Source organism: Natator depressus, chromosome 2 (genome assembly GCF_965152275.1).
Source record: "Natator depressus isolate rNatDep1 chromosome 2, rNatDep2.hap1, whole genome shotgun sequence".
NCBI lineage: Eukaryota > Metazoa > Chordata > Testudines > Cheloniidae > Natator > Natator depressus.
This window is the reverse complement of record NC_134235.1, coordinates 231006555-231262223: the sequence shown is the minus strand read 5'-3', so window position 1 is coordinate 231262223 and position 255669 is coordinate 231006555. Positions and strand designations below refer to the sequence as shown.

The 255669-nt window shown below is 42.1% G+C and overlaps 4 protein-coding genes and 1 long non-coding RNA gene across 10 annotated transcripts; 1 reads left to right on the top strand and 4 right to left on the bottom strand.

The window, feature by feature from the left end:
• Window positions 1-37184: 37184 nt before the first annotated feature.
• Window positions 37185-57471, bottom strand: LOC141981930 (phthioceranic/hydroxyphthioceranic acid synthase-like). The gene is made up of 6 exons (XM_074943550.1): window positions 57414-57471; window positions 48525-48678; window positions 47824-47984; window positions 45135-45338; window positions 43050-43231; window positions 37185-42755 (listed from the first exon to the last, which is right to left on the bottom strand). Exons 1-6 carry the CDS (start codon window positions 57469-57471, stop codon window positions 37185-37187), a joined length of 6330 nt encoding a protein of 2109 aa, XP_074799651.1.
• Window positions 57472-109273: 51802 nt separating this feature from the next.
• On the bottom strand, window positions 109274-141033 carry YME1L1 (YME1 like 1 ATPase). Of its 2 annotated transcripts, none has more exons than XM_074946135.1 (19): window positions 140794-141033; window positions 136581-136712; window positions 133791-133953; window positions 129684-129782; window positions 128790-128899; window positions 127437-127587; window positions 127239-127346; window positions 126222-126304; window positions 125146-125236; window positions 123292-123444; window positions 120855-120987; window positions 119266-119328; window positions 118552-118664; window positions 117662-117817; window positions 116264-116415; window positions 113623-113749; window positions 113446-113519; window positions 112634-112720; window positions 109274-111247 (listed from the first exon to the last, which is right to left on the bottom strand). In XM_074946135.1, exons 1-19 carry the CDS (start codon window positions 140824-140826, stop codon window positions 111104-111106), a joined length of 2172 nt encoding a protein of 723 aa, XP_074802236.1. In that variant the 5' UTR covers window positions 140827-141033; the 3' UTR covers window positions 109274-111103. The 2 variants fall into 2 exon arrangements, with proteins under 2 accessions (XP_074802236.1, XP_074802237.1); XM_074946136.1 differs by having other exon boundaries at window positions 109275-111247; window positions 127263-127346.
• A 3824-nt stretch (window positions 141034-144857) lies between these two features.
• On the bottom strand, window positions 144858-148598 carry LOC141981767 (uncharacterized). Its single transcript, XR_012637907.1, has 3 exons — window positions 148472-148598; window positions 146134-146245; window positions 144858-145763 (listed from the first exon to the last, which is right to left on the bottom strand). It is a non-coding gene; the product is annotated as an uncharacterized LOC141981767 (long non-coding RNA).
• A 174-nt stretch (window positions 148599-148772) lies between these two features.
• On the top strand, window positions 148773-194433 carry MASTL (microtubule associated serine/threonine kinase like). Its single transcript, XM_074946128.1, has 12 exons — window positions 148773-148957; window positions 155814-155951; window positions 157509-157648; window positions 158725-158813; window positions 160972-161078; window positions 161418-161562; window positions 163381-163553; window positions 164180-165433; window positions 167771-167909; window positions 190001-190114; window positions 190202-190303; window positions 192317-194433. The coding sequence occupies exons 1-12, from the start codon at window positions 148787-148789 to the stop codon at window positions 192472-192474; spliced, it is 2730 nt and encodes a 909-aa protein (XP_074802229.1). The 5' UTR covers window positions 148773-148786; the 3' UTR covers window positions 192475-194433.
• Window positions 178721-249918, bottom strand: ACBD5 (acyl-CoA binding domain containing 5). 5 transcript variants are annotated; one of them, XM_074946131.1, is made up of 15 exons: window positions 249815-249918; window positions 249115-249336; window positions 248158-248344; window positions 246150-246270; window positions 241689-241761; window positions 236785-236896; window positions 236589-236621; window positions 216479-216613; window positions 215376-215585; window positions 210356-210462; window positions 205796-206072; window positions 202824-203023; window positions 202391-202441; window positions 201972-202081; window positions 194303-199677 (listed from the first exon to the last, which is right to left on the bottom strand). In XM_074946131.1, exons 3-15 carry the CDS (start codon window positions 248231-248233, stop codon window positions 199626-199628), a joined length of 1557 nt encoding a protein of 518 aa, XP_074802232.1. In that variant the 5' UTR covers window positions 248234-248344; window positions 249115-249336; window positions 249815-249918; the 3' UTR covers window positions 194303-199625. The 5 variants fall into 5 exon arrangements, with proteins under 5 accessions (XP_074802233.1, XP_074802232.1, XP_074802231.1 ...); XM_074946132.1 differs by lacking the exons at window positions 194303-199677; window positions 249815-249918 and adding an exon at window positions 178721-180114 and having other exon boundaries at window positions 216470-216613; XM_074946130.1 differs by lacking the exon at window positions 249815-249918 and having other exon boundaries at window positions 194308-199677; window positions 216470-216613.
• Window positions 249919-255669: the final 5751 nt, after the last annotated feature.

The following is a 255669-nucleotide window of genomic DNA, read 5'->3' as shown; positions in this document are numbered from 1 at the left end:
ACAAGTGAAAAAGCCTTCCAGAGACCTAGTAGCAGATCATTGAAACTGTTAAAGGAGCCATTACAGCGGTAATTAAGCCATTTAACAGGCATTTGCCAACATGCAGGAACCCTTTGGCCCCATTCAGCTGGCTTTCATATTGTAGGAAAATGTATTATTTGGGTTAATACAGTTTCCCAACAACCTGTCAGTAATTCCCATGCTATACCCAGCAGAAGTATTTTTGACTAACCTCACTCAAGGAGAAGCTGATATAGCCAGTGAGTTTATTTCTTGATCTAGTCATTTTATACAAACCCAGTTTAAGTAAACAAGTCTGGCAGGGAATTCTGTGTAAGAAAAGTGATTAAATTACTGCCTTAATGCAGGCTGTCTACGACAAACACTTTTGAAAAAGGAAAGATTAGGCTTCAGTTTGGCACAGGTAGCCTAGTCACTCACTCACTCACCTCCATGCCACAGAGAGGAGAATCCATCTGGCAAATTGATCTATAGCTGTTCAGTTCCCATAGGGGAATGTTATTAGTGCTTTAAGGTAAAAACGGGGTAGGGTATTGCAGCGGGGGGAGTCAGCAGCAGGGTGAAGAGGCGTGCAGCGAGCCACTTGCATGGCAGGTGGGGGCGTGTCTCACGGCACATGGGTGAAGAGGCGAGCAGCAAGTCAGCAGCGGGTGGGAGCAGGGATGGGATCTGGGGCAGAACAGGGGTAGAGTATGGTGAGCAGAAGAGGTGGGACAAGGAGCTAGCCTCCCCCAGGGGAAGTTTCACCCACCGCCCAAGTGTATGGGGTCTGACTTTTAATGGTCAGGAACATGTTTGTGAGCCCCAAGAGGAATCCAAAGTGCTCCCCATCTTTAAGGAAACCTCAGTTGAACAGGTAATTGGAAAAACAATCCAAAAAAAAAAAGTTTGTGGATGGTAGTTCATATTACAAAGAAGGAATGTGAGTTACAGGATTTGCAGGAGTGTGCCTAACTGAAAACACGCAAATAAATGACTCTTTTCAGTACAAACTGGAAAAGGGAGAAACCCAATCTGCAGAAATTTCAGCGGTTATAGACGTATTGGAAAGAATGAAAAACAAAGAAGTTGCATCGATTATTGGTACTGATTTGGATTATGTACACAAAGGCACAACCATTTACCTTCCATGGTGGAATACCATGAATTTCACAGGAACAGATGATTCTGAAATTAAACATAAAATCCTGTGGCAAAAAAAATAGAAAATCTGACAGTAAATTACAAAAATATCAACGTGATTAAAACAAAATCTCAAAAAAGGAAAAGGTTCACTAAAATGGGGAAATGATCAAGCTTACAACATTGCCAAGGAGGCAGCACTTACTGGAACACAATGGGAAGTTGTGCACAGTAACCGCCCAGGCAGTAACCACCCAGCCACAAGCAAAGCAAGAACAAACAATTGATAAAAATAACCAGAAAGGATTGTAAATGATACAGGATATGCAGGCAAAAGATGAGCTAATACAGCAGTGGATTGCAGAGTGTCCCTCAAAATGGAAGGGTGTTCCTCTGAGAAAGGAAGGTAATTTAATTCTGGCAAAGCCAGATGGTGAAAGGGCTTTAGCCATACCTCTGCAACTGCAACGTCTCCTTTTAGGATGGATACATGACTCTGTTGGGGTGGGGGGCAACCAAAATTAGAAGAAGCCCTAGTAAAGCTTAAAAGGATGGGCTGGTGGCCTGAAATGAAGGAGGATTTAAATGTGCATATTCATAGCTGTTTAACATGTGCAAAGCAAGACCCTGCTAGAAGGAAAAGGTGGGGAGAATTAATGCACCAGGCTTTAAAGGGTCCTTTGCAGTGCTTGCAGGTGGATTTTGTAGGGCCACTGCCCACCACACTGAGAAAGAATAGATTTTTATTTATAATGCTGGATGCCTTCAGTAAATGGGTAGAGGTGTTCCCCACCAGGAAGGAAGACAGCCATGAAGCTGCTAAAATGCTGATGATGGAAGTATTTCCCAAATGGGGACTACCACACAGTTTTGATTCTGATAATGGACCTGTATTCACTGGGGAAGTATACCAGAACCTGGACACATGGGCTGGTATTCCCCTACCATTGCACATCCCCTACCATCCTCAAGATGGAGGGCAGGTGGAAAGAATGAACAAGTCTCTCTCTTTAAAATTGAATTATCCAAAGTGTGCAATGAGCTGGGAACAAACTGGGACATGGTGTTCCCATTGATTCTTATGAGGGTCCGGAGCCATCCAAACTGCATGACAGGATTTAGTCCTTATGAGGTGCTCTTTCAGAGACCCAATGCTTGGCTGGGAAAACTTGCTGTACCCCCCCAGATTGGGAAACTATAAAAGTACTGGCAACAACAATCTGGATGAACAGTCTTAAACACTGGTTGGGTACAGTCCAAGGAGCTGCTTCAGCGCAACAAGCTGCAGAATAGCAAAAAATGAAACAAGCATTTGATGAAAACAGTGATATTAAGCAGTGGCAAATAGAAAGCCAAGTAATGGTTAAAAGTGAACCAGCACCTAAGAAATAATGTCAAAGGAAGAATGGCAAGATCCATGGCCAATCAGAGACAAGCTGGGACTTTCATTATATCTGGTTGAGAAAAAAGATCAGCCTTGGGGAAACATGCCATGCCGTTAAAGGAATACAAAGCTTAACCTGTACATTACTTGTTCTGTGCTTTATTACAGATTAAAAATAAAGAATAACCACTTAAAGAAAGGACAATGGACATATTTCAAATCCGGGCCCTATCTGCGCCTCAGATATTGATCCATATTGCCTGGAGTTAATTAAAAAGATTTGAGGTGTATAGACCTTACCCCATATGACAATTGAGTGCAAGGGGACAAATTGCGTGGGGAATAGGTAATGTAATCAGCATCTGGTGGAATGATAGACACACCTCGATATGGAAATTGGACTAAAAAGGAAAGCAACCTATTAGACTGTTGGGTCCAGGAATCGGATGGATGAATACAAAACTCACTATTCCCCCATAAACAAGATTTCTCTTTATAAATCCCCCTGAATGACCAGGAACTCCTGCCTATATTGGACAGGGATTATTGTCCAGGGGATGGAGTTGTAAAAATCCCAAAGTGAGAGTGGGTTAATAGGTATATTATACCTATCACCATTGCTGCTAAAAATAAAAATTAAAAAAAACCCAGAGAGAAGCGATTGTTGATTTATATTTTCACAGGATAGGTGGAATGCCTCCATTTATATAAAGAACATTCAGCTAGAAGGCATGGGTACATACACAATAACTTGGACAATGGCCTCAGACATTAGGAAATGCATTTATAATGTTCAGGTACGTGAAGGACTCTGCCCAACCCAAACACCAACCTCATCCCCAACCACTCACATCATCACTGACATTATCTCGTCAATGGAATGTCCAAACCTACAACCTTGGCCCACATCAGGAATCTTCCTGCACCCTACCACAGAGTATATGGTACAGACTGTGGGACGGATATGTGTGCCACTAAAACTACATTTTGCTGCTATGACCATGCCAGCACTATGCCCCCAACAATACAAAGTCTGATTCTATTCAGAGATTGAAATGCAATTGCGATTTGGAAGGGTTTTCAAAATCCCTGACTAAAACAGCAAAGGAGAAAAAAAGAGAGAGGTCGTATGGGGACCATATTGGGAGGCTCATGTCTTGGCATGTCCATATGAAATTCAACAGATATCAAAATCTCAATCTGAAAATAAACCTCATCGTTAATGGGATAGGTAAGGCAGTCAAAACAGGAGGAGGCATTAGCAGCCTATTGCTGGATCAACAAGCAATTACAACTGACAACTTACATTCAATTGCTCAGCCATCTGAATTCTACTATCTTGTCAATTATTAACAGTATAAAAAAGAATGACGTTTCACTGGCAGTTGCCTGTGGTGATAGATCGGGCCCTACCAAATTCACAGCCACGAAAAACGCATCATGGACCATGAAATCTGGTCTTCTGTGTGCTTTTACACTGTACTATACAGCTTTCACAGGGGAAACCACTGTTTCTCAGATTGGGGGCCCTGACCCAAAAGGGAGCTGCGGGGGCGGGGGTCGCAAGGTGATTTTAGGGGGGTTGCAGTATTGCCACCCTTACTTCTGAGCTGCCTTCAGAAAGTGGCAGCTGTTGGCTGGGTGTCCAGCTCTGCAGGCAGCAGCGCAAAAGTAAGGGTGGCAATACCATAAGAGTGGCTCTGCCTTCAGAGCTGGGATCCCAGCCAGCAGCCGCTGCTCTCCAGCTGCCCAGCTCTGAAGGCAGCACCGCCGCCAGCAGCAGCCCAGAAGTAAGGGTAGCCATACTGCCCTCAACCCCCCCCCCCACACACACACAATAACTTTGCAACCCCCCAACAACTCCTTTTTGGGTCAGGATCCCTACAATTACAACACTGTGAAATTTCAGATTTAAATAGCTGAAATCATGAAATTTTTAAAATCCTATGACTGTGAGATTGACCAGAATGGACCATGAATCTGGTAGGGTCCTATTCATAGATTCTGAGGTCAGACAGGACCATTGTGATCATCTAGTCTGACCTCCTGTATAACCCAAGACATAGAGCTTCCTCAACATAATGCCTAGAGGTATCTTTCAAAGAAACACCCAATCTTGATTTAAAAGTTGTAATTCATGGAGAACCCACTGTGATCTTTGGTAATTCGTTCCAATAGTTAGTTACTCTCTCAGTTAAAAATGTACATCTTATTTCTAGGCAGTCTGGGTGGAGCTTTTATCCAGGAGTTCAAGCCTCTGTGGTTATGTCTACATGGGGATAAAAACCCTGTGGCTGGCCCAAACAGCTACACAGCAATTTTTAGCCCCAGAGCCCACGCACCTGAGCCCAAGTCACCTGACCCAGGCCAGCTGCAGCTGTGCCGTGGGGCTTTTATCCCTGTGTAGACATCCTCTGGGTGCCATGGCACATGTATTCTTTGGGTCTTCAGGCTTTAAAATACCCCATAGTACAATTCTGCTTAACAACATTTAAGAACATAAGAAAATAGGAATGGCCAGACTGGGTCAGAACAATGGTCCATCCAGCCCAGTATCCTGTCTTCTGACAATGGCCAATACAAGATGCTTCAGAGCAAATGAACAGAACAGGGCAATTATCAAGAGACCCATTCCCTGTCATCCAGTCCCAGCATCTGGCAGTCAGAGGCTTAGGGACACCCAGAGCATGGGCTTGCATCCCTGATCATCTTGGCTAACAGCCACTGATGGACCTATCCTCCATGGATTTATCTAATTCTTTTTTGAACCCAGTTATACCTTTTGCCTTCACAACCTCCCCCCGGCAACAAGTTCCACAGGTTGACTGTGTGTTGTGTGAAGAAGTACTTGCTTTTGTTTGTTTTTTTAAATCTGCTGCCTACTAATTTCATTGGGTGACCCAGGGTTCTTGTGTTATGTGAAGGGGTAAAGAACACTCCCTTATTCACTTTCTTCACACCAGTCATGATTTTGCAGAGCTCTGTCATATCCACTCTTAGTAATCTCTTTTCCAAGCTGAACAGTACCAGTGAGTTTAATCTCTCCTCATATGGATTCTGTTCCATATGTTTAATCATTTTTGTTGCCTTTCTCTGTACCTTTTCCATTTCTAATATATCTTTTTTGAGATAGGGTGACCAGAACTGCACACAGTATTCAAGGTGTGGGCATATCATGGATTTATATAGTGGCATCATGATATTTATTGTCTTATTATCTATCTCTTTCCTAATGGTTCCTAGCATTCTGTTAGATTTTCTGACTGCCGCTGCAAATTGAATGGATGTTTTCAGAGAACAATCCCCAGAGACTCCAAGATCTTTCTTGAGTGGTTACAACTGATTTAGACTCATCATTTTGTGTGCATAATTGGTATTCTGCTTTCCAATGTGCATTACTTTGCATTTATCAACATTGAATTTCATCTGTCATTTTGTTGCCCAGTCATCCAGTTTTGTGAGATTCCTTTGTAAGCTCTTTGGACTTAAATTTCTTGAATAATTTTATAGCATCTGCAAAATTTTACTCCTTTTTCCAGATCATTTATGAATATGTTGAATAAGACTAGTCCCAGTACAGACCCCTGTGGGACACCGCTCTTTATTTTTCTCCAGTCTGAAAACTGACTACTTATTCCTACCATTTGGATAAGAATAGGTCTTGGAGTCATTGTGGACAGTTCTCTGGAAACATCTGCTCAATGGACAGTGGCAATCAAAAAAGCGAACACAATATTGGGAATCATTAGGAAAGGGATAGAAAATAAGACAGAAAATATCATACTGCCTCTCTAGTCCCCCAGTGAAATTAATAGGCAGCAGATTTAAAACAAACAAAAGAAAGCGTTTCTTCACAGTCAACCGGTGGAACTGTTTGCCAGGGGAAGTTGTGGAAGGCCAAAACTTTAATAGGGTTTCAATAAGAATCAGATAAGTTCAAGGAGGATAGGCCCATCAATGGCTATTAGCCTGAGTGGATAGGGCTGCAACACCATGTTCTGTGTGTCCCTAGCCTGTGTTTGGGAGAAGCTGGGAGTGGGCAGCAGGGGATGAATTACCTGATGATTGCCTGTTCTGTTCATTCTCCCTGAAGCACCTGGTATTGGCCATTGTTGGAAGACAAGATCCTGGGAAGGGACCCTGAGAGGTCATCTAGTCCAGTGGTTTTCAAACTTTTTTTCTGGTGACCCAGTTGAAGAAAATTGTTGATGCTCGCGACCCAATGGAGCTGGGGGTTTGGGGTGTGGGAGAGGTTCAGGGATGGGGCAGAGAGTTGGGGTGAGGGCTGCGGGGTGGGGCTGGGAATGAGGGGTTCAGGGTGTGGGAGGGTGCTCTGGGCTGGGGCAGAGGGTTGAGGTGCAGGAGGGGATCAGGGCTCTGGGCTGGGGGTGAGAGGTTTGGGGTGCAGGAAGGGGCTCCAGGTTTGGGGGGGGCTCAGGACTGGGGATTGGGGTGCGGGCTTGCCTCAGGCGGCTCCCGGTCAGTGGTGCAGCGGTGGTGCTAAGGCAGGCTTCCTGCCTGTCCTGGCACCGCGGAGCGCGCTGATCCCCGGAAGCGGCCAGCAGCAGGTCTGGCTCCTAGGCGGAGGCACGCAAGTAGCTCCGCGTGGCTCTTGCCTGCAGGCATCACCCTCCCACCCAGTTCCCATTGGAACCAGCCAATGGGAGTGCGGAGCCGGTGCTCAGGGCGGGGACAGCACGTGGAGCCCCGTGGCCCCCCCGCCTAGGAGCCGGATCTGCTGTTGGCCACTTCCGGGGCGCAGGACAGTGTCGGAACAGGTAGGGACTAACCTGCCTTAGCCAGGCAGTACCGCCGATGGGACTTTTAATGGCCTGGTCGGCGGTGTTGACCAGAGCCACCACGACCCAGTGCCTTACATTCTGCAACCCAGTACTGGGTCACGACCCTCAGTTTGAAAACCACTGATCTAGTCCATCCTCCCACACTGAAGCATGACTGAGCAGACCTAGAGCATCTCTGACAAGTGTTTTCCAACCTGTTCTAATAAACCTCCACTAATGGGGTTTCCACAACCTCCCTTGGAAGCCTGTTCAAGAACTTAACTGCCCCAATAGTTAGAAAGCTTCTAATGCCTAACCTAAATCTCTCTTGCTACAGGTTAAGTCCATTACTTTTTGTCCTACCGTCAATGGACATGGAGAACAGTTAATCACTATCCTCTTAGAACAGCCCTCAGCGTATCTGAAGACAGTTATCAGATTCCCCCCACCCCACCCCAGTCTTGTTTTCTCAAGACTAAACAAGCCCAGTTTTTTTAACTTTTCCTCATAAGTCAGATTTTCTAAAAAATGTATTATTTTTGTTGCTCTCCTCTGGACTCTTTCCAATTTGTCCACATCTTAAAGAGTGGCACCCAAAACCAGACACAGTACTCCAGCTGAGGCCTTACCACTACCAACTAAAGTGGGACAATTATCTCCTGTATCTTACATATAACACTCCTGTTAATACACCCCAGAATGATATTAGCCTTTTTTGCAATGGCATCATTTTGACTCATATTCAATTTGTGATCCACTATAAACCTCAGATCCTTTTCAGCAGTGCTACTGCCTAGCCAGTTAATATCCATTTTTTAGTTGTGCATTTAATTTTTCCTTCTTAACTGTAGTACTTTGCACTTGTCTTTACTGAATTTTATCTTGTTTATTTCAGACCAATTCTCTGATTTGTCAAGGTAATTTTGAATTCCAATCCTGTCCTCCAAAGTGCTTACATCCCCACACCCAGGTTGGTGTCACCCAGAAACTGTATGAGCATACTCTCCACTCTATTATCCAAGTCATTAATGAAAATATTGAATAGTACCAGACCCAGAACTGAGCTTTGCAGGACCCCATTAGATACGTACTCCCAGTTTGACAACGAACCACTGATAATTATACTTTGAGAACACTCTTTCAATCAGTTAAAGCGGCAAAGAGTCCTGTGGCACCTTATAGACTAACAGACGTATTGGAGCATAAGCTTTCGTGGGTGAATACCCACTTCGTCGGATGCATGATCCGACGAAGTGGGTATTCACCCACAAAAGCTTATGTTCCAATACATCTGTTAGTCTGTAAAGTGCCACCGGACTCTTTGCCGCTTTTACAGATCCAGACTAACACGGCTACCCCTCTGATACTTTTCAATCAGTTGTACACCCATTTTATAGTAGTTTCATCTAGACTACATTTCCCTAGTTTGCTTATGAGAATGTCATGTCCTGAGGGACTGTGCCAAAAGAGAATATTGGTTTTATTCAATTACAATGATCTCTCAGATTTGTGAAGACTAAAGCTTTTAAAGTAAGAAGGGTAGAAATGTGTAGGTTTTACTATTTAAATTTTTAGATGCTTCATAGTTTTTAAGGCCAGAAAGGACCACTGTGATCATCTAGTGGGACCTACTGCATAACAAAGGTGATAGGACTTCCCTGAATTAATTCTTGTTTGGATTATAGCATATATTTTAAAACCATATCCAATGTTGATTTAAAATTTTCCAGTGATGGAGAATTCACCACAACCCTTGATAAGTTGTTCCAGCGGTCAATTATTTTCTCAATTAAAAATGTGCACATTATATCCATTTTGAATTTGCCTAGTAACTGGATTTTATTATACTATTTTCTGCTAACTTAAAGAGCAATCTATTATTAAATTTGTGTTCCCTATGTAGGTACTTACAGACTGTGATCAAGTCATTCCTTAACCCTCTCTATGTTAAGCTAAACAGATGGCACTCCTTGAGTATTTCACTATAAGACATGTTTTCCAATCCTTTTATCGTTCTTGTACCTCTTATCTGAAACCTCCCCAAATTTCCAACATTCTTCTTGACCTGTGGACACCAGAACTGGACACAATATTCTGGCAGTGGTTGCACCAGGGTCAAATACAGAGGTAATATAACCTCTCTACTCCTATCTGAGATTCCCCTGTTTATGCATCCAATGATAGCATTTGCAATTTTGGCCGCTGCATCACACTGGGAGCTCATGTTTTGCTGATTGTCCACCACAACCCCCAAATCTTTTTCAGTCACTGCTTCCAAGGAGAGAGTCCTCCATCCTAAAGGTATAGTATGCATTCTTTGTTCCTAGATGTATACATTTACATTTAGCTGTATTAAAACACATACAGTTTGCTTATGCCCAGTTTACCAAGCAATCCAATCACTTTGTATCAGTGATTTGTCCTCTTCATTATTTACCACTCCTCCAGTCTTTGCCATCTGAAAACTCTCTCAGCAATGATTTCGTTTTCTTCCAGGTCATTGATGAAAATGTTAAATAGCACAGAGCCAAGAATCGACCACTGGGAGACTGCATTAGAAACACTGTGGAAGTAAAAAAGGGATAAAGGGAATTTAGATGCAGACATCTTAGTTTTCTTAGGAATAGAGTAAGAGTCAGGCTAACTCTAACTCTAATAATGCAAGACTATAAGGCAGGGCCTGGGAGAGGGGGAAGCGAGTGGGAAAACTGTAAGAGATGCTGTTTTGACCTTGTGTTAGATAAGAATGGAACGCAGACTGTAGCAGGAACTGCTGAGAAAAGTAAGATATCAGGAAGGAATATGTATAAACAAGACGCAGCAGTTGATCTTTACTGTATGCAACAAAAGGTATAAAGGCTTGCCCTAATTGTTTATAGAGTGGAGACCTGCCTAGGAAGGGGGAATCCCTGTCCGTGCGCACTCTCCCCCTTGCAATTGCTTGAGAATAAACTGTCTCTGACTTGTTGTAAACAACCTAAGAGTGAGGACTGCGTTTTTCTTCCACAATTTGGTGCTGTGACTCAGATGGCAATGCCCGGCTGAGACAGTGACAACTACTGCGGACCGTTCCCCTTCAAATCCCATGGCGTCACAATAGAGGTAAGAGGGATAGCTCAGTGGTTTGAGGGTTGGCCTGCTAAACCCAGGGTTGTGAGTTCAACCCTTGAGGGGGCCATTTAGGGATCTGGGGCAAAAATTGGGGATTGGTCCTGCTTTGAGCAGGGGGTTGGACTAGATGACCTCCTGAGGTCCCTTCCAACCCTGATATTCTATGATTCTATGAGACCTTTTGAAATCTCTATTGGGGTATTGGAGGAGGACTGCCCGTGGCGCTGCCTGGGGCTTTGGGGCTTATGCCATGCGAACTTATTGATTAAGCAACAAGATCAGATGCAAAGCAGAACTGAGGAACTGTTGCTACCCTCAGTAAGGTTAGTTATATGCGATACTGAGGAGTAGTCTTGCCACCCTCAATAAGGTTAATGCATCAGTGCTGAGGGGTTTTGGCCACCTCAAATAAGGGAAAGGTTGTATTAAGTCTGGACATAAAGAATTAAGGTTATTTTAAATGAGATGCATCAAGATATGGGGAATGAATGTGTGTGTATGAATGAATGAAGGGGGTTATGAACCGCTGACCAGGTCCAGGACTTAAGCTGACTACAGCTACCCCAGGGCTACCCCATGTGGGAGTTCTGAAAGCAAGGGGGGTCAGCCGAACCTTGTGACCCAGCGGAGAATTTCTCCTTACTTATGAGCCGCTGACCAGGTCCGGACTGAAACTGCTAGTCGGTGGAACCTGTGACCCAGTGGACCCTTTCCTGGGTTGTGAGTGAGTGAAAATCTTTCCTAATTTATGAGCCGCCAAATGGACAGGGGTCCCATATGAGCCACTGAGCGGACAGCATACTCCCCTGTGTGATTGCAAAATGGGTGGGGGACAGTCTAAGAATTCCCCTGCACCACCGAAGGGTACCCCTGTGTACTACATGTATGTGCATTATGATCCTAGGATTTGCAGATATTTAGAAAATTGGAGTTTTTACACGCATTATAATCCATCTAAACGATTCCCACTAGACAGTACCTTCGATCTAGATAAAATCATATACCTCAGAGGAACCCTTAAATCCCCCAAAATCCCTGATATACAGTGGGAACAAGTTGTTTATTGGTGGGAGGAAGCTACAAAGAGACTCCATGAGTCTCGAGTGCGGAGTCTGAAGGACTCCAAGGAAAAATTAAAAACTCAAGTACAGGATTTGAAAACTAAATGTAAAGAATCCGGATGCCTCCCTGCCCGAGCCACTCCCTCAGCTCCTTTATATCCCCAGTTAGTCAAGACTGAGAGCGAGGAGGAAGCCGCTGAGGACATTGTGGATTTTTTCAGCAGTGCCACACGGCAGCAGCCATTGCCTCCTCCCTCCCCTCCGCATGTTGCACCTTCTAATGATCTCCATGCGGCAGCCTCACCGCCTCATGTATCGACTCTCCTGGAGGGGGGCCTTCCTCTTTGCCGCCCTATCAGCAACCGAGGGTTGATTCCGATCCCTCTAGCAGCTCACCCGACCCTGATTTTTCTAGCCCAGTTTCCCACCACACTAGGGTTTCCCACCACCCACACACCAGACATTAGTGTTTCAGGCTCCCTTAAGACAATTACCTGGTGATGGAAATTATTTGGTTACAGGTCATGCCCCTTGGACACCAGGGGACCTTAGAAATTTAGTAAAGGGACTTCCTAATGTTAGAGAGGAGCCAGAAAAGTTTAGAGAGGAGATGATTCAGTGTTACAGTCCATCATGGGCAGATGTTAACCAACTCTTGCGAGTAGTTCTGCCAGCCGAGGTTCAACAACGACTAATTGCTCGGGCCCAGTGCTGACCCTGGAATAGGAGATGCCCTGACTGAGGCTAGGAATCGCCTCTTGAATGCCATTCCGGAGGTCTGCCCTAGGAAAACGGATTGGACAAAGATCAATAACTGTAAACAGAACAAAGGCGAATCCCCCGCCGATTATCTAGATAGACTAACTAAGATATTTGAACAACATTCAAGAATTGCCCAGCCTGCCACCAACGCCAGAGAGGCAATGGGGGCTGCCTTTGTTCAGGGACTCTTACCAAAGGTTCAGCAGCAGTTAAGGGTTATCTGCATCGGCTGGCAAACTAAACCTCTTTCTAAATTGGTGACAGTTGCCAACCATTGTACAGCTTGCATAAAGCAGAAGAAAGAAAGTTGTGAAACAAAACTCTTGGCCTTGCAGTTGCAAACTTATTAATATAGAGGCCGTGGGGTAATGAGGGGCGGACGAGGTCGCGGGAGAGGGAGAGGTCCCTCATATCCTGCCCTGACAGGGAGCACTGCATGCCACTTTTGTGGCCAGGAGGGATGCTGGAGAAATGAATGCCCAAACTGACCGCCTCAAAATCCTCCACCCCCTTTCCCAAACCCTGAAGCGCCTGCTTTTCCCCCACAAAACAACTCGTATTAGGACAGCCTGAGGGAACGTAACTGCATCACGAATCCTTTAGTTCCTATGAATCAAGAAGGCCCATATGTAAACTGTGAAACTGCAGGAGAATCTGTTGCTTGTCTTGTGGACACTGGAGCTAGCAGATCAGCCCCAAGATCTTTAGAGTTTCCCCCTGTTCCCTTGTCATCCTCGTCTATTAATGGCATTGGTATCTCAAACCAACCTGTTCCACATCCTGTCACAAAACCCCTTTCTGTTTTCCTGGGACTCCTTTCTGATCAACAGGCCTTTTTACTCAGCCCATCCTCTCCTGTTAATTTGTTGGGACGGGATCTTTTGTGTAAATTAGGCTGTACTATCTATTGTACACCAGATGGCGTATTCTTACAAGTTCCTGATGAGAATACCAATCTGGTGCTGGCTACACTGCACACAACAGAGCCAGCCAGACCGCCTGCAGCTCTCAGCCCTGATCTTGTTCACTTGTTCTCACAAGTGCCCTCTTATCTTTGGTCTCGGCATGCAAGGGTCGGTCCTCGGGCTGGTTTTGTTCAATATCTTCATAAATGATCTGGAGGACAGTGTGGATTGCACCTTCAGCAAGTTTGCAGATGACACTAAACTGGGAGGAGAGGTAGATACGCTGGAGGGTAGGGATAGGATACAGAGGGCCCTAGACAAATTGGAGGATTGGGCCAAAAGAAATCTGATGAGGTTCAACAAGGACAAGTGCAGAGTCCTGCACTTAGGACGGAAGAATCCCATGCACCGCTACAGACTAGGGACCAAATGGCTCAGCAGCAGTTCTGCAGAAAAGGACCTTGGTGTTACAGTGGATGAGAAGCTGGATATGAGTCAACAGTGTGCCCTTGTTGCCAAGAAGGCCAATGGCATTTTGGGATGTATAAGTAGGGGCATTGCCAGCAGATCGAGGGACGTGATCGTTCCCCTCTATTCGACATTGGTGAGGCCTCATCTGGAGTACTGTGTCCAGTTTTGGGCCCCACACTACAAGAAGAATGTGGAAAAATTGGAAAGAGTCCAGCGGAGGGCAATAAAAATGATTAGGGGATTGGAACACATGACTTATGAGGAGAGGCTGAGGGAACTGGGATTGTTTAGTCTGCGGAAGAGAAGAATGAGGGGGGATTTGATAGCTGCTTTCAACTACCTGAAAGGGGGTTCCAAAGAGGATGGATCTAGACTGTTCTCAGTGGTAGCAGATGACAGAACAAGGAGTAATGGTCTCAATTTGCAGTGGGGGAGGTTTAGGTTGGATATTAGGAAAAACTTTTTCACTAGGAGGGTGGTGAAACACTGGAATGCGTTACCTAGGGAGGTGGTGGAATCTCCTTCCTTAGAAGTTTTTAAGGTCAGGCTTGACAAAGCCCTGGCTGGGATGATTTAGTTGGGGATCGGTCCTGCTTTGAGCAGGGGGTTGGACTAGATGACCTCCTGAGGTCCCTTCCAACCCTGATATTCTATGATTCTATGAAGTGCGGCAGATCCGAACAGCTGAACCAGTTAAGATTTTTGTTGATCCTTCTAAATCACTTCCAAGGGTACCACAATACCCACTGCGCCCTGAAACAGAGGAGGGATTAGCTCCAGTAATTGATTCCTTGTTACAGCAGGGTATTATTGTTTCTACTACTAGTTCTTGTAATACACCTATTTTCCCCGTAAAGAAACCAGGAAAAAACACCTATTGGTTTGTTCAAGATCTACACGCGGCTAATGCTGTTGTCTTGCCATCTTTTCCAGTGGTTCCTAACCCAGCTACTATTCTTTCTTGTATTCCCCCTACAGCCACTCACTTTACTGTTGTGGACCTTTGCTCAGCTTTCTTTTCCATTCCCATTCATCCTGATAGCCAATATTTGTTTGCCTTTACCTATAAAGGGCTCCAGTACAGCTGGACTCGCTTACCCCAAGGGTATACAGAATCTCCATCCCTGTTTTCCCAGATCTTAAAGAAGGATCTGGATGATGTGGTCTTTCCAGGAAAATCTATACTTATACTATATGTGGATGATCTTTTGTTGGCATCCCCTTCCTCTGAATCCTGTAAAACTAATACTTTAGTTCTTCTGACAGCTCTTGCTGCCAAGGGTCACAAGGCATCTCAGGAAAAACTCCAGTTGTGCCAACCCAGAGTTCATTACCTTGGTCATGATAGTTCACCTGGCACTCGCCATTTATCAGATGCTTGTATTACAGCCATTTTAAACATGCCTAGGCCAGTCACTATTTCTCAAATGCGAACCTTCCTTGGTATGCCTGGGTACTGCAGACAGTGGATTTTGGATTATGCAACAGTAATTAAGCCATTGCATGATCTGATTAAGTCAGGCACCTCCGAGCCACTTCCATGGTCCCCAGAGGCTAAACAAGCCTTTGTAGCCATTAAACAAGCCTTTTCCAGTGCCCCAGCCCTGGGGCTTCCTGATTATGCTAAACCATTTATTCTTTTCTGTCACGAGCATAATGGGTTTGCTTTGGCTGTACTAACACAAAAACACGGAGATAAACACCATCCCCTTGCTTATTACAGTACTACCCTAGATGCTGTGCCAGCTGGATTTCCTCCCTGTCTCCGAGCTGTAGCTGCAGCTGTCCTTTCTGCAATTATCTGAATCCACAGTCTTAGGATCGCCCTTAACCGTCGCTGTACCTCACGCTGTGGCAGCTCTTCTGTCGGAATCTAAGACACAACATCTGTCTATTTCTCGCCCTCACTAAATATGAGCTTGTGTTGCTGTCTTTGTCTCATATTACCTTGGCTCGCTGCCCCATTCTAAATCCTGCCTCTCTATTGCCTGGGCCGGAAGACGGGAAGCCACATGACTGTGTATCTGTGACTTCTGTTCTTATCCATCCGAGAGACGACCTTATGGATATGCCTTTGCCGAATCCTGATCTCATTTATTTTGTGGATGGCTCGTGCTTGCAAGATTCTAAGGGTAAATTGGTGGCTGGTTATGCTGTATGTTCCTCATATTCTGTTATTGAAAGCGCTTTACTTCCTTCTGTTTTTTCAGCCCGGGTTGCTGAGCTTATTGCCTTGACTCGAGCCTGTATTTTAGCTCAGGATCAAGCGGTTACTATTTATACAGATTCTCACTATGCCTTTGGAGTGGTACATGATTATGGTTTACTTTGGAAGTACAGGGGTTTCCTTACATCCACTGTTTCTCCTATTAAGAATAGTTTGTATGTATCTGTTCTTTTGGATGCCCTTTTATTGCCCAAAGCTGTTGCTGTTGTTAAATGTACAGCTCACCAGACCCCACGTGGAAATGCTTTGGCTGATTCTACAGCCAAAACTGCAGCCCTTTCTACCACTCAGGCTGCGTACACTTGTGCCTTGATTGAGCAGCCTCTGCTAGCGTCCGTTGAAGATCTTGCCAAGATCCAGGAGGCGGCACCAGAGGCTGAGAAATGTTCTTGGGGTGCTGCTGGGTGCATTTTTCACCCTGATCACCTTTGGCGTTCCCAAGACGGCCGCCTGGTTGCGCCTCAGGTGCTCTTGCCCTATTTTGCTCGTGTGTACCACAGAGCGGCTCCCGTAAGCAAAGGGGGGATGGTTGCTGCAGTTAAACAGGACTGGCATGTACTGGGTTTTTCTTCTATAGCACACCACTACTGTCAACAATGTAGGATTTGCCAGCAGCACAATGTTGGTAAAGCTGTTAAAGTTAGGCAGGCAGCGCATCCCCCTCCATGGGGACCTTTTGTAAATATTCAGATTGATTTTATTCAAATGCCTAAATGTTGTAATTATGAGTATGTGTTAGTTTTAGTTGATGTTTTTTCAAGCTGGGTTGAGGCCTTCCCTTGCAGAAGGGCAGATGCCAAGACTGTTGTGAAACTTTTGCTTAAGGATTTTGTACCACGATTTGGCATACCTGTGAGTATCAACAGTGATCGTGGAACTCATTTTACTGGACAGATTGCAGAAGAGTTATGTGCAGCTTTGCAGGTCCAAGACAACCTCCACTGCCCCACAGTCTGCCGGGACAGTGGAACATCAAAATAGGATTTTGAAAAATAAACTGGCCAAGATCTGTGCTGAGACGAACTTAAAGTGGCCAGATGCCCTCCCACTAGCATTGATGAATATGAGGGCCACTCCCAATCGAAAGACTGGACTCAGCCCTCATAAGATTCTGACAGGACACCCGATGCAGCTTCCAGCGGCACCTCCGCTGACCCTTGCCCAGATGGACATTCATTTAATGGGTGACAATGCTTAATTATTGTCAGGCACTAATGAAATGCATTAGGACTCTTTATACACAGGTGAAAGAAGCACTACCCAAGGATCCTGAGCAACCCTGCCACTCACTGGAACCAGGAGACTGGGTCTACATAAAGGTCCATCAGCGAAAGACCCCCCCTGATCCCGTGCTGGAAAGGCCCTTACCAAGTCCTGTTAACTACCAACACTGCTGTGAAGTGCCAAGGACTGACTGCCTGGACCCATGCTTCTCACTGCAAAAAGGCCTCTCCACCTCGAGATGACTCTCCGACTGATGATCGGTCTCTCTCTCCTTCTGGTGCTGCTGTTCCTTCTGGACAGCAGGAGAAAAGGACACGGTGAAGTGCTAGTAACCTCTCCCTTGTCCACTGACAGAACTACCATGCATTTGGATTTCGCTAGAAGAACCAAATCATTACAGGGTGATATGCTAGTAACCTCTCCCCTGCATAATGCTAAACCACAACTGTTCCAAGAGAGAAGAAGGAACACTCACTCTGCTGAAACCACTGAGGTCCAGGAATTCCTGACAACAAAGTACATTAAAAATTGGCCCTGGTGGAGGAAACGGAGTATTGTATATTGGCAGGGAGGGAACTGCGGGGACCGTTCTCAGGAATGTGGATGGTTTGAGTGGTGGTTTGGATTTTTTCCAGGGTCTGGGCTTTGTGCTTACAGACAAGTACCATTGGAATGTACTGCCCTCCCTAATTGGCTTCCCGATGACGAATACCAAAGACCCCTTGCTGCCACGAACATTACCCCCACCATCCCCTCCACCTTTGCCACCATCCCTGTAATTTACCCAAATACAGACAACACTGTATATTCTAATGAAACCCAATGGCCAAGACCTTCATATCTTAGTGATTTACTGAAATTTTGTTCAGAAAATTTATTTTTTAAAGTTCAGAATATGTCATATGAGCGAACAATTGAGTGGAAAACAAATGGGTCGGTGGAAATAGAAATATATGATATCACTACAAATGAGCCCCAAGAATCAGAAATTGAGATTAATGGGTTCTGTAATGAGGTAGACATGATGGCCGTTCCTGGAGTCTGCAGTATGTTAGATGAAAGAGGCCCTTATTGTTATTTGGTCATCCAATTAGTGAATAATCAAACGTATACCCAAAGAGTCTGTTCTGCCACTGGAAATTTTACCTGCATTGAAATAATCCCAGTAACTAATAATTTAACCTGCACCATATTGCAATATACCCCTTCCTATGCTATTAATGCTAATGCCTCTCGGAAATATATGGAAGTGTTTAGCCAACAGATGTGGTATGGTACTTCACAAAAGAGAGATGAGTTAGGATATCTATGGACTGTGATTAATACTGCACTAGGGACTATAAAATTAATGCTGCCCTTATCCAGTTTTCAGGTCACCTCTACATATCCTAATTGCTCAAAAGAGGCTGCCATTAGGTTAGCACAGCAAAGGGCCTGGGGTTCCTCTAGAAAGAAGAGGGACTTGGCTAGACACCTATGGGATGGTGCCAATAGCACAGCTGCAATTTGGAATATTTACAACAACATGAAGAGAAATTAGGACAGTTGGAAAAAGCCACAGGTCTTATTACCGGAGCACAGTTAACCCAGGTACAGGCTGGAGTTGGTGAATTACGTGTTATCTCCGCCCTTAGTTCAATGACCCAGAAACTTCTGACAATGATAGCATAGGGTGACCAGATCACAACAGTAAAATATCGGGACACATTGGGGTGCCGTCGACCCTGCCCACAGTCCACCCCTGCTCCTTCCAGGCTCTGCCCCCACTCTGCCCCAGGTCCCGCCCCCTCCCCACTCAGCCCCACCACCGAACCCCTCCTCACCCCCTGGCCTGCCGCTGGCTTGCTGCATCCCTCTTCAGTCCCCCACCCACCACTCGCCTCCTCTCACCCCCTTCTACCTGCCACTCACCTCCTCACTTCCCTGCCAGAAACCCCCATGCCTGCCCCGAGAACCCCCGCACACTGCTGGCTCGCCACTCACCTCTTCACCCTCCCCACCCGCCGCTCACCTCCTCATCCCCCCCAACCCACCCGCCACTGCCTCACCATTCGCCTCCTCACCCCGCCCACCCATCGCTGGCTCGCCACTCACCTCCTCACCCCTCCCGCCTGCCCGCTCGCCGCTTGCCTCCTCACCACCCCTGCCTACCACTCGCCTCTTCACCCCACTGCTTGCCTTCTTCCCCCCCCTCCGCTCACCTACTCACCTCTCCTGCTTGCCTCCTTACCTGATTATCGGGACAAATGGCATCCCGATCATACATCAGTTGGGACGTGGGACAAGGAGTTAAATATTGGGACAGTCCTGATTTTATCGGGACATCTGGTCACCCTATGGTGGTACTAAATATCACTGAGGCTGGAAAGGCGTTGCAGTGGGATCTGGATTGTTCAGAAATTCAGGATTTCCTGAATGACCAGCTCATGGCCATTCGGAGTGATCTGGAGCATCAGGCTTGGCCCACTGCCCCTACAGGTACTTCAGGAGTATCATCTGATCTGTGGCCATGGAGACGTACTTGGAGATTTTTTGGGTGGAAGTGCAGACGTTCGCAGTGCTCCTTCCAAGCATACGGACCAATTGGAGGGATGTGGGCCCCCACATACTGAATCCTGCCGGGTATGTGGGGAGGATTCATGTGGGATTGGATAATTCACCGAGACATTTGGGAAATTAAACTACCTGGTATGCCTAACCAATTTATAGTCAGTGCTCCTGGAATAACACCCAACATTTAGATAGGGATAGGGAGTCAATGGACACTCTGGCCTTTAGAACCCCCAAAGCTTCACTGTGTACGAACATTGAAGCCAGGGGAAGTTGTCACTGTTCATGACAATGTTTGTTGGGAGGGTATGGGACAAGGAACTACCCTGACAGGACACCTGCTCTTCCAAGCTAATGACAGTTTTGTGTATGTTAAGGCCACCACTTTGCAAGACATACATTTTAATCTCACCACTGCTGCAGGCAATCATATTATTTATTGGCCTGCAGACAGAATCCTACAATCAGCCCTTAGGTTTCAGATACCCTTTAATTGGACTGCCTTAGTACCTGACCGGTTCCAAAATTTGCTTTCACTCCTACCAGAGGTCCAGGAAATCTCTGAATTACAAGGTCAATTCATATGCTTCAAAATATATATCAAATTGAAAAATATGCTTTTCATACAGCCTATAGAGTGTCTACGTTATGTACTAATTATGATGCATTGTGCTATGTAACTAAGGCTATAAAACAACCCCGTCATATTATTACAACGCGAATGTTAATGCTTTTATTGCTGTTGTTCAGTTTAGGATTATATTATTGTTGTTGTAAAGGATGTAATAATAATAACACCTTCCATTTTCATACTAACCACGCAGTGTCGTTGCATCCAACCAAAGCCCATGAGGCTGAACCATTTGATCTAGAATCAGAAATACAAGGTTTGATGAAAATGGAGGTTTAAGACTGATAGTCGTGCTAAAAGCACAAAAAGGGGGAGTGTGGAAGTAAGAAAGGGATAAAGGGGATTTGGACGCAGACGTCTTAGTTTTCTTAGGAAAAGAGTAAGAGTCAGGCTAACTCTAACAACACAAGACTGTAAGGCAGGGCCTGGGAGAGGGGGAAGCGAGTGGGAAAACTGTAAGAGATGCTGTTTTGACCTTGTGTTCGATAAGAATGGAACGCAGACTGTAGCAGGAACTGCTGAGAAAAGTAAGATAACAGGAAGGAATATGTATAAACAAGACACAGCAGTTGATCATTATTGTGTGCAGCAAAAGGTATAAATTCTTTCCCTAATTGTTTATTGGGCAGAGACCTGCCTAGGAAGGGGGAATCCCTATCCATGCGCACTCTCACCCTTGCAATTGCTTGAAAATAAACTGTCTCTGACTTGTTGCAAACAACCTAAGAGTGAGGACTGCGTTTTTCTTTCACAACACCCACTCAGTGATGATTCCCCATTTACAATTACATTTGGAGAATTCAGACAGTTTTTCATCCATTTAATGTGCACCATGTTGATTTTGTCTCATTCTAGTTTCTTAATCCAAATGTCATGCCTTGCCAAGTCAAATGCCTTACAGAAGTCTAAGTAACTGTATTATTACCTTTATCAACCAAACTAGTAATCTCATAAAAAAGATATTAGTTTGACAAGATCTATTTTCCATAAACCCTTCTTGATTGACATTTATATTGCCCTCCTTTAGTTCTCTATTAAGATATTCCATTCTTTTGTTCAGGATCAATGTCAGACTGACAGGCTTATAATTATCTGGGTCATCCAGTTTACCCTTTTAAAATATTGGCATAACATTCGCTTTCTTCCAATCCACCGGCATTACAAGACTTGTTGAAAAATCAGCATTAACATCCACAGAGCTCCTCAGCCAGCTCTTTTCAAACTCTTGGATGCAAGATCTCTATACCTGCTGATTTTAAAAAGTCTAGCTTTAGTAGCTTCTTTTTACATCTTCCCTAGTCACTGTTGAAATAGAAAGTATTTAATCATTACCATCATCAACATCAGATATGACTATATCTGGCTTTTTCCCAAATGCAGAACAGAAATGTTTATTTAACATGTGTGACTTTCTGCATTATTATTGACAATTCTACCATTTCCATCTAATAATGTACCAATACCACAGTTAGGATTCCTTTTGTTCGTAATATATTTTTTAAAGCCCTCCATCTTATTGTCTTTTACTCTGCTGCCATGGATTTCTCTTTGTATCATTTTGCCTCCCTAATCAATTTTCTACAATTCCTAGTGTCTGATTTTTATTCAGTACCACCAAATTTCCCTTTCTTACATTTATTACATCTATTTGGGGGTTTTTTTAATTTTTATTTTTTATATCTGCTTTTATTTGCCCTCTAAAGCAATGTGGTTGTTTTTTTTTTTTAAACAGTGTGGCCTCGTTGTATTACATACTGCTATAGTAAATGGAGGGGTTCTTTTTATAATGTTAAACCTTTAACAGAACTTTAGGTATCATGGGTTATGTATAATGCATATTTTATTATGCTATTAAGCAGCAGAAGGCAATTTTACAAAAACGATTAAACTCAGATATAATCAATAAAATAAAACTTGGACTTTTGGGAAAAGCTATTTTTAAGTATTTGTGGGGAAGTAAATACAAACAAATGCCCTCCTTAAGATCTAACAAAAAGTGGTTTACAAATAAATATTTTGCACTATTAACTTATATATATATATCTCACTGAAGCATTTTCAAACTACGAACCAATAATAAAAATAAGCTCCTTTTTACAGACCCATAGACACACTAATAATGGATAAAACTTTCTCAATTGTGGCTGATATCTAGCAAATTACACTATGAAACCTGCAGCTGTCACTAAGTCAAACTGCTCACAAACTGCCCCTTCAGGAAAAGCTGGTTTTCCTTCTGACTTCTGGGGTGCCATTTCACATTTTGGTGGTGGGGCGGGGGGGCAGGGGGGTAACTTTAACTGTGATTCCACTGGCTACTTAGGCACATGAAAACTCTAGGTTTTTTGCAGACAATAACTTAGAAATTAGCTGACAGGAGCACTGTATCTAATTCCTATATAAAGAAAGAAAATTAAATAAATAGTAGACCCATTCAGCTCTAATGCTAACATCTTCAGACACTGGTTAAGTTTAAAATTTTAAAGTATATTCTTACTCTTGAATGCAACAATTGAAACAACTGTAGAAAAATCTAGATTACTTTCTATCATTTAGGCTACTTACTTTTTGCAGTTCACCAAGCTTGGAATAGATCATTTAACTTCTGGAAACATCCTATAAAGGCAAGGCCCTGTGAGTTTATCCTGCACCTGCCTTGGGCTCTAGGGGTTTTACCATACTACAAATAATAGATTAGAAACTGATTTTAAACAGGAGTAAAACTGGCATTTCAAGTTATTTTCTCAGTATTGCCAACCCCAATGTTCAAAAATCATGAGCCAGGTTCACCAGAAATCATGAAATTATGTAAAAATAATAGATATTGTGTTCTTTTTATTTGTCTTCTGCTTTTTGAGCTTTTAGGCTGCATTGGGGGGCACATTTTGAAGCTTTCTCCAAAGCCATGAGGGCTAGAAACTTACTTTATCTTTAAGAATGAAGACTGAAATAATCACATATCCACTTGACTCCAGGAGCTGGGGCTTTAAGGAAAACAATAATTATCATGAGACTCATGACAAAATCATGAGAGTTGGCAACACAGTTTCACTTCTGTTTAAAAGCTAGTTACTTTCTGGAAGGCTCTTAAGAATAACATTACAGTAATTAAGTTACAGTTCTCACAGGAGAATATTTAAAACCAAACACTAAGAAAATTCCACATTTTAAAGTTGAGTCTTCTGAGGTATATCATGGCACTGCAGGGAGGAGAGAAAAATAAACAGATAATAGAATCATAGAATCTCAGGGTTGGAAGGTACCTCAGGAGGTCATCTAGTCCAACCCCCTGCTCAAATCAGGACCAATCCCCAACTAAATCATCCCAGCCAGGGCTTTGTCAAGCCTGACCTTCAAAACCTCTAAGGAAGGAGATTCACCACCTCCCTAGGTAACACATTCCAGTGTTTCACCACCCTTCTAGTGAAAAAGTTTTTCCTAATGTAACCCTTCTGCCCGTCAGAGTTGGCAGCAACAAGGGCCGGGTTCAATATCTAGGGGATCCATTCCAATAACACAATGCAAACCGGCTCGAGCCCCCACCCAGTGACCTGGGACAAATATATACCACCCCCGCTGGGTGCCTCCAAGAGGCAATACTTCCCCTCTCACAAGCACATAGTCTGAGTGTAGCAAAAAGTCTTTTAATAACAGAGAGAAACAATGTGGCATTATGTTGGGGAAACACCACCAACAGGATTCATAACACAACCCATGAGCAAAAACCCACCCCAAGCAAATTTGGGGCATGCCCTTTTCCTTTCGTTCTTGAGTCCAGCAACCCCAAATCACCCAAAGTCCCAAAAGTCCAATGACGCAAAAGTCTCTGTCCCTGGTCAGGGCAGCCCCAGAGTTCAAAAGTTTATCTGCAGAGCTTTACCTCCCAACCTGAAGAATCTGAAGCTGACCGCCCCACAGCTCCATAGGGCTTGGCTCCGCTCCACCAGCCACCCCACAAACTGCTTTGCTCAGCTCCACTCTGCAGCCCACAAGCAGCTCCCGTGACCCTTGCCTAGCGAGTGCTACTTAGTTGATGGTGAGTCCCTCCATCATAACAAAAGGCCAAGTACAGTTCCAAGCACAGTTCCCATAATCAGGGTAATAACAATTTGTTCTTCCTGCCCCAATAACAGAGACACTGGGAATCCCACAGCAGCCAAAGTGACCATTTGGACAGCTATGGCCTCATTCTAGGCAGGGTGGGTGTGCCTATGTAAATGAGATCGACCCCTGAAGTTCTTTTCCACAACTTGCCACACCTCACCACCAGATGTCAGGGTGGAGCTCATCCTGACACTGCTTACACTAATATCCAACCTAAACCTCCCCCACTGCAACTTGAGACCATTACTCCTTGTTCTGTCATCTGCTACCACTGAGAACAGCCTAGATCCATCCTCTTTGGAACCCCCTTTCAGGTAGTTGAAAGCAGCTATCAAATCCCCCCTCATTCTTCTCTTCCACAGACTAAACAATCCCAGTTCCCTCAGCCTCTCCTCATAAGTCATGTGCTCCAGCCCCCTAATCATTTTAGTTGCCCTCCGCTGGACTCTTTCCAATTTTTCCACATCCTTCTTGTAGTGTGGGGCCCAAAACTGGACGCAGTACTCCAGATGAGGCCTCACCAATGCCGAATAGAGGGGAATGATCACGTCCCTTGATCTGCTGGCAATGCTCCTACTTATACAGCCCAAAATGCCGTTAGCCTTCTTGGCAACAAGGGCACACTGTTGACTCATATCCAGCTTCTCATCCACTGTAACCCCTAGGTCCTTTTCTGCAGAACTGCTGCCTAGCCACTCAGTCCCTAGTCTGTAGCCGTGCATGGGATTCTTCCATCTTAACAAGGACAAGTGCAGAGTCTTACACTTGTCTTTGTTGAACCTCATCAGATTTCTTTTGGCCCAATCCTCTAATTTGTCTAGGTCCCTCTGTATCCTATCCTTACCTCCAGCATATCTACCACTCCTCCCAGTTTAGTGTCATCTGCAAACTCGTTCAGGGTGCAATCCATGCCATCCTCCAGATTATTAATGAAGATATTGAACAAAACCAGCCCCAGGACCGACCCTTGGGGCACTCCACTTGATACCAGCTGCCAACTAGACATGGAGCCATTGATCACCACCCATTGAACCCGAAGATCTAGCCAGCTTTCTATCCACCTTATCGTCCATTCATCAAGCCCATACCTCTTTAACTTGCTGGCAAGAATACTGTGGGAGACTGTATCAAAAGCTTTGCTAAAGTCAAGGAATAACATGTCCACTGCTTTTCCCTCATCCACAGAGCCAGTTATCTCGTCATAGAAGGCAATTAGGTTAGTCAGGCATGACTTGCCCTTGGTGAATCCATGCTGACTGTTCCTGATCACTTTCCTCTCCTCTAAGTGCTTCAGAATTGATTCCTTGAGGACCTGCTCCATGATTTTTCCAGGGACTGAGGTGAGGCTGACTGGCCTGTAGTTTCCCAGATCCTCCTTCTTCCCTTTTTTAAAAGATGGGCACTACATTAGCCTTTTTCCAGTCATCCGGGACCTCCCCCGATCACCTTGAGTTTTCACCTCCTCCCCATACTGTGCTACCCAGTACAGTAGTCTGGGAGCTGACCTTGTTCTTGGAGACAGAGGCAAAAAAAGCATTGAGTACATTAGCTTTTTCCACATCCTCTGTCACTAGGTTGCCTCCCTCATTCAGCAAGGGGCCCACACTTTCCTTGACCTTCTTCTTGTTGCTAACATTTGAAGAAACCCTTCTTGTTACTCATAACATCTCTTGCTAGCTGCAACTCCAAGTGTGATCTGGCCTTCCTGATTTCACTCCTGCATGCCTGAGCAATATTTTTATACTTCTCCCTGGTCATTTGTTCAATCTTCTACTTCTTGTAAGCTTCTTTTTTGTGTTTAAGATCAGCAAGGATTTCACTGTTAAACCAAGCTGGTTGCCTCCCATATTTTCTATTCTTTCTACACGTCGGGATGGTTTGTTCCTGAAACCTCAATAAGAATTCTTTAAAATACAGCCAGTTCTCCTGGACTCCTTTCCCCTTCATTTTATTCTCCCAGGGGATCCTGCCCATTAGTTCCCTGAGGGAGTCAAAGTCTGCTTTTCTGAAGTCCAGGGTCCATATTCTGCTGCTCTCCTTTCTTCCTTGTGTCAGGATCCTGAACTCCACCATCTCATGGTCACTTCCTCCCATCCACTTGTGCTTCCCCTACTTATTCTTCCCCGTTTGTGAGCAGCAGGTCAAGAAGAGCTCTGCCCCTAGTTGGTTCCTCCAGCACTTGCACCAGGAAATTGTCCTGTGCACTGCTGTATTGCTCTCCCAGTAGATATCGGGGTGATTGAAGTCCCCCATGAGAACCAGGGCCTGTGATGTAGTAACTTCTGTTAGTTGCTGGAAGAAAGCCTTGTCCATCTCATCCCCCTGGTCCGGTGGTCTATAGCAGACTCCCACCATGACATCACCCTTGTTGCTCACACTTCTAAACTTAATCCAGAGACTCTCAGGTTTTTCTGCAGTTTTATACTGGAGCTCTGAGCCGTCATACTGCTCCCTTACATACAGTGCAACTCCCTGACCTTTTCTGCCCTGCCTGTCCTTCCTGAACAGTTTATATCCATCCGTGACAGTACTCCAGTCATGTGAGTTATCCCAACAAGTCTCTGTTATTCCAGTCACATCATAATTCCTTGACTGTGCCAGGACTTCCAGTTCTTCCTGCTTATTTCCCAGGCTTCTTGCATTTGTGTATAGGCACTTAAGATAACTCACTGATCATCCCACTTTCTCAGTACGAGGCAGGAGTCCTCCCCTCTTGTGCTCTCCTGCTCGTGCTTCCTCCTGGTATCCCACTTCCCCACTTACCTCAGGGCTTTGGTCTCCTTCCCCCGGTGAACCTAGTTTAAAACCCTCCTCACTAGGTTAGCCAGCCTGCTTGCGAAGATGCTCTTCCCTCTCTTCATTAGGTGGAGCCCGTCTCTGCCTAGCACTCCTCCTTCTTGGAACACCATCCCATGGTCAAAAGAATCCAAGATACAGGATACTCTGGCAGACACAGGAGCTCTGGCCAGCTCTTCCTCTTGAAAAGAAGTTGGAGGGTCAAATCTTCTAGTCCTTAATCAGGTAAAACTTCTATTGCTGTCAACACCTCCACTTGTAGAAATTGTGCTCAGTAATTATACACTTCATATTTAAATATCTGAGCCAGCTTATCCAGGGTGACACATTTCATATGCATTGGCTCAGGGACTATATTTTCTGGTATATGCTGAACAGCGCCGAGCACACAGATAGTGCCGGTGAATAAAACCATCAGAATGGCCATACTGAGTCAGACTAATGCTCCATCTAGCCCAGTATCCTGTCTTCCGATAGTGGCAAAATGCCAAGTGCTTCAGAGGGAATGAACAGAACAAGTAATCATCAAGTGATCCACCCCTGTCGCCCATTCCCAGCTTCTGGCAAACAGAGGCTAGGGACACAATAATACAATATCATGAATAATACAAATCATAACAATTGTTGACTTCATGGACTCTATGGATGCAGTTGTTGTTCTGGAATTGGCCTGAATACAGCTGAAACCCTAAGAATTTGAGGCATAAACACATCTGATATTCATAGGACACTTTCTCATTCCTTCTTTTTTGCAAACTCAGAACAGAAAATGACAGAACAAAATTCAGTTAAAATATAAAATTTCACAGCAGCCATTGCTCTACAGCCCAGCATGGGGCAGAACCTGCCACCCCTTGGGGATTAAGTGATCTCCTCTCATCTGACTCTCATTCTCTCTTCATCCTTCCTGACCTCTGTGCTGCTTTTCATGCTGTCAAACATGACATCCTTCCCAATCACCTGGGACTGTTTGCTGGAGTCTCAGAGAACTGGCCTTCTTGGCTTTGCTTCCATCTATCAGAGTCCTCTTTTTTTGCAGCATGAAACAGAGAGAGAGTCTGGTCCAGTGGATAGGGAGCTAGCCCTCAGAGACCTGGTTTCTAATTCCCCCATGGACTTCCTGTATGACCTCATGCCAGTGCCTTAGGCAGCGAGAGAGTTTCAAAGTTTTTAGGGACCCAAAGATGCAGCTAAGCATCTAGTGGGGTTTACAAAGCACCTAACCTTCTAGGCACTTTTGAAAATTCCACTAGGTGTCTAAATACCTTTGCAAATCTGGCCTTTAGTCTGTGTGTCCCTCAGTGCCCCAACTGTACAATGGGTATAACAGCACTGCTCTACCTCACAGAGGGGCTGTGAGGAGAAATAGGTTAGACATTGTGAGGCACTCAGATACTACAGCGATGGGGCCACATAAGTACAACAGGAAGAGTGGGAACTTCTCTATACCACTGCTATCCCTTCCCCTGGTTTTGGCCTCTTCTTTTCATCTACGCCCCTCCCATTTAGTCTCTAAGGTGCCACAAGTACTCCTTTTCTTTTTGTGAATACAGACTAACACGGCTGCTACTCTGAAATCTTTTCTGAATGTAACCTTGGCTCAGAGGGCTTGGATATATTTCTTCTGAGTTCCCTGTGTTCTCTCTTCAAGATTCCTCCCACCCCCACCCCCATAGAGGGAATCTTGTTTCACAAGCTCATCTAAAGACTTCCAGATCTTTAATTTAATTACCAGCCCTTTCTTATCTTAATCACCCTGCCACTGTTTGTACAGAAAATACTGACTCCCTGCTCCAGGGGCATAAGGGAGGACCAGCACCTCTCCTCTGATGAGCTCACAGCCACGCTCTGGCTGGGGCTAGGACATGCAGCGTGAGCAGCCCCTTTCCCACATCCCAATAAATGGTGCCCCTGTAACAATTTTATCTTTAGACAATGAATTAGGCATAAGCTTCTGGACTCACACCCTGTGCACAAAGTCTTACGGGATTGTCAAGTTTTGACAGGATTCATGAGGGTCCCACACAGACATGAAGAAACTGCAGTGTAGTTTTTGTGGAATGTTCATACATATACATGTTTCATCTAACAGGCCAAAAGTCCTATATGTTTTACCAGTTTTGCAGTCCCCGACCTAATATTTCAGTATTTTAGGAAACTTCACACACACAATGCATATAAGTGCTACAACTGACCAGTACAGATACACACACCCACAAACTCAGAAAGTTAATCACATGCACAAAGGAAAAGAAAAAAGCGACTTGCAGACAGTCATACACATGATGTACATACATTCATACAGCCTTTTATAACAAGTTATATCAGAAAACATGAAAAGAACAATGCAGACAAGCCTTATAATGTCTTATATACACGTCTCTGTAACCAAGCATAGTCTTCCCTAGGAAAACAAACATCAGACCTTCTGGTCACTAGAAGACTTCTGCCCTTCCTAGGATGCTGTGTTTATTTCAGATTGTTAGCAAAGCAAAGCAAAGCAAAACAGACTTACTACAGGCCTCTGTATTTTAGGTCCAAGATCCACCGTTTCTTTATAGTCCTTAACAGCACCAATTATAACAAAAGAAACAAACAGTCCAAAAATAGCAGAGCTGTAAATAGTGATTTTCCTATATGGGCTAGTTTCCTTTCCTGTGGACTATCTCTCTGGTCTCTGCACTCCCCAGACATACCCAGAAAGGTCAGCTGTTTCCTAACTAACATGTTAATGACGCTCAATAACTAAAGATCTAGGTAGGACAGGTCTAGCTGGGAGTATCAGCCTTTCCAAATTGGGACCAAATGGTGACCCTGAGGCATACAAGTTAATTTTTGGGAGGGTAGCAAACACAGCCAGGTAGGATAGGGATTCATGGGCCAACCAAGTGGCTGCTTTTTCAACAAGAGAAATGCAAGAAGTTCACTAGGTTCCATGTCAGGACCTGGCAAAATACCAACTCCCCTTTGCGCTGCTCCAGTGACACAAAGGAAGTTAAAGCAGCCTTGAAGCATACAGCATGTGTGGGGTGTGCAAGGGTGTGACCTTTGTTGCCTGGGGGGACCACACTGAGAATGTTTAATCTGGCCAAACTGCAGAGAATGGGGCAGACAATCCCCAAAACTGGTGGTTACTCTAATAATCAGATTCACCAAGCCAGCAACAAAACAGCTTCTACAATACCTTAGCCACAGCCAAGTGGCTTCTCTCCTCCTTGATTAGCTCCTTCTGTCTGTCCTTTAAACGCTGGATTTGTTTCTGTTGCTCACCCAGACTCAATAGGAAAATCTGCATCTAGGACTGCAAATTACTTAACTGTTCAAGATTGTCAGAGTCCTTCTCACACTCGCACCCTGGTGCCTATCAACTCTTTTCAGCCTTTGCTGCAATTCTTTCAGCTGGGTACCCTGCTGCCCTTTGGAGCAGTTGACTGAGTCTTCATCTGACTTCTGTATCAGATTACTTAAGCTTCCCACACTCTCGTGTCCTGAGGCTGAGGACTGACTCAAGGCATCCCCAGGGGAGAAGTTTGTTGGATACTCTGGCCCGGAGGATTATTTATTCACAGAATTAGAGGGTGCTCTCCTTTTTCCCTAAGTCATGGATACCTAGAATGTCTTTTTGCTCCCCTTATATTTTCCAAAGTCCGTGGTCTTTGTCTCAAAAGCCAGGAAGACTTCCTCAGAGTGCAGACTCTTTCCCCCCACTGTGGTCACTGTAATGTTTCCTCCACCACTTTTTTCAGCATACACACTATTGAGCACATATACAACTTCAAAGAAGAAAGAAAAGAAAACCAACAATTACTGTAGCTGTTAGGCTCACACACTGTCTTTGATTCCACGTGTAGTACACCTGAAGACATTTGGCCTGCAGTCTGCAATTTCACTCTTTGTAGTGTTTTCCCAGTCTTCCTACTGACTTCCTTAAAATTACAGATAACTGTATAGAGATCCAATCCACAGATTCAGCTTTGGTTATCCCTGACTGCTCTATCTTCTCCCTGCAGGGCTGGGCTAGATCTGACTGGTGCTCTACCAGTCAGGACATAGGGCCATGCCTTGTGTCTCAATAATATATATTAATTCTAAGCTTGTGTTTTAGAATAGCAAGAGGAATGCAGAAGACTTTTAGGCAAGTAGCAAACTTACCCATCTCCTTAATTATAACCCATTGCTATTATAATAAATACTTACTTTCCTTCTTGGGACTAAGAACTTTACAGCTACCTTAACAAATAATATCCAATAATGCATACCAATAATATCCAACTAATCTGTAAAATTACAGGAAACTGTATTGAGATCCAACCCACAGATTCAATCTGGGTTACCCCTGTTAGCTGTATCATCCCTGCACAGCTGGGATGATACCCCCACCCTGGTGGCTGTTACCAGCTATGAGATGTCGAATGGTGGTAGAGAGCTGAGGAGCAGCCACAGCCCTGGACCAGAGGGCAGGGCCTCGGGGGGAGAGAAGAAGGAGGAACAGGGGGCGGGGCCACATAGAGGAGTGGGGCTTCATTGCAAAGGGGTTACAGCCACCCCAATTTTCCGTCTAGCCCACCTCAGCCCTCTCTCCTCACTGTGACAAGGCTGGCACTGCCCATGGAGAGAGAGAGGGTTCACTGGTGCTGAAGACCCAGTTTTAGAGTCTTGGGGAGGCCACAGACCTGCCCCTGCAGAACTGTCTGAATCCTTAGGGCCCGGCCCACTGCAGGACTCCCAAGAGACTGGTGACAGGCTGAAGCATAGACCAGATCCTCTGACTCCATGACATTCCTAACATATGTATGTTAAGATTCAGAAACCTCAAAAAGGGTTATAAAATGTCACGGAGCATATATATATGTATGTATATATATATATATAAAAGATGTGTCATTTGATGAAAAAATGTACAAAGGAGAAAGGGGCTGAAAATTATGATCAGTTATTTGACCTCTTTCCACAAGAAAGTTTCCTCACATATGCTCTGAGAAAATTAGAGAAGCCATTTGGGATAAATCCCTGGGTTCTGTACAGGAAACAGCAGTTCTGGCTGATTCCTATATACAAGCCAGAGCATCCAGTGAGTACAAGCCACAAAGAGAAGGGCAGAAGCCAGGTATAAAAAAGGATGTGGTAATCTCTACCTCAAAGCAGCACCCTGGAACCCCCTTATTCACCACTGTCATATAATTATGGTATGTTTTGTACAAAGTATGCCTTGCGATGTATCATTTTGAAAGTCTTGATCTATCGAACACTAATATCCTTTTGGAGAGTATGTGCTATCATCGTATGAGATTTTCCTGCATGATTGGTACTGAAATATGTCATAAATTTGAGAATCTCTACACCAGGTGGGTGTTAACCAACCATTAATCAACTCAATAGCTCAGTTGTACAAGTCCACACAATGGTGGTTTACTCAGTCACTGTGACTCAACAAACCCCACCAGGAGATGTCTGGGCAAGTGTCTTCCCAAGCACATGGACTGAGGGTATAAAATAAGGAACAGCAGCATCTTGCCTTTGCCTTTCTCCTCTTTCACCCCCCCCCCACCCGCCCCCAACCACTGAGAAGATGACAATTCTACCTGAGGAGACTGGTCCAGGTTTAAAAGGGAAATTGGTGTATTATGAACTGTAACATCCAGTGGGGTGAGAAAATTGCTGATCTAAACACTTTCACTCTCTGCCCATTGATTCACTGCACCTCAAGGGAAAAAGTAAGCACCTGTTGGACTGAAGAAGGGGTACTAACCTAAGAAGTTTGGTCGGTAAGACTGCTGAAAGCATGTGGTGAGAAAACTTGGCTTTGAATTTAACATAGTTTGTTAAGTTAGGCATCAGTTGCATTTTATCTGTATTTTTCTTATTACCATTTATGACTTTTATGCCTCATTACCTGTATTCACTTAAAGTCTATCTTGTCACACTGTCTGGAATGGCTCACAACTGTGAGTGCTACCTCAGAGCCGACTGTCAGAAAACAGGGCAGACACTCCAGACTGGTGGTATGTTCTATAATTAGATTTCACAAAGCCAGTAACAAATGTGAACTCATGGATCTCTATATCAGTCTTACCATGGAGTCACAGACAGTCCCCTTAAACTCTCCAGTCTATCTTGCCACCCAGATAAACTAGACTTTGTGATAATAGGTCACAAAGCAAAAATCACACTATATCAGGTTGCTCCCAGCCCCAAGAGACCAGTCACTTACCCCAGATTAATTGGTCCTCCAGATCTTACACCAAAGATCCAGATCTTACACCAATGTTAGCAGCCAATTCTATAGTAAACTATCTAAAGATTTATTAGCTGAGAAAAGGGCATGAGAGTGATTGAGAGGTTAAAGCAGGTAAAACATATGTACAGGTGAATGACAGTTTGTAATTCCAAATGGTGGCAGTGAGATAATAAACTGCCAGTTTCCCAGAAAAGTCTTTTCAGGGCACCCAGATTGTCTCTAGGGATATCCACTTTGCATCTAGTACATCTTCCCTGTAAGAGTCCAAACAGACCAGAGACGAAGGCTCTTTCCTTGAATCCTTCTTCTGACAGAAGACACACTGACAGTGTCTCGACCCACGTGGGCTTTTCCTTTGATGACAGTGAGTGAGGAATGCACTTTGAGTCTCTGAACTCCGGTCATCACACACACTTGCCATTTGCTTTTGAATTAGCACTTTTTCTGATAAAGTCCTTGTGACGAGGTCCCAGGGGAGCCACACTGAGATTGCTCAATTGGGGCAAACGGCAAAGAATAGGGCAGACAATTCCCCAAACTGGTGGTTATTCTAATACTTAGATTCACCAAGCCAGCAACAAAACAGCTTCTACAATACCTCACTGGTTACCCAGATCCAAAACTCAGTTTCCTTAAAGCAACCCAGCCTTGTGCTCCCACCCAGACAGCCAAGTCAAATATGATGAGGATTACTGAAAATATAAAAAGTTTTACCAATCCCAAAGGATTGGACACATTACCAACTAGGTCAATGAATATTTCAGATCTGACCCAAATACATACTTACTGCCATTTCTTATTAACTAAACTAAAATGTATTTAAAAAGAAAAGAGAGTGTATAAGTTAAAAGATCATCATACATACAGATATGAATAAAGTTCTTAAGTCAGTTTCATAATAGAAATGCTGAGCTTCAGAGTTGCAAAAAGCTCGTTCAGAATTAGTTCCATAGGTTATAGTCCAATGTCCAATATCAGGGTGATCCAGACTGGAGCTGGAGACCTCAATCTTTCGTCTCAAACTTCCCCTGAGGCAGCTTAAGCAGATCTGAGATATAGGTCAAGGTCCTAGAGTTCTTTTTATAGCTCTCTGGCAGCCTCTTGGCAGCCTCTTTGGTAATCCTTTGGTAGAGCTTTGTGGCTTTGAAGAAAAACCTCCTATTTCCTAGGCACTACCGGTGATTAGCTGCATTGATTAGCATAAGGCAGCTACCCATCTCCTGCCATTTACAGTTTACTACAAACTTCAGAGAGAAATAAAGACAATGATATTACTACATTTACAATTCATCAAAATGTTAACATCTCCTTTTGATCTCTGAATTAACAGAATACAGTGACAGACAGGAACCATTTGGCGGCATTATCAACTTCTAACAATAGATATGTAAACACACACAAAACACAATCATTATCTACTAATATGTCTGTAAAGGTTGAATCTGGGTCCATTAGCCTGCTAGTCCTGTAACCCTTTCTGGCCCTGTGTCACAGTCCTTCATTAGCATTCCACAAGCCTTCTTGATGCCTGATGAGCTATTTAGTTAAAGGGGTATTTACAATGTAAATGTTTGCTGTTGCATCATAACAGGATACAGATAAGAGGAAACAATGCACATAACGACCCATTAGTTGTCTGAAGTTTAAACACCCAATACACTTACACATTTAACAATCGCTTTGATCTGTACTAATACAAGTGAATTGACCTGAATACATAGCCTGGTCTGCCAGCATCACTTCCCCAATACAAAACTGATGTATGAAGGGCTGTCACTGACGTTCCTAAATACACCTCAGGGTTCCCCCATTCTTGATAAGGCATCAGCCACTACATTCTCCATTCCTGTAATATGAATTATTTCCATGTCAAATTCCTGTAAGACTAGACTCCAACAACGTAATCTAGAATTGGTTCCCTTGGCTCTGTGCAGCCATGTCAAAGGCGCATGATCTCTTAAAACAGGACATTTTTTATTAAATAAATAAGGTTTAAGTTCCTTAACAGCCCAGACAATGGCAGGGCATTCTTTCTTGATTACAGCATATTTTTGTTCAATGCGGGGGTGTGCGTTTTTTGCTTAGGTAGGCAATAGGATGCCATCTTGCATGAGTACCGCACCCAACCCAATGTTAGAAGCATCAGTACACAGCACAAATGTTTTGCTGAAATCAAGGCTGACCAAAACTGGCTCTTTAGACACAGCTTCTGTTACGTTCTGGAAGCCTTGTTCACACTCCTCTGTCCATACCACCTGGTCTGGTTTCCCCGTTTTTGTAAGGTCTGTTATGGGGGCCACAATGCCACTAGACCTTTTTACAAACCTTCAGTAATAGTTGGCCAGGCCAATAAAGGATTGGATCTCCTTCTTGGTTTGAGGGGCAGGCCAGCTCCAAATGGGTTCTACCTTCAAAAGGTCGGAGCGAATCAACCCACTGCCCACCCTGTGTCCTAGGTAGGATATCTCTGCTGCCCTCATTTTGCATTTGGAGACCTTGACAGTGAGGTTGGCTTCTCTCAGCCTTTGTAACACAATTCCCATATAATGTAAGTGGTCTTGCCAGGATCTACTGAAAATAGCCAAGTCAGCTATTTCGGCTCTGGCAAATGTTTGTAATGCCTGCAGCACCTCATTGATAAGCTGCTGAAAAGTAGCCCCAGAATTTACTAATCCAAAAGTCATAACTTTAAATTCATATAGTCCAAATTCCACTACAAAAGCAGATTTTTTTCCTGGGCATCAGTATCTAGGGGAATTTGCCAGTACCACCCACTCAAATCCAGCATGCCTATCAGGCTGGGTGATGGCATTTAGTTTTCAGTAGTCCACACAAAATCTCATCGTTTTGTCGTTTTTAGGTACCATTACAATAGGAGAGACCCAGGGTCTTTGTGACTTAGTGATTATCCCCATTTCCATCATGCTTTCTACCTCCTCCTGGATTTGCTGGATGTATTATCTTTTTTACCTGAGTGAAATAAGGTTGTGGTTTTTTTAAAGGTTGAAGGAGAAAAAATGGGGAAAGAGAAGAAAAGAATTAAAATAAGGTAAAGAAATAAGGAAACATTTACTAGATTTTTCTTTTCTACTGTTCTTATTTGTTTGCTCTTTAGTAGAACGGATAATATTTGGATATAGAGAAGTGAGATCAACTTGTTATATTGCCTGCTTTTATGCTGATTCATTTAGACATTCTTCGTGGACATGTGAAAACTATAAATAAAACATTAGGAAAAATGTAAATGTGTAGCCTTTGAGACAACTTTTTCATTTACAATACACAGTAGAGTCACGCAAGGCATTTCTTTACTTGAACAAAAAGACATATCTATTCAGAAATAAGATATGTGATACACAAGTAATAAAAATACCAATAAAAATAATTGCTAAAGTATTGTCTTTTATTTTAGTATGTTCATAAATTAAGATGTGGTCAAATCAATCTACTCTTGATTAATACCAAAAATGGTTGTAAAAATATACAATTTACCTTATATTTTATCTCATATACAAATCTGCAAAATAAATATATACATTAATGTACTTGTATTTTTGATAATACACAGTTACAAAAAATATGTGCTACATACACAAGGTATGATACATCCAATAAAACACAGAGTAACAAAGCTAATGTAGTATCAAAACTAAGATGATTTAATGGCCAAAAGAGCTAACTTATTATTACTGAAAGCTTTACTCGACCTCAAATCTATGATGATTCTTTTCAAAATATCACTAGGGTCCAAGTAGCTTCAGAATTACCAGATTGCTACATGAATGGGTTTCTATCATCAGTTTCCATAATAGATATTTTCTGCTACATGAGTTGTTTTCTCAAGTATCCCACTTTCTTTAGAACTTTCCTCTAAAAGTAGTACTAAACTCGACATAGTTGTGTAAGGATCAAGTAGTTTCACAAGGGGAATTTCCACCCTTCTCTCATGAAAGATACGATTCTGTAGCGTCATGGCTAACATAGAGTCCATGCCCAGTGATGCAAGTGATGTGTTCATTGTAAGATCACTCAAGTTTCTATTACTGAGATAACTCACCAGAGAGGTGATATAATCTTCAGAATTGATGGGAGATATATTCTGAGATGTACTTTGTTCAGATAGGTCAAGCTTACTGCCCAGTTCTTCTGAAATTAGTGTATAGAAGCGACTTTTGAGTGATGCTATTCGAGAAAGAACATGATTGCTTAGAGTTCCAAAATTTAATTTTACTACAGCTTGCTGAGGGTTATTCAGAATTAAGCTTTTTTTAAGATATTCATAAATTTCATGTATCTGCAGAATATCTATGCCTTTGAATTCCAAAATATTTTGAATGTGATTTTGATTTAGCAATAATCCAAGATTCAAGGCACCCCAATTAATGGATTGTCCTGAAAGTCCACAATTCCTCCTGTAGTGGCAGAAAACATCCAGGAAAGAATTAGCAGCAGCATAGTTTGCTTGTGTTGAATTTCCAATAAATGAAGTAACAGAGGAGTAACACACAAAATAGTCAAGTTCCTGCCCTATGGTAGCCCGGTGGAGATTTATTGCCCCTGCAACTTTGGGACTTAACACTTTCTCAAAGTGAGACAGGTTCAGAGCTTCAAGACGTCCATCATGCAAAACCACGGCACTATGGAATACACCTTTGATTGGACTCTTTGGAAAGATTGTGTCAATTGAACTGATAGCTTTCTCAACCTGTAAGTGAGAAATGACATTACACTGAAGACTGACTATTCTGCTCCCTTCATACTGATTTTGCAAAGCCTTGATTTCTTCTTGCTTCTCACTGCTTGGATTGCTCCTTGAAAGTATTGCAATACAGCCCCCTCCGTTCTGGGCTATAAATTTCACAGTTTCAAATCCAAGCCCAGTAAGTCCCCCTGCCACTATGTAAACTGCATTCTGCTTAAACATTTTCTTCTGTGCTTCATATACTGGTATGTCTGAAATCCTGTTGGTCTTCACATCCCCTTTTAGCACAACAAGTGGGATACATCTGCAGGTGAAATAGGAGGTCGCTGCAGTGTTTGTACTTTCAAAGTTCTCAGTCTGCTGAAAAACAGAATACGATAGGTTTTGAAATTGTTTCATTTGCATTGATTTGATCCATCCATGGACAGCCCTTAGGCATTGTTTTAGAGATGCTTTCTGAAAGATACTGATAAGTTTCAGTACATGAACACGGATATTTTCTTGATCACTTCCAAGTAGGTATCGAAAAGATTCAGACCGTTGATTACCATGTACTATCACAAGGTCTCGGAGGTGGGAAAGATGGACTAGAAATTCCTTAGACATTCCATCTATTGGAGGCAGATAAACAAGGGCATTGCACTGATTTACACGTTGCCACTGATCAGACGTAGGTGTTGCAAGTACTGTTCTCCAGCCCGTTTCCTGTGCTGTCAGAGTAAGCACTTTGCACAAAACTGATTCTGGTTCAGTAGAAATAATACCTAAAGTCCCACTGTGTTTCACCTTTGGTAATGTTTGATTCACAATTTCCCATGCTACCATAAAGTATGACACACAAGGAACATTTCTAAAGCATGGAAACTTTTTGATGTTGAAACAAACTGTCCCTGGAACCTTGACTCTTGATGATGCAACAACAGGATAACATGAAACAACTTGATCTCCCACCTTAACTTTTTTCACTTCACTGCCTACTGCAGTTACTGTGCCACTGAAGTCCAGAGCTAAAAGCTTATGTTTGTCTATTGTATATGAATTCCAATACAATGTATTCCCAAAGTTACAGCTTGAAACGCTAACAGGAAAATAGTCTTCTGAATGGATGCATATTTTATCCATTTGAACTTCAACACTGTGATTTTCAAGCTGAGTAATGGTATTATTGGCTATTTCAGCAGATAAATCTTTCACTTGGTAAGGATCTGTAGTGTATAAAGTGAACATCTCTGAGTTCGGAGGAGACTTTGAAGGTTGACTGTAATCCACATCTTTAAATGGTGTGCGTCTGATTTCTGAAGTGTAAATTCTTCCTTGATTGATCCAAATTTCTGGATAATCCTGTCCTTTATATTTTACAATAACATCTGCTAAGGCTGAGATGTCCAGTGTACTCAAAGAGCTGATGTCAATCATCTGAAATGTGATTCCTGAAACTTCTATTACGCAGGTTCTCGTCATGCCACACAAAGCAAATCCAGGGTTAAGATGATCTACATTTCTATCTGTTGTTCTGTAGGTGATTATTCTAACTGAACAACTGGATTTTTTCTCTCTTAATGCCACAATAAGTTGGCGATAAGCCTCACAACATTTAGCTAAATGTGCCACCACTTTGCTTGGGAACTCGTCATTTAACTTCTGAATTCCCCACATGAACAAAACATCCTGGTAGTCTTCAAGCTCCCTTTTCATTTGATGTTGTGAAGTCATTTCTGAACTCTTCACTTCCAGCAACATCTCCCAATCTTCATACATAATATATCTCGACTCATTGTGTAAGTATTTTTTGAGTTGCTGAGCTATTCCAAGTTTGTCAGCAAACACAATGACTCTGGGTGCTTCCCCTAAACTTCCTATGGTCTGAGGGGGGAAAATTTCTTTCCACTTATTTTCAAAGAGCAAGTCATTGTCTCTTGGGGATGTTGGCTTCATAAAAGTGATCCCAACATGTTTCAGTTCTGCCAAAACAGAGCCACGTTTATCTGTAAAGCATCCACAGACCTCTAAGTAGTTCCTAGTCGATTTGCTTGTTTTCAAATATATCATCATTTCCTCCTCCAAAGGTCTGAAAACTACAAGGCTGCCTATGCCAGAAGGAAAGCCTGCTCTGGTTTGGAAAGTTATTGTCGTCATGACAGCTGTCATCTGTAGAAAACAGTCTAACAGCACTGGATGGATACAATAGTCAGATATCTCTTCTCTGGTCTCTCTGTTCACCTTTATGCTGGTTATAGCTTCTTTTAGATCTTCACAATAAAATACATCCCTTAACTGTCTGAACATGGAACCATATTGAAATCCAACTTGAGACAGTGTTTCATAAACTGCATCTGCTGTAACTACTGATTTACACCTATGAAAGATGTCTTGAAAGGAGATGCTGTTTTCTTCCACCGCAGCTTCAGACTTCTTTGTAATTTGTCCTGATGCATAAACTGCAGCTGAGGATGACAGTATTTTGAAATCTGTCACTGTTTTTTGTGATGCCAATTCTATCTTTAAAACATGGGACTTCTGGTTTAAAACACATGGTGCCAAAAAATTGATACTAATCTGACAAGTACTTAAAGGCACTTTCGGCCTCGAGCTACTCATCACAGACGCCAAAGCGAGCTCTACAAAAAATGCACCTGGAACTAAAGCAACGCCATTGTTCTTGTGCTCATATAAATAGGGTGCTGATGCCTGGGACACTGGGCAGTTGAATTCGGTGTTGTCATTGTTCAAACTGTAAATCAAAGGATGATTTGAGTTTACAGCTCTTCGATTTGCTTGTTGATGGATGTCCAAATAGGCCATTAGCTTCTTACGATCAAACTGATACCTGGGAAACGCTGCTGGAATGCTTTGATACCCTTCACAAAAGTGATGCCAGTCAGGATTATATCCCAGTTCAAACAGATTCCCTGCAAGAGTAAGAAGCGTCTGATATTCTTTATCAGTTTGCAAGGAGGACAAAACTCTAGTTTGTTTGCCTAGCGTTTCCATTATATACCTCTGTAATGCTCTTTCAGGGCCTATTTCAACAAACACAACATTGTCCTTTTCTCTAGCTGAAGTCACTATGGCCTGTGTGAAAGCAACAGGATCTCGAGCGTGTCGGGCCCAGAACTTGCCTGTAGTGAAATCATCTGCGGAAGCAGCCTTCCCAGTCAGTGTTGAAATCACTTCAATTTCTGGCTTCTGTTTTTCCAAATACTGTAAATGCTCCATCATCTCCTTTACTATTGGATCCATCATGTGGCTGTGGTATGCAGTTGGAACATGTAAAACATGAAGAAATATGTCTCTCTTGCTGAATAGTTGAGCTAGTTTTTTCTGAAGGGCACTCACAGAGTCTGCGTCTCCAGACAAGGTACAGGAAGAAGGGCTGTTAAAAGCTGCAATGCACACCTTCCCAGAATACAGGCCGAGGGCTTCTGATACTTCTTGAACAGGGATGTTACCAACTACCAACATTCTGCCTCCGGTAACCTTCGCCTGTAACCTACTCCTGTGATAAATTACTTTGACGGCATCTTCAAGGGAAAGAAACCCTCCACAATGGGCAGCAGCAACTTCTCCAACTGAATGGCCAACAGCAGCCACTGGCTTAATTCCCCAGTGTTTCAGAAGAGAAGTTAAGGCAACCTGGAGAGTAAAAAGCAACGGCTGGGCAATTTCTGGCCTTGAGAAATCCTCACATTCACTTTCTGTTAATTCCAGGAGGCTGATGGGTACATATTGCTGAAATAACATTTCTATTTCTTTACATTTGTCTCTGAATACTGCCTCTGAACTCAATAATGTCTTGCAGATCCCTTTGAAATTTACTCCATTAGCACAGAACACAAAAACTAGTTGTGGAGTCGTCTTTGACGGAGTTATTTCTGTTTTAGCTGCTAATGCAACTTGTTGCTGTAAATGTCGAAGAGAGTTTGTAACAAATGCTTTTCTGTACTTGTAATTTACATGGCTTCTTCTACAGGCAGATGTATAGGCCAGATTTGGGAGAGTTACTGAGGTGCTTTTGTTTAACTGCTCAGCTGAGTCTTCCATTGTCAAGTTGAGGGATTTGCTTGAAGCCGCAGAGAGTACAAATAATTCAATCGGTCGTTTAAAAGAGGGAAGAACCTGTGTTTGCTTGAACTGTCTGACAACAACATGGGCATTCGTTCCCCCAAATCCAAAACAGCTCACACCAGCTACTCTTCCAAATTCTCTCGACTCTTCCCATTTCTCTACAGTCGTTGGAATTGATAGATTTAATTTCTCTGTATTTATGCTACTAATATCCTCTCTGTAGTGCAAAGATGGAACAATCGTTTCATGGTGCATCATTAAAAGAACTTTAATTAACCCAGCTGCCCCGGCAGCTGATTCAGCATGACCAACATTCCCTTTAACAGAACCAATCTTTAAAACAGGCATTTTAGGAGATCTGTTATTACCAATGATGCTACCTAGGCTCTCTGCTTCTGTAGGATCTCCAGCAGGAGTTCCTGTGCCATGTGCTTCAACATACTGCACAACTGATGGGTCAACATGAGTCAGATAAATGCTGCGTAGTAACTTTTCCTGTGCTGTCTGAGATGGTCTTGTGATTGGAGTCACGGATCTGCCATTCTGATTTACTGCACTGATGTTTATAACTCCCCATATTCTGTTGTGGTCTTCTAGTGCCTGTTTCAGAAGAAGGAATTAAGGTATGGGATCATTTGGAATTTTTACAATGTAAGGAAGACCACAAAAGCAAGAGCAGACAGAACATTTTGTTTTATTGTTCAGTGTACTCTTCTTTCTTACACTAGGATAAGTGCCTAAATATTTTAGCCCTGGATATTAACTTCACAGTCGAAGAGTTGCATCTAAAGCTGTGAATATGTCCTCCTATAGGAGGACGTAGTAGAATGGGAATTACACAGTCCTGGTTACCTGGAAATCTTATTTTTGGAAGCTCTATGAAAATAAACCTACCTTTTTTAGTGGCTTCAGTAAAAGAACACCACAGCCTTCTCCCCTTCCGTAACCATTTGCCTTTTTAGAAAAGGGCTTACTCATCCCCTCGGGAGAGATCATTTTTGCTTTACTCAGAGATACGAAGGTGCGGGGATCTATAATGCAGTTCACTCCTCCACACAGAGCCGCTTCACAATCTCCTGTAGTAAAATAAATGTCTGACTGTTTTCCATCTTCTGTGCATCTCTACAGATTTACGTTAATACACTGTAGTAATATACTTGAATTGACAGCATTGCCCATTGCTGATAAAATGAAAGAATTTGCAGAGAGATTATAAAAACAGAACTGACCCACTGAAAGTTCATAGACAAATTCAGACTTTCAGGCCCTGAAACCCAACAGATGGTAAAATTCTCAGTGTTTGGAATGGGCCTGAGTAGACAGCAGAATATTATTAGAAGTCACTGAGGTAGTAAATACTCTTGTCTAAAAAAATAAAAGTAAAAAAACCACCCAACCCTCCATGTATCATGATAGTGTGATAGGGCAGAATGGCAGACACTAACAATTTCGCAAGTTCCTAAAAATGGAAAGCTCTTTGTGACCAAATGCGCCCCTATATTCACACCCTACACACTATTGTAATAATCTTTGTGCAAAATATGAGGTGTCATTTGAAAACTAATAACTCGTGGGTCAATAATATCATGGTGAAATTTAGGTAGCAACATTACACGTAAAGTTATGAATTCCCCAGGAATGCTGGTGGTGGCACATGTCCAAGCACACATAGCCCAGATTAGGTAGGTCAGGTAGGTCTGTCTTAAACACAGGAATGTGTGTTTACCTCACTTTACAGTAAGTAGTAAGAGGCAGAGATAGGGTGACCAGAGGTCCCGCTTTTATAGGGACAGTCCCGATTTTTGGGTCTTTTTCTTATATAGGCTCCTGTTACCCGCCCCCCCGTCATGATTTTTCACAGTTGCTGTTTGGTCACCCTAGGCAGAGAAGGAAATCTTCATTTTATCAAACAATAGCATGAAATGTCTTTCACGATGAGACTCCTTGTTTCCTTCCTCACATCGAGAATGAACTTTGTCTAGAAGGGTAAACCTCAGGAAAATGCATTTCAAAGGGTGACTGAACTATAAACATCCCAAAGCAAAAACATCTCAAGTTATCCCTCCCTAACCATCGCTCTCTCTCCTTCACTTAAGAAGACAAAAGAAACAGACTTTGAACTTTGGGGCAGATCATGGTCTGAGAATTTGGTCAGCGATATCACTGGAATTATGTGGTAAGGGACTTCACCTTGAATCAAGTGTAGTTTGTTAAGTGTTTTATCTCTATTTCTTTTGTAACTACTTCTAACTTTAATGCCCTATACTTGTACTCATTTAAATTAAATATCTCTCTCTTTGTAATTAAATATACTTATTTTATTATTTAATCAAAACAAATCCAGTATTGTGAATGGTTTGAGTAACTCCTTTTAAGGTGGCAAATTGCTGTATATTGATCCCCTTAGAGGAGCAACAGACCTAATATATCTGGACTATCAAGAGAGGTCCAGGCAGTGCAAAGCAAACATTTTTTTGAGGGAAATCCAGGACTGGGAGTGTGGTGGAGTTCTCCTGCATGTGGTAAACAAGGTTGGTGGAAGCCAGAGTGTGACTGGAGAGTGCTGGCAAGCTGTAGCTATATACAGACACACAGGGTGTGACTTGCATGCTATTTTGCTGTTTGTGAGGGGCCCAGGTTGGGAGCTGCAGCACCAAAGCATTGTGAGGTATCCCAGGTTACAGGACAGGAGGCGACACAACCCCTCACTGGTCTGGATTGCACCGCAGAACATCATACTCAAATCTTTCATGGTTGCTGATAATCAGTGAGAGTGATTGGCAATTGCTGTTGCCTGTCACAGGAACTGCGAGTGCAAAAGTTTCATTTTGTTCATTTTGGTAATGGTGAAATGCAAATGCTTTTAGTCCTTACTAGCTGTGATATTAGTCAAATTCTAGTACTGCACATATATACCTTAGCAGTTTAATTGCTGTAGCAATCCTAATTTATTTGCTTATTTACTTTTAGTCCCAATACCTTGTTTAACTGCTTGTGAGGCGTAATGCAAAGCAAAAAGAAATGATGAGCATGCAGTATCAATGGCAAGTGATGGTCCAGTCAGATTAAAAGTGTATGAAATCCTGTTAGCAGCTATGCTCATTGCTGCCCCAGTCCCATCGTAATGATTTATTTCAGTTACTGCTCTGCTTGCAATGATCTCATAGTCTCGATTCATAAGACCTGTAAAAACAGCAGACATGTTTCATGTTAGTAAGAGAGATTAAAACAGGTGATCAGATCTAAACCTAGTGGTGTTCTTTGCTCTCCTAGTTTTATCCTATGCTGTTTTATGTCAGCACCTAAGGTGAAATCCTGGCTGTATTGGATTTCACTCCTGATCTATATATTTGAGACTTGAAATCTGTCTGAAGATATTAAATGACATGAAGGGCGTGTCTGCAAGAGAAAGTTGCCCTTATCTAACTAAAGGTGTGATTCTAAACTAATTCAGTGACACTGGGACAAACCCCTATTTTGATTTAACTTAAACGGATTCCTAAATAACTTAAACTAAACCAAAATGAGCCTGGTTTAAATGGAAATAAGAGAGTTCACGGAGCCTTTTGCTCTGGTTAACTGGCTGGGTTTAAAATCACACCTTTAGTGAAACCAGCACAACTTTCTTGTGTAGCCCAGGCCTTAGTGCTCGATATTGACACAGCCCTATGGAGCTGGGCAGGGCAGTGAGGCCATATAAGAACCATCCCATGTGGCCATGCAGGGCTTAGCTTGCTTATGAGACATTGGGTTTGGTGAGGCAAGAGCAGGAGCTGCACTCCCAATAGTCTCCCTGGACTGAAATGGGTTGCCTAGGGAGGTGGTGGAATCTCCGTCCTTGGAGGTTTTTAAGGCTTGGCTTGACAAAGCCCTAGCTGGGATAATTTAATTGGTGTTGATCCTGCTTTCAGCAGGGGGTTGGACTAGACAACCTCCTGAGGTCTCTTCCAACCCTAATATTCTATGATTCCCTGTGAGCAGACAGGTGAGGGGAAAGGGGCCGTGTTACTGAGTCCGTGGGCATGCAGCCCTGCAGTGGGAGGAGGGAGGAGCTGGACCGGTCCAGCTGGAGCACCAGGAGCTGGAGGTACAAAGGCTCCCAGAGTCATCAGGAATGCAAGGGAAGCATCCACAGTGCTACTTCCGTCCAGAGAGCACAGTGTCCACCCCACTCCTTAGCCAGGCAGTGCTGTTTGTGATTTAGACTTAGGCTATGTCTACACTACCACTTATGTCAGCAAAACTTATGTCGCTCAGGGGTCTGAATATTCCAGCCCCTGAGCGACATAAGTTACAACAATATAAGTGCCGGTGTGGGCGGAAAGCTCTCCCACCAACATAGCAACCACCGCTCGTGGGGGTGGATTAATTATGTCGACAGGAGCTCTCTTTCTCATCGGCTTAAAGCGGCTACACTAGAGATCTTACAGCTGTGCAGATACATCAGTACAACTGCACTGCTGTAAGCTCTCTAGTGTAGACTTAACCTTAGAGCAGTGGTTTTCAAACTTTTTTTTCTGGTGACCCAGTTGAAGAAAATTGTTGATGCCCGCGACCCAACGGAGCTGGGGATGAGGGGTTTGGGGTGTGGGAGGGGCTCAGGGCTGAGGCAGAGGATTGGGGCGTGGGCTTACCTCAAGCGGCACCCAGTCAGCAGCGCAGCAGGGGTGCTAAGGCAGGCTTCCCACCTTACCTCAGGCGGCTACCTTCCCTACCTTACAGCGACAAGCAGCAGGTCTGGCTCCTAGGCAGAGGCGCGCAAGCAGCTCCACACGGCTCTCGCCCGCAGGCACTGCCCTCCCAGCTCCCATTGGCCGGGAACTGACCAATGGGAGTGCGGAGCCCATGCTCGGGGTGGGGGCAGCGCTTGGAGCCCTGTGGCCCCCCGCCTAGGAGCCGGACCTGCTGCTGGGCACTTCCTGGGTGCAGCGCAGTGTTAGAACAGGTAGGGACTAGCCTGCCTTACCAGGCAGCACCGCTGATGGGACTTTTAATGGCCTGGTCGGTGGTGCTGACCAGAGCTGCCGCGACCCAGTGCCTTACATTCCGCAACCCAGTACTGGCTCACAACCCGAAGTTTGAAAACCACTGCCTTAGAGCAGTGGCCTCCAAAGTGGGGTGCGCACACCCCAGGGGGTGCGCAAGACCATTTCTGGGGGTGCGCGGCAGGAGGAGTGCCACAGAAGAAGCGCCACTACCACGGCGGCGGCAGCGCTCCTGGACCTTTGATTCTTTGGCGGCACGTCGGCAGCAGCTCGGGTCTCCCCGCTCCGTCTTCGGCGGCACGCCGGCGGCAGCTCAGCTCTCCCCGCTCCGTCTTCGGCGGCACGCCGGCGGCAGCTCGGCTCTCCCCGCTCCGTCTTCGGCGGCACGCCGGCGGCAGCTCTTTTTTTTGCTTCCCTAGAGCTGGCCCGGGGGTGCACGATCCAGAAAGTTTGGAGACCACTGCCTTAGAGTATCATTTATGTAGCAATGAACAATACCATAACCTAATTAGATAATGTGAGCTGTTTATAACATACAGTATGAAGCATTGTTCCTAGTATGTTAGCTTTAGATTTTCTATCATTAGATAAAGTTAGATAACTTTCTATAGTATATGGAAATGTGTACTGTTTTCCAAGATGTTAAATGTATGAAATAGTTTGTCATTAGACTGCGAGCTTACCAACAAAAACCCCTGTTTTGGTGCCACTGATATTTTCCATTGTGACTCCTGCATCCTCCAGTGCTCTGTACGTGCATTCCAGGAGTAACTTTTGTTGAGGATCCATGCGCTCAGCTTCCAGATCATTAATTCTGAACAGCCTGTTGTCAAATGTGTTAAATCTAAGACATACAAACCAGGAAATGATATGATATATATACAGCATACACTACTAGATATATAGAGCGAGAGAGAGCATTGTTAGGTTTTACAGTAGAGCTGGTTGGAAAAAATGCCAGTGATACTTTTCTAATCGGAATTTGCTGATTTGTCAAAATCAAAAATGTTTCACAGAGACAGTCTGGTATCGATAAAGTTCTGATGGCACCCAGGCAGAGTATTCCCAGGGTGCCCCACGGAATCAGGGGCAGCCAACTGCCTTGTTTTGTTTAGAAAAAAAACAAATGAAAACAGTTTGATTTTTCTGAAACAAAAAAAATTGAAATTTCAGATATTTTGAAATGTTGAAATTTCCTGTGGAATGGAAATTCTGTGTTTCGACCAGCTCTGCTTATGAGAAAAGGGGCAGATTCTCAGATGGTGTAAATTGTGATGGCTCCATTGAAGCCAAAGCTATTTACTTCAGTGGGAACAGGATTAAGCTTTAACATATAATTTAAGAAAATTTGGCTAGTGGTTTTGGAACACAGAAACAGGCTTACCCATCAATAAGAGCAGCTCGTGTTGTGCATATTTTTCCTGGTTTGTTATCATCTGGATCATACCATTCTCTGGTATTGAATCTTTCTGGGGTTATTTCTCTGGTACAGTTTCTGCCCTCCACCAATACTTGCCAGAAATTGTCGATTCCTTCACCTGTTGCATGAATATTTTTTTTAAAACAGATTAAATGGGTTTTTTTTAACAGCACATACTGAAATTGAAATCCTCATAGATCTACCGTATAAAAGTAAAATGTTACATTGTCTTTAAAAATAAAGTTACTGATGATAAGCAAATGAAAATTCCCAAGTTATAAGGAAATTAAAGATTTGCAGATGAATGGTGCTTCTGTGTCTCCTCAAATTCTGCATGTTTTACAAAAAAACAAAACACACACAAAATCCTCATTTTTTCTCCATTTTGAGAGATGTAGGGATGTTTTTCCAAACCATTAAGGGCATCAGAGATAGTCACATCTGCCATCTTGTTTATACAAGATATAAACTGGTCACAATTCAGTATTTATCAGTGTGCACAAACTAACGGACTTCTGGCATAATAGCGTATGTAATCCTGGCTACTGTTGTGTTAACTTAACTGTAACTTCATTAAAGTCAGTGGAGTTTGCACACACATAAAATTGTTGCAAGTTGGCCCGTCATCTTTCATTGTAATGTACAGAGTTTGTCCTTTTCATAGGTCGGCTTCACATGTCCTATTCTTGGTTACCCTGTTTGACAGGGGCTTGATGTTTATTGGGGGTAGAGTTTGAGTTTTATCTTCCCAGAGATAGAGATGTGGTTGTGTAGGCATAATCAGTGAAGGGTTTGATTATCTTTTCAGTTCCCGTATGGTGCTTTTCTTCTGTTGAGGGTTAATAAAATGATGGGCTGCACTGATAGTGAAATCTAGAGTGACATTTCCCACTAGAAGACCATTATCAGTTACTTATAACTTTGCCCGTGCTGTTTTGTCCATCAGGCTACTGGTGCGCTGAGCCCACGGTCAAACATCCTGACCAATATTGTCTGTCTGTTTCCTTCTATTTCCCATCTGTCTGTCTGTCAGTCTGTATTCATCTGTTGTCTTATACTTAGTTTGTAACCTCCTTGGGGCAGGGACTGCCTTTTTGTGCTGTGTTTGTGTAGCACCTTCCACAATGGGGTCGTGGTTCATGACTAGGGCTCCTAAGTGCTATGGTAATACAAATAATAAATACATAATAATAATAACTCTTACAGCCATTTCCATGAGAAGCTCTCACACCTAACCTCAATGCTTTGGAGAAAGGACTTGAAACTCAGCACCGGGGTTTCTCTGGATTCAGGGATGTGCTTTTTCCCATCCCTGTGAAAATTTGCCCAAACTTGGCCAAGTTATAAGCTTTTGAAAAATCTCAGTTTGCACATGCTCAGTAGGGGTTTGTTAGCGTTGGTGACTGAGCATGCTCCTTCCCCAAGATGCAAGGATGAGCAGGACTTTTCCTGCAATTGCTGCTTATGGCTGCTGCAGACCTCTAAGGAGACTGTCTTTCCTGTGTGCCCAATTCTCCCACTTCTGGTGCCCACGCAGCAAGGAGAAAGAGAAACAAAAAGAGCCTGACTTGAGTGCAGAGGGATAAGGGAAGGGAAGTGGGTGGGGAGAAGAAGAGATGCAGGGCAGGGAAGCAAGGGGTTTAGCAGCTGGAGCTGTGAGTGGAGGGGACAGAAAATGAGGGAGGATAGGAGTAGGAGGAGAAAAACAGCAGGAGTTGAGCAGACGGGTGACATGCAGGAGCCAGGGGGATAACAAAAGGGGAGGAGACAGATGACAAACTAGGGGTATAGGAGTAGGACAGGACAGGGAGAGACTGGCTGGGGGAGGGTGGTGGAGAAAGGTCCATAATCACTAGAGAATGCTCCCATACGGAAGCTGAATTTGAACCTATTACTCCTGAGTCCCAACATTACTTTGCTGTCTAGCAAATAGCTGTGAAACCCACTGGCAAAGTGGGTATGTCTCATTCTCCTGTAGTGGCAGGTCCACCTAGAAGATTAGTGCTCTCAGGTACTTCATTAACTCAACTGATGGAGGACTGTGCTGTGGAACTTAAGATCCCTGCCCTGATGATAATCCACGTGGGAGTCAGGATGGTTCCACCTGATGAAATGTTTGTTTTTTTCATTTTGTAAGTGTTTTTTAAAAAAACTTGTGTTTTTTAAAATGTAAATTCCTATCTTCATTAAAAGAACATTAAGGTTGTAAAGTCAAGCTCTCAAAATATTATGAAATGCCAGAATTAAGGTTCCCTATGCAACCTTAATGTATCTCCCTTGTGTGTATGTATTACCATATGGTCTTTAATTACATGGTCATATACTATTTTTTCCATAGTACCCCTGCCTCATTCAGTGCACAGGACATTGTAACATAGTAGCTTGTCCCCAGCCCAGGAAGGACACACTGCCACATGCAGAGTCTCTTTCCAGGCACAGTTTTACCTTCCAAACATAGGCAAAACACAAAAGCCAGTTCCTCAGCCTATCCCAAGTGACAGTGTAATCCACACACCTTCTGGGTGTGGTGTTCTGTCCATCTAGTGCCACCAGGACCATTTAGACAGAGAGATAAAATGAGTCCACTCTACAGCCTTAGCTAAGAGGTAGTTGGCTTTTAGCTCATGTGATAGAGGCTCATGCACTAAGCTCCAGAGGTCCCTGGTTTGATCCTGCCCGCCGACAACCGGGGTCTGTTTGTGTTACAACAGTTCCCAAGGGATTTTCCCCTTTGCCTCTCTCAGTCCCTCCAGCTTCAAGGCCTCTTACAGGATTCTTTCTTGCTCTTTTAACTGAGCACTGCCTCCCATAGCTTTCTCTCTAGAGGCTATTTTTCCCTAGCAGGTTCCCACTGCCTGCCGGGGGACTCAAGAAATTGGGAACACCCGTTCCAGCACATGGAAGCGGACTTGGTATATTTAAAGGGCCAGCCACCCTTTGACATATTGAGCTCTGTGAATGAATCAAGGTTGTGTAGTGAAGTGAATGAGGCTGTGAATGACCCCCTCTCTCATTTGTTGCAGCAGTTGGAAGTTGCGTGATGAATAAAGCGGGAGATTAAAAGAAAAGGAAGGATGGTCTCAGTTAAATGCCACCCTGGAGAACTAGATTCTATCCCTGCCTCTGCCACAGAGTTCCTATGAGATGCTGGGTAAATCACAATAATCAACCTTTTCACATGTGGACACTGTGTTTTACTCATTTTCTGGGAACCCAACTTGAGATAACTAGGATCCAATTTGCAGAAGGGCTGAGCATTCTCATCTGCAGCTGAAGTCGATGGGAGCTGTGCACTGAACGTACAAAGTGTTATCAAATGCTAAGTACTCTGAAAAATCAGTGTGTCTCAAATTGGGTAATTTTGTGTCCCAATATTAGCTGAGACTTTTGACATTTCTGGCTTTAATTTCTGTGCCTCATTTCTCCATGAATATAATGGGGATAATAATATGTCCTCCCATGACTCATTCATGTTTGTAAAAAACTAAGATACTATGAGAGCATCACAGAAAAGCCCAGGACAAAAATAATAATTCTACATTCAAGGCAGGTTTGGATGGTGTGCAGTAAGTAGTGCAGAAGGTCACACATTGAATGACGAGGACAATAAAAATATTAGAAAGCTACCCATTCAGTGAGTTTGTTCGTCTTGTGCACTGAATGAGGCAGGGTGCTCTGGGGAAAATAGTATGTGATCATGTAATTAAAGACCATATTGTAATGCATACACACAAAGGGACCAAATTAAGGCTGCACAGGCAACCTTATTTCCTGACAGCTGCGTGCTTGACATTGCAACTTTAATTGTCTTTTACATAGTTTGTTTGGATGTAATTATATAAGGAAACAGGAATTGGTGTGGGGGTATATGTGTGTGTTTATATATATATATTTGAGGGCTGTCAATTAATCGCAGTTAACTCATGCGATTAACTCAAAAAATTAATCGCAGCTTTAATCACACTCTTAAACAATAGAATACCAACTGAAATTTATTAAATATTTTTGGATTTTTTCTACATTTTCAAATATATTAATTTCAATTGTAGCACAGAATACAAAGTCTACAGTGCTCACTTTATATTATTTTTATTACAAATGTTTGCACTGTAAAAATGATAAAAGAAATAGTATTTTTCAATTCACCTCATACAAGTATTGTAGTGCAATCTCTTTATCATGAAAGTGCAACTTACAAATGTAGATTTTTTTATTACAAAACTGCACTCAAAAACAAAACAATGTAAAACTTTAAAGCCTACAAGTCCACTCAGTCCTACTTCTTGTTCAGCCAATCGCTAAGAGAAACAAGTTTGTTTACATTTTTGGGAGATAATGCTGCCCGCTTCTTATTTACAATGTAACCTGAAAGTGAGAACAGGTGTTCGCATGGCATTTTTGAAGACAGCATTGCAAAGTATTTATGTGCCAGATATGCTAAACATTTATACGCCCCTTCATGCTTCCAGAGGACATGCTTCCATGCTGATGACGCTCATTAAAAAAATGCATTAATTAAATTTGTGACTGAACCCCTTGGAGGAGAATTGTATGTCTCCTGCTCTGTTTTACCCACATTTTGCCATATATTTCTTGTTATAGCAGTCTTGGATGATGACCCAACATATGTTGTTTGTTTTAAGAACACTTTCACTGCAGAGTTGACAAAACACAAAGAAGTTACCAATGTGAAATTTCTAAAGATACAGCACTTGAACCAAGGTTTAAGAATCTGAAGTGCCTTCCAGAATCTGAGAGGGACAAGGTGTGGTGCATGCATTCAGAAATCTAAAAAGACCAACACTCTGATACAGAAACTACAGAACCCGAACCGCCAAAAAAGAAAATCAACCGTCTGCTGGTGGCATCTGACTCAGACGATGAACATGAACATGTGTTGGTCTATACTGCTTTGGATTGTAATCGAGCAGAACCTGTTATCAGCATGTACACATGTCTTCTGGAATGGTGGTTGAAGCATGAAGGGACGTATGAATCTTTAGCGCATTTTGAACACAAATATCTTGCAATGCCGGCTACAACAGTGCCATGCAAATGCCTGTTCTGACTTTTTGGTGCCATTGTAAACAAGAAGCGGGCAGCATTATCTCCCACAAATGTGAATACACTTGTTTGTCTGAGCAATAGGCTGAACAAGAAGTAGGACTGAGTGCATTTGTAGGCTCTAAAGTTTTACATTGTTTTGGTTTTAAATGCAGTTATTTTTGTACATAAATCTACATTTGTAAGTTGCACTTTCATGACAAAAAGATTGCACTATAGTACTTGTAATGGGAGAATTGAAAAATACTATTTCTTTTGTTTTTTACAGTGCAAATATTTGTAATAAAAATAAATATAAAGTGAGCACTGTACACTTTGTATTCTGTGCTACAATTGAAATTAATATATTTGAAAATTTAGAAAACATCAAGAAAATTTAAATAAATGGTATTCTATTATTGTTTAACAGCGTGATTAATCATGCAATTAATCATGATTAATTTATTTAATTGTGTGATTAATTGTGATTAATTTTTAATGGCTTGACAGCCCTAATATATATATAAAATCAAGAGAGGAAATAGAGATACAAAGAATTTACTTAGGGCTTGTCTATATGGCAAGTTACTGCTATGCAAGCCAGAATATGAATCGACAGCACACCAGTTTGCCATGTGGTAATGACTGATGTGGACACTGCTAGAATGCAGTAAAACTTCTGGAGTGCAGCTGCACAGGAACTTGCTATGTAGACAAGTCCTTAGATTGTAAACTCTTTGGGGAAGGGACCCTCAAGTCACTATATGCATGTATGGTGATAGTGCAAAGGGGCTCCAATAGGGCGTGGGCCTCTAGGTGCTACCACAATACCAATAATAAAATAATAAATATTAATTTTCAGAACGTTTGTTCAATTTTGGGGGAAAGCATTAAATGTATTGGAGTTGTATCTTGGAGAGGTTGGAAAGAAAGCTTCCTACTCATCAAAGGCCCTATTCAGCTCCCACTGAAGTCAATGGGACTCCAGTGGCAGATGGATCAGGCAACAGGATGATATGTGAATGTGAAAGACAAGATACTGGAAAAAAATCTGATGGTGGTGGTGGAGAAGGAAAAGCTGTCTACCTGGAGTTGTCATTTTTAACATGCTTTTTATTTGCATAACTCTATAATAAAATGGACACATTTTTCCCCAATTTACACCAATGTGCAACCTCAATCATGGTAAAATTTGGCCCAGTGCTTTTTGTTTCCCAAAACCAAATTTTTAAGCCTGATTCTTTGGCATGGGTTATGTATGTTTGTTTATCCAGTATCTAATTGTGTCTGTGGTTATAATTCAGGGTCCCATAACAGTATGCACCAATGCTTGCCCTTTGAAGGGAGAATGACGAGGTTGCATGTGCCATATGGGAAATACAACCCAGAGCTACTCGAGGAAGGATCTATGCGTAATAATAAATAATAAATAATAATAACACCACCAAAAAGATAACTGGTGTTTTAAAAAGAAAATCCTGTTTTTAAAATATATGCATGCATGTAAAGCTGGTGTAGTCCATAAAGTTCTGCCACATCTCAAGTTACCAGAAGAGTTTGTATATGAGAGAGAATAATGTCAAACCCTGATAATATGTACTAAAACAGCCACGTTATCTGAAGGCTGACACATACTTCTTGATTGCTGCATGACCTTGTCTAATAGTCCACACAGATCTCAGGTTTTTAGGAGTATTTCTGTTCCTATAACAGCAACAGAACGACACCACCACATTCTTTTCATTTAGCGACTTGGGGCAAAATGTAGACCTAGGGTAAAGAATGGATCTTAATGGGGTTGAACTTGCTGGTCATGTTCTCTGAATGCTAGAAAGTCGACTCCCGAAGCAGATTATGTTCTCACAACTGAGCCATGGTCAATGATCAAGGGGCAGGCAAAAAAAAGCACTTAGACACCCTCAAAGCCAACATGAAGAAGTGCAATATTGACATAAACTCATGGGAAACCCAAGCCCTTGATTGACCAAAATGCCAAAGGACTTTGTGGCAAGAATGCCGGTATTCTGAGATCCAGAGACAACTGGAAACAGAGAAACAGGAAAGGAGGAAGGAATGTTCTGCAGCCCAATTTAACAATCCAGATCCACCCCTTCCATTGGAAAATGTCTGCCCCAACTATGGCAAGGTCTGTGGATCCTGGATAGGTCTCATTAGTCACCTGTAGAGAGACCAGCAATAACTGGCTATCATTTTATTGGAAGAAAATCATCCTTGAACGCCAAGAGATCACCAACACACGCTTACCCCAGGTCTCAATATGGCCTGTAGCCTAGAAATGAACCCACCTATTAGTCCATGTGAACTGTTGTATGCAGTGTTGTTGCAGCTGTGTTCATCCCAGGATATTAAAAGACAAAGTGGGTGAGGTAATGTATTTTATTGGACCAAATTCTGTTGGTGAGAGACAAGCTTTCACAGAGCACTTCTTCAGGTCTGGGACATGAACTCAGAAGGTATGTGTACACTGCAATGTAAGCCCAGGTTTGAACTTAGGCTCAAGCCTAACTCCCCCTTCCATCTACATGCAAATTTTGCTGACCCAGGGTCCCAGGATTCCCTGGAAGTGGGCGGTCTGAGCCTGAGTGAAGCTGGGACCTAAGGTTCAAGCCCTATTGCTTTGCAGTATAGACATAGCTAGACTGGACTTGTGCTCTGTGAGTCCACCAAAAGTATTTCACAGTCCCACAAGCTGACTGTCTTGTCCTTTGGACAGTCAAGTTTGGTGGACAGTCAAGTTTTCCCACACTGCACTATGAACAAAAGCTAGAATGGCCACATTTTGGGAGGTTGCTAGGAAATCTGGGATATGAGTAGTTGGACTCAAGCCTGCGTAATGCAGTGTAGATGCTGGAGCCCCAGATTGGGACCCAGGTTCAATAATTCCTAACCTGGGGTTACAAATGAGTGTAAAGGCTCAGACTCTAGGTTAACAAACCCAGGGTATGTTACATTGCAGTGTAGACATAATCAGAGTGCCATAGCTAAATACAAGCCCTATGACTAGAGAGGTGTTTAACTGCTCACTGCACCTTGAATGGTCCCTTGAAATATGTCTACTTATCCTAAACAATTGGTTTCTCCTTGTATTTAGCTGTGACACTCCCGAAGAAGAGCTCCGAACTCGAAAACTTGAATCTCTCACCAACAAAAGTTGGTCCAATAAAAGATATTACCTCACCCACCTTGGCTCTCTTATGAGAACTGTTGACCGTCATGTTAAATACCTCATGATTTTTACAAGCTGATCTTAAATAATATTTTGGGTCAGCTTTGCTCTAAATCTCAAAGCAATGAAAAACTGCCTCATGTGGTCCTATGTGAAGAAGCAATTAGCAAAAACTGGGTCCCGCCAAGCCAGGAGCACAGAGAGGAATGTGTAGTCACAGAGCTTAATGCTTTGGGCCTAATCAAAGCCAAATACAGTCAATCAGAGGATTCCTAATAACTTCAGTGGGCTTTGGATCAAGCCCTTTGTTTGTCATAAGCAGTGACACAATCAGTCACACTACTTCCTAGAGCAGTGACTCTTACTGTATTAACTCCTAAATGTCTTCTCTGAACTTTAAAACATATGAAGTGTTCCAAATCTAATCCCAGATCCTTATTTTGTAGTTTGAACCCATAAATGAAAGAGCTAATGATGCAGTCCTTTCCCTATGACATTACTACATATTGCACAGTAGCGCAAACTTCCTATAGATCTCTTAACACATAGTAAAACAAATGATTGAATGACAGCACTCTTTGATACTCTATCAGTATTGTGATTTGTATTTATCCAAAACTTACCTCCGGGAAAATTGCATCCTATCCCCACTATGGCAATTTCATCCCCAGTCGCAGTCATTTTTTCAAATTTTTTCTTGAGCTGCAAAATACACTTTTGGATGTCACATAATTCAAATGAAAGTATGTATGTCTAATTAAAAAAATTCTTACAGAAGGTGAACTTCCCACAAGCACACACATCCAGACAAAGTTAATCTCGAGCACTTTATGTAAATTGTGGGGGATTAACACTCCTAAATGGTGACCAGATTGCTACTATCTCAGCCTTTTTGATATTAGCCTTTTTAAAACTGCATCACACTGTTGACTCATATTCAATGAGTGAGCCATTATAACCCCCAGATCCTTTTCAGCGGTACTACTGCCTAGCCAGTTATTCCCCATTTTGTAGCTGTGCATTTGATTTTTTTCTTCCCAAGTGTAATACTTTGCAGTTATTTTTTTTTAATTTTCATCTTGTTGATTTCAGACCAATTCCCCAATTTGTCAAGATGACTTTGAATTCTAATCCCGTCCTCCAAAGTGTTAGCAACCCAATCATGTTGTGACAAATTACAAAGAGGTCATGTGACATAGTGAAACCCTATCACAGGATAGAAAGGTGTTAATAGCCAATTAGTTACATCTATGGCATCTGTGCCGTAATTAATAGATTCAGAGACCAAAAGGGACCACTGTGATTGTCTAGTCTGACCTCTTGTGTAACACAGGCCACAGAACTTCCCCAAAATAATTCCTAAAGCGTATAATTTAGAAAAACATCCAATCTTGACTTTAAAATTACCAATTACCAACAAGACCCTTAGTTAATTGTTCCACTGGTTAATTACCCTCACTGTTAAAAATGTATGATTTATTGCCAGTCTGAATTTGTCTAGCTTCAACTTCCAGCCATTGGATCATGTCATGGCTTTCTCTGCTGGATTGAAAATCCATAATCAAATATTTGGTCCCCATTTAGGTACCGTTAACCTGTGATCATATCACCCCTTAACCTTCTGTTTATTAAGATCAATAGATTGAGCTCCCTAAGTCTAGCACTATAAGTCATGTTTTCCAATTCTTTAATCATTCTCACAGCTCTTCTCTGAATCTTCTCCAATTTATCCACAACCTTCTTGAATTGTGGACACCAGAACTGGATGCAGAATTCCAGCAGTGGTTGCACCAATGGCAAATACAGAGGTAAAATAGCCTCTCTACTCCTACTCAAGATTCCCCTATTTATGTATCCATAGATCACATCTGCCCTTTTTGCCATAGTTTAGGCACTGGGAGCTCATGTTCAGATGATTATCCACTCCCACCCCTCCCCCAAATCTTTTTCAGAGTCACTGCTTCCCAGGATAGAGTCCCCAATCCTCTAAGTATGGCATATATACTTCATTCTTATATGTATACATATACATTTAGCTGTACTGAAATGTATATTTGCTTGTGCCCAGATTGCCAGCAATTCAGAATCCTTGTTATCCGTGACCTCTCCACATCATTATTTACCACTCCCCCAATTTTTGTGTCATCTGCAAACTTTATCAGTGATGATTTTATGTTTTCTTCCAGGTCATTGATGAAAATATTAAATTGCATAGGGCCAAAAACTGACCCCCTGTAGGATGCCACTAGAAACACACCTGCTTAATGATGAGTCCCCATTTACAATTATATTTTGAGACCAGTCAGTTAGCCAGTTTTTAATCTGTTTGATGTGTTCTGTGTTAATTTTATATCGTTCTAGTTTTTTAATCAAAATGTCATGTGGTTCCAGGTCAAAAACCTTACAGAAGTCTAAGTATATTACAGCAACACCATTATCTTTATCAACCAAATGCGTAGTCTCATCAAAAAAGATATCAAGTTAGTCTGACAGGATTTTTTTCCCCATAAACCCATGTTGATTGGCATTAATTATATTACCTTCCTATAATTCTTTATTGATCAAGTCCCATATCAGCAACTCTACTATCTTGCCTGAGATCAATGTTAATTAGTTGCTTCTGAGGGCAGGTCTACACTATCGTTTAAGTTGATCTAATTTATGTCACTCAGGGGTTTGAAAAGGTCACTCCCCCGAGCAACGCAAGTTACAGTGACCCAAGTGCTGCTCACCAGTGCTATGTCAGCAGAAGATGTTCTCCCGCCAACATAGCTGCCATACCTCTCACAGAGGTGGAATAATGATGCTGACTGGTGAGTGCTCTCCTGTCAGCATAGAGTGTCTTCACCAGGCATGCACCAGCAGCAACAGTGCAGTAACATTGCTCCCAGCAACACTGCACCCTGATGTGAAGGGATGCTTGGGTGGTGAGCATGCACCATAACAGGTGGTAACTCCATTCATGCTGGAGGAGGCAGGTGGAGGCAATAAAGGGCCATTACTCCTGCAAAAGTAGGTGGTGCTGGCTAAAAAATGGACATGCCCAGAGAAACAGGAAAGAATGAGAATTCAACACCTCCCTTCAGAAGCATCCACTGGTCCATGCCCATAATGCACTGGAAAATATTGATGTTGTCTTTATTCCAATTCAGTGTAAGCACCACCAGAAAGTAGAAAGTATTCTGTAGAAAACTTACCCATTTTAGTCCTTACATTAGTGGTCATATTTTCAATGAGAGCTGCTGGGAGCAGATTTTAAAAATCTATCCAGAAAAGTAAATTTGTTTTAAGTGTTCACATTGCATTTTTAGTAAAAATATTAAGTACTGATGACATTCAGACTCCTGGGGTCAGATCCAGATTAACTTAACTGACTGCAATGGAGTTAGTCCAAACTGATACTCGTGTAACTGAGCTCAGACTCTGGACCTTACTGTTTTAGATCCCCCTAGGTGATTTACAGTTACAGTTTCCAGTGATTATTTACTCCAAATTTTAAAGTTGATTTTTCGCAAACTATTGCTCATTTGGGTGTCATAGTCTGATATACTAACTCATGCTGAGTAGTATCTTACTCCACATATAGATCCATTGACTACAGTGGTATAAAGATGCTACCCAAACTTGAGGAAGGTGATCAGAATCTGGCCCTCTAGAAGTAAAAGTCTGTTTTTATTTGTGTCTTTTAAAAATTGTTTTCTTCAAAATTCTTAGAAAAATTGCCACCCCTGCCTCCATGAAGCCTGGAAATGCACTCCCACGAAGCCTGGAAGCTTGACAATCACAAAGCGATAAATGTTTTGGCTTATAGAATATTATATAAAAATCAGGCCTCAAATTTTTGATCCAGTTGAGTGATACCATTTTTAAGCTAAAGCTGGATAGCCAGGTATATACACTAGCAAAAAGACATTATAATGGATTATTGTTGTTAAACTAAAACCTAAGTCGTATATAAACAATTGTGATGGAAAAATAACAGCCTTACAATCAAACATAACATATTTCTAACTATATAGCATATTTCTCTCTTTAAGGAGATATGTTGTTCTTACCTTGTTTTATTCCTTTAGCAATGGTGCTAAATACTGATTTTGTTTAAAGCTATTATATAGTCTTCTGAGGAGTTTCAAATTCCTCAAACATGACCTATGAGGAAAGGTTGAAAGAATTAGGCACGTTTAGTCTTGAAGGGAAAAAAGACTGACGGGAACCTGATAACAATCTTCAATTATGTTAAAGCCTGCTATAAAGAGGACAGTGATCCATTGTTCTTTATATCCTCTTGGGCTGCACAAGGCAGATTCAGGATGTGTATTAGGAAAAACTTACTAACTATAAGCATAGTTAAACACTGGAATAGGTTACCAAGGCAGGTTATGGAATCCACATCACCAGATGTTTTTTTTAAGACTATGTTAGACGAACACATGTCAGGGATGGTCTTGGTAGTCTCACCACTTCTTCAGCATGGAAGACTGGACTAGATGACCTCTCAAGGTGCCTTCCATCCCTACATTTCTATGAAATTCAATTAACTTCAACAAAATGGGGTGAGGAAATGTTAACATCCTTTAAGGAAGAGAAATCAGATGAATAACTGGCTTAGTCACTGATCCTGACTGAAGTTCCAACTATTTTTTATATGTGGTATATTGCTGAAGTGGTGAATATTGAGTATATTTTACATTAGTTAAAGTATCAGATTGCTGGAGTACAAAATGAAGTCCATATACTGTCAAACAGTTCTTTTGCAGTGATCATTGTCCTAAAATAGGAGATATTATCCTCACATTAAACTAACCCATGATGTGCTCTAAACTTAAGAAATCAATTAAATGCATCTGTCTTTAAAGTAAATGGATTAAGGCTGTCCACCCTTTCTCTCTATAACTCTCAGATATTATTTAAAGATACCATAACTTATCATATGCACAGCATTTTGTGATGTCTAAAGAAAAAATCCTATATCAACTGACATATTTCATGTTTGATTTTGAGGTTGCTATTCTTTACATTCCAGTTGTTTTTAAATATGCAAATACAAAACTTTGTTAAAAGAGTAAAAAAAGTGGACAAGTTTTAAGAGAGCCCAGCTAGCACCCAAATACAGACCATGCTTTCTTTACAAAAATTCTACACCTTTAAAGAAAACAACAAGTATTGGAAAGTCCAGATGCAAATGATGAAGGGATCCAGTCAGTTCCTCTCTGCTATATAATTCTTCATCAGTTCCTCAGCTGATTTTATACCACCCACCAAAACCTACCTTTGCCCCTTGTTTTGATGGGAAGTAGAAATATGTTGCTGGATATATATACTGTTGACTGTAGAAATTGTTAATTTAGGCCCTGATCTTATAATAAGACCATCTCGAAGAAGAAAAAATTGTAAAAATACTGCAAATATTTGAACAAACAATTCATGTTACCACTGAAAACCTACAAAACTATAGCAAAATTCTGCTCTCAGTTACACTGGTGTGAATCTGAGTAACTTCACTGTACTGAACAGTGGAATTATTACAGACTTATAACATGTAACTGATCAGAATTTGGGGCTACTAGTTTAAATAGTCTTGCAAATTACCATTTACAAGTAATTGATGCTACAGCAAAGTCCATGGGAGCTTTGTCATTTAATTCATTGAACACAGGATTGACCTGGCTGTGAACACCTTTGTAACATAAACTAGGCATACACTGATGGTGATATCTATTTACAGTGCTATCAGTGTGCTATGATTATATATGTTTTGGGCTAAATTTTTACTGTGCTTATCATGGTCTTATCTCTGTATGTTCACATGAATACTAAAAGTGATAATGATTAATGGCTAATGAATACTCCAGTTAGTAGGACATTTAAACCAGACAGATGAAAGCTACAGTGATAACAACTAAGGATCTGATCCTGCTCTCACAGGACTTCAGTGGTATAAGATTTAACCATAAGAGATTGTTTCTGCAACTAATCTAAATCATTCAATTGTTGACACAGAGAGGAAATTCAAAATGGCAAAATATATATGTATATATATAGCATTTTTCAGGCACTGTATTTAATTTCTCTACCACACAATGATTGTGTCCATGTCTGAACTTTATTTTGACAGCACTCAAACATGTGTTTGGTGTAGAACTAATCAATTAAATTGTTTTTAATTGTTGACTTTATTAATATAACTTCATAAGCAAAATTTTATGAATGAAACAACATTCATTCATAAAACCGGTTACCCCAATAACTGGCTAATTGAGTTTCACTTTCAATCCAATTGCCGCTTAACTTGCTGAAACTTACACTGTTTCAATATTGTAACTTCTGCTCACTGTTTGTCGTTCATTATAATTGTCTCTATTGTAACTTCTGTTCACTGTTTGCCATTCCTTACACTTGTCCATATTGTAACTCAAACTCCATTTTAACTTGTCCCAAACTCCATTTTAAAATGCTCACTTCATTTTGTAAAAGCTTGCTGCAACCTTCATTTCTGCAAAACCCTGCTGTAATCTTATTAATGTAGTTTAGATGTGAGAATGAGGTATGTATGGATGATGGAATCAACCTCCAGCCCCAGCCTGTCCCGATGAAATAAAGTGTAAACACACAATGGCTGAAGATGCAGACAACAGCCCTGACAAAGTAAGAGGAGTCCACCCTCAAAAGAAAAGAACAAAAGTACAATTGAAGAAACATCAAAGCTAGGTTCTAGGCCGAAAGTCATGTCTGCAACTGACGGGTGATCAATCACACCCGACCCAGAGGCAGCGTGACACAGCAAGACCGATAGACTCTGGATTCAAACTAAAGCCTACAAAAAGGATGGGTGAGATGGAAGACTTTGAAGGGTAACATTCTGCTGCCAACATGGAAGGACATCGGTGCATGCCCAACAGAGAGCCAGCTCTTCCTTGTGCCCGGCTTTCCTGGCCAGTTAGCCGCCACAAGCTACAAACCCAAGCCATGAACTCAAGCTACATTCAGGACTGGTAATTATACAGCAGCTGTAGGACCTGTGTGCGTGTACGAACGAACGTGTGAATGAATGTGAAACTGAATGGAATGTTATAGCTATAACTGACTGCCTGATTCTTTTTGTATTCACAAAAAATGTGACATTTTGTCTTATCCCCTTTAATAAGATCCTGCTGCTTTTTATTTTATTGGTATAACATAGGCCCCTCTGTTGTATTAATTTTAGTGGAATAAATGGGCCCAAAGAGTCAAAGGTGTTAACATGACCCTGTCACTGTACAATATTAAATAAGTTTCAGGGTTCCAAGTATAGAGACCTCAGCTTAATACCATGGCAAAAGTATTAAACATCTTTTTAATGTTTTATTAAACCTTACAGAAAAAGAAAGAAAATTAGTTAAAGCTTTTGAAATGTAAAGTATTAAGAAGGACTTCCATTTTAACAACACCCCTAGTTCTCTTTTTCTTTAGCTGAAGAGAGATTTTTAGAAGGAAAAAACCCTGTTTCAGAGTCTCGTAGATGGTAATAATTGTCCTTTTTGGGGAACACAGAAACAGTTCATTGGAATGGGCTGGAGCTGCTGTTGAAATTCGATCCTGTTTCCTAGAAGGCAAACACACACAAGCGGGAGAGAAAAGAAAAGGAAAATATAGCTTCTGTCTCCGATGTTGACTTTTCCTTACAACCTCACTGCTGGAAAGACACAGGCATGGCACACAGTCTTACTGTATGAGCATCGGACTATTTAGAGCATTGCTTTTAGCTGCCTCTTTGGGTACGGACTCACAGCAATGTTGCAAAATATAGAGTCTTGACTAGCTAAGCCACAGACTCTTTTAAACAGATGGCAAAAGGAGAGGGATAGAAAAGAAAAGAAGTGAGCAGGGGAAGGAAAAGGATACATAGATTGGAGAGCAACAAAGTCTCACATTCCAGGTGGTGTTAGGGATTCAATCTGAGCCAGTAGAGGTGGTGGTATCATCTAGGTCCCACTCTCTGGCCCAGATTGGTCAGGATTTTTTTCACAATCAGGACAGTGAAGTCCTAACAGTGTTATGGTGGATCCCATGGTCAGGGCCATCCCTAGCCATTTTGGTGCCCTATGCAGCCCCCTCATGGGAGTGCTGTGTGGTGCCCCAGGCCTCCCCGGGGGTGGGGGGACTGGCCCCAGGCCTCCACAGGGGAGCAGGAGCAGGCTTGGGGGGCAGGGGGAAAACCGCCCCCCAGCACAAGCCGGTGGAGCAGGTTGGGGCTGGGTCGCTCCACTTCCTGCCTCCTAGTGAGTGCAGGGCGGGCCCAACCCCATACTCATGGGGTGGCAGGAAGTGGAGTGACCCAGCCCCAGTCCACTCTGCTCTGCTCCCCTTGCTCCCAGCCTTGGGGCTTGGGGGGCCAGGGGGAAACCGCCCCTCAGCACTCACCGGCTGTGCGGCTGTGAGTCAGGGGAGCGGAGGGGGCTGGGGTGGAGCAGGGGTGGGAAGAGGTGGGGCTGGGGCCGAGCATGGGTGGGGGCCATGGGGAAGAGGTGAAGAAGGGGCTGGAGCAGCACACAGCTGCGTAGGGCACCAGGAAATTTTTCCTGGTGCCCTACGCAGCTGCGTACTTTGCGTATGGTTAGGGATGGCCCTGCCCATGGTCCCAGGAGAGAACAGGACAGTCATGATGGTGAAGCTTGCTTCTTCTGGTCCATCTCCCAGCCAGCAGTTGTTGTCATGCAGCTTCTAGCCAGTTTTGCCCCAAAAGTCTGTAAGAACCTCAACAATAGCTCTTCTGCTCTTTATTTTGTCCATCAACTAGGCCTAATTTCTGACACACCAATTTAGGTTCATTATTTCTGTCCCACACTATTTTGTGTACCAGGCATGATCTTAACACAGTCCTTTCTGTTTAGACTATCTTAGTCCGTCTCCCTCTCCTACCTTTTGTAGAGAAATGATTGTGCAAGATTATAATTTGGAGGGGCTCCCTTATAAGGACAGTATTATCAATATATGAATTTTGAGACGTACCCTGGAAGCAGGGGTAGAGAACGCAGTGTAGCAGTGAAGCTCTTTAGCTTATTTTTAATAAAAATTTGAGTCCTTTCTCATTCACTGGTTTGTTGTTAAAGGAACCCCAAGATTATTACATGATGTCTGAAGTGCTGAATGAGGAAGAGACTGCAGTAATTTTGAGCTTGACTCCTGTGTTTGAAACTGATAGCAGAGGAAAGGGGAGCATGTGGAGCAGCAAACAGAGAAGAACAAAGCCTCTTGTATGTCTTTTATGAGCACAATAGTCACCTGACTATCTTAAGAAGGAACAAAAGCCAGAAATGGATGTGTTGCAATCTCCATCCAGTCTGCAATCGTAAGTCAATGTTGCAGAGAACTGGAAAAAATTCCAACAGTGATTGGAATTGTATTTAGCAGACGTAGGGGCAGAGGAGAAAAATGATAAAGTGAAATCATCAATCTTTTTGCATGTTGTTGGGGAGGAAGCATTGGATATTTATAACAACTAAGTTTGAAGAAGGTGAAAGCATGAAGTTAATTAATATGCTGACTAAATTTGAATATTGTATACCAAAAAGGAATGAGATCTTTGAGAGACACAAATTTTTTACTTGCATGCTTAAAACTGATGACCCCACAGAGCAATATTTCACAGAATTAAGGTGTTAAGAATGAGACTGCTCCATGAAGGAGATTTAACTTTAGAAATAGCTCTCCAGATATGCAGGGCAGCAGAAACTGTGAAAGCATAAGCCAAAGAGCTGAATTCACCAGCAGGGGTTATCCATGTACTAAGTACAATAAAATACAGCCAGAAAAGGTCAAATCAAAAAAGTGGAAACACTTGCTATGAAAACCACTGCTAGAGGGGAGATTGGGTACAGATGGTTATGTGGAAGGTGTGGATCACAGCATGGCCCAAACAAGCGTTTTGCCTTTAGGAAACTGTTATAAATGTGAGGAAAAATAATCATTTTGAAAAATGCTGCAGATCCCAAATGCCGAAAAGTCAAGTACATTCAGTTGAAGACAACCTGGTTGAAGAGTTTTATATAGACATGCTGGGATTAAGCAAACCTGATGAGAGTGACTGGATACTGCCTATGAAAGTGAATAAAACAAGTATTCCACTCAAACTGGACACAGAAGGTCAGGTTAATATTCTGTCTGATCAAGATTGTGAGAGATTGAAAATAAGACCAAAACTGGGACCAACAAAAATAAAAGTAACTGGTTATTCTGGAATAAATATACTAGTGAAGGGGAGGTACATTGCTAGTGTCAACCATAAAAACACTATGTACAGGCTCCCGTTCATTGTAGTGCCAAAGGAGGTGACACCAATTTTAGGCCTGTCTATCTGTGAAAAACTCAATCTAGTAAAATGGGTGCTCTCATTACAAGATCATACTGAACATGGCTATGAGACACTCATTCAGGAATATCATGATCTGTTTTAAGGATTGAGTTACTTGCATGGTGAACATACTATGACAGGTTTGGGCCCTTTGGGGTGTCACCTGATGTGCTGAGATACCACAGAGTCTACCTGTTCTGACAGGATGGCCCCCCTTTAACCTGTCTTGCTGAGCCAGGTTATTAAAGCCTCCTCTAACACACACGCAGGCAGGGCCACACCCAGCTGCAGATCAGCTCTGGGAAGACTCAGTTTAAGGGACTCGCTCTAACACTCTGGTGCTCACTCCTTTTAAGGGGTACAAACCCAAAGGTTTTATGAAATTTGTCCCCTCCCTCAATGTGGAGATAGGTGTGCACACTTTTTGCCCCCCTCCCGTTAGAAATTACAAAAACTGGGTTTAATAATAAAACAAATTTTATTAACTATAAAAGGCAGATTTTAAGTGGTAAAAGGGATAACAAACAGAACAAAGCAGATTACTAAGCAAATGAAATCAAACATGCAAACTAAGCTTGTTTCACTAAAGAAATTGGTTACAAATAGTATTTCTCACCCTAGATATTGTTGCAGGCCGGTTGCAAAGTTTCTGTGGTTCAGAGTTCCCTGTCTCAGTCTGGAGTCCCGCCTTGCCTTCCCTTCTGGTAGCTTTTGCAGTCTTCCTTCTTGGGCAGATAGGCCATGGAGAGGAGGAGTCCCCTTTACCTTCCTCCCGACCCTTAAATAGGATTTACATAAGGCAGGAATCCTTTGTTTCCCAAACTTGACACACACACCCCCTTCCAGTGGAAAGTTACAAGAAGTCCCAGGTAATGTTTAGTATCAGGTGACAAGACGACCTGACCTAATAGTGTCACAGTTACGTTCCTGGATGCCACCCCGGAGGGAGACAGAATAGTATCTGCATGGTTTTGTTGTTCCTTCCTTATGGCTCATCAAATCTGATGCCCTGTTGTCTGGTGGGTGTCTTCCCAATACACACCCAGTTGTAATTGTTACATAGTCCGTATTTCTAACTTTAGATACAGAAATGATACATGCATACAAATTGGATAATCACATTCAGTAAAAATAACCTTTCCAATGATACCTTACAAGACTCATCTTGCATAAGTATATCTCAGTTATGTCATGTTCACATCATAAGTATATTTTCATAAAGAATATGGAGTGAAATGTCACATATACTATCCAGATGAACAAGCAGGTCCCTCCAGTTGTCCATCCATGTAGAAAGGTGCCATTTGCATTCTGTGATAAAGTCACTGCTGAGCTCGCAAGGATGGAAGTAATGCAAAAAATACAAAAAATTGAGGAGCCAATGGAATGGGTGAGCTCCCTAGCCACAGTGAAGAAAAAAATTGCCTACTACACATATGGTTAGATCTGAGAGACCTTGTAGTGAGGCGGTGTGGCTCCCCGCTGCCCCGGAGAGGGAAGAGCCCATCCGGAGGCTGGGGTGGGTGGAGCTAGGGAGCTCTGAGCCTGCCCCTCAGAGGCTCAGGCGGCAACCTGGAAGTATAAAGGCTCGGCCTCAGAGCTCACTAGAGGGCCAGCAGCTGGGGAGGCCAGACACCTCCAGCTTAGCCCGTGACTGGGAAGTCCCTGCAGCCCAAGGTGCATGCCAGGACTGGCCTGGCTTGCCCTGTGCCTGCTACCCGGAGGAATTGCCGGGCCTGCCGCTTGCCCGGTACCCCGAGGAACCCATGGTGCTGGGCCCCCTGGAGGACCCCACCGTGACTCAGGTACCACAAGAGGGGGAGTCAGGAAGGAGTATGGGGACAGCTGACCCTAGTCTGGCTGTAGCACTGCCAGAGCCCATGTCAGTGTGTTGCAGCCAGGATCCCCACTGACACAGCAGTGGGTCTTCTGCTGCTGTTAGGGCCCCGGGCTGGGGCGCAGTGGAGTGGGAGGGCCTGCGTCCCCCTGCCACCCAACTCATGGGTGGCAGTCTCCCCCGCTCCCAAACCGTTTGGAGGCTTGGGCCTATGGTTATGCTCAGCCCTGCCTCAGGGCCTGAGCTCCCGACTCATTATGCCCCTGCCCTGACCTAGGGCCTGGGCTTACTACTGTTTGTACTGTTACCGCTCAGCCCTGCCTGAGCTCCTGATTCATTACTGCCCCGCCCTGACCTAGGGCTTGGGCTCACTACTGTTTGTACTGTTACCGCTCAGCCCTGCCTGAGCTCCTGATTCATTACTGCCCCGCCCTGACCTAGGGCCAGGGATTACTGCTGTTTATATTGCTACTGCTATAGTATTATTGCGCAGCCCTGCCTGAGGGCCTGAGTCATTATTGCCCCACCCTGACCTAGGGCCCTGGTCTAACTGTACTTATTTTCTGCTCCCACAAGAGCCGCCAGGGAAGACTTCCGTAGCCAAACTAATTCCCCAATCCTCATCTGTGTGTAGTGAGCTGGTGTGGCTCCCTGCTGCCCTGGAAAGGGTTAAGCTCCAGCTAGCCCCTTTACAGACCTTAATAATGCTATAAAAAGAGAATGTGGCTCAGTTTGTGAATGCACAATATTTCAGTAAATTGGATGCATCCTTGGGATTTTGGCAGCTAAAATTAACTGAAGAAAGCTCAAAACTATGCATATTTAGTACCCTATTTTGGAAGCTACAGATTCTTATTGTGATGTTGCACTCTGATTTTGTGAATGTGCTGATTGTGAATATGATGTAACTGGAATATGCTTCATGCAAAAGGTCTTTTATAAGGTATTACAAAGCTTATAATCTGAGTAAAAAGAAAAGGAGTACTTGTGACACCTTAGACTAACAAATTTATTTGAGCATAAGCTTTCATGAGCTACAGCTCACTTCATCGGATGCATTCAGTGGAAAATACAGTGGGAAGATCTATATACATGAAATTCCAGATAAAATATTTTGTGGTAATGGGCCACAATCTTCCAGTGCAGCTTTTAGGCCATTTGCCATAGACTGGCATTTTCATCACAAAATAGTAAATCCAAATTTACCCACAATTGAATGGACTTGACAGGGTAACAAGCCTTGCGGATAGGGGGTAAGCAGTAGATTTGGTATATCTTGACTTTAGTGAGGTTTTTGATACTGTCTCGCATGACCTTCTCATAAACAAACTAAGGAAATACTACCTAGATGGAGCTACTATAAGGTGGGTGCATAACCGGTAGGAAAATTGTTCCCAGAGTGTAGTCATCAGTGGTTCAGTCATGCTGGAAGGGCATAACAAGTGGGGTCCCATAGGGATCGTTTCTGGGTCCGGTTCTATTCAATATCTTCATCAGTGATTTAGATAATGGCATAGAGAGTACACTTATAAAGCTTGCGGAAGATATCAAGCTGGGAGGGGTTGCAAGTCCTTTGGAGGATAGGATTAAAATTCAAAATGATTTGGACAAACTGGAGAAATGGTCTGAAGTAAATAGGATGAAATGCAATAAGGACAAATGCAAAGCACTCCACTTAGGAAGGAACAACAAGTTGTACATACACAAAATGGGAAATGACTGCCTTGAAAGGAGTACTGCAGAAAGGGATCTGGGGGTCATAGTGGATCACAAGCTAAATATGAGTTAACAGTGTAATGCTGTTGCAAAAAAAGCAAACATCATTCTGGCATGTATTAGCAGGAGTATTGTAAGCAAGACATGAGAAGTAATACTTCTGCTCTACTCCACACTGATTAGGCCTCAACTGGAGTATTGTGTTTAGTTCTGGGTGCCACATTTCAGGAAAGATGTGGACAAATTGGAGAAAGTCCAAAGAAGAGCAACAAATTATTAAAGGTCTAGAAAAATGACTTACAAGGGAAGATTGGGAAAACAAAATTGGGTTTGTTTAGTCTGGAAGACAGAGGGGGCATGTACATGTTCAAGTACATAAAAGGTTTTTACAAGGAGGAGGAAGAAAATTTTCTTAACCTCTGAGGATAGGACAAGAAGCAATGGGCTTAAATTGCAGCAAGGGCGGTTTAGATTGGACATTAGGAAAAACTTCCTAACTGTCAGGGTGATTAAGCACTAGAATAAATTGCCTAGGGAGGTTGTGGAATCTCCATCACTGAGGATTTTTAAGAGCAGGTTGGACAAACACCTGTCAGGCATGGTCTAGATAATACCTAGTCCTGCCTTGAGTGCAGGGGACTGGACTAGATGACCTCTCGAGGTCCCTTCCAGTCCTGTGATTCTATGAGCTGTTCCAACAGTCAATTACCCTCACTGTAAAAAATGTGCACCCTATAGCCACTCTGAACTTGTCTAGCTTCAGCTTGCAGCCATTGGACTCTGTTATAGCTTGGCTGCAATATTAAAGAAACCTCTGTTTATCAAATTTCTGTTCCCCAAGTAGGTTCATACAGACTGTGATCACATCACTCCTTCACCTTCTCTGTGTTAAGCTAAACATATGGCAGTCCTTGAGTATTTCACTATAAGACATGTTTTCTAATCTCCATCAAACTTGTAGCTTTTCTCTGTACCCTTTCAATCTTCCAATATCTTTCTTGAATTGTGGACCCCAGAACTGGACATAATATTCTGGTAGTGGTCACACCAGGGCCAAACACAGCAATAATATAATCTGTCTGTTCCTACCTGAGTGCCCACAGTTTTTTGCATCCAAGGATCACATCAGCCTTTTTGGCTACTGCATCCTACTGGGAGCTCATGTTCAACTGATTATCCACTATGACCCCCAAATCTTTTCCAGTCTGCTTCCCAGAATAGTCCCCCATCCTGTAGGTATGATCTACATTTGTCAGGAGCCAGCTTGCAGAAGAGCCAGTCTCCTAATAACTTAATGAGCTCTACGAGCCCTGATAGAAGCTGTCTGACTGTACTACCTGATTGGCTGCAGGAGTCAGCACGCTGATACTTAAGCTCAGTAGCAGCAGCAGTCTAGTGACTACTCCATGTGCTCCTTGCTTGCAGCTGTGTTTGCTACTCTCCCTAGTCTTGCCCAAACCCCAACCTTTAGCTATAAATGCGACCATTTGCTTCAGGTTGGGGGGCTGTCTGTAGGCAAGGACTGGCCTGTCTCCCAAGATTTGTGAGAGTGTTGGGTCATCCTTCAGGATAGGTTGTAGATCCTTAATAATGCGTTAGAGGGGTTTTAGTTGGGGGCTGAAGGTGACGGCTAGTGGCGTTCCGTTATTTTCTTTGTTAGGCCTGTCCTGTAGTAGGTGACTTCTGGGAACTCTTCTGGCTCTATCAATCTGTTTCTTCACTTCCGCAGGTGGGTATTGTAGTTGTAAGAATGCTTGATAGAGATCTTGTAGGCGTCTGTCTCTGTCTGAGGGGTTGGAGCAAATGCGGTTGTATCGCAGAGCTTGGCTGTAGACGATGGATCATGTGGTGTGGTCAGGGTGAAAGCTGGAGGCATGTAGGTAGGAATAACGGTCAGTAGGTTTCTGGTATAGGGTGGTGTTTATGTGACCATCGTTTATTAGCACTGTAGTGTCCCGGAAGTGGATCTCTTGTGTGGACTGGACCAGGCTGAGGTTGATGGTGGGATGGAAATTGTTGAAATCATGGTGGAATTCCTCAAGGGCTTCTTTTCCATCTACAGCCTATCCTGAAGGATGACCCAACACTCTCTCAAATCTTGGGAGACAGGCCAGTCCTTGCCTACAGACAACCCCCCAACCTGAAGCAAATACTCACCAGCAACCACATACCACACAACAGAACCACTAACCCAGGAACCTATCCTTGCAACAAAGCCCGTTGCCAACTGTGCCCACATATCTATTCAGGAGACACCATCACAGGGCCTAATAACATCAGCCACACTATCAGAGGCTCGTTCACCTGCACATCCACCAATGTGATATATGCCATCATGTGCCAGCAATGCCCCTCTGCCATGTACATTGGTCAAACTGGACAGTCTCTACATAAAAGAGTAAATGGACACAAATCAGATGTCAAGAATTATAACACTCATAAACCAGTCGGAGAACACTTCAATCTCTCTGGTCACGCGATTACAGACATGAAAGTCGCTATTTTACAACAAAAAAACTTCAAATCCAGACTCCAGCGAGAAACTGCTGAACTGGAATTAATTTGCAAATTGGATACAATTAACTTAGGCTTGAATAGAGACTGGGAGTGGCTTAGTCATTATGCAAGGTAGCCTATTTCCCCTTGTTTTTTCCTACCCCCACCCCCTCAGATGTTCTTGTTATACCCTGGATTTGCGCTGGAAATGGCCCACCTTGATTATCATACACATTGTAAGGAGAGTGATCACTTTAGATAAGCTATTACCAGCAGGAGAGTGGGGTGGGAGGAGGTATATTTTCATGCTTTGTGTGTATATAATATCTTCTACACTTTCCACAGTATGCATCCGATGAAGTGAGCTGTAGTTCACGAAAGCTTATGCTCAAATAAATTGGTCAGACTAAATCAAGAATTGCCTCTCCCCTTGTGGGTCCCAAGATAAGCTTCTATAAGAAGCAGTCATTTATGGTGTCTAGAAATTTTATCTCTGCATCGCTTCCTGAAGTGACACATGTCCAGTCAATATAGGAATAGTTGAAATCCCCCATTATTATTGTGCTTTCTGCCTTTGTAGCCTCTCCAATCTCCCTGAGCATTTCACCATCACCGGCGTGGTCAGTAGTATATTCCTACTGCTATACTCTTACTGTTCAGCATGGAATTTCTATCCATAGAGAATTTATGGTAAAGTTTGATTCATTTAGGATTTTTAATTTATTCAACTCTATGCTTTCTTTTACATAGCGCCAATCCCCCACTGGTGTGATCTATTCTGTCTTTCGTACATATTTTGTACCCTGACATTACAGTGTCAAATTGATTAGCCTCATTTCACCAAGTTTCTGCAATGCCTATTATATCAATATCCTCATATAATGCCAGGCACTCTAGTTCACCCATCTTAGTATTTAGACTTCTAGCATTGGTACAGTGTGTCAATATTCAGTTATTTGACTGGGTGCTATAATTTCGTTAAACTATAGGACCAGATTTTTCAATGATGTTTTGGGGGCTTCACAGGTTTAACCGAAGGAATAATTTTGTCCATACAGTCTGGTTTTAAACTCTCATTCCATTTGCTCTTAGTAATGTTCTGATGGGAAGCAGTATTCCAAAGATGCTTATGCAAAACACTTATGTTGATTACCTATAGGTCAGTGGTATGTTGCAATATGCAACAGCTCGCAAATTCTAACCCACATACGCTAAAACAGTTTTTCAGGTTAGACTGGAATGATTTCTTCTGGGTTAGCTGTGCTAAGATTTGGACTGTTGTTCTGAGGGGTGCCATTTGTCATCACTGTAGCAGATGCACCATTTCTTTTACTGGGTAAGTGAAAAATGTGGGTCAGATTTAGAAAGGTAAAAAGAGTAAATTTCATTTTATGTGATCATATCCTGAAATATGCCACATCTCTTCAATATGGCTTCTTGAGTGTGTACTCTGACCAGTGTTCCACCTCTTTAGATACACAGCCACTACCCATTACTTTGAACAGGGAGAAACATGTATCCCCTATCCCAGCTCTGCTCCATCTTTGTAGCCCACTTTCACTTCAAGTGAGAAATGAAGGGTTTAAACTGAGATTTCCAAACCTCAATAGCCAAACAATAACCTGGTGCCCATCCCTCACCTCTGTACCAGGACAAATTGGAAAAATTGCAGACTAAGTGTGAGTGAGCAGGAGGGACGTGGCTAACAAAACTAGCATGTGGTTATGGACGAATGATTGTTGGCAACCAAAGAATTTGTTCTGAAGAAGGGGGACCCTGTTGATTGAACTGCTGACATTTTCAAGAGGCAGAGTATTTTAAAATGCATAAATGTACAATTTCCAAAGCTTTAATTAAACAAAACTTTTATCTACAAAACCTGAAAAGTACATTGAGCACTGTAACAAATAATTTAATACTCTAATTTAAGAAAACATTATAAATTGATTTAATCATGTCGTTATTTCAGTAGATTTCTATTCTCCTCGCCTCATTTACACATGATTTACAGTAATACCAACATCAAAGGGAGGTGAGAGTTAAAGGAAGAGAGAATAAACCCTTAGTTCACCCTTGTCATATTAATAATGCTTAAAAAGTAATATCCTAATCCAGTGTCAAACTAGGCTATAAAACACACACAAAACACAATGCTCTCAGTATCTTAGGGTACACATCTATAGTGGAGCTGGAGGTGTAATTTCCAGCTCAGGTACAAACAGGCACTAGCTGTAATCAAGCTACCATGCTAAAAATAGTAGTGTAGCCATGGTGGCATGAGCAACAGGGTGGACTCATCACTCCAACTATAATCCTATCTGAAACCCTTGGTGGTTGGTTGGTTGGTTGGCTAGCCAACCAACCTGCCACTTGCATCCCTGTGGCTACACTTTTACATTTTTAGCATACTAGCTCAAATCAGAACTCATGCAGAAATATCTCCTCAAGCTGGAAACTACAGCTCCAGTGTAGAAGTACCCTAAGATAGACAAGAGTAAACCAACATTTAGAGTGCCCATGAAGAAATGGAAATGAGGATAATGTTTGAAAGTATGAGGTATTCACACGCACAGAATAACTTCTATAATTGGACATACAAACAACCCAATCAAGAATCAGCATAGAAAAATACTTCAGCATTTTGTAGCAAACTTCTGTGAAGACTGAAGCAAGGTTAAGAGTTATGAGGTATTTCCCCCTCCCCCTCCCCCCTCGCGCGCGCGCGCACACACACACACACGTCAGGGCCGCTGTTCTGAAGTTTCCTTCTCTCACATGCAGGCAGCACGGATACTATCCGATGAAGTGAGCTATAGCTCACGAAAGCTTATGCTCAAATAAATTGGTTAGTCTCTAAAGGTGCCACAAGTACTCCTTTTCTTTTTTACCTTTTCACAGTAACAGATGGCACACCCATGGAAAAAACAGCTGCTAAATTCAAAAAGCTGTGGGTTTATCATTGCTAACTGTGTAACCATCCAGTAAGTATGGACTCACTTGAAACCATCCACCCCAACAGCATGCTGAATATCTATAGTTCCTTTAGGGGTTGTATCAGCCACTGGATAGCCAGGGTAGAATATTTCTTTTTCTGCCTGTGATAGTTGTCTAGTGTGACTAGCTGATAGTGTGAAAAGCCCTATGGTCAGGGAATTTAAAAACGTAAACCTGTGCAGAGCCCTGCAGACAGGGGCCAATGTGATGTCTTCGAAAGGCTCTACACATGTTTACCAGTTCAGCACCTCTGTGCTACTCTCCAACACCACAGCCTCTGTCATCTCCAGGATTTCTTTTCTGTAGAGGATTCAGACTTGTCTCATAATTTGTACATCCTGCTGGCAATAATGTACTAGTTCATTTTGTAGGTCAAATGTAATTTTGATTAGCTTGATACCACTCCAGAAACTCCACTTTCTCCTCAGGCATCATGTAGTCAACCTCATAGTGCTCCATCCCAGGTCTAGACCCAACATTGTTTTGTTTTTAAAGTGTTAAAACATGGAAAATAGCCTTTGGCCCCTTCAAAACCTATGGTCTGCAGCATCTTTCATAGGTAGGAAGTTTCAAGAATCAATAAGACAAATGTCCAAGGCCTTTGGCTTCACAATCATTAGTTTATCTTCCTGAGTTATCAATCCTGTATCCAACTTTTTCACTAACACCTGCCTGGTGATAAAACTTGCTTCATAATCTTTCAAGTTGTGAGCTATGAAGGCATACCCCTGAAACTGCTTTGCCCCAAAAGTATTGACAAAATCCAAACCCTTTCTACACCCTTAAATTTCTGAGAGATCGTCCTGGTGTCTGGACTCTTTGCAAACATGTAATTAGGTATGTGCACACCAGTCTTCTGAATACATTCAAAACAATTAAAAATATACTTTTCTAATATAAATTTCTAAAAAAAGTCAATTCTAAACTAAATGTTCTGGTAAGCTGAAAGAGAACTTTTTGACCTTATTGAAACAAAGAGTTTGGAATTTTGTATACAAAATTTCATTGAAAGACACTTTCCTACAAAAAATACCAATTTTATCCGATCACCATTTTTCAGTGAAAAACTGTTCATTGGAAAAACCTGACAAGTTCTTGTTCAGAGTAGTGCCAACCAGAGCACATTGGAGCAATCTTCTCTCAAGTTGACAAAGATGGATAACTATAGTAAATTCTATATTTAAAACTAAATTACTCCAATATGGATGCTGACTCAAATTTCTTTTTGCTTGTTCAGAATAGATTCTTAAATGTATGGCATTGTGTCTTCATGATTTAAAGTGATACCATAAATTATTTTTCACTTACCTAATATTAGGGAAGTGCCCAATTCAGATAGCTACTGTAGTATGCATTTTCTGGACCCTGTAATCGCTTCACATTTTGCTTCCTAAACACAGGCCACAGATGATAGTAATAATCATGGGCAAAGGTCAACATCTCTGTAGCATTTGGGAAGGACAGTGTCATCAGTAGAACACGTACACTTATAAATTCAAAAATCCTGAGCACAGATATAGTTGGGGGTGGGGGGAGTGAAAACAGTATGCCAGTGAAAACAACTACACACTTGAAGGAGAAGAAAGAAGCATAAAAAAACTAATAAAATAGCAATAATTGGTCACTAATCTTATATTACCAGGCCAAATGACTCGGAGTAGAATTTAGATCAGCATTTATTCAATATCATAAGCAATACTTCTTGGAACAGCTATGTCTAGAACACAGAAAAGTCTAGTTTTGATTTAGTCCTAATTAAAATATAATATGGGAGGTGGTTTAAGAAGAACCATAATTGAACCACTAAGTTATAATGTTCGCCATATAACTATGTTCTACATCCTCTGGGGAGGGATTGTACCATAATAGAACTGACTCTAAACTTTACAAAGGGAGATATTTTAAAAATATGGAATCCAGAAAGAAACGAAAGAGAAAAGTTAAGATGTTAAAAATTTTCAGTCTAGTAGGGAGGCTACTTAAGCATCCCATAACTAGAGTACCAAAAGGTATGTCTGTATAGCCCTTAGCAAAATAGGAAGTGGGAATAAAAAGAAGTATGACTAAGGGAAAGTACCTGACATTCAAGTGAAAAGGATATCCTTCAAAAAGTGAAAATCCAGAGCAAGGGAAGCCAATATAAAGAAAAACAACAGCAAGTAAAATGGAAGACTTAAATTTGAAAGGCTAGAAGAAATTTGAAAAACAAATAGCCAAAGACACAAAAAAAAGACAATCACTGGCAAAATTTTCCAAAATTGAAATTTGCGAGCTCACTAATTTTTTCCCAGGAAAACTCTAGGGGGCCACTGATGCACTATCGCGTTTCAAATACGAATAGGAAGAGTTAAATTGTTTCAAAATCAGGGATTGTGCATGCAAGAATTTGTGATCGTAGCAAATACAAGCAACAAAAGAAAAGGCATAAATAAACCTATACAGTAGTTGCTGTTCTGTAGAGGTGAGCACACTAATTCTTGGGATGGCTAGCCCCACCCACTGCTCATGCCACCATATCTACACTCTATTTTTAGCTACTAGCTCAATCAGACCTAGCATGGGTATGTCTCCTCAGCTGGAATTTATACCTCCAGCTTGAAGTATGGACATGTTCTTACATAAGTGATGTATATGGGTCACACTGGGAAGCAAAAAAAAAAAAAAAAAGGACCGGCAGCTATCCACCATTGTGCTGGTGCCAGGGGGCAAACCTGGTGGGTGCTGAAAGAGAGTCTCCCCTGAGAAAAAACACATGTCAGATTGCTTCAGACAAGCCAACTAGTCAATAATTTCCTGAAGTCACATACAGTATCCCACCAGGCTATGACACCTCATCAGATCCAACAGCAGTTCATGTGGTTATGCTGCCAGGGGACTCTGGACAAATACTCAGGATACAGGGAGTGGGGGAGATTAAAAAAAAACCTGCCACTACATAACACGCACCACCACACCACCTTGATAAAATAAAGTAGAAAAATATGAAAAATCCCAACCAAATAATATGCAAAAGAGTGACTGGGGTGTGGGATTGTCATCTGCAATTCCTTGGGGAGAGGGGGAGACAAGAAAAGAAGAAGAATTTTACAACTTGCAAGTAAAGAATCAAATAAAAATATTTATCAGCAAGTAAAGACAGAGAAAAATAAATACACAGTTACAGGCCCAGTCACAGAACTCTACTCCCTGATGTGAAGGCGTAGCAGTTCACCATGTACGTATAGATCAGTAGTTCTCAAACTTTTGTACTGGTGACCCCTTTCACATAGCAAGCCTCTGAGTGCAACCACCCTTATAAATTAAAAACACTTTTTTATATTTTAACACCATTATAAATGCTGGATGCAAAGTGGGGTTTGGGGTGCAGGCTGACAACGTGTGACCCCCCCCCATGTAATAACCTCACGACCCCGTGAGGGGTCCCGACTCCAAGTTTGAGAACCCCTGGCATAGATCCAGTGTGTAGCCTGGCAACTGTCTCCTGAGCGCCCCTTTGTGACTAGAGGTCACTCTGCCATGCCCTGTCAATAACTTGTCCCTCAAAGGGCTCCCTACACAAACTCTGCAAGTTTGCCTGTCCCTCCACCCCCCTTCCCAGGGGCCTTAGTTTATTCATATAAATTAAGTTCCAAAATAAAACTAACATCTCAAAACACAGTCCATCAATTTTACCCTATTGTTGGCTGATTCCTTCCTGTAGCGTCTGCCGGGAAATCCCACACCCCAGTTCTTTCTGCTGGAGCCTGCTCACTTCTAACAGTCTCCAATTCACTCTACTCCCAGCCTTTTTGCCTGGGCCTTTCCTGCTTTGGTAACCACTTCCAGACCCTACCTGGGTGGAGTCTCAGCTTTCCAGCTCTGGCTTCCAAACCCTCTGGTATGAAAGTCTTCCCTGCAGGAGCTGTTCTCACTATTTGTAGTTTATCAAGTCTTCCCCTTACTGCAACCACTTGCTGCCCTTCATAGGGAATTTCCTGACTTAGATGGGGCTTATCCTCTAATCAGACTGTCTTAACCCCAGGCTCTCCAGCCCAGGGGCAAGCCACTCTGTTACACACTGACAGAGCAGAGCCAAGAGTGGCCAGCTGAACTTCAAAAGGGGCCTCCAGACAGGGTCATAGACCAGTCTTAGAGGTACTAGTGACCCACGGCAACTACAGAATGCCGGCCAAAATACAAAGGAGCTGCACACAGCACCCACAGGACACTTGCTAGGTGGTTTGTTCCAAGCCATGTGTAATCAATCCCCCTTTTGGCACTGGCTTCGTACCTATATGAAGTGCAAACAGGAGAGGGATACTCACCGTCTTTGAACAGTTCCAAAGTTTCTATCAGCTAGGATTGGTTCACAGTGCTGCTGGCTCCTAGATGCCTGGCTCCTACTGGTGCGCTGAAGAGTAAAGCTATTGGGCAGCACCTCCCGGGAGACAAAGGGTTATTCACATTAGAGCAGTGGCTACAACACTTGAACTCAAAAATAATTGAAGCTCACACAAGCAAACAAATTAAAAACAGTAACAACAAACCTTATGTAAGGATTTGCTTAAAGAGAAATCTACCATCGGTATAAAATGATTGGAGATATTTAATTTATTTTTAATTACTAAAGACTATACCGGCAAGCATACTAGGTCTCATGACCACATACTCTCCCAATGTTCCTACCCAAAAGCCTCTCTCTCCTCAGTTCTGTCTGTCCCCCATGTCACAGGTATCCAGGTGTTGCATGTGCAGATGCACTGCCGGCCTGTAAAGAGATGCTGTTAGAAACACACTTCATTGCACTGGGAATTGGCAGTGTTGGTCTTGAGTATCGGGGTAGATCAAAGTCCTGTCTCAGATGCAATGTGCCTTAATGGTGCAAAATTAAATCCTGACTACCTATCTAACTATAACACAGTGTACTCACTCAGGTTTCTTTTCTGGCAGAGCAGTCAGGCAAGTAGGTCCCCCCTGGGAATCGCTGGAGAAGGACTAACTGCCTGGTCCCTTCCAGAACAGTACTGATGGGTTCAGTTGTAAGCAGGTTGGGTGTCTGGATCTGAAATCCCAGATCCAAGGTGGTCTGGCAAGCAGGCTGTAGGAGGTGGTAGGACAGACATGTTGTCTCCTCCAGTTACTGACAGGCTGGTAGCAGGAAGAACAGATTGTCTCCTCCTGAGGCTTTCCTGCAGACTGGGGTTACAGACAGACCATTTGCTGGGCCTTGTAGTGCTACACTCTGCTGACAGGATGTAGGGAGACTTTCTCCTGAACCCCAATGTCTACACCACAATTAAACAGCCCCTTAGCCCGAGCCCAAGCTGGGCCAGCCAGGGGTCTTTAATTGTAGCATAGACATACCCTAATTGGCTACTAGGGACTGCTCCACTCCTCCCAACTGTTGAGGGAAGCGAGTTGCCAGGGTGACTGGGGGTTCATGTTCTCCTCCACTTCCCCCCCCCCCACACACACACACGCCATTGACAGAGAAGTCAACAATGCAGGACTCTGCCATAGACCCCATGGGAGCCTGTGGCAAGGCGGTCGGGTTCCCCACCGCCGCGGAGAGGGATGAGCCTCTCTGGGTGCCAAAGTGGGAGGAGCCAGTGAACCCTGCACCCGCCCCTCAGAGGTCAAGGCGCAGGACCGGAAGTATAAAAGCCCGACCCCAGAGCTCAGTTGAAACACAGCCACTGGAGAGGCCAGATGCATGTGGCAGAGCTCCCAGCTGGGAGACCATGGCAATCGGTGGCTGACCTGAGGACTGGCCAGTCCAGCCAATGCCTGATGCTAGCCAGAGACGTTGCCAAGCTTGCTGTTTGCCAGTTACCCTGAGGAGCCGCCAAGCCAACCGAGCGCCCGTTACCCCGAGGAGCCCATGGTGTGTGACCCCTTTGGAGGATGCTGGCCGGACCCAGGTACCTCTAGAGGGGGAGGTTGGAAGTAGCCCAGGGGCAGCCAACCCTAGTCAGGCTGCAGCACTGCCAGAGCCAATGTCAGTGTGTTGTGGCCAGGAACCCCACTGACACAGCAGCGGGTCTTCTACTGCTGCCTGGGCTGGGAAGCAGTGGAGTGGGAGGGCCTGCGTCCCCCCTGCCACCCATCTCGAGGGTGGCAGTCTCCCCCTCTCCCAGGATGCTCAGAGCCAGGAGCCTGGGCTTTGCTATTGAACTCTTTGCTCAGGCAGGCTAGTTCCCCGACACCTGACCGAAGTAGCGAGGCGGTCTGGTTACCCGCCGCCCTGGAGAGTGACAGCCCCAGCCAGACATGCCTACAGAACCCAAAAGGTGTCTCTTCTCTTGGGGTACAAAGTCCTTGGTAAGGGAGGGGGCTACACATGGTTTTTTACATGCAGAATAGAAGATCATGCATCATGCAGAACCATGCCATTGAACTCTAGATGCCAGCAAAGACGGATCGGGCTTCCTTTTAGCCTTTTTTTTTGTGCGGAGCCACGCCAACTTTTCATCACTTGTAGTCTCAGTTTTACAAGGAAGGTGTGCAGGCCAGCTGGGCTGTGGAGTGCTGCAGCAAACTATTTGTATATCTTTGGGCCACTTGTTGATCTCTTATTTTCCAAGTCTACAGTTTGTACTCAGGCATTTCATTGTCCTATTGACATCAGTGAGTGTTCCTGCATCCTCTGAGGCTACTGTTCTACCATGACCCACAGTTTCTATATCACCATATGTTTCTTTGCAGAAGCCAGGAGGGGCACATTTGGGTGCAGCTCCATTAGTAGTGAATAAATCTGGGACTGCACAACTGCTTAAGGAAATATCTCCCTGCACCATACACATGGTCTGGGCACAGTATAAGCAGCCATTTCCCATTTTTTATGTGTGCAACTGATTGTTCCTTTCTAAGTGGAGTACTTTGCATTTGTCCTTATTGAATTTCATCCTATTTACTTCAGACCATTTCTCCAGTTTGTCCAGATCATTTTGAATTTTAATCCTATCCTCCAAAGCACTTGCAATCCCTCCCAGCTTGGTATCGTCCACAAACTTTATAAGTGTACTCTCTCTATTCAATATCTTCATCAATGATTTAGATAATGACAAAGAACGGGACCCAGAACCAACCCCTGCAGGACCCCACTCGTTATGTCCTTCCAGCATGACCTTGAACCTCTGGATGACTGATGACTACTCTCTGGAAACAATTTTCCAACCAGTTATGCACCCACCTTATAGTAGCTCCATCTAGGTAGTATTTCCCTAGTTTGTTTATGAGAAGGTCATGCGAGACAGTATCAAAAGCCTTACTAAAGTCAAGATATACCACATCTCCTGCTTCTCCCCTATCCGCAAGTCTTGTTACCCTGTCAAAAAACACTATCAGGTTGGTTTAACATGATTTGTTCTTGACAAATCCATGCTGTCTGTTATTTATCACCTTATTATCTTCTAGGTGTTTGCAAATTTATTGCTTAATTATTTGCTCCATTATCTTTCCGGGTACAGAAGTTAAGCTGACTGGTCTGTAATTCCCCGGGTTGTCCTTATTTCCCTTTTTAAAGATGGGCACTATATTTGCCCTTTTCCAGTCTTTTGGAATGTTTCCCATCTTCCATGACTTTACCAAGATAATTGATAATCTATATCAATTATATCTCCTCAGTCAGCTCCTTGAGTATTCTAGGTTGCATTTAGTTAGGCCCTGGTGATCTGAAGACATCTAACTTCTCAAAGTAATTTTTGACTTGTTCTTTCCCTATTTTAGACTCTGATCCTACCTCATTTTCACTGGCATTCACTATGTTAGACGTCCAATTGCCACAAACTTTCTTGGTGAAAACCAAAGTCATTAAGCACCTTTTCTGTTATTCTCTTTCCCCCTCATTGAGTAACGGGCCTACTCTGTGCTTGGTCTTCCTCTTGCTTTTAATGTATTTGTAGAATGTTTTCTTGTTACCTTTTATGTCCCTATCTAGTTTGATCTTATTTTGTGTCTTGGCTTTTCTAATTTTGTCCCTACATACTTGTGGTGTTTATATTCATCCTTTGTAATTTGACCGAATTTCCACATTTTGTAGGACTCTTTTTTTTTTTTTTGAGTTTTAGATCATTGGCTTAACCCAGGAGATCTTCAATGTGGGCTCTTGCCACACTTCCTATCTTTCTTACGCAGTGGGATAGTTTGCTCTTGTGCCCTTAATAATGTCTCTTTGAAAAACTGCCAACTGTCTTCAATTGTTTTTCCCCTTAGACTTGCTTTCCATGGGATTTTACCTAGCAACTCCCTGAGTTTGCTAAAATCTGCCTTTTTGAAATCCATTATCTTTATTGTGCTGTTCTCCCTCCTACCATTCCTTAGAATCATGAACTCTACCATTTCATGATCACTTTCACCCAGGTTGCCTTCCACTTTCAAATTCTCAACCAGTTCCTCCCTATTTGTCAAAATCAAATCTAGAACAGCCTCCCTCCTAGTAGCTTTCTCCACCTTCTGAAATAAAAAATTGTCCCCAATACATTCCAAGGACTTGTTGGATAATCTGTGCCCTGCTGTGTTGTTTTCCCAACAGATGTCTGCGTAGTTGAAGTCTCCCATAATCACCAAGTCCTGTGCTTTGGATGATTTTTAGTTTTTTTAAAAAAAGCCTCATCCACCTCTTCTTCCTGGTTTGGTGGTCTGTAGTAGACCCCTACCATGACATCACCCTTGTTTTTTACCCCTTTTATCTTTACCCAGAGACTTTGAACAAGTCTGTCTCTTATTTCTATCTGAACCTCAGTCCAAGTGTATACATTTTTAATATATAAGGCAATACCTCCTCCCTTTTTTCCCCTGCCTGTCCTTCCTGAGCAAGCTGTGCCCTTCTATACCAATATTCCAGTCGTGTGTATTATCCCACCAAGTCTCCGTGATGCCAACTATCTCATAGTTGTGTTTATTTACTAGCATTTTGAGTTCTTCCTGCTTATTCCCTGTACTTCTCACAATAGTATACGGACATCTAAGATACTGATTTGATTCCCCCCTGTTCTGTCTTGTCTCCCCCTTATTTCTGCTATAACAGCCCATGTTCCCTGCAGATTCTGACCCTTCTCCCAGGTCTCCATGTTTTTGACTAACCTGTGGGCTTTGGTCACCTGCCCCCACAGAACCTAGTTTAAAGCCCTCCCCACTAGGTTAGCCAATCGGTAGCCAAATATGCTCTTCCCCTTTCTCAATAGGTGAACCCCATCTCTGTTTAGCAGTCCTTCTACTATGATTGTCTGCCTGCTCCACTTCCCTGCCTCCTGAGGCAGAATAACCAATCAGAGTTGCTGCAGGAAGACTTCTCTCCCATTTTTGCTCCCCCCTTCCCCCAGCAACCCAAAACCATTCTCACAGGAGGGGAGGAGTAGGACAGAACTAAAGATCCCAACTGTCCAGGGTGGCTCTACTCCTGAGAGCAACAGGGACTCCAAGGAAAGCCAGGGGTGTTCATTGACCCCCAGAGTCCATCCTCCCACCCCCAGCCTGAAGTATTTGATCTTGTGTATGCTGCCAGTGCAAAATGAGATAATGCTAAGTAGTCCTGTTTTGAGAGGACTACTTAGCATGACCTCAGTTCACACTGGCAACATACATGGTCAAATACTTCTGGCTTGGGGGAGGGGGGTGGCCTTTGGGGAGTGTATTGGCTGTGAATTACAACTAAGTGGCCATTTAAGGCCCCTGGCATTCTCCAGAGTCTGAAGTATTTTGATTGTAAGCTCTTTGTGGGCAGGAACTTAATTTGGTTCTGTGTTGGTGCAACAGCTAGCATAATGGCGTCCTGATACATGACTGGGGCTCGTAGGTACTATAATAAAAATAAATAATATAAGGTTTTACTTTCAAACTCAAATCATTGAAAATCCCTATCTATTTTGCAGTTTCAGAGATTTGTGATCACTTTGTTCTCCTACACATGCTCTCCTTTTTACCAGAAATCAGATGCACGTGTAAGTTTGCTGAATTCTAAGGCTTTTTATTAGGCCTTCCACATAATAGCATTACTTATCATTAACTGTTATTTCATTTTACCCTTTCAGTTTGCTCAAACAATGCCACCAAAAAACAAATCAGGTTGTTTGTTCAACACTTTAAAATTACAAAATGCTAAATAACAACGTGACTTTCCATGATGTTGCATTATTATATCTCTATTGACTGCCTAGTTACCTTCATTATCAACTTTCTGATTAGAGTAAAATCTTGGAGGAGCACATCATTTTACAACCCTTCATATGGTGAAAACAGATGTACAAACACTATGATTTTTACTATATCATTGAGATTATGTAAGGTACATTCTGCATACAAACAGAAATCCTATACCCTCTGGATTCACCAGGTCTTGTCCAGATCTTTTTATAAAAAAGAAAAGCTGTGGATTCATTTCTCCATTGGGGAATTCTGAGGTCTTTCATAGTACCTTGCCTATATATACTCTGAGTCAAAGTTTCTTATTTTCCACTGACACCCAATAGCTCCAACGCTGTGATATAGCACTGCACCAGACTGCTTTGATTATTTTTTATTTTTGTTTTTTGTTAGCCTAACCAGAATGCACTGTCCAGACTCAAAGTTACAGCAGGAATCTAAGCAGTTCCTTTTTAGATTCTGAGTACATATACTGAGTAGAGACAAACACCTGTTCCTCATATATAGCTTAAAGTTGATAGGTGGTACATGTAGCAACACTTATAGTTAAGGTTGCCTGATACTTCCTATTATTCCCCCAAACATTAATTCTGGTAGTGGTTTGGGGCCATCCCTCCTTGAGGACTGTGTACATGCAGTTCAGGAATCTGAAATTGCTGTAAACTTCTTTCTGTTTGCTCCCAAATCTGTTTGCTCCTACTACCATATGTTGTTCATCTTATACAGGTTATGTCTACACTGCAAATCATGGGATGTGATTGCATCTCATGTAGACATACCTGAGATAGCTGTAATGTAGCTAGCTCAGGTACTTAAGCAGTGAAGGTGTGACAGTTCAGGCTAGCAACAGTGTAATTCCCCAGGATGCTGAGTAGGCTTGTACAGCCTGCACTGAAGCCAGGGCTGTCACAGCTCAATTGCTCCAGTACCCAAGCTAGCTAGGGAAAAGCTAGCTCTGGTATGTCTATAGGAGCTAGCAGTGTAGACATACAAACTGTCAGTGTCTGAGGGTATTTAACAATTAAACTATTATTAAAATACTAACACAACAACCTGAGCATGGTATTGACTGCAACTGGTTGCTCCCTCAGTGCAGTAACCCACCTTGTAAGACAGAGTTTAACCCTTAGTTTCTGCAGTCATACCCCACACTCTGACATACCACTAGCAGCTGCTCCATACAGATTGCGGAGGATCCATTGAAAGTAGGGAGGTTGGAGGGATTAGAGAACGGAGTGACTGGTGACCAGAGGATACACTGATGGACCTACTGGAGCAAAGAATGGATTGGAAACTAAGAGTTGCTTCCGGAGGCTAAGGGAAAAAGAAAATTGATTGGAGGCAGAGATCTGATTGAAAGTGTGTGGAGAGGCTGGTAGAGGTTAGTAGAATATGAAGTCTAAATCTTGCAATTCTTTCTGCATAAAACATTTCCTATCTGCGCAGCTAAAACTCTCATCCAGGCTCTCATTTTTGTCAGACCTGGAAAGACACCGGAGCAGATTATTAAACAATTTGTAAGCATCTGACCTATGAGGAAAGGTTTAAAAAAAAAACTGGGCATGTTTAGTCTTGAGAAAAGAAGTCTGAGGGGGGACCTGATAACAGCCTTCCAATATGTTAGGGGCTGTTACAAAGAAGACCATGTTCAATTCTTCTCCTTGTATGCAGAAGGTAGGACAAGAAGTAAAGGGTTAAATCTGCAGCAATGGAGATTTAGGAGAGATATTAAATAAATCTTTCCAACTATAAGGATAGTTAAGCACTGGAATAGGCTTCCAAGGATGGTGTGGAGTCCCCATCATGGGAAGCTTTTAAAAACAAGTTGGACAAACACCTGTCAGGCATGGGCGGTGTGTGAATCACCAGCTGGAGGAGGCTAGCCCCTAGCCCCACCCCTTCCGCACCCCTACCCCCCAGCCCCAGAGAGAGGAAAGGGTAGGTGATGCAACTGCAGCCTCCCCTCCCAAGCCCCGGAGCACCAGGAGGGCAGGCAGCGCATCCCCAGCCCCAGAGTATGGGGTGGCGTAGCCTGAGCTGGGGCCACACTACAAGGAGACTGGAGCAGCCATGCCTAGCAGAAGCAGGAGGAGGGGGCCTGGGGGGCGGAGCATGTTACTCACCATCCATGCTGTCAGGGATGATTTACTTGGTCCTGCCATAGCACAAGGGGCTGGATTTGACTACTTCTCAAGGTCTCTTCCAGCCCTACATTTCTATGATTCTGTCTCAACTACTTCTCTCTGGCTTTGACACAGACAACCTTGTCCTCCTCATTCTCATTCAGGATGTTGCTGCAAAGATCATTTCCTACATTGTTGCTTTGACTATGTCACCCCCTCTTTGAATCCCTCCACTCACCCCTACTTCTCTATTGCATCAAATATAAACGGTTTTCAATTTCAAGGCTTTTAATAACCTATCATCTCTCATTCACTATCAAAATGTCCACTCCCATTCCCGATCAGCCTAGGATGTCAGCTTCTGTCACCCACTTATTAAATTTTCAAACAAGCATCTTCCTGCTGTCTCCCAAGCTGCGTCTCACACTTGGGAGGCGCTTCCTATTAATATCTGCAAACCTAACTCATTATCCTCCTTCAACCCCCCCCCGACCCCCCCTTAAAACTCTCCTCTGCCAAGATGTCTACAAAAAAGAAACTTACAGTGGCTAGGCTTTTGGTGTGCTGAGACCACTGCCTGTCATGCTGATCATTATTGTTTCTTTGTTTCCTTTTGCTCCCCTATCTCTTTGTCTGTATCCATCTGTTTGTCTCGTTTTATACATGGATTGTAAGTTCTTTGGGGCAGGGACCACTGCTTTGTTCTGCCTTTGTACAGCACCTAACACAATGGGGTCCTGGTCCTTGGGCTCCTAGGCTCTGTGTTAATAATAAGTAATGTAACAGTGGCTTACCTAGTCTGATGTCAAGTCACATGTGCCTCAGTTTCCCCTCTCAAATGTCTGGGTGCTTTGACTGGAAGACCAAAGGCAAGGGTCCTACCCTTCCAGGATAAACAAAATCCAAATAAATACCCAAATGTAATGGAAAAAGACCTCTTTTCCCCTGGGTCACAGGCCTCCATTGAGGCCTGTCCACTTTGTCTCCTCTCCAGGGTATAACAGCAATTTGCCTTCCCCAGAGTCTTTTCCCAGTCCTTTTCTTGGCCCATAGGGGTTTTCATACCATACCCAGGTGGCAAGATGGAGAAGTCTGAGCCCTTCGTCTAGTTTGGACTCCAGCCCAGGGACCCTGCATCATGGGCAGCTGTCCTCCATAGAATCCTAGAATATCAGAGTTGGAAGCGACCTCCAGAGGTCATCTAGTCCAACCCCCTGTTCAAAGCAGGACCAATCCCCAGCTAAATCATCCCAGCCAGGGCTTTGTCAAGCTGGGCCTTAAAAACCTCTAAGGAAGGAGATTCCACCACCTCCCTAGGTAACCCATTCTAGTGCTTCACCACCCTCCTAGTGAAAGTTTTTTTCCTAATTTCCAACCTAAACCTCCCCAACTGCAATTTGAGACCATTGCTCCTCATTCTGTCATCTGCCACCATTGAGAACAGCCTAGCTCCATCCTCTTTGGAACCCCCTTTCACGTAGCTGAAAGCAGCTATCCAATCCCCCCTCATTCTTCTCTTCTGCAGACTAAATAATCCCAGTTCCCTCAGCCTCTCCTCATAAGTCATCTGCCTCAGCTCCTTAATCATTTTTGTTGCCCTCCGCTGGACTCTTTCCAATTTTTCCACATCCTTCTTGTAGTGTGGGGCCCAAAACTGGACACAGTGCTCCAGATGAGGCCTCACCAATGCCGAATAGAGGGGAATGATCACATCCCTTGATCTGCTGGCAATGCTCCTACTTATGCAGCCCAAAATGCCATTAGCCTTCTTGGTAACAAGGACACATTGTTGACTCGTATCCAGCTTCTTGTCCACTGTAATCCCCAGGTCCTTTTCTGCAGAACTGCTGCCTAGCCACTCAGTCCCTAGTCTGTAGCAGTGCATGCGATTCTTCCGTCCTAAGTGCAGGACTTGTCCTTGTTGAACCTCATCAGATTTCTTTTGGCCCAATCCTTTAATTTGTCTAGGTCCCTCTGTATCCTATCCCTACCCTCCAGCGTATCTACCTCTCCTCCCAGTTTAGTGTCATCTGCAAACTTGCTGAGGGTGCAATCTACACCATCCTCCAGATCATGAATGAAGATATTGAACAAAACTCCCTTAAACTCCGCTCCCTGTTCATTCTTCCTACAGCCACTCCCTACCTTGCTATTCCCTAGGCCTCTCCCCAGCCTCATCCCATCAAATCTTCTGTCAAATTGTTGGTCTTCCACAGGTTTCACCAGGCTTCTTCCCTTGGCCACTATGGACAGCTCAACCCTGGTCTCTCTTACAGATAGCTGATCAGATTTGTGCAAAAAAAATGATGGAATTGGCAAATTTCATGCTTTTATCATGAAACCCACAGTCTTAGGGCATGACTTAATCAAGGTTTTCAGATATGGGGCCAGGGGCAGCTCATGCCATGTTCGCTGTAGCAGCCATTTTAACAACATTGTCATAATCAGCAAATAGCATTGTTTTACTGCTGGACATACCAGAGATGTATTATTGGTTTTGCTTCAGTGTGACCTTAAAATTGGTGTAAGGGCACATTTTGTACTAATTTTGATTGTCAGTGGGGTTTTGGCAGAATGTAATCACATTTCTCCTTTTTTCTCTTTCGGGGGCACCATTTGGGGAGGACCGGGGCAGGGGGAGTGCCAAGTTTTGTACCACATTTGGGTGAAGTTTGCAGCAGGAGGGAAGATGCTGCCCCTCCTCCCCCTGCTGCCCTGCTCCACTGTTGTCTGCAGCCACACCATTGCCCCTGCCCCACCGCTGAAGAGAAAATGTTGGCTGTGGGGGAGATTCCTTCATTGGCTCTAGCCTCCTGTTTCTTGAATTATTTCTCTGGAGGATCAGGTCTCCTGGAGGGAGTAGGTGATGCTGGTTGCTCCTCTCTATGGTGAGTACTTGATACTTTGGGAAAATTGCTGATGATAAGCTGGTCAGAGTGGTAGTGCATACAGCACTGGAGGACGCACCCAAAGGAGCTCATACCAATGAGGAGTTGGTGGTAATCGTGGGCCATGAGCAGTTGTGTTTATACCAATAAAGTAAAAACCAGCAGGATCTTATTAAAGGGGAAAAGGCAAAATGCCACATTTATTGTGAATACAGAAAGAATCATAGTAAGCAGTTATAGCTATAACATTCCATTCAATTTCATATTCATTCACACATTCTCTCTCTCTCTCTCTCTCACACTCACACATTCTGCAAGGTTATCATCATAGTTACCAGCCTTAGAGTTGCTCGTGCCAAGCCACTGGCCAGGTGGCCTGGACATGAGGAGGGAGCAGGGCCTTGTCAGATGCTCATCTGATGCTCCTGGAAGTTGGTTTGCAGAATCAGACCCCAAAGTTCTCACTTTCTAGAGTCCATTTTTATAGGAATTTCTTCCTATGCCAGTCTATGGGAATTGCCTCATCATGCTGTTGCTGAATCAATCAGCAGATGGCACATTCCTGACAGCTCCATGCTGCCAGATGTTATCTTGTTCTTTGGTTCTCCCATTCTTGAGGCTGTTGGGTGGATTCCAGTCTGCCCTCCGGGGGTCCTCTGGTTATTTCCACTTGACGCCTTCTTCAGCTGATGGACACTGGATTCTTAGGCTGGCACCTCCCTGATCATTCAGTTATTATCCACACCAAGCATCCATCCAGATACATCCTCTCTCTCTATTTTAATCACAATTGATTCAAGACTCACTGAATTTGTCAGACCACTCTGTTTATTAGCAAAGCGCTTTGCCAATGCACCCAGATATATGTGAGCCACCTGCAAAAGCTCAAGCTAACTTATTTATGCACATAAGCCAAAGCCAATTTAACATAGGAGACAAAAGGAAGCAGAAACTGACAAATATACATACATATCTTATTTGCATACTAACGTTTACCAATCTCCTAGTTCAGTAGGAGCTCTACGTTCATTAGTTTGAGGACCCATTGTCTCACACTCCTTAATGTTTCTCTTCCTGACAACTATATTTCAACAAACTCTTCAAGCAGCATTTCTTTAATGAATTAGAATTTCAATATAATTAATTCTACTTTCACAATCCCTCCTTTTGGTCAAGCTACGCAATGACCAACAATTACTGGTTCCACATATCAAGCATTATCTCTTTGTTCATCAGTGATATTTAAAATCATCAAATTAGCACTCTGGTTTGGGGCAGCTATCTGTGTAGCATGCCTGACACAATTTTGGATACAACAGGAAAGTAACTGAAAACATACAAAAATTTTTAGGATTCCAAACAGGAGAGTTAGGGCTCCCTGAAACAATCAGTTTCCTATGCCAGAGAAATTGAAAAGGTTACTTAGCCACTTCCATAAAGAACTTGGCTCTTCGTGGGGAAGATATGCGATTTTGTTCTAAGTGGCTAGCACGATCTATTACCTCATTGGTGTTTTCTGGTATATACACATAGCAGTCTTTTCCAATGAGAGCACAAGTCCCTCCTTTTGCCGCCAGCACTATGTCCAATGCCTGATGGTTTTGGGGGGCCATCTGTCGGATTGCCCCTGTTTCTTTGGCCAGGGCTCTTAAACTTTCTCCGGTTTCATTTGCCATTATTTCAACTACTGCTTGTAACCTTAGGAGCCTTTTTGCATGGTGTATTACTCCCCCTAATGGTATTAAGGAACCGCCAATGGCCTCTTCCCAGGTTAAGGGGCTTATGTTATACCCATTCTTTTTCGCCTGCAATTGCGGAGGCGTTCTCAAGGGAAGGTTCCTAGCACTCGGAATTGTGGGAAGAGTCGGGCGGGATAACAGATTCCTGACCAATTAGCTGGTAGTGCGGTATAAGCTCTGGTCCCACACACCCAGTGATGGCCTATTAAGGCCAGGAAGGGTCGGTTGCACCCATTTGTCATATAGGTGTTTGCAAAGGAGGAGTAGTATCTCCCAAAGGGTACAGGGTAATTCTCCTTACGAGGAGTGGTGTTATTTGCATGACATTGAAAGATTGTATTGTTTTCACTAAGGTTACTGTAGGGGGAACATGAGATTGATTTCTCTGTTTGATCCCAGGTTGAGAAAAAATTCATATCTCCATACCCGGCCCGCCACTTTTTAGTTTTGTTTGAATAATCCCATACACCATTGGCCACAATATGCTGAAGGCAACAGCTTTTCCCCAGATCCAGCCCTGTCCCATTACACACCCAACACCAATGACCTTTTCCCTCCACCACACTTATCCATTTAGATGCATTTATTCCCACTGCTTCCCAAGTGTCATTGCTGTTCCATATTTTGTTAAACAGATGAGGCCCTCCAGTGAGGCCTGGGGACTTGAGTGGGATAGCCAGGACAGGAACACCAGTTTGAGAGTGGTCTAGGATGTGGCTGCAGACCCAGCAATTAGAAATATTAAGGGTCTGAGCTATCCACACCTGCTGCTGGATAAAAGAATTGTCATCATGGTCTCCCCAGACCGTAAGATACCAGCAGCCGAGGAACAGGCAGAGGCACATGTTGGAGGCAAGGCTGTTCTGGGTCTGACAACCTCAACTGAGGGAACCGCAGTCACGGTTTTATGCCCACCAGGCAGTAGGCGCTAGGCTCACTACTGCTTTTTTTTTTTTTTTTTTTTTTGTTCGTCTGCTTCTGGCAACCCTTACGAGAGCATAGATTGTAAGGTATTGCAGACTGTTCCTTTACGTCTTCTTCTGGAGTCAAAATTGACTCTGCGTTGTCCTGAGGTGATTGGTTCTCTGGGGATGGTGCCTTCTTGCACTGTGAAGCATGTATCCATGCTGCGATGCCAGATAGTTTAACAGCTGTCTGTGTAGTAAGCAGTACCTGATGAGGACCCTTCCACCGGGGCTCCAAGGCGTGCTTTCGGTGATGGCGCCGTACGTAGACCCAATCACCTGGCTCGAGGTTGTGGCAAACGTCGGAGGTGGGTTCCGTGGGCCAGGCGGCTCGAACCTGTGAATGGAAGTGACTTACAGCTTGCATTAGTCCCTTGCAATACTGAAGGAGTGCACTGTGAGTCAAGTTCAAATCTGGAACGGGAGTAATAGTAGTCATAGCTCGCATAGGGTGTCCCATAACAATTTCAAAGGGACTTAATTTATGCCTTTGAGATGGAGTGGATCTCATGTCCATAAGAGCTAATGGTAAGGCTACTGGCCAGCTTAATCCTGTAGAGTCACAAATTTTAGCAAGCTTATTCTTAAGTACACCATTTCGTCTTTCAACTGCACCTGCACTCTGTGGGTGGTAGGGACAGTGCAACAGGTGTTTGATATGCAATATACGGTCCAGGTGTTGAACAAGTTGTCCAGTAAAATGTGTACCCCGATCACTGGACAGAGTAGCAGGAATTCCCTTGGCAGGCATAATATGATTTTAACAAACATTTGGCAACAGACAGTGAGTCAGTCTTGCGACAAGGAAAGGCTTCAATCCAACCAGAGAATAAACATACCATAACCAATATAAATTCATATTGTTGACACTTAGGCATTTGTACAAAATCAAGTTGCCAGTGCAAGAACGGTGCTTGAGGCAGGCCCCGGAACCCCTGGGCCACTTTTACAGGTTTACCAATATTATGGCTTTGGCAAATGGTACAGGCTGCACAGTGGCGGGCTGCAAAAGAGCTAAAATGGGGGGCCCACCATCCTGTCTTAGTTACAGCAGAGACCATCCCCTCCTTTCCGACATGCGAAACACCATGTAGCAGGGCGGCCAGAGACGGGTAGAGTGAAAAGGGGGCTACAAAGGCTCCAGTAGGCGAGCACCAAAGAGAATCGGGATGTAGAGAGCAACCTTGGGCAACCCAGGATTCTTTCTCGGTTTCTGGGGCAGAGTCTTGGAGCAGGGTGAGGTCAGTGAGGGACGGCAGCAGTATAGAAACAGAAAGGGAACCTAGAAATGCATCTGGGGAAGGTTCTATGGCAGCAGCATGTTTAGCAGAGGCGTCAGCAAATGCGTTACCCTTAGCAACATCAGTATCCGCCATTCAGTGGCCAGGGCACTTAACAATAGCTAGGGCAGACGGAAGTAAAACTGCATACAGGAGGGCAGCGATGTAGGGCCCATTTTTAATAGGGGTACCAGCAGAAGTAAGGAAACCCCGAGTTTGCCAGAGGGTACCAAAGTCATGTACAACCCCAAAAGTGTAGCAGGAGTCAGTGTAAATGGTGGCGGAGTGTCCCTCCGCCAAAAAGCAGGCACGGGTGAGGGCAACTAATTCAGCAATTTGTGCTGAGGTTACAGAAGGTAAAGGCGCAGCTTCCAGGGTTTCAGAGTGAAACTACAGCATCTCCTGCAAGGAGACGACCTTGGTCATCTCAAAAACAGGAACCATCAGTAAATCAAGGTCAGAGTTAGGGAGAGGGACATCAGAAAGGTCAGGGCGCGGGATGGTGACAGCAGAGACAGTTGCAAGGCAGTCGTGGGGAATCACAGTCATTAGACAAAGGAAGGAGAGTGGCAGGGTTTAACTGAGAACAATGCTTTATGGAGATATATGAAGCTGATAGTAGTAAAAGTTCGTACCTGGTAAGGCGGGCAGAGGAGAGGTGGCCTGTGTTACGTTGTAGCAGGAGAGTTTCTACAGAGTGAGGTAAGAGGAGAGCGGAGAACAAGGGAATCAGATATTTCGACTAGGCGCGCTGCAGCAGCCGCAGCACGCAGGCAGGGGGGTAAGCCTTGGGCAACAGGGTCTAAAATGGCAGAGAAATAAGCCACTGGGTGGTTCTTTTCTCCGTGCATCTGAGTGAGAACTCCAAGTGCACATCCAGATTGTTCGTGGCAGAAAAGGGTAAAAGGCTTAGAATAGTCAGGCAGCCCTAAGGCAGGGGCAGAAGCCAAACCTTGTTTGAGGGAAACAAAGGCAGAATTGGCCTCAGGGGGCCACAGCATGGGGTCAGGCACAGAGAATCAAGTGAGTTACTGGAGAGGTTTTGCAAGGAAGGTATATTGGGGAATCCATTGTCTGCAAAATCCAGCCATGCCTAAAAACTTCTGGACCTGGTGTGGGGAGCGGGGTTGGGGAAAGCTAAGGATAGCTTGGACACGGGTGGGAGAAAGTGCACAGGAACCCTGGGAGAGGAGAAAGCCACGGTATGTGACAGAAGCTTGACAGAGTTGTAGTTTAGAGTGAGAAGCTTTGTGACCCTTATTTGCTAGGGCAGTAAGGAGCACTAAAGAGTCAGTTTCAGAGGCAGACAATGAAGGGGAACAGAGGAGTAGATCATCTACATATTGGACTAGTGTGGACCTGGACAGGAAAACAAGGTCAGCAAGGTCTTGGGCTAATGCTTGGGGAAAAATATGACGGGCTTTCAGTATACCCCTGGGGCAGTGTGGTCCATGTGTACTGTTGCCCCTTGTAAGAAAAGGCAAACAGGAACTGGGAGTCAGGGTGAACCAGGACAGAAAAGAAAGCAGAGCACAAATCAACAACAGTAAAATGAGTTGCATCTGGTGGGATAGAAGCCAGAATCGTCGCTGAGTTAGGGACAACAGGAAAGGCAGGTATGACAATGCGGTTAATGGCCCGAAGATCCTGAACAAACTGCCACGATTTACCATCAGCTTTTCGAACTGGGAGGATAGGGGTGTTACAGGGGCTGGAGCAGGGGATAATAATGCCTTGTTCCCGCAGGGCGGTCATGACTGGAGCAATTCCAGCCTCTGCTTCGGGGTTTAAAGGGTATTGAGACAGGCGAGGCAGAGGTTTGGAGGAATCAACAATAATGCAGATGGGGTCAGTATATAAACGGCCCACTTCAGACGGGTGGGTTGGCCACAGAGAGGCTGGGACCTGTGAAATTAGGTGTTCAAGGGACGGGACCAATGGGCAGCAGGGGACCGGAGTGAAAAGGGAAGTTTCAGACAGAAGAGAGGCTACAGAATCACTCAGAGGACTGGGGGATTTGTAAGTAGACACCATCCGGGGAACAGTAGATGGTACAGCCAAGTTTACATAACAGGTCCCAACCCAAAAGGTTCACCGGAGTGGAATCCGAGAGGAGAAATGCATGGTCAGCGGAAAGGGGACCAACCTGGACTGGTAGAGGTTTTGAAAGGGGATAAGGGGTTGGGACTCCCATAATGCCCACAGCAGATATGGTTTTTTTGGAGCGGGGAACCTCAGGCAGGTCGGCAGTACGAACTGCAGAGAGCGAAGCTCCTGTATCAACAAGGAAAGGGAGAGGAAGATCATTAATAGTCAAAACACATTCACCCATGGGAGTGAGAGGTAATAAAGGAGCTAAAATTTCCTGAGGTTCCCTGGTGTTCTGTCATTGCTGTGGGACAAAGTAAGTCTGGGGACTGTCGGGCTGTGCCGACAGGGGGTCTAGCTGGTTGTTTACAGAGCTATTAGGCCGGTGTGGACACTCATTTTTCCAATGTCCGGGTTGTTTACAGTAATTACAAACACCCCCAAAAATCCAGTTCCACATCCCCCTCCCCGGTACTGTTTACCTTGCCCTGAATAATGCTGTATTTGCAGGGCCATTAAATTTTGGGAAGATTGTTCCTCCTTTCCCTTTAGAGTGCGATGGCAGTGTTCTGCCACCGATTGCAATTTATCCATGGTTTCAGTTTCCCACCCAACACTTATTCGCTTTAGCATACTGCCAATAGCAGGTAGGAGGCCATTAACAAACGCGTGAGCCAGGGCGCCCTTCCCATTTTCACCCGGTTGCTGTATACCAGAATGTTGCAGAAAAACATCAGTCAGTCGGGTGCGATAGTCACATGGACTTTCTCCCTGCCTCTGTTTACAGCAATGTGTGGCTGTCCAGTTTGTTTTTGGAGTCCATACTCAAGGGATGGCCTCATGTAGGTTTTTAGCTCGGTCTTTACACTTTTTCCAGTATTCAGCGTCAGGACCGGTGTCTGGTAAAGTTGAATGGCGCTCACTGATGGGCCAATTGGCTGCTGTGAGCCATTTTTCGTGCTCGCTAGGGGTTACAAGTAGCTTGCACAGCTGCAGGAGGTCTGCCTCAGAGGGTTCATAGGTGTCGCACACTAACAAAAATTCCTCTGCAAATGTGGTAGGATTTTCCAGGGGCTTTGGAAAGCCTTTTACAATTGAAAGGAGATCTGTACGAGTCCAGGGTTTATAGCTCCAAGTGGGACCCTCTTGTTGGTCCCCAGTATGCAGGATTTGGAGGGGAGCCTGGATAGGTTTAGAGCCAGAGCGTAAGCGTTGGGCCCAATCAGTGTCCAGGCTATCTTCGTATGTATGGGGAAAAACAGGAGTCAGGCAGACTGGAGGGTTTCGGGGGAACGGGGTTTTTTTCTTTATGGGTCTGAGTGGTACTGGAGGAATGGGCCTGGGCGGTATTGGACGATCCAGACTGGTCTGAACTGGAGACCCCTGGGAGTTGTTGTGACTGCCTATTGATCCGATGCAAGGATGCCAGGCCAATTAATGCATCTTCCTCATCGTCATCCCCAGAATTTAACAAGGGGTTTTCTTCGTCTTTTCCCACAATGAGATGGGAGTATGAAGGGGGATGGGATCGATCCTGATGTTCTTGGAGAACGGGATAAAGGGGAGCGCTCGGTCTGGCTGGGAGAGAAGGCTTCTAATAAAGCTTTTAACTTGTCATTTGAATCCTTAAGAGAGGCAAGTTTTGATTCTGTCCACCTATGATTTGCCTCTTCCCACCACTGCATGAAACAATCAACCTCTCCTTTTGCCAATTTAGTTTTAGTTTGGCCAAGTTTGTCTTTTAAGACGTCTACTCGGTCTTTGTCCCAAGATCCTAACAGTGGCCACTGAATTTTGGGATTCTCCTGAGTTAGCCTAGACCATTTTTCCAGAAATTTACAGGAGTCCGGACCCTTCCTAAAATACATAAAATGAGCCGGTGTTCCTTTAGGGAACTGTCCCGACTTAGACGTCTGGTTACCCATACAGGAGGACTTTACACACCAATCACACAAGAAGGAAAGTCGGGTTCATCAGAGCGATGCCCAGTGCAACACACAAAAGGAGCCCACAGGCTACTGCCTCAATCTCCCTTGCTTTCATACCAAGGGTTTTACCCAAGGCACGGTGCGGCTGCAATTGTGCAGATTTCACTCACTCAGACCGTGGGGACAGGAACCCTTTGGTCAGCTGATCCCTGGACGGAGACGGCGCCCAGACTCAAACACCACAGGGAGGATGGATAGACACAGAGACAAGATAGTCCTCAGTCCGGACAAAACACAGAAATAATTACCTGACCAGATTCCTCATGTCAGATCCCGGGATCCCTACCAGAACAGAGTGGGAAACAACAGGTTCGATGGCGTAGACTTCACTGTGGTCATGCACCCTTCCGTTCTGGCGGAGGACTGCTCGGGCCAAATACCCAGGTGCCGACTTGCCACAGCCGTCCTAAGAACGGTCAGGAGTCACACGGCCCCAGTGAAGACTGTTGCCATCTCGGTGGAACCTCCAAATTGTCAAAGTCAGATTCAAGACTCTCTGAATTTGTCAGACCACTCTGTTTATTAGCAAAGCGCTTTGCCAATGCACCCAGATATATGTGAGCCACCTGCAAAAGCTCAAGCTAACTTATTTATACACATAAGCCAAAGCCAATTTAACATAGGAGACAAAAGGAAGTGGAAACTGACAAATATACATATGTATCTTATTTGCATACTAATGTTTACCAATCTCCTAGCTCAGTAGGAGCTCTACGTTCATTAGTTTGAGGACCCATTGTCTCACACTCCTTAATGTTTCTCTTCCTGACAACTATATTTCAACAAACTCTTCAAGCAGCATTTCTTTAATGAATTATTATTTCAATATAATTCATTCTACTTTCACATAACAAAGCGAGATGATTACAACAAAAGGGCGGGGAGTCTCTGGGTGCTGTTTCTGTTACAGAGTATTGCTTTGAGTCTCTCTCTGTGTGAGTAGTTGTTGTTACAAAGAATTGCTTTGAGAACAGACTCTGTCTTGGAACGTACTAACACAATTAGGAGCTTGCAAGTTTCACACAGAGGGGAAAAAAACAGTACCAAAAGCAAGAGACCTCTTAATTAGTAATACCCTGGAATTTAAACTATGGGGAATCAAACTCATTTGATTTTAATACAGAACTTCTTTAATATGATCCAACAGTTGCAGCTTCGGCAAAGGCCTCTGGGAAGGGACCTATATAGGAGTGAGGAAGAGAGACCAAGGTGGCATCCCTATCGGAATCCTCTTGCTCAGGTTTGCCAAGGAAAAGTGGAGTGCCTGGAGAGATCTGAAGTGAAACAATTGGTACTGGGTAAAGTTCAGGTGATCTGGATGTTAAGTACTGACAGCACATTGGAGCCAAGGAGCAGTGTCAGGAGTCTGAGGTACAGCCAGGTGCTGGGGGAAAACAGAACTCCTGCGGTGCTGCAAGGGTGATCAGTACTGGGGTTGACATCTGTGCTGAAGTAGTCATGACAAAGGACCCTGACAGTATCGCAGGCTTTAGGTACTTGGAGGGAAGCACTGCTGCTGAAGATCTTGTGCGCTCTGAGGGAGGTGCGGTTGGAACCTGAGTGGGCTTCTTTGGTACCAAGGAAGAGCTCTCCGGGCCTGTAGCTTTGCCACCTTGCAGTCTAGCCATTCTCCTCTTTCAGAGAGATGTGGTGAGAAAGAGAGAAATCTCACCTAGTGGCATAGTGCACAAGGAAATCCATGTATCCATTTTTTTTTTTCATGCTGAGTTTTCAGTGGTAAATGATTAAAAGCAATCTGGATTTATTTTAAAGGGAGCATAAGGTATTTCAGCTGAATTTCTGAAAGATATTTGTTCATTATCATAACGATTCATGGTATCCCCATTTGGCCCACTAATAGAAGTAATGCCTAGATTTGTGAAGAAGCAGTTATATATATATATATATATATATATATATATATATATATATATATATATATATATATATATAATATCTTTGATGTTCTAGTATCATTGTCTGGTAGAATATTATCCAATTTACTGACAGCCTGGGTTTTATATTTGCTATTATCTGGTGTATTATTTACTCATGGGATTGATTTTTCCTTCTGAATTAGCAATATTTTCTGCAGTGCAAGTGGATATGTAACAAATGATTAAAACACCGGATGTTCATCTTCTGCCCCAGATGACTTGTCAGAAGATCCTCCTACACAGAACACGTACAAACAGGAGCCATTAGGCTTAACAATGGCCTTCACTTTTTGTGTAAATTAACCAGTGTCTGTTGCCTTCTTCCCTTTTACCATTTAAAGCAAGAACAGCTCCTAAGAATGTGGTGATGTATAAATGGCAGAAGATGAAAGCAGTTTCTGTGTAGAGACTGAAAGGGAGTCATGATCCCTACGTAAAAGGCTAAAACATCAGTGAGAGTGGTGATTTGTGATAGACACTGCTGTTAGTGTGACTGAAGGCTCCCTATGTACTGGTACCAAGCGTAGGACTGTTTGATTAGAGGGTAAGAGTCTAATAAACCCCATAGAATGCCACCATGTGGTCTGAAATGAGTGTGTCTGGGCCAAGGCTTATGTCCTCCCTTTTGATATGAACACTTAATTATCATTATTGTTAATGAGTTAGAGGCACATTACAAATACATCTTAGTAGCCCATGCTATACCTCAGTTTGTCTAAACAGCTAAATAAAATTTATATTGCTGATATTTACATGTAATTCCAGTACCAAATTATGGGTTTGGACAGCACTTACTATGAGTTCTTGGTCCAGGACTAGGGCTCCTAGGCAGGGCTTTAATACATTTATTTATTAATAGGACCTGATCATTCTCCCTGGAATTCATGAAGGGGAAGGGGTGTTCTTCAAGTGCAATTTCCCATCTCTAATCAGCTGTGTTGCCAGGATGAGATGAGCTGGGGGCAGGTGCCACTGTTGTGGATCAGTACCTCAGCATGGATAGTCCTACCGTCTTGTGGGATTCCTAGGATTTTCTATTTTGGGAGGAAGCCTTTCCACAGAGGGACAGCCCCCTCTCTTTCAATGGGCCATTGTAAGGGCATTGATTAGATTCCCTCACAAAATATCCTCTACCACAGCTTTTAATATGAGCGTGGACAACCTTGGGCTCTTGATTTAGAAATCTTGTGCAGTGTCTTGTCTTAAGCATCTTGCTATATACATGCAAGACATGGAAGTTAAGAAAAAGCATTAAGAGACTCTTTGCTTTTGAATAGAAATGCTTTACAGGCAATTGCTCTGGGTTAGCTATGGTTAGTACACCATTAACAAGGAGGTACTTGCCTGAATTTACAGCATAACTAGAGTGATACCTGCGATCAAGAACAGATGAAGAAAACTTGAATTTGCAGGACATGTGAGTTGGATAAGCAAAGGACAGTTGCTGAAGCAAGAATTGCAGGGACTGGTGCCAAGGGCATCAGCAGCAAGTGTAGGTCAATGATGTGACTGACTGGATGGGATGCCATATGGTGCATTTCTCAAGGTGTGTGAAGACCACGAAATGTGGAGGAAGATTTCTGGGCAATGACTTGTGTGCTGTTTACTATTCATTGTGATGTGATGGGTGATTTGCAATCTAAGAGAATGAATGTATGTATGTACGTACGTAATTGAGGCTGTAGTTGACACAGGAGTCAAAAGTCACAGAGCCAAGGACTGGGAAATGAAGGAACCTTCACTTCTACAGCACAGGGTGATCCACACACAGAATTTAAGTTCAAATACAGTAAAAGCTTCTTTATCCAGCATGTTGGGAGAATGGGGGGGCGTTCAGGTAAACGAAAAATTCAGGTTAACTAAGAGGGAGGGAGTTTGGATGTGGGAGGGGGTGCAGGGCTGGAGCACAGGAGGGGTTTTGGGGTGCCAGATCTGGGGGGTGCTCACCACAGGTATCTCTCTGCAAACTGCAACTTGTCCCTGCTGGTCCTAGGCAGAGATGCCAAGGGTTTCTGTGCACTGCCTCCACCCACAGGCACCACCCTTGCAGCTCCCATTGGCCACAGTTCCTGGCCAATGGGAACTGCAGAGCCACCTAGTCGCACCTCCACCTAGGAGCTGCAATGACAGGCTGCCACTTGCAGGGAGCCACCTGAGATGAGCACCCCCCAGATGTGGCATCTTGAAACGCCTCCCATGCCCCAACCCCTGCCTCGAACCCCCTCCCGCACCCCAACTCTCTCCCAGAGCCTACGCCCCACACCTTCTCTTGCACTCTGAACCCCCTGTGGCCGTTCCTCGGCCTAAGCAACAGCGACATGTTGCCGTTTCTGGGGAGCCAATTAGGGAGCCTGCCAGCCCCGCACCAACCACATTATAAACCGGACTTTCTAAGAAGATTAGAAATATCAGTTTATAGAGCTTTCCAGTTGGAACAGGGATGGATAATACAGCTTTTACTGTACCATGAAATCACAGCAGCAAAACTCAAGAAACATTGTTAGGATATAGATATTCAGGCCTGTCTGTAAAGGCCTGTACTCTAAGAATGTAAATGTATTCTTATCACTTGGCTAGTTATAGAGATATAAAAGAATCAAAATCACTGTCTGCCGGTGTAAGGGCCTTCTCTTACTGTGACAGTCTGAGGCCCCTTTCTTAGGCTAAGGCCTTTGGCTAAGCAACAGAGGCAGCCATAAACTGGGAAGCGACCGGTCACCTCCTCACATTCCAAACTCGTCACATTGAAAGAAGGTGCTATTGGGCTGTTAGGAGTACAATCCTGTCCTGATAATGCCTATCACCTCCAGAGAAAGGGAAGTGCCTAGAAAATGTAAAAGGAAACTTAGTTTGATAGCACCCTGTCTGGCAAGAACTCACTTATCAATAGCTAGGATGTGAAATCCTCACTTCTGTATTATTTTGTCATTATAGTTCCCACTTTGCTATTGTTTGTCTGTATAATCTCTGTCTGGGTCTGTGATTGTTTCTGTCTGCTGTATAATTAATTTTGCTGGGTGTAAACTAATTAAGGTGGTGGGATATAATTGGTTACATAATCATGTTACAATATGTTAGGATTGGTTAGTTAAATTTCAGGAAAATGATTGGTTAAGGTATAGCTAGGCAGAACTCAAGTTTTACTATATAGTCTGCAGTCAATCAGGAAGTGGGTGTGGGGGGGAAATGGGAACAGGGAATGGAGGTAAGGAAATTCGATTCATGTTTGGCTAAGGGCAGGAATGGGAACAAGGACACAGTTGTAAGGCCTGTGGTGTCAGAGCTGGGAAGGGGGACACTAAGGAAGGAAACTGAAATCATGCTTGCTGGAAGTTCACCCAGATAAACATCAAATTGTTTGCACCTTCGGACTTCGGGTGGTATTGTTCTCTGTTCATGCGAGAAGGACCAGGGAAGTAAGTGGGTGAAGGAATAAGCCCCCTAACAAACATTAACAGACTGTTGTGTGTCAGGCTCAATAGTCACCCACTGTTTTGAGAATCCTGAGACTTACGGACTGCAGTTCAGGGCATTTTTTTTTTAAGTTTAAGTCAGACCAGTGAATATTATTCAATCTAGGTATTTATAGACAAAAAAAACATCTGGGCACTGCAGATTACATATCTGACAGGAACCATAGAGTTCTCTCCCTCCTTTTTTCCTTTTGCCGCAAAAAATATTTTTATTCATAGATACTAAGGTCAGAAGGGACCATTATGATCATCTAGTCTGACCTCCTGCACAACACAGGCCACAGAATCTCACCCACCCACCCACTCCTGCGAAAAACCTCTCACCTATGTCTGAGCTACTGAAGTCCTCAAATCGTGGTTTAAAGACTTCAAGGAGCAGAGAATCCTCCAGCAAGTGACCTGTGCCCCATGCTACAGAGGAAGGCGAAAAACCTCCAGGGCCTCTTCCAATCTGCCCTGGAGGAAAATTCCTTCCTGACCCCAAATATGGTGGTCAGCTAAACCCTGAGCATATAGGCAAGATTCACCAGCCAGATACCCAGGAAAGAATTCTCTGCAGTAACTCAGATCCCATCCCATCACAGGCCATTGGGGCTATTTACCAGGAATATTTAAAGATCAATTAATTACCAAAATCATGTTATCCCATCATACCATCTCTTCCATAAACTTATCAAGTTTAATATTAAAACAAGATCGGTCTTTTGCCCCCACTGCTTCCCTTGGAAGGCTATTCCAGAACTTCACTCCTCTTATGGTTAGAAACCTTCGTCTAATTTCAAGTCTAAACTTCCCAATGACCAGTTTATATCCATTTGTTCTTGTGTCCACATTGGTACTGCGCTAAAATAATTCCTCTCCCTCTCCCATATTTATCCCTCTGATATATTTATAGAGAGCAATCATATCTCCCCTCAACCTTCCTTTAGTTAGGCTAAACAAGCCAAGCTCCTTGAGTCTCCTTTCATAAGACAAGTTTTCCATTCCTCGGATCATCCTAGTAGCCCTTCTCTGTACCTGCTCCAGTTTGAATTCATCCTTCTTAAACATGGGAGACCAGAACTGCACACAGTATTCCAGATGAGGTCTCACCAGTGCCTTGTATAACGGTACTAACACCTCCTTATCTCTACTGGAAATACCTCACCTGATGCATCCCAAGACCGCATTAGCTTTTTTCATGGCCATATCACACTGGCGGCTCATAGTCATCCTATGATCAACCAATACTCCAAGGTCCTTCTCCTCCTCTGTTACTTCTAATTGATGCGTCCCCAGCTTATAACTAAAATTCTTGTTATTAATCCCTAAATGCATAACTTTACACTTCTCACTATTAAATTTCATTCTATTGCTATTACTCCAGTTTACAAGGTCATCCAGATCTTCCTGTATGATTTCCTGGTCCTTCTCTAAATTGGCAATACCTCCCAGCTTTGTATCATCCGCAAACTTTATTAGCACACTCCCACTTTGTGCGCCGAGGTCAGTAATAAAAAGATTAAATAAGATTAGTCCCAAAACTGATTCCTGAGGAACTCCACTGGTAACCTCCCTCCAGGCTGATAGTTCACCTTTCAGTAGGACCCACTGTAGTCTCCCTATTAACCAATTCCTTATCTACCTTTCAATTTTCATATTGATCCCCATCTTTTCCAATTTAACTAATAATTCCCCATGTGGCACGGTATCAAACACCTTACTGAAATCTAGGTAAATTAGATCCACTGCATTTCCTTTGTCTAAAAAATGTTACTTTCTCAAAGAAGGAGATCAGGTTGGATTAGCACGATCTACCTTTTGTAAAATCATGTTATATTTTGTCCCATTTACCATTGACCTCAATGTCCTTAACTACTTTCTCCTTCAAAATTTTTTCCAAGACCTTGCATACTACAGATGTCAAACTAACAGGCCTGTAGTTACCCGGATCACGTTTTTTCCCCTTTCTTAAAAACAGGAACTATGTTAGCAATTCTCCAATCATATGGTACAACCCCTGAGTTTACAGATGCATTAAAAATTCTTGCTAATGGGCTTGCAATTTCATGTGCCAATTCCTTTAATATTCTTTGATGAAGATTATCTGGGCTCCCCGATTTAGTCCCATTAAGCTGTTTGAGTTTCTCTTCTACCTCAGATATGGTAATATCTGCCTCCATATCCTCATTCCCATTTGTCATGTTACCATTATCCCCAAGATCATCTTTAGCCTTATTAAAGACTGAGGCAAAGTATTTGTGTAGATATTGGGCCATGCCTAGATTATCCTTGACCTCCACTCCATCCTCAGTGTTTAGCGGTCCCAATTCTTTTTTTGTTCTCTTCTTTATATGGCTATAGAACCTTTTACTATTGGTTTTAATTCCCTTTACAAGGTCCAGCTCTACTTGACTTAGCCTGTCTCACTTTATCCCTACATGTTCGGACCTCAATAAGGTAGCTTTCCTTGCTGATCCCTCCCATCTTCCACTCCCTGTATGCTTTCTGCTTTTTCTTAATCACCTCTGAGATGCTTGCTCATCCAGCTTGGTCTACAACTCCTGCCTATGAATTTCTTCCCCTTTCTTGGGATGCAGGCTTCCGATAGCTTCTGCAGCTTTGATTTAAAGTAATCCCAGGCCTCCTCTGCCTTTAGGGAAGTGGATTGGACTGAAGAACTTATGGATCTAACTCTAATCCAGAACAGCAAATGTCACACTTATGCCAAGTGCACAAGCTACTTACAAAAATCTCAGTAATTTTGCTATTTTATCAAACTGTAACATTTGGTTATGAACCTAAGACCATTGCATGTCTGCAAAACTGGCAAACATGTTACATCACATGAAATGCATTTCTTAAATAGGTTTTTAAAATTCCACACACACACACACCCCCACCCCTTTCCAAATTTCAACCTAGTGATTTAAAAAAATAAAATCACACAACTGAGTTGTAAAGCTCAGTCTCGGGTATTTCCATAGAACCTGGTACCACAGTACTGAAAAGCCTTTCGTGATAATGTCACTAATTACAACTGATGCTTGAATGTGACTGTTAGAGGCATAGTGGGAAAAGTCACATTCAAACATCAGTTGTAATTCGAGCTATTATCATTAAGCACTTTCAATACTCTGATTTTTCCACCCCACCTCTAAATCACAAATACAGTGTGAAACAGCTTTACCCAGCAGGAGAGTGAGTTTGTGTGTGTGGGGAGGGGGAGAAACCTGGATTTGTGCTGGAAATGGCCCACCTTGATTATCATGCACATTGTAGGGAGAGTGGTCACTTTAGATAAGCTATTACCAGCAGGAGAGTGAGTTTGTGTGTGTGGTTTTTGGAGGGGGGTGGGGGTGGGGTTACAAAACCTGGATTTGTGCTGGAAATGGCCCACCTTGATTATCATACACATTGTAAAGAGAGGTTTCAGAGTAACAGCCGTGTTAGTCTGTATTCGTAAAAAGAAAAAAGAAAAGGAGTACTTGTGGCACCTTAGAGACTAACCAGTTTATATGAGCATGAGCTTTCATGAGCTACAGCTCACTTCATCGGATGCATAGCATATCGTATGCATCCGATGAAGTGAGCTGTAGCTCACGAAAGCTCATGCTCAAATAAACTGGTTAGTCTCTAAGGTGCCACAAGTACTCCTATTGTAAAGAGAGTGGTCACTTTGGATGGGCTATTACCAGCAGGAGAGTGAGTTTGTGTGTGAGGGGACAGAGGGTGAGAACCTGGATTTGTGCTGGAAATGGCCCAACTTGATGATCACTTTAGATAAGCTATTACCAGCAGGAGAGTGGGTGGGAGGAAGTATTGTTTCATGGTCTCTGTGTATATAATGTCTTCTGCAGTTTCCACAGTATGCATCCTATGAAGTGAGCTGTAGCTCACAAAAGCTCATGCTCAAATAAATTGGTTAGTCTCTAAGGTGCCACAAGTACTCCTTTTCTTTTTGCGAATACAGACTAACACGGCTGTTACTCTGAAAGCTTTACCCAGGTTTCTCCAAGATCCATCAGTACATGGACAGACCAATTTTTTTCCCCCAGGAACCAAGTTTCTGAGACAAAGCTTACAACTATCACATACATAAATAGAGATCCAGCTGTTACAAATGAAATAAAACAGGAAACCGTTGAATCTCAGACCGTTTACAGTGTTAAAAGGAAGACAGAGCGACCCTCAATTTTAAAATGACCGCTTTCCTCTAGTGATTTCCTCTTGTGAGCACATGGAGTAGCATTTGAAGGATTTAAAATAGGGACAATTAAAAAAAATATAGTTAACTTTTGGTTATATAAACCAACAAAATAGATTTGTTGACTTCAAGAGTGGCAAGTTTTTCTTTTTGTTTAGTTTAAATAAACTATTAATATTATTTACCAGACAAAAAAAGAACTGTCCCTCTATTAAGTCAACTAATTACTAAAAGTAACAATTTTAGGAAATAAAGTTTGAGTGTTTCAGAAAAAAAACTTCCTAGTGGTCGAACTGAAGAAACTACAAGTTTGCCATAATGGTTGAATTTATTTACAAATTTAAGCATGGTTTATACACCTCAATTTACATAAGAGGGAAACTAGTATTACACTTTATATCAATATACAGTGAAAGAAAAATGAAAAAGCAAAGTGCATACTAAAATGAACCTTTATTATTCCAAAAACAGATGCCAAGCATGTCATATTTGCATGTTTCTGAATGCATATTCCTAAAATACATATACATCTGTAACCAATCAGCCAAGCAGCTTGGTATACTGTTTTAGAGCAAATGTCTTGAGGTTCTTCCATACTGTACTAGGGATGTCATGGTACTAAGTTGACTGAATGAAAACATAGTAAATAGGAAAAAACAGAGGTATTGCAGCAATGGTTTTGAAAGGAAAGGAAAACGCATTCTCTACTAATAAAAAAAATTGAGCTAGCCCAATGTTATACTTACAACAAAATCCTGTGTTAATGCTAATTCTAAATTTAATTACCAACTTATTTCAATTTTTTCCACATTTATTGGCACTATTTTTCACTATTTAACCTTAAATGTTAATTTTCTAATAAAAGCCTTCTCTCTAGGACAGAAAAAGCGTATAGTGTCTAATATTCTATAATTGTATGGAGAGATGCTTCTAATCGGCAAGTGTTAATTTTCCTAAAAATTATTCCTTGGACCTGGCTGCAGCAAGATGCATATATAATGCTACTAGCAATAGTTTTTGCTTGACTATAACCTAGTTGCTAACATTTTCTTTTAGACTTTCTTCTGGCTCTAGAATGTCTGAGTATTTATATGGATTAAAAGTTGTAGAATTTCAAGCAAAAAAGGACTTATTTTTATGGAACAGGTAACAGGGAATGTTTTTTAAAACAAGCCACTTGCTTCTGAAGTACCCTTTTTTGTTGAGTAATACTTGTCTCCTCTTGGAAGAAATCTTTCACAGGTTTATCAAAAAGCCCATACACAATATTAGTAAAAACCAATTCAATAATATGTCCAGCAGTATAAAAGCATGGCTATCAAATTACATCCATATCTTGCCTTTATAAAGTTTGAGAGATAACCTTGTCAGGAACACATTAGGTGTGACAGCGCAGCATTTCCCATTCCTGGCACAGTTTTGTCAGCATGAACACTACTTTTTACAGCGTGCTCCAAAGAGTTTTAAACAGGTGTATCCCATTATTGCCCACATATTGCATTGAAAATTTTGAATCATATGCATACATTTTATCTTTTAAGAGCAATGAAAGTGAAATTAGCAACAGTTCATCTGTTTTGGGAGCCCTGTATTTCCCTGTATTGGGGATACACTGTGTATCCACTCATTTAACAGCTATGTTTGTTGCATTTCTGGAGCAGGAACAGTGGTTTTTTTAAAACTGTACTTTATTGGTAAACATAAAATCATTACTGTTCTGTAACTTTAGCACTTAAGGACTCACTTTCTACAAAACTTTATACTGTACATATTAAGATGGTACCACTTCAAGCCCACACATAGCAGCATAACCAAGGAAAATATGCTTGAACATACTAGAGCATTCACTTTTCTTTTCTTCCCATTTCAACATTTGACTGAGGTCTCCAAACAAGGTGGATTCAACCCTGAGATTTTATATTTCTGATTTCTTTTTCCTAGGGGAACTTACTTTATACCTTGTTTCTCATTCTGAACAAAGACAAAAATTAGATAATTGTAACAAAAGCTCAAGACAATGCATAACGCTAAGAAATGTTATTAATACGATGCAAACATCAGGAAGAAAAAAAGCTATGTTGCATTCAGAGACAACTGCATTGCTAGATGTACATTCTTCAAATTATCAGTTAGACTCCATAAAGGAAGTTGTTATCTCACTTCTAGTTTTTTCCCCTCTACAACTATCTGGATTTCTTTGGCATCCAAAGTCTCATATGTCAATAAAGCTTCTGCTAAATTCTTGTGTTCTTTTGCATGGGTCTTCAAGATGTTCTTTGCTCGCTCATATGAGTCCTAAAGTAAAAAGGTAAAACTTTTTTTAAAATTCAGAACAGAAAATTTAAGAAAATGATACAAGTACATTTTTTAAAATTGTTTTCCTCATTAGATTCAATATAAACCACTAAGAAAGGGTACTCAGCACCCGTGAGAGATGTCCTTTCAGTTCACTCTTAAGTATAGCTTTGATCTTTCAAAGACTTAAGCACTTGAAGCATTTTATGCTTATGATTAGAGTCCCACAGACTTCAATGGCTCTCCTCATGTGTGTAACTTTCCACCCACATTTAAGTCTTTGCAGGATCAGGGTCTATGTGTGGGTTGAGGAAGCAATCCTGCAGACCTGCTTTGTGCTACTTAATTTTTTTTCTTTTTTTTAGTAAATTTGGAAACCAAATGACTGATCAGTATAAGATTCCTCAAAGATTACTATTGAACATGTCAAGTTTTAAAATCAAACCCTGTGAATTATCAGAATACAATAAAAGGGCTTAATAACATTTAAAAATACTCGTATTACACAGCTTCAGATGTTGCTGTCTCTCTCAAAATGTGCCCAGGCTCCAAAGAGTGTACAATCTAAAGTTTTTTTGGTTATTTTTAAGGTAAAAAGTACCTTTTATCAATTCACTTTTAGATAATTTTTTTTAATTACCTCCCAAAAAATTTAAGTTATGATCCATTGAAAATAGAGGATTAGAAAGATATAGCAACACTTATCACAATGCTATAAATATATGTAATCTGAAAATTCCAATACACCATTTTAAATTAAACATAATAAATCTGAATCTCAAATATATCAGCACTATTAAGAGTTAGAATAATTATTTAAATACAATATAATTTAACCACCAACCATCCCTCAAAATGCTAACCAGGAAGTAAAAATTTGAAAAAATGGTAGTAGATACCCTAAATTGGAACTCTGATCTGGAATTCGCAGAATGACAAAGAATTATGTTCAATTACTTGAGGGAAAGATATAAAACAGTGTGAAAGTAACACAAAATCACCCCCTGTTCTAAAATAGGTGACTGGAAGGTATTCAGTGAAACTCCCACATTAATTCATTGGAAATTACACAGTTAAAGCACAGCACCATGTGTTAACATGGAATGCATCAGGTGTGCCTGGATAACTAAACCAACCCAGCCTATGCCATACTGCTTAAACATAAACCAAATGCAAAGCTACTAACTCCTCCTCAAAGGAATTCAATATGAAGAGACTGTGCGTTTTTATTCAAATTTAACTTAGCTGCACCTTTAAGAATATTTCCATCCACAAGGTCAGACACTATATTGTATATTGCAAAGAAACCAATATAATCAATCATTCATTATCTTTGTTCAGCCCACCTCTTAAATGAGATAAGTAATCGCAGGAAACAAATCTTACCCTTAAAAGTGTTCTTATTTCCTGTTCAATTGCAGACTGGGTTTCAGGACTGAGTTTCCCTGTATCTGTGTACGTCATGACACCAAGCTAAAGAAAGAGAATAACAAGACAAGAAAAATCCTCCATTTCAATAAAACACTGATGCTATTGCTATTTTTGTATAAATAGCATCACCCACTCGCCTATCTACCATATAGATAAGCAAACAAAATTGCTAGATAAGATAATATATACATCCATATTAATAAATCCCGCAAAAAGTCACAAGCCAAAATGAGCTATAACCTCACTTCAGGATTATATTTCCACACGGTCAAACAAAGCTCCCTTTAAGATTACATCTTAGCTGTGAAATAATTTTTATTCTTTTCAAGCTAGCCTATATAATGCTGTCTCTTTAAAAGTCTGCAAAAAAACTCAGTTCTCTCCACCCCTTTTCCAAACCTCAGCTGAGATTTTCTTCCAAGGAATGAATCCTTAAGATTATATTATGTTTTAGAACATTTATTTTGCTACCAAAAAAAAAAAAAAAAAAAAAAATCTTGTGAGCATGCATAAGCAGAAATTTGTTTAACTAATGCAAGCGTATAAGTTGATACGTCAAGTGTACAGAACTCAAAGAAAACCCACTGTATAAAGGTCAAAAGACAAAGCCTGCATTTCAAATTAGCCAAATCACTAGTTACTATGTCAACAGAATTTTTTGATCTCTATATACCTTGATCTTTCATAGCTGTGTGCACATAAAAGGTACAGAATCAGAGCAATAGCTATGACTTGGTATGACTAAGATTGAATTAATATGATCTTACCTTCTCACTCATTCCAAACCTAGTCACCATCAGCTTTGCTATTTTAGTAGCATTGTCAAAGTCACTGGAAGCACCTAGATATTAAAAACAAAATTTAAGTTAGAGTCAGCTAAACCAAAGTTACATAAACTTAATATCCATTGAGAGAAGATTCTTTAGCCACAGATATCAACTGACCTGTTGTGATGTGATCACTTCCAAATACGAGTTCTTCTGCTACTCTCCCTCCCATACTAACATCCATTTGTGCAAGCAGCTGGGATCTAGTTTCACTCCACCTGTCGTTTTCTGGTAGCAAAGATACCTATAAAATGTAGAACTGGTCAGACTAAAATAAAATAGAGCATAAAACAGCAGTGTTAGGGCTTCTGTTTTTTTCTGGATTTATTAATTTCATTTTTCAGGGGGGTTTTAAGCAATTTGAGTTTTATATAGATGTCTAAAAATCAGGGGTTTTCAGGGCTCATCAGTATATACTGTAATGAGCAATCTCTTTGTAACATTCCTTAGTACACTTTAATGTAATCCTGTTTCAAATTGCACTATGTTAAAGCACACTAGGGAACTTTTAGTGCACACCAGCAGGGTCTCCACGGACCTATTAAAGATCAACACAGTGTGCTTTAAAAATCACACCCCCGTAGTCCAAACTACTGCTCTGTGTAGACAAGGCCTAAGATACAAGTAACTATTTTCAGTGTTTATTGGATAAATACCAATTTCTTTTCTTTTTTTTTTAAAATCAGAGGTGTTTTATTGGTAAAATGTAAAATCAGAAGCCCTAAGCAACCTACAGGTTCATATACCTAAGAACCAAGATCAGGGAACTACAAAATGACTAGTATCCCCACTATTTCCTAAATGTGTGCTGAGCACAGGTCAACTTGTCTGAGGGATATAGATTCATAGATTCCAAGGCCAGAAGGAACCATTGTGATCATCTAGTCTGACCTCCCGTACAACACAGGCCATAAAACTTCCAAAATAATTCTTGTATTCCTACAACATCCCTTTTTAAAAAACATTCAATCTTGATTTATTAGTAATTTTTGTTGTCAGAAGGGGGTCATGGTCCAATGAAGTTTGAGAACCACTGCCCTATTCTATACAGATTTCACAGGAGAAACCAGGGTTTCTCAAACTGGGGGTTCGCAAGGTTATTGTGTGCGCGCGCGTGGGGGGGGGGGGGGGGTCGCAGTATTGCCACCTTTACTTCTGCATTACCTTCAGACCTGGGTGGCTGGAGAGCGGTGACTGCTAGCCAGGCACCCAACTCTGAAGGCAGTGCCCCGCCAGCAGCAGCACAGAAGTAAGGGTAGCAATACCATAGCATGCCACCCTTACTTCTGCGCTGCTGCCTTAAGAGTTGGGTCCAGACCCCTACAATTACAACACTGTGAAATTTCAGATTTAAATATTTGAAATCAAGAAATCAACACCATGAAATTGACCAAAATGGACCGTGAATTTGGTAGGGCTCTAATTATTATAGATAATACCATCTCTCTCTAGTAATGGACCAATACCATTGTCAGGATTCATTTGTTTCTATTATATTTAAAAACTCCTCATTGTCCTTTACTGTGCTGGCCATAGATTTCTCCTTGCATCCCGTATCAATTTCTACAATTCCTAACTTCTGATTTAGAATAATTACTGTCAACTTCCCCTTTCTTTAATTTGTTTGTTTTTACAGCTGCCTCCACTTCCCCTCTAAACCAGGTTGATCTTTTAACTAGTGCAGTCTTCTTTTTCAATTGGGACTTTCTGGGCATTTAGTAAGGTGTGCTTAGATTATTTCCTAACCCAAATTAGCCCTATTAAAGCACATGTATTACTGGTCTGGACTTTATTCTGCTTGCACATTATAAACATGATCAAAGTCATGATCACTTATACCCAAGCATCCATTAATTTTTAGTTCTGTGGTCAGTTGCTCTGTTAGACCTTGCCTTAATATAGAATTCCTCAGCGTTGACTGCAACACTTGAGGATGTTTTTAGTACTGGCAGCATGAGACTTCCAGTATATGTCACTCAAACTGAAGTCCCCCAGTCTCAACTTTTTTTCCTTACATGTTGTAAATAGGTGCGTAAGGCAGTGGTCATCGTGTTCCCTAAAACTAATTTGGTGATCTACAGCACACACCAACTGATATCCCATCTTGTTCTGTACCTGTTTGGACACTGGTCCACAAGCTTCTGGATCAACATATTACGCTAGTTTGGCTGGATATTAAAAGACAAATATACACAATAGGGAACACGTCCCTTTTTGTTCAAATATCACCCAGCTCAGATTTCAAAGGACAGGATAGAAATGCTGAAGGGGCAAGGTCTGTCCTAAAAGAAGAGTGAGCAAATTATTGAAGTTAGCAATATATTTTAGATAAAATATCTTTGGAGAAGTATTGGCTTGATACAAAGAAGTTTCTATAAAAGGCAGCTCTGCTTTTAAGCTTTCTGGGATTTTCTGGCTGTTCTAGAAGAGAAAAGGACCAGTACTAGTTCACAATCACATCAAGACTTAATATTCCTTCCTTGCTTGTTTGAACCATTATTGATGGCTAGCTGGTTTGAAGCTAAAGAGAAGTCTGTCTCTCTAACCCAGCTATAGGAAAAAGGAACAAAGTGGAAAAAAGATTCAGAAGATTCTCTTTAAAAAGCTTATTTTTATATCATATATACATTAGTTTATTACAGTAGTTTTGCAATATCACGACATGCCTTTTATGTCACAATGTTGCTGGGAAATTCCTTGAAAGTGCAAAAAAAGGTAAATAGTATAAATGTTAGGCTTATTTTTAAAAAAACCTCACATGTCCAAGTGTTGGTCCTCGGGGCATGATTGTAGCTTTGTTGATTGGCATTGCATCTTTGGTATAATATGCAATTATAGCATGTCCAGATTCATGATATGCTGTGATTGTTTTGTTTTTATCGTCAATTTCTACACTTCTACGTTCAGGTCCTTAAAAACATATGAAAAGGAAGAGATTAATAAAGCTGCATAAAAAGCACATGAAATTAACTGTCATTCAAACATGTTTACATACACATGACCGACATTTGAGGACTACAGTGAAATAAGAATCAAACTATTGTCATTAGATTTGTTACTGGGAGGAATTTTCAAAAAGGCTCAGTATTGGTCTAACCCCGCTCTCACTGAAGTCAATTTGACTTTAATGGGAGTAATGTGAGGCTAATTCCAAGTGCATTTGAAAATTTCAGTCCATCAAGTATAAAAGGATCAGAAGAGGTTTTTGGAATAGTATATGCCTCAGGCATCTAAGTTTTACCTCACCACATGCAACTCAAACCAAATCTTGCTCCAGGGTTCTGATAATCTACCTCCCTTCTTTACAAGGAAGAAGCATATCTCCTTTAATGGATCCTTTGCCTCCCATTTATTTTTAAATGCTGACGGCATACTCATTACTGAAACAGTCCTTGCTACAAGAAGCTTGCAGTATTAGCAAATCTCAGAAAATCTGTTTTAAACTGCGGTTAACATACTGTTAACCCTCTGATCCAGATGGGTCCTATCCAAAACTGAAGTGAACAGCAGAAGTGTACAGATACAGGTCATCCCCTTAATCCTCATCCTCCCCCAAAGCCTCAGTCATGTCACAACAGCATGCTTTACTTCAATCCAAATATTCTCGTAACTGTATCTATGATATAGTCTGGCTGAGTACATTACAGACAGTGCCATTGTTTATTTTTTGTACACTATTTGAATTTGTGAAAGATTACTGCAGTAGGTTGGAAACATGTTAATTTCTTCCTAACTTCAGCGCTTCTGAACACCCAAGCATGTTGGATATAATGATTCAAATAATTGCATCTAAAAGCCATTAGCCTTTATGGCCAGAGTAAGTTTCCCAATGTAGCACACTACCCTACAGAGCGTTTGCTGTCAGTATCTGAACCTGCCATGGCAACTATTATAAGCTTTGACCTAACTAGATAACATTACTGTACTTGAGGCTATTACATTATTAGAATATCATTTAGGTTTGCATTTGAAAGCATCTATCTCAGGACTTTCTAATGTACCACCATTGTAATTGGTAGGCACTAACCTAAAAACCAAATCAGTCTAACTGAGAAGAAGGTAGTTGAAACGGATAACGAAATGCAATAAACACACTCAAATACAAAATCACCACACTAACTTAAAAATTGTTAGTCTTGCATATGTAAAAGCCTACCCATGAGAATTTTGTCCTTTGAGAATTCCAGTTCCTTCATGGTTACCATATCTTTCCCATCAACAGCTGCCTTTAATGCAGCTTGGTTCACAAGATTTTCTAGCTCTGCTCCAGAAAATCCTACTGTACCTCGGGCGATTATTTCTGGATCGAGAGCTGTGTGCAAAAAAGAACAGATATTGATACCACCTATTATTTCCTTGCAAAGATTTTTTTTTCTGTTTATCTAACAATGTCAAAAAGGGGTTCGACATTTATATGAATGAGAATGCCTGGTTACAACAGTAAATATTAAAACAAACAAGTTTTAGAAGGGATATGGACTCTCATGTCTCTGGATTTAGACACACCTCTAACCATTGCGGATTAGAAGGAAGCTTTGCTTGGGGCAGGTTGTCCCATAACTGCCTATTGCAGGGTTTCTTGCACCTTCATCTGAGGCATCTGGTTCAGGTCACTATTGCAGACATGACAATGAACCAGATCAGGGGTTCTCAAACTTCATTGCATCGCGACCCTTTCTGACAACAAAAATTACTTCATGATCCCAGAAGGGGGGACCAAAGCCTGAGCCCTCCCAAGCCCCGCCACCCCAGGGGAGGGCAGGGGAAAACCAAAGCCCTACCTCCCCAGGCCTGGGAGCCAAAGCCAAAGCCCAAGGGCTTCAGCCCCAGGCAGGGGGCCTGTAACCTGAGCCCTGCCACCCAGGGCTGAAGTCCTCAGGCTTGGGCTTTGCCTTTGGCACTGGGCCCCAGCAAGTCTAAGCTAGCCCTGGTGACCCCATTAAAATGGGGTCACAACCCACTTCGGGGTGAGAACCGCTGAGCTAGATGGACCAAGAGTCTGATGGCAAAAGATGTCACCCCATGCAACTAAATATTGATACTTACATTGATCATACTTTATTTTATTAAGGTACCATTTCAGAATTTCTGTTCGACCTTTCACATCTGGCCTTGGAACTGTAACTTGCATGTCAAAGCGGCCAGGACGTATTAGAGCACTAAGGGAAAGGAAAAAGAAACTTAGTAAATAAGACGTGCTTTAACATTTGAATATCAATGTTACTGACAGAGTGTTACAGCAACACATCTAATTTTCTTACTAAAACAGACATTTTGAGAAGACTTTCTCCCAGGAACACACCTCTCTCTCCACTTACCTGTACACTGCGGAAAAAGCAGATGTAGGTGTTTGTTGTTGGTTAACTTTAGCAGAAAGCAATTTCTATTAATCTATCAGGAGGTACAGTAAATTTTTTTTGTATAGAATTACTGCCAAAAATGTATATGCAGCTAAGGGGGTGATTCTTTACCAAGTTGTTAATGCATCATGGCAGATGGGGCACCCAGCCACCACTTTGCAAATTTTTACAATTCTTACTAGAAAACATGGTAATATTACCCGTTTCCTCTAAATCAGTGGCTCTTAAATGTTACAAATTGGCCAGTCCCTACAGCTTTCCAGAGAAAAGTAACCTCAACATCATTTGTAAAATCTGAAGATTATCACAACTGCATCTAGTTACTTAAACAGCCCCCATCACTATACAATTGGAAATTTAATACACATTTGTGAAACTGGTACATAAACTTCATACTTACTTATCTAATGCTTCAGGGAAGTTTGTTGCACCAATAATAATAACTCCTTCATTAGGCTTAAAGCTTCAAAAAAAGATTTTAAAGGATATTAGTTTACAAAATTAGATTCCTAAGCATTATGAAATTTTATTTAAAAAAACAAAAACCAAAAAAACCAAGGACTGCCCACTTTTTAGCTAGTTTACTACTCCTGGCTCTTCTCTGGGCCAGCTGCAGTCAACTGGCCTTTCGGAGTGTGGAGTCCAACGAGGTATGAGCCACAAAGAACATAAGAATGGCCCTATTGGGTCAGGCCAAAGGTCGATCTAGCCCAGTATCCTGTCTTCCGACAGTGGCCAGTGCCAGGTGCCCCAGAGGGAATGAACAGAACAGGTACTCAAAGTGATCCATCCCCTGTCGCTCATTCCCAGCTTCTGGCATACAAACATAGCCACATCAACCCAATGACTGTCTACAAGTCCCCTCTACCTGCCCATCTATTCCAGAAGACACAGCTCCAGAGGCAATCAATTGATAGATCATCATTAACAGGGACAAAGCGTCTTTATTTCCTCAAATGGAGCTTAAAGTTTGGTCTAAATAATGGAAAAGGGGTATTTTTCACCTCCCAAAATCAAACCTCTGTTTTGAAAATTAAAGTATTTTAGCCTTAATCAGTAACAAAAATAGCTTTGTTAGGCTTCTGGCTTGAATGAGTTGATGTGAAACATCAGGTGCGTTTTTGTCCAAGACTGAGTTAAGCACTATTACATAAAGATAGATGAAGGAACATTCCAAACCTGTACTGCCTGTCAAAGTGGCAAGATGCAGCCAAGCTCCCTAGGCCAAGTAGGGACACAGTTTTATTAGCTTATCCTTGAGGACAACATGCAGGTAGTAAGCGCTTTTCAGCTTAATACTTCTATTGGGGGGGGGGGGGGGGGATTTAGATTTTATTTGGTTTAAACCCTTGAAACACTGTTCCTAGTTCTCAAGGTCTGTATCCCAGTGAGAACACCTGTCAAATGCATCTACTTGAACCAGAGGAAAAAGACAAAGTTAAGCAAAGCTGGTGCACATAGCCCTTCTGGCACTTACTAAGCCATTGCCCCTGGGGCTAGAGGGGAAAGGATTATTCAACCCTGCAAAGGGAAAGCAACATTTCCATCACTACTTCCCCTTTCATTGGTAGCTTTAATTCCTGCTGGAGCTCTACAGGCACTAACCCAGCTAATGCTCCAACTCAGATTTCTCATTCCCCCGCTTCATCTTTCCCGCCTTTTTCTCTGTCTCTTTTTTTTTTTAAAACCTTGCACCTCCTCCATCAAGCCCACTCCCCTCCTCGCCAATTCATCTGCTTTGCCACTTCAACCTGGCCCTCTCATATACTTTCCGCCACCAGAATCCCTGGCTCTACTGTTCTTGCTGGCATAAAGTGGTGATGAAATTGGTTCTAGGTATTATTTAAATTGTATAACCTTTAATCAAATCTCAATTTTGAAGAGATTCTTAACCTTAACTTTAAGAGAGGGAATCTCTCATTCAGGTGTTTTAAAAATATCAATATAGACAAAGGTTGGCTCACTACAAAAGAACAAAAAAATATGTACCCGTCCATTTCGGCAAGAAGTTGATTGATGGTCTGTCTTGAGTAAGGATGCATTGGAGACTCAATTCTCTTCCCACCCACAGAATCCAACTCATCAATAAATATAACACAAGGAGCATTTGCTTTTGCTTCCCCTAACAAAGAAAATATTTTAAGAACATTTGAAATCAAAGTATTTCACATATTGAAACTAAATCCAATTTTCCCTATTATTTTAGGATTCTATTATTTCTAGTCTATTATTCCACTATTTTAGGACTCCATTTTTTTTTGCCAACTGTCACCAGAATTGCACTTATTTCAGTCAATGAACTAACGTATTTGGGAAAAAGTCACCAAAGATTAAGAAATTCATATTTTAGATCATATGCTCACAAAAACTGTTTAGTGTAAGTAGATGTAAAATTGTGACCCATTAAAACAGAAGACATTGCCAAGTTTGAGGAACTTTAAGTTGACCCATTGTATTGTACCTTATCAGCTATCTCACAGCAAAGGTTTCACCTTCAGAATTACAGGTATTAATTAACGCTCAAAAGCGATAGTGGTGGCCTTAGAAAACTCCCCAATAATCTAACATTCAGACCACAAATGGGTGCATACATACTAAGCATCACAGGTTGGCTTTATTCTCCTTCTAAATACCATCTGTTCAGGAAAACTTGCATCTACATATATGGGAAGGTGACTTGAGCAAAATGACAAGTGTCAAGGCAAAAAGTCAGTATTTGGCCATACCAGTTTTCATAGTGCTTTAAAGCTCACACTCAGAGGCTGTTGATTGGAATAAGAAAGGGGATATTGAGATGTTAGCAACTGTATTGGCCTTAATTTGACGAGGAGAGGAAGAAGTGAATAATCCCTTAATATATTTCCTATCACAAAATATTTTCTCCAATTCTTCAGACATATGGAGATGAAAAACGGGCACACCTTAGTCAATTCTTGCTTTTCAGTATCTTCGAGGCAAGCATCACAGAGGAACGATTCTATTAAACTTAGATTTTATAAAACCTTGCGTTATCACAACTTCAGTTTTGGCCCAAAATTAGCCCACTCTCATGATAGACAAAAATATACTAAACAAGACGAATTAAACTGATTAATCCAATATTAAATGGATTAAAAAAATAAAAGTTAAACCCAATTCTATTTTGAACTGAGAGGGACACAGTCAACTTGATATCTACTCAATTTATTACATAAACCTAACTTACACAGCACTTTTCGTCGAAAAATCTCAAAGCACTTTACAAGGGAGGGAGGTATTCTCCCAGTTGTACAGACTTGGAAACTGGGGCACAGAGGTGAAGTGACTCCCCCAAGGTCACTCTGCAGGTCAGTGACAGAGTCAGGAAAAGAAACCAGCTTTCCTGAGCCCCAGTCTAGTACTCCCTCTACTAGGCACATTTTACTTACTTTTTTAAGGAGACAAAGTTTAAAGTAAAAGAAGTGAGTTTCAGGTACTACACCTGTGCTTAAGTCGCCTACCAGTTTGTAGTTTTACCACTTCCCCCCACTTTTAAAAAATGTTTTTTTCCTCTTGCTGTGTGAAAGTTACAAAAAGGAGAAAATTACTATACTGTGGAAAGAATGAAACTGGCTACACACACAGTCTTGTCAAAATATTGTTTATTATAGCACAGTAGCATCCACAATGTGCTAAGCATTGTACACACATTGAGGAAGACATATCCTACAACATGCACTTACATTTTAGAAAGAAAAAAAAAACAAAGGATAAAGGCAGGCAACACAAGGAAAGTGTCAAGCTGAAGACTGACATCTTGTTACATTTTGTTTATATTTTGTTTTATTTATATTAAAACAAAAAAAAAGTTCTTCCTTACTCATTACTAAGGTTACGATTTAGTCACGGGTATTTTTAGTAAAAGTCACGGACAGGTCAAGGGCAATAAACAAAAATTCATGGCCCGTGACTTTTACTATAAATACCCGACTAAATCCGGTCGCGGAAAATCACAGAATCCTCAACTTCTTTGACAGACATGAAGCCCTACTCATTACATTTAGTAACGTTGGGACCTACTTGTGACAACAGCAGCTAAATAATATTTCAGACAGAATTATGATTTTAAGTGAACAGTGTCCCTTTGTCTATGAAAGACGGAGGTATTAAATAACTTACCAAGACACATTTCTACAGGTGTTGGAAATAGTTTAAAATTAATGTTGACAGTTAAAAATAGTAGGTTTCTGCAGTTAATGGCCACTCATGAGTCCAGTTAGTCTCATTCATTTAAATGGAAAACTGGCCGAGTGGAAGTGTGTTTTGCCATGAGACATTGCTACTTTTCAGCAGCCAGGACTTTATGCAATTAACATATGTACTCCTGACATGTTTAAATAGCATCAGCAAACACCCAACTTCAAGTGTTAAAGGAATAGAAAACAACTGAACTGAAAAATTAACTTACTAAACAGATTTCGGATACGACTGGCTCCAACACCAACGAACATCTCATCAAACTCTGACCCAGATGCGTAGTAGAATGGAACATCAGCTTCACCAGCCACAGCTCGTGCAAGAAGGGTCTTGCCTGTACCCGGTGGTCCAACTAACAAAATCCCTGAAGAAAGATTTATACCATCATAAACAAATTTTATACAGTAGCTCTCTCATATCTTCCAAGCCTTTTAAAAAAAACCTTACAACTAGCTTCAATTATATCTTAATATTTAATTTCAAATATTGCTCAACCAAGATTTCAACATGGTTGCAGCATAGCAGGACTTAAGATTTACAGTTGATCTATTTATACTTTGATCCACATTTGAAGCATGGAAACAGCAGATCTGTAAATTTAAAAAGAAGCATACTGCCAAATAAAATCAGAAATCTAGATACAACAGTATACAATACTATCATTACTGAAATTCTACCAATGTCAACTTTTTGATAAAATATTTAGGAAAAATTGGAGTTCTATTAGACTTGCTCAACAGTGTTGCCCTTTCTTACACTTGAGAATTTTCCCCGTTTAAAAACACAATCTACTATGTAGGTTGAGTCATGGTCCTGTGACTTGTTAAATTATCAATATGATCAACAATATGATCTCTATAAAGTAGGGTGGGTCAATGAGACTCATTTAAACTTTATAGAAGATTTAAAGCCTGTCTATATGAATTAAAGAGAAAAACAAACAACCGTTTAAAACATAATTATAACCTTATTTCAAATGTCAGATGAAAATAATTTGACATAAACAGAGTACAAATTCCCTTTTCCCCTGTGTAAGTGAGCAATCAACTGCCATAAATGCCATAACTTAAGGCCAGTGTATATTAGACGATTGAGCCATTGTTGAAAATGGGTTTCAGTTATGAGTGCTTCTAACCTGTTACTGAAAACAGTTCAAGTGGCAGCGCAGATGTGGCAAGCCCATTTCACACCCCTGAGATTTGGTGGTGGTCAAACTCAAGACAAGTTCCAGCAAGTATTAGGTTATACTTGCTGAAATGGTGGTAACCATTGTGTCCAGTCTAAACCATTTTCTATACCAGTTCATGGCAACAAGGAGAGGCAAACCATTGTCAACAACTGTTCAATTTCCTAACAGACTAACTTTTAGGATGAAAAGAACCATTCCATTCTAGCCCACTAATTTCTTAAACTTTTTTTTTTTTTTTTTTTTTTTTTTTTTTTAACTCATAGCCTTCCATTTTTTTCCCCAAGATTCTCATTTCTCACATTTGGGCTGAGACAACACAAGAGTTCTGGGGGAGTTTCAGCAAAAGTGGCTGAGCCCTTTTAAAGTTAGAGCATAAATATTGCTTCTTTTTTAAACATATTAAGATTCTTTTATTAACTCAGGTGATTTTAAGCTATAAACATACCACAGATTTAACGCTCAATGAGCACAAGTGCCTTTGATACGATCAAAATTTTGTTCACATAGAGTTACAAGTGACAAAGACAAAACACATCTACCATACACAATACCAATTTTTACTACTTAAAAAAACCTAAGTTACCTCTCATATCACAACGGGGTAGGTAGGACTCTTGGCATGGTATAGATGATATATGCTACATTGTAGCTGTATAACACACCGGTGTAGTTTGAAAAGTCAAAATGGCTGAGAACTTAATATCTGGATGATGACAGACAGCAAAGCCCAGTGAGGATTGAATCTAGTAATATTCTAAACAAAGAGTTTGCAACCATTCTGGTAGCTGTATCCATTGCTTCACACTGACTCAGACACTCAAGGCTTCAACGTGACATTTCAGGAATCTTATTATATAAATTAGACAACATTCTTACCTTTTGGAAGTTTACCTCCCAGGACAGTAAATTTCTGTGGATTTTTCAAGAATTCTACAACTTCCTGTAATTCCTGCTTTGCTTCTTCCACCTACACATTAAAATATGCCAGGAAATGTGACAAAGTAGTTATAAAAGATTGCAGCTATTTTGATACAGTTACAAATAATCGTGGACAAAAAATGTGGAGTATATATGTTCAGATTGCAGCAATTGCTCACACAAAACAATGGACTAGGAAAATGCATTAAATGCAGTGTAGACCTTAATGCTTCAAAAAGAAAACATAATATTTTATATTGTCCTCACGATACAAAAAATAAAAAAACAAATTCTATAACAAAGTGGAGTATTACTGAAGTTAATGCCAAAGTTTTTTCCAATGAGACTATCACAACTATTTATTTCAGATAAATCAAAAATTTTTGCAGTAGCGATTCAACAGGAATTTAGAGTGCAGGCAAATAACTACCCATTGAAATAGCTCCCTATTAAGAAGATTAGGGGAATCAGAAACAAATGCCTTCTGGCATTTTAAGCACCTAGAGTAGCCTTCTTCAGTGGTAATTCTGGCTTAGTAGAGACTGTGCTGTCCTTAAGCATTCATTCCCAACATCTGGTAATACTTGAAGCTTGTGAATGCAGATATGTCACTCACCACAGGGGCAACAAAAATATACTTATGCTTGGCTACTACAGTTTGAGAATGTTAGTTTGTGAAATAATCTATTCCAGGCACCAGGAAGACAGAACATACACCACGGACTTCCCCCTCAAACCACACTGCCTACAGAAAACAAAAATCAGTTGGCAGCTACTTACCTGGACTCTAAAACCTTGTTGCCTCTCTACTAACTATAGAACAATTTGGAAATGCAATGCTGGTCTTCACTTCCTTGCTTTTCTAGGTTTATGCACAGTGCAGACCTAATTCTATCATTCTATAGCCAGTCCTATAAAAACAAGACTTTTAGCCATGGGCTACCACTTTTAGGAAATACCTGCAAGAACCCATAATTTATCAGGTTCTCAGTTTGGCAACAAACGATCCACGCAAAGCTAATTTTTTAACTTACCCCTTTAACATGTTCAAAGGTGACATTTTTCATTTGAATAGGATCAACTGCTGCATCAAGCCCAGATGTTGTCCGAAAGCGTACTGCAGGCAAACCAGAAGGGGGGATGTTTCAGTATACAAGATGCCATTTAATTCCAAGACTACATATATTATATTTTTAATGGATATGCACAGTTAATCTGCCTGTGTTATGCCATCCATATTTTTTTTGAGAGCAATGTTTCCATTTACAAGTGTCCAGCTATAATAAGTATTTTAATAGCTTCATTTTGTAGAACAATTAAGGTTTAGATTTTTTCCACATATATTTAATAGCTATATGAACTGAATTCAGTGGTTATGAGAGAGATTAACCAATTGCTTTTTGGTTTATTTTAGAGATCATTCCTCCACAGCTCAGGAAGAAGTCCTGTCTCCACAAAAAAAAAAATATACACGGGTAGTTGTACAAACTTCCCCACAATGCCACAACAATGATTCTCACCTCTGTTCCGGAGGGACCACCCCTAAATATGGAACTGTAGTCCAATATTGACACATTCAGCCTTTGGCCATTCAGATGAGATAGCTAACAAGCATAAATTTATGATGGTGCTTTTGGCAACATAAGCACCTGGTCACTAGAAGCTAGGCGAGATCATATGAGAGCCACCAAATGGCAAGAAGTCTTTTTCTCACTACTGACCTGAATGAGAACAGATCGACCTAAATTCTGGGTCGTATTACTTATTCGGCTCCCTCCACCCTCATTTGCAAGAGTTTTATCAAGAAAGTCAAGAATTGACAGAGTATCAGAGTAAGAAAAAAAAATTACTTTACACATTTGTAGTTATCTTTTGAAGTGCTGAATGCAAAAGCAATAAATATTACTTAAATTCCTTTGGTATTTTGAGACCAATCACAATACAATAAATAATCACAATACAAAGTACAATACACATTTTACTTAGTGTTCAACCTGAACACAAAGAAATTGAGTAAAGCGAAAGGTTAAAGGAATGAAAAGTTAACAAACCAGTATCAGAAAAGGAGCCTTTACCAGATAAAAATGGGGTTTTTGACAAGCCATAAATACCAAGCAGTAACAAAACAAGGAGAAAAAGACGTGTTCGTCTTAAGGAATCTGTAAAAGAAAAAAAAATTTTTTAAATAGGAAGAAATAAACTACTTTCCAAAAAACAGAATGTGAAGGTATTACGTTAAAGCAGCTTACCATTTGTTCTTTGCGTCAGTGCCTGTGCTTTCAAAAAGCCCTCAGCAAAACCAGTTTTAAATGCATCTTGATGAGCTTCAGGTACATTTTTTGTTTTCACTAACTTGTCTAAGCTTTCAACATCAGATCCTCGGTCTCTCAAAAGGAGTCCCTAAACATACATTGCATACTAATATTACTTTGTATTCATTTTGATAGAGAGCCAGTTTTCATGCAGAGCAAAAACGATAGTGAATTGGCTTCCTGACGTGTAAGTTTTTCAATGAGGAACTGTCAGACATTAGCAATATTCATTTGTTTTCAGTTTACAAAATGTTATACAGTAGAACCTCAGAGTTACAAACACCTTGGGAATGGAGGTTGTTTGTAACTCTGAAATGTTTGTAACTTGGAACAAAGATGTTATGGTTCTTCTTTCAAAAGTTTACAACTGAACATTGACTTAATACAGCTTTGAAACTTTACTATGCAGAAGAAAAATACTGCTTTTAACCATCTTGAAACAAGTACAGAAACAGGTTCCTTACCTTGTCAAATCATTTTTTTTTAAACTCCCCCCCCCCTTTTTTTCAGTAGTTTGCATTTAACACAATACTGTATTTGAGAGGTTTTGTTTTTGTTTTCATTTTTGTGTCTCTGCTGCCTGCTTGCATACTTCCGGTTCCAAATGAGGTGTGCAGTTGACTGGTCAGTTCATAACTCTGGTGTTTGTAAATCTGAGGTTCTATTATACGGGGCATCCGTGACAGAGTAGCTATTCCAATAACAAAATTTACTGGCTACTCCAAGATCTGGGTCACTGGGTTTACTGCATTAGATTTCTGCAAGTTAGCTTTAACTCAGGAAGACACCTCCTGTTCAGGTAAGCATGCTACAACATTAAAAAGACATCAGCCACCAAAGTAGCTATTCTTAAAGCAGTAGCCAAGTTACAACTGCTATAGTACAAAAAAGCACCATTTATAAGTGAAACCACTCACTGAATTTCTACATTTAGGAGTGCTTCACTGGTCTCCAAGATTATTTTGTAATTTATTTTAAAAATAAAGTCAGAAGCAAAATATTTTATTTTGGAATTAAAAATTTACTCTTTTAGGTTTTCAACCTGCTATCATTACAAGACGTAATAGATTTGGGGATCCTTATATCAGCAATAGTAAAGCAAGTCCTGGATGCAGGATTAAGGAGGGGGAAATGGAATCCTTTCAATTCATTCAAGTTATAAGATCTAGGAAGATTTTCCTTTCAATAAGTGAGAACATTACTGATTATTCAGTAATTAAATGTCATGAGTTAAGTCTTCAATTTCTTCACAGTAGTCATGATCTCAAAAATGTAGCTCTTTGTACTTGCCTTTACAAATGAAGGGGACACATTTTCTGTTTCTGCAAATCGTTCAGATGTCGACTGCAGACGTCTTGCTCTTGATTTCAAAGTCTTAAAACCCCGAGACTGTATGAAAACTTAAACAAAAACACTTTCCTTTAACATCATACTTCCTCTTTAAGCAGAGAAGGAATAAGGTTTGTCAAACAAATCAAGGTTACACCATATTTGTAGGTTCTTCCTCTGTCTTATTTCTCCAAAGCCCCTTACAAATGATACTCTTTGTTTTTATTATTTATGCAATATATAAGCGACTATACTAAAGGTGCTAGGTGACAAGAATAAATCACTAGTCATTTCAATTAGTCTTAAAGTTTTATCTGAGCCTTTGAATGGCTACACTCACTCCAAAAAGCCTCTTGCAACCCAAGTTCCCCAATTAATACTAAAATCGTTCTGAATCCCTCAGCATATTTAATTAAATGAACTGCAATCCTACTACAAAACCAAAGGAGAGCGACACAAGTTACATCTTAAGAAAGCTCACTAGCACTAACGTCAGATTGAATTTATTTATTTGACTTAAAAGATGAGGGGGCATAGGTCCTCTTCAATAACGTAACTTAAGAATTTCACACCTTAAAGCAAGGTCTATTAATGATGTCATATTTATTGACTTTACCAAGAAACCATGTTTCTAAAGATCTCTTCCGATTTAACACCCCAAAAACTCGTAAGAATAGAAGGCCCTTAGGATGACTTTTTAAAAAAGTAAAGTACCAAATTCAAGTAAGTTTGCCAATATTTGCTGAATGCCCCCTTTACTCAAACTAAGTAGAATTTCCCAGGGGGAAAAAAAAAAACATGATGTAAGTTAAAAACAAATTAACTGATCTCATGAGGTAGTTTCTTGCTTCATACCTGGCCAGCGCTGAAGGTCTGAACACACACGCTGGAGGGGACTAGGATGCTGTCTGTATAAGTAAGATGTGCGTAAAGTTCTAAAGACATCCATGAAACCTAGAAAAAAAGATTCAACAACATAAGCATGATTTCCATTTTAGGTACATGATATTTCACACTAGACTTTTTACTTAGACTAAGTTATTCTTAATTATGTTGAATCCAAATGTCTACTTTATTTATATCTGGTCACTTGAAGTTCCAGCACAGAATAATAAAGAAACCATTACTAACAACATATAGTGGGAATTACTGAATTTCCTCATTTTGGACACTCTCTCAGTACGCTAGAATCCTTTTAATTAGAACTTCCAGGTGAAAACAAATACTCCAGCTAAGACTCGGGATCCTGCAACTGCACAGGAAAATCCCAGTTAACTGGACTCTCACAGGATTTCTGTGTTGAGACTCATTTCATGAATGGATTTAAAAATAAGGTATGTACAAAGCATTAAAACATTTTAAGATGACACTAAGATATATTTGATTTAATAGTTGCAGTATAGCATGGAGGCAACAAGAAGTGGAAAAGGGACAACACAGCAGGAAATGTGTCAGCAAATACCATTTCAAAAATGTTACCTATTGTGAATAGATAGCATACCACAAGCATGCCACATATCCATTGTTCAAAATAGCGCTACTCAGACCGAGGTTCACAAGCCACAAGTGACTCTTTAATGCGTTTTCTGCCGCTCTTTGCAACACCTGATTTTAAAACAATGTGTGATTTAATTATTAAACAATCAGAATGCTTTTACTATATTATTTTATTGGTTAATAATACTTGGTCAGTCATTTTGCTGTGAGAATTTTACATATATAAAAAATATATAGTAAATGAAACAATGAATTCACACTACTGTGGCTCTTTGCGGTAGTGCTGAACGCTAATTTGGCTTCTGAACCACTGAGATCTGAGTATCGCTGGTTTAGTGTCATTGAAATGCATTGTACTGCTAAGAAACTGATTTCAACATCTCCATTAGGCAGGCTTCAAAGGTGGCACAGATATGGTCCACAAAATGATGATTCAGGGGACCATGAAGCCAAATATATATTTGTAAGCACATGTTCAAAGAAGATATTTATATAAATTGGTTAAATCTAAGGATTATTCTGGGCCATCTTCTTAAATGTAACTAAAGGGTATATTAAAATACAAAAAAAAGCTTACATTAATGAAACATTAAGGTAACATTTTAAATGCTCAAAAGCCTGGAAATGCAAAAGTTAGAGTTAAATGTACAACCTTAATTGTGCACCCTTGTATGTATGTATTACTATACAATCTTTAATTATGAGCACATATATAAATGAAGTTGTAATAAGATGTAAGAGTAACAGCGAAAAGCAGTGTGAGCTGGCATCCCGCCTAAGTGTTACAATTGTGGAACTTTCAAAGCTCATTGTCAGCAGTACTTCATTAACACAGCTAAATTAAAAATACACTCTGGTAAAGAAATTACACCTAAAACTCAGGAAAAGTTTTGTAATACTTAGGCTGATTCCACCTAATTCTCAATTTTGGTATCCAAAGCCCTTAGGCAACTTTACAAATCTTAGCCTTAAAGTTTAAGAAATAAGTAAGGATAAATCACTAAAAAGCTAACTAAACTTCTACATAAGATAGTAAAATATTTCATCTTGAATCTTGGTGGTTTATTTCAGTGACGTAAGGACATGCTGTTAAACAGAACTTCTACAAGAAAATAAAATAAAATATATTCTGCTTTCAGCTGTTACAATGAGCTTGCTTCAGTCCTGAAGCAGTTTCTACTATTCTAAGATTTCTTTCCCCTACACTGGAGTTTTAGCAGCTCTTCAGCCTGTGGCAGGGCTCCTCTCCCACCAATAGCTCTACCCAGGACACGTCTACACTATAAACTTAAGTTGACCTATGGTAAATAAACTTACAGCCACCGCAACTGTGGTGGTCCATGTCCACACTGCCCTTCTGTCAGTGGTGCATGTCCTGGAGCGCTTCCACCAACTTAAGAGGGGCAATGTGAGGGGGTGAGAGCCAGGGCTCTCAGCTCCGCACACAGCTCGCCGCCAGGAGCCCAGCTCCTCCCTACCCCCTGCTAGAAATGGGGACGCCACACTGGGCTTCTCAGCTCCCTGCTGGGAGCCAGGCAGCTGCACTGCGCTCCAGGCACAGAGCTCCCCCCTGGGTGCAGCCACGCTCCCAGTGGGGAGCAGGGAGTCAAAAGCCCAGGGGGGCAGCCCAGATGTGAGCAGGGAGCTGTGAACCCAGACAGCAGCCCAGCAGGGAGTGGGGAGCCAGGACCGCAGGACTCCCTGTGGGGAGCCTGGGCGGCAGCCTGAGCAACACCCTGGGTTGGAGCAGACTGGGCAGCAGCCGAGCTGGGAGCTGGCTTTCTTGTCAATTCACAGCTCAAGCAGAGCCTTGAAACTGACAATGACTGTCAACAGATGTCAGTAATACAGCGTCTACAGGGACACTGCGTCGCCCTAACTACACCAACGTAAGCTCTACGCCTCTTGTGGAAGTACCATGTCAGTGTACTAGAGCACTTACATGGGTAGGAGCAAGGCTGTAATATGTACACTGACATAATTAGGTCAATGTAAGCTGCCTTACATCGACCTAATGCTGTTGTGTAAGACAGGCCTCTGTCACCCTAAGTGAAAAGATCAATCTTATGAACTGGACTTTCATAGCTCTGAAGACTCCCAAAAACCTTTGTAACTCTCCCCTTTCAACCGGGCACTTGTCTCTGCAAGTTATTTCTCCCATTTATACCAACTCAGGATGCAGTTCCTTTAGTACTTCTGTTCTGAGGCTAGCCTCGAGCTGATTTCCCTCTTCCTAGTCTCCCAACTGCTATGCTGTGGAGGCAGCAATTTAGATACCAGTTAATTGCTTCCGCTGCTAGTGCAATTAGGACACTTCTACCAAGACCTTGCTTCTGCAGCAACATTCCTTTTCAATTTGGCAGAAGAGTCAAATGATAAGGCCATCATCAAAAAAAAAATGGGGGTGGGAAGGTTTAAAAGACACCCAGATTCTAGAGCCAGAAGGTACCACTAAGATCATCTAGTGTGAACTCCTACATAACATTGACCATAGAAATTCCCAAGTTCTTACATTATTTTCTGTAATGACACGGTTAGCAACACATACTAACAGTGAAGCCAATCTGAATTCCTTTTCAACTCATATCAACATTTCTGTATTTTAAAAGCTATAAAAATCCTTCAGAGAAAAGGAGAAGGACTTTATCTAGACTGACACATCATATTCAGAGACAGATACACTAGTAGTTACACTCAGTTTCTCCTTCCATTCACTGAGTTTAAGGCTTTGTCTGTGCTAAAAAAGGGAAAGTCGATCTAAGCCACGCAATTTGAGTTACGTGAATAGCGTAATTCAAATTGACGTAGCTTAGATCCACTTACCACGAGATGCACACTATGCTGTGTCGCTGTGAGATGCTCTCTCGGCGACTCCCCTTACTCTTCTCGATCTGGTGGAGTACCGGAGCCAAAGACCAAGCGACTGGCGGTCAATTTAGTGGTTTCACTAAACCTGCTAAATTGACCCCCAGTGGATCAATCGCTGCAGCCTTGATCCCAGGTTGTAGTGTAGACAAGTCCTAACTGGTAAATGAAACTAGCAGCTCAGTCCTGCCATCAGATAAGAGGGTTGCATTTGCCTCAATGTTAAGTTGATCAAATTAGCTACTACAGCTGAGCTGAATATCAGACTGAAGAAAAAAAACTGAACTCTAAAATAACTAAGTCTCACAATCTGACTAAAATACTCAGCGTGACTGGAAATACACTACAAGATATTCAACAAACTCAGAGGAAAACTACAAATTATCTGCATAGCAAATGACACTGGTATTCTGACTGTTTTTTTCTATGGACAGTTCCAGTAGATTGTGGTTTAAAACAAACTAAGTAATTGTATAAAATAATGACCTATGGCTTGATTTACCATGGTTTCAGCTTGAAAATTTAAGTGAGACAGCTTTCACTAGTCCCGTTTTTATTTCTGTTGAAATGGTAATACTGACATACCACCCCGGAACATACCATGTTTATTTTCAAAGAAGGACTGTGCAGAGATATAGGATGTATTCCACTGGGAAGAGATTTTGTTTTCTGTACAATAGCCAGGAAGCAACCTGTTCACTAGTTCATCAAGCTGGCTAACTTTCAAGTCGGACAATCCCAGGTCTCTCAGATTCAGAACAGGCTGTAAAGCAATAAGAGAAGTATTCTAATATTTAATAACATCAGGTTTCAGAGTAGCAGCCGTGTTAGTCCGTATTCGCAAAAAGAAAAGGAGTACTAGTGACACCTTAGAGACTAACCAATTTATTTGAGCATGAGCTTTTGTGAGCTACAGCTCACTTCATCGGATGCACCCACGAAAGCTCATGCTCAAATAAACTGGTTAGTCTCTAAGGTGCCATTAGTACTCCTCTTTTTTTTTTTTAATAACATCAGGTCACCTCATGAAAAAAAGTGCTAAGAAGGAGATATTTTCACAGAATTACTGATACAGCTTCAACTATCAGATTTTTAAAGAAGAAAGAATTTTAAAGTGAAAAACACATTTTAGATGGAGAAAAATAGGAAGACTTAATTAAACTCTAAGAGAAAAATTAAACCAGTTATTGATATAAAATAAGCTTCTGTAGTATGCCATCCTGTGTGTATTAATCAGAGTGTGTGCTTGTTTGTTAATATATAGCCATTTGTCTGCTTAGTCCATGTTAAGAATGTTCTCTTCATATTTGAAAGCAAAGTAGATTGACTTAAATCAAAGTGAATTAAATCACCAATTTTAGTCATGATTTAAGTCAGCAGTCAAGAAACCTTGATTTAAATTGTCAATTTTAAATCCTGTTTTGTATTTGTACTTCTCATTTTCCTAAAGAAAAAGTTGATTCTTATTAGTTGGTAATCACTAAAACATGTTGAACAGCAACCAGCTACAGCCTTAACACTAAATTTGGTGGTACTTTTTGCTACCAGGAGGATACACATCTGTACACATTTAGGTAAGCAATTATACAGCTTAACGTAAAAATTAAGAATGTGAATAATGTTATGTTAAAAAAAATGGTGAATGCCGCATTTCTAATTTATTGGATGATTGTTATCTTGTGATTTGTTTCAAGCTTTATTTGATGGAAACTGGTATTCAATTAAATGCACACAAATAACATTTCAAAGTTGTTTTATTAGTTAAAAACAACTACCTTAGATGTGCTGAAAAAAGGTTTATCAAAACATGTTTGGCATTTAAAACTGACTGGTTTATTAAACAAAGTATTAGCTGTAATTAGTGAACTGATTGTTTCTGGTCACCATGTCCTTCAAGATTTTATAATCAGTAGATCTCATCCTCTCATGCATAGTTTCTATTTATAGATTGGAAGAGTAAAACAAGCTTTTCTGCTTTTTCAACTCCCAATTATTTTCTTAACTTTCAATGAATTAGTCATTCAACTGAACTACTTGAATAAAACGTAAAAGAAAATATTTTCTCTGCACTCACAAAAGAGGCTATTGCTGTCAAAAGCTGGTTTAGCACTTCAAACTCTGGCTCCAGGTGCTTACCCAGTGATTTCCCATCAGTTCAGTAGTCTGACTTTCATTAAAACTTTAGTAACCACATGTATTGCTTACTTTTTTTTTAAAATCTAACATGAATTATTTTAATATATTACAGTAAATTCAGCTAACGTAATTTAATGTTAAATAACTTTATATTTGAAAAGATAGATTCAAATTAAAAAAATCTGATTTTTATAAAAATATCTATTTTTATTCATGTTTTCTACTATTGTTCTGGTTTGAGCAGACAGATGCATTATTTTCCTGCCCCTCTCATCATCCAGCATCTTTCTAATCTTTGAGATGTTGCTATTTTGTCAGAGAGAAGAAAAATCCCCCAAGAACGTGCAACAGCAGCTATCCACTAGTTAGAATGACTGAGGTGCAGAATCTTCTGCAATCTCTGGCTTTTTTGCCAGTCTTTTTTTTTTTTTGGGGGGGGGGGGGGGAGTGGTGGGTGAGAAATTGAGGAAATGTGGATATTGGATATTTCACAGTGGTTTTAAAAAATTACAGAAACTGAACAATTGTAGAAACCCAGATAAACAAGCTCTGATCGCTGTTTTGTATAATCACACTGAAGGGAAAGGGATTTTGTATTCATGGCTCAAGCACAGGGAGTCATGCCAGTGTTGGCAGTCAACGTACATATTACAAACTAGAATTTGGCTCTTTGCCTCATTTGTGCCTATCTGGGGGCGGGGGGGGGGAGGAGAGAGACCTTATCCTATCAATCAAAATATTTACCCTTTTGTATGAGTAAAATGTTTCACTTGTTTTCTGATTAATTATGCATAAGCCAGTTAATATGACAAACTAGAACTGCAGAACACTGATCTTACACTAGCATCAGCTCAAAACCCATGATGTTCTACCTGGCAAAGCTGGATTCTTGATCAAGGCTGTCAAACATACATCCCATATGATGAACTCATGTAGCTCACACAAAACATCCATATTCTACAGCAGGGGTGGGCAGACTTTTTGGCCCAAGGGCCACATCGGGGTTGTGAAACGGTATGGTGGGCTGGGTATGGAAGGCTGTGCCTCCTCAAACAGCCTGGCCCCTGCCCCGACTGGCCCCTTCAGAACCCCCGATCCATCCAACCCCCCCTGCTCCCTGTTATATCAAACATACTACACTAGCTGTAAGATAGCAAATTGTATGTAAATTTGACAATTTTAAAAAAAAAAAGAAAAATCTTCAGACCTCATTTAAATGTAAATATAATCCCGTCTCTCTGAAATTCTTATTACCTCACTGCTTTGAGCATCATGTTCTGGGGCTGTATCCCTCTGTAGAGACTGAATAGATGCTGTGCTGATAGAAGTAGCTGAGGTTTTTGGTGAATGGAAGGCATTGATGAGGTGACTCAGAGGAACTGTAACCTGGTAGAAATTAAAGATTAATGTAATCAATCACACTAACAGAATATAATGCCATACACGAATTTCCTTGTCAGTATTTAAATATCTAAATACATTCCCATCTCAGATACTGTATAAAATGATGATCTTATACAGTGCCTTCTAAGTTAAGTTCTCAACATGCTTTTTGAATTTTGCCTCTAAGGTACAAGGGGTAGATATCTCCATTTTACAGATGGAGACACAAAGAGTTAACGATCATCAGACAGTAAGAAAGCAAGACAGATTAAGTCACACTGGTAGTCTACCAAAGTAGGAAACAGAACCCAGGTCGCCTGATGTACAAAACAACATGTTAGATACTCAAACACAGAGTAGGGGGAAAAAAATCAACTTTTAAGCAAAGAATGGACAGCCTCAATTTGCACTTAAGATACCCATTAGCCTTCTGTTAACTAAAAAATTCTCTTCTCACAAAATTTATCTTTTTATAAATTTCTTAATAACAATAGCAGATAAAGAAATTAGCTATTGCAAAACGAATCATGTTTTGCCACTTTTATTGTGATCCTGTCATTTGTTTGTTGTGTTAGTGATCAATGTATAGTGTGAGGTGCCATTGCAACCTCACCTGGGAGAGAATTGCCTACGTATTATGGAAGCACACTTAGAAGACATTAAAGGGGCCTTTTCAAGAAAAATGTTGACCTCTGATGTATTTTTGCAATTCTACTTATATCTTGGAGTTTATCCTTTCTGAAAAGTTTCTACAATTAGCATAGGTCTCTCTTTAGAAGAAATATATGTTAAAACATGTTGGTGTAACTTTTGCTACTATTAATACTTTTTTAGATATTTTACAAGTGTTTGTTTTCTAAACCCACTTTAAATCTACTTATATATTTAGAAGTCTTGGATTCAGAAAACAACACAAAGATGATATAGGAAAGTAAAATGGTCTAATAGTAAATCACACAATGCCCTCTCCTAAACTTCTATTTTTGCAGGATTCTCCCTAACTCTGCCCAAAATTAAGTGAGAACAATTGCAATGCTTCTTTGGTTTCCAACTGCACAAATCAGTTTCTCTGAAGTCCTATTGTAGTTTAAGCTATGTTGTTAAGTTACTTAACTTCACTAACACTTTGGACCAATCTACACGATCACACCACACCACTTTGTGGTCACAGAGTTCAGCCAAGTTTGATAGTTTGTTTATTCAATGTCTGAAGTATCCATACTACCAACGTGGTTGTTCAAAATTGTTATGTGGTTTCTTGTAACCGTATCAGTGCGTAGCCCACCAATATACATACACAGATACCTAGGCAGGACGTGACCAATTAATGGCATATATCACTGGGACTAATATGCACGTAGGTACACCTGCTGCTAAGCTATACTAGTCCCAGTGGCCTAAGCCATTAATTGGTCCCGCCTTGCCTGAGGATTCATGCTGTGCCCTCACACAAGTATAGGTAAGAATGATGGAAGAGGATAGGCAAGAGAGCTGGGAGAGAATATGACAAGTACTGCCATATCTGGGTGGCAGTGACCCAGGAAATAAGTAGTTCACAGTAAGTGGTCAGAAGAGAAAGCAACTGCCCGTTTAAAAAAAAATTATACTTCCGATTTTTTCTCAGTATTATTATATCTTCTAAGATTAGTGTAACTGAAAAAATCAGAGAAAAAATATTCTTTGGTTTCATTAAACAGCACTTTGTATAAAGTAAATTTCATTCTGTCTCCAGTCAATCTCCTGTTTGAGAGAGTCTTTCACATGCAGCAGAGCAAAGACATTTGAAAAGTAAATGTGATTACAGAACCATTAAAAAAAAAAAAAGCAAAGAAACCTAAAGACAAGAGAAATAAATGAACCTATTTTAAACAGACTAGATTTCAAGTTAAGTGTCCATTTAAATATTTAAGAGATTTATTCATTTAGCTGTGGTTGTCCAGGCTCCACAATGCATTGGTTCATCTTGTAAACAGGATCAGAGTGGTTTCTATCACACTAGAGCAGGTGTCCGCTAAACTAGGATTTGGAAGAAGCTGATTTCTCAAACAGAATCCCAACAGCACATCCAGTTTCCGACTATGTATTATATGGTAAAAGTATAATGCTCATCTAATGGAATGTATGGAGGACACAAATAGTGAGGAGACTAGAGTGCCACAAAAGGATAATCTAGATATTTTATTTTCTTAGAGAAAGAGTTCAACTTTGCCTAATAAATACGTGCATTTATCTGAAATTTCGCTACAGTTTTAGATTTCACTGGTATTCTAACTTCCATTTTCTCTTTCAGAATTTAGTTGTCCAGGCGATCCTGCTTAGGCAGCTTGCTTATAAGTGGGCTAAGTCTGGGCAATACAAAGTATATGTGCATCAACTGACTGGTTTAAACAAAAGTATTAATTTGTAAACTGGTAATCTATATAATGATGACTCTCTCTCCCCATTTGCTTCTCTTGCTGGACCAGAAATATGGCCAGAATGCTGCATGTTCAACATTTTACAGATGTAGTTGAAATATTTTAAACGTAAAGTTTTATTTCTTTATAATGCACTGCGCTAATCTTATTAGTCAATTGTTTTCCCACTGAGCTGAGACCAGCCAAGTGATGCTTTGGTAGCTCCCAGGTTTGCTAAAACTGGGAACTAGTATACCTAAAATCAGCGAAGTAAAGGATGAGGGAGAGGATCCTGGGAAAAGCTGAGACCAGCTAAGTAACACCCCTGGGGAGAAAAAATTTTAATCCTGAAGAAACCAAAGAGGCCACTAGAGAAGTGCCAGTATGGTGTACAATCTAGTACTAGCTCAACTGAACCAGGGATGGGATATTTAAAAAGTCACACAAACAAAAGCTGAGGGCAGACCCAAGCCTGAGAGTTTTCAGAGAGCCTTATACATTGTACTTTTAACATAATTGACATTTTCTGTTTGGTTTAATCTTAAAATCTCTACTCTTACATTCTGTGTGAATAGGACAAATAATCATGCCAGTATTATTGGTTACTAGCATTTGTTACAAAAGTACTTCTTCTCTATGTAAACTGGGGAAGTGTTATAACTATGTTAGTAAGCCATATTGTAGCCCAAGCAAGAAAAAAATAATAGTGTAACACCCATGCATCTAACCAGGGCAGGGAATTGGGCCTAATCAGGAAGGGAATAAGGAATGCTAAGGGACAAGACACGTGTAGACTCTATTATACTGCATCAGAATCTGGAATGTAAAAAAGGCAGTAAGCTGCACATTTGTCAGAAGCTGAGGTGTTGTCAGAAGCTGAGATCCAATCAAGGATGACTATGTGTATTATGTAGGTCTCTCTCTTAGGTATTTATATGGCCTCCAATTACTGTGGCATATAAGCACCCCACAATTTTTAATATACAACACAACACCCATGTGAAGCAGGGCTGTGCTAACGTCCACATTTTGCAAATGGGAAAACCAGGCACAGAGAAACCGACTTTTAAAGGTTGCTCAAAAGTCTGTGACCAAGCAGGGATTTGACCCGAAGTTTCCCAGGCGAGCACTCTAACCACTGTGCTAGAGTATTGTATCACACACCTCCTTCCTCCCACCGTTGACACATGAAGTGACAGAGCCCAGGAAGTGTCACAATCTCCTTTGTCAGCTCAGAAAGGAGAGAGAAAGAAACTCCCTAGCCGAGCCACCAGGGGGGAGAGAACTCGAGAGAGAAGATGGGGAACCCGCTCTCCACTCAGCACCGGGTCGGGGTATCAGAGTATTTCCTGCTAGCTTCCCCCGTGCAGGCGCCTGTCAGGAGACAAGCTAGTGGCCAGGTCTCACCTCTGGGCGCCAGTCCGCCAGCTTCTCAGAATCCCGCCTTGAAGAAGCAGCAGCAGCAATCGCCTTCTCACCCCGCCCGCTACCCCAGGCTGGCCTCTCTGGCAAGTTGCAACCCGACCCCCCGGGGACTTTCTGGGGCGGAGCGTCAGCGCGACGGCTCCGACGCAACGGGCGGGAGCTGCCCAGCCGACCCATTCCCTCTCAGTAGCACCGCGGGGCGTGGGGGAACGCCCCTCTGCTCCCCCGTATCCCGAGTCGCACCCGCGCGCCAGCACTCTCACCTGGGGCTGCACGGTGGTAGAGAAGGAAAACATCCTCCCCCCTATGAGGGCGGCGGCGGCGACTCCCCCTTCTCCCGCGCCGGCGATCTACACGCCCGCCGGTCTTCGCCTCTCACTCCCTCTTGCCGCGGCCGCCGGGAGAAGCAGCGTTCAGCTGCTCCACTCCCATGGAAAATGGCCGCCTCCTGCGGCCGGCAACGACTAGGCCAACTACAACTGTGCCGGAAACGGACGGCGCGGCATACCGCTTCCGGGTCATACTCCCTCCCGAGCCCTTCCTGCCCGGCCACCTCCCCTTCCTCCCCCACGACAACCGGACACCTTAGCAACCAATGTGTCTCATGCGCGCACACCAGCCTCTTCCTACTACGCTCTTGCGCACGGGAGCAAACCATTCCTTCCGCCTGAGGGGGGAGGGCATAGGGCCGAACCATTTCCGCGGCGGGGGTGCAGCTGTGTGAGTTGCGTGCATCAGCTGCTGTGTCCAGCTGGTCGCAGGACGAGGTCGTCGTTTCGGAAACAGAGAGCCGGGGTGCGGATCAAATAGGCCTGCTTTTGAGCAGCCCCTGCTTTTTGCAAACCTAACTAATATGGAGTAGGAAAACCAAAGTGCAGCCCCCACCCCACCTATCTCCAGTCACCACATCACTCCACTGGGTCCATCACACTAGGGCCCCAGCTGGTGCTCTCAGGGTTAGCAAACATCCTGCAACTCTGGGCCCTGATCCTGTAAATACTTATGCACGTACTTTACTCTCATCGGTAGTTTAATCTAAATAAATGGGACTACTCATGGTCCTAAAGTTAAAGGTGCATTTGGTGTTCAGAAGTTAAAATGTCCCCTAAAGTTAAATGGGGCTCTTGGTGCGCAGATCCCCATGAAGGTCTAGAAAAAGAGGTGGCAAGCCTAGTAGCACCACTGCCTCCTTTACCTTAAATTTAGGAGATTACAGCTGACCACATAGCTAATATGGTCCTGGAGACTGCAGAGCCAGCTATATACTGTTTTCCTTCTGGATCCCACTGGCCTGGCCACTAGGCATTGCCAAGGCATCTGCCAAGTTTCCAGGGTAATGAGCAGGCATTGTAACTCTAGACCATCAAGCAGAAGGCTACTTTGCCCAAGTCTTGAAAACATCTCTCTAGTTTTGTGGGATAGGATGGAGCTGCTCCCCTCCTTTGCTCCCTGCGCAAGCGTGACGTAGTACGGATTTTCCCTCATTATGTTGTATGTGACCCTTACTGTTTTGCATGAATGCTGTGTGTGCCTCAGTTTCCCTGAGTATTGCACCAATGTCTAGGTGGTGACAATAAGGGTGTGTGACTTTTGCGGGGGCTGCTCCAGCTGCCTGCACAAATGCTATAGCCACCCCTTCATAACCTGAGACCCAGCAGGGGGGATGTGACCAGGTGACTCTTGGCCAGGGAAGCAAGACAAAGGCCAGAGGAGGAGCAACAGGCAGGGCAGGGGCCAGGCAGCTGGAGGCGAGTCATTCTCGGGTGGCTTGGGGCACAGAGGGAGGGCCAGAGCCCTGGCTCTGGGCTCACCTCCCCCCAAGATGGACTTGGCTGAAAGTCACTGATTTCTGTGCTAACAAGTTCTGTTCTAGCTATGTTCCTGTTGACTAATAAACCTTCTGTTTTACTAGCTGGCTGAGAGTCACATCTGCCTGTGGAGTTGGGGTGCAGGGCCCTCTGGCTTCCCCAGGAGCCCCACCGGGGCAGACTCACTGTAGGAAGCGCACGGTGTGGAAGGGAATGCTGAGTGTTCCGAGGTCAGATGCAGGAAGGTCAAAACTGTGTAAGCTTCTTGCCCTGGAGCCAATATACTCAGAGAGAGGAGGCATGCTCCCCCCAGAGTCCTGACTGGCTTCGTAGTTCCAGAGCATTGTCCAGGTGACTCCATGACAACAAGGCATGGAAGCATTACTCAGTTACAGAGCAAGGTACCTCTTGGTGTGAATATGGATATTGAAATCTGGCCCTCTGTATCTCCAACCAGTACTCCACATTCAATCATCTGAGGATACAAATGAACAAATCTTCATGGAAGTAAGATGTGAAGGAGCCCAACTGGTGGGAAATGGGAAGGCTATCAGGTTTATATTACAAAGAGACTGGAGCTGTCAAATATAAAATCCAAGATCCAACTCTCAGCTGTTCCAGAGTTCCTAGGATTTCGTTCAGATCCATTGTGGAAATAGCCTGAGTTGCTACACTTTAATTCAAACCTTCCCAAAATTTAGGAATGTCTTGATTCCAGGTTGCAGTTCATGTTCTCTCTAATTTTGGGAGTTCTGCAATACTTCTAGAGTGCACCTATTTTTTTTAATTGTCAAAAATAGGATTGCTGGTACTCTAATACTGTTACTCAAAGATAATTCTGCAGAAATTGAGACCAGGAGAAGAAAAAAATTGGCTGTCATATTTTTTAAACTAATGTTTGTCTTAAAGCCATCTAAACTTCACGAACCAGTCACATGGGCCCACAAAGTCAAAAGGGCTTTGCTTGGACACTGGGAGAGATCTGCCTACATTGATAATCATGCAAGATTGGGACCTTAGTTATTTGCATCAATTTTACTCATGTTTCAACAGAAACAAAATTCTACTACTCTTCCCTGAAATTAAACTGAGCTGTGGTATGTTTAGGGAACTATAGTGTAATAAAAAGTCGGAAGAAACTTACAGAAAATAAATTACACCTCAATAGCTTAAACACTCTGAATCCAATTCTCTCCTGGTTTACAGCCTAGCCTGTACAATTTCAGTTAGGTCATTGGAGTTGCATGGCTGTAAACCATGGCAGAATTTGGTCTTGTGTGGAAAATGCCATAATATTTCTCTCTTTCTCTGCCTTTTGTCATTCTTTCCATGTCTCTCTCCATCTGTTCTGTCCTTTTTGGCTATTCTGTTTCCTTTCTCTCTTTTCTTTGATCTCTCTTCTTGTGTCTCTTTATCTCATTGAACAATTAATATAATTTCTCCTCTAACAGACAAATAAGGTATCTCCTGTCTGTTTTTTTGTTGTCGTTGTCGTCTTTGATTTCTTCCACCCTGTCTTCTCCTTTCTCCCTGATGTGTTTTCTGAAAATTCCAAGGCCAAGAAAAGACACTCTGGTGATCCATGCATTGTCCATACTAGAAAAATTATCTGTTGCTGACAATACGTGCCCATTGCTGTAACCTATTATCAGCAATAGGCAATTTTTCTTTTTCTAGAATAGGCAAGGCTCTATTATGTACATGGTATTGCATCTAAGGATTTTTCAAGGGAGGACCTAATCCTGCAATCTACTCTGCTTGGGCAGCCCTTTTAGAGCTCATTGCAGGATCAGAATCTTAGTGTATTACATCTTTATGAACAAAATAAAACTTGTGTCAGACTAGTCAGATTTTCAACGGCAAAATCATGCTGGCACATGCCAGCAATTTTTTTAGTTTTAAAAAAGAAAGTAAGTTACATTGGCTAAACTAACAAACAGAGATATGGGCATCAAATTTCTTGCTGTAAGGGAAAAGGTAAAGTAGTTTTATAATGGAAATTTTGAGAACAATAATTAAACACATACTTTAAAGGGACATTGCCAACTTGAAATCTAATCAACATTTTATTTTAAAAAAGAGCTACTCAAATGTTCAGATAGTACACCTGTCCCTGTAATCACATGCCAAATTTTGTGGTTTAGAATCACATTTTTCTCTATTTTAAATGTCTCTAGACTCACACAACAAACTGAAGAAACTCTCTAAATAATGGACTATACAGGGAAACAATGAAACTTGACTTATACAAAGTACAGTCAAATGCACAAAATAAACAAAGTTCCCAATCCTGGAAAACACTTTACTTAGGAGGACTCTGTCCCACCCTCCATCAACTTACGTAATCTTGGTGACCTCAACAACAAAAACACTGCTTTAGATAAAATATAAAACATATTTATTAACTACAGAAAGAGAGATTTTAAGTGATTATAAGTAGCAGACATAGAGATCAAAGTTGGTTACATAGGAAAAAGAAATAAACTTGCAGTCTAAATTCTACAGACTAAGTTAGGTTTGAATCAAACAGCTTCTCTCACTCTAATAGAGGTTACAGGCAGCTTACAGTTCCTAATACAGAGGCTGCATTCCCTCTCACCCTGGGACAAATCCCCTCAGTTCAAAGTCTTTGTCTTCTAGACGATCTTACAGCTGTTGAGGTGTGAGAAGAGAGAGGCCAAGTGATGATGTCACTGTCTCTCTTTTATACTTTCTTCCAGCTGCTAGAAAAATCCTTGCTGTGACTTGGGGTTTAGGTACCCCTCATTGCATACGTGCCCTCTCTGAGGTGTCTCTGGGAGAGTAGATTTTTCTTGGTGGATAATCAACACATGTCTGGATGGTCCTGATGTAATTCTGTCTTGTCAATTGCTCCTTTGTTGTCACTGAAAGACTGGCTGTAGGTATCTCCCAACCTCATAACATATTTTAACAACACTTCATAACTTCACATACAATGATAGTACATGCAATTCAACAAGATAATAATGTTCAACAGATCAAGACCTTTTAAATGATACCTCACTCACAAGGCATACTTTGTACAAAACGTATCATAATCATACCACAGTGGTGTATATGTGGGTTCCAGGGTGCTATTTTGAGGTACAGAGTGTCACACACACATTTGTGAATTTTGTTTAATGTAAAATTATTTTTTTCAGTTGTTCAGAAATCCTTAAATCTGTTAATTTAACAAAAGAACATTTTCCAAAAGAAACCTTACTTTTTCCTTATGTCTTTTCAATCATCAGCACTTGTCTGGAGTGGCTTGCTTGAAATCCTCATGTATGTTCCCTTTCATAAGATGTGGCTCAGATGAGTAGTAAGTACCAAGAGGATATCAGATAGGCCATGTTGTCACTGAGAAGCATCTAAATAGGCTTTTTGTAAATCCTAAAGACTGTTTCCTATTCTCAGAGTACCTGGAATTTGAAGATGAAAGTTCATGTTCCAACTAGCTTCTTTTCGGCATTCAAAGAGGAAATTATGATGGATTTTAGATGGGTTATTCTGAAAGGAGTTGGTTTTATACTTTTGCTATTATTAGTTTATTACAGGGGTTCTCAAACTAGGGGTTGGGACCCCTCAGGGGGTCCCGAGCTGCCAGCCTCCACCCCAAATCCCACTTCGCCTCCAGCATTTATAATGGTGTTAAATATATAAAAAAGTGTTTTTAATTTATAAGGGGGTTCACACTCAGAGGCTTGCTATGTGAAAGGGGTCACGAGTACAAAAGTTTGAAAACCACTGGTCTATTAAGCGTGTAAGAGTAGGTCCAATAAAAGAAATTACCTTGTCTCCCTCATATTGTAGAACCAACACGGCTTCAACCACACTGCAAACAACTTCTAACATTTGTATGAGTTGCTGAGTATTTTCATTGTTGCAGAGCATCCATTCAGAGCTTTAAGAAGTACAAAAAGAGTCTAAATAAGTAAACTATACTGACACATAGGTCCTGATTTTGCAGTGATAGCCACATTCCTGATCCCAGTCAATGCTGCTGTAGTGGCAGGTGAAAAATAGCTGCTGTGATGAAGTGAGCTGTAGCTCACGAAAGCTTATGCTCAAATAAATGTTAGTCTCTAAGGTGCCACAAGTCCTCCTTTTCTGTTTGCTGATACTACTTGATCATCTAACAGTAAGTGAGGAATGCACAAGACTTCCAAGTTAAGAACATGAATGACAAATGGGATATACATTCTGTAGACAATAAAGCAAATACAATCTCTGTCAACTACCACAGTTGTCATAGACAGTTATTATATGAGGTAGTTTAATGGACATTCAGAAGGAGAGGTGGTTCATTTGGATAGTTATAAAGGACAGCTGAGTTTGGGGATATTTACTGAAGGGCATTTATGAGCTAGTTGAGTAACAGTTATATTGAGAGGTTTCAGAATAGCAGCCGTGTTAGTCTGTATTTGCAGAAAGGAGTACTTGTGGCACCTTAGAGACTAACAAATTTAGCTGTAGCTCACGAAAGCTTATGCTCAAATAAATTTGTTAGTCTCTAAGGTGCCACAAGTACTCCTTTTCTTTTTAGTTATATTGAGAGGCATCTGAGGAAAAAGGGGATTGCAACATGGTCTAACGGGGGACAATCATGAAAGCCATGCAGTAGGGAGTGATTACATCCACGGATAATTTCTCCCCAACTAAAACCTCTCCAATGCATCATCAAGGATCTACAACCTATCCTGAAGGACGACCCATCACTCTCACAGATCTTGGAAGATAGACCAGTCCTTGCTTATAGACAGCCCCCCAACCTGAAGCAAATACTCACCAGCAACCACATACCACACAACAGAACCACTAACCCAGGAACCTATCCTTGCAACAAAGCCCGTTGCCAACTGTGCCCACATATCTATTCAGGGGACACCATCAAAGGGCCTAATCACATCAGCCACACTATCAGAGGCTCGTTCACCTACACATCTACCAATGTGTTACATGCCATCATGTGCCAGCAATGCCCCTCTGCCACGTACATTGGTCAAACTGGACAGTCTCTACGTAAAAGAATAAATGGACACAAATCAGACATCAGGAATTATAACATTCAAAAACCAGTCTGAGAACACTTCAATCTCTTTGGTCACTTGATTACAGACCTAAAAGTTGCAATTCTTCAACAAAAAAACTTTGAAAACAGACTCCAACGAGAGACTGCTGAATTGGAATTAATTTGCAAACTGGATACAGTTAACTTAGGCTTGAATAAAGACTGGGAGTGGATGGGTCATTACACAAAGTAAAACTATTTCCCCATGTTTATTGCCCCTTCCGCCCCACTGTTCCTCAGACGTTCTTGTCAACTGCTGGAAATGGCCCACCTTGATTATCACTACAAAAGGTTCCCCCCCCCGCCCCCGCTGGTAATAGTTCACCTTAAGTGATCACTCTCCTTCAAGTGTGTATGGTAACACCCATTGTTTCATGTTCTCTATGTATATAAATCTCCCCACTGTATTTTCCACTGAATGTATGCAATGAAGTGAGCTGTAGCTCACGAAAGCTTATGCTCAAATAAATTTGTTAGTCTCTAAGGTGCCACAAGTACTCCTTTTCTTTTTGCGAATACAGACTAACATGGCTGCTTCTCTGAAACCTCTACATTAACAGTGAGCTCTAAAGTTTGTCTGCTTCAGCAACAGAAGTTGGTCCAATAAAATATATTACCACACCCACCTTGTCTTACTAACAGTATGTACACATATACACACACATATCTTCCCCTACGTTGCCTTACTTTAACAAACTGCCTCACATTTACACTTAGACTAATTTATTATTACCATAAACACATCTTCCTAAGGTGTAAGGTATTGGATTTTTCTGACCATAATCAGTATTTTCATATACTTCAGTGGTCCAAAATTCAGATGAAAAAATCAGTAAAAACTGCATAAGAGCTTTGTAAAACTTGGCAATTTTTCAGCAAAAACAGAAAATGAAGGACCTTAATTACACGACACGTAGGGGCAGTTGTAACAGGATGTTAGGTGTTGTTTACATTACAGGCAGCAGCACTAACATATTGGAAGCAGTTGTATTGGGATTGGTTGCATTGGGGTCAGTTGCACCGAGGCATTAGAGGCAGAGTTGCATTGGGGTCACTTACACTTAGAGGCAGAGTTGCAGTGCGCTCAGTTGTACTGAGACAGACCAGTCCAGCTGGTCAGAACCAGCTTCGCTTGATTCCCCAGATCTTACACGTTCCCCAATGCCCCCTCCAGACTGCTCACTGCGCATGCGCTCGTTTTCACCCTTCCCCTTATCACTCTCACGCAGACTCTCGGGGAGTCCTGCCCACCTCCCATGCCTGCTGCTGTCAGTTGGCCAATGACGTTACCCGCAGGTGGGGCGGGGCTTAGCTTTGAATTGGCGCGGGGCACGGAGCGGTGAAGGGGACAGTCGGAGAGCGCGGAGTCGCGCGATGGGGACGGTGGAACCCGCGGCTGAGGAGAGGGGCGCCGCGCGGGTGAGGCGCATCGCGGTGCCCCGGCCGCCCTCCATCGAGGACTTCACCATCGTGAAGCCCATCAGCCGGGGCGCCTTCGGGAAGGTCTACCTGGGCCGCAAGGGGGGGAAGCTCTATGCTGTCAAGGTGAGAGCGGCGGGGCTAGGGCCCGATCCGCTGCGGGGGAGGAGTTCATCGCGGCTCCGGTTCCCGCAGTCACACCCGGAGCGCAACGGGCTCAGCAGGGCCCAGCGCTGCCCGCTGCAGCCGGGACCCCGATAGCCCGGCAGACAGCTCGCAGTCCCCAGTGATCGCCCGCCCGTCTGGGCCCACGTTAGCCCTGGGCAGGGGAGCCGCGGGCTCGCAGCAGCTTGACTAGCTCGTCCCCCTCCCGCTGGGAAGAGCCGGGAGGGGAGGGGCGTGGAGCCGCCGGGGGAGAGTCAGGCCGGCGATGTGCCCGTCTGGGAGGTCTGAAGCTGAGCCGTTGGCCCCAGACCTCAGCGGGACCCGGCTCCTGCGCGCTCTGTTGCGCGGCGAGTGCGTGTTGCTGGGGGCCAGGCCCCGGCCTGAGGGGGCGGCTGCAGGGGAGTCGCGGCCTATGATGCGCTGGGCGGGCGCAGGAGCCGTGAGTCGCCTGGGTTCAGGGAGCAGGTTGCTGGGCTGGAAGGGCTGGGCCGGGCTGCGCTCAGCAAACCGGAGCTCAGACCCGAAAGGAAAAATGAACTCTGGCTGCTGGGCCCAGTCAGGGGTCCGTGAGCGGCAGCTGGGCGTGTGCAGGCGGCTCCTGTTCCAGTGGTGCCCTGGCTGGCCCCAGTACCCTTTGTTTGTTGTGCCCTGCGGTGGTCTCAAGGCACACTTGTGCCTGGAACTTTGTGTTGTCTCTGTCTGCAGTCCCCGCAGCTGAGTGGCTCAGGCCTGGTCTACACGGCAGTGTGCTCCCCTTGATCTAAGTTGCCCACTACTTTGACTTAAGGCTAAGCCTATACTACAGCATATGGTGGCAAAACTTACATCGCTCAGAGGTGTGAATGTTCCACCTCACTGAGCAACGTAAGTGCTTATGTGGACAGGGCTGTCGGCTGGAGACCTTCTCCTGCCGACATAGCTTCTGCTGCTCGCTGAGGTGATTTTTTTTTTTTTTTTTTTTATGCCAACGGGAGAATTCTCTCCTGTTAGCATAGAGCGTCTTCACCAGACACACTATGCCGTCATGTCTCCCATTATGGTCTCATCCGCCACACCAGGATGTTAGGGCAGAAACACTCTGGCGAGAGGAATGGATATCTATTATAATCCCCAACCAGTCCCTCCTCGCCGATCCCACAATTTGCCTGCCTGGTTTTGACCTGCCCCGTCGCCAATGGTCCCTGTTGAACAGGTTCCAGACCGGGCAAGGTCTCTGTGCAGCCAACTAGTATTGCTGGGGCCTTCATGACAGCCCTTTGTGCAGCTGTGGCACAACGCAGATGATGACTCACATTGTTGAATGCCTGCTGACTAGGTTCAGTGGTGGCCTAGAACAGGGGTGGCCAACCTGAGCCTGAGAAGGAGCCAGAATTGTCAGCAGCCCCTCAGCAGCTCCCCCCACCTGCTCCCAGCATCTCCCACCCACCAGTACCACCACCCCCCCCACACCTCCCGATCAGCTGTTTCCTGGTCGGCAGGAGGCTTGGGAGGAGCGGGAGAGGAGCGAGGGCATGGCAGGCTATGGGGAGGGGCATGGAAGGGGTGGAGTGGGGGCAGGGCCTGTGGCAGAGCCAGGGGTTGAGCAGTGAGCACCCCCCGGCACATTGGAAAGTTGGCACCTGTAGCTCCAGCCCCGGAGTTGGTGCCTGTACAAGGAGCCGCATATGAACTTCTGAAGAGCTGCATGGGGCTCCGGAGCCACAGTTTGGCCACCCCTGGCCTAGAAGAACTGTATCGTGCCACTGAAGATGCCATCGCTTAGCTAGACGACTATGCACACACTAAATAAAATAAACCAGACGCGCTGCAGCGGCACAGCTGTATCTGTACAGCTGCATTGCTGAGGCGCTGTATGTATAGACATACTCTAAAACTCCATCTCTGAGAGAGGCATAGCGCTTAGGTTGATGAAGTTAGGGCAATGCAGTGCCTACCTAGACATTGTATTACTTACTTCGCCTGTTAGCTGTCAGCACAGCCTGGAGCCCTGCTGCCAGGACTGACAGCCCAGAGCAAGTATACTCCCATAAACTTCTAAATTCCCTTTTTCATATTGAGTAATCTCAAATTGACAGAATTCCTTTCATTAGCTAACAGGATCTAGGGGGCTGATTATTTTCAGTGTTGGGAAATTAGTGTCTGAGACTGGGTCTTTTGGAATTGTGGTTTTGGGGATGACATACCCTTAACTGATATATTGCACAGATGGAATGCTCACACAAACTTTCATTATGATCATTTTGTTTGGGTTGCTCATGGTGGTAACTGTGTTAAGCTTTTGATTTAAAAATCAAACAAAAACCAAAAAACCCCAAACATGAAAGAAATTAGCACACAAAGGAAAAGGTTCTTATTAAGTTCGATGAATCAATGTGTCAGCCTTGAATGTAGTATACCTGTGTGTTTACGAGACGTTTCTTTATAAAAGCTCTGATCCTGAAAATGTTTATGTACATACTTAACTTTACTTGCATTAAAATCAATGGGGCTACTCACAGTAGTAAAGTTGAGCGCATGATTAAGTGTTTGCAGAATTGATGCTAAACTGTTGTAATATATTTTGAGAGCATTTAATGTGTTAATGGTTGGCTTCTCGTAAAACAAGAATGGCCGTATTGGGCATACCAATAGTCCATTTAGCCCAGTCTCCTGTCTTCCAACAGTGGCCAATGCCAGATGCTTCAAGGGGAATGAACAGGGAATTAATCTACTGATGGATGGTAATCTCCAGTGTATGTTTTATATCAGCTTGAATTTGTTCTTTAGATAAGTTACTTCTGGGGGAGTTCTCCACCAAAAAATGAAAAATTCTGCTCATGATATTTTAAAACTCTACAAAATTCTGCATATTTTAGTTGTCAAAATAACACAATATAATCATGCCAGTTTCAATTATATTGGTAATTTATTTCAAATTTTGAAATATACCTGTCAGCCAGTATATCTCTAACAATATAGACCCAAAAAAATATATTCAGGTAGTGTTGTTGGGTTGTTGTGTTTTTTTGTTTGTTTGTTTGTTTGTTTTTTGACAGATTCCTTACTAGGCATATTAATAAAGAACTTTGGGGAATTCATTTAAACTGAAATACAGAAATGTATTACCCTCACCCTTCAGGAGCAGTGCAAAGGCTTGGGGGAGTCAGGAGTAATGGAGGTGCTGAGGGAGAGGGAAGGAGCCTGGGAGTGAACCTGGAAAGTTGTTGGGTGTGGGTGGGAGAAGTATGGAACAGGTGTTTTAGCGGGGAGGTGAAGGATCGTTGGGGAGCCTCCCCCATTCAGACCTTGGCTGACCACAAGCCTCTCCTGTTCAGTCAAGCACATCTACCCCCATCCCGGGGTGTCCCTGCACCGTCCTACCCCCATCCCGGGGTGGCCTTGCAGCACCCTTCCCATTCAGCCCCAGCTCAGTGCTGACACCCCACTAGCTCCTGCACCCACGCTCCAGTCCATCCCCCACCATTAGTCCTCCTGAAGCCCAATCTATGACACACACACACCCACCCAGCAGTCCCGTATGCCCTCACTCTGTCTGGCCTAACTTGGGTCCGCGGGCAGGGTGCTGTGATGAATGCAGTTGGCTTCTAGCTATTCTAGCACCACAGTGGCCTCTGGTGGGTGAAAAGTGGAATTGCAGCATTTCTCAGGTAGAATGTATTTTCGGGGGGGCGGGGATCTGCATTGGATTTGAATTGTGCACGTGCAGAATTCCCCCAGAGTAAACCGTAATGGCACAGGCAGAGGATATGTTTGATGCAATATGATATTGTTGCTGAAGGTCAAAGTTAACAAATGTTGTATGCAGTGTAGTTATAGCCGTGTTGGTCCCAGAATATTAGGCAAGATAGGTGGGATAGTATCTTTTATTGGACCAACATCTGTTTGTGTGAGAGAGACAAGCTTCTGAGCCACACAGGGCTCTTCTTAAGGTACCTCAACCCACCTTGTCTCACAGTTAACAAAGACAGTTATTTGTCACCAGGAATTGCTTGTGTTTGCTGAGGCTTTCTCCTGAGAAGACCAACATTTGTTAGATTACTTTTGATTATGAAATTGACATTTCATTTTTCTTACTTATGCAGAAATTAGATTTTTTCCACTGCAAAATTAGCCAGTTAAGATTGGGAGATTTTACTGACATACATTTTACTTATCACAAATGTACTCTTTTCACTGCATGTAACTTCTTTCCATAGAGGATAGCAGTATTGCTTAATTGCAGAGGCAAGATTTCTACATTTAAAATATTTTTCTTTAGAAGACCCAGTCATAATTCTAACTAAATTTTGCCATACGTGCTAAGAAATGGATAGTTTCACTACTGATATTACCTCCTTTGAAAAAAGTTGTCCACACAAATATTTTCTTTAATATTTTAATATAAAATTAAGTTAGCAAACCATTTAAGACATTACAGTGAGTATTTGAGTATTTCTGTGTTTAGCTTCTTGGAGGTTTAAAAATCCTTCTCTCCCATGATTCAGTCTTAGACTTAATGCGGTTTAATGTTCAATAAGTAAGGCCCTACTTAACTGCAATATTGTGGATTCTACAGGCGGCTGACAGCAGAAAATCACGGAAAAGTAATAATGGACTTTATTACTGCAAATAATGTCTGTTATTGCTTTTCCACAATTTTCCATGGCTTGTCTGCAGTTCAGGCCCCCCTCCCCCCCCCCCCCCCCCCCGTTTTTAACAGTCATCCCACAGTTTAAGTAGGGCTTTATCAATAAGTATTCTACATTGAATCTCTAATTATACATTATATATTTTACCAATGGCTGCACACGCTAGTTTGAAACTGAGCATTGATTTCACATAAAACTTAAAATAAGAAGTTAGCTTATTACTGGCAACTAGGGAAGGAAAGCAGTGTCCACGTAAATGAAGGATGTATCCTGCAAGAATTTAAACCTTCTAAACTGGATGACTGGTTAGAAAGTAAATTTAATGCTTGCTGTCATCAGAGAAATTTTCCAACTTACAATGCTTTTAGAGGAGACTTTACATAATGAAAAATTAACTTTAAGTTTAGTATCTGTCTGCACTTTTTAGCCCTCTAAGTGCCCCATGTGAGTTGAATATGTCTCTAGAATCTGTGACATACAGCAAGAAGCTTCAGCTAACTAAATTAGCAATCCAAGATTTTGAGTTAACATTAAAGTTGAAATGTGTGTATACCAAAGAATGTTAAAATTAAAAGAAAGAAATACACTAATTTAGTGGTTCTCAACAATTTTCCCATTGGGATCTCCCTTTCATTACTTGGAACCTTCTCCCATTATAAATATGTCAGGATGATCATGAGTCTCAGGTTAAGAACCAATGGCCTAAGCATTTAAACATTGGGAAATATAGAAGGAAGATAAATATTCAAATCCTTACAGTTCATATAATCCCTTAAGTAACGTACGCATTAAATATCACATTTTAAAATCAACCTTAGCCATCCTTGTATCCTTGTCCAACTTCAACATATTGATTAGAAACCGTGTTAAACCCACCCAATGTAAATGATACCCTCAGAGTTACGAACACCAGAGTTACAAACTGACCAGTCAACCACACACCTCATTTGGAACTGAAAGTATGCAATCAGGCAGCAGCAGAGATGACACACCCCACACCTCCCAAAAAAAAGCAAATACAGTATAGTATTGTGTTAAATGTAAATTACTTTTAAAAGGGGGATATTTAAAAAAAATTTTTGACAAGATAAGTAAACTGTTTCTGTGCTTCTTTCATTTAAATTTAAGATGGTTAAAAGCATTTTTCTTCTGCATAGTAAAATGTCAAAGCTATATTAAATCAATATTCAGTTGTAAACTTTTGAGAGAACAATTACAAATAACGTCCATTCCTGAGGTGTTTGTAACTGAGGTTTTACTGTACACTTTAGGCTACAGGTCCTCACTAACCATCACTGGCTTAGTTGCTGTCTTCTAGTTCACTGGCTTATGTTTAAGAGATAGGGATATTTATATTGCCCCTTGCCCTCCATTTAAAGGCAATCAGTCCTTCCCTGACTAGTATGTTAATGAAGCAGAAAGCTCATTCCTCCTCCAGCTTTCTTGTACAAAAATGTCACTGCTCTTTCCCTATGCATCCTTCCAATATGAGAAAAGCACAACTGCCAGATACTCATCACATCTAGGCTACATGCTTAAGAACATCCTGTTCATCATACCAGGCTGGTGTGTTGTTTACCGGGAAGTGGGAGCAGGGTCAGCATTTCTGCAAATGTTGTAATTCATTTGTGGTCAATGATTTTAAAACATCCATTATTTGTGATAAGCATATTCCTGTTGAATAGTGGGTGGTTCTTGGCTGGCAGATTTAAGGTTTGTTTTGGAATGTGCAGTGTAATATTTTATACTTTTTCATTTGAAGTGGTGTGAACTGTGAGTGTGTCTGAGGTTTCTTCTTCCTTTAACTATTATTTGCATATTTTAAGTGCATATTTTTGTCTGTAATAGTCCTTGGTACACATTCACAAATAATTAAACCTTATTGTTACTTTTAAATTCCAGTTACTAGCTAAGCTTTGTATATTTTAATTTCCTTTTTCTAAAAATAGGGGGACTAATACAGTGCTTAGGAGCTCTATAAAGTCCCCTCTACTCCACCCCTAGACCTAAAATCTCAATAACCGTAGTAAAGCTTTATTTATATTACAAATGCTTTGCAGATATAGCTATACTGGCAGAGTCCTCTAGTGTTAGATGTAGCTTATCCTTATCAGCATGTGTATTCTTGAAAATAAATGAGTATGGCAAATTATTACTGTGAATTCATTTCTACATGAATTGTTTTACAGGTGGTCAAAAAAGCAGACCTGATAAATAAAAACATGGTTCACCAGGTCCAGGCAGAGAGAGATGCATTGGCTCTCAGCAAAAGTCCTTTCATTGTACACTTATACTACTCACTTCAGTCAGCTAACAATGTCTACTTGGTGAGTAAATGGTTTACAGTGCTTTAAGACAGCTTTGAAAACATAGTGGAGAATGAAGTTCATTAGAAGAATTGTAATGTTTGAAAATATCTTGCAATAATGAGGACTGGGTATTTGGGTAATTTCATTTCACTTCTCATCCAATATGAGGTCTTAACTAGAGTAGTTATGTGGGATTAATATCTTCCTTCTCCCTAACTCCTTTTAACCCCCCTTTCTTTCTAACCGAGTCCTTCCATGTAGCTAACCTGGTCAAGAATGCCTAGCACAATTTTGGGTCCAAAATAAAAATGAGCCACATATTTAAGAAGACTGTGGGTTCAGAGTGACTGTGTGTGCGCCTTGAAAAATATCCAGTAAATCGCTAACAGTAAAATGTATGCTCTTGCTGCCGGTACTTAAAGTGCAGAGTTAATTGGGGTAGGTGGGAACAGGATGATTGAAGGATAAAATAAAGATTAGCACAGGCTTCTGACATGCTGTTGAGATAAATATAGGCCAAGTCTTCCTCTGTGGTAGAACCAGCAATTTAACACTCCCTCCCCAAAACTTGGAGTAGGATTTGAGCAGGGTCCATACAAGAGGTGCCCCAGCTATGCAGAAAGGTTTTGGACCCATACTTTTTTAAATGAAAGCCTAGATTCTGCCAGAAGTGATGAGGAAGACACTTTGTTGACACAAAAAGCTTCCTTCTTACTATTGGTGAGTGGATTTGTGAAATCTTGCTTTTGTGAAACATGCTATTCTCTTAATGTCTGTAGTATTGATTAAATTTAATGCAAAATTAAATGCAAGATGTATTGAATGTCTTTAGACACTGCAATAGCATTAATATTGGTTTGGGCAGCCCAAATAAATTACAATTTAAAAAGTTAACCTTTTAAAATACATTTAATGCAGGATCATATTCAGACCATTTGTTATTGCCCCGATTATGCCAAGGAAAAACAGAGCTCAATTTTTTACATTTGGGCCTTTAAGCATGCTCATAATTACAGACTCTCTAGTTTCTTGAATGCACAATTACTCTAATCATGTACATAATCTTGGGATTTACTCATCTCTGAAAATTTGGGCCTGGATTTTGTATTCTGTACTTACATTTTCAAAATACAATCATTAAGATACTTTAAACTTGATAAGACAGATATTTTGTGAAACTTGGGATCAATTATCCTTGACTGACACTGAATTTTGCTTAATCAAATTATACTTCCTATCATGGGAAGTGTTATTTGTAATCAGTCTAACCTATTGAAAAGCTGACCAGGGTTACAAAAAGAAGCAATAAAAAGCTTCTATGTTCATCAGAGCAATGTTTTATTGGCCAGGTCATCTGGATTAAGTCTTCTAAAGAGAAAGCAATATATTTAAACATTGCTTCCGTGACTTGCCTGGGAAATGAGTTAAACTACCACAAGAATTCTTTTATCTGCTTTTACCCCATGTGAAATGCTCCTTTCTTGAAAAGAAAAAAGGTAGCTCATAATTGTGTATTCTTAAATATCTCAACCAAAAATAAAGATTCATTTTAAACATGAAATCTTTCAATGGCAGGTGATGGAATATCTTATTGGTGGAGATGTCAAATCTCTTCTCCACATATATGGCTATTTTGATGAAGAAATGGCAGTGAAGTATATTTCTGAAGCAGCATTGGCTCTTGATTATCTTCACAGGCATGGGATAATCCACAGGTAAAAATCTAATATGCAGTTTTATGACTGCAAATCAATAAATTGTTTGTTGTTAAAGCTCATTTTATGGTATGAGCATGTAATCCTTGTGGAGTCCAGTTCTCACGTCATCAGCCTCTGACTATTGAGTGTCTATTTGTGAATATCCATCCCTAGCATAGTTTTTGAAGGGAGAGGGAACTTTTAGTCTTTTTTTTTTATTCGTCCCTCAAAGAGAATAAGAAGAGGAACTTGCCTACTCTGTCCCCAGTGCCCCCTGAAGGCTCCCAAGTCTGTGGGAAGATTGGGGAGAAGAAGGGAGGGACTCCTCTTCTCCCCCAGTGATGAAATATTCTCTTCAATTTATATTACTACAGCACTTCAAGGAGTGTATTTTGAAATCTATAGCCAATTGCTAGTAATGCTTAATGTCAAATGCTAGTAAGTACTAATAATTTGGTAGTCCTCAGTGAGACAGTTTGACATGCTCCCCAAGAAATTAAAATTATGGGACACACAAATCTTGTGGCATATATTTCAGGCTACATGATGTTCTTTGCATGTTTAATGCAAAGAAACATTTAATTTTCTAACACAGCTCTAGAATCTGAACTTGAAATTGGTTTTCTAATGGGAAATGGGCTCTAATATTGGTCCTGGAGAACTATAAATGCCCCATTGTTGGTTGAGTAACTTCTTTCTACTTTCAGAGTAGCAGCCATGTTAGTCTGTATTCGCAAAAAGAAAAGGAGTACTTGTGGCATCTTAGAGACTAACCAATTTATCTGAGCATAAGCTTTCGTGAGCTATAGCTCACTTCATCGGATGCATAAAAGTGGAAAATGCAGTGAGGATATTTTTGTACACACAGACCATGAAAAAATGGGTGTTTATCACTTCAAAAGGTTTTCTCTCCCCCCACCCCACTCTCCTGCTGGTAATAGCTTATCTAAAGTGATCACTCTCCTTACAATGTGTATGATAATCAAGGTGGGCCATTTCCTTTTCTTCTTTCTACTTAATGGTTTCTCCTCCCTTCTTTCTTATGCTAAATTGTCTATACTCCAATCTTATTTCAGTACCTTTTATATCTGCAGGGACCTGAAGCCAGACAACATGCTAATTTCTAATGAGGGCCATGTTAAATTGACAGACTTCGGGCTCTCCAGAGTTACTCTGAACAGAGGTGAGATGTGGATCAATGAGTCTGTGGTTCCTCAGTGGTTTCTAAATACCATGTTTTAATATTCTTGATATTTTACATTCCAGTGGCATGTAGGGGGCCCAATCAGAATCAGGGTCCCGTGAGCCAGGTACTGTACAAATATACCTAACTGATATTTCTAATCAGTAACCAGTACAGTAGAACCTCAGAGTTATGAACACCAGAGTTATGAACTTACCAGTCAACCACACACCTCATTTGGAACCAGAAGTATGCAATCAGGCAACAGCAGAGATTTAAAAAAAAAAAAGTGCAAATTCATTACAGTACTGTTAAATCTAAACTATTTTTTAAAAAGGAAAGTGGCATTTTTCTTCTGCATAGTAATGTTTCAAATCTGTATTAAGTCAATGTTCAGCTGTAAATTTTTGAAAGAACAACCATAATGTCTTGTTCAGAGTTACAAACACCTCAGGAATGGAGGTTGTTTGTAACTCAGAGGTTCTACTGTATTGCTACCACACATGACTAGTTCAGTTTCTTAATTAATGTTACTTGCTTTTATAAAAGCATTCATATTTAAGTAAATAGTAAGCTTTTGGAGGAGGGGGTATATAGTAAAAGTCATGGACAGGTCACGGGCCATGAATTTTTGTTTACTGCCCATGACCTGTCCATGATTTTTACTGAAAATACCCATAACTAACATGTAGCCTTATTCATAATGTATGCATTATAATTTATCCTGTAGTACATGATCCAGTACTATTTCTCAAACAGAATATATACAATTCTACAATCTTAGATACTGTGTAATACATTGTGCATGCCAGACAGTTGTGTTTTTTAGAAGCTTCAAAGTAAACTGTTACACAACATGTTATATTCTGTATGCAACATAGCACAATAGTATAAACTTGCTGATGTATACAGATCACCTCTGTTGGTAGCTATTTTTACTTAATAGTTAATAGCCTCATCACCATGTTGATAGTTAATTTAACTTAATAGTTAATAGCCTCATTCCCTGAATTGCAGAATGTACACTCTTTGAAAAGAGAATGTGCCATATATGGATGCTGACTAAATGATTAAAATATGTGATTTAGAGAGAAGAGCAGTGACTGGACAGTCTGTTAAAATTATACATTACTGAACCATTATGGCAGCAAAATTAGTGAGACAGGATGGGTGAGGTAATGCCTTTTATTGGACTGTCTGTTGGTGAAAGATACACACTTTTGAGCTCCACAGAACTCTTCTTTGAGTCTTGTATCCTGGACTAGTACAGTTACAACCCGGCAAACAAAAGTGAAATTAGTGTAAATCTACAGGAATGAAAAAATGTTTAGAAACTATATATATCTATGGTTGTAGGAAAAATACGTATACTATATTTATGAAATAGTAGTGACTAATTATGATATGTTAACTGTACAACCCTAATCTTTTAATGTATGGAAATTCCTACCTTCCTTTCCAGACTGCCTTTTCTTAAATAAATAAATAATGAAAACAAAATCTTTCTATAGCCTTCCCTTTTATAGATGTGCACTTTGTGAGCTTAGTGGGAAAACCTTATTAAACATGTACTGCACATATGCCAGTGTGATTTCTTGAGCCCATCTCCCCCCGCCCTACCACAAAAACAGATCATAGTTTTGCCATATTAAAATTACTATAGCAGGTGTCTGTCACAGTGCATCTTAGCTCTATACAATAGTTAGAGAGAACTGAGTATGCCCCAGAAGGTACAATCAGCACCATCTTACCTCAAAATTGCTGGGGTCTCTAAGTTATTTCATCATTTTAAACAAATCAGTGGAAAGTTCTTACAAACATTTGCCTCCGTTTTGAACCTTTGCAGTATGGTATTGAAAACCTGAAAATAAAACTGACTTCAGTGGTTTTTATGGTGAGAAATGCAAAAAATAAACAACATAGTGAAATCTAATTGGACTTTGAAAAATCTTTTGGGTTTAATAATATAAATGTGATGAATGATATAGGTAAAGAAATAGCTTGTGTAAAATTCAGAATTAAGTGAGATGTCCTCTAATTTGGTTTACATGGCTGAGCTTTTCTTTTCACTGAATTTAAATACTGTTAATGACTGAAATTTTTCATTTATTGATTAATCCAGTAAAAAACTGACACTGCATTAACTTGTAAACTTTAGAGATAAATATGATGGATATCCTTACTACACCATCAATGGCTAAGCCTAAGCAAGATTATTCGCGCACTCCAGGACAAGTGTTGTCTCTCATCAGCTCTCTGGGTTTTGTAAGTAATCTAGTTATTTGTTAGTTTTCTTCAAACTGCTTGCATTTAAGGTAATGAGAAGAACTTAAGTTGGAGTAATGAGGCTTTTCCGTGTCTCAACTGACCACAGCCAGTAGCATGTTTTATGATTGGACTGTTAGTGCCTTTGACTTGAGTGTTCTAGAGACTACTTTTGACCTTACTCCAGATAAGTGAATTGACAGATTTGGGGTGTGATTTCAGCTGAGTTCCAATTATAATTTAACTTTGAGTAAATTTAAGACTACATTTTCAGCTACAGATGTTCTGTACAAACTTTAATCCATTTATCTTTTAATAAAGTTTCTATTATTTTGATAGTACACTCCAGTCGGCGGGAAAATGCAAGGACCTAGTTCAAGTCCCATGTCTGCTGATGCTTTGCAACTTTCTCGAGAATTGGTTTCTCCCATGTCTGTTGGCCAAAAAGATTATACTCCTGTTTCGAATAAACTATTGAAGTCATGTAAGTACTGAAAATATGTAAGTATAACAAGTCACGTAATAAGCAATGCCATCAACTTGCAGGTTTTTAACTTGACCAACTGCTTGAATGGATCCAGTCATGGGGCTTACATCTCTTCCAAAAGACAATACCTTCAACAACATGATGCCCTCTAACACTTGTTACTCCTGGGGGAATTATGTGCCAAAAAAAATTCTGTGCATAATATTTGAAAATTCTTCAAATTTTATTGGTCAAATAATGTGGAGGCTCCAGTGTGGCAGTGGGGAGCCCAGGCCACTAGGTGCACAGAGGTGAGAGATCACACTGCAAGCCTGCCCACACCCCCAGAGACTCAGGCTCGGTGGTGAGGCTGCACCCGACCCTGACACTACAGTGCAAGGTCCAGACCTGCGCCAGAAACACCCCAGGGCCCTGTCCCTCCATGGGCGCACCAGCTATTGTCAGGTAGACTCAGCTGGGCAGGATCCAAGTACATGGATGGGTTTCATATGGGGGGATTCAGGTGAAGGTGGTTGGGGCTCAGCAGGGGGGAATCTGGGTATGGGGTTCAACGAGGGGGTCTGAGTGCAGTTGGTTGGGGCTCAGTGGTGTGGGGGGCTCATCGGGGTGGTCCAGGTGTATAGAGGTGGGGCTCATTGGGGTGAGGGGTTGAGTGCAGGGAGCATCAGTGGGAGGTGGTCTGGGTGCAGAGGTAGAGGTCTGGATGCAGGGGGGAGAGACTCGGCAGGGGTCTGGATGCAGGAGGGGTAGGGCTGGGTGCAGGGTGGAGGCTTAGCGGGGTGGTGGTTTGGGTGGGGGAGGGTGAGGATTGTTAGGAGGTCCGAATGCACAGGGAATGGGCAGATGGGATAACAGCTCCCTGTACAGGGAGCCCTCAACCCATGGCTGAGGAGTGATAGGAGCAGGAAGCGAGGGGAGGGGATGTGGAGCCTGGGGAAGTTTCTGGGGGTGGGTCTGACCTGGCCATGGCTGCTCTGTGCTCCCGCTGGGACTAGCAGCTGAGCCCAGTGCGGGGTAAGAGTCAGCAGCTGGGGCATCCCCAGCAGCAGGGGAGGTTCATGGGTGGGGGTTGTTTGGGGACGGAGGGATCTGGATGCATGGGGGAGGAGTCTGACCCATGCACCTCCTCCCCCCACCGTCACACACAGTGATATACCTCTCTGCTGGCTGCTCTGGGTGCCCAAAACTGTGCACCCGCACTGCTTTTGAGGAGGCGCATGACCGCTCTTGCAGCTTCCTTTTGTTTCCCCATCGGAAAGTAAATTTTCTGCGGAGAAGCAAAGAAATCTGCAGCAGACGTGAATTCTGCTTGTGCACAGTGGCACAGAGTTCCCCCAGGAATAACTAGTCTGGGTTGTTTGTTCAGTGCTGACTCCAACTGAAGTGTTTTTCCTACTGGATCACTAATGCCAGGTTTTGAATCTGAATGTACAAGCCAGTACATATGACAGTACACAAATGACATATTTAAATCAAGAAACAAACACTAATCCATAAATGTTACATCACATTTGCAGTGCAACTAAGTTAGTGTTGCTTTGGGTGCCTTAAAATTTGAATAGTCTTTGGTGTCTTGATATTCCAAAACAGAAATGCAAAAGATGGTCACTGCAAAGCTAGTGTTGGTAAATCATACCTTTTCAAAAATGAAGAAACTTATTGTACAGGAGAGGTGCTGAGAACAATTCCTACATCACTTGAAATTATGGATGATTATCTTCAGAGTAGTGCTCAGATTTGGTATGAAGCTGGTTAATGTACACTACATATTTTAGTCAAAATTTGAACTATTATTCATTATTTTTCCTTTCAAAGGTCTTGATGTTGCTGCCTTAAATCCTGGGATGCCAGTGAGGAGTTTAACTCCAACTCTCCTTCAATCTAGGAAGAGATTTGGTACCTCCAGTGCCAGTAGCCACTCACGTACGCACATGTCCAGTATGGAATCAGAATGCTGTAGCAGCCCCAGGTGGGAGAAAGATGTACAGGTCAGGACTACTTTATTTCTCCAAGATAACTCGTATAACAAATGTAAGGGTTCCCATACAGCTTTTCAAAGCACTTTCCCCCTGCCCCCTCCTTTTCTCCCTCCCCCCAATTACTCCAAAGGCTTAGGTAGAATGGGTTAGATAGACTTTGAGTAGCTCTGCCTGTGTTCTCTTTTTCAGCCAAATGCTCATCCTGAGCAGCACAATGGGAAAGGAAATTAGACTCCACCTCCCTACTGCCCTAAAGCAATGGGAATAGAAGAGAGCCTGCTGATAGGAGACCTTAGCCTGATCCTGACTCAGCTTTATAATCCAATGAGGCTAACAGTTCTGGGGGCATAGATGGCCAGTATTGTGGGCAAGCTTCATTTCTTGTTTTCTAAACAAAATCAGACTGTCACAATGGCTGATTCCTGTTTGATTTTTTCAGTTACTTGTTTTTTAGAATAAGTTTGTAGTGACTCTTTGTAATCCGATGTCGTAATAAATGTTGCATGTTAAATTGCAGTTTTCCATTAAGGTGGAAATAAAGTATTTTCAACCCAGGTCATGAAAGGGCATATTTCTGTAATGCTGTAATTCTATAATTCCTAGTATTTAAAAAAAATTAATGTGCTTATTTCCAGGAAACTGAAGATATACTGTGTTCTGGAACAGGCAAAGGAAGTAATAATGCATCAGAAAAGCTTTCTAATACACAATTACTGAATGCAAAAGACATTACAGCCTTGAAGAAGAAGGAACTTGAGTTTGCCATCTCTCCCATTGGTAGCAATGACTCTGGCTGTAGGCATGATGCAAAAATTGAGCATTTTGATGGAGGGGACACTCCTGTGACTGCATCAGATGTGAAAGATCTAGTCAGAAAATGTCTTTCTGAAAATAAGGCTTGGGAAGAAAAACTTGTTGTGGAAAGAACTGGTGTGGCTAATGAGACAGGAAAATCTTCCAATCGCCAGCAGTCATGCCCATGGTTGGTTGACCCTTCCAAATGCATCAAAGAGGAGGACATTCTTGAAAAGCCAGGTGTAAAAAGAAGCTTTGAACTAGTTGACACCAGTCCTTTTCAAGAACTTAACTATGTCAAAAAAAGCAATGCAGAATATAAACGCGGCTGTCAAATCTCAGAATTTCAGGCAAACCAAAGCACAGGTTTAACAACGGAAATCCAGTGTTTAATGCTTTCTGGTGGTGGAGGTCTACAGGAGACCCATAAAAATGAAGAAAAAGCTAAGGACTCCATCTATAGGAAGCAAACATCAGAAAAGTCAGCCACTCCAATAATAGCTAAGAATCTTATGCATGAGCTAAATGCAGATTGTGAAAAAGACAGTAAAAAGGAATATATTAACTCTAGTTTCTTATGCATTGATGATGAAAAACCTCTTGGAATCTTGAGTGCAGACTCTGATTTATCCCTCCCTGAGATTTCTGTTACAGAGAGCCATTTAGAAAAGCAGCTTTCAGACCTGGATAAGAGTATTAAAGAACTTTCCTTTGAGGAGTCAAAAACTGAGGACATGTCAGTAATGTCATCCTGTTGTAAAGATGCCTCACCAAGAGATGAGGAAGAGAATATTGTCCAGGACAGCAAGCCTTTGTGCCATGAACAGGATAATGTCCTGAAATGTTTGGTTGAAACTCATACTGACATAATCTCTTCTCCGTCAGAGGAGATGATGAAAACATTGAACCTCCTTAAAAAAAATGTTGTAGCTTTTCGAAGTTATAACAGTCCAATTAATGTGTCCAATGCATCTGAGCCATCAAGAATTAGCCTGGCTTCTTTAGATGTGATGGATCTCTCTCCTGCTTGTAGTGGCTCTTACCCCATGGCTATTACCCCAGCACAAAAGGGAAGATCTTATAGGGTTTATCAGGTATGTGTCCAAGTGTTGTAGTGGTAACTAGTATGTACATGTGGTCATTGATTAAATTATTTGATATTATAGTATGAAAGAATCGAACAAAGGCAAGCAGAGAGAGCTTTTCAAAAGGTCAGACTTCGAGTGGATGCACATGCATTGCCAAAATTATTGCCTTTCAGCAAGAGTGTAGCGACACTCACTTATCACCTACAATTTGGCCTCTGAAAAATGCTGTCTCAGTCTGCCCTTCTGCAAGGGAAGATCCTTTGCTCAGAACTAGGCAAGGACAATTAAAAAGGGATGTACTCCTTTACTTTTGTCTCACTACACACTCTTGGAGCAGTGAGACATTTCCTTTGGGCCACTTATTGTGGGAGTCTTTAGGTTTTCTGTTGGCCTGTGTTTCTTTCTTGACTCTTCTTTTCCTAGTGCAGTATGAATGCTGCTGAGTGTTTGGCAGTTGCTGTTCTGCTTCATGTTTTATCTCCCTGTGTTGTTGATGCTGTGATGCATTCTGTCCGTTTCGATTTAAGAGCATGTCACTATGACTGATGCAAAGAAAAACTTCTGTATGCAGGGTGTGAAGTTTTCATTTTGACTGCAGTAATCCTAATTATATTCACAATTATATAAATACATAAGTTTACTGTTGTTGAAATATGTATAGCCCTGCTGTCTGGACTTTAGAGAAATCACTGTTATATTAAGTAGCCCATAGGAGGAAGGAACGGTAAGACTGTGTTTCAGTCCCCAGTGGCTGCTATTGTATTATTATTGGGTGTTATGAAAGCTTAATCTAGTAATAGTAACTGTAACTGTTGCTAGGAAGGGGGAGCTGATATAGGAGAGAGGGAATTGTTAAAATGTTCTCAGTGTTAGCAGTATGTGCTGAATGTCCCTGGCAGACTAAAGGAGAGTATTCAATGTATTAACTTTTAAAAACCCACTTTTTCTTTCCTGTGAATATCTGAACTTTTTTGGATTGCTAGCTCCTGCTTTACTGTGAAATCACATCAACCATGAAACTTAGCTGTAGCATGGAGTTCAGCCTGCACAGACTTAGGGCAGCAACTGCTTTATCTTCTATACAAGGTGGTCTTACAGATTTTTATTTTTTTTAAATAATTTTAGACTATACATTTAGGTATAGAATTTTTATGTAGTAAAACTGAATCCTGTAAAGTCAACCTAGTATTAAAATGGGACCTATGTGCCTTTCTGTGGGCAGGTTCTGTTGCTAATATGACAGTAAACATAGTGTACATTGGACTATTGCATCAAAGATGAAGTTAGGGATCAAGTGAGGTCTACATATCTGGGACTTACGGGAATCTCTATTCTGAAAAGTGATTATGTAACATACACTGTGTTTATTCAGTAGCATCTGCTTGTTTTAGTGGAAAAAAGTAAGATTTTACTCTGTCAATCGTTAAGTGCCAGAATAACTATGGAGAACGTATTGGATTATCTTCAAGCTCATGTCAATTGTTGTTAATGAAGTACCGTTTTAAGGCAATTAGTTGAAATCCAGTTGTCTTCAAATAATGCACTGTGCAGCTGCACTGGAAGTAAGACTCACATAGGTTTAACACTGGGCAGAATTTCACCTGCAGAATCTTTATTACTGAAGATTAATATATAGCTCAAAGAACCCAGCTTGACTTCCAGATCCCAGGCTGTCAACAGGGCAGACAACTTAAAAACAACAAAAGCCATATTACAAGTAAACAGAGTAAATCTGGGATGTAATAGCCATGGAATCCCATGATGCCAAATTCCAGTTTTTAGATGAGCGTTACAATTTAAGATATATTGAATACATATGCATATATATCCACTTTAGCCTGGTTATTGAACACACATTGCTAAAAGCTGAGGCTATCTGGACAATCCCCAGTATAAATTACCTTTGAGATTCATAGTGGGAGGAGTAATTTTAATGGCTGTAAGAAGACTGATATTCTTTCATTTATTTAAGAAAAATTGCTTTCTATGACTCCATGACACTAGAGCAGTTGTTCAGTTAGAATTCTCATTTATAGTGAAGGAATGGGACTCACTCATTCTTATGCTTTGGGATAGCTGAAATTCATTCAGCAAAAAAAGATGCACAACCTGTTGCAGTTCTGACTGCAATTTGTTGTGTGAAGACTGGGCAATAAGCACGCTTTTTGGAACTTGGAAATAAAATACTACTAATGTATAAGTTGTAAGACGTATCTTTGATTCATATGAAAATTATTTAAATCTTAAATTAATTGTCAGTATTTTTACTGGGAGGGGAAATAGACTATTGGCTCTTTGTATAACATTTGTATATGAAATCTTTTCTCTGTTTTTTGGCATAAGACACCTAATCAGGGAAATGCTGACACACCATATAGGACTCCAAAGAGTGTAAGAAGAGGGGCTGCCCCAGTGGAAGGTGAACGCATTTTAGGAACCCCAGACTACCTGGCACCTGAGTTGCTATTAGCAAAGCCTCATGGTAAGAAATATTTTTATAAATGCAAGAATGTGACTAATGTTTAAAACACATTTTTTAGACACTTGGGGCTGGATTTGTAAAGGTATTAAGGTGCCTAAAGATGCAGATAGGTGTTTAGGCGGATCTTCAAAAATGCGTAACTTCCATTGATTTCAAATGGAGTTAGGTATATTTTCAAGAGCTCCTGGCACCTAGGTGTGCACCTATATGCATCTTTACATGCATAAATACCTTTGAAAACCTGGCCCTTGCTCCTTAATTTTGGATTAGGCATTTGGATATTTCCAAAATCGAGTCCAGAATTAGAGGGATGTTGAAAAGTGGCTATTACAATCATATTTTCTCATAAAATAAGTTTCATTCCATTTATATCAAAGAGAGCTAACTTGTGGATTTAATGAAAATCATAAAAATACACATTGATTCAGTGCAGTATTTCCATTGAATATTCAGGTGGGCTGATTGTGTCACCATCTTTATTTTGAGTGAAAAATGGTAACAGATTTGAAGACTTCTTAAAGGAAACAAAATATCACCTTACTAATCTGGACTAATTGGGGTCTGATCCAAGTCAATGGAAAGAGTGCCTCAGACAAATTGCAAATTAATCTTGCAAATTATCAAGAAAGCAAACAAGCACAATTAAAAACAAAAAAACAAGGCTTGTGCATCACAAAATGTGTTGAATTCATTTGATGATTGTACTTTTATTTGCTATTGAATTGTATACTCGTAGATTTTCTGTAGTATATTTTGTAAAATTAATGAATTATTAGTGATTTCAGACCTCATATGGAACTCTATTAAATCTGTATTGAGAAATAGGGAGACCATTAATTTGTGAATCACCAGTTCATACATAAATGATAGTGAAGTTCTTCTATACAACTAAACTACATTGTTTCAGTACAATTAAAATACTAGTTATTCTTTTAACATTATAACTTAAATAGCTAAACAAATATTTCCTAAATAAGAATATGATGTCATACTTTGCACTTCTACTTTCACACAGTCTTCCATCTCCGGATCTCAGAACACCTTACAAACATTAAATCTCAACATCCTTATTATGTGGCATAATCTACACATTTAATGAAAGGGAAACTGAGATTCTTCTTTGAGTGCTTGCTCATGTCCATTCCATGATAGGTGTGCACGCGTGCCACGTGCACAATTGCTGGAAATTTTTACCTTAGGGGTATCTGTAGGACCAGCTGTAGTGCCCCTGGAGCCGCATGTGTATGCACCACTATAAGGGACGCCACCAGCTCCACACCCTCTTGAGTTCCTTCTTGCCGCCCATGATGGTTGCTTGGAATGATCCCTCATGCTCTTGCAATGCTTTCCAAGTGGTTTGGACTTTGTAGTCTATTGTATAGTAGTATACAGTTATTGGTCAGTATTAGTGTATATAGTGTGAATAGTGGTCCCTGTCGTTGAGGGACTCTCGTCCCAAGGGCTGGGCATGCCCCGGTCCCCAGGCTTCAAGTTATGTACATCCTGCAGCAATCCCATGCCAGTCAGTGACCTGCACTCACTGTCTAAAGTGCCACGGGGAAACTTGTGTTAAAGAGAAGTGCCAGATTTGCAGAGGCTTCAGACCACGCACTCATGGAGGCAGCCCTCAGACCAGCCTTGGAGCCAAGTCGCTCTGAATCAGTGCTTAGCCCTTTGGCTTCCATGTGAAGTGCTGCACCAGCACCATGCTCTTCCCGGGACCGTTCTCCACCCCTGGTTCGAAGGAAGAAGTATAAGAAACACCAAGCCAAGAGAGGGTGCTCTGCAGTGCTGAAGAGGGACAAGTGGGAGTGGCTGACACAGTGAGACTCATGCCGGTCTGCTCATCTCCCCAGAGCCATAATCGGCTCTGGCAACTCCACCTAGAGCACTTTGTCCAGTCTGGGTCCCACTTCTGACTCCAGGGAGCAGTCATGGAACCTTGAGCCTACAGGCCCCTTCGACTCTTGTGGCTTTCCAGAGACAAAGGATATGATGTCCCTCCCAATCCCGCCCACCCCTCAAAGCCCCCTGCCAGCCAGGGCTACTGGGGATATAAGGGATCAAGAGTTGGTGCGCTCCATTGGAGCACTGACCATCATGGAACTGTCCAGAGGAAAACCTTCCATGATCCTGCTGCAACGGTCTCCAACCCGTCATCTGTCACTGGTTTCCCAGCACCGCCTGGAGGCGGAAGCAGGTATGATGCCACCATTGTCTCTGAGAGAATAATCCTCTTCACAGTCTGAGGGGGAATCCTTCACCCTGCCGAAGAAGTACCAGTACGCAACCTACGCATCAGACTTCGGTACAGCCCCGCAGCTGGCGCTTGACCACCAGGCACCTGGCCAATGCAGTGGCAGTATTGGAACCCGTGGGAGTTTCCCTGGTACCGGGGCCCCCTTCCCATCGTTCATACTCCGTGGTGTCCAAGAGGTGAGCCACTGTTTCGTCCTGCCTGGCACTGGACCCTGACTCCACTACCAACCCCGTACAGTAACTCCTCACTTAAAGTCGTCCCGGTTAACGTTGTTTCGTTGTTACGTTGCTGATTAGGGAACATGCTCGTTTAAAGTTGTGCAGTTCTCCCTTATAACATTGTTTGGCAGCTGCCCGCTTTGTCCACTGCTTGCAGGAAGAGCAGCCCATTGCAGCTAGCTGGTGGGGGCTTGGAACCAGGGTGGACCAGCAGCCCCCCTATCAGCTCCCTGCTCCCCTAAGTTCCCTGTGCAGCAGCTGCCCAGCAGGCTACCAATTGCCAGCAGTTCAGCTATCCCTCCCCCCACTGCCATGTGCTGCTCCTGCCCTCTACCTTGGAGCTGTTCCCGGGAGCCTCTTGCTTGCTGTGCAGGGGAGGGAGGAAGAGGGGGACTAATGTCAGGGTGTCCCCCTCCCCCCTATTCTTGCCCCCCACTTACCCCCTTCTCCATACAGGAACGGGGGAGACACAACAGGGTTCAGGATAGAGAGAGCTGGCCGCAGTTGCTGTCTCAACTTCCTAATCTTTTTAAAAGCAATGTACTTAGTGTGGTGTCAGCATACTTAAAGGGGCAATGCGCATCTCTCTCTCTCTCACTCACACAGGGTGTGTGTCTCTGTATCTGTCTGCCGTGCAGTCTCCCCTCCCTCCATTCCTGCTGCCTTGTAGAGTGTGAGGCTACATGAACAACAATGTGTTAACCCTTGAGGGCTCAGCCAAATGTTAGTTCATTGTTTAGCAGTAAGGCATTCCCTAGGAAATGTCCCTCCCTCTTCCACCCTCTAACTTCACCATCTCAACTAAGCTTCACAATCATCATTGCTGTGTACAGTATTAAATTGTTTGTTTAAAACTTTGTATGGTGGGGTGTTAGGTTCCAGGGAAGCTAATCCCCCCCCCCCCCATTTACATTAATTCGTAGGGAAAATGGGATTCGCTTAATGTTGTTTCACTTAAAGTCGCATTTTTCAGGAACATAACTACAACTTTAAGCAAGGAGTTACTGTACCAAGGTCCCAGAAGTGGCCCCAATGGAAGTGTTGCAGGTGGAGGAGGAAGAAGCAGCCCCTCCTCCAGTACTAGCCTCTCCCTAGTCATCCCCATATGAGGCGATCGCAGGCCCTAGTAACCTCCTTCCACCAGATGACATCAAGAGCTCCTGAAACAGGTTGCCGCAAACTTGGGACTGAAAGCTGAGGAGCTGAAGGAGTCTGTGTACAGCTTAAGTGATAGCCTGGCTGCAGCGGCTCCCTCTGTTAATGAGGTGGCATTGGAATCTGTCAGAGTACTATGGCAGACCCCTTCATCTCTGCCCCCATCTCAAAAAGGGCAGAGAAATACTACGTACCGGCCAGCGGGTTCAAGTCCCTGTACTCGTTCCCATCACTCCCCCAGGGTCCTTGATGGTGTTGGCTGCAAACGAGCGTGACAAACAGGGCAGTTGAGCACTACCTCAAAAAATTGGACCTGTTCGGATGCAAGGTTTCTTCAACTGGCAGCCTCCAGCTAAATATCTCTAACCAGCAGGCATTGCTGGGGAGGTACGATTTTAACCTGTGGGACTCAATGGCCAAGTTCAAGGACTCCCTGCCACAGGAATCAAGGCAGGAGTTCATGGCCATCCTGGAGGAAGGCAAGATGGTGGCCAGGACCTCCCTCCAGGCAGCTCAGGATATGGCTGACTCAGCAGCCAGAACAATGGTGTCAGCGGTCACCATGAGGCGCTACTTGTGGCTCCAGTCATTGGGCATCATGAAGTGCAGCAGTCCATCCAGGACCTCTCCTTCAAGGATACCTCCCTGTTCTCCAAACAGACCTCAGCAGCCTCCTAGGTTTCCAGCACCTCCAAGGCAAGAGCCCTACAACATAAAGGCAAAGGGCTATAATGTCATCAACCCCTACCTTCTGCCTCAGCTTCAGTCGGGCTCATGTAGGTACTGCAGCGGGGCGAGGCAGACCTTTCGAAGGTACACCCAAGGATGGTATATCAGACTCGGCTCCAAATCTATGCCCCCTTCCACCCAGTGTGGTCTTACATAACATCACACCGCTGAGTGATCAGCACTGTAACAGTCGGTTACACCCTCCAGTTTTCGTCCACCCCTCCCTCCCACCCCCATCCTTCCTCAGACACCCTTCTCACAAACAGCTTCTCGTCTAGGAGGTGCAAGCCCTCTTATGTGTGGGACTTGTTGAGGAGGATCATAAAGATTTGAGAGGGGAGGGATTTTACTCCCAATATTTCCTAAACCTGAAAGCCAAAGGGGTCTACAGACCATCCTGGACCTGTTTAGCCCAACAAATATATCAAGAAACTGAAGTTCCACATGGTGTCCCTAATCTCCATCATTCCCTCCCTGGATCCAGGAGACTGGTATGCTGTTCTCGATTTGAAGGATGGTTATTTCCACATTTCCATTTTCTCTGGGAATGGGAGATTCCTCAGGTTTGTGGTGGGCCAACACCACTACCAATTCACCACGCTTCCCTTTGGCCTGTTGGCAGCCCCACAAGTTTTCACAAAGCGTATGGCAGTAGTTGCTGTCTTCTTCAGACATCGAGGAGTACAAGTCTACCCATACTTTGGAGATTGGGTGATCAAAGACCTCTCACAGGTCCAGGTTCGGTTCAGCACAGCATTGGCATAGTATGGGTCACCTTTCAGGCACCGGGTCTGTTAATAAACGAGCAGAAGTCAACGTTGGTCCTGGCTCACAAAATAGAGTTCATCCGGGCAGTACTCAACTCCACCCGGCCAAGGTCTATTTACCAAAGGCCAGATTCCGAACTATATCAGACCTGATCACCCAGGTCGCAGGCCATCCTTTTACAACTGCCCAGGTCTGCCTCAAACTGTTGGGTCACATGGTGGCATATACCTATGTGGTGCAGTGCACGCGGCTATGATTCAGACCCCTACAGATGTGGCTGGAGTCGGTCTACTCCCCGGGCAGACACCACTTGGACTTGGTACTCACAATTCCACTGCCCATCCTAGCTTCACTGACTTGGTGGAGAGACCCGTGTTCTGTAATGAAGGGGGGATCCTTTGCCACCCTGCATCTGTTGGTAGCCTTGGTTTTGGACATGTCAGACTTAGGGTGGGGAGCCCACCTCGACAATTTCAGGGTCTCTGGTGCAAGGAAAAACTCTTCCTGCCTGTAAATGTCAGGAAACTCAGGGCAATACGCTGGGCTTGCCAGGTGTTCCTTCCCCAGATCTCAGGCAGGGTGGTGGTGGTCTTGAGGGATAACACAGCCTCAACGTTTTACATTAACAAGCAGAGGGAAGCTCGCTCTTCAGCCCTGTGTCAAGAATTCCTCCAGCTCTGGGACTTCTGTGAGAAGCACGCCTGTCATCTCAAGGTGTGTCACCTTATGGTAGCCTGGAATGCACGGGTCACCTCAGCAGGTGCTTTTTCTTTCACCATGAGTGGGCTCTTCACCGGGAGGTCGCCAGTGTCTCCTCTTCAGGAAATGGGGACCTCCCCAGGTGGATCTGTTCACCACCAGACAGAACAAGAAATGCCATCAGTTCTGTTCACTGTGTGGGCTCAGCAGGGGCTCCTTCTCTGATGCCTTCCTGCTCTCATGGGCAGACTGCCTACTATGTGCCTTCCCACCGATCCCCTTGATTTACAAGGCCCTCTTAAAGATCAAGAGGGACAAGGTGAAGGTTATCCTGATAGCTCTGGTGTGGCCATGCCAACATTGGTTCGGCATGCTTCTGGACCTCTCAGTGACAGCTCCACTTGCGCTCCCACACCATCTCAACTTGATTTCACAAGACCACGGCCAGTTGCTTCACCCTAACCTCGCCTCCCTGCACCTGGCTGGCATGGCTGCTGCATGGCTGAACCCTGAAGAGCAGGCCTGCTCAATAGATGTTCAAGAAGTCCTGCTAGGTAGCAGAAAGCTTTTCACCAGGGCTACCTATTTAGCTAAGTGGAAACATTTCACTTGTTGGGTCTCCGAACGGAATCTTACACCATCCTGGTTTTCTCTGCAATCTATCTTGGATTATCTGCTCCATCTAAACATCAAGGTCTGGTTCTCTCTTCTATTAAGGTTCACTTGGCAGCCATCTCGGTCTTCCACCCTCCAGTGCAGGGCAGATCAGAGTTCTCCCATGAGATGATGGTCCAGTTTCTCAAGAGCTTGGAAAGACTCTACCTTCAGGTTCGTGACCTGATTTCCCCGTGGGACTTAAACCTGGTCATGTTGAAGCTCATGGGGACTCCTCCTTTGAGTCGTTGGCATCTTACTCTTTACTGCTTCTCTCTTGGAAGATCACCTTCCTGGTGGTGATCACTTCGGCCAGAAGCGTCTCCAAGATCAAAGCACTGACATCAGAAGCCCTTATATAGTGTTCTTCAAGGACAAGGTCCAGCTGCGCCCCCATCTGACTTTTCCTACAAAAGGTGGTGGTGCAATTCCATAACAACCAGGACATTTTTTTGCCTGTCTTATTTCAAAATCTCACAAGACCGCTGAGGAATGTCTGCGCCATACATTAGAGGTTAGGTGGGCCCTGGTCTTCTATATTGAGAGAACTAAGTCCTTCCGCAAGTCTATGCAACTCTTTGTAACAGTAGTGGAAAGGATGAGAGGGTTACTTGTATCATCCCAAAGAATCTCGTCCTGGCTAACCGCCTGTATCCGAGCTTGCTACAGGCAGGCAAAGGTCCCACCTCTGGCCATCGTGACCACCCTCATTCCACGAGAGCTCAGGCTTCGTCAGCAGCGTTCCTCATGCAGGTACCAATCCAGGACATCAGCAGAGCTGCAGCATGGTTGTCGATTCATACCTTTGCATCCAACTATGCCATCACACAATAGGACCGTGACCAGGCCAGTTTCGGGAGAGCAGTGTTGCAATCTACATGTCCATGAACTCCAAGCCCACCTCCAGGGGTACTGCTTGTGAGTCACCTAGCATGGAGTATGTATGAGCAAGCTCTCAAAGAAGAAAAAAGTTACTAACCTTTCATAACTGTTGTTCTTTGAGTTGTGTTGCTCATGTTTATTCCATGGCCCACCCTCCTACCCTGCTGTCGGAGTTACCAGCAAGAAGGAACTTTGAAAGTGCGGAGCTGGCAGCATTCCTTTTATCGGCGCATACGTATGCGGCTCCAGAGAGCACTAGAGCTGGTCCTATGGATGCCACTAAGAGAAAAAACTCCAGCAACTGTGCACACGGCACACACACACCTAGCATGGTTACAAAAGATTAATAACCATTTTTTCAGAATGATTTACTGAAGACCATGCAGGAAATCTATGCAGACCTAGGAATAGGAACCCGTGGTGAAATCCAAGCCCCATTGACTTCAGTGGAGCCAGGTCTTCAACCCAGCACTCTTTACTCCCTAGTGCTTTAGCTAAATACCATCCTTCCTCAAAATATTTTTAGGTTTGGTTAAATTAGCTGTTGAACCAACTGTTAATTTATAGAACTTGCCTTGCAATTTGAAGCAGTCCTGATTTCCATTTTTCTAGTGGTAAAGCAAAATTCCAGCCCAACTTTACATAATAAAATTGACAAGAAGGGGGAGCTTCCTGTTCAGTTATTCTTTTTACTTAAAACTCTTAGTGTGATTTACTCTTTGTAATTCGAGTATATTTTACACTGGCATTTTTTTTTTAAAGGTACTGACCTATAAAATTGTTTCTTTAAAAATGTAAAGATTAGCTTTCCAATACATAGTATCAATGAGGCATCTTCATTGTTTGTTTACTTTTATCCCATATACTTGGAGACCCAATAAAATTCTGTCTGGCTTCTGCTACTGGTATTTGTAGAGTTCTCCAAGTTAGAGGGTGAAATGAATTAACAAGCAGAAACTAAGAAAGATATGATCTTCTTTGAGTGCTTGCTTATGTCTATTCCAAGTTGGTGGGTGTGTGTGTGTGCTGCATGCACAGTCGTCAGAAGGTTTTTCCCCTAGTGGTACCTATTGGGTTGGCTGTGCAGCCCCCTGGAGTTGCACCTTTATGGCGGCGTATATAGGTCCCTACCGACCCACCACCTCCTCAGTTCCTTCTTAACACCCGTGATGGTCATTGGAGCTGCTTCTCTCTCTCCTATGACAAGTGATTTTCTTTGTATCCTGTAAATAATTAGTGTTGTAAAAATAGTATTATAGTAAGATAGATAAGTTCCTGTTTAGGGTCCCCCACCACCATGTTCTTCCCCTCCCAGGGACCAAGGCATGCCTTGGTCTTAAGGGTTCAAGGATGCTGGTCCTGCCGGAAGCCTATGCCCAGAGGCAACCCCACAACTCTTGTTTAAAGTGCTTGGGAGAAGCCCACCAGACCAACAGGTGCAAAATCTGTAAAGGCTTCCACCCAAGAACCCAAAAGGAGAGGGACTTTAGATAAAAATTGCTCCTCCTGGAGTCAGCTCTCCATCCTCAGCTGGCTCAGCCTGTGTCAGACCTGAAACAAAGCACTTTGATGCAGAGCGCACCGGCCTCCATGAGAGAGCCTGGGGTACTGAAGAGGGACTTGGTGTTGAGGATCTCTAGACCCCGCCACTCTCTGGCACCGAAGACCTCCAGTGCAGTTACTCAGCACCACTTGCATTTGCTGGTGACGCACAAGAAGCAGAAGAAATCCAATAGAGGACATTTGCTCACAACTAGAGCAGTGGAGCGTGAAAGCGTTTAGTGGAATACATCCCGCGCTGGGACATTCAGCCCCTACTCCAGTTAACCGGCACCATCAACTCTGGCCTCGCAGGGAAGTCCGTCGACTCCGTTGCTGGTGGACTCCCCTGCACGGGAGAGCCAGGTGGAGGAGTTGGATCTTCGTTCTACCCTAGACACATTCGAAGCAGCCAGGGACCTCATAGCTATGACAGCTTCACAGTCCCCGGCACAGCAGAGAAACACTGTGCCTTCCAAGGGCAAACTGGCCATGATGCAGCACCAGTCACCTTCCCCTCGGCACCACTCTCCGCCACTGCCTCATTTGGCACTGCCATGGTCACTGAGAACAGAGTCATCTTCAGATTCAGAGGCGGAATCATATGTGTCGAAACAGAGCCAGCAACAATTGAGACAGGAGAAGGGGCACCAGTTCCCTATGATGCCCTGGCCACCGCAATGGACCCTGTGGACATACCACCAAGCCCAGGGACCAGGCTCTCTGTTGGTCACCTCGGAAAGGTGGGCTCCTCCGACATCATCAATAGCCAGGGTGGATTTGATTTAAATCCAGTTGATTTAAATGACTAGTCAGGAAGACTCGATTTAATCATGGATTTCTACATAAAAGTGCGTTCTTGGTGGTGGTTATAACCTTAATACATATTCTTCACAACTCGGAGATAGATGTAAGTTTCATTTTTAGAAGGTACACTACATTTTTTTTTAAGTGACTTATTTTGAAAAGTTTTCAGATTAGTTTTACAGCTATATCAGAAAATGAATTATTGTTTAGTTATTTCATTTACCAAAGATAATTGAAGCAGATAGTTCATCTCCCAATGACTTCATAAATAGCTCCAATTCAACAGGTTAATCATTAATATTTGGAGGATTTTCTTGCCATGCTGTATTAGGAGGAGAACATCACCAGACAGATATTTAAATTGTTTTATTTAATTAAAACAATGTTATGTATTCTGGCTTTTTTTCTTCAACAGCAAACATATAATATTACAACAAAACAAGCATATGAATTTTTGAATTTAGTTTAAACATTCACATTTTTTAAAATCAGGTTTGTTTTTTGTTAAAATTGTTTTTAACTAAAATAGTTAAATGAAATATTTAAAATATAATATAAAAATCAACTGTGTCAGCCAGGTCAACGTATAAATATATATATTAATCAACTGTGTCAGCCAGGTCAATGTGAGAAACTTAAAATATTGGCTTCTGCAGCTAACTCAGTTGTCTTCACCTTTCATTTTCCTGTTTGTTCATAATCTGGAAAAGAAAAAAGCTTTCTTGCTTTTTCAGGTCCCAAACTCTTTCTCAATTTGGAATGAATTAGTCCAAAGGAAGAAAATATTCTTTCTACACCGGCAGAAGAAGCTACTGCTGTTAAAAGGTGGCAACGCGACCTGATTTTCAGTGGCACTCACACTGCCCAGGTCCTGGCCACCAGTCTGGGGGGCTCTGCATTTTAATTTAATTTTAAATGAAGCTTCTTAAACATTTTAAAAACCTTATTTACTTTACATACAACAATAGTTTAGTTATATGTTATAGACTTATAGAAAGAGACCTTCTAAAAACGTTAAAATGTATTATTGGCACGCGAAACCGTAAATTAGAGTGAATAAATGAAGACTTGACACACCTTTCTGAAAGGTTGCTGACCCCTGCTTTAAAACATCATCATCAAACACATATTTCTTGAATGGTTCACTCTTAGCTCTGAAGTTTATTATAGTTGGCATTATGGAGGGATGATTGCTTGATGTCCATGTCCTAGCCAACTCCCCTTCTTCAGCAGTTAAGGTTTCATCCGGGTACCGAGTATTGAGAATATTTGCAAGAAAATGAGCTGCAGATAGTGCTTGTCCCGTTCTTTTTTTTTTAATGCTTGTAATTTAACTCTTGTCATTGCATATTTTTCTTTTTAAGATCTCACTCAGTTCCTTCCAAATTTCAACAGTGTCAGCAATAAAACAGCTATTTCCCCTCATTTTATTCAAGGCTACAGAAATAGGCTTCAGAGTACTCAGCATGTGTTCAACATTTCTCTTGCGCCCAATGTTGAGAACTTTGGCTGTGACAGTGCCATCTATTTTTTTTCTCACGATTTTGTTCACAAACTGTCATCAGATTAGGCCAGTTCTTGATATAGTGCTCAAAACAGTCCACTACTGAGTTCCAGCGCACGTCTTGTGGGAGAGTTAGCTTGGTTCGTCCCACTTTTTTCAGAGCAGCTGCTGCAAAGTGGTTGTTATGGAAGTATTTTGCAATTTCAACAACATTAGCCTTTATTTCTGGAACACCAAAGTCTTTGGCTAGGAGGTGCATAAAATGAGCACTGCAACCATATGTTATTAACTTGGGACTCTCTTCAAAATAATTTCTTCTCATCCTGGATACATTTGCAGCATTGTCTGTGATCAAGTTGTGTACTGGACATTTGCATTTTTTTCCCCCCAAAGTTTGTTATAGCTTTTACTGCTGCTACTTGTAAGTATTCTGCTGTGTGTGCATTTCCTGATGTATCAATTATTTCTGCAAGGAAGACATTCCTTTCTTCTGTTGTCACACAAGCACATACAACAGGGTCATTGTGGACATTGCTCCACCCATCAAGACTCAGGTTAACAATTGCACCCTCTAGACCTTTAGCACACTGCTCAATTTCTCTTTCATACACTTTATCCAGCAATTTGCCTGTAACATCTGCTCTGTTGGGTGGATTGTATCCTGGTCTTACTGACTAAACCATGTTAATGAAGTGTGGGTTCTCAATCAAATGGAAAGGAGAGTTTGTTGCATAAACAAACCGGGCAATTTTTTCATCAATTACCTCTTTGTAATCTGCTGGTTCTTATCACAAATTTATCTATGGTTGTTTCTGGATGATGGAGATTTTTTTTTTTTTCCTTTCTGCTACAGGTGATATACTGTGGCTATGTGACATACATGATGTGACTGAAACACTATCATTGGAGATAACTCTGAAACTATAGAAAATGATGGTGATCTTGAAGGTGGATAGTCTTCAGAATCCTGTATGTTGAGGATCGATTCTCCTAAACAAAATAAGTCAATGCAGTTATTTAATTATTATTACCACGCTGCTCATTTAGTATTACTCATTGCATTCACTGACACTCAGTACTACTTTAAAGGAGAAATTGTAAAAGGAAGATCTACCTATTTCAGCTATTTATTTTTTATCACAACTGCATCTAAAATTATAGTACATGAGAATTCAAGAATAGTCCAGAAGGAAGACAGGCAGTCCTTAAGAAAGAAGTATGAAATAAAAAAGTTTACCAATCTGAAGATCCTGCATGTTCAGACATGTTCCTTTCATCATCTTCAATTCAGCTCCCTCCTGAGAAGGGACACTTCTTATGATGTTTCATTCTGGCAAGCAGCTCTTGCATTTCTTTCTTGCATGATTTGCATTTTGCACGCATGCCTTTCTTACCCTCAGGTAGAGGAACTTCATTAAAATATTCTCAAACTGGGTCTCTTTTACAGTCTGCTGCCACTATAGGTTTTCCCTTCTAGTGAGAGAATAGTATGGTAGATCTCAAATCAATCAAGGCTACACTCAAAGACCTCTAGACTTCTGGAATATGCTGCTCAAACAGTTTCACTTTTTGCTTCTACTACCTGTCCCTCGCTTCTCACACTTATCTCCAGATGACTTCTTCTTGTCCAGATCTATTCCACCCCCAACAATCTTCTATTCATTGAACTTTTTGAAACTTTGCACTTTTAGAGAGAGGTAAGGGGTTGACTCTGTGTATACAAATTTGCAGAAGGACAATAGGGTTCAGGTCTGTTATTTCTCACCTCTACATATTATTTATTTTTAAAACATTTTTGCTGTTAACAAGCATGTTATCTCTGGAGACACAAATCCACAGTTTGAGAACTGCAAAACTAAGCATCTGTGATGGTATCTTCTAGACCAGTGGTTCTCAAAGCCAGTCCACAGCTTGTTCAGGGAAAGGCCCTGGCGGGCCGGACCGGTTTGTTTACCTGCCGCGTCCGCAGGTTCGGCCGATCGCGGCTCCCACCGGCCGTGGTTCGCTGCTCCAGGCCAATGGGGGCTGTGGGAAGGGCAGCCAGCACGTCCCTTGGCCCGCGCTGCTTCCCACAGCCCCCATTGGCCTGGAGCAGCAAACCGCGGCCAGTGGGAGCTACGATCGGCCGAACCTGCGGACGCGGCAGGTAAACAAACCGGTCCGGCCCGCCAGGGCCTTTCCCTGAACAAGCGGCGGACCGGCTTTGAGAACCACTGTTCTAGACTGAGCACTGAGTCCCATTGGGTAGATAGACAGATTAACCTAAATAATCTATACAGAAGCCTTTGGAACCCCATAAGATTGGGTCCTTAATCCATGGACTATTGGAACTCATTTACAAAACTTTTCTTAAACATTACATGAATATATTGTCTCATACTATAGAATTAGAATTTATAATCCCTATTCCATGATGAGATCTTTGAGCTATAATGTATCTTAATTAAAACTATCTTTAGATAGGTTTTTTTTCAAAAAGCTTTCATCAAAAAAATATTTTAAATTAAAAAAAAATCTTTTTTTCTTTTAAATCATTGATTTTTATCCACCCTGTCGATAGTTCAAGAACCACCACAGGGCTGAGAAGGCAGCACTGAGGCTGGTGCCATCGTTGGCACCATGCAAGAGACATCAGCGTAAGATGATTTCCGCGAACTGCAGGGACAAGAGGACCTGGTTCCGCTAAGAGCATCTTCCCCTGACGAGGCAGTGGTGGGCTCATCTGCCACATTGCCATCTATGGACAACAGAGCCCACCAGGAACTACTCAGGAGAGTGGCTCAGAACTTGGGCCTCCAGGCAGAGGTGGTGTCGAAGGAGATGGACCCTATGGTGGATGTCCTGACCCCTGAAGGTCCTTCAATGATGGTCTTACCCCTGATTAAGACCATCCAAAACACCACCAATACTCTATGGCAGACACCCACCTCTCCGTCTCTCCCCGTCCCAGCCAAAGGGGTTGAAAGAGAGTACTTTGTATCTGAGGGGTACGAATACCTATTTACTCCCCCTCAGCCGGGCACATTAGTTGTGGCGGCCGCAAATAAAAAAAAGAGGTCAGGGCAGTAGGGACCAACGCCCAAATGTAAAGATGCAAAGAAGCTGGATATCTTCAGCCATAAGGTCTATTCTACTGAGGGCTCCAACTTCGCATGGCGAATCAGTAAGCGGTCCTCATCCGCTACCATTTTGATTCTTGGAACATTCTGACCAAGTTTAAAGAGTTGCTTCCAACTGATTCGAGGTCAGAGTTCAGGGACATCCTCGACGAGGGCAAGGTCCTAGCAAGAACCTCTTTGCAAGCCTCTCTAGACTCAGTGAACTTGTACTATGTTAATTGCAGGCTTTGGGCCTCCTGCACAAGGTCCAGAAAACAATTCAGGACTTGCCCTTCAAAGGATCAGGGTTGTTCTCAGAGCAAACGGACTCCAAGCTCCAAAGTCTCAAAGACTTGTGAGCAACGCTAAAATCTTTGTGGCTTCATACATCCACAAAGGAAATGTTTCAGACTGCAATCTCCCCCACACTTCTATCTTGCTCATCATAGGCAGGATTACAGCAGGAAGTGTGGCAGGAATAATAGGCAAAGGCCACCTCAGCCCTTTTCTAACCAAGACCAGGGCTTGGTGATGCAGTTTTTGGCCCACAAGCAAAACTTTTGAAGGTGCACCAGACCAGATCCCGGATCCTTCCCCCTGTTTTGTGAACCATCTGTCCCATTTCTACCAGGCCTGGGCCTGCATCACCTCAGAGCAATGGGTCTTGCGCATGGTAGAATTGGATAGTCTCTTCAATTCTGATCCCTTCCTCCCTCCCAACCCCCCTTTTCCATCCCTCTTCAGCGACCCTTCTCACTAGTATCTTCTTATATGGGAGGCACAAATGCTCCTAGAAGTCGGAGTGGTAAAGGAGGCTCCTCAGGAGTTCGTGGTTAAGGGGTTTTATTCACGGTATTTCCTAATCCCAAAAGCCAAGGGAGGGCTCCAGCCCATTTTAGACCTGCAAAACCTCAACAGATTCATGAAGAAGTTGAAGTTCTGCATGGTCTCCCTGACTTCCATTATCCCTTCCCTTCATCCGCCGGATTAGACACCACCCTCAATTTGAAGGATGCGTACTTTCACATGTACATAGTCCCGTTCCACAGGCAGTTCCTCCAGTTCGTGGTCAACAACACTCATCATCAGTTTACGGTTCTCCCCTTTGGCCTATCGGTGGCCCCTTGCATGTTCACCAAGTGCATGTCGGTCGTAGCTGCCTTCCTGAGGAGGTGACAGTACAAGTATTCCTATACCTAGATGACTCGCTAATCAAGGGCCATACCAGGGGTCAGGTGGAGGAGCACGTGAGCCTGATAAAGTTGACTGTTGACAGGCTCGGCCTAATACTGAATGTGACAAAGTCAACTCTAACCCCCTTGGAGGATAGAGTTCATGCAAGCTCTTCTAGACTCCGGTAAAGCCAACGCATTCCTCCTGGAATCGCATTTTCTGGCACTGGGCGCCATCATAAAGGACTTAAGATGATACCCCACTGCCCTGGTGCGAAATTGCCTGAAGCTGCTCAGTCATATGGCCGCTTGTATGCATGTAGTACAGCATGCGAGACTACAGCTCTGGCCTCTTCAGGCCTGGCTCGCTTCAGTGTACAGACCAAACAGAGACCACCTAGAAAAGATAATCACACTTCCTCCATTAGTTATCGAGTCCCTCCTATGGTGGCTCAACTCACAAGTAGTGTGCATAGGAGTACCCTTTTCCAGGCCCTAACTCTCGCCGTGTCTAGTCATGGATGAGTCAGCGATGGGATGGGGGGGCACACCTAGGGAGACTCAGGACTCAAGGCCTCTGATCCCAAACAGAAGTTTAGCTGCACATCAACATCAGGGAGCTAAGAGCAGTTCGCCTTGCTTACCAGATGCTCCAAACCCATCTGGAGGGCAGATGTGTGTCAGTATTGACCAACAATACAAAAATGATGTTCTATATAAATAGACAGGGTGCTCACTCCTTTCCTCTATGCACCTGGCCACCATCTTGGCTTTCCATCCAGGTTCAGCTGGCTGATCAGTTTTTGCTAACCCCATGGTCGGTCGCTTCCTCAAAGGACTGGATAGACTGTACCCTCAAGTAAGGCAACCGATGCCCATGTGGGATCTCAACCTAGTGCTATTAAAACTGATGGGGCCTCCCTTTGAGTCCCTAGCAACATGCTCACTCCTTTACCTTTCCTGGAAAATAGTATTCCTGGTGGCTATCACTTCAGCCAGGAGAGGGTCTGAGCTTAAGACCCTGACTTCTGAGCCTCCATATACTGTCTTCTATAAGGACAAGGTGCAGTTGTGACTCCACCTGACCTTTCTCTCAAAGGTGGTTTCCCAATTCCATGCAAACCAGGACATATTTTTCCCAGTTTTCTTTCCTAAACCTCACGCCAGCAACCGGGAGCGAATGCTTCCCGCCCTGGATGTCAGGCGAGTGCTAGCCTTTTACATTGAAAGAGTGAAGACATTTTCAAAATCAACACAACTCTTCGTTACAATTGTGGAGTGGATTAAGGGACTTCCAGTGTCGTCCCAAAGAATTTCTACATAGATCACGCCTTGTATCAGGGCATGCTACGACCCAGCAAAGATACCTGTCCCTTCACTGACAGCATTGGTTGATTGCAAGGTTGGTTGAGTTCAGGATCCTGACGCAGGGAAGAAAGGTAAGCAGCAGGATACGGACCCTGGACTTCAGGAAAGCAGACTTCGACTCCCTCAGGGAACAGATGGCCAGGATTCCCTGGGGGACTAACATGAAGGGGAAGGGAGTCCAGGAGAGCTGGCTGTATTTCAAGGAATCCCTGTTGAGGTTACAGGGACAAACCATCCCGATGAGTTGAAAGAATAGTAAACATGGCAAGCGACCAGCTTGGCTTAATGGTGAAATCCTAGCGGATCTTAAACATAAAAAAGAAGCTTACAAGAAGTGGAAGGTTGGACATATGACCAGGGAAGAGTATAAAAATATTGCTCGGGCATGTAGGAAAGATATCAGGAGGGCCAAATCGCACCTGGAGCTGCAGCTAGCAAGAGATGTCAAGAGTAACAAGAAGGGTTTCTTCAGGTATGTTGGCAACAAGAAGAAAGCCAAGGAAAGTGTGGGCCCCTTACTGAATGAGGGAGGCAACCTAGTGACAGAGGATGTGGAAAAAGCTAATGTACTCAATACTTTCTTCGCTTCTGTCTTCACTAACAAGGTCAGCTCCCAGACTGCTGCGCTGGGCATCACAGAATGGGGAAGAGATGGCCAGCCCTCTGTGGAGATAGAGGTGGTTAGGGACTATTTAGAAAAGCTGGACGTGCACAAGTCCATGGGGCCGGACGAGTTACATCCGAGAGTGCTGAAGGAATTGGCGGCTGTGATTGCAGAGCCCTTGGCCATTATCTTTGAAAACCCGTGGCGAACGGGGGAAGTCCCGGATGACTGGAAAAAGGCTAATGTAATGCCAATCTTTAAAAAAGGGAAGGAGGAGGATCCTGGGAACTACAGGCCAGTCAGCCTCACCTCAGTCCCTGGAAAAATCATGGAGCAGGTCCTCAAAGAATCAATCCTGAAGCACTTACATGAGAGGAAAGTGATCAGGAACAGTCAGCATGGATTCACCAAGGGAAGGTCATGCCTGACTAATCTAATCGCCTTTTATGATGAGATTACTGGTTCTGTGGATGAAGGGAAAGCAGTGGATGTATTGTTTCTTGACTTTAGCAAAGCTTTTGACACTGTCTCCCACAGTATTCTTGTCAGCAAGTTAAGGAAGTATGGGCTAGATGAATGCACTATAAGGTGGGTAGAAAGCTGGCTAGATTGTCGGGCTCAACTGGTAGTGATCAATGGCTCCATGTCTAGTTGGCAGCCAGTGTCAAGTGGAGTGCCCCAGGGGTCGGTCCTGGGGCCGGTTTTGTTCAATATCTTCATAAATGATCTGGAGGATGGTGTGGATTGCACTCTCAGCAAATTTGCAGATGATACTAAACTGGGAGGAGTGGTAGATACGCTGGAGGGGAGGGATAGGATACAGAAGGACCTAGACAAATTGGAGGATTGGGCCAAAAGAAATCTGATGAGGTTCAATAAGGATAAGTGCAGGGTCCTGCACTTAGGATGGAAGAATCCAATGCACCGCTACAGACTAGGGACCGAATGGCTAGGCAGCAGTTCTGCGGAAAAGGACCTAGGGGTGACAGTGGACGAGAAGCTGGATATGAGTCAACAGTGTGCCCTTGTTGCCAAGAAGGCCAATGGCATTTTGGGATGTATAAGTAGGGGCATAGCCAGCAGATCGAGGGATGTGATCGTTCCCCTCTATTCGACACTGGTGAGGCCTCATCTGGAGTACTGTGTCCAGTTTTGGGCCCCACACTACAAGAAGGATGTGGATAAATTGGAGAGAGTCCAGCGAAGGGCAACAAAAATGATTAGGGGTCTAGAGCACATGACTTATGAGGAGAGGCTGAGGGAGCTGGGATTGTTTAGTCTGCAGAAGAGAAGAATGAGGGGGGATTTGATAGCTGCTTTCAACTACCTGAAAGGGGGTTCCAAAGAGGATGGCTCTAGACTGTTCTCAATGGTAGCAGATGACAGAACGAGGAGTAATGGTCTCAAGTTGCAATGGGGGAGGTTTAGATTGGATATTAGGAAAAACTTTTTCACTAAGAGGGTGGTGAAACACTGGAATGCGTTACCTAGGGAGGTGGTAGAATCTCCTTCCTTAGAGGTTTTTAAGGTCAGGCTTGACAAAGCCCTGGCTGGGATGATTTAACTGGGAATTGGTCCTGCTTCGAGCAGGGGGTTGGACTAGATGACCTTCTGGGGTCCCTTCCAACCCTGATATTCTATGATTCTATGATTCATACTCCACAAGGGCACAAGCATCCTTGGCGGCGTTCCTAGCACAGGTTCCCATTAAAGACATCTGCAGGGCAGCAATGTGGTCTTCATTCCACACCTTTATGTCGCATTACTCCATTACACAGCGGGCTAGAGACGATGCTGCATTTGGCAGAGCGGTGCTGCAGTCTGCGACTTGCTGAATTCTGACCCCCTCCTCCTAGGAGATGCTTGGGAGTCACCTACTTGAAATTGACATGAGCAAGCACTCAAAGAAAAATGGGTACCTACCTTCTTCTAACTGTTGTTCTTCGAAATGTGTTGCTCATGTCCATTCCAAGACCCACCTGCCTACCTCTCTGTCGGAACAGACTGGCAAGAAGGAACTGAAGAGGCGGTGGGTTGGCAGGGACCTATATACACCGCTATGAAGGCACGATTCCAGGGGGCTCCACAGCCGACCCAACAGGTACCTCTAGGGCAGGGGGTCTCAAACGCAAATGACCAGAAGGGCCACATGAGGACGAGTACATTGACCCGGTGGCCGCACCACTGACCACCCCCCAACCGGTTCCCTGGCCCCATCCCCACTCCACCCCTTCCGTGAGGCCCCACCCCTTCCCTGCCTCTTCCCACCCCTACCCTGAAATTCTCACCCCAACTCTGCCCCCAGGAGGGGTGCGGCACGGGGCTCAGGGCAGGGGATTGGGGTGCAGGGTGTGTGTGGGGTGTGGCAGGGGGCTCAGGGCAGGGTGTTGGGGTGCAGGAGGGGTGTGGGGTGCAGCAGGGGGCTCCGGGCAGGGGGGTCGGCTGCAGGAGGGGTTCGGGGGGTGGGTCCAGCCCTGTGCGCACCGCGGGGTGCCGCGGGAAGCTGGTGGGCCGCAGAAAATAACCCCGCGGGCCACGTGTTTGAGACCCCTGCTCTGGGGGAAAAACCTTCCAATGCCTGTGCATGCGGAGCACACACACCTACTTGGAATGGACCTGAGCAACACATCTCAAAGAACAACAGTTATGAGAAGGTAGGTAACCTTTTTTTTTTTTTTTGCTCCTCTCCAAATTTCCTAAAGCATATTTAGGTTAACTCTTTTAAAAAACAGTGTTTGTAATTAGTGACTTTAAAAAGTACCACGGTATATTAAAGCAATGAGCAAGAATTAAAATACTTCTCCAGTGTCAAACATAATTGATAATATTTAAATGAATGTGTACAATAATAAATAATTTATTGCAATAATCTTACTATGGTTAACTAATTGTTTTTTTACATGCAGGGATTCTGATGTCTGGTGAGTTTGACTATAAAGGAGTGTTCAACTAAACTATGAACAGTCAAAGTATAACTAGATCACATTTTTTGAGTGAAAGTTATGTGGCTAAATAAATTGCACCTGAAACTCTATATAGCAATAAGAGAACCACATAATAATGGATGATGCTACAAGAGACTCAAGTTATAGAGAAACTTTAGTCTCCCTGTTACAGGCCATTGGAGGCTATGCTTACACCCTTCAGATGAAAGTCACTGCACACCACTTCTAAACACCTTCTCGCTATCTGGAAGTAAGCCACAAAAGTTAAATAAAATTGGAGGAGATGATGGTGAAAAATGATCATTCAGGATGATTGGTTGGGTTAAAATTCTCAGCCTTTCTGGGACAGCTCATAGTGTCTGTTCATTTATGTGGTTAAAAAGTTAGAGACGCCAAAGAACTGCATTTGGCTTTCTTGGCACAAAAATAGATGATAAGAATTAATTTCTACTTAAAGGGTTATGATAAGACTATTAAAATGTCTCTAGACCATGAAACATTTTCCTTAGTATTTTTTGTCCAGAGTTGTGATCTTATTAGACTTTGACTTATGTTTGTAATTTTTCACCAACATCCATGTATACTGGATGTAGTGGATGGGATCTCATTGCTTTAGTGTGCTGAGCTGGGAGAGGTGCTCGGATTGCTGTGTCCAGCAGGGAAACTTTATAACTGACCTATCTGGTTTAGTAAGACTACAATAGGTTAGAAACATAGGAAAGTTAAAATTATCAAAAGCATTTCCTTTCTACCATGGAGGTGATCTTTTGAAAAAACTCTTTTTTACAAGCCTGGATTTCTGTGTAAACCAGTTTTTGCACCAAGTGAATCCTGTATTCTTTATAAGGTGGATTGGGCATGGCTTAAAGATGCAGAAAACAGAATGCATGTAGCTCTTTGACTAGTGGTGTCTGAACTGCTTTGCCTTCTTGTTTAAGTGGGTTGACTGCATATGTTCGGCAAAGGCTGTACGCATCCCAGAAAAAACTGTTTAGAAACACATGAGAGCAGATAAGTAACTTTGCATTGCTGTAATGAACTTTAGCACAGTAGAACATTAATCCATTTTCTTGCATGCTGGCTCATCTCTGCAGGCTGTGCTCAATATTGGCAGAAATGGGTTTAGGTTATTGAAAATAAAATGTCAATATTTTGCGCCTGTGGAGTCGCATCAAGCAACTGAAGTGATAACGTAATATGTGGAATTACAAGGTTCACTCAGTCTTGCATTCCAGAGGAGCTGAGAAACTACCAGTGACTGTCTCCTACCACAAGAAAACACTTTATAGGAGAGAGGCTATAGACACTGTCAGACTAACTTGTACAGGAGTTTGCAATTCTGCTATTCCTACACTCTTCTGCCCACAATAAAGGTTACTCTGAATATTAACATGAAGCTACGAACATAGTGACTTTTTAAAATAAAAATCTTCCTATAGTAAACAATTTTAAATCTCCTGCCACAATTATCAGAGTACAACTTGTGTTTTGTCTGTTTCTCAGTATTTCATAATAAACTTCCTTTCCAAAAAGCTTTTCAGGATTTATAATTTTTTCAAAATTCTGCCACTTTTAGGCTTTAAATGATTTTGTTTGCAAGTGTTGTTGATCCTTCATGCATAAGTTATAGTACAGCTTATTCAGTAACTTCCTTCTTATGCTAACTGCCTGGCTTTCTCACTTATTCAGGTCCTGCAGTAGATTGGTGGGCTCTCGGAGTTAGTTTGTTTGAGTTTTTAACTGGAATTCCACCCTTTAATGATGAAACACCACAACAAGTCTTCCAGAATATTTTGAAAAGAGGTAATTGATTTTCTCATCAAAACTGATGAATTGAAAGTTGGCTGTGCTATTTGAACTGCTGACAAATCTGTGTCTTTCTGTTTGTAGATATTCCTTGGCCTGAGGGCGAAGAAAAGTTGTCCAGTAATGCCCAAAATGCAATAGATATTCTTTTAACCATTGACACTACAAAGCGAGCTGGACTGAAGGGTCAGTATTTATTAAACTTTTTTCGTTTTACCTTTGTGATAAATTGCATATTTCAAAATGTCACCGTCCCTGCTTTGGCACTGGGCTTGAGTGCTAGAATATGGTGCAAATTATGGTATCCACTATGCTACTGGGGTAGACTTTGTGCTAATAAAAGGTTTTATGCTCTTGAATAAGGAAAGCAAATAATGATTTTTTACTTTGTTATATATTCACGCTACTTGTAATTAATGTTTAACGTCATTCATGTGTAACTTTCCAAAGTGCAATCTATCCAACTCTTACTGAAAACAGATATTTAGTGTCCAATTTGTCTGTCCTCCCAACAAAAGATTGTTGAGCTCTTGTTAGTATATTGCCTGGCATTATAACCCAATTGCTTTACATCGATCTTGGAAAAAGGGGGAGAAATCCTTGGAGAGGAGCAATTGCCTTTGAGACCTCTGGAAGGATTAAGTAGAGTCAAATTAAAGTGATGATCCATAACAAGAACCAATGGCTGGAAGCTGAAGGCAGACAAATTCAAACTAGAAATAAGTTTTTACACAATGATGGTGATTTAACATTAGAACAAATTACCAAAGGAAGTGGTGGATTCTCCATCTCTTGATGTCTTTAAATCAAGACTGGATGCTTTCTGGAAAATAAGCTTTAGCCAAACACAAATTATTGGATTAATTACAGGGATAGCTGGATGAAATATAATGGCCTGTGATCTATAGGAACGTAGACTAAAAGATCTAATGGTTCCTTCTGGCCTTAAACTCTATTGAGACTTGCAGTTGTACCTCTTTACCTGCACTGAACGCCATTCAAAGATAGGCCAAGATGTCTACTGTTATGTCATTTTCTGAGATCAGCTGCCATTGCAATTAATAATACATTCCCTGTCATAACATAGTCAGAAGCCTGACTGGTTGAGGAATCCAAGGAACTTGACTGCCTCATGTGGTGCTGCTGGCCTGCCACAGTCACTTCAGTGATATTTTCAGATGAGAAGTTTAAAGTAAAGGCTTTAGTTTCAAGAACACTAGTGTCCAAAGTTTTTGTTCCTTGATAAAGGGTTGGACTGCAGCTTATTGCCAGTATCTCTCCCTTTTAAGGGAGACATTAACAATCCTCTAATAAAGGACCCAGGCATTCTCCCAGCCTTTTAGCTTTAAAGCAGAGTCCTCAAATTTTTGACATATAAAAGTTCTATTTCTCTGACATCAACTTGCCCACATTTCACACATTGTATTTTGTTATACATTTGGTAACCTGGCTAGTACTTGACAATATGTGTGTAGAGGAAGAGTTCGAAAGTTTCTTCTAGGGTGACTTAAGACATCTCACATGATGAAGGTAGAGTAGGCTAACAGATGTTCTTTCAAATCAGAGGAATCAGATTGGAGGAGGGAGCCCTGCTAGTGAATCACCAATCAGATTACAGGATTTTCTGATTATCCTGCCTCCAGCAGCTGGGGAGGAGGAACTCCATTGTCTGTGGTCTCCTGATCAAACTAGAGTAGGTTTTCAAATAAGTGGAATTAAAATTTGTCTCTGCAGATGCCCTATCTTGGGAAGAGATTTTTTCCATTTCTTGTATGATGGCCATTCTATCACATTTCTTACAACCTCCTTTGATCCAGCATCTGTGCCAAATGTAAAATTGCTCTCTCTATAACTGAGGAAAAGGTTAGCTTGCATGGGAGTAGTCTGATCCCACTGGGAGTTGTTGGCTGACTTTCCCACACAGTAGTATCCGATAAACCACCACTCTTTCAGTCAGTCTTAAAAGTGAAGTGACTGTGTTTCACCATCATCTTTGTCAGTCGTGCTAATCTGTGTGCAAATACGTCTCCTTAACTAAACGCCGTTTGTTCTGTCACGGACTGTTTGTAATGTAGGCTTTTGAATGTCCAGAAAGGTAAAACACACCCAAACAGCTAACTGGCATCATGTCAGTGAGGTGGCTAAACTGGTTGTTCAGAGGAGAACATTCTTAATATTTTATATAAACTTTTGTTTTAGAGCTGAAACATCATCCCCTCTTTCATGGTGTAGACTGGGATAATCTTCAGAATCAAACTATGCCTTTCGTACCTCAGCCGGTTGATGAAACAGATACCTCCTACTTTGAAGCTAGAAATAATGCTCAGCATCTGACTGTGTCTGGATTTAGTTTATAGTATTGAGAAAATGGAACTTTGTCCATGGTTTTGCACATTTGTAAACTACCCTTTAACACTAGTTTGGTCTTGGTTTTCTTACCAAACGTCGTTTTTTAAAACAATTGGTCGGTCTGCTTTTAATTTGTGTATCCTTTGTTCTAAAACAAAGCCACTATACAAAATGTTCATTAATTCCAAATGGCTTCTTGTTCTTTTTATTTATCCTACTTTCTGCACCTTATTGAGAGCCTGAGTATGTATTTGTAAAGTTAGTAATGTCACTTTCACACTTGGCAAAATATTTCTCTTGCTGCTGTGGAGTACTTCCAATTTGTTGGGGCTATTTTGCAATTAAACACAACTGAGTGGGGGCATACAATGCGTTATTTATCTGGGGTTCAATATGTTCATAGTCACATTTGTGATAGGAGCTTTCAGACCAACTTGGAGCTGCATCCATAGTGAAAATGGAAGTTTTTTAGGTCTCAAGGCAGTGTAAAAACATCTTATCCATCTGAATTACTCCTTAGTGGGATGAGAAAAGAGATGTTTTTGGCATCCTTAGGTCACATACACTGCCTGCTCGGCTGATGAGATATCAGTGTTGTAAAACTTAACTGTATTTTTACTGCCAACGTTTTTTCCCTGGCAAATGCACAGAGTAAAGGAATCTTATAGCAAATTTAAAAAACCAAATAGACTTTGTTTAAATTGTCATACTGAAAAGACTTTGAATGCGTTATGGGATGATAGACTGAACAGTATTTATTTTAGTGACCCGTTTATTTTAAATTTAGAAGATCTGAGGAGATCTATTCGGCTTCTTTCCTGTGTCACTCTGCCAGATGTTTAAAAAAAAAAAAAATCTGTTTGCTAATGAAAACACGAAGTATGTATATTAAAGTCTATATAATGTATTGCAAATTGGTTAATTTGAGAACATCATAAGTTCAATTTCAATAAAACTTGAGTTAAAATTAGGACTTTCAGTACTAAGCATTTTAATGAAGAATCTAAGCTATATTTTAATAGATTGGGAAAATACATAGAGATTATCTACTGCATTGTGGAGATTGTTTCTAATAATGCCTGATTTTTGTCTCTGTTAAAACTGTTTTCCTTTATCTTAGATGGGAATCACCATTAAACAAAATTTGTCTGTCTTTTAGTGCTTACAATTTCATTCAATTAATTGTAAGGGTTTTTCGTTTCCTGCTTCAATGCCTGCTGCAGTGGGGGTGGGACGGAAGGTTCATGCTGTACCATGGTGTAATCCAGCTGCTGTATCCCAGAACTGATCACTGTGCTAGCAATCATCAGGTGGCTTTTCAGGGCGTTGCATGGAATTGACATTTCAGACCAAGTAAGTGGATTGATGACCATTCATTTCCCATGCTTCCTGGCACACGAGGCTAGTGAATGGAGCGTGAACTAATCCAGAGTTGCCAGATTTCCTGCTCCAAATAGCCAAGAAGGGTATGAGGAGAGAAGAATCACCCTATGTTTTGTCCCAGAAGCCGTACAAGAGATCAAACAGTTGCAAAATGTCACAAAATCAGAATTGTCGCGACATGTTTGCTTTGTAATTTACTGGGGACTTGTGAAAACATGGTATGATGAACACCCTGGAATGTTGGGATGTCAGAAGCCACACTATAGTTCGTTGCATTGACTGAAATGTCTCCCAATTTCTGCATACTTGCAGATCACTGAATCTAGTTTGTGCATGGAGCAGCAATTTAAATAGTGATGGTTTTCTAAATGTTGAATATAATAGGTATTTATTACTGCACATTATTAACAGAGGACTATTTTTCTGTCAGTGAGATAAAGCTGCAGATCATAACAGGTCCTTTATTGTAAGAGAAATGTAGCATTTATATCCAAATATCCCAAACTCTCAAAAAAATCTTAACCTGAGACGAAGTACAGCATCTGGAAATGTCACGGGATTAGTTTTGTTTTTTGCAGAAGTTAGGAGTGAGAAAACTAGTCTTTTAATGAGAAATACAGCTTTATGGTGCACTATATTATCTTTCCATAAAAGTCTATTAGCAAACTGTTCAAGTTGAACACCAAAACTAAGTTTTTAGTGTTCCGCTATTAACAGAAATTGAAATAGGCTGTAACTATCTATTAGCATAATTAATTAGTTCATGCTGTTAGTGAGGGTTTTGGTTTTGTTAGGATGTTCTGTTGAATGTACCAGCTTATATTCATCAAGAAAATATTTAACAAAAAGTACCAAGATTGCCTAATTTATAAAGGATTACAAACTGATATGAGCTTTTATTTAAAGATTTTTCAAATTAATTACAATGTGCATCATGAACTACAGAACTATTTGAAGTGTTTAATCATTTTTACATAGTCTAATGCATTTAATATAAAACTAGAAATCAAACCACTGTAAAACATGTATAAACAAGAACCGTAGTATCCATCCATTCTGTTTCAAAAACTATCTCAAGGAACCCAGTTTAGATGTTTATATATTTTACCATAATAAAGTCTTGCAAGTCAAAATGACAGAAATGGGATTTTTTCATTACACTGTAGGTAAGTTTTGGAGACAAGTCAGAGAGCAGAGTGTATTAATATGAATGGTATGCATTCCTTATAAAACATGGCTGCACAGGGTCATATTTTTCTTGGTCTGTACAGCTGAATATGAAATTCTCATCTAATTCTATTGAATATCTTGATTGTTTTTGTGTTACTGTGCAGACATCATGGAATTAAGACTACATGTTGACTAAGCAAGCTGATCCAAAAAATGCTTTCTTCAAAACTATTTTAGCTTTATCCTTTTATCATGTATTGTTTCAAAGATTTATTGTTACCCATTTACCACCTCCCAATTTCACATGACGGAGGCATAAAATAAGAGGTTTGGAGGCCTTGGACAAATTTAATCTTCCCTTAACTAGTTATCTCAATCATAACGAGTGCATTAGAACAGGCTTTTGGTCCCTGGATGCTGTGGAATGCTGCCTTTGTGGTCTGTTGTGCAGGTGTTAGGCCAGCAGTTGCTTTTAAGGCCCCTAGGTTTCCATGCACTCCATATTTGTTTGTTAATCTATACATAATTCCAAAGCTACCACCTGACCTCAAAGTCATCCTAGTTCATGTCAACTGGACTGAGGGTTAAGAGATGCTAGACTAAAAAGCTCAAGAAATGTCAAGTCCACTGAAATCTCTGTATTTAAAGGGTCATAGCTCTCAGACACTTAGCTCTGTAGACAAAGTCACTACTATTACTACTAATCAGACTGAGAAACTTTTCATCTATATATGGCACAGACAGTTGGGGCCAAGAAGCTTTGGAATATTGACTACCTTTTTGCTGATTAAGCCCAGGCTTTAGTAGCCTTGAAACCCCAGACGCACCTATTAGAACCACTCCTGTACCTGAAAGAAACTAACCCCTGTGCCTCTGGTCAGTTCTGGAACTCACTTACCATCACTTACAAATGAGCTCAGTGGAATCTTTTAAGCAGCTGATGTTTGTTCAAACTCTGACTGCTCATGGGCTGAATTTACCCAGTTTGGTAAAACAAAACATTCTACTCTGTTTTCTATTGAATGCTGGAACCTGTCCTTTATGAAATTGTGTGACCTGCCAGCTAGCACTACACTGTACTTGGTTGTTTCACAGTAAGGTATTTTTGATAAATACCTCTTCTACATACAGCCTTAGATTTCATTTTGATGCTTCCCCTCCCATAAACTTTTTTGAAACCTGTATAATAAAAATAAACCTTTTAAAGTTCTCAGCAGGTGCACCATTTACATGTGCTAATAAGCAAGTACCACACTGGGGTTCAAGTGACGGACCAGTCTGTGAACATTTTATATAGGGTACATAGTTGAGAGAAGTTGTTTGTTGCTGCATGCTTTGCTTCCACCTCCAACCTCTTCTCTCCCCCCAGATTTAAATAACTCCCTAGAACAGAGAGGGTCAGTAATGTCATTGAGGAGGAAGAATCAATTTGTAATGTTTTATCTAAGTGATAAGACATTCTGCAAATACTTTCATAAATTACTCTGCCCCATGCAGTACTAGTTTATTTTTCAGCCCTCTTCACTTGTAGGCACTGGGCCATTGGCCAATCATGTGGCACCCCTCCCCTTCCCTCCATGAGCCCATTCTATACAGCGAGTAGGGCCTAGGCTTTCATTTATGTTCTGCCTTCTGCTCTGGGCAGGGGAGAGAAGCACTGGTGCTGCTGCCTTGATTACAGGGTCTCCAAGTCTTTTGCCTTCTGTGACTACCTTTCGGAGATAGCAGGCTAATCTCCTGGTCACAGGAGCTGGGTTTGGTGCTAAGGGTTGCTTGTTTGTATTTATCATCTTCTGCTGACCTCTTCCCACTGCAACTGTCTCCTTCCCTGACATCAGTATGCAAGCTGCCACTGTTCCTAGGAGCCATCTCTCCATTTGGCTCCTACTATGCAATCTGTGCTGGAAGTACCACACCTCTACATGACTTTGTAGTTACTGTGATGAGACCTAAGTAAATGAAAACAACCTTCACTAGCCCCAAACCCAACTCTGGCTGCCAGCAGCTAAGATTTAGACAGCACCAGTTGGAGTAGCATACTCAATGCACCCAACCACTCTGATTCATTTAGAGAGGCTTTCAGGAGTTAAGGCTATGATGCCCTTCTGTCATTTGTCTCGTAAACCAATATCTCTGGCCCTGTAAAGCAGCAGAAAGGAGTCTCTTACAGGTCCTTATGGAAAAGAAAACACTGCAGCTGAGTTGGAAAGAGGCAAGAGAATGATCTATGATGGGCCTTGTAGTTCCTCATTATAGCTGCTTGCTGGGTTGGGAGGTCCAGTCTCAGACTCTCACTTTAACCCAGTCACTTAGACCCTCAATGAGCTCCAGAGCCATATCTAGTGTGGGATATCTACTGAGGCTGCTAGTGCTGCAAGAGCACAGGGAAGCAGCACCAATGGAATTAAAACTTACAGGAACTTATTTCTTTCCATGAAATGGCATGGTGGGAGGTTTGGTAGACACTTATGTACTGAGTACAAAATGATGCAGTAGTAAAGCAGATATTCTGCGTGAGGAATGTTTCTACATTTGTTAAGGCCTTTTTAAAAAAAGATGAACTGAGTTACTTTGTGCATGCACTCATAGCCAGGGAGATGCACGCAGGGTACAATGGGTGTGGTCATTTGCACCAATATTTGCAGTAACTGAGGGTGCAGTCACACACATTTTTGAAAAAATATGATAGCATAATTAGGCTTTAATGCAGATCCTCCTGGTTCAGTAATCTTAATTCTTTCACTGTCTACAATATGACAACTATTTAAAGAACAGGCAGAATAGCTTCATGGAGGCCTAGATCTCAACCATAGCAAAATTTCTATTGGAAGATTGGTTTAATTCAAATTTAAGCTTTCAGCATCTCCAGTCATGCTAGGTTTGTTTATATGTTACACCAAAACAGCTGCTTGTGAGGACATGCTATCAGAGATGTTCTCTTGTCACTCTTTATTTAGTAACTCAGTTTTACATCAAAGATGAAGATCAGAAGAGGGAGAAATTTTTTTTTAAAAAGTATTTCAAGACAAGGGTAAAATCATGTTCTGTTAAACAAGGCAGAAACATTAAATCCTATAATTACATCTATTTTATACAGTATAACTTGTATGAAAAGTGCTTTCCAAAACTATAAAATAAAAAACTTTACAGGGCAGAAAGCATGCCTTATCCCAAAAGACATTTCCCATGAATTATTCATAATGTATCACTCTGACTGAAGAATGAGACAGCATAAACAACAGTGTAGTTTTTAAGATTCAGGTCTTAAATGTAGGTTATGGCATAATGGAATTTTTCTTCTCTTCATTGCAAATGCAAAGCAACCATTTTACTATCTAGGTCTGATTTCTTACTTTGTACAGAAAATATCTTAATATACTGCTCACCTTCTCATAGATCTAGGCTATGTAACTTAGATACATATTTTACAATCAAACTGCAAAGCATACTTCGACCAAGCAAACCTCACAAGATTGTAATATATTCACCTTTATACTGATCAATAAAATTTCTATGTATGAATAAATACCACTGGAAAGGAAAATCATCATCAAAATTAGGATAAATATTTTGGAAAATATTTGGATGCAGTGGAAGGATACAAGGAAAATATGGAAACAGATGTTTTCTCTCAAGTAGGTTTTGGTGTGGGAAAAGGCCACATAGATGTTGAGGCTAGATTAATTCATCTATCCTTTAAATTGACTACTACATAAAATAATAGCTTACACTGGACTAAACTTTGTAAAATCTTACAAATATTGGGTGTAGCTAGTTTTCATCTTGTATTTTAAAGCACTATGTGCATAAACTTCATGTCTCAATTAAAATGAAACCAGTTAGCAGTAAAGAAAGAGACATGAATTTAAAGTATTATTCAGTGCAGCTTCTCTCTATGGCTCCTTTTCAGCATACACTGCTCTATAATCTATCCCATGTTACTACCATGTCTCTAACATGCAAGATGCTTGGCTGCTAAAACTAAAGCGGTTTGGGGAGTAGGGAGTTGGAATTCATATGGAAGTGCAATGAATGGCAGGATTATGCAGAGTCAAATATTTGATTCCACCCATGGCTGATGCACAAAAATGTACCCCACATCTGTCTAGCAGCAAAACAGACCAGTTGAGGCCTTCAGAGCTACATTACTACATGCAGCCTTTCAGCCACCATATAATGTACACACAGGACTTATACTGTCTTCCCAGTCACTACTTCTATCTCACAGTATGTAACGTGAAAGAAATCTGAGTTACTGCAATTGCAAAATCATCCTCATGTTAAAGTGACAGTTTTACAATTTTCTATTCCATAAATACAACGGGGTTTCTTTTTACAAAGCTAACATCCCCCTCGTTATTAATTGCCATAAGAAAGATCAGTCATCTCTACAGAATGCCCAGCCAGAAATCCATTCCAAAAGCATAATTAATAATTTAATGTTCATGTGGTTTAAGGGTGGGATAATTATTTATTTTACTTGTAATCTAGAAGCAGTGGATCATTCAAGTATCAGTAATGTTAGTCCTTAAGTAGTTAGCTCACATGTAGTGCAAAAAATTACTACAGTCGAAGGAAGATTTAGCCATCACAGATCCTGAGGTTCTCATGTGAATTCTGAATTCCTTCTCTCTCCAGGCTGTCCCAGTCCTAGTAGTCTTTAAGCGAAATCAAAAATTAAGTTCTCAGATCAGTTTTCTAAAGGGAACCAAACATGTAATTAGTTTAACCCCACTTCCTTAGCTTTTGAAGAAAAAAAAAATTGTAGTAGAGCCACTTAAAACTTACTTATGTGACGACTTTTTACTTACAACAGACAGGTTGTGAATATAAGCAATTAACATTATGAAACTAATTACACATTAAACCCCACAATTACTTGAAATTAGGTATAATATCCTCCCTTTATTCTTTTAGCATACACCATATATTTCTTTACAGTATACATTTGTATATTAAACAGAAAAAGATGATCAAGTTTAAGAATGGTGCACAGGTGCTACAGGTCAAAAGTTTATCTTCATTTACTGGTAGTCAGCCTGGGTGCTTTTTAAATAAAAAACGTAAGTAGATTTTTTTTTAAATCATAATCCATACATTTATTATATTTGGCTGTAACTATACCTTAAAGGAATCTGACACTCTAGGAGATCTCTCCATTAAATTAAAACAAAATACAAAAATAATATGAGGCACAATAGCAGCACCTTTTCTCCTCCATTACCACATAGCTCACCCCACCCCCACCACCACATTGCCACTAACCAAAAGTAAAAAAAAAAAAAAAAAATCCCTTTCAAAATCCCAGCCACCTCTGTGCTCCCCAAACAGATCGGCTTTGCAGCATATCGGGATTCAGGTAACTTCTGAATTCCAAATCCTCTGGAGTATAAAAATGATACCATTATGCAGCATGTCCATCCCCTCACCACTCTGTAGCTACGATCCTCAGCACAGATCTTCCACATGGCAGCACACTGCACTTGTACTGAACAGGTAGGCTGGCCCCTTTACTTCATTTGTTTTGTTTTTTTTAAATTAGTATAAAAATAATAGAATAAAACCTGTTGTCAGTGATGTTAGGGCAGTGTAATGCAAGTGTAGTATACTTATATTTGAGGAAATGGGATAAGAGAACCCTTAACTGGCAGTGTCCATTCCAAGTTTGTGCTAAAACGTGTGAGCAATGGCCATTTTTCAAAGTACAGATGTAGTTTGATCAAAGAATAATTTAACACAAATCTAGTGAGAGAGATCTGCAGAAAGATGTGGAATAAGAAGAGTTTGGGATAAAGGATAACACCATCCTAAGACAATGGAGTCAGCAGTGAGGTCTGAGTCTGGATCTAGTGTTTAGAAAACACTAACTTGAGCTTTCCATGCTTAGATAGAGAAGGGAAATAGAGGAGATTAAGTAGGGTTTGAAGGGTGCTCCTCTTAATTAAAGCAGCGCTACTGTCATTTAGCTAAAGGAAGCAGAAAAGAAGCCCAAGATCACTTGATCAAGACAGTGTATCAAAGAAGGTATTCAAAACATTGAAAAATATGTACTGTTATCAGAATAAAAGTAGTAATCCAGGTGCAGATGAGAGGACAGTGAGAGAAAGTAGCTAGAATAAGAAACTGAACATTGAACACTCTGGAATTCTGTAAAGGAACCATCTCCATTTACAGGAAGAAATCTGTTTGCTAGGCAAGAGCAGAACAAGAGGATACCAGAGACTCCTGCACAACAATGGATGTAGTTCAGGAGGATATTGTGGGCCACAGAACCTAAGGATGTCAAGCAGAAGGGAGCAGCCAGCCTCAGACATATAAGGATAATACTCACTGGAATTAGTATGGTGTTTCACTTTGCACAAGGCTTACGGTTAGTCAGGTTAAGTTCATATTGCCCATGCAGTCAACTTAGCAGATAATTTCCTATGATGAAGAAATTTGCAGGGGAGTAAAGCCATATAGGTCACTTCCTGAAAATGCCCTTAAATTGCCTACTGCAAGGGAGAAGCTGTGGTAGCTAATTTTGAATTTCTTGCTGAACATCCATTCTGTTCCTCTTTGGGAGCAAGATCCCATATCTTCCTATTCCAGTCTCTTCCAAAGGCTCTGGTACACGGTTAGGTTGAGCACCCCATCCTTAGCACTGGGAGTTTCACTGGTACTTAGAGTAGAACTTTCAGCAGCTTACATCCTGAATAGTGAAAGCTCAAGGAAATGTAGGATTCTTTAGGGGCACTAGGTATCAATCTACTTAATGTTTTGACACCGCCCACGTCCTCTATTCATTTTATACAAGCCTCATGCAATGTAAGAATATGCTCGTCATTGTTTATGAATGCAGAATCTTCGTTTGTGCTCATCCCTATGAGTAGAGTACTGTAATGTCTAACAAATGAAAACAGATATACAAGCACATGCTCTGTTGAGTAAAAGAATACAAATAAATCTTCACCTTCGCCTTCTTTGAAAGTATACATGCACCAACCACTGGGCAACAAAGGGCCATACAACAGCAAAGGCTAAAGTGCCGGGAGAAATATCAAAGGGCCACCATGATGGTCCCTAAGCAAAACAAAATACAAATTGTGGTCAGAAATTTGTACCAGTACATTCGATGCTAGTACATAAACACACTTTAAATACTACTGGGTCAAAGTGCAAAAAAATAGAAACTCGCATAGCAGAAGGAAATAGTTTACACTTCATTTTAAAAGTGATTTATTCAATCATTTCTTCAGAGACTGGATTATAAGACCTCTATTTTACTCCTTCTAGTTCAAGAGCCAGGCAAAATTTGAAACATGTAAGATATCTAAAGCCATTTTATCTTGTTCCAAACATTGCCTTTTACAAATATGAAAAAAATCTTACCTTAGCAGATGAGGCAGGTTGTACATTTGACTGTAGCATCACAGATCTTGCCTTTAAATACAAAGCAAAGCTAGTAAGTATCAAAATGGTACACTCTGACCTCAGATGGAAATTAATACAAATTTCTATAGGAATGCACTGACTTGCAATGGAAGGACCAACTAATATAGTTGACTTAATGTGTAGAAATGACACAAACTCTATTATGGTGGAGACTACATACAACTACACTTCACAGCTGCAAAATAAAAGATTTGAAAATGTCTTTAATAACTTAGATTATAGACCTAATTCTTGCTTTCTTATCTTAAAAAGCATAGAAACTATCCAAAATATCCCCTTGAGAGAGCTTTTCAAGGCATAGCTAGCTAAGCAACATTTCTTTATCTATTTTTTTCTTGGAAAGTTATATTTAATCTGGACAAATTTTTACCTGGGAGGCTGTCAGTGCCTCCAGTGTATTCAGTCTCTGAAGGACGTTCTGCATGTCTTCTTGTAACCTCATGAGCACTACTGCAATTTGTTCGTTGAGGCTGCCCCTCGGTGCCCTGTCTGACCCCCAGCGTTCTCCATCCCCTCCACTGCCCATCTGTCCACCTTGAGCACCATCACCCAGAGGCTGCATCCTATGCCCTAAGTTTTTGAGGAAACAAAACAAAACAAGAGAGAAGCTATTGCCTCTACTGAAAATGTTTGGTTATACTGCTTTATCATTTCCCACTTCCCCAACCAAGGGTAACACTTGTATCCTCTATTTAACTCTAAATTCTTGTATAAAAGAACCAGGATGTTATTACAGCAGTATTTGTGATGCTATAGTAAAGGATCTAGAACTATAAATGTCATTTGTAGGATCTTCTTTGATTCCCATAGTCAGCTCAACAGCTATGAGGAGGCCAAATGAAATCTTTCAACCACTTTGTCTTTTACCAGCCTCATGGCTTTGTTTATCTTTAAACCTTTTTATTCTATAATGACAGGTTTCAGAGTAACAGCCGTGTTAGTCTGTATTCGCAAAAAGAAAAGGAGTACTTGTGGCACCTTAGAGACTAACCAATTTATTTGAGCATAAGCTTTCGTGAGCTACAGCTCACTTCATCCGATGCATCCGATGAAGTGAGCTGTAGCTCACAAAAGCTTATGCTCAAATAAATTGGTTAGTCTCTAAGGTGCCACAAGTACTCCTTTTCTTTTTGCGAATACAGACTATGTCATTCTTCTCCTTGTCTATCCAGTGCCTCCTTAGTCTTCTTCTATTTCTAGTTCCTTGCATTCGGGTATGTATCACCAATGTGGTATCCTTTCCAGGTCTATTCTTGACACATTTAAGACCACAGTGGTCTTTCTTGAATTTTCCATAACAGTTATTTCTTGCCTAAGTCATTTTCTTATCACTTCATTTTTCTTTTTCTGCAGTCTTGACACATACAGTATTCCTCTCAGCCAGTTCATTATGATCATCGGCTTTCCTCATACTCCACCATTCTGACCGATACAGTGGTATCGGCATGACAGCTGCCTCATATATGCGGTCATATCATTTTTATCTAAATGTCTTTAGCCTTCCAGATCTTGCAGACTTTTCTAAATGCAGTAGTGGCTAGTCTGATTCTTCTTTTCATGGCATCTTCGTGATTTCCATTCTCCGATACTAGTCCTCCAAGATACACAAATGTTTCCACTTTTCTAGTTCTTTGTCTCTGATTTTGATCTTTACCTCTTCTTATCTTCCAATTTCCATAGTTTGTCTTCTCCATGCTTATCTTCAATTTGAATTTTCTGCTTTCCCCATTTACCTTGTCAGTTATTCTTGATAAATTCTCCTTAGTCAATATCATCTGCAAATCTAGGGTTATTCACTGTCCTCCCACATAACATGACTCCTCTAGTTTAATCGCTCAGTGCTACAGCCTTTACTGCTTCCAATACTAAGTTTAACAAATGTGGGAATGGAATGAAATAAGGATACACATTTACAGTCATCCAGATGACTTATATTCATGCTTCCATGATTTGCAGACTAGTGTATGAAGAAACCATACAGTAAAATGCTGGGTATGAAAACTCCATACAGGTTTCAGCAAGGTTCCCTAAGCTAAGCAGTGATCCCTCTGCCCAGTTTAACAGAGACAGTGAGGCCTGTCCTGTCATGAAGGGTAGGTGAGGAAAAACTAGGGAGGTCTTTCATGTATCCAAATGGAATGTAGAGGACACGTTGAGACAGTGAGGAAGGCAGAAATGGGATGAAAAAAAAAAAGAGAGACATTTGCGTCAAACTTAATTTTCTCTTTAAATTTTTTGTGCTTAGGCTACTGAGGTTCTGTTAGGAAGTAGCAATCAAGAAAGGGGGTAGGATAAATAATCACATACCCTGTCCATTCTAGTTTTTCAATCTAGAGATTGTGTTAGGATTCTTCTTAAAAATCTCTGCTAATGATAGTCTGTAGTGCCAGTTGGAAAAAAGGAGAGAGCCAGCTGTTGTGTGGTTTTTTGTTTTTTTTTTAAATAAAACACGACTCTATTATACTAGCAGCAAACCTCAGCAAGGAATTTTCACATATCGGATCATTTGCTCATTTCACAGTGTTTTCTAAAAACCTGTAATTATCATTCATAGACATTTTTCCAAGTTTCCGATGAACAAACTGGCTTTAACATTAGCCACATTTAAACCAATGGCAGATATTTGATTGTGTAGAAATACAAGTTTTTAAAGAGGAAAACAGTGCTACTTCCATATCATAGTTCTCAATATTGTTAAAAATCAACACGGGTAGTAAGAGGTGTGGGGGCAGTCCCTCATATATTGAAGATTTTGACTACTAAATGACTGCCTCATATCTTAGTTATTTAGGCATTGTATTAGTATAAGGCAAACAGCTATGGCCAAAGACTGACCAAATTAAATACAATACCAAAAATGAATATTTTAATGAAGTGCTCAATTTGGATACGGTAAAAGTAAAAATACTTTGATGCTTAAAATGTACCTTGTAACTTGAAGAGAAACTCTCCTTTCTCTACATATATAAATCTGGTTTGAAGAGGAAGTGGAAGATTACACTAATAAAACAGAAAGGTGCTTTAAGTGATACTTGGAATTCAAGGTACGCCAAACCAGAACAGTCCACTATTAAGCTCATGAGGCTGACTGAAGCACTGTCCAGTACAAGAACACTCTTTTCCGACTCTTATTATGAATAAAATAAAAAGTACTCTTAATGCAAAGGTTAATTGTTACCACTGGAATTTAGGGGTGCAATATTTATTTATCCAGTTATGGAAGAAGGTGGGACGAAAACATTATACAGTATTGCTGCCCCAGTGTTCAATCTTGACAAATTACTCAGCTGATCTATATGTGGAAGTATAGTGAGAAAAATAGAAGTGATGCACACACAGTACCTCTCCCTCTTCTGACTCCATGGAAATCCACCTTTTCTCCACCTTTCTTCTCTTTGTCAGGGCCTCCATTGCTGCTTTTGCCATCTTCTCCCCCACACTTGACTTCACCTTTTCCTTCAACTGCTGCCTCTGTTATATCCTCAACTCTAAAATTCTCAGAGGGCAGGTGAGCATGCTCATGAAAACCAGCATTTTCCAATAGAGGACTGTGATCTACTTCCAAGGAATGGGATGAATGCTGTAAAGGTCCTCTGGCTGATGTAATCATTTCCAAGGGCTACAAATTAACAGTAGCATCTAGTTAATTTTAAAGTATGTGTTCTGTAAAATCTGACAGTTATCAAATAAAAGATGAAGTGTCCTCTATCCACTTTTTAATTTTTTTTTTTGAGCTTCCCCATTGTTAAGGTTTTGCTTTCAACAGAAGCAATTATCACCCTACAGGATGTTTTTAGTATTTTCTAGATGTCCTTTCCAGGTTAGAAAGACTACTTTAGAAATAAGAGAAGATTTACCTTAATATACCTGTCTGTAAAATGGGGATTACTTGTTTACCTAGCATCTCAGAGGTATTGAGATTGAGTGTTTGTAATTTGTAAAAAACTTTAAATATTTAAAGCATTCTAATTAAATTGTAAGAATTATTATAATTCCAAAACATTCCATTTGGAAATAAAACAAAACCTATGTGCCTTCTTTTAGTTAGGATTAGTTTTTAAAAATTGATGACTATTGTAACAGTTATCTTCAAAACACTGCTCAAGCTATAAATTGCAAGGGGAGTTATTTTTAGATATTACATTATTAAATATTATATCTTTGTAATTACTAAAAACTAAGCTTCAAAAAAAAAAAAAAACAAAAACTGAACACTATTCAGTTTCTCCTTTTAAGACTAGGGAATTCTGATATGAAAAAGTGCCCTGACTTCAGTTGGCTGACCATCTTGTCAGAATTCAAATCACATGAGCCAGCTTGAATAGGCAGCAAGTAAATAGAAGATTTATCAGGACATGCACTGTGTGACGCTGCAGTCTATATTATTTTATAAAAATATGCTAATGAGTGTGAATATAATGTAACTGGAATATTCTTCATGCAAAAGGTCTCTTGAAAGGTATCATTACAAAGCTTATAATCTACTGAGTGTGGTCATTCTATTTGTATAAATGTATCACTCTTGTATCTGAAACTAGAAATATGAAATATAACTCTGAGGTTCTATTGTAGTTATGCAAAATGTGGGCCATTAATGGTGGTTTAGAATCTTAATGGCTCCCACTAACCAGGGCAATTGACTGTAGATGGCTCTGTTTTACTTGTAAGTCTTCCTGTATGTGTGTGTGCTGGCAAGTGGGTAATGAGGTCTTACAGTGACATGTGATCATGTCACCTGAACTGGAATCCATCTTCAACCTGGTGCTTTTCCATTGAGAAGGAGGGGTGGGAACCTAGAGGGACAAAGGATTCCTGCCTTATGCAAAAGATATAAGTGGGTGGAACAGAACAAATGGGGTGGCCATCATGAGAAATTTCCTAGGTACCACCTGAGCTGGAACAAGGGCTGTACCAGGGGAAAGGATTGTGCCCAGAGTAGGAAGGCGTCCTGTCTGTGAAAGAAACTTATTGAAACATCTCTGAGGGCGAGATTTTATCTGTATTCAGTTTTATTACTGTACTAGATATAGACTTGTGTGTTCTATTTTATTTTGCTTGGTAATTCACTTTGTTCTGTCTGTTACTACTTGGAACCACTTAAATCCTACTTTCTGTATTTAATAAAATCACTTTTTACTTATTATTTAACCCAGAGTATGTATTAATACCTGGGGGGGCAAACAGCTGTGCATCTCTCTCTGTCAGTGTTATAGAGGGCGAACAAGTTATGAGTTTATCCTGTATAAGCTTTATACAGGGTAAAACGGATTTATTTGGGGTTTGGACCCTGGGAATTGGGCATCTGAGTGTTAAAGACAGGAATACTTCTTAAGCTGCTTTCAGTTTAAGCCTACAGCTGTTAGGGGACGTGGTTCAGACCTGGGTCTGGGTTTGCAGCAGGCTAGCGTGTCTGGTTCAAACCAGGCAGGGAACTGAAGTCCCACTCTGGGAGGGCAGGAAAGCAGGGGCAGATGTAGTCTCGGCACCTCAGATGGCAGCCCCGAGGGGGTTTCTGTGATCCAACCGTCACACACTGTCATTCTGTTTAGGAGTATTTGGCCATCAGCTTACACCTTTCACAAAACAATCATTGCTAATATCCTTTCATCAACTATCCTCTCTAAATTTGCAATAGTGTAGGATTTAGACTATACACATGTACACCAGCTGAAAGGCAAACCATGATAAAGGCCAGAGAAATGGATACCAGATACGAACTCATTCCCAAGTTCACACGGCAGTTTGTACAGATTTCTCTTTAGACATGTAACGTACCCTGTCCAGTTTGAGGGGAATGTTTCACTAATCTGTAGTCGAGCCCTTTGGCTCATGTGCTTCTATAGGTCAAACGAAAAGGCCAATGCAGTGTGATATTACCAAAAAAAATTGGCTGGAATTTTTTTTAAACTGAACTCAGGGTGCCATTCATCCCATAGCCCATGTTACTTTCCCTACAGGAACAAACAGGAATAGTTGATCAACTTGAAATGAAGCTTCAGCTACTTTTTATTCACTTAAAAAAGAAACCTTATGGATACTGAGGACAAACTAAATACAATTTGTTGTTAAACATTTTAGCTATGCAAATGTGTGTCTCAACCTATTGATTTTCTAAAGAATGATATGGAACACTAAAATGTGTATGATCTTAAGGGGTGAGGAGAGGATAAAAATAGGATATACGTGGGATAACTGACAAAGAAAACATGATGAAGTTAATATTTTTTTTTTTAAAAGTAGTCATAAAATTCAGATGTAACACTCAAACTAAAGAGCCGTTTTCATTAGTATGTGAAATATATATGTTCTGGACCAAAATATAAAACATTTTATGTAATGTGAAATGCTTGAGAGACTGTTTGTTCGTGTAGCTTTCAAAAAATTAAATCTCAGGGTTAGGACACTTAAACCTAAAGGGGCTGCATAATACAAGTTAACAAAAGACTTAACAAAAAATTCTTCCAGGAAGAAAAATACATATAATTGAGCCACCTGCAACTCCATTCATCACTAGTTGCTGGGATTTAGCCATATAACCTCTCATGCATCAGAAGAACATTATTCCCAAAATAGTATTTATAGGTAGACTCTTTTCCCATATTCAGCACTTCCTCTTCAAGTTCACTTTTTAAAAAATGCAGGAACTTTCCCCACTCTTCACAGCACAAGTTAATAACAGTCTTGGTTTAGGCCAGGCACAAAGCAAAAGATGCTATAGAAGCTCAGTCAGATCCACCAATACATCTAAATCCTCCCAACCTGGCTCTAGGATCACAAATAGAGAACAGAATGAGGCAACTAAACCTGTCATCACCTTCAACGTAAACCAGCAAACTAACTTTTCCAAAAATGTAAAGTTAATGCAATAACCCACTACCATCTACACTAGTGGTTCTCAACCCACAGCCCAATCAGCACACAGGTGCATCCCATGTGACATTCTCAGAGCCATACAGGTAGTATATATATTGTGTGGATGTGGCCCACATAACACAGAGAGCTGCATATATGTGGCCCACAATGGTAAACAGGTTAAGAACCACTGACCTACACGCAACCTCTATTTACATATCCACAACTACATCTGAAAATTCACTGGATGTAATTCATAAACCTCATGCCTTCAGAGCTTACGCAATAGTGTTTGGTAAATCTTTCACAACAGCAAAAAGTTATACTTGGTTTTTTCAGATAATACCCTCCAATTGCTCCAAAAGAGCTTTTTAGTTTTCAACTAGGATGATCAAAGCACTTCTAATTGTCAGTGTTTTCATGCAAGTTTGGATTTCTCCATATAGTTTGCCAGTTATCCACCCACCTCAATTAAAGAGCCCCAGCAAGCTCAAACCACATATCAGAAAGTTATCTGTATAACTGTAGAAGGGAGCTTGCAACAGTTCTGCCACACCACCTTCTCCAGCAAGTTTTACTATTGGGTGATGCTTCTAACAAGATTAAAGGAATCCTATGGGATCCATAAGAACCAATTAGAGAGGAATGTGGTGCAGTGGTTAGGGTGCTAGCCTGAAATTTGGAAGACCCTGGTTCAATTTCTTGTTCTACTACAGTCTCACTGTATGAGCTTGGGCAAGTTTCTCTGTATCTCAATTCCCCATTTATAAAATTCAGATAATAGTGCTTCCCTACCTCACAGGGTATTGTGAGGCACTTAGATAGTATGGTAAATGGGGGTCATTTAATTTAGGTAAGGAAAGACTAGAACATTTATTTAATTATTCATTTGTAATCAAAAAGGAAGCTCTCACATTTTCACAGTAGAGCATTAAGTAATCCAGGCACATCTTCTGTTGTTCCTGTTTATATAAACAGGAGTTGTGAAACTCATTACATTCCACTTTAAAAATTTGCCCATTAGTATGAAACTTCAGGGGTTTTTTTTACCTCTTCTTGTCCAAATTGTTCCATAGAATCACAGAAAACTTCACTATCTGAATCACTCGTCAAGTGCTGAATTCCTGAGACCTCTTCAACACTGTCTTCATTTGCACCTATACATAATTGATACACACCCAAACAATAAATACAATAAGGCCAGTTCTGACAAAGAATAAGGAAATGACAATATTCAAGTGAGCTACACTTGACACCATTTTGAATGTGGTAATCTTGCACCATAGATTAAAGATTAAGAATAGGAGTTACATAGTTACAGGTTATAAAACTACTTTTATTGAGGAGAAAAAGATAAGTTCAATAACTGGATGCGGCTTCTTTGAGTAGATGCAGCTGTGTATTCCACTTAGGTGTGTGCACATTGGGGCTGGAGAATTTTACACAGCAGTACCCGTAGATGGGTGGTGCTAGCTTCTCGTGGCCATAGCCCCTCCCCTGACTAGATGAGGTGGCTCTTCCCTGACCCCCTCATTTCCTTCTTACTGCCCGTGGCTGGAGTCAAGGCTGTGAGGTTTTCAACCTCACAATCCTCTGTTCAGTGACTTCTTTTCCTAGTAGTATATAGTTTATTAGTAATCCTAGTATAAGATTAGACTTAGTGTTACTTGTAGTTCTAGTGTTCCCTCATGATACCCTCACCAGGGTTTAAACATGGTCTGTTGTGTGTGTGTGGGCAATCCCCAGTAATGAGTCAGTGATGCTTGCTGTGCCTAGGCGAAACCCACATCAAGGAGTGGTCTTCAATTTGCACATTGTTCATGAAGCAGACTCAAGTGGAGAGGAATCTTCATCTGAAGCAGCACCTGCTCGAACAGGCCATGCAACCTGCTTTGGCACTGAGCCCCTCGTTGGATCACAGGTTGCCCTCTAGTTTGGAGAATGCTGCCACTGCGTCCTGGAGCTGGCACCTCTCTGAAGAGATAGGAGTCATTCCCCATAGAGTTTGCCAAGGACAAAGTCACATAAGATGTCCAAGTCCACTCCAGATCCCATGAGGACAAGTCTCCCTCCTCCAGAAGGAGCATGGATCGGCACAGGTTGAATGGTGGTGCACGGGATGGAGCATCAGCCACTCCCCAGCACCATGCAGGGAGGTCGGTCAGAGATCCTGTACCTTGACTCCGGTTCTGGCCCTCAAGCATCTGCTGAGTCCAGTACTGACGAGGGTGATGCCAGCACCGGCTGCTTCCCCTCCGGTGGCATATCAGGCAGAAGTGGGTGTCCTCTGCCTTTCTGTCCCAACTTCTCTCTTGGTCCAGAACTTTTTCAGGGCTGTGTCCTTTACAGCCCTGTTGGCTGGGCAGGCTGCTGAACCTATGGGTCTGTCAGCGATGCACCCCGATGTTTCCCTAACACACTCAATGGAAATGGGGCCAGTACCGGAGTTCGCACAAGGGAGCTTCTTAGCACCAGGGTACTTCTTCAGTACCCCCATGGCTGGCACTGCCAAAGTTGCTGTGGCAGCAGTCACCGCCCTCCACTTTGCCACCGTCAGTTAGCATCGGTACCGATGCTGACTTCGGGGTCAACTTTGCTCCCAGCACCGGAAACAATGGAGGCATACTCAGTGCCAGCATTACTGTTTCCACCATCAGCACCAGCCCCCTCGTTCTGGGCTACCGAAAAGTCAGACCGGCTACTCGCATCCTTTGGGCTGGCCCCACCATAATCCGCCGAAGGCTGGGACTCCTTGGCATCCGAGTCAGGATCTTACTCTCCCACTTTCCACCGGCTGAGCGAGGGCTTTTCATGGAACACTATGGGTACCAGGACTGGTGCTCCTCTCGTGGTTGGGACAGAGGCCCTGGCCTGGCACCTACAGGCCACCAATACCTTATTCATAACAGTGGCCTTCATGGAATCCGTGGGCCACTCCTCAGTCATGGAGGTCCTACTCCTTATCCAGCTCAATGCCAGTATCGCTGGCCAGGTCTGTAGTTGCGACTGGTGATCTGCCACAGGTTCAGGTATTGGCGAACCTTCCCCTCAAGGAGCCTCGAGAATCATCCCACCCAGGCTCAGTCCTGAAGCAGGATCGGATCTGGCACCGTTAACACAGTCAAGATGTGGCAGTTTTGCATCAAGGAGAGTATAATGCCGATAGCCAACCACTTGCCTGGAGTTCAGAATCATCTTGCAGACCATCTCAGCAGGAATTTTTCCCTGAGTCACATGTGGTCCCTCAAGACAAGCATCCTCCAGACTATCTTCCTAACCAGGAGCATTCCGATGATCAACCTATATGCTAAAAGGGACAACAGGAAATGTCACCTGTTCTGCTCTTGAGGAGGCCTCAGTCCAAGCTCCCTGTCCTACGCCTTCCATCTCTAAGCTGGCAAGCGGCTCCCTTCTATGCCTTTCCCTTGATCCCAATCATCCCACAGGTCATCCTAAAGCGGAAGGTGGACAGGAGCCTCCCTGTCCTACGCCTTCCATCTCTAAGCTCATGCTCATTGCCCTGGCATGTCCAAGGCAGTGCTGGTTCTCCAACTTTCTTGTGCTATCAGTTCAGTCTCCCATCCCTTCCTCTCTATCCCAACCTACTCACTCAGAATCAGAGCCCACGTTGCACCCCATACTCAGCTCCCTGCATCTCACAGCCTAGCTGCTGCATGGCTGAATGAGGATGAAGAGCAGTGTTTAGCAACTGTTCAGCAGGTTCTACTCAACAGTAGGAAGCCCTCTACCAGGATAGTCTATTCGGCAAAATGGAAACAGTTTTCCATGTGGTCGCTGACATGCAGAATTCAACCAAAGCTGGCTTCCATCCAGGACATCTTGGAGTACCTGCTGCACCCTCAATTGTCGGGACTTGTGCTTCATTCATTGAAAGTGTATTTTATCCCCCTATTCAGGGGAGATCAGTCTGCTCTAATCCCATGGTAGTAAAATTCTTAATGGAGCTTCTTTGCCTGTATTCTCCGGTCCAAGAGCCAGTTCCTCTGTGGAACCTGAACACGGTCCTAGCAGCACTGATAGGACCTCCATTTGAGCCCCTAGCATCTTGTCCCTTTCCGCTCGTGTCAAAAAGCTGCATTCCTGATAGAAATAACATTCACAAGGAAAGTGTGAAAGTTGCAGGTTCTGATGGCAGGGCCCCCTTACACGCAATTCTCCAAAGACAAGGTGACTTTACGATACATCCACATTTTTTGTCTAACATGGTTTCTCAATTTTATTTGAGCCAGGCGGTATAATTACCTTTGTTCTTTCTTAAGCTGCATTCACCTCTGGAGGAGCAGCATCTCCATGCATTAGATATCAGGTGATGTCTAGCCTTCTATCTGGACAGAACTAAACTATTTTGTGCTTTGCCTCACCTGTTTGTGTCATATGCAGATCATATGAAGTGTCAAGTGGTCTCCTCACAGACAAACTCTAGATGACTGCATATGAAATAGCTTCAACTTCTTCCCCTCAGCAGGCGCAAGCTTATTCAGTGAGAGCACAAGCAATGTCAATAGCCTTCCTCAGTGACTTTTCCATATTGGACATTTGTAAGGCTGCTACCTGGTCATCCATCCATTTATAAACCGTTATGCCATTACTGATTCTTCCAGGGTGGATGCAACATTCGGAAGGGTGGTCCTACAATCCTTGTTCAGGTAGACTCTGTGCCCTGCCTCTGGGGCGGGAGGAAGAAAGGTCGTACTGCTTGTGAGTCACCTAAGCGGAATATGCGGTTGCATCTACTCAAAGAAGAAGAAACATGAAAAATTTGCATCTATTTAAAGAAACTGTAACCATGATTCTCCAAGATGTGATGTAGATGTAAATGGAGAAGAACATTAAGCTTTTATGGGGCCCTGGGCCAGAGAAAGTGGGGACCCCTCCCCACCCCTTCCGCCTGCAGTCCCTCCAACCCTCTTGCAAGGGAAATGGAATTGAGGCATGGGGGCTTGCCCCACTCCGCCCACCCAGCACTCCTGCCGCAGAGCGGGGTCGGGGTGCAGGGGCTTCCAGAGCGCCAGGTGGGCGAAGGGGGACAAGCTCCCACGCCCTGACCCCCCAACTGGAGTACCGGGCATGCAGGGAGGCAAGCCTCCACACCTCAACCCCACTCTCCGGCAGGAGCACCAGGTGGGCAGGCAGACAGGGGCAAGCCCTTGCGCCCCAACCCTGCTCCTTGGCAGGAGTGCCGGGCAGGTGGAGCGGGTCAGAGTGCCCATTTTTCTGGGAGTCCCCCAATTGGCCAGGGCCCCTGGGCATGGGTCCCATTGGCCCAGTGGCTAATCTGCTACTGTGTGTATTCTATAACCCACCCTCCATCCCCGCTGCATCAGAGTCTCATCTCCAGATGTTCAGTATGAAGGAACTGAGTGGGGCTTGCGGCAGCACCAACTCATATAGCTAGGGGAGGGTCTACTGGTCACAAGGTGCAAGTGCTACTCCTCTACAGGTCCAGTTACATAAATTCTCTGGCTCCAGCCCGCACACACCTAAGTGGAATACACGTATGCATCACATCTCGAAGAACCACAGTTACAGTTATTAACCATTTCATTCCTGTTCTAGAACAAAGGGTTTAATTCTTTGTAGTTTATGTCACTCCCTTTCCCAAACACATTGTAGAGCAGTATTTCAGTCTGAAGTTGTTGATTTGTCTCCAGGGTAAAGTTTAAGTTAGCCACTTAAACATTTGAGTTCATAGACACAGTCTTTGGAAGTTATAATATAGATCTCAGTGATTTTCATCCTGTTACTTCTTAGGTTCAAATTCAAATAGCATTTCAACATATATTAAATTTTAAAACAAAAACAAAACTAATCAAGTTTCTGAAAGTAAAAATAGTTTTGGGCCTCCCAGTCTCTGGATTCATCTCTTTTTCTATTACAGATCTTGAGGGGGAAAAGTGTATATAAACCTGTATTCTAATTTTAATCACATTTAATTTTCTTTCTTAAAAATTCTGTGGTTAAAGGGCACCAGCTGCAGCTCTCCAAATCCCTGAAGTAAGCTTTGCTCAGAGAATATGCAAATAACAATGTACTCATGTGAGGACAATACCTTGGTGAACACTGTCATTAGTTTTTCCCATTAGTTCTAGGCTTTGCTCCACTTTCTTTATTTCTTCCTCCACATTTAAGCCATTCAGGGCAGATTTAGTCTGGATGCCATTCTGCATTTCTGGAATAAAGTTGTCCTTATAACAGCCATTAGTGACAATACTTTCCAAATCCTTAGCTGCTGCTGAGTCCTGCTTTACATTCTTATAGTCTGTGAAAGAACAAGGAAACCTTGCAAATAAAAAGCCATATGACTTATGGTGCAAAACACATTTCTCCAGACAGTTGACTTTCCGATCTGCTGTGTATATCTTATATGGTCTGAATCAGATTTAGATTACATTTTTACTTGGAGTTAGGTTCACAGGGTTAGTTCTGCACCTTTAAATAAAATAAGCTTAAATGCAAAAAAAATCCTAAACTTTCATTCTACATAGCAAGCAAAACAGGTATTTTTAAATATAAAAGTAGCAAATCCACTGTAGCCCTCATCAGTTAGTAAAACTAAGAGGATTATTAGTTTTCTCATAGAAAAAAATATTAACGGCTAAGTTCTAAATGCATAGTTTTTCTTGGTTTTCATATGAGACCTGTATTTTCCTAAAATCCCCACAAACACACACAAAGTCCTCACTGAAAAACTTTCCTTTTATCTTTCGTTGAAGAAAAGGAAGAAATAGGATTTTTAATTCTGTGGTTGTATCCCATGCGCCTACATGCACTCACAGCCGCCCACAAGATAAACAGGTCCTAAACATAAAACAGAATAACTATATACAGCACACCTTAGGCCCTGATCTTGTAAGCTGTTATGTGCAGAGACACCCCTAATTAAATTAATGAGGTTCTCTATATATGCAGGGCTCTGCTTGTATGAAACAGGTTTTAGGGTTGTTGTCCTTAGTCCTTCATATGAAGAATGGGATCACCTTTCAACCTGAATTACCAGGTGTATTTTTCTGTGCACTTTGTATAAAACAAAATAAATTTACTGATGTATCTCAAACATGACAGTCAAGATTTACAGCCATTTAGGGGAGCAATACAGCCGTTTGTGTTGGAAAAGGTATAATAGTTCAGGGCAAGAAACTACACCTTTTTTACTTTGTTGTATTTCTTTTTCCTCTTCTTCCTCTTCATGACCCTCTTCCTCTTCCGATTCTGCTCCACTGTCACTGCTCTCAGCTTTACCATTCAGAGCCTTTGAATTTGGTGTGGAAGTCATAACATTACCAAGGTCTAAAGACAAATGTTAAAAAGACAAGAATTTTAGTATTTATTTTAAAGCCACAATTTAGAAGTGTTATTTAATAGCTATTTATATAATTTTCAGACTAGAACATTTCTCCAATATGCTCAATTTAATTCTATCTTATTTCATTTTTTAAATTATCATCCTCCTTACTGTCACTCACCACACAACGTCTGTGTGTAACTGCAGATGAATTGCTTCCTCTGAATCAGATCAAAAATAGTATAGGAACTAACTAGCAAAAAACACTATTCTTGCTATGCTGCTAACATCAAAGACGTGGAAAATATTACCCCGTTTATAGCACTACAGTAGTAACACTATAGGGAAGACTGAGATGGCCATTCTGTTCTAAGCCTATGCATCTATATTTCTCTAAAAGTTCCCGTTGGGTTTAAATGTCTCAAGTTTTCTCTCAGCTCAAAAGTGAATTTTGAAAAAAAGTTTTGTAAAACCCCATTCACTCCTGTGAGTAGTATAAATGTGAAGAGGATACAGTTTTTAACATTTATTTTGGCATTCTAACACAAATGGCTTATCTTTACTACTTCAGCTCTACTATACAATAAAGTGAGACATCAGTGAAATCAAGTGCCTTTGAATTGTTTGAAGAAAATTCACTTAAGGAAGTGTTCTCTTTGAAAGATGATATAGTAGGCATTATTTTTCTTTAATGGATTTAAACAGACACCAGTTGTGGTCTTTAGACTTGCATTCACATGCTAACATCTATCTGGAGAAGTGTACATGAAAATAAATAGAGGTACACTGATTTCTATGATTAGATGCTGAAACAAACATACAGTGCACTTGTTTGAATGTCGAATTAAACACAGATTTTAAAAAGCAAACCTCACTGAAATAAACATTTCAATAGGACCAAGGCTATGGATATAAAAATTATCTCCATACCTCCCATCATTTGAGGATCATATATTAAAATAAACATGTTTATTTTAATGTGCAATCAATTGGGTATTCTCTTTTAAAAACAACAGGAAAGTCAATTGAGAATATTCTCTCAATTCTACCACACTGGACATATATATTAAGACATACATTGATGTCAGGCAATAAAAGTACAAAATAATAAGGGGACAGAGTTACAGTGCAACCCTTAAACTTTTGAACTTAATATCAAGGCTGAATTCTTGTCTGTTTTAACTGTCAGCCTTATCACTGTATTAGCGCAGTTTTTACATTAACTTTGTCCGAACAATGAAGGATTAATTCTTAAATTTGGGTTGCATAATAATATACAATCATATTAGACATATTAAACCTGCTCTAATATTTTCTTTGCTGCAATGTAATTTAGCATTCAGAGTTTTCTACATAAACTAACCTTCGGGTGAGGAGGGAGGCAGGCAGGCTGGCTAGCCACACTCCTCTAGTTTCAAGAAACTATGGCCTAATTTGATCACTGTCAAGAGCATGAGCGAACATATGATCTCTTGCTCCCCATATTCCTATTCAACAAAACTTGCTTGTAAGGAAACCTGTTTTGCAAAATGGAAAGTCCCAGCATTTTCCCAATATATTATTGAGGAATTGTGCCCCATTTACAGTGAAGTACAACTGAGGATATTTTATTTGGGGAGGCTAATGATGACATTTCTCAGGTTCCCGGCAATATGAACAGGAGCAAAAGGCAGGGAAGCTTTCCTGCTACCACCTTTCCCCGTGAAATAAAAAGGTGCAACCAAGTACCCTGCCCAGTCATGTGGGATCTAAACAGGGAATACAAGGAAAGGAGGTGGCTCCATGCACCATGTCTTGGTTGAGAGCAGGAGAGGGAGAACTAAAATCTGGAACCTTTGAACTATACCCAGATTGCTGTAAGCCACAACCTCACCATAAGTGCATTCTATGGTATTTACTCTTTTCTTTTTGTACTGTAGAGGCTTGCCGTAATTAAGCATACACTCTCCTCACTGAGCTCTAACCCCAGCCAGAACAAATACTAAGGAGACCGTAACCATTTGGGATGAGGTTAATTTGAGCAGTATGTTATCAAAGTTGGAATTAGGGAAGGGTACCAGGGGTAACAGCTCTACTCTTATGAAAAGTGCTATGGAATATCTGAATGATCAGGACCTTTGTTTACTTCTCACCCAAAAGGTCACGTCCAGCAACATAGTGCTCCCTAAGATCATGCTGAGGCATCCATTCAATGCTGAACCAGAGGAAGAGCACCACACGTGATAGCTGGTCATCACCAATACTTCTGTGGTACCCTTGCTTTGCATGCTTTTCATCACAGGTGTCCCACCAATGTCCTGACCAGGTTCAACACTATTTAACTTAATATATCTCACAAGATCAGAGCCCAAAGTAGTATGGCTGCTAGCATCCTCCTCCTTATCCTGTACCAGCACCAATGTAACACTGCTAACTTTGTACATGACAGATTGACGAATATAATGCTATTCAGTACCACTAGTCAGAACCACTGGACAGTATCCAGGGCTCACATGCCATAAGAGGGTTCTGGCTACCTTTTGAGGAATGTGCTTTTATAGTAGAGGGGGGAGTGGCAGAAAGCTTTTTAAACTTGTAGGTCACTTTGTGCTAATTTTGAATCCCCCCCACTTTTCCATTCTCATTACCCCAATCAGACTGCAGGACTGAAATGGAGGAAAGAAAAAGGCACGTCTTGCCAAACTTCCTGAGCCCTATACATTCTTCTGTCAGCTACACAAATCACTAAAGCAATTTTGGAAGAGTAATACAGTAGGCACATTCCTAACGGGAACCCCATTATGCTGCTGTTTTGGGATGGTGACACATGCCAGGATTCTGGCTTAGCATGGGCAGTGTCCTTTTATCAAGAGGACCTGGTATACCTCTGTTCACATCCCATCCTCTGGGTTTTTCCACGCATCATTTCAAAAAGCTTAAATAAAATCTTTTGTCTTCTAGATTGGTACAAGTTTCTCTCATGAAACTATAACAGTCATAAAGATTGTTGGAAACCCATCAATGGCAGTTTGTGTAATACTGCACATGCTCATTATCTTCATCTCATTATCATTACCCTCACTAATAACCGGCTGTGTAGACCCCACACCTTAGATGACAGTGGTTATTTTATCCCCTTGGGAGAGGCCATAAAATATCTTATGCTTCCTCATACTATAGCACCAGGATGTTAAATAATCTTTGATATGCTAAGTTAAGTGGCCTGCAGTCATACCACCTTGTGAAGTAACTCCCTCCGCTCTCCTAAGCTAAGCAGGTTCAGGCCAGCTCAATTCTTAGATGGCAGACCTCAAACAAACACCCAAATGCTGCAGGATGTGATCTTGGTAATTGAGTATGTGGTATTTTTTTCTGACCTTTTGCAATCATTACAGATCACATAGCACTTTGCTTCTGAAAATGAATGCTTAATGGTAGTGTTCTGGTTCACTTCCAAGCTACACAATTACATTTTGCCAACTTAAATTCTCTCTGCATTGCCTACAGAATTGTTTGCTTCCTTTCATGATCAGCTGCATCCTTCTACTGTCTTTCAATGAAGGGTGGAGTGATTACAGTGTCTATCACTTCTCATGAGATGTTGTGAAGCTTAGATAATCTTTGTAAGGCCCATTGATCTTTGGATGAAAAGCATATAAAAAGGTCAAGGTGGTATTATTTGTGCAGTCCATGGGACAGGAACAACTGAAAATTTGATATAATAGATGATGGTGTCAGAGTGGTACCACAGCATGTTGTCAGAATGCAACTCAATCTCCTTCAAGCTCTCCTAATACAAAGTGCAACTTACTGCTGCAAAGGAAATTTTCATGGTTGTGCTCTCTGCCCAACACATGCGCAGTGTAGCAGCTGGCTGTGCAATCATCTCCTCTACTTATTGCAATTGTCACCACAAATAAATGAGAGACCAAGAGAGGATTCTATCAAACAGAGACGGAACAAACCATTTGGACCTCTATTTTTACATTTACCAGTGTTTTATCCACTCATTTTAGATGTGGCTTTACATTAACCAGAAGTGCCTTCAACACTTCCCCTGTAGAATTTATCCCAAAGGCTGCTGGATCTTCTTGACAGTAAGATTTCCCCAGTATTCACCCTAATTTTTCCCTTTTCTAATTTATTCTTCCTAATCTTAGTTATACCTTATAACAGTGGTTTTCAAACTGCGGGTCACGACCCAGTACTGGGTCATGGAATGTAAGGCACTGGGTCACGGCAACTCTGGTCAGCACCGCCAACCAGATTGTTAGAAGTCCTGTCAGAGGTGCTGCCTGGCTAAGGCAGGCTAGTCCCTACCTGTTCTGACACTGCGCTGCGCCCTGGAAGCGGCCAGCAGCACGTTTGGCTCCTAGGTGGGGGGAGGGGGTCACAGGGCTCCAGGCACTGCCCCCGCCCCAAGCACCGGCTCCGCAATCCTGGGAGCTGGGAGGGCAGTGCCTGCAGACGAGAGTCGCACAGAGCCGCTTGCGCACCTTCGCTTAGGAGCCAGACCTGCTGCTGGCCATTTCCGGGGCGCAGCGTGGTCCGCGTTGCCAGGACAGGCAGGAAGCCTGCCTCTGCACCACCACTGACTAGGAGCCACCCAAGGTAACCCCATGCCCCACCCCATGCCCCAATCCCCTGCCCCAGCCCTGAGCTCCCACAAACCGAGCCTCTTCCTGCACCCCAAACCCCTCATCCCCAGCCCCACCTCAGAGTCCTGACCCCCTTCTGCACTCTAACCCCCTGCCCCAGCCCAGAGCCCCCTCCCACACCCTGAACCCCTCATTCCCAGCCCCATGCCGCAGCCCTCACCCCCCACACTCCAGCCCTAAGCCCCTCCCACACCCCAAACCCCTCATCCCCAGGTCTGTTGGGTCATAGGCATCAACAATTTTCTTCAACTGGGTCGCCAGAAAAAAAAAGTTGGAAAACCACTGCCTTATAATATAGTAAATAATCACTCTCCCTCCTCGGTGTTTATACCCTTGAAATCTTTGGAGACTAATCCTGTCCACACTCCTCCTGCACCTGAGGCACATCCAGAGCTGTTCTTATACTACAAAAAAAAAAAAAAAAAGAAATGCTTATCTGAATTCCAAACGGCTATTTGGTCAATCACATTGATGTCTTTTTAGTCACTGGCTGTAGGAATGGCTGTTTGTTATACAAATACCTGTACGGATATGCAACAAAGCTATTCAGAGGCAATAGCTGAGTCTGTATCACCTTTGTGCTTTTAGTCTCACCAAGTGCAGAGAACAAGGACACCCACTCCTCCCTTACCTGTGCCATTCCCTCCTCACAGAAAGGCACTTGGACTTTCAGAAATATCCCCCTCCCCCAATCCCATGGAGGGCAGACTAGCACCAAGTAGGTACCTAAAATCCCTTCTGGGTGGGAAAGATGTGATCTGTGTCTGGAAGGTCCACTGCACCCAGATGGGCGGGAGAGGGGGAGCCACAATTGCACTCCATGTTTTGCACCAGAAAAACTAAGGAATGAGGGGAGAGAGAGAGAGAAAGTCTGTTTTAAAGCAACAGAAAACTGGATCCCTGGGTCACCTATACCCCAGGCACTTCAATCTACAATGACTGAGTAGCCTGTATCAAACGTTGCTCCCCCTGCACTAGGTGAACAAAGCTATCCCAGGCTTACTAGCTAAAGGGCTTTTTAAAATGCCTAGATTAATCACAGCCTCATGGGTTACACAGATGATTTCTTTTCCATACATATTTGAGGCCCCGATTAGAGTCATGTTTTTGCTTCTACAATAAGGCTTATGTGCATGAAGCACTTTACCCCATGCTGACTGGATACATTTCCAACACCAATCAAAGAGAGAACTACCTACATCTGTTCTTTTCTATTGCCTATTCTATATAGACCATTTTACTATTTTGTCTTTTTTGCTGTCCTTCATAAGCACAGCCTTTAGAGAAACCTACGCTTTCACATCATGATACCAGAACTAATTAAGTACAAACCTGATCTGTAACTGTAATGCTCTGCACATATATTATACAGCATATGCACAGGTTCACTAAACCTCCTTTATTAATGTTAGATGAAGGGGCTTCTGACTCTCAGCCTTTCTTGTAGTGGATTGAACAGCTGGTTCTAGACAGAGAATCTTGGGCCAGTGACTGATTATTAACAATGACACTAATTGTTTACTCAGCACACCCTGAAGCAGAAAACAGCCAGGCAACTGAGGCAAGAAAGAGGAAAATATTAGGCTTTTCTTTTAAACATTTAAATAAGGCAAGAGAAAGGAGGAGAAATGAAATTTTCCTCTTCGCACTTTCTCCAAAGCGGTTTATTTTTATATTTTAACATATTGTTATAGCACCAACACAGTGTGAGCAGTGAAATATTCTCTAATACTGCACAAGAGAATTGGAGAGTGTGTGAGGGAGTGGGAGGCTCAGTTTCTCAGGTCTTACTACACTGGAGCCATTGTGGTTGAAGCTACATCAGTGCAACCTCCAAGTGCAGACAAGGCAAGCTGAGATTTGCACCACTGGTGCCCAAAACTGGGATATACCCTTCTGACTTCCACTAATCATGCCTTTAATCCTTTGTTTTGTAATAAGCTCATCCTGCAGAGAGTAACAGTATAATACTGGAAGGTTTTAATTCACATATTAAATGCTAACTGCCTTCCTACTACTACCCCTGACAAAACATACTGAATACAACTCTAAATTGTAAGAGGAAACTGAGGTTTAAAGACATCCCTCACCCACCAATCCTAAATTTTTATTCCCCCTCTGAATGTGTTACTCTGCTTTGGTGCAGTTTCCCATCCAAACCACTCTGCTAAAGCATCTATAAACTCCATGGTAACACAGGTTGCAATTTCTCTCGTCTGCTGGTAAAGCCTTAGAGGTAAAGCCTATAAATACTTCTTTCTTGGGTTATAGTGTCAGGGTTCCTTCCTCACTCTGAACTCTAGGGTACAGATGTGGGGACCCGTATGAAAAACCCCCTAAGCTTATTTTTACCAGCTTAGGTTAAAATCTGGTATGCTGCCACCACTAAGCGATTTAACAAAGAATCAGGGAAGAGACCACTTGGAGACATCTCCCAAAATATCCCCCCAAGCCCTTACGCCCCCTTTCCTGGGGAGGCTTGAGAATAAACATGCGCACAAACCAGCCTCGGATTTTTAAGACCCAAAAAACCCAATCAGATTCTTAAAAAACAGAACTTTATTGGAAGAACAAAAAAAGATAAGAGAACAACTCTGTAAGATCAGAATGGAAGATAATCTTACAGGCAGTCAGATTCAAAACATAGAGAATCCCTCTAGGCAAAACCTTAAATTACAAAAAGACACAAAAACAGGAATACACATTTCCTCCAGCACAGCGAATTTCACAAGCCAAAACAAAGAAAACCTAACGTATTTTCTAGCTAGATTACTTACTAACTTTACAGGAGTTGGAGGGCTTGCATCCTTGATCTGTTCCCGGCAAAGGTATCACACAGACCGACAAAAGCCTCCCCCCACCCATTTGAAAGTATTTTGTCCCCCCATTGGTCATTTCTTGGTCAGGTGATAGCCAGGTTACCTGAGCTTCTTAACCCTTTACAGGTAAGAGGATTTTATAGTACTGTATCAGAGCTTCTTAACCCCTTCCCTTTATATTTATGACATAGGGTTATCATAAAAATCCGAAGAAAACAATTATAAACAAGCATGTTTGATGGCAAACACTGCAGAAATAAATCAAACATAAAACAAAGAAGAGGATGTTTCACAATAAAGCAAGCTGGGGAAAGTGTGACACTGAAAGCACAAATACAAATAAAGACTGGTGCAACTGACATGAAAGGCTTTCTGAAAAATGCAACTACTTAAAAGCAAACAATTATTACTACCTTCTGAAAGCAAGTTTCGTTAGAAAAAAGGTAAATAAATGTTATGAGAAGAAAATTATTTTTTTCAAGTGGGATTTCTCTTCCAGGCTTGCCTACCTACACATTTCTGCACCAACAGCTGTCTTCCAGCCAGAGATATGGTCTCCAAGCATATCCAGCACTTCAGTGAATACTATTATTACTATAGCACCTAGGATCTTTAAAGCCTAAATACTGAATGAAATGTAGGAAGATAGCTGAGAAAATAGCTTTACAGCCACCACTGTAGTTACATCAATGCAAATTTCTGGTACAGGCAAGGGTAGCTGTGATTTACACCAGTGTTCCCAGAAACTTGGGTATATTGCAACAGTTCAAATCATGACTTCCCTTACCTACAGTAGGAGCTTGTATTGGTGCAGCTATGTCAGTGGTTGGAATCTGGACAAATTCCCACAAAGACAAGTACTCTTCAGGTTGACAGGGCCGAACGGTAGTACAGTAGTACCATGTTCTGCTTCTAAGGGGAGCGTAAAGGTGAGTGCGCTTCATGATCTTATACAACCATGTGGTGCACAACCTCTAGCAGCACTGAAGTCCACACCTAATTTTCATATAGGTTTATAAGGCATTTTAATTAATGTAAAGGCACACAGTTATTTTTAATTTATAAAGCACTGTAAGTGTACAAAAATAGCATTTTAAACAGACAGTGTGTTGCAGGGTACAGGGAAAATTCTATCAATCAGGAGACTGCTTCACTGAAGCTAATTTCTTGAGGGTCTGGCTAAATCTTTGAGGTGGCTATGAACATTATGAAATTGAGCTGATTAGGTGACTGCTGTTTGGATTTATTCAGATTAACAATATGAAGTCTTGTTCACAAATAAGTAGTCTCAAAGAAGGTTATAGTAATGAGTTAGCTTTGTAACTCTGGACATCTGTCACTTGCCCAGCATTTACAGAAAATTGAAAAAAAAATTCTTTCATGAAACCTGGATCAGATCACTGTGATTGAATCAATCCTAGCTAATCTTTGACTTCAGTTTCTTCAGCCTCAGGTGGAAGTGAATCTTCAAAAAACTTGATCTCTTTTGTCCTTCTGAAAGTCTCTGAACCATTGATCAATGTTATTTTAACACTAGAACATAATAATGGCCATATTGGGTCACAATCAATGGTCGTTCTAGCCCAGCATCCTGTCTTCCGACAGTGGCCAATGCCAGATGCTTCAGAGGGAACTAACAGAACAGGCCAATTATTGCATGATCCATCCCGTCGTCCAGTCCCAGCATCTGGCAGTCAGAGGCTTAGGGACACCCAGAGCCTGGGGTTGCATACCTGACCATCTTGGCCAATAGCCATTGATGGCCCTACCCCTCCATGAACTTACCTAATTCTTCTTTGCACTCAGTTATACTTTTGTCCTTCATAACATCCCCTGGCAACAAGTTCCACAAGTTGACAGTGCATTGTATGAAGAAGTGCTTCCTTTTCTTTGTTTTAAACCTGCTGCCTATTAATTTCATTGGGTGACCCCTTGTTCTTGTGTTATGTGAAGGGGTACTTCCTTATCCACTTTCTCCACACCATGCATGATTTTATGGAAACTTCTTGATCTATTCAGCATAGGGCTGACTGTCACATTTTTTGAGCATTTGTTCGGAAGTCAGAAAATAGAAAAAGTCATTTATCTGAAGTAGCAATATTGCAGCTAAAAACAAAGAGGTCCTTCACCAATGTTCTGCCCTCTGCTGCTACAGCAGCTGCAAGCATAGTTGCTCACTCTCTTTTAAAACCCTAACAGCTGCAAGCAAAGGGTTTACATTCTTCTTTGAAGTTTAGCGTTTTTATATAACTGAAAATATTTTTGTGGACTGTTGATAGTCAAGAAGTGACTTAATACTTGCAGAGGAAAGAATACTCAGAGACCTGCAGAGTTTGCGGCAGAATGAGCCTTCAACATAAACAAACTTCCCAGGATAAATGTTGCTTTGACTCCTTGATCTGTTCAGACTATCTACCGCAGAGGTAGATACTCTCTACCTCGAAGTCTGATTGTCTACTCACCTCCCACTACCCACTCTGGCTGGTATTCCACTTCTCCAGAGGTAAAGGGTACTAGCCCAAGGCTGTGGATTGTATTCCACAGACCAAATAGACTATCCTCTGTGTGGTCTGTCTAAATATATTAGTAAATGTTGATTAACTATACTACTACTGGTCATTTAAACAAATAGCTAGTTTCAGGCTTCAGAGTTAACTCTTCAGTTAGATGTGAGGAGGGAGTTCACACAGTTCAGAATCCTCTGTACAGTAAGAGGGTATTGCAGCAGTTCACATTTGGAAAGTTTCCTTTGCAAGTACAGGGAGCAGAAACTTCAATGGAAAAAAAAAGTCAAAAGCTTAAACTCTGCAGTAACAGGGGCCATCAATGAGCTACAGGAAACACCCTGGCAAGCCAAAGTTGTGGACCATGATTCTGCTGCAATCTTTCACTAATTCAAGAGTTACATTGATGTGCCTTTGACGGAGACACGTCCACTTTTTTAGGTAAAGATAACTGCCTTAGTACTGAGATTAAATGTTGCATCTAGCTAGGTGAAGATAACTACCCCAGTTTGTATTTCTAAGTTTATTTCTAGGTAGTTCCTGTAGCTTTGAGTACAGGAACTACAATTCCCAGGATGCATTGGGGACAGGGAGGAACAGAAGGAGAAAGAGGAGAAGAAAGGAAGAATGTGAGCTCTGTGAAAGAATGAGGGGAATAAACCTTACCTTTGCTGTTATCATAGAACCACAGGGTTAGAAGGGACAGCAAGGGTCATCTAATCTAACTCCCTGCCAAGATGTTGGATTTGTTGAGTCTAAACCATTGAAGACAGATGGCTATCCAGCTTCCTTTTGAAAACCTCCAGCAAAGGAGCTTCCACAACCTCCTTAGGCAGTCTGTGCCACTGTCCTTCTGTTCTTACAGTTAGAAAGTTTTTCCCTGAGATTTAATCTAAAACTGTGATGCTGTAGTTTGAACCCATTGCCTCTTGTGGCAAGAGAGAACGACTTTTTTCCGTCTTTTTTTATGGCAGCCTTTCAAGTATTTGAAGATTGCTACCATGTCCCCCTCTCAATCTCCTCTTTTCCAAATGAAACGTACCTAGTTCCTTCAGCCTTTGCTCATACAGCTTACATTCCATCCCTTTGATCATTTCTGTCACTTGCCTCTGGATCCTTTCCAGTTTCTCCACATCCTTTCTATACAATGGTGACCAAAACTGGACACAGTACTCCAGTTGAGGCCTGACCAGTGCCAAGTAGAGCGGTACTATTGCCTCCAATGACTTGCATGCTATTCCTTGCTAATGCCTAAAATTGCATTTGCTTTTTTTGCAACAGCATCGCATTGCTGATTCATGTTGAGGTTGTGATCTATCACTATTGCCAGATCCTTCTCAGCAGTGCTACTGCCAAACCAGTTATCCCCCATTTTGTATGTGTGCATTTGGTTTTTCTTCCCTGAGTGTAGAACTTATATTTGTCTTTACTGAATTTCATTTTGTTGACTATAACCCTGTTCTTCAATTTATCAAGATCCCTCTGAATTTTAGCTCTATCGTAGAATCATAGAATATCAGGGTTGGAAGGGACCTCAGGAGGTCATCTAGTCCAACCCCCTGCTCAAAGCAGGACCAATCCCCAACTAAATCATCCCAGCCAGGGCTTTGTCAAGCCTGACCTTAAAAACCTCAAAGGAAGGAGATTCCACCACCTCCCTAGGTAACGCATTCCAGTTCTTCACCACCCTCCTAGTGAAAAAGTTTTTCCTAATATCCAACCTAAACCTCCCCCACTGCAACTTGAGACCACTACTCCTTGTTCTGTCATCTGCTACCACTGAGAACAGTCTAGAGCCATCCTCTCTGGAACCCCCTTTCACGTAGTTGAAAGCAGCTATCAAATCCCCCCTCATTCTTCTCTTCCGCAGACTAAACAATCCCAGTTCCTTCAGCCTCTCCTCATAAGTCATGTGTTCCAGTCCCCTAATCATTTTTGTTGCCCTCCGCTGGACTCTTTCCAATTTTTCCACATCCTTCTTGTAGTGTGGGGCCCAAAACTGGACACAGTACTCCAGATGAGGCCTCAGCAATGTCAAATAGAGGGGAACGATCACGTCCCTCAATCTGCTGGCAATGCCCCTACTTATACATCCCAAAATGCCATTGGCCTTCTTGGCAACAACGGCATACTGTTGACTCATATCGAGCTTCTCGTCCACTGTAACCCCTAGGTCCTTTTCTGCAGAACTGCTGCCTAGCCATTCGGTCCCTTCTAAGTGTCGGCAAACCCCCCTAAGCTGTGTGTCATCTGCAAATTTATCAGTATGCTCTGTATTCCTACATTCAGGTCATTAATAAAGATGTTAAACAACACTGGGCCCAAAACAGATCCCTGTGGAATCCCACTTGAAACCTCCCTCTAATCGGACATAATTCCATTAACAGTTACTCTTTGTTTGCAATTGTTTAACCAATTATGTATTGAGCTTCCTGAGTTTTCCTCAAAGAGGTTCAGTACAAAAGAAACTGGCAATGAGCATAGAAGAACCACAGATAAACAGAACTCTAATTCAGGGGTCAGCAACCTGCGGCACGCAAGATTATTTTGAGTGGCACTCACACTGCCCGGCTCCCGGCCAACGATCCCGGGGGCTCTGCTGCCAGCCCGGGATCCTACTGCTGGCCCCCTGCCACCCGGAGTTCCATCTGCCAGCCCCCGTTCAGCCAGCTGCCAATCCCAGGTCCCGGCCGCTCTGCTGCCATCCTCGGGTCCCAGCCGCCAGCCTGGGGCTCTGCAGCTGGCCCCAGCCTGGGGCAGTGAGGGGTGCAGACAGGGGCAAGAGGAGGCGCAGCTCAGCATGCCCACCTTAAAAATTGTTCCAGCGCCACTGTACTGGGATATTTTTAAGTCCCGATTTGCTGCTTACATCATTATCACGCCACATGGAACAGCACATTGCGTTTGACGTTGTGCGTGCCATCTGTCGTGATTTTTCTCCCCACTGTAAGTTGAGGTGCACATCTGAAAAAATGTCAGCTCCTAAGAAAGCAAAGTTAGACATCCTTTCATTTCACTTCACAGAACATTTGGTGGCTAAGTCGTGGCAAGGTTTTGGTGCACTTTGTATACTGTTTTGATGCAATTAAGGCCTTTTTGTCAGAAAAAGGACAAAACTACCCTGAACTGGATGACGACAAATGGCTGTGTAAGCTCATGTTTCTAACTGACATCACCACTCACCTAATCGAACTCAACCTCCATCTCCAGGGTGCAGGGCAAACGGTTCTGGATCTTTACGAAATCCTGGAAGGCATTTGTTGTAAAACTATAAGTTTTTTCTCGGGATATTCGAACGTCAACTTTCTGCTACTTCCAACACATAAAAGAGCTATCGACACGTTGCACTGTCAGTGTCAATGAGATTGGAATGTACATGCAAGAACTGGAATCAGAATTTTCTGACAGATTTCAAGATTTCCAGCAATTTGGCCCAATGCTTTTGTTTCCAATTAAACCTGAAAAGTTCAACGAAAGCGACTCGGATTTGTCTGTATTTCAGTGGATGGGTGTTGAAGATTTTGAAATGAAGCTCGTTCAGTTAAAAAGCTCAGAATTGTGGGCATCAAAGTTTGGAGATCTGCAGAGTGCACTTAAAGCTACTGAGAGAGATCATGGGGCCTCTACTCTGACCTGCTGGACGTCTCTGACAGTGAAATTTAACTATTTGAAGAAAATTGCGTTTGCAATGCTTTCAGCATTTGGATCCATATACCTGTGTGAACAGGTATTTTCACACATGAAATCTGTCCTCTGTCCCTCTTGGAGCTGGTTAACAACTGATCACTCAGAAGCCTGTGTGCAGCTTAAACTATCCAAATACGTGCCAGACATTGGAAAACTCAGCAAGGAAAAGCAAGGGCAAGGATCATACTAAACTGATAAAATCTGCATTTTAATTTAATTTTAAATGAAGCTTCTTAAACATTTAAAAAACCTTATTTACTTTAGATCCAACAATAGTTTAGTTATATATTATAGAGAGACCCCTTCTAAAAACATTAAAATGTATTACTGGCACTCGAAACCTTAAATTAGAGTGAATAAATGAAGACTTGGCACACCACTTCTGATAGGTTGCCAACCCCTGCTCTAATTTATCCAAATGCCTATGATTCCCTGCTGCTCTGATTTGCTGTTGCTGCTCCCAGGGAAACTCCACCGGCCTGTAGCCTGCTACTGTCTGCAACTTGCTGAAAAGACAAATTTCAAGGGGCAATGTCTATTTTTTCAAAGTCCTCATTTTTCACAGCTAAAGCATTCCTCTGCAGTTCCGAATACCCCAGCTGCACCAAGAACAAGTACAGGTCCAGTCAACCATTTCTGTGACCAGCATTTCTTACCAATGAATTCTTCTCCATGTTCCTTGCTCAAATCACTTGACGTCTCCAACTTGCCTCCACCACACGTATTACCATGACACAAGTTTCACCTCCACCATTCTTCATGCGTATCCCAAAAGATCCTCTGCTCCCATGGAAACAATGGAAGTCTTATTTCAGCAAGCAACTTCTACTTACATTCCAGAAAAGCGGAAAGGCTTATTACTTTATTGCCTTGGTCCTGATGGGCAACAAATCTTCAAGCATCTCCCTCCTCTTACTGACATACTGCAAGATGTGACTCTATATGATGCTGCTCTCTGAGCCCTGGATGATCATTTTAATCTTCTACTAAATGTGGTTGAATGCTTCAAGTTCTATTCCCGAGTACAGATACCTCACGAGCCCATCAACAACTACGTAACTGCATTACATGAGCTGAATGCAACCTGTGAATTTGCCAGTTTTACAGATGAAATAATCAGAGACCAAACTGTCATGAAGATGAACAGTTCCAAATTCAGGAACAACTCCCCATGATAAAAGGGAACCACAGAAATTGCCTGACAAGCGAAGAGAACCATACATCATGCTAAATCACTTTCCATGACGCCAGATGTCTTCCAGCCTGCAGAGGTTAATGCAGTCCAAGATGACAGTATGGAAAGCTCCTTAGTCTACACTCTCAGTGTCTTTTGCCCTCGCACAGACCACATTGCTACCAGGGCTACAGGTGCGGTGACCCTGGTCAGAGGCAGATTTTCAAGGCTATTCTGCCAAGAAGTCAGGATGCAAGAAGTGCAACAACAACAAAAAGACATTTTTCTAAAGTCTGGTGACTATGTTGTATCTAGAGTTCTCACAGATGAAGATGACGGCAAACTGAATCCCAAGGATGTTTTGAATGTGACAGGAGATCATCACACCAATCCACATTGAGTTGCTGGCCATGTAATGATGACGTTAGTGGATTCTGGTTTGCCTTTTACTGTAGTTCCCAACCAATTCTGCAATGTGCTTTGTGCCAGCTCCCAACCCATGCTGCATTCTCCAGACACATACCCCAGAGGGTATGGTGGATCTCCCATCCACATCAATGGCTATTTTACAACTATCCTTGAGTACAAAGGCCATAATGCACAAGGGAAAAAAAAATCTATGTACCCCAAAAGGGAGTTTCTATTTTAGGATGTAATCAAAGGGATCTTCAGATTATATTCTATCGAATAGTAGAGAACCTCTCCTGCAAACTGAGGATAGGCTACAACCAGAAATCATCTCTGACTTTCTAGAAGTTTTCACCAATACCAAAGATGTTCCCAAAAAGCTCAAGCACAAGATCCTGCTAAAAAACAATGCAATGTCTACGCAGCATAAAGTGCTAAACATACCAATTGCACAGAGACAACCAAAGAGGAAATTTCAAAACTATGTAAAGCAGATATCACTGAACTAGTTGATTTATCAGAATGGGTTTCTCTTCATTCTCAAGAGGAAACCTAATGGTGCTATCTGCATATTTGTGGATTTGATAGATCTAAACTTCACCACTGTTCCCAATTGTCATCCTCTGCACAACCTTGGTGAAATGCTGCTCAACTTAAAGGAGGCAAGAGTCTTTGTGACCCTTGATTTATTCTTAGCTTACCACCAGATCCCCTTAACGGAAGAATCCCACATGTACACATCTTTCATCACTCCAGAAGGTCCGTTCCAATTCAAAAAGATGCCACTTGGATTAGCCTCTGCAGCATCTGTATTCCAGAGAATGATGAATTGGATCTCTGGAGAGACAAGGGACGTTACTTTCAAGATGATATTGTGATGTATGGCAAAGATGAATCCAAACAGGATCTCATCCTAAACAAGGTTATAGAAAAACTTGAATGACATGGACTTACCATCAACAAGAAGAAAAGTCAATTCCGTACCAACTCAGTGACATAACTAGGACGTACAACCAAAACCACACCATGTGAAAGCCATCTGTGATATAACAGAGCCAAACAATAAGGACAAACTTTAATCCGTCTTGGATTGTGTAAATACTATTCAAAGTCTATACAGCAATTTGCTATGAAAGTAGTTCCTTTGCATCATCTCCTAAAAAAAGATGTTATGTTTGAATGGGATGAAGTGTGCAAGAACAGCTTTAAACAAGATCAAACATGTAATTTCAACCAGGCCAACTCCAAGACCCTTTGATTCTGAGAAGCAAACGATTGTCACAACAGATGCTTGTGAGTATGGTCTTGAGCCACATCTTATCATGAGGATGCAATAGAGAAAGATGAATGGATTGTCACTGCACAAATCTCAAGGAATGATCACAGTCTCAGAGTGAGCAACAGCCATGAGAGAAGACAAGGCACTTTAGGACCTAAAGACGTCCATAGTCAATGGATGGCCTTACAGGAGGATGACATCAGAACACTTACAACCATGTAGAAACATATCACATGAGCTGCCCCTTATAAATTAACAGATTTTGAGAATTTACCATCTTTTGTGCCTACACTTCTGAAAGAATGACTGATTCTCCCAACACATGAAGGAAACCTGGGAATGAGTACAACCAAAAGACAACTGCAACACAACTTCTGGTGGCCAGGGATGGATGAGCAGCTTGAGGAAATAATCAAGAATTGCATGGCTTGTGCTAGCAGTGATAAGTCACAGAAACCTTCAGCATCCCTCTCACACTGGTTGACTATCCTAACTGTCCATGGGAGAAACCAGCTCGACATAATGGGATCATCTGAAGATTACCCTGTTATGCAAAGGTTTGCCATAGTAATGGTAGACTATAATTCAAAGCAGCTGGAAGTTACATTCACTGGAATGGTTACTGCTGAAACAGCGGTTAAGTTCATGTGATCAGTCTTTAGCCAAGAAAGATTTCCCAAGGAATTGATAATTGACAGTAGAATACAATTAACCTGCTGAAATGCAACACTACTTCAGTAGCAATAGTATCAAGCGCAAAATAGTTTTTTTATACCAGCGGAGACTTAATGGTGTAGTTGAGAGAATGAACAGACTGGTTAAAGAAAGTCTTTAATTTACCAGTTTGCAAATGAGACCATGGAAAAAAACTTTATGTGAAACACTGTTTGCTTACAGGACCACTACACACTCAACAGGAGTATCACCCTTCAAACTGTTAGAGGATGTAAGGCCAATATGTGACTTACTATCTGTCAAATGCTTATACAGCCTCCTTTTTCAACCAAACCTTCAGGTGAAACTATTCATGAATGTTTTAAGAGCAAAAAGGAGAAATACAGACAGTATGTAGATCATAAGAAAGGTGCTAAACCTCACAAGCTTTAAATTGAAAATTTTGTTCATGTGAAGCTGCCATGCAGAGTCAAAAAAGGGCATTCAAGACATTCATGTCATCTGCAGCTAACAGAAATCTGAGGAGATTCCGCTGTATAAAAAATGGAATATTTCAAGATTATCCACAGCTCATCAGCTAGCCGCTGACGAAGAGAATCACAATTTCCACCTTGGACCAGAGAGCATCAATGAAACCGATAGCGATGATGGATAATCTATACTAGTAGGAATTGCTCCCTCACCTAGTCTCATTCCTGCCTCTCCGGGTATTAGAGGTGTGAGACAAAGGAGACTGCCAAAAAGATTGGAAAACTTTGTTACTGGACTTAAGTGATGGTTTGGATGTGACTGTTGAAAGTTTTACAATGATTATTCTAAAGGGGATTGTGTATTGTAGCTATCTAGGTGCACATAGCAACCCCAGATTGTGTGTGTAAATTTTGTTCCTAGGTGGGTCCTATAAGCTTGAGTCCAGGAACTACAATTCCCAGGATGCATGGGAGGAGAGCGAGAAGTGGAAGAAGATGGAAAGACAGAAAGAATGTGAGATTGGTGAAAGAGTGAGGGGAATAAACCTTACCTTTGCTGTTATCAAGCTTCCTGAGTTTTCCTCAACGGGGAATAGTACAAAAATTAATATGGAGGAAAAATGGAGTGGGGGGGACTCAAAGAAGGCAGAGTGGCCCAAAGGATAAGATACTGGATTAGGATTATTAGAAGAATAGTATTGTAAGTACTAATTGGTATTTATAGCTTATTACTAAAATATTAATTTCTTCCGTGGACTGGGGTGGGAATGAGGGAAGGATTTCTTCACATCCCCAATGTAATAATTTTGTGACAAAATTGAAAAGAAACTCACTATTAAGATCCTGAATCTATCTAAACCTATGCTAAAGTAATTAGATGTCACAGAGTTTCAGATTTGTGAATGCTATGTACCACATCTGTTACAATATTGATAGAGCCAGATAAGGCTGAAACTTGAATTTCAACTTTGAAGTTTCTTGATATGGTTAGTTTGCCTCACTAATGTTATTTAAATTAGGATATAAATTTTCTGATGTTAACAAAATATACTTGTTGGAGTAACAAATTCAGGATCCATTGTATTTTGGTCTGGGTCATCCAATTGGTCTTTTTTGTCTTTAGTTTCTATGATTCTGTTAGTTTAGATTTAGCTACTTTTTAAAAGTGGCTTTTGGCACTCTGTACCATAGATTCCAGGTGAGTCAATCCTTATTATGCAGATCACTGACCTGAATCTGCAGATACTCTGTTACAATCTTGCCTGCCAATCGAGCTGCCAAGCAGGCTAATTAAATACCAGACCTGAAGCATATGCAGTTTTAGTTGGAAAAAGTGACCCTGCTTTTAAAGTGGCCATTTAAAAATTCAGCCATTATTATTTTCTCTAAAATATGAAAAAACTATTTGAACATATAACTGATTAGTTTAAACCCTGACAATTAATCAAAGCCATTTTTGAGTTGTAAAAATGTGAAAAGCACTTTAAACCAGTTTGTCACATTATTTTAAAAATTATATAAAAATTAAATGTAGAACAGATCAATTTTTAAAAAATTGTTCCAAACATAGGCTACATATATCCAACTTTAAGAGTCTAAAACCTAGCTAAAGCTGTAAGATAAACCAAGATGTAGACAGACAACCTTACCTGTAATGTTTCAACGGTCTAATTATCAAAACATTTTCACAGAATCAACTATGAACTACAACAATGTTGTAAAATAATAGTTGCCACAGTGCCTTTTTACATAACTATGAAATTACTAGGTTTGCCACCTGTCAGATATTCACAGACTGTTAGACTAATCCCTTCTCCCTTGAACTCTAGCACTGGGCAATGCGGACTGCAAGTACAGGGGAGGAGATTACAGGTCCTTTATTATTTGTCTGTGGAATCCCATGCATACTTGTGCTGAGGTATAAATAATAATTTAAAATATTGCAGGAGAGCAAAAAAAGTTTCTCAAGCTGGATGACAGAGAATAAATAGACTGCCAACTACAGTACACAACTTGCCTGCACATACCCACATGCAGGATGCAGAAGAAAGGCAGAATTTAAAAGGCTGTTCTTATCAATAGAGAGGCAGAAACTGGATATTTTTTTAATTCTCTCTCAGCAACCAGAGGCTCTGCAGTGAAGTTTTCCTCTCCAGCACTGAAAACATTTGGTTAAATTCCAAACATGCTGTTGGACCTTCCTGTAGTGTTTTTATTTTTAAATAAAAATTAAAGGTGACAAACCCAGAAGTCTCAAGTGTTGCAGTGAATTACAGCACATAAAACAATGAAACAAATGGATTTACACAGAAATTTATCATTCCTACCTTCTAAATATTTAGAGACTTTCTCCAGTCGGACTGGCATATGGTAAAGGAATGAAATAGAAAGATGCAACATTTAGCTATAAGAAACTATTTATAGAATTTAAACTGAGAATGAAATGTAAGTAAGTTAGTTAAGAGAGTCTAAATTTTTATTATTATTTACAGTACAAAATAAGGAGGAGGTATTTATTCAAACCTGATGTTAGGCCAGATGCTCTGTTCTTTTTATCCTCTACTATTTCATAGAATGGGCCTATCACTTGTAGTAATTCTTCAACTTTCTCCGTCACTGGCATACTCTCAAGAATCTGTACGAGTCCAAAATACAAAATGTCTTGTGAAACAATACATTAACGATTCATTTTATTTAACTTGGTGCCAAATTTCCTTATGTTCACTGCAATACTCATATAGCAATAACGTGTCACAAAATAAATTTTATAACACTCTGTTCAACTCTGCATTTTAACATTATATAGCAGGGATGGCCAACCTGTGGCTCCGGAGCCACATGTGGCTCTTCAGAAGTTAATATGCGGCTCCTTGTATAGGCACAGTCTCCAGGGCTGGAGCTACAGGCGCCAACTTTCCAATGTGCTGGGGAGTGCTCACTGCTCAACCCCTGGCTCTGCCCCCACTCCATCCCTTCCCACCCCCTCCCCTGAGCCTGCTATGCCCTCGCTCCTCCCCCTCCCCCTCCCCGCCTCCTGCACGCCTTGAAACAGCTGATCAGGAGGTACAGGGAGGGATGGAGAGGCACTGATCAGCAGGGCTGCCATTGGGCGGCAGGCGCTGGGAGCCGGGCGGGAGCTGATGGGGGACTGCTGACATATTACTGTGGCTCTTTGACAACGTACATTGGTAAATTCTGGCTCCTTCTCAGGCTCACACTGAATAAACTGTTTATTGTAGTTAAGGGAGTCCATCAGCATATCAATTACAAATTCCAACATTTATTACCTCAGCAATTTCAAACTAAATCAGGTAGAAGTTTGACAGACAGGGGGGTGTGATCACGTGCAATGTGCTTTTTAATCAGTTTTTCCTTGGGGAAAATGAAACTGAGGGAACTCCTTTCCAACATAATTTTCTTTTTATTTGACATATCCTATCCTCTTTTGGCTGGGTGCAAGCACCATGTTATGAGGTGCCCATTGTGCTCTTCTAATTTACCAGCTGCATATACCAGCTGCCACTGTCCACAGCAAAAAGCCCCCCAAATCAGACGGACAGAATCAAAGTAAGGACATTCCAAAAATCACATGATCAAGACAGAAAATTAGGGTCCAACCCTGCTCCCTTGAAGTCACTAGCAGCTGGATCAGGTTTTCAGTTTACTAATCCAACACACCCTAGCACAAGAACAGGCATTCATATCACAGCAAGGTGTGCAGTCAAACAGACATTCGGCAGAACAGAGATGGCAGAGAAGATACTGAAACTGGCAACAAAAAATAATAAGTCTGCAGTTTTCTAATCCACTTGGGTGGCTTTTGCTGATTCCCCCTCTTAAGCAATAATTCCAGGAAAAGATGCAGGCAGCAGTGGCAGCAAACCCTCTTCCTGTAAGACAGCAGCAGTAGCTATGGTAAGCCCTTCCCAGACAAGGCACCAGGCAAGGTAGCAAGTAGTTGCAAAAGAAGCTACAGCAAACCATCTGCAAGCAAAAGCCCCACACAGATCAGCAGGAAACAGTAGCCATGACAAACCCTGGCCATGCAAAACTCCAGGCTGACTGGCAGGTGGCAACAATAGCAATCAAAGCTAGTTTTGCAAACCAATCACAAGTTATCAAAAAAGCAAAACTCCCATTAAAGAGTAGCTTCAGTGAGTTTCCAATCCATTTTGTGCATAAACAGAACAAATTATTCTAAATTCTAAAGGGGGAAACATGTGAACTGCTCAGATACACTGCTGGAAATTAGCAAAAGAGATTTACCACCTTTTCTTTTATACAGCTGTAGAAAATTAAAACTTTGTCACAGCCTAACTTGGTTTGCAGTGCATTTACATCTACATGCTGTGCTTTCAACTCAACTGAAAAAACTGCATCAAAACTTAAATATAAATGTCACTGCTGCTCCTCCACACACCTCACAAAAAACTACCCACATAATCTGGACAATTCTCAGAATCATACTGGGCTTTAGCCACAACAAATTTTAATAGAAGTTGTGAGGTGAAAATCCTTTTGAAAATGTATGTATACAGGTGAGCACTATTGGGGTGGAAGGACTGTGGCTCTTGTCTCAGTCTTATTTCAGCCTTGGCGGTAGGGAAGCTGCAAAGTAAACCTGATCACTAATCTTGTGTTTGGGTAAGGTGAGCAACTTTCACCTGCCCCGCCACTCCATACCCTTTCTGCACAGAGCCAGAATCAAAGGCTCTACCGGGGGGGAAGCTAATGTGGGCTAAACAAAAAATTGGGTGGGCTGCCTTATACATTTTGTTGGCACACGTACATGTGTGTTTTATCTATGTTATCCTCAAATGGGAGAACAAAAATATATACAGACAGATCCATTTTAAACTTCAGCTATGGCAGCTCACTGGTGCAACATTTATTCACAGAAAATCAATAGAAAACAAAACTAAGCCAATAAATAAATAAACTAATAACAACCACCAACAACAAATGCAAACTTCTGGAAAAAAAATTACTGGTTAAATAATATTAATAGCTAATTACTTTAAATTGGAGAACATACTGTTATTTTTAAAATAACCGTTTGTACACAGCAAAGTATGCTATCTGGAAGATTTGGAGACTCAGAGCCATAATACTACAACTCACACTGCGGTCATTCTGGAGCAGAGGGCCTCAGTGCTAGAGAGGGTTAAATGAGCACAGGTACTGTAGGAGGCATTACTGGGATACCTTCGGCTTAGGGTTGCTAACTTTCTGAGTGCAGTAAAACAAACACTCTTGTCCTGCCCCAAGGCCCCACCCCTTCTCTGAGGCCCCGCCCCCACTCACTCCATCCCCCCCCTCCCTCTGTCACTTGCTCTTCCCCACCCTCACTCACTCATTTTCACTGAGCTGGGGCAGGAGGTTGGAGCACAGGAGGGTTCCGGCCAGGGCTGTGGACTCTAGGGTGAGGCCGGGGATGAGGGGTTTGGCATGCAGGAGGGGGCCCCAGGCTGGGGCCGAGGGGTTCGGAGTGTGGGATGGGTGCGGGTTCTAGGAGGGAGTTTGGAAGTGGGAGGGGGCTCAGGGCTGGGGTGCAGGAAGTGGTGTGGGCTCTGGGTAGCACTTACCTCAGGTGGCTCCGGGAAGCATCCGGCATATCCCTGCAGCCCCTAGGTGCAAGGGAGGCCAGGGAGGTTCCATGCGTTGCCCTCGCCCGCAGCTCCCATTGGCTGCAATTCCCGGCCAATGGGAACTGTGGAGCCAGAGCTCGGGGGCAGCGCACGGAGCCTCCTTGGTCAACCCTGCACGTAGGGGCTGTTGGGACATGCCAGCCACTTCTGGGAGCTACGCGGAGCCAGGGCAGGCAGGGAGCCTGCCTTAGCACTGCTTCACCACCGACAGGAATTTTAACGGCCCAGTCAGTGGTGCTGACCAGAGCCGCCAGGGTCCCAGTTTTCAACCAGAACACCCAGTCGAAAAGGACGCCTAGCAACCCTACTTTGGCTCGGTCTTCCATCCTTAGCAGCAGCTGCAGGAGGCTGTGGGCAGGAAGGGGGATGGATGTTTAGTCTATGGTGATGAAGCTTCCCTTGGGGGAGGCTAACTTCCTGTCCTGCCTCTTCTGCCATGGCCCCCACACACACTCCACCCCCACTCCACCACGGGCCCTCGCTCTCCCCCATTATACCTGCTGCCCATGTTTACTTTAACTGTGATTCCAGAGGCTAGTAAGGCACCTGAAAAGTCTAGGGTTTTTGCAGATAATAACTTAGAAATTAGCTGACAAGAGCACTGCATCTCATTCCTATATAAGGAAAGAAAAAAATATACACAAATACCAATTAAAGCCATATTTTAAGTTTATATGTAAAATTTAGAACAATCAGGAGATAATATAGCAAAATATTCCCAATCGTAAGCCTTGAGGTATCAGTTTTGGAGCCTTAACACAGATATCAGAAAGACAAGTTTGATACTTTGTACACTATCTTTAGTGGAGCTACATAAAAATAAATCAAATCTGACTACTTTCTCTAACAGACACACTGTATTACTGCCATTATTGCCTCCAATATCATCAACTGTTTTTCACTCCACTAAAAACTATTTTAATTTTCAAATACATGATTAAAGTTTTTCTCTTTTATTAAGACAGGAATTTATTTTTCCACTTATTTTTGCATTTATGTTTGCCAGTCACAATCATGTATGTGACTCTCTAATATTTAACTCCATCATCACTATTAGTGTCAGACTTGGAACTGCATTTATTTTTGTACAAATTTTAAGTTACTTTACAGTGTCTAAAGTTGTGTTTTTAGATAATGTTTTTTTCTTTTTTAAACTGGCATTGTTAAGGTGAGTACAAGCCAAATTTACATTCTAGAAGGATACTATTATTTGATTGTACCACTTTAAATAATGAATGACAAAGCACAATATGGCAATAAAAGTAATCATGATAATTACTCCAGCCAGGACAGATTAGGCATTTTAGAAATTACTACTCAAAAAATTAAATTTAACTTTGAAAAGAATAAAATTACAGAGAATACATATTTCAGTAGGAAGTACCAAGAAATTACAAACAACAATAATAATATTACAAGTGTGAGAGACTGCAGAGGCAAGAGAGTGGGAGACGGTGTGTGAGAGACTGGGAGAGTGTGTGTGAAACTGTGTGTGTGCCAGCGTGCTGTCTCTTTAAGCCGAGCACCCAGGAACCTGAATGCTTGTTCAGCAGCAGCCACAGCTCCCACTCCTGACCCACAAGAACCAGCACCGATAGGCTCCTTGTCCCCCACCCTAGTTCAGCAGACTCCCACTCAGCCCAGCCACCTCTAGCAGTGGGTGAGTTCGCCCAGCACCATGCCAGCCATGAACCAGCTAGTGAAATATTTTCTTTATTTTTTTTAATCTTCTAAATATAAAGTTACTTTTGAAGATACATAGATTTGAATTACTCTTACCTTTTTCATTTCTTCAACATATGCTATCATGGCTTCTTCTTTGGGCATATCCCCCAAAGCACTCCAAGCATCCCTAGGAATGAAAACCATGGATATCTTCAGAACACCCATGGTCTGCCTGTATTTTTCAGTCCAGCCTTAAGTAAAAAATGTTTCTTATTGTGTCTGCAATTTTGTGTGTAAAAATACAATAATAATAATAATAATCTAACTAGCTGGTTCAAACACAAGAATGGCCCTACTGGGTCAGACCAAAGGTCCATCTAGCTCAGTATCTTGTCTTCTGACAGTGGGCAGTGCCAGGTGCCCCAGGAGGAATGAACAGAACAGGTAATCATCAAGTGATCCATCCCCTGTCACTTATTCCCAGCTTCTGGCAAACAGAGGCTAGGGACACCATTCCTGCCCATCCTGGCTAATAGCCACTGATGGACCTATCCTCCATGCATTTATCTAGTTCTTTTTTGAACCCTGTTATGGTCTTGGCCTTCACAACATCCTCCGGCAAGGAGTTTCACAGGTTGACTATGCGCTGTGTGAAGAAATACTTCCTTTTATTTGTTTTAAACCTGCTGCCTATTAATTTCATGTGGTGACTCCTAGTTCTTGTGTTATGAGAAGTAGTAAACAACACTTCCTTATCTACTTTCTCTACACCAGTCATGATTTTATAGACCTCAATCATATCTCCCCTTAGCCGTCTCTTTTCCAAGCTGAAAAGTCCCAGTCTTATTAATCTCTCCTCATACATAAGCCATTCCATACCCCTAATAATTTTTGTTGCCCTTTTCTGAACCTTTTTCAATTCCAATATATCTTTTCTGAGATGGGGCAACCACATCTGCACACAGTTATTCAAGATGTGGGTGTACCATGGATTTATATAGCAGCAACATGATATTTTCTGTCCGATTATCTATCCCTTTCTTAATTATTTCCAGCATTCTGTTCACTTTTTTGACTGCCACTGCACATTGAGTGGATGTTTTCAGAGAACTATCCACAATGACTCCAAGATCTCTTTCTTGAGTGGTAACAGCTAATTTAGACCCCATCATTTTATATGTATAGTTGGGATTATGCTTTCCAATGTGCATCACTTTACATTTATCAACATGAAATTTCATCTGCCATTTTGTTGCCCAGTCACCCAGTTTTGAGAGATCCTTTTGTAACTCTTCGCAGTCTGCCTAGATCTTACCTATCTTTAGTAATCTTGTATCATCTGCAAATTTTGCCACCTCATACTTTACCCCTTTTTCCAGATCATTTATAAATATGTTGAATAGGACTGGTCCCAGAACAGACCTCTGGGGGACACCACTATTTACCTCTCTCCATTCTGAAAACTGACCATTTATACCTACCCATTGTTTCCTATCTTTTAACCAGTTACCAATCCATGAGACCACCCTCCCTCTTATCCCGTGGCAGCTTACTTTGCAGAAGAGTGTTTGGTGAGGGACCTTGTCAAAGACTTTCTGAAAATCTAAATACACTATATCCACTGGATCCCCTTGGTCCACATGCTTGTTGACCCCCTCAAAGAATTCTAGTAGATTGATGAGGCATGATTTCCCTTTACTAAAACCACGTTGACTCTTCCTCAACACATTATGTTCATCTATATGTCCGATAATATTGTTCTTTATTACAGTTTCAACCAGTTTGCCCAGTACTGAAGTCAAGCTTACAGGCCTGTAATTGCTAGGATCACCTATGGAGCCCTTTTTAAAAATTGGCATTACATTAACTATCCTCCAGTCATCTGGTACAAAAGCGGATTTAAATGATAGGTTACAGACTAGTTAGTAGTTCTGCAATTTCAGATTTGAGTTCCTTCAGAACTCTTGGGTGAATACCATCTGGTCCTGGTGACTTACTGCTGTTTAATTTATCAATTTGTTCCAAAATCTCCTCTAATGATACCTCAATTTGGGACAGTTCCTCAGACTTCTCACCTAAAAAGAATGGCTGAGATTTGGGAATCTCCCTCACATCCTCAGCTGTGAAGACCGATGCAAAGAATTCATTTAGTTTCTCCGCAATGGCCTTATTTCTCCCAGTTACCTGATCTGGGAGCATAATCAGGTAACTGGACATCTACTGAGAGGCAGCATGATCCAGTGGATAGGGGACTGGACAGTGAGTCAGGAGACAAGTTCTATTCCAGATTCTGACCAACTGTTTGGCATTGGACAAGATCAGTTTTGAAAGAGATGGGACCTTGTATAAACACAACCAGAATTATGTACAGGTCTATTTAATCTTTTCTATTAAGCCTTACTCCAACAGGAAAGTAGCAGCCTAAAAATAAAATTGCTTACTTATCTCTAACACAATATACATTATGGGTTTGGGGCCATATTGTATCCATTCATAAAAAACCACAGGTGTCCCAGGAAACTTTGAGATTCCAATGTCCATTTCCTTGCAAGTCTTTCCTGGGGGATGAGAAGAGGTTTGCGGAGTGTTGTATTAAATTTAAATGGAATAGATGGTCTAACCTAATTAGCTTAATTTAGTTACTGTTTAACATTAAACAGTGCTGAACAAGATTTGGCATACAAAGACTTTAATCTGTTTAGTACTATGGCAAACACATTATTAAAAATTAATAAAAAAGTTTAAAAGAAAGGTAAAGAAGAAAAGGAAAAATGGTAAAAATATTTGAAATGTAACGTATTGAATAAGGCTTTTATTTTAACATTCATTGTTCTTTTTCCCTTTAGCTGGAGAGAGTTTTTAGAAGAGAAAAAACACACACCCTTGTTTGCCTGTCTTAGATAGTATCAAAGATGGTAATAACTGTCCTTTGGGGGAAAAGAAAAGAAGTTAGTTTAGACAGATTGGAGCTGTTGTAGTTACAGTCCAATCTCATTTCATCCCAGGTGGTGTTCATCTCAGCGGGAGCCAGTGGTGATGTCATCTGGGTCCCCCTCTCTGGCCTGATCAGGATCTCTCTCAGGATCAGGATAATGGAGGCGAAGAGTCACAGGAGATGGTGGGAGTGGCAGTGAGGATGATGAAGTTCACTCCAGTAGCCAATTTTTTTTTTTTTTTTTTTTTTTTTTTTACCCAAAGTCTCTTCTTTCCTTAAGGACCCAAAATAGGAGTGATGGGTGAAATTATTTTGTCCACCAACAGAGGCCTAATTTTTGACATATCAGTTTTGGTTCACTGATTTCTGGTTCTACACTTTTCTTATTTATCCAGCAGGATCTTAACACAGTCCTTCAGTTAGATCAGTATGCCTTGTTGCTTGGACTAATTCAGTCTGGCTGGCTAGTTCCCTTTCATAACTTTTCCAGGTCAACATTTGTTATAAATTAGTGACATTTTATGCACTTAAGCTCATAATTAGAGTAAATTTGTAGATCCAATTATTACAGCAGAGGAAAAGGAGGAGTCTCCTACCTCTATGGATCCCTGAGATACAGGAGGAGAAATCCCATCCTACGCAGAGCTGGCCTTAGCATTTTTTTGGGGGGCAGGGGGCATACATGTCACTGTACGCAGGGAGGATCAGCAAAGTTATTCAGAGGCATTTCAATGTTAACTAACTAATTTTAAATAAAAAGCAAGCCAGGGAGTGGTTGATTTTTAGGACTCATGCTGTAGAAGTGGAGCTCAGATGCTTGAGCTGGCGTCCATATATAGTTGCCAATATTTTTTGAAAAGCTTTTCAAGAGATGATTGTATAAACGTAGGTCTGGAGATCATAGTTTCCCTCTCCCCAAATGCTGAAGAGCTTGGTGTGCTCATTGGATTAACTTTAGGATTTGTAAAGTGCTTTACAGTACTTACATTAATCATCATCATCATCATCATCATGATTGCCTGTGAACTAGGCAAGCAGTATTATCTTTATTTTACACACTGGAAAACTGTAAGGTACAAACATGGAGTGATTTGACTAAAGCCACAGAGGGAATCTATGTCAGAACTGGGATTAGACCACAAGATTCCCTTACTCTCAGTCCTGTGCTTAGTTCATTTGATCCTTTCTTTCCTACTATTAAATTCTCCATCCAACTTGTAGTAAAAGCCCAGATTGTCTGTTCTGTAATAGAGCCATCTCAGGTACAGGCAGTCAGATGGGAAGGAACTTGTTGCCACAGCCTAAGAGCACTGCCCCCCTACTGGTGTAAACTGATTTGGGCTCCCCTAAATTCTGGGGAGAGGAGGAAATACTGCAGAGGTACTACAATGAGATCTGTCCAAGCTGCAGCATCCTCAATTTTAGAAGCAAAGGGACTGTCCTCTCCCCTAACATAAAGGCTGGAACACAGGAGGAAAATCCACAATATACATACCAATTTCATTATCAAGCGAAGGGACTTTTTGAAAACACACACACACTACAGTTTTGTTCACTGAAGTCTTTAAAAAGAGAGAAGACGCTCTTAGACAAAGTTTCAGTACAAATAACCAAACAAACAATCTCTCACACACAATTACCATTTATATCTACCAATAGGATCCCAGAATCCAGGTCTTGGACTGTTACAGGGTCCTTGGGTTGCTTGCTTATAAAAGCTATAGAACTTGAGCATCATTTCATTCGTTGGCTGGAATGAACCTAGTGAAAACATTTTAAAATCAGTGGAAATTGACATTAAAGACATTTAGTCTCTTTTATGCATTGTTAATATTTCTGTGGGAAATTAACCTGCACTTCTTATAACTCACAGCATGATAAAGAGTCTGCTCCTCAAAGGCACAATTCCCCCTGAAGTCAATGGGGATGGTGGGGGTTAATACATTTCTGGATTACACCAGAGTGAATATTTACTGACTGAGAGAAAATTTCAGATCTAGTTTAAGGGGCTGCATGATCAATGACTTTGGACTTTAAGCGCCACGTTCAGACAGAGGGACTGCAAAATAAGTCACCCTGACCACTTTAAAAGGACACAATCAACTTCACCACATTTGTCTGGATTTTGAAAAACTATTTTTACCTATAGCAAATAACATAATTGACAGATTTGAGATCAAAATGTTTCACTATTTCTTCAGTTTGTTTACTTTAGGCATTTGACAGCACTTTCTGTACAGTCACTGTTTTCTCAACAACAGAAAACATGTGTACAGATAGGAAAATCGGATTTTTTGGCAGAGGGAATTCACGCTCAGGCATTTCTCCTGAAACAGCTTTTAAGTTGAAATCTATTCAGTTTTTTTAAAAAGCTGATAATGATCCTTTAATTTTTGCCCTCACAAAATCAATTATAGTTTAAACCAGTCTGTGGTGAGTTTTTTGGCTTCTCTGTTAATGTAAGATCATCAGTGTCTTTGATAATAGCAACAAATAAAAACTCTAGAGGAAAAAAAAGTCTCGTCCTCAATTTTTGCAATTCTTCAAACACATTTAATAACTTTGTTTACTCTTCAAACTAACAAATTCACAGTGATTGCTGTGAAGTCATAAAATCATATTAGGGATTCCAAGGAGGCAAGTACTTTCTCCTACTTTTGCAACAAAGGTGGAATGGGAACGAGTAGGATAGTAAAAGCTACATTGTTTACATCAACAAAACACCTCCTATGTGAACAAAATGCATGCTTAACATTCTCTGGAGGGACAAAGAAATTTGTTCTGTGGCATCAGGAATGATCAAACATATTTTGAACTGCTCAGGAAAACATATTAAAAGCAAATTTTAAAACTTGATCTGCTGGGCCCCTGCAAACCCTTACAGTACAGTATTTATTGAACCACTGATTGCAAATATGAGAAAATTGCAGACGATGCCATGTCTAAGTGGCTGAACAAATAAGTTATGAATAAGCTTTTGGCCCAGAAGGCCAGCGTAAGGAACAGCTCTGTCACCATGTTTAATGGCTGGTGTCACTCAGACAGTCCCCTCATCATCTGTCAGCAATTCCCTAGCCCCTCTGGGGGACTCCCTGGCATTCCAGCTGCCTGCCAGGTACCCTCGTTTAGAGCTCTAGAGGGGGCTTATGGGGAGGATGTGGCTGCCTTGGCAGAGCTGCAGGGGGTGGGGAAGAGAAATCAGGTTTATTTTGTCCTGGCGGGGAGAGGGGGTGCAAGGGAACAGCCAAGGATTGCTCTCCTAGAAAAAGATATCAGGGTTGGAAGGGACCTCAGGAGGTCATCTAGTCCAACCCCCTGCTCAAAGCAGGGCCAATCCCCAATTTTTGCCCCATCCAGGATTGAACGCACAACCCTGGGTTTAGCAGGCCAATGCTCAAACCACTGAGATATCCCTCCCCCCAAGAAAGAAAAGGAGTACTTGTGGCACCTTACAGACTAACAAATTTATTTGAGCATAAGCTTTCGTGAGCTACAGCTCGCTTCATCGGTGGCAAGGCTGTAATCGGCCTGCGCTCCAGATGGCAAAAGAGCAGGCGAGCGTCCGAGTCCGCAGGTCTCCTCTCCTCCGGCCGGCTGCAGCCCCACAGGCCCTGCACGGACACAAGACTCCTGGCCCCACTCACTTACCATTTTTGGGCAAGCTCTGAATCACCTTCACGGCCGCCTCAAACCTGGTCTCATGCACCGAGCCGGTCTCCGCCATGCCCCCCGCCTTCCCCTCGGCCACAGCCGGGCCCGAGATGTGTCAGCTGGAATCGCGCGCGCAGCGGCAGCAGCAGCAGCAGCTCCCCCTCCCCGCGGCGCCTGCATCCAACTGACCGGAGACAGGGGGAGAGGAATGGGCGACTGCTCCGCCGCCTCCCGGGCCGCCGCCCACGGCAGGAGCAGCCCCGCTCGGCACTCAGAGACTGGGGCAAAGGGCATGAGGGTCCAACACTCCCCCCACATCTCAGCCCCTCATTCCCGCCACCCCGCCCCGGCCGCCCGACCCCCTTCCATAACCCAACACTGCTCATCCTCCTCCCCACACACACACACACCCGCAACCCCCTGTGACCTCCCACCTGTCCACTGAATCGCTTCCGCGCATCACCCAACCCCCCCCCCAACACGCACCCCTCGCTTCCTCCCTGCCCGTCCCAGCTGCCCCTTCATCGCCCCATCTCCTGCCAAACCCCGTCCGAAAACGCCGCCCCAACTTCCAACATCTACCCCTCAGGTCATGTCCCCTAACTAACCCCCCCCCACACACACACACACACACACACCCACACACACCCTGTATTACACCGTCCTCCACCTCCCCCCCCACTGCCCCGAAACAGCCCCCCCCCCGCATGCCCCTGTGAGCTCATCCACCGCCCCGAAACAGCCCCCCCCCCCCCGCCGCACTGCCCCTCGGAGCTCGCCCCCCACCACAGCCTGGCCGTTGAAAAGGCCCACGATAAATAGTCACCCCTTTCCCCAGCTGTCAAGAGCAAACACGGTAGCCAAGGCCGTGGCAGCTGGTCCTGCTCCCCCCCACCGCGCAGCCCCCGTAGCAAACAGAGAGCGAGCCGTTTGTCACGCTACATGGGCGCCTACCTTTGCCCAGGGATCAGGTCCTCCTGTAATGTCTCCCAGCAGCGGCCCTCAAGTCAGCCTTCGGGCTAGCCTCCGCCCTGAGGCATTCTGGGAAATGTAGTCCACGCTGCTGCTCCACTTCCGGTCTGGGGCCTTGCTGTGGGCGGTAACCCTGCCTGTGTGTTGTGGTCTCACAGGCACAAGCAGCAGCTGGCGGCCTGGTCTGACCGCCCCGAAGGCTCTCTGGAAGAGAACAGGAACATTCCGGCCTCAGGGAATGAACTGATGGTACCTTTCAGACTCTCCGTGACACGAATAATGATGATGGTATAGAGAGCACCTTTCGGTCCCAGAGAATCACGAAGCCCTTTAAAAACACAACCAGCTCATATCTCAGGTACACAGAGGGCTCCCTTCACTGCCTGCACCATCAGTGAATGCTTAAAGTGTGAGGCAGGACACAGCAGCACTTGATACACATACCCTAGTTTAGAACAAGTAGTAGATTTATTTACGATATTATTTTATCTCTGGATTGATAATATTGTAATTTCAATTATTTTTCCAAGCCTATTCTGAACAGTAATGATTTAAATTGGAGGTTCAAACATGGAGCATCTGAAATGCTGATCATGTTAAATGGTTCAAGCAATAAGATAGCAATAAGATTACATGGGCTGAGGAAACAATTTTCTCCCCTCTCCCATACCTGTTATCTTACCTAGTTTTCCCCTTTGCTTTCCTTCTTACTTTCTTTTCCTCCTCTGGTGCCCAGCCTTTGCTTCCTTGAGATACACACAAAATACCTTGGTTGCCTTACATAGATCCCCCAGCTGCACCCAGTCTGTTTAACTGCTTGCCTTCTCACACACACACATGCACTGGATCACTGATTAACTTCACACACATTTATTATCCCAAGCTGCCAGTGTACATACATGTAGCTTTAGAAATATTAAAGGGATACTGTTAAGTTAAAAACCTTACAGTCAGCATTTTCAGAAGCAGGAGCCTAAAGTTAGACTTCCAAATTCATATTTAGATAAGTAAATAAACCAAACAAGATATCAGTAGACTACCACTTACAGGTTAAATACATAACTAAATCACCAAAGTGCTGAGCATCCAGCACTATAGAAAATCAGGCCAAAAATATACCAAACCATCTTGCCTTTGGGATAAGAGAAATAATTTATCAACAGAGTTGTAGGATCAGTTTATAGCCCTTTTGACCAGACTTCAGTATTAAAAACCTTGAACTCTTACTAGTTCAATTTCCTGATGCAAAAACAAACAAAAAACAACCTAACCCACTCACACCCACACCAACAACTGAATGATAGTTGTCTGTTCACATTATATGCCCTCTGGTGGGAAAGAAAAAACTCAACAGAGAGGGAATTAAAGTAGATCAGCCTTTGCCCTGCTGAGCCAGTACATTCCACCGGATCAACAGCCTTCTGGACAGGTTAGGGCTTTGCTTTAGAGAAGCTTTTACTTTCAGAGCTACTCAAATTGGACTATTGATATTGGATAAATGAAAGTAAGTGTCATGAATACTCAGGGCATTTTGGCACCTGAGGCGGGGAGCTCAAATGATGCCCCCATACCCCCTCGCTTGGGCCAAAACTTTGAAAGGTCTCAGTTCTGCTTTCTTCCTGTTCTACTCCTTCCATGGTACTGCTCTGCTACCTACCCCAATAAAGGAGAACTAACAACTTAAAATGCCTTGTTCAAAAATATTAAGTAACACTTAACTTTCAGGTTTCAGAGTAGCAGCAATGTTAGTCTGTATCCGCAAAAAGAAAAGGAGTACTTGTGGCACCTTAGAGACTAACAAATTTATTTGAGCATAAGCTTTCGTGAACGACAGCTCACTTCATCGGATGCATTCAGTGGAAAATACAGTGGGGAGATTTATATTCACAGAGAACATGAAACAATGGGTGTTACCATACACACTGTAATGAGAGTGATCAGATAAGGTCTAATGAACATAAAATGAATTTGTGATTTCAAGTACACTGTAATTTAAATACCACTAACAATCAGTAAATCCAGAAGTTAGACCTATTCCCATTATTAATAGTATTAAGCCTCTTGCCTCCCCAAATATAGAAGTCAAACAACGCCTCTGGCTGGACAATGACCCTGAAACCTTCCTAGTTACACCTGAGAAGGAGGCACTAGCATTCTAGTGGCCCGCAGAACAATTGGCTTTGATCCCGGCTCCATACTTGATGGGTCTGGCCCAGGCATCCTATCATAATCTGGACTTGGAGAGGGCAAGACGACAAACATGTAGAGTTTTGGATTACTTGGGTATTTCTGAGGAGACCCACTGTCAATGATTTAGAACTGAGAGCTACCCCAGGGTGGCAAGACCCTGGATAGTGGCACAATGATTGTGAGAACACTGTTGGAAGTGGCTCCATCCAGAGGAGCGATAGGGGCCCTGATGGCTGAGGCCATTGTGACAGAGCAATTCATAAAGACATTAACTGTGGAAGGCAAGGAGTTGTTGCTACGGCACTGCCCGGGGACGTTATCTGAAGCAGTTAGGCTAATGGAGGACTTTGTAGGAGCAAAAGAGCATTAGTGGCAGGATCACCCAAAGCTTTCACCAGCATTCATACAGGTAGGGAGACACCCAGGTGCAGTTACACGCAGGCTCTCTAACCACCAGCTTCCCAGCCTGGGACCCCAGGGCAATACCATCCTGCCCTGGTCAAATCTGGCCAGTATATGGGCTTAATACCTGGTCCACCTCTCCATCAATGCGAAGAGAACAATGCACACTTGTGGTAACCAAGCATAGATTTTCCCCAAGCACTCCAGTCAAAGCTCACTGGTTTAGAATAATATATAAAATAATTTTATTAACTACAAAACATTTTAAGTGATTGTAAGTGATAGCAAACAGATCAAAGCAGATTACCTAGCAAATAACAAAAACACAATCTAAGCTTAATATACTAAATAGATTTTATATGAATTAGCAGATTCTCACCCTAAGAGATGATACAAGCAGACTGCAGATTCTTAAGGGGCAAGCTGCATTAGCTTTACAGCTTGGAATCCCCAAGTGTTTCATACACAGGCTAGAAATCCCTTTAGCCTGGGTCCAGCACTTCCCGCAGTTCAGTCTTTGTTCCTCGGGTGTTTCCAGCAGTCTTCTTGTGTGGGGAGTGAAGAACCACAGATGACGTCACACCCTGCCTTATATAGCTTTTGCATACGGTGGGAACCCTTTGTTCCAAAGCTTGGTTCCCAGATCAGTCTGTGGAAAAATACTGACATACCAATATGGACTCCAGCATCATGTGTTCTGATCACATGTCACTGTAGAGTCATAGCAGCCATCACTCACAGGCTGTCTGTAGCATTCTCAGGAAGGCTCACCAGGTGGGAGATGAGCTTCTCCTAAGGCCTGTTGTTTTCCCTAACGGCTCATTACCCTGAATAGGCCCTTCCAAACCAGCTATCTAGACTGAAAGCATCTGGTCTACTGGGCATTACCTAGGTGTAACTACATTTGAAATACAGATATATAGTCAATATTCATAACAAAAATGATACATGCATACAAATAGGATAATCATATTTAGCAAATCATAACTTTTCCAATGATACCTCACATGACTTATGTACAAAATTTACCATAATTATACCATAAACCTATCATCATAATATCACTGTGAAGAATATGGGTTGCAGTGTCACACCACGAGGGGCTTCTCCCAGATGGTCAGACCACCCCTTGGACCAAGGGTAGTCCCAGGAAGACAGGTCGTTTGGGCATAAACACAACATAATCCGTGAGGCTGCCAGGCACTTCAAACAACGGGAACAGAATCCATAGACCAGGTTCCAGCTGCCACTCCACGACTGGGCCTATCCTCATGTAGGAAAGATGCCGGCAGCACCAGTCCATTAACATTCTATTCCTATGGGCAGACCAGACACACAAAGAGGGAGTGTTCTCTTATGGAATGCAAATATGCCTAGGGCTGGACAGCAGAAATCCAGGTATGGAAAAAGACTCCCCCTAAGTTGATGGTACCAGTGGTGGTCCAAGGGAAGATGGTTCAAGGACTCTTGGACTCTGGTTGCAGTCAGATGGTGATTCAGACTTCCATGGTGGAGGTGACAACATTCCTAAGCATATGATCCACCTGTAGTGTGTATATATATATATGGCAATGTCAAATATATCCCAACCAACAACTACAACTGACTGTGGGAACCCATCCAAAAAATTGGCCTATCCCATATTCATAGAATGGGACTGGCCTTTTTTCTGGCAAGTCATTAATGCACAAGCCCAGATAACAAGCAAGGATCAGGGTCCATCAGTACAACCAGTTCCCCGGAGCTTGTTGAGTCTGGGGGAAGCCAACGACCCTGAAGAAGAAATGTTCTGAGCAACTCGGCTGCTGACACCCACAGGGAAAGAAGAGATAAGCAGCTGGGACCTGGAAGACATCCTACACAGCATGAATTTTGTACAAGAACAGAGGAATGACCCTATACTGAGCCATGCATATGAACAACTGCCCTCCATAAATGATGAGGTAACAAAGCCTCAGCAGGGTGAGTAGTATCCACACTTTGCACTCAAGAAGGAGCACTTGTACCAGTTTGAAAGAGATCAACAAACTGAGGTGGTGAGGGCCCACACAGTTACCGTCAGGTGGTGTTGCAACTTGCACATGACATCCCATGTGCTGGATAGCTGGAAAGGGCGAAGAGTTTGTCTCAGGTATTAACTTGGTTCTACTGGCCAGGTATACACAATGGGACAAGAAAATACCATTCCTCCTGCCCAGAGTGTCAGCTAGCCAGCAGCAAAGGGGCTCTATGGTACCCTTGGTCCCTCTGCCCTGTATGATATGCCCTTTGAGAAAATTGATGTGGATATGGTTGGGCCCCTAAGGAAAACTGCCTTGGGGTGTCAATACATATTAGTGATCACTGACTATGCAAACAGGTACCTGGAGGCTGCTCCCCTGCGCTCTGTGAAAGCTACGGCAATAGCTCTGGGACTCTTGCAGCTCTTTGCACATGTGGGTTTTCTTGTGAGGTTGACAGATGTTCCTTGGTAATTTGACTGAAAGTACCAACTCATTTCAGTCAGGTATCTGATAATTATTTGCAGTCTTTATTAACCTGGGCTGGTTTGCCCAGGGATTGGGCTCCCTGGTATTCTAGGGTTAAAGGCACTGTATCCAATTTCAAATCCCCTTTGAGCCATCCAATTCAGATATTCCCTATCTTTAGATAATGTGTTATTGTTTTTGTTTTAGTGTTTTAAAAGGTGGATCCAGTAACAAAATGTAATGTTAGATCTATTTCAAATAATGCTCTTTGAAAAACAAACATTTTAAAACATAATTTTGTACAAAGCATAACCATACCCCTCAAATAAGTTTAGCAGCATTTGACTTTGTACGGAACCCTCTAGTGCTTCTAAAGGTAAAACTTATTTTTATAGCCTTATAGTGCTCTACTGGATATTGTATTTTGATCCTCACATTATTTTCTACAAGATGCAAGCTAACCATTCAGTTCTTTTATGAGATTTTTAATAAAGTTAAATTTCTTTCCTGCCTAAAGATATTATTCTTCTAAAGCCAACAGATATTTATACAGGAGCTGCTCAGCTTTTCGCATATTTCCATAAAGAATGGAAAAAAATCCCATCCCCTTACAAAGCTATGAATCAAACTTCAGAAAGTGTGTAATTTCTTCTTGGAGCAGCATAACAGGCCTAGACAAATATTCACCATGTCTCATTTTGACCAGATAACAGGAATGGACTGCTCGTAGCACACATTTATTCTTATCTCCTTGGTATAAGCTCCAATATTTTGAGGTTAAATTCTGCTGTCAGTTATGCTGACAAGCATAACCTGAACTAAATCTGGAGTAACCCATTGAGTCCAGAGGATTTACAGTATTCTGGATTTACACCAGTGCACTTAGTAGAATTACAGTAGAAGAACCGTAGAAGTCTATCCCATTATGGGGTTAATTTTATGCCAGTTTTGATGTTTACAATTCCCATCTTCACATACCATTGCTACTAAAGCTTCAGAAAGCTGATACTTCATGTAATTTTGCCTTTTGGGAATAACAAAATGCCGTAACTGGATGTATTAGTGTGCTTATACAATGGCATATTTATAGCCTCAAGAATCTTGTAATATTTCTTTTCAGTAATGACTTGAAAAAAGTCAAACTAGTATTCTTATTTTTAGCCATGCTCCTTTGAAATGTGAGCAAAGGATGGTTATTGTTCTTTCAAGCCAATCTTATCAATGACACTGTGGAAATGTTTTCATGACACATACTTGCCAAAATACAAAACCTGAAGTTTAACTGACAGAGCTCGCTGAACTCAAGAGATTCCCTGCCTATATTTATCATTCTGCATATTTATTCAGGCAGAAAATGTACTACTGAATTTTTTCTGAGAGTTTCAACAACCTAATGTATCAGACTGGGGGTGATTTATTGGAATAAATGCTCCTAGGAACAAGCTCTCAGAAGCATTTAAGACTCAACTTTAATTGG

Bases quoted from the DNA above. Each gene is read 5' to 3' on its own strand.
- LOC141981930 (XM_074943550.1), bottom strand. From the start codon at position 57,471: ATGACTGCGACTGGGGATGAAATTGCCATAGTGGGGATAGGATGCAAT. The intron at 48,679-57,413 runs GTAAGTTTTGGA...TTCATGCAACAG, and splicing joins AGGATGCAATTTTCCCGGAG to GTGAAGGAATCGACAATTTC. The intron at 42,756-43,049 runs GTAGGTTTATTT...CTTCTGAAACAG, and splicing joins TACTGAAGCCACTAAAAAAG to GCACTAGAAGACCACAACAG.
- YME1L1 (XM_074946135.1), bottom strand. From the start codon at position 140,826: ATGTTTTCCTTCTCTACCACCGTGCAGCCCCAG. The intron at 127,347-127,436 runs GTAAGCTGCTTT...TTTCTTTTACAG, and splicing joins ACTGACGCAAAGAACAAATG to ATTCCTTAAGACGAACACGT. The intron at 111,248-112,633 runs GTAAGATTTGTT...TTTTTACTTTAG, and splicing joins AAATAAGAACACTTTTAAGG to GACTCATATGAGCGAGCAAA.
- MASTL (XM_074946128.1), top strand. From the start codon at position 148,787: ATGGGGACGGTGGAACCCGCGGCTGAGGAGAGGGGCGCCGCGCGGGTG. The intron at 157,649-158,724 runs GTAAAAATCTAA...TTATATCTGCAG, and splicing joins AGGCATGGGATAATCCACAG to GGACCTGAAGCCAGACAACA. The intron at 167,910-190,000 runs GTAAGAAATATT...TCACTTATTCAG, and splicing joins GCTATTAGCAAAGCCTCATG to GTCCTGCAGTAGATTGGTGG.
- ACBD5 (XM_074946130.1), bottom strand. From the start codon at position 248,233: ATGGCGGAGACCGGCTCGGTGCATGAGACCAGGTTTGAGGCGGCCGTG. The intron at 215,586-216,469 runs GTGTAGTTTCTT...GTTCTTTCACAG, and splicing joins AATACAACAAAGTAAAAAAG to ACTATAAGAATGTAAAGCAG. The intron at 203,024-205,795 runs GTACTGTGTGTG...TCAAAAACTTAG, and splicing joins TGGAGTCAGAAGAGGGAGAG to GGCATAGGATGCAGCCTCTG.